The 285465-nt window shown below is 50.6% G+C and overlaps 6 protein-coding genes and 1 pseudogene across 8 annotated transcripts in view; 4 read left to right on the top strand and 3 right to left on the bottom strand.

Annotated features, from left to right (window-relative positions):
• Positions 1-1464: 1464 nt before the first annotated feature.
• Positions 1465-1579, bottom strand: LOC130872281 (U6 spliceosomal RNA; annotated as a pseudogene).
• A 169-nt stretch (positions 1580-1748) lies between these two features.
• On the top strand, positions 1749-37116 carry Fbxo21 (F-box protein 21). Of its 2 annotated transcripts, none has more exons than XM_057764786.1 (12): positions 1749-2013; positions 2749-2884; positions 4866-4960; positions 10833-10954; positions 13454-13600; positions 13819-13955; positions 15430-15566; positions 19194-19373; positions 20166-20298; positions 25028-25239; positions 26451-26608; positions 33703-37116. In XM_057764786.1, exons 1-12 carry the CDS (start codon positions 1775-1777, stop codon positions 33888-33890), a joined length of 1884 nt encoding a protein of 627 aa, XP_057620769.1. In that variant the 5' UTR covers positions 1749-1774; the 3' UTR covers positions 33891-37116. The 2 variants fall into 2 exon arrangements, with proteins under 2 accessions (XP_057620769.1, XP_057620770.1); XM_057764787.1 differs by having other exon boundaries at positions 25049-25239.
• A 15300-nt stretch (positions 37117-52416) lies between these two features.
• Tesc (tescalcin) lies at positions 52417-83279 on the top strand. Its single transcript, XM_057764513.1, has 8 exons — positions 52417-52580; positions 68103-68172; positions 74604-74684; positions 76359-76498; positions 77871-77932; positions 78030-78137; positions 80911-80958; positions 83044-83279. Exons 1-8 carry the CDS (start codon positions 52523-52525, stop codon positions 83119-83121), a joined length of 645 nt encoding a protein of 214 aa, XP_057620496.1. The 5' UTR covers positions 52417-52522; the 3' UTR covers positions 83122-83279.
• A 5032-nt stretch (positions 83280-88311) lies between these two features.
• Fbxw8 (F-box and WD repeat domain containing 8) lies at positions 88312-187632 on the bottom strand. Its single transcript, XM_057765648.1, has 11 exons — positions 187253-187632; positions 175024-175128; positions 161302-161466; positions 158326-158414; positions 147544-147701; positions 122640-122836; positions 119648-119854; positions 101099-101226; positions 91825-91998; positions 90255-90365; positions 88312-89879 (listed from the first exon to the last, which is right to left on the bottom strand). The coding sequence occupies exons 1-11, from the start codon at positions 187565-187567 to the stop codon at positions 89735-89737; spliced, it is 1794 nt and encodes a 597-aa protein (XP_057621631.1). The 5' UTR covers positions 187568-187632; the 3' UTR covers positions 88312-89734.
• A 15444-nt stretch (positions 187633-203076) lies between these two features.
• Positions 203077-221103, top strand: Hrk (harakiri, BCL2 interacting protein). The gene is made up of 2 exons (XM_057763449.1): positions 203077-203453; positions 216237-221103. Exon 1 carries the CDS (start codon positions 203108-203110, stop codon positions 203384-203386), a length of 279 nt encoding a protein of 92 aa, XP_057619432.1. The 5' UTR covers positions 203077-203107; the 3' UTR covers positions 203387-203453; positions 216237-221103.
• A 1415-nt stretch (positions 221104-222518) lies between these two features.
• Positions 222519-276829, bottom strand: Rnft2 (ring finger protein, transmembrane 2). Of its 2 annotated transcripts, XM_057765947.1 has the most exons (11): positions 276733-276798; positions 274600-274746; positions 274076-274134; positions 269302-269771; positions 265950-266026; positions 264569-264669; positions 258963-259116; positions 233146-233295; positions 231899-231964; positions 231692-231793; positions 222519-225421 (listed from the first exon to the last, which is right to left on the bottom strand). In XM_057765947.1, the coding sequence occupies exons 2-11, from the start codon at positions 274621-274623 to the stop codon at positions 225287-225289; spliced, it is 1338 nt and encodes a 445-aa protein (XP_057621930.1). In that variant the 5' UTR covers positions 274624-274746; positions 276733-276798; the 3' UTR covers positions 222519-225286. The 2 variants fall into 2 exon arrangements, with proteins under 2 accessions (XP_057621930.1, XP_057621931.1); XM_057765948.1 differs by lacking the exon at positions 274600-274746 and having other exon boundaries at positions 276733-276829.
• A 189-nt stretch (positions 276830-277018) lies between these two features.
• Positions 277019-285465, top strand: part of Spring1 (SREBF pathway regulator in golgi 1) — a 20950-nt gene continuing 12503 nt past the window's right edge. The window contains exon 1 of the mRNA XM_057765496.1: positions 277019-277219. Within this exon, the coding sequence (XP_057621479.1) occupies positions 277109-277219 (111 nt within the window). The 5' untranslated portion in view covers positions 277019-277108. The remainder of the gene's footprint in view (positions 277220-285465) is intronic.

Genomic DNA, 285465 nt, shown 5'->3' on the forward strand with positions numbered 1-285465 from the left:
GATCTGAATTGAGGGGAGTTCTTTACTGAGGCCTTTGTAAACCCTAGTCAGAGGACACATTCTTGATATTCAAGGACTCTGATTTTATGATATCTATGGTCCCGTAGACAGGATCTAACAATGAACTGAACTCAGTTTTTTTTTTTCACTTGATTTTCACAAAGGAGAGATGGAGATTGCCCAGCAGGTAAAGGTGCTTGATGCTAAGCCAGATGACCTGAGTTCCATCCCTAGGACCCAATGGTGGAAGGAGAGAGCCAACTCCTCCTGCAAGCTGTCCTCTGCCCTCCATATACACGTACCACCCACACATGAGCACACAAAATAAAGTGTCAATAAAAGGTGTTGCTGAAGATGAGACCCAAGGTTCTCCTCTGGCCGTCACACACATACACACACACATTAAAAAAATAATAAAGCAAAGGCAAGCACTGAAAATACCCACTTACACCCAGGGACAAAACTTGCTTTGGGGGTTCAAATCCAGATTTTTGTTCCCTAGGACGCAACCAGGGACTCACGTTTATAAGCCTTGCTTTTCTTAACTGCAGAATGGGTATGTGTATGGTAATTATTGTTTTGCCAGTGAGGGCACAAATGGCCCCATAGATGAAGGATTGTTGAGTGGAAGACAATTGAAAATGGACACCATAATCTCTAATGTCACACAGTCGCACACAGGAATGCTTCCCACCATGCTTTGATCAGCCTAAAATCTAAAAGGACTTAGATTCAGGGTTAATACTATTCTCCACATAAGCAGAGGGCTAGAAATAGGACTTTCCAAAAGGCAAATGGTATGCTTGACCCAGCACCCACCTGAGAGTGAGTTAGTCCTGGGAAAGGCCAAATTATTTTCAGAAAGTGCTTAGCACAGAGAATAGATAACCATTTTTGACAACTTAATTTGGGGACTAGGGGTGTAGCTCAGTAGAGTGCATGCCTAACCTGCACAAAACACCGAGTTCCACCCAAGAGGTGGAGGCAGGGGAACCAGAAGTTCAAGGTCATGCTCCAACTCGTCGTCTTTCAAAAGCATCCTGAACTACATGAGACTCTGTCTCACATTGTAACTCAGCTCTTGATCCTCCTGCCTCAGTCTCCTCAGCTGGGATTACAGAGTAAATCATCATGGCTGGCTTTAATTTTTAGTTATTGTGTGTGTTTGTACATTCATGTCATGAAATGAAGGTGGAGGTCAGAGGACAACTTGCTTGAGTCAGTTCCTCCTCCTACTATGCGGGTTCTGGGATTGGAACTCTGACCGGCACGCTTTCCTGCTGAATCGTCTCACCGGCTCCCCACTCCCAACTTCATTTATTTATTTGCGAGACAGGGTTTCTCTGTGCATCCCTGGCTGTCCTGGAACTCAGGAACTCACTCTGTAAACCAGGGAGACCTCGAACTCAAAGATCCACCTGCCTCTGCCTCCCTGGGAGTGCTGGGATTAAAGGAGTGCGTTGCAACCACCTGCCCCACACTGCTTCACGAATTTGTGAGTCATCCTTGCGCAGGGGTTCTGCTAATCCTCTCTGTGTCGTCGATCCCGTTTTCGTAAATGTGCAGCCGAAACGAGCACCCAGCCTAATTTTTTTTTTTATGCTAATGCTGTTGGGATAATCAGCCTTGGTCTTTCCTTCCCAGGGCTCCAGGGGACCTGGTATGGGCGGGGCGCCACGGAGCCACGCCCCGGGTGGGCGTGACGGAGTTTCGTGAGCTCCGCATCGCGCCCGTGCGCGCGCCCGCGGAGCGGCCCCTCAGGTACGCGGACAAGATGGCGGCGGTAGCGGGGGATAGCGCTATGGAGGTGGTGCCGGCGCTGGCCGAGGAGGCCGCAGCCGAGGCGGCGGGCCCCAGCTGCCTGGTGCAGCTGCCGGGCGAGGTGCTGGAGTACATCCTCTGCAGCGGCTCCCTCACGGCGCTCGACATCGGCCGCGTGTCCAGCACCTGCCGTCGCCTGCGCGAGGTGTGCCAGAGCAGCGGCCAGGTGTGGAAGGAGCAGTTCCGGGTGAGGTGAGCCGTCCGCTCCGTTCCCGCAGCGCCCCGGGCCCGGGCCTGGCGTGGGCTCCACCCGCCACCCTCCCGCCCTCGCGCCGCCCCCTCTCAGGCCCCGCTTCCCGCGGCCGCAGACAAAGGCCTGGGCCGGGGCCTCCGGAGCCCCGATGGGGTCGCCTCCGCCGCCCGCGACCCGGCCTCCCGCTCGGCCCCGCGGCTGCGGCCTCCCGCGCCTCCCGGCTCCGCGGCGCGCATCTTTTGTGGCCCTCTCGGTACAGGATGTTTACGTGCCGGCGGTATTGCGTGCATTCCCGGCTGGCTGGGATGCCGGGATCGGACCTGCCATCCCATCTCGTGACCTTGGGGGAGGAAGGGTGCCGTCCACCTCCCTTCTCGACAGCCTGGGTCTTCCATTCCGTGATTAGACACCTTCCCCCTGTTTTGCTGCGTGGGGGAATCTAATGAGATGCGGCCCCGGATTGCGGGGCCTGGTGCTGAGGAGGCGCGCCATCAGTGCAAACCGTTAGCATCGTCGCCGTGATTGTGTCCACCACGGAATGGGAGGGTGGGGGTGAAAACGCTGTCTTCCCGTCACCAAGCCAAGGTCACTGCATCGAGTAGTGAGGCAGTGCGTGGATGCCGGATGGAGATTGCAACTAGAGCCGCTGCCCGCCCCCCCTTTCCCGCAGGCTCCTCCGCTGTCGGGTTCTGCAGTCTCCGCTGCGCTGAGAAAGGTGTTTTCTCCCCTTATAGGTGGCCCTCTCTGATGAAGCACTACAGTCCCACCGACTACGTCAATTGGTTAGAGGAATATAAAGTTCGGCAGAAAGCTGGCTTAGAAGCCCGGAAGATTGTAGCCTCCTTCTCCAAACGGTTCTTTTCAGAGCATGTAAGCACCTGTTATGTGGCTCAGGCTGTGTGTGTGTGCGTGCGTGTGTGTACGTGTGTACACACATGTGTACACGCGCGTTAGCTGCTCGACTCTTACTGCCAGTTCCCTCTTCGATGCTCACACAATCCCTTGCTTACATGGCTGTAAGAGTCATTGTGTCCTCTTCTCTCCCGTTCAACAACACGGAGCCATTTGTCCCTGCCAGCCCTACTTTTCTAAAGCGAGAGACAGTGGGCTGTGAGGACGGGAAGGGATACACAGGGCGGTGTCCACTGGGTCCAGATAAGCCTTATTTTTCCTCAAGATTGTTACACGGGCTTTGTGCAACCCCCGCGTGATTTGAGAGCCATCAATGATTGGATACTCCAAAGCTCTTACACTTGTTTTCCCAGGAAGGCTGCCGAAATAAATGCTGCCCAAACTAAGTAGTGAACTGCGTTGTTTGTTAAGGTGTTGGGGTTAAAAACTGCCTGTCGCTCACCGTCTAGCATCGGTTGCTCCCAGCAATGAGAATTTTTGTTATCACTGCTGCTCTTTGTTCTGAGGGGAGTTTCACCATGTACCCCAGGCTGGACTTAAACTCTTGTCCAGCCTCCTGAGGGCTGGGATTATGAGGAATCATCGCCAGACCTGGCTCAAGCTGCTTTTCTTCATTGGCTTAAATCTTTTCCGTTTTGGAGTCGGTTGTTTGCCCCTCGTCCAGAATGTCCCATGGAAATCCGTGTCTGTTCCTGATGCTGCTTTCCCTAGGGCTAGGAAACGGTCCCCTCATATTTCCCGTTTCTCCACAGACTGGGCATCCAGTGGAGCTGACACTCTTAGTTCTACTCTTCTGGTGTGATGGAGGTTGTTTTCTGAAGATTGCTTCTCATTTTCCACTCTGCTGTTAACGGAATTTATGAACAGTGTTTTCAAGGTGTTTCAAGTTTCGAAAGGGCAGATTTGACTTTCAACGCATTCTAACTCAGTCCCCTACGGGACTGCATATAGACATTCTCCAATTTGTTTATGTAAAATACTTATTAGTAGCAGCATGAACCAAGGTTTTGTTCAACCTGGAACAGTGCCCTAGCCAGTCTATAATCACACGTGTTCAGTCCTGGCTTAAACATGTACATGTACACAGGTGTTCTGGTGCAGGACATGTATGATGCGCTTCATCACAGGCTACTGGTTCACGGCCTCTACTTGTAAGCCAACTGGGTTTGTGTGTGCCTTCCAACAGTCTGCCTTTGTCTAATCACGGTGGGTTGGTGAGCTTTTCCCTCTTCCTTCCCTGTACCACTGTTTACTTAATTAGAAGCTTGTGGAGGACTTTGAACACAGCAGGGACATACTTAGGGTGGACTCACAGGTGGGTGATTGATTGGTATTCTTATTTTCTCCATGTGCACACAGTCACCATGAAACACTGTGGCTGCTCTTATGAGGAAAACTGGGGGACATCCCAGGACTTTAACCCCAGAGTCTTAATGTGCCACCACCTCGATAGCCATTGCACCATTACCTCAGCATGTGTGCGCCTCCACCACAGCACACATGTACCACTGCCTCAGCACACATGTCTCATTGCCTCGGGGTACAGAGCAGAGTGCACAGCCAGGGAGCCCCAGGAGCACCTCTGTTTCAGACTAAAACGTCTTGCCTCTCCTAGTTGTGTGTAGCAAAGACCTTGGAAGATTGGAGACTTGCACCCTCAGCCTGTATGAGCTCTTCACCGCACATGAGAATCTGGCACCAGCAGGCTCAGAATCCCCGACTGTGAGAGTGGGGTGTGTGTGACTCAAGTGCCAGGGCCTGAATGTGCTGTGATTTCTCTGTTGCTTTCTGCCCTGATGGCCCTAAGAGATAGTGTGCAAGAGCTGCTGTCACTGTCCCCGTGTGCAGCTGCTCTCAGTTGTGGCTCAGCTGTGTGTCTGCCAGTGTTAGCTGTACTAACTCTCATGACTGAGGCCTCCTCTGTGTGTGTTTCCCATAGGTTCCTTGTAACGGCTTCAGTGACATTGAAAACCTCGAGGGGCCAGAGATCTTTTTTGAGGATGAGCTGGTGTGCATCCTAAACATGGAAGGAAGGTAAGCCATGGCTCTCTCGGGGTCATCATCATGATAACTGCAGAGGGGGAGAGCCCTGGTGTTTCCAGATACTTCACATCTTGGCACAGGTATCATTTTGAAAAGTTCTGGATGTGTGAGATGAGCACACCAGGACAGTTGGCACACTGTCATTCCCTGCAGCCATAGGGATTCAGCCAACTTTGTATCAAAACTATCCAGAAAGCTATGCATGGGGGCTCATGTCTATACTTACAGTACTCAGGATGCTGAGGCAGGGAGAAGCAGCAGGTTCAAGAGCTACATAGTGAGTTGCAGAACACCCTGGACTACGGAGTGAGACCCTGCCTCAAAATAATAAAATCTTAAAAAAAAAAAATACGTCAAGAGGCAGGGAAATGATCAGTCAGTACAGCTTGCTCTGCAGGCGTGACGAGCCAAGTTTGATCCCCAGTGGCATGCACTTGCTCTTCTCGTGCTGGGCTTGATGGCCACCAACTTAGCCAAGTGGCGAGCACCAGGCTCCAGAGAGAGATTATCTGAGAAAGTGTGTATGACTCAAGGAATGACACCTGAGATCCACCTCTAGCCTTCACAGACGCTCACACCTGTGTGCTCACACATATGTGCACATGCTTGCACACACACAGATCGTGGTTTACTGAGCATCTGCAGACCTTTTTTCTTGTTGTCTAAACAGTGACTACTTACATTACATTTAGTGATTTAGGGGTGATTTAAGGTGCAGGGGAGCGTGAGCTTGGGTTCTCCCTGGCTTCAGTTCTCATCATCCACGTTGGGTGACTTGCAGCCTCCTATAAACCAGTCCCACAGGATCTGATTCCTCTTTTGACCTACTTGGGCGCCTGCATTCACACGCACATAGCCACACAGGCACGAGCTCACACACAAACACATCATTTACAATAAAAATAAACCTTACTCTTACTGTTTAGAATGGCATATCTTATATTTTCTGTTGGAAAGCTTAATTTCCAATTCAGCAGTGACTTGCCATGCAGCCTAACCTCCTGTGGGAGAGATACGCTGTTCTAAAAGTTGGAGAAAAAGATGCATTGAGAGAGGTCACTGCAAAAAGTCCTGACCAGGAGACAGTGTTTCATGGGGCTTTGTGGGGAGAGGTTCTAGGTCTGGGTACTTCCCCACCCGAGTCTGTGTGTAGGTTTATGTAAGCACTGGAGTGTGCACTGATAGTATTGTGTGGCCTCATGATAGTCTTTAGGCATGGCATGTATGGAGAAGGGTTCAGGGTGTACTTTATTGGCTTTAGTTTGTGTGGTGTAAACTTTATTTCTTATTTACACTCTTTTCCTGTTCTTTCCACTGCTGATTTTATGTTGGCCTTTCCTGCCTCCACTTTTTGCTTTTCTTTTATAGTGTTGGATGCCAAACCCAGGGTCTTACCCTGAGCCAACTGGGTGCTCCACTCCTGAGCTCTTAGCCCCACCTGTTTGGTTTTTAATAGCTAGCTACTTTGTCTTTTATCCTAATCCTAACTACATGAGAAAGGGGAGGGCATCATTGCTTGTGGGAGACAGATCCTGCTCTGCTTTGTCTTAGAATTACCACAGGGATCTGTCCCAGTCAACTGCCCCAGGAGGAGCTCCCTTAGCTAACAGCTACCCTGTCTTCCAGATTGGCTGGTGGACAGCCACTTGCTGTCTGCTTTAAAGGCTTCCGTTCTTAGTATGTGGGTTCTCGGGAATAGGTTTCCTAGGTAGTTGCAGTGTGTTGAAAACGTGCGAAAATTAATATACTATCCAGTGCTGCTCCAGGTAAATACAAAAAAAGCAACGAAGATTTGGGGATGGGAAGGTCTTTATTTTGCTTAGTTGCTTTTCCACCTGGATAATGTTGTCATAAAATAAGTGCAGAGAAGTAAATCTACAAGAAGAGCCAGAAAAAAAAGTGTTTAAATGAGTGTAATGGGAAGCTTGCAGTATGAGCTGGTGGGTCAGAGTGTGAGGGAACTTGTGATCTCAACAGCGCTCTGTGGGAACAGACATGGACAGGATGCCAGAGGAGTTCCCCAGTAAGAGGTTGTAGAGTAGGGAGATACGTGGAACTGGATGCCCAGCTGGAAACCAGCAAACTAGCCTTCTACTCAAAACTTACACTCAAGAGTATCAAACAGCCCACACCATAAGTCTGTGACTGGTAGGCCAGACTGGGAACCGGAGGTCCTTTGCAGAACTTGCCACGCCCAAGGGAAGTGGGCAAGGCAGCAGTTTTAAGGAAACACCTTGGAATTCATTCTTCAGAGGAATGTTAAAATCACTGGGAAAGACTGCCTTTTTGTGCTAGTCAGGTCATCAGGAAAGCTGAGCTCGTGTAGCCAGTGGAAGTATGTATTGTGGTTGTTTTCAAAGTAAGTGTTGCCCTTGGTGGGACAAGTGTAATGGCAGGGAGTGTTCTGTCAGTGTACACGGTGACCCTTTCTGCTTCCATTACTGCTGTGGAAAGCAGTGGGAGCAGGCAGTTTCTGTAGACAGTCAGGTGCCCTCTCTGGGTGTGTGATGACTACCTGTGCTGTTCTGTGTGGTCTGAGAAATCACAGCCTACAGGAACACTGTACTACAGCATGTTAAAGAGCTTGTGCTGTGCCTGAGAAAGGAACCTGGGTAGCCAGTGCCCAGCCAGACACTTGTAATAGAGGTACTGGATTTTAGACTCAGAAAGGGCCTTTGGGTATCCAGGCAAAAGAGATGAAGTCACTTCTGTGCAAAAGAAAGACTGATTTCAACAGCAGCACTTTATGCCAGAGGAAAAAGGTATTCCAAGGCATAAAGGAAATGCCAGCCAAGGATTTTTATATCCAGCTGAACTGACTTCCAAGTATAAAGGCTAAAGACAAACTTGTCAACTTGGAAGAACTCAGATTTTGGGCTCGTTCTGACATGTCAGCTAGAAATGGAGTTTGAAACCCAAAACCAGAGATAGTCTGACTCAGGTCTACTGGTGAGCACTGAATGGACATTAACCTGATGTCCTGCCTCCAAATGAGAGCTGTCTAGGACACAGTACTATGTATGTGGTTAGGGCAGCTGGAAGAACATTGGGCAGTGGTCTGGCAAGATGTTCAACAGGTAAAGGTTCTTGCTGCTAAGCCTGAAGACCTGAGTTCAATCCCTTGGATCCACATAGTAGACTCTGCAGACTGTCTTCTGACTTCCACATATGCCCCATGGTCTGTGTGTACACATGCCTGGATAGACACACTCACTTTCCTACACAAGATCATGGACAGATTACCCAGCCTCTTTATTTTCCAAGAAATGACAGGACAACTGGTCATTACACTCAGGCCAGACTTGTGTGTGTACATGGAGATGCGTGTAAAGCCAGCGAATGACTGTCACGCCATCTCTGGTGTCATAGAGGGGCAGGAGGTCATAGCTGTATATGTCTGAATTTGAGTCAGAAGTGTCAGTGTGAACTCATGACCAGCCCAGTAGCTACCGCTTCCCCCATGCAGTCAGGATCACGGAGAAATGGCTGCTTCTCAGGCCTGTTTCAGAAATGTACAAGATGAGTCCAGAACCAGACATTATGAGTACTGCCAGTCCCTCCCTTCAGTGTGGGGCAGCAGTGTGGGAGAGGCAGAGCATGTTGGTCTGCTCCAGAAAGGTTAGCTCTGTGAGTCCCCAGTACTATTTCAAGACATTCCTTGGTCTTTGAAGGAAAATCAAAAATGAGTGAAAGGGATAAGCAGAGCATTTGTCCTGGTTTGCTACATTTTATCCTGTTGGGAAACTAGAGAATAAATGAGGGTTTTGCAACAGTCTTTCCAATAAATGAAGAGGGACTGGTTCAGTTAGAGATATCTGAAGGAGCAACAGTCCTGGACACTGAGCACAGTGGCTGCTGATACTGCGCAAGGGACAACCAAGCATTGTCATCAGCTCCATCCCACTCTGTAGTCTAGGCTGGCCCTGCTTGCAGCCTCTGCTTCCTGAGAGGATCATAGGCATGAGCCTTTTTCTTGTGGTGCTGGGGGGTAGAAGAAGGCTGGCGAAGCAGGCATCTGCTTCTGGGCTGCATCTGCAGGTGGCTTTTGGTGGAAGACTACCCCACCTTCTGGAGTGGCAACTGGCCACACAACTGGTATTTGAATTTCACAGAGCCTCTCCAGCTACTTAGTTGTGAATTGATTTTGTGTTCTTGTGTATATGTGGGTACAATCATGCCACAGTGCATGAGTGGTCAGAGGACAGCTTGTAGGAACTGGCTCTTCCTTTCTCCCAGTGTGGATCTTGGGGATCATGCTCAGACTTGGCGCCTTTCTTGCCAGCCTTTCCATCTACATAGTAATAAGAAATTCAGAGCAAGGTAAAGCTTAGATGGACATATTCTGAACTTTGGGAAGCTACTATTAGACAGTGGGGAGACCCTGTAGATGACTGGGACTAAAAGATCCCTGAGCAGTTCAGGGATGTGTGTGGGCAGTCACTCTAGAGAGGCTCAGGAGATGGCCACAGAGGCATGAAGTGTGATTGTGCGGCACCTCAGAGCTGTGCTTCTTGGCTTGCGCGAGGAATGCAGCATTTGCCCCACACCTTTGTTGGGGGTGACTTTCCGCAGCAGAGGTTAACGAGCAGCTGGAACCGACAGCTTTACTGACCGTCACTGACCTCTGTGGGTGGAGGAGGCCTCACTGTTCACACCATAATCTCGTGTTTGGGAGACCTGATGAAGTGCTTCACACAGAGTCTTCTACACACCCTCGGTGCACAGGCGCTACTGTGGGCACTCAGGGTATAGCTGTGAGCAACCCCACGTCCCTGCCTTCACAAGCTCGCAGGGTAACAATAAAAATACAAGCTGTTGATCTTCTAGGAAGTGGCACGTGCTGGGGAAATGCTGAGTGAACTAGAGTGTAAGGGTTTTGGGGCACCTTTTGAGGTAGGATAACTATGGAGAGGCCTGACTTGGGCCATCTGAACAGAAAGACAAGAGGAAGTAAGAGAACAGACTGCAGGCATCCAGGGAAGGAACATTCCACTGAGGAAGGTGCCAAGGTGACACAGACAGGCCCTAGGTTAAAGGCACAGTTGGGGCAGTTGGAACTGAGATTTCAGAGGCTATGGGGATGGGATGAAGGGACATGTTATGTCTTTACTAGAAGTTGGGCTTTTAGTGTGAGGAAGTAGAAACTGAAGAAGGGGAGCAAAGGCCATGGCATTGTAGGTGAGCATCCCTGGAACAATGCACTGCGTGTCAAGAGGTGATAAGGGAGAGGACGGAAGCAGGAGCTAGGAGAAAGAGGGTACTGAGACACCCACAAAAACTGGGCCAGCTTTACCAAGTTAGTGGCAGATGCTCATGTTAGGGTGTTGGAAGAGGGCACTCAAGGCATTCAAGATGGTCCAGACGTTTGACCCTCATGGGCTAACAGCTTACTGTGACTTTGGGAATAATGACTCACTAGGAGGAAGTCTTGGGATGCCTCCCAGTTATCTAGGCAAGTATGAATAACAACTGCATGTGCAGATTTGAGTTCTTTGGAAAACTTCTTCAGAAAGTAACTTCTGGAAAGGTGGCCGTATCAGATGCACCTGAAGCCATGAGGGTAGAAGGACTCCCTGAGTACACTGAGCACAAAAGGAGAAAGGAGCAGCCTGTGTCCTGAGTGTCAGAGCAGGCCCTGGGGACAGGACAGCACAGTATACCTCACCTCCCAGGATGCCATTGACAGCCTTCCTCCAGAGACAGGGTATAAATGTCTCTGTGCCATTGAACCATCAAGTCAGGGTGCAGAGCCCTCTGCCAGCAGATGTGTGTCAGCTGTGTTTGTCTTGTTAAAGTGGGGTATATGATATGAAGGGGGGCTGGGCAACTGAAGTTCTTAGTGGCTTGTTTGATTGCTTTCCAGGAAAGCTTTGACCTGGAAATACTACGCAAAGAAAATTCTTTACTACCTGCGGCAGCAGAAAATTCTGAACAACCTCAAGGCTTTCCTGCAGCAGCCCGATGATTATGAGTCATATCTGGAAGGTAGGTGTTTCCGTGCCTGTGAGCAGGGGTCTTTGGCAGCTGAGCAACCTTTTAAGAGCTTGTGACAACTGTCCCTCCAGGTAGGGGAGAAAGAAAGCCATGCCAGTGGGCTTCAGGAAGTTGGATTACAGAGCACACAGCACTCAAACTTCCAGCAGATTCCAGTGGCATCTTCTGTGTCAGCTCAAGTGATCTAGTGTCTTGAGTCATCACCAGCTTAGTGACGGTTGAGGACTGGATGCTCAGTCAGGAAAGCACTTGCCACACAGGTGTGGTGAGTTGGTTTCTGCCCCAGAACCTGTGTAGAAAGCTAACTTGGTGCGTGCTTATAACCCCAGCCCTGGGGAGGTAGAGACAGGACTCTTGCAGTTCTCTAGTCAGTGAGCTTGGCAAAAACAAGATGGACAGCTCCCAAGGACAATGCTGAGGTTGACCTCTGCCCTCAACACAAGAACATGGCCTGCAGAGTGAGTGACCTTTGGCTAGTGGAACCAGTTCTTCCCACTCAAAACTGTTACTTCAGATGTCCTCTTGCTCCTATTTACCTGTGTCCTGAAGCAGCTGGGGATTAGTGAGGACAGGCAGCGTCTGGGAGTAATGTGGCCTATGGCCTGAGGCATGACCTGACTGGGGATTAGTGGGCTCTTAGGGGAATAGTAAGAAAATATTTGTTGGCTTTTTAAACACTGTCTTAATTCTTAGGAAGAAGCCTCCTGTGCTGTGGTTGTGAAGTGTGTGCTTATGTATCCTTCCTGCTCCTGGAGATCACCAGATGGGTTGACTTCCCCCCTCACTGGTGTTCTAGGTCACAACTTGTCCAATATGGTTCTCCAAGCACTCAGCAGCCTCTCCGAGGAGTCCTGCCTTTCCCTGGGCATCACTGCCAACTGTCCTCCAGACAGCCGGTGTGCCTGACCCACTTGTCCCCATCGCTGTAGGACCTGCCTCATGTTTTCTGAATGACTGCTTGCTTCCCAGGGCCCTCTGTGGTCTGGTCCTCTCCTAATGTCACACCTTTGCAAATTGCTCTGCGGTGCTCTGCTTCTGAATCCAGGCCTTTGTCTGAAGATGCTCAGCTTTTCTTCCTCACAGTGGCAGCACTGTTCCTGTGGTCCCCTGCCCTTCAGCTCAGGGCTCACTTCTGTGAGGTTCAGCTGATCCCTGCAGAGCTCACTGGCTTCAGCAGCTGCGGCTGCCGTGACTGTCACAGGGACTGCTGCACCCCTTCTGTGTCCAGTGTAGTCATTGTATTTCTTTGCTTTTTGTTTTGTTTGAGATGCAGAGCACAGCCTAGCTGTCAGCCTGTCTTCAGAATGCTAGGTATGCCCAGCCCTTTATGTGGTTTGTTATGTTCCAGGCCTTGAGTAAAGATCCCCACAGCCAACAGTGCCTAGTGGAGATACATGCTAATGGTTGAAGGTCTGGTGTTGACTGAAAGGAGATAGAAAATCTTGTAGTTAAATGGAAAGAAAGTCATAGCCGTCCTCTTGTCTGCTTTATATTTCGGAGAGCTGGGAGTTCAGTTCTTTTGAGGTGTTTGTTGTTGTTCTCTTTTGTTTGAGGCAGAATTCTGGCTGGCTGTGTTGACCAGACTGACCACAAACACACAGAGATCCTTCTGCCTCAGCCTCCTGAGTTCTGGAATTAAAGCTGTGCCATCATGCCAGCTTTCATTTAACAGTTATGACTAGTAAAGCAGTTTTCTTTGTTTTTGTAGGTTATATATGAAAAATAAATACTTGTTTTACATTTTTCAAATACAAAGTTTCGGTTTTCACAGTCCACCCAGGTCACTAGAAAGGCAGTAGAAACCTCTGAGTTGCTAGAGGGGAGTGCTTGTTCCAGAACCTCAACCCTGGCTAGACTCCAGCAGCCACTGAAGAAGCATGAGTGGTGACTTACAGACAATCCCTATAGCCTAGGCTGGGTCTCCCGATGCCCTGAACTGCCTTCAGCTTCTTAGAGTGTTGGTAGAACAGCTAGGTCCTGAGGTAGCCTGTTGTATCTTGAATTTAAAAGATCACTGGAAAGACTTTCAAGTAAAAATGTTCTGTAACCAATGATGACTTAGGCATGGTATGAGGTTGGCTGAGCCTGAGGTCAGCAATGAAATGGGCCTGCTCTATGTAGGCCATCAAATCTCCTTCTTTAATGAGCTTAGTTGTTAGGAGAAATTGCCTTAGGAAGTCTTTAGTGGTTGGGTTTTGAGTGTGGGAGACGAGTGGCCTGAGGGCTTTCTTGCAGGCATTTGGCACTCTTCACAATAGGACTTGGGAATCATGACCTCCAAAAAAAATGGTTTTTGTTTTCTTAGTAGTGTATGGAGTGCTTTGTGGTGAAGGCATCTGATCTTCCCTTCTGTGTTAGGGTTTTGCCTGGCATCTAGGGTGGGAGCTGGTGTGGTATGAGAAGTCACAGCCCCAGGTGCTGGTTCAGTAACACGCTAGCTACTACCAGTCAGGTAGAAAGCAGCACTGACTCTGCCCTTCTCACCCACAGGTGCCGTTTACATCGACCAGTACTGCAACCCTCTCTCCGACATCAGCCTCAGAGACATCCAGGCCCAGATCCACAGCATCGTGGAACTTGTATGCAAAACCCTCCGTGGTATCAACAGCCGCCACCCCAGCCTGACCTTCAGGGCAGGTGTGGAAATGCTGTAGCTGACCCTGGGGGTGGCTGTCTGAACGGTGTAAAGCACTGTTGCCACCCTGTCTCCATTCCCAGCCTGGCAGCACTTGACTGTCTTGCATGCCCTTGCCAGTCGCTGTGTGTTCGGGGTGTGCCTTGCTTGTGTTTGGGGTGTGAGTGTTTGGGGTGTGCTTGTTCATGCTTGTGACCCAGAGGAGATCTCTGTGCTGCAGGCGAGTCCTCCATGATAATGGAGATAGAACTCCAGAGCCAAGTTCTGGACGCCATCAACTATGTCCTGTATGACCAGCTGAAGTTCAAAGGGAACCGCATGGACTACTACAACGCCTTGAACCTGTACATGCACCAGGTATGTGTGACTAAGCTCCCTCCCACAGCTGTGGGCTCTGCAGCATCCTCTGTGTGCTCCCTGTAAAAGCACCATTAGATGCCTAAGCCTGCAAATGTGCACACACGTGGGGTTCGGACACTGTTAGGGAAAGGGTGGGTGTGTAGGTTCTGTGCCCCTACTTTCTGCATTTGCAGATTTTGGTGCTCCAGGGTGCTCCATCCCTGGCTCCCTTTTAGGTAGACAGGAGTGACTCTGTGTGTGCAGGTACATGTCCTTCGGACTCTGATGGGCTGTCCACTTCCTACTGACAAATGCTGTTGTCTTTCCCTTGTCTCAGTGAAGCCTGTTTTCCTCTGTCGTAGGATAGCATGGTGGGTTAGATCTGCGACAGGATGTTTTTTAATTTAAATTATATATATATTTTTTAAAAGGTATCAAATCCTATTATAGATGGTTGTGAGTCACCATGTGGTTACTGGGAATTGAACACCCTGGACCTCTGGAAGAGCAGCCAGTGCTCTTAACTGCTGAGCCGTCTCTCCAGCCCCCAGGATGGCTTTTTTTAAGCCCTGTGAATGGAAATAGACATTTCTGTGTTTCAGTTTGCTCAGTCTATGATTGTGAGTGTTGAACCGCACAGCCTGCCTCTGTTGGCCTGGAAGCCTATGGCCCAGCTACATCAGCCACACACCTTTGATGTCCATTTCCTTATCTGTCCTGTTATCTGTAACATGGTTTCTGTTGTCATATCACAGACATTTTTACACACTTGCTTTCTGGTAGGAGGAAGCCAACACGCTGCCTGTAAAAGACCTGGCAGTGAGTTAGTCCAGGTTCACAGGCTGTGTGGTCTGTGTGCTCAGTTCTGTCTTACTGGGTGAAAGGGCGCAGGCAATTGGAGTCTTGGGTGGCTGTGCTCCCTGTGTGCCAGCATAGCTATGTGGACATTGAACGTGCTGGTTACAGTCCTTTGCCAGTTTTGAGATAAACTCTCACTCGGTAGCCCAGGCTGGTCTTGAACTATCTGTTCTCCTGCTTAGTCTCCTGGGTGCTGGGATTATAAGCATGGCCCATAGGACCTGGCTTCTGTTATTTTCATGTCACAAATGGTTTTGTTTTTAGAATATTTTAAAAATTTGAAAATTCACGTATGTGCAACAGCTAAGTGGTGGGACACTTGCCCAGAGTGCACAAGGCTCCAGCTTCCATACCTAGCCCTGAAAAAACAAATAAAAGCTAAAAGCAAGGAATTGGGTGTGGGGATGGTACACACCAGCAAGGCCAGCACTTGGAAGACTGAGGGGGCAGGGTGGCTTTGTAAGGAGACCCTGTCTAGGGGCTAGAAGAAGAGGCAAACTTCTGCTGACTGAGAAACACCCAGTGTGCTGGATTCGGTCCCTGATGTAAATGTAGCTCTGGAGCTAACGTGGGGTGCCAGGCACATCGAGCCAGCCCCTGGCCCTCCTAAGCCTCCGCAACCTTCATCCCTCAGGTATTGACCCGCAGAACAGGAATCCCCATCAGCATGTCTCTGCTATACCTGACCATCGCCCGGCAGCTGGGTGTCCCGCTGGAGCCTGTCAACTTCCCAAGCCACTTCCTCCTGAGGTGGTGCCAAGGCGCAGAAGGGTGAGCCATCTTTGCCATGTTTAACGGGTGCTGAGGAACCGGGTTCTGGTGTTAAATTAGGTATTACCAAGCAGGCATCTGCTTCTGAGGGACCATGTTGAGGTTCTGGTAGTGATGCAGTGATGCGAGGCCTTAAGTGGGGGTGACAGCCCTGCTCTGGATGCTTCTCTGTTTCTTACACAGGCAGGCATAGGAGTCTATAATAGCTCAAAATCCTAACTTACAAAAAAGGTCTTGTCGCTGTCATAGTGTGAAGGTAAATCCCGTCAAAGGTTCTTCCCTTTTCCCCTCAGCCACAGAAACAGCCTCCTCCTCCCACACTTGTGCCCCATCTTAGAGAGAGGAGCACCCGGGTGGGCAGCTTACAGCCTGGCTGAACTTTGTCGTGTTCTGGGAGTGGCCTGTGTCAGCTCAAGTCCTCTGCCTCTCCTAAGGAGAGTCTTGCCCAGGGAGAACAGCTCTCCTCCACATCAGGGGGAAACACACCCCGGTGCCCTGTCCTGGACACTGGGGTGAGCAGTCCCTGAGCTTTGAAGCCAGATAGGGCTTCTTCGGAGCCAAACAGGGCCAGTGTTCTCTGTAAACACTGGCTTGAAGACTTCAAGGACAGCTTCCACTGCATGTGTGCTACACACACACACACACACACTCACCCTCTTAGTCTCCTGCTCTGTAGAAGAGAAGTGCAGCTGGACTCCACATGCACCCCAGTTTCAGAAGGCATTTCATGATGTGTGAAGCCCCCCCAATCCATTACTTTGGGTTTCTTTAAATTACTATAGACTCTCGTTATTTTCCAAATGTGTGGTCCTCACAGTATACCAGTAGGTTAGTGTTTGCAATCTATTAAATGCAATAGGATGTCTACTTCCTATTGTATTTAATAAGAAAACTCATTTGCAGCCCTGGTAAGCTTACCTATCTCCTTGTGCATCTGTAAGATACCCATGTGACATCCACTAAGGGTCCTGCATGATCTGAGCATTTCTGGCTCATTTCATTTCTAGTGTAAGGCCCCTTATGCACGTTAGTGACTTATTAAGGGCAGTCTTCAGTATGGCAATAATATTTTTCCCTATAACACAAATGAGTATGAGTTTTATTTTTTACTGTGTCGATTCTTTGAGACAATGACTCACTGTACTACCCAGGCTGTCCTGGAACTTGGAATCCTGCTTCAGGCTCTCACCTTGAGTGCTAGTGTTACAGAGCTGAGCCACCACCACTCCAGACTTAAAAAGTGCAATAATTTGTTAGTACCTGAAGTCCTGTCTGCTTGCGAGGCTGAGGTGGGAGAATCACTTCACTCAAGGATAGGGAGCTGTAAAAGCCTAAGCCACCAGTGCCGATGCTGGCATATGCACAGCTCTTGTTCACAGCTGGGCTCCATCCTCCCTGCCCATGCTGTACTCTGAGCCCTCCTACCTGGCAGCACAAGACCCATTGTTCAGATCTTAAAGTGCTTTGGCTGTTCTTAGCTTTCAGTTTTCCATACAGATTGAGGATCAGTAGCTTAGGAGGCCTGTGTGGAGTGGAAGGCTGAGGCAGGAGTTTGTGGCCAGCCTGAGCTACAATCTAGCCCCTGTATCAAACAAGAAAACAAACACAAAAATTCTGCTTGAATATTGATTGAAGCTCAAAACTGCCTCTGGCTGGTTCTAGCTGGTTCTAGCTCTAAGGTGAAGATCCTGTAGCCTCCTGCTGTCTGTGATTCTGGTTCTGGGAGTCCATCACCAGGAAGTTGTTTACCGTTTCCACACGGCTGTGTTAGGGTTATCCTGAGCTACCAAGTGTTTTGTTTCTAGCTTTGGCTGGTACTTGTATACAGGCCTGGCCTTCAGGGCTTGGCTGCGTGAGTCTTCCATACAGATGGTTTGTAGGTCTGGCTTTTAGTGACACAGCACAGTATCGGAACAGTGCTGTTCTGTTTTCTCTAGCTTAGTATGTTGGCTTTGTATGCTGTTGACCACAGAGCAGAAACAGATAGCAGTACCCTTGCCTCAGGATGAGTTTTGAGGATTTTTGTTGTCTTTTGTTTTTTAACTCTGTGTGTGTTGGGGGGAGGGGTGACAACTTGTGGGAGTCAGTTTTTTCCTTCTGCTGTTTGGGTCCCAGGGTTAAACTCAAGGCCTTGGACTTTGCAGCAAGCACCTTTACCACTGAGACATAATGCTTCTCCCTTCCACATTAGCTTGCTGTTTGGTGTGACATCTTTCATTGGTGTCATCAAAACTGCCTTCTGAATTTCTAATTTTGTAAAGTTTTGTTTGTGGTGTTTGCTGTTTTGTATATTGAGACATGGCCTCACTCTATAGCACTGGCTGGCCTGGAATTTGCAATATATATCAAACAGGCCCCCAAATCACAGAGATCCTCCTGCCTCAGCCTCTGCCCTGGGATTGAAGTCATGCACTACTGTGCTTGGATAATTTTACTGAGTTGTACACATATATAGACATTAGATTTTTTTCAAGGATGTATTTTTATTATCTGTACATGTTTTTCCACTTTTGGTTTTTATGTATAGGAGTAGCTGTTTGGATTTTGTTGGGGGGCTTGATTTGTGCGTGTGCTGCAGATTGAACTATGCCTTATCACTGAGGTTTACCTGTCCCCAAAATGATCTTCTGTATCCAGCTCTATATTCCTGGGGCACAATTAGTCCAAATATATATATATATATATATATATTAAAGACCTAGCACTTAGCCCCATGCACATTTTGTCTGTGTGTTTTACATTGTGATGACCTCGGCTTGTCACTCTTGTATGCTTATCATAGGAAGTTCTGGCCATGCAGCAAATGCTGACAAGTTCTGTGCTCTTTTAGAACATTTATATAAGTCTCAAGTCTTTGCCAAAAGTGGGCTATGAACACGACTCAGGAAAGAAATCCAACTGAGATAGTTAGCGGCCAAATAGAAAATGTTATGTGATTGTGGTGGGCATGGGATCAAGATTGCTCAGAAGAAGCTGCTGTCCCCAGCACTCCTTGAGCCTTCCAGAACACACTTGGCAGTGCTATGAGAATGTGAGCAGATCCAGCCTGAGGTTGTGTGGGCAGAGGAGGACCACATCCTGGGCTGGGACTCCTTAAGTTTTCTTAGGTCCATGTAGGCTCCAGATCCCCAGACAGGCTGCTGTTTGCCACTCGGTTGTTAGCATACATCTTGGTCATCATGTCCCATGTCTCTCTGTCATTGTTCTTTGAACTCCTGACTCAGGGCTGTAGGGCTCTGGCCAGCTATCAGTCAGTAAGCATGTTTCCCTCTGCCACTTGTTTGTTTGTGTGTTTATTATCACTGTGTGTGCATGCACAGCATACGTGTAGAATCAAGGACAGCTTGTTAGAGTCAGTTTTCTCCTTCTACCGTATGGGTCCTAGGGATCAAACTCAGATGGTCAGGCTTGACAGCAAGCACTTTTATCCACAGAGCCATCTTCCTTGCCCTTCTGCTTCTAAAGAACAGGGCAGTATGGTCACCACAGCCAAGACTCTGTTGAGAATCGGGTTTAAAACTCTCCAAGGCCTTGATGTTGGTGAAAGCAGTAAAATGGTGCTGTGACCTCCGCTTTGGACTCCTCCTTCAGGGCTATAATTGTGACTTCTTGGCTCTCCTTGGGCAGGGCAACCCTGGACATCTTTGACTACATCTACATAGATGCTTTTGGGAAGGGCAAGCAGCTCACAGTGAAGGAGTGTGAGTACTTGATTGGCCAGCACGTGACGGCGGCATTATATGGCGTGGTGAACGTGAAGAAAGTGCTGCAGCGGATGGTGGGCAACCTGTTGAGCCTGGGCAAGAGGTGAGGGCCTGGCTTCCACTGCTCCTGCGCAGTGTGGGCCTTCTTTCTAGGGTTTGTGCAAAAACGAGAAGCTTGTTTAATGAGCTGCCCTATGGTAACTGCTTCTGGGACATCAGCCATGCATTTGTTGGTGCCGAGAAGCCACCCTCTGATGTTTGCAGTGGACTTAGCTCTGCTCAGACACTGAAGGCAATTTTTGGAAGTCAGTGTCTTAGAGTGGCAGAGGTGGTGTCCTCCTTCCAGTTGCTGTGATCTCTGACCTTACACCCTCCTGTAAGAGAACAGAGTCCGAGGTTAACTTTGCTCCATAGTTCAAGGAAACCTGTTCTGGGAAAGTGTATGATGCAACCAGTTTCCTGATGCCTAATAGGATTTACCAAGCAGAACCCATTTTTAATAGGCTGTTTTAGAACAATTGTCAGTTGGTGCATGAGTGAGCAAACGCAGAGGGGTCTGTAACCTCCTGTCCTCATATGAATGGAGCTTGTCCACTGCCCAGCCCCCAGCACCAGACCAGACACTTGTTACCAGTGCTGACCCCGGATTGACAAGTATAACCAGGGTCACGTCTATTGGTGTCTGCTCTGCGGTTCTGGATCCGTGTGTGTTGCTGAGGTGACTGCATAACGAGAGCAGGTTTGATGTGGTACAGGATGTATGTTCAGTGTGGATTCTGTAAGAGCTTCGCAATGCTGAGCGGCGGAGTCAGAAAGCCTTGGGAGTCTGTATCAGTTGCTTTTAGACTTCATTGGGAAGCCCACACTGAGGCAAAGGTAATTTCTTCTCCCCCAGGGAAGGCATTGACCAGTCCTACCAGCTCCTCAGAGACTCTTTGGACCTGTACCTGGCAATGTACCCGGACCAGGTGCAGCTCCTGCTCCTCCAGGCCAGACTCTACTTCCACCTGGGCATCTGGCCAGAGAAGGTAATTATCTTACTTTGATGCTCAGCCCTTGCCTTAGAGAGGAAAGCTACAGCTGGACCAAGGTCATCCTCCTGTTCTAGGGAGTAAGTTCAGATTTGTTCCGTCTCCAGTCCTGACCCACTAATGAAATGTTTTTCTGTCTTCTGAGAAGCATTAGCTCTGTCACCAGAAATGACCCCTGAGCACTGGACACAAAGTCCTGTCCTGCCTCTTGCCCCCCACCATGGTGCTTTCCTAGAGTCACCTGACTCTACAGGGAGAGGTGGAACTAGGTGCTGGCTTTGCTGTAGCTGTTGGGCACGGGATGATCCGGAGGCCGGCTGAGGCTTCTTATTGTCTGGTTCTGGGTGCTCATGCTATAATCTCCACATCTGGCAGTGAGTGCCATAAGGAAGCTGTCTGTGGAGCCCAGAGCTGGCTTTGGGTTCCCTGCGTGTAGTCTTGTGTACGTCTGAGTGTGCCAGAGTCTAGCCCATTCCCATCCCATCCTTGGTCTGGAAAGAGGCCATCAAGCCATTTGTTTGTTTAGAATGCCTGCAGAGGGCATTTGTTCTGAGCCTCCACTGGGATGTTTCCCAGAGTTTAGAGATGGGAAGGGTTTTTCTGCAGAAGGTAAATCTCTGGGGGCTGGAGAGGTGGTGCGGCTGTTAAGAGTACTTAATGCTCTTGTAGAAGGCCTGAGGTTCAGTTCCCGCGTGCACATGACTGCCCTCGACTACCTGTAACTGCAGCTCCAGGGGATCCAGTGCTCTCCTCTGGCCTCACGCCCTCCCACCTCACACCCCCACACAAACACATCCACATAATTAAAATCTTTTAACATTTATTTATTTATTTATTTATTTATTTTTTGGTTTTTCGAGACAGGGTTTCTCTGTGGTTTTGGAGCCTGTCCTGGAACTAGCTCTTGTAGACCAGGCTGGTCTCGAACTCACAGAGATCCGCCTGCCTCTGCCTCCCGAGTGCTGGGATTAAAGGCGTGCGCCACCACCGCCCGGCTACTATTTTTAAAATGAAAGTAAGTGCTCTCATGAAGTGACTATACTGGGTCATCAGTTCATGACTGTAAAGATATATACTGGGTCACAGACATGGGCACTCCAGATTCCTTAAGAAAAGATGTCTCCCATGGCCAAGCAGACAAGTGCTCTGGAGGAGTACATCCTGGGGACTGTCGCCCACACAGCAGCCCAGGGTTTAGTCCTTTGAGTTTGTTCAGCCAGTTCTGTTTGTTGAGGGATTTCAGGAGCAGTCAGGAAGGAGAGAGCAAAGGTCCTTCACTGAGCTGTCCCAGTTGAGTAGCAGGTCCAGTCATGGGAATAGCCTGTCCCTGGGTCTTTGTGACTGAAATGCTCAGTGCTGTCTTCATAGTCTACAACTGACTCGCATAGTTCCCCTGGGGACCCTCCCACTGGGGAGCAGCATCACTCAAACCAGGTCCCTTTTTCTTCTGGCACATACTGCCTGGTGGAACATCTGGACCCAGTCCTTTTGTTCTGAGCTAGGACCCCACCTCAGGTCATGGCGACCGACTTAGGAAGTTAACACCCAAGACCATCAGAGAAGTCCTTAGGTGCTCGTGTCATTAGACGCTTCTGGAGGAGAAGGAGCTCAAAGGGTGGGTCAGCCTGCAAGAGGCATGGGGGAGGGTGTATCAGCCCGTGGGACGTGGGCTGTTTGTTACAGGTGACCTGTCCCTGAGCAGGACACCTACAGGTTGCCTCACTTTTCTCTTTCTAGTTTGTGAAGTCGGGAAGAGCTGCAAAGCTCATCCTCTTGGTCCCTGAGGCTGTGGTGGGAGGGTAGAGCCAGGTGGTCATGTTTGTGAAAGTCACTGCTTCTGCTGAAAGCCGCCCTCTGCCCTCTCAGCTGTCTTGTGTTTCCAAGTCTGCAGTGCACTGAGTCCACCGCAGGGGTCACCCTGAGGGTCACCGTGGCTAAGGAGTAGCCCATGCACTTAGTGCTGCCAGAGCCCCAGTGCACTGTGACTCACGTGCTTTCTCTGCAGCACAGGAAGCGCCCCTCCTCCCTTCCCTGGAATGAGCCCCGTGTGCTCGCCTGCGGCCACCCTCCCATCTACTCCCTGCCTGTTTACCACACACTTGTCCATTGCCCACCACCTACCTTTGCTCCTGTATCTCACTCCCTGCCCTCCCCCAGGCTCTATTCTGGCCAGCCGCTCTTCTGTTGCTGTTGCAAGGCCAGGAAGTGGCCATGCCCTTTCTCCTGCTTCTTTGATGCTCCGCCTGCTACATGGCCACTGGTTCCCAGGCTCCTCTGGTCTTTTCCTGGGTCTCCTTGTGAGGCTTTACACATAGATGCTCCCTAGGAGTCCTCTACCCCGTGGACTGTCCCAGGGGCTTCCTTCAATGCCTCTTTTATACCCGGACAGGGGAGGGAAGACACGGCCACTGGTCTCCCTGCTTGCCTTCTTGTCGTGTGCATGGTAGTCAGGGTCTTGACCGGACAGACTGCTCTCTGAGTGGCTTCCTGCTGCCCTAGGGACGCTTTTCTTACCCTGCAGTGTGACTCACAATTCTCTGTGGTTCTGTCCCACCTGCCTGACTCTCCATGTCCCACATCTGTGTGGTGTGTGTGCATGTGTGCCCGTGCCCATCCCCATGCCCCCCTTAGGAGGAGTAATGCACTCCTGCTGTGTTCACCTTGCACATGCTGCATTCCCCTCTGCTGACCCCGCAACTCCATTGCCGCCCCAAGCTCTTTACACTGGACCAAGTTCTCCCAGGACAGGGTGTACACAGTGTGCTCCCCACTAGCCATTCTCTGTGCTCCCAGCCTGGTCTTGGCATGTAAAGGCTGCCCTGAGAAGTTCCTGTTCAGGAGTGATTGTAGTTCCCCTGGATGTCAATGAAAGAGACTCCCAGAGCTTACAGACTTTCCAACATGAGGCTAGCGTTCCACTCCAGAAGTGGGTGTTTAAAGAATAGACTGTTTGGGCTGGGAGAAAGTGCCATGGCAGGCTGTGTAGAACTGGCCTAGGAGCACCCAGGGCAAGAAGCATTCTGTGGCCTTTGTCGGGGTCTCGTTCCCCGCCCACCTGCAGCCAGCAGACAGTCTACCAGCAAACAACTAAGGGGAACCAAGAGCTCAGGGTGAGACTTTGTGGACAGGCGGGACTCATGCACACAGGGCAGTGGACTGGTGGGCTTGGAGCTGCCTGTCAGTGGCTATGTGGACTTGGGGCTGTCTTCTGTGGGAGCTGAGCCACAGCCTCTATGTTGCTGTGTGGCCAGAGGAGGAGTGGTAGAAGGGAGTGCCCCTGAGCAAGAGTGCTCCTCCCAGCTCTCTCCCTGAGCATCTGGGTTTTTGTTTTGTTTTTTTATTTGGGTGGATTGTGGCTTGTTAATGTTTTTGAAACAGGGTTATAGTATGTAACCTGCTCTGACCTTGATCCTACTTCCCAGTGCTAGGATTATAGATGTAAGCCACTGTGTTCAGCCAAGGCCTGTAGCTTTGGCTGGGAACATGATGTCCACTGTCAGCATTGTCCTTTGTAAACACACCAGGTCCAAGTCACATGTACCCTCACTCTCACCCTCACACATCCATGCAAGGAGCCAAAACTCTCTGTCTTATATAGTCTGAGTGTGGGCCACCTTTGTGCCCTGAAGAGTCCATGTCTGACTGTGTGCATAGTGGCAGAGGTGCAGGTGGCTCTGTCGGGACATACAAGGACAGCTGTTGTTTTTGGCAGAATCCACAGAAGCTCAGTTAGATGGATGCTCTCAACTGCAAAAGACAAATGCCCTGAGCACCTCACTTTAAGAGCCCCCCCTCCTGGAGGTGGGATATAAACGGAGGCTGTCTTCTGATAGATTTTTTTGAAGCAAGCTTTGGGGTATTTGGGGTACTGACACTCCACCTGCTGTTTTTCATGTTAAGTTGCATCACAGTAATTAAAATGATTCTATTGTCATTCCCTGGCACAATGGAAGTTGAGACCATGGGCCGAGGATCATACCCAGGGCCATGTCTTTGTAACCATCTGACCTCAGACCAGCATTTAAACTCACCGAGCCAAATTCCTTTCTTGCAAATCAGTAGTGGCTGTGCAGTACCACACCTGATAGGCATCCAGTTCTTCACCAAGAATTACCAGGAGCCACTATATTGCTTTGGAAGGTGAGGGTGGACTTCAGAATAATTGCAAGGTACCCGGTTGTCAGTGTGACAGGAAGCAGCTGGTTGACTGGTGTGGGCCTAGAGTTGAGGTCACCTGTCCTGTTAAGCGGGTCCAACTCAGGACTCATAAAACAAAAAGGACTGATGTGTGCTGTGCTCAAGCATCACTGGGTGTGGGTCCAAGCGTGTTGGTGCGCATCCCCACACCGTGCTTGAGCCTAACTTACGGGAAGCACTGTGAGCAGCAGACAGACCACAGGGCCAGCTCTGCTCCCGCTGCCAGCCTCAGTTCTGCAAAGGTGACTGCTTAAATGCTGCCATCCGGAGGCTTGTAAGCTTGCCTCATCCCGTGAGTGACATATAATTAGGAGCCACTTGCCAAGCATCTTTTTGCCTTGGTTAAGGGGTCTAGGGGTTTTTCCTCTGAAAGCAAGAATGACAGGATAGAATGGTTTCCGTACTTTGGACCATTACGACTCCTGGTCCACGAGTGGCATGCTGTCGCTCGTCTTTGTCAGGCTACATGGGTAGGTGTCGATCCTACGCTTCGGAAAAGAAAAGGCCTGGCGAAAATATTATCTCCTAGTCTTTCTGTCTTGTCTTGAAGGTGCTTGATATCCTCCAGCACATCCAGACCCTCGACCCCGGGCAGCACGGGGCGGTGGGCTACCTAGTGCAGCACACACTAGAGCACATTGAGCGCAAGAAGGAGGAGGTAGGCGTGGAGGTGAAGCTGCGCTCTGAGGAGAAGCACAGAGATGTCTGCTACTCCATCGGGCTCGTTATGAAGCATAAGAGGTGAGTACCTGCCCCTGGCCTCTGTGACAGCCACACCGCAGAGGAAAGAGGATCCCAGAGGCACACCCTGGTACCTCCGATCATTTCACCGAGCACCTACCACAGGCGAGACAGCATGGCCCTGTCTGCACCCTGCTTCTAACTAAAGTGTAATGTCTTTCATTTACTCTGACTGCTCCTAGAGTTTGTTTGTATGGGGCACTGGGAGTTGAGCCTAAGGACTGAACAAGCTAGAAACTCACTGAGCTGTGGTCTCAGTTCCTCCTCCTTTTGCTGTCCCTTCTCCGTTCCCTGCCATCTCTGATCTGGGTTAGCAGGGCTTTCCTGAGCTCTAGTCCTGCCCGTGTCTGTTGACCAGGCAGAATCTCACTCCAGGGTGCTGGAGCTGTGGAGCTGTGATCACTACCCCGCAGCATGCCCTGGGTGTGCTCATAAACCCAGCAGCGGGTGGCACTAGGTAGTGTTTTTTCCATCTTCAGGACTCCCTCACTGGCAAAGGTGGTTCTGTCTGGCCACATGGTCTTCTTTGCTGACATCTGGATTCTCCCCACCCCTCCATTATCTTTGTGAGGATAACCAGCAAATGCCTTCCCTGTTAGGAGCTGTGATTTCCATTCATTTAGTGAATGCTTTCTTGTTAGCTCTCTTAGGGAAATTTCCAAACATGTAAGAGTGGAGAGAAGGGCACATGAGGCAGCTTAGCTCCTGGTGTCCTGGCTTCAGCAGTGAACAAACAACCACCTCCTCTTCCTCAGTTCTGGACTAATGAAGCTGACATTGTGCACATTGACCCTAGCCATTCAGTTGGCCTCTCTAAAGGAGGGAGAGGGAAGGAGGACTCCCGTCTTACTCTTACCCTCATCTTAGCCAAGATAGCCTCTTGCTCTGCTTCAGAGTTTCTCTATAGCCAGGCATGGCAGTGCACACCTTTAGAGACAGGCAGATCTCTGTGAGCTCGAGGCCAGCCAGGGCTGCATAGTGAGAGCCTGTCTAGACACAAACAAATAAAAAAGGTTATTTTCCAGATAAAGTGCTTTGTTGGTGGTAAGAGGAGGATTTGTGAAGAGGGTCAGGGTGTTCTGAAAAGTGACTCCCCTTGGGGTAAAAGCAGGTAATGAAGGGCATGAAAGATCCCCAGCCAGGCTCTTCTGCCTCCTCCACAGCCCTGAAGTTCCCCAGAAGCTCACTTACCCTCTTCTGATGCTCCATAGATACGGCTACAACTGTGTGATCTATGGCTGGGACCCCACCTGCATGATGGGGCACGAGTGGATTCGCAACATGAACGTGCACAGCCTGCCTCATGGCCACCATCAGCCCTTCTACAATGTTCTGGTGGAGGATGGCTCCTGCAGATATGCAGCCCAAGGTGAGGTGTTTGCTGTCCCTCCACCTGTGCCTGGCTGGCCATGCTGTGGGCAGAGCTCACCAGTGTGTTCAGCAGCTGTCCACAGCTAGTCACACACAGGCACACCAACATGAGGTCCTGGCTCTCTTCTCTAGAGCTCCTCACCAGCCAGACTCGGGACTTCCCTGTCTCCCAGGCCTGCATTCTAGCAGCGCTGGCCTCAGTCGCCCTCAAGTGGCCACAGGTGGAAACTTCAGTCCCCTGTACAATCCCTGTGTGTTTGGTGACCTTTGGTAGGCATTTGTGGCCATGGCCAACGTGACGGGCCAGCCCCTGAGCTGGGGATAGATGGAGCAGAAGAGTCAGATCAAAGACTGCAAGTGAGCCTTTGTCTGTGTCCCTTTTGACTTTCATACACCTGACCAGCAAGGAGTACACAGGATAAGAGGGAGTGTGTATACAGATGTGATAAACAGTGTGCTCTCATGGGTGCTGAGTCTGTTTGGGACCCAGGTTCAGCATTTCATACATGCAGGCCACCTCTCCTTTACCCATGAGTACCTGGAACCAGGAGCTTGGTGATAAGCTATGGCCTGAACCATTAGGCTTGCTCTGCCCACACAGTGCTAAAGTACTGAGGGATGGAGTGTCAGGGTTTCAGAAGGCAGGAAGAGTCTCCACATGAGTAATCGGGACCCGCCTGAGGCCAGAAGGACCTGTCTGCGGGCACCTCACCTCCATGGGTTCCTGGGCAAGGTGAAGGGACTGAACAGAGGCTCCCCCAGGGCAGTGTTCAGCTTTTGAAGCTGAGTCAGGTGAAATTTGAAACTTTCCTTTTCTGAAAGTCACCGTGATTTAAAACTAGCCTGGGGTTTTGCTCCATGACAGGTGAGGAGGCTTTTGTCATCAGTCATGATTCCTGGCGTGGTGGTACCCGGTGCAGCAGTTGTCTAGCCGGTACAGAATAGGGGTGAACATCTTTAAACTGGTGACTGAGGTTTCTAAAAACAGTTCCTGTAATTTGTTTTCTTTTTTTTTTTTTTTTTTCTTTTTTTTTTTTTTTTTTTTTTTTTGGTTTTTCAAGACAGGGTTTCTCTGTGGTTTTGGAGCCTGTCCTGGAACTAGCTCTTGTAGACCAGGCTGGTCTCGAACTCACAGAGATCCGCCTGCCTCTGCCACCCGAGTGCTGGGATTAAAGGTGTGCGCCACCACCGCCCGGCTTGTAATTTGTTTTCTTGATGTAGTTTGTAAACTGGGCACTCAGCTTTAATTGTTCTGAAGCCTCAGAGCACCTCACTGCATTTGCAGAACACACGGGACAGTAGTTTGCAGTCAGTGTTGGGAAACCAAAAGAAAATAATGAATGAAGTCTGTGGCCATTGACCCAGTGATGTTGAGTGGCTGTGATTGTGTTAGCTCTGGCTGGGTTCCAGGCCCTTCTGTTGGCCACAGGGCCATGGCGTCTCCTGAGGGAGGTGACTATGGGGTGCAGAGGTGACAGAGAACTCCTTCACAGCCGTTCACATGCACTCCTCACCTTCCTGGGCCAGCTCCTGTCTCTAGTGAGCTGAGCTGCTGCTCCACCCTGCTTGCTTCTGCAGATGCACCCCACATGGCACCCCGTTCACAGGCAGTGGGAGCCTCATCTATATCTGTTTCATCAGCGACTAGAGATGCAGGCCTTTTCGTCAGTGTTTGAAGGGACATTTCATGCTCCTGCCTCACGGTGCACTTGGAACGCGGCAGCACACCAAACCACGTGGCTGCTAGCTCATGTTTCATCAGCATTCTCATTGCCCATTGTCACCACAGGATGGCCCTTTTCAGCTTAACCGGCTCCAGCAGAGAGCTCTGCTGGAGTGTACACCCTTTGCAAAGCCTTTTGCCCGAGAACGATTTCTCACTGTCCATCTCCAGGCCCTGGTTGCCTTAGGGTCGTCTGAGCTTGTAGCTCAGCTCACTTGTCTCTTTACCTGTTCTCTCTGTGGACGGACAGTGACGTCTGAGGCCTGACCTCCTGGGTGTCACTGCCCCACCAGAATGCTGTGCTTCCCATGTCACTGCACTCAGAGGAACGGGGGCCCTGGTCCTACCCTCCGTGATGCTGAGCTCAGCCAGAGGTAACTCAGCTTCTGCCATCAGCAGGAAGTCCATGGGATTGTACTGTGTTCTGTGACACTGATTGCCCTAACACCTGGTCCACGACTGACACAGGAGCGTTGTAGCTTGGGGAGTGTCTGCTGCTCTTGCTCCCTGTCCAGTGACTTGAAATGCTTTTCTCTGCTACCCCCCCTCTCTTTATACTCCAGCCTCCACCTTCCTCCCTCCTATTCCCTGCCAGAGTCCTGATTCTTATTCCAGTGTGTAATAGTCACTGGAGATAGCTTGATGCTCACAGCCCATAATTAGCCATAAGATGGACACCTTGAGCTAGATTTTTATTTTTTTTTTTTTTTAGAAAAAATATATTGTTATTGTATGTTTGTGCCATGAGCAGGGAGATCCATGTTCCAAGACACATGTTGGAGGTCAGAGACTATGTTATGGAGTTGGTTCTCTCTCATCCTTATGTGGGTTCTGGGGACTGAACTTGGCTCCTCACGTTTGCACAGCATATGCTTTTACCCACTCAGCTATCATCTCAAAAGTCTGAGAAGCTACATTTTTTTAAAAAAAGACTAGTTTACTTTTCATTATGTGTTTACATGTCTGTGTGGGTGTATGCAGTGTGAGTGCCGTGCCTGCAGAGGACAGAGACCTTGGATCCTCTGGAGCCACCACATGGGGTCCTCTGGAACAGGCGCTCGTACCCGCCGGGCTGTCTCAGTGGCCAACAAGCTACACTTCTGAACTCAAGTTTCCTTCCTTCGGACATTTCTGGGTTTTTACTTGTATTATTTGTTTCACTTCTTTTGAGCTGACTGTAAGTGATTCTAGTTCCCTGAGTAGAGGCCATTAGTGATGCCTCACTAGTCTGCAGCCTCCAAGGCAGTGACTGGCCTGTCAAAATTCCTGAGTCTTGTGTGTGGCTCCCTGCTCCCACTAGGGGGAGCACTCCGTACAACCTGACTCCTGACCCCTTAGTTCAGGGCTGCTGCTGGGGTGCAGTGAGAGGTGGCTGTTGGTGGTCACAGGAGCCCTAGCTGGGTGCAGTTCTCCTTCCATAACTTAGCACACTCTTACACTGCTTCTACTCCCCAGCCCTACAGTCTGCTCCTGCTGCCACGTGAGGTACTGGGGCGAGGTATAGAGTGACGCTTGGTCATTTCAGGAGGCCATTTGGCCTTCTCTTGTTTAGATTCTATTTGGTAAAATGGCCATCAGCGGTGGTGTGCATGGAGAGAGAAGAGGACAGCTTGTGGGAGTCGGTTCTCTCCACCTCATGGGTCCCAGGCACCATATTGAGGTCTTTGGGTTGGTTGGTAATAAGTGTCTTTACTCACTGAGCTGGATTGTCCCCTAAGTGGTAAATCCCTCAGGCATACAGTCTTCTGCCTGGTGGTTCCACCCCATGGCCCCTTGACTAGAGACACATCTACATTTAGTACTAGGAGATTTGTGGTCCCTGTTGAGACAGTGGAGCAGTGTATGTCTCTAGAGTGCTGACTAGCAGATAAGTGCTTGGTGTGCATCTAATGTAGACAGCAGCAGAAATGAATGCCATACTCCAGGGTGTGCAGGACACCCTCTGCTGTTGTCCCCCCAAGAGGGGCACTGGACCAGGCGCCCATAGAGGACTCAAAGTGGTGTTTCCAAGTGTATGTCCACAGGTTTTCGACTAAATAAGCAACTGTATTTCTCTGAAAACCGTGAGTGTTTGTGATTCTTAGAGTGCGCTATATTAGGGGTGTATCATGGGACATGTTCGCTCCAGATGCACAGGCACCAGCTTCTTCACTCTCTTCTCTCCTGCAAGAAGTAGTTTAGTCCCGCTGTCTGGGGTGCACAGATGTGGGCCCTGCACTTGGAAGGCAGGAGGGACATTAGTTTGAAGCCAGCCTAGGCAGCTTAGTCTCAAAGTAAACATAAAACCTGGCTGGGGGTACAGCTTGAGTGTAGCATGCTCGCCTGGCATGCACAAGACCCTGAGTTCAGTCCCAGATCCACAGAACAGACTGGTTTAAGGTCTCTTCTTTTGCTTCACAGCAGGCCCAAGGGCCAGTAGGCCAGGGCACAAGTCCAGCTGGAAGTGGGCCCTGGACAGCCTGGAGCTTGTGCTGTTAGCGCCCAGGTTCTGACCATGCTGATGCCTGGGCTTCCAGAGCAGCCTCTTGTTAGAAGCCATATTCAGAAGCCTGCAGCAGCTACCTGGCTGTGTCATCCCACAGAGCTGCGGCCCACAGAGGCCAAGACTCCCTGCTCAGGCCTCTGTTGAACACCTAGAGGACAGCAGCTGTGGGCAGGGCTGCACAATGCAGGGGTTCCTGTGGAGCAGGACGGCTCACCTGAGCCATGGGCAGTGAACAAGATAATTGCCTGTGGTACTCAGCAGTGCCCTGAACTCCCCCACTGCAAGCCAGAGCGGCCCCAACTCTGACCACCAGAAATGCCTTCCGCCTTGGCCACACAGCCTTCTGGGGGTTAGAGCGTCCCACGGAACCCCACTACACTAGACAAACTAGCCTCAAAGTAGGGGTCAGATGCACACTAGAGTTGAACTGGCTTTACTTCCCCCATCCTGCTTGCACTGCAGCATACTCCTTGGGAACATGGGTCTTCCTTTCCTGGAGAGCCAAGACTTTCTGTTCTTCCTGCTGTTTCCTATGGGACATGAGGCCTTGGCAACTGGCCTGACCCGGTCTGGTCTGGGCCCCAGGAGAACATGGCTATGGCTGCAAGAGCAGGTTCTGGTGCTGGGCAGCACAGGCACTACTGAGCAGTGCCGTGAAGCAGTTGATGGGGTGTTCCCTTTCTGTTTGTCAGTCTGTCCCAGCTACAGCCTTTGAAACGTATGAGTGTGGAGAGACTGAAACTGCTGTACGGGCCCAGTGCCAGTGTGCGGGATGGAGGGCCAGGCTTGCTGGTGTGTATGGGCCGAGTGCGAGTGTGGGGTGGGGGGCCAGGCTTGCTGGTGTGTATGGGCTGAGTGCAAGTGTGCTGGGTGGGGGGCCAGGCTTGCTGGTGTGTATGGGCCGAGTGCCAGTGTGCGGGGTGGGGGGCCAGGCTTGTGGGTGTGTATGGGCTGAGTGCAAGTGTGCTGGGTGGGGGGCCAGGCTTGCTGGTGTGTATGGGCCGAGTGCGAGTGTGGGGTGGGGGGCCAGGCTTGTGGGTGTGTATGGGCTGAGTGCGAGTGGGCGGGGTGGGGGGCCAGGCTTGCTGGTGTGTATGGGCTGAGTGCGAGTGGGCGGGGTGGGGGGCCAGGCTTGCTGGTGTGTATGGGCTGAGTGCGAGTGGGCGGGGTGGGGGGCCAGGCTTGCTGGTGTGTAGGCAGCCGAGTCCTCCAGGCACATACGTGTTCCCTTCAGCTCTACACTTCCTGCGTCTACCTTGCCCAGAACCCTCAGGCGGGTCCCTCCCTGTGCAAGAGTCTCTCTGTGGGGTGGGACCAGGACAGGGCCATGCTGTGAGGCTGCTGTGGGACTGGCCAAAGCTAGCTCCAAATTCAAAGGTGACCTGCAGTTTAGAATGACCGGGTCTCTCAGTATTTTCTCAGGGAATGCTTTCCTTACCCAGCACCCTCCGTCCTGGTCTACACTCATCCCTGGGTCCACACTAGATGCCTCAGTGCATTGGTGACTTCACAGCAACTTTACTTCTTGTGGAGACCCCAAAGCAGTGCGTCCACAGTTTTCCCAGACCCTTAAAGGGAAACACACAGTGGTTGGCCACCCTGCCCACCTCTCACAGAGAGGAGTGCAGGTACAGTCTGTTCTAGGAGGGCCTCTGGGTGCTGCTTTCTGGAGCAGAGCCATGTCTGCCCTGGCCTGGAAACGAATCATGGGGATTCTGCATGGCCACCTCCTCTCTCAGGGAACTTTCACAGCAGTAAGACTTTCTTCCTTTCTTCCTTCCTTCCTTCCTTCCTTCCTTCCTTCCTTCCTTCCTTGATTTATTTATTTATTTGTTTGTTTGTTTATTTATTTATTTATTTATTTATTTTGTGTACAGTGTTCTTTCAGGCCAGAAGAGGGCACCAGATTTCATTACACATGTTAGTGAGCCACCATGTGGTTGCTGGGAATTGAACTCAGGACCTCTGGAAGAACTGTCAGTGCTCTTAACCTCTGAGCCAACTCTCCAGCCCAGCAGTAAGGCTTTCTGGGCCACTGACTTTTGTTCCTGAGACATGAGGAAAGATCTTTGGCTTTTCAGTGAGACGCCTGAAGGATCTGTTCCTCCACTGTAGACATCTGTATTCTGTCCCTTTCTCCTGTGGCAAAGTCAAGATCAGGGAGAAGGCAGCCAGGCTCTCCTAGGGGCCAAGCAGGGTGTGGGTGCCTCTGCAGCAGCCCAGGAAGTGTGAGCCCCAAATGCAGGAACTCTGGGAGAGAAGGGTGGCTCCATGTCAGGGACTCTTCTCTGTGGCAGGTATGGCAGGCTTGAGACTTATAACCAGATGGTAGGGTGGTTTCTGAGCAGCCAAGTTCAGGTGAGGCTCATCTGTCCGGTGCTCCAGCTTCTTTTTTTTTTTTTTTTTTTTTTGGTTTTTCGAGACAGGGTTTCTCTGTGGTTTTGGTTCCTGTCCTGGAACTAGCTTTTGTAGACCAGGCTGGTCTCGAACTCACAGAGATCCGCCTGCCTCTGCCTCCCGAGTGCTGGGATTAAAGGCGTGCGCCACCACCGCCCGGCATCCAGCTTCTTGCTAAGCCAGATGAAGGCACAGTTAGTACCCCAGAGGCACCGCTGGGATTTTTGGAGCCAAATATCCCACTCAGAGAATAGAAAGATGTCTTCTGAGTAGAGCCATGGGGAAGGGGACCTATGTCACCATTCCTCCCTCCCCACAGCAGCCACCTCTGCCTTTTCCTCTTGAGTCACTGTAAGACCAAAATGTTGCTGGTGGTAACCTTTGCTCTGTTTCAAAAGTGCCCTGGAAGGGGTGGCGGGAGGGTTTCTGCAGAGAGCACTGCGGAGAGGGAAATGCTAACAGTGGTGTCCGGCCTCTTTACCAACAGAGAACCTGGAATACAACGTGGAGCCTCAGGAAATCTCACACCCAGACGTGGGACGCTACTTCTCAGAGTTCACAGGCACGCACTACATCCCAAATGCAGAGCTGGAGATCCGGTACCCCGAGGACCTGGAGTTTGTGTACGAGACGGTGCAGAACATTTACAGTGCAAAGGAGGACACGGCTGAGTAGACTCAGGACATTGCACCTCTGCTGCTGCTGCTGCCGCCTTCTAGGGGAAGGATTCCTGAAGGACTAGTGCGGTCCCCTTGGAGTCAGCACAGGACAGCCACTTCACCAGCAGCCTTGGCTGCCTCCCCAGTTTAGATGGCGTGTGCTCCTCCGGCCACAGAGACAGCGCTGCTCTCCGCTACACTAGTGAATCAGTTGAAAGGCACCGTGTCCAGTGGCATGGCTTGTCTGCTTGTCCCGTGGTGACAGTGTGTGACATTCTGTCCTCATGAGGTCTCACCGTCCACACTCTGTTCTTTCATCCCCCCCCACCCTTGTCTCCATTCACACTGTGGCAGCATTTCTCCAGCTGGACAGATGGGGTCCACATTTCCTGCACTCTCTGGAGCTTGGGCACCCCGAGTCGGTGCCACCTGCCCCTTTGCCTTGGGGTGGTTGTATTCAGATGAAGGCATGGAGATGGGACTCAGAACGAGTAGAATTAATTTTTTGCTAATACATGAAACACATATTTTAAGTGTTCCTTTTTTCCCCCTTTTAATTTAAATTGGGAGAATGAATGGCATCATCTCCTTTCTACCCCACTGGAGTCTGTGCACATTTCTGCCCGTCGTGAGCTTCCGTCTTCTTCCATTGGTTCTCTGAGCAAATGCACAGCAATGCCTTTCCCAGTTCTCCACCGTCATCAGCTGCTGCTTTACTACGACTACTTGTGTAATCGTGAGCGGATCTTAAGTCGGTCGGTCATAGGTCCGTTTCCCTAGTGAGGCCTGCAGGCCAGATGAAAATTGCTCTGAAAACTTGTAGCTCCTGGTCCCCAAAGACCAAGAGAATGGGTATGTGTTGCGATCAGGAAAATGAACTAGAGAAGCCTAACTTGAGGAAATAGGTTTCACACCCCTGTCACCCCTTAGACTCTTCTGTCACATTAGACTCTCCATTTGGAGAGTGTAGGGCTTATGGGGAGAGGCATGCATGCTTTGGGCTTCAAGCTGCGTCTGAAGGCTCCAGGACACTGTCTCCAGGATAAGGCCTAGCCTCGGGCACCCTGGCTTCTGCCTGGTGCTCTCGGTGAGTGTGAAAGGACTGACCCTTTTGCAGGTCCTAGTGGGGGCCACTGGGTTCTCAACCAAACTGGCCCGTCCATTGGGCTGAAGGCACTTGTGCCCTGCGTTTAGAATGCCGTTGCTCTAGTGAGCAGGGCTGTAGGGGCTGCCTGCCTGCCTGCTTCTGCATGTGTATTCTACGGCACTCTAGATGACTGTCCCCTCCTTGGTTGCCCTTCGCCAGTCCCAGAATGACAGGGGAGACCATAGGCAGTCTCTAGAAGGACAGGAAACCTGAGACTCTTAACAGCTGGTGAGGCTCTTGTCTAGCGTCTGTTTCTCACCAGTCAGAACTCAGGCGGTTTGAACTCACATTTGAAGTTGGACCAACCACTCAGCATCTGCCTGAGGTTGGAGGATTTTACAACCACTCATTTCAAGGTGAAAATCCATCCACACAGATCCACACTCTTGTGTCTTGTTATAAGCAGCCACGGAGCATGCTGGGAGCTCCCATTGTTGGGCTTGTGCTTTGATTTCCGTTTTCCTAGAGAAACATCAAAGCTGACCTGATGTAAATATGTACCTAGACTGTTTTTAAACGTGTTTCTTCACGAAGGCTTCGTTTGGCTGAGGGAGCCTGTATCACCCGTGTAAGTTGGTAGTTGGGCACTTTATATTTTTCTAAAAATGTGTTTTGGATCCTGTACTCTAATAAATCATAAGTTTCTTTTTAAAAATTTTTCCAAAAGTTTTCTCCATTTTCAAAAGCCCTGTTATAAAAAGTAGAACTTTCACAATGTTAAAATACTAAATATTTGGTGATAGCAACTTCTCTTCAAATGAATGCCAAGGGTTTTTTGTTTTGGTTTGGTTTTGGTTTCTTTTGTACAATTAATAAACGAAGTTACCGAGAGAAACCACACCAGTGGCCTGCCCACCTTCATTCAGCAGCAGCGAGAGAAGAGAAAGCAGGGTCTTCCTCCTGAACAAAGTGGGGGAAAACAGCAGATCCTAGTTTTCCTTTTAACATCTGATAAGTGTCTTACTGAGTGCGGACTTCGGGGCCTTGGGAATAGAGTATCTGGTTGTCAGAGGAAGGACGCCTTCTGCCTGTGAGCTGAGAACTGCAAATGCAAGGACAGAAAACCAGGACCGTGGTGTCTGTTGTCACTGTCGGCATGGTAGCTGCACTGCACAGCACTCGGGTGTCCTGCTGTGTACACTGGGTGGGACGCCCCTGTACGCTGTAGCCCCAGAGACCAGATGGGGACATTTCCCTCATAGTACCTAGAACTTGCCTTGCACACTCACCCAAGGTCCGGTGTCTACAGACATACTCAGAAATAGGCACAGAGAGACTTAGATGTCCAAGGCTAGACCATCTCCGTCACCCCGGCTTGCCATGACCTTGTTTATAAGCTTGGACTCAGTTATGTCTGTCACAGCAGCTGCTTATGCTCTTGTTCGGAAGTGTTTGTGTCTTCCTTGCCCTAGGAAATGGAACCAGGCCAGCAGCAGGTCCCTCTCCTCTAAAGTCAACTGTTTGCTCTGGTTCCAGCTGGAAATGGAGGGGATTGGATAACCAGAGGCTTCATTTCAGAACATCTGTGGCTGTCGTCACCCAGATGTGATCCATGCTGTCTTTGTTTATCTGACTTTGTTTGGATGGAAGAAAGGAATATGTATGGAGGCAAAATCCAGAATCCACTGGGCTCTTGATGGGAGGATTCCCATTGTTCTCACGGGTGCACTGGCTAAACAGTTCCGTGACCTCATGGCTGGAAAGCCTAATCACCAAAACGCCTTGGCTGCACTGGGCGGCATCCCTTGCTTGTCTTTTGATTTGAAAGGAATGAGGGTCGCTGTCCCTCAAGGCTGCTTAGAGGCAGGCCGCTGCTGAATTAGGCCCTTGCTGGGATAGGATCCTGCTGTGTAAACCTAGGCCAGGCTGTTTGTGCAGGTGAGTGGATGGGAGAACCACCCCTGAGCCCAGCCCTTCACAGTCATGCTACGGACACAACTACCTCACTGCACTGCTTCCCAACCTGTTGTAAGCATCCCGAAGCCTGGGAGTTGAAGAACATTCCCTTCTGTGGATAAATACTCTGTGCAATTACACCATCAACGTGCGGCAGCCAAGTAGTGATGATTGTATCGGGTTAACACTGCTTCTGAATAAACAAACCACAAAACACGGAGACTCAAGCACTTCCGTGCTCTGGGACGGCTGGGGAGGGGGAGGCTGGCATCCGGAGGCCCATGACTGCCAAGGATCCCCTGGGGTTCCCCCCATCCAGTCTGAGGAGAATAAGGGTGGAGGGACACGTCTAGACGTTCCCATGAATGGATCAGGTCAGTCTCATACTGCACGTGAGGTCACTGCATGGTAGCTGCCGCAGGTCACCCCTGCTCGTCCCATCCCACAGCAGGGCAGCCAGCAGCGTTGACAGTTCCCCAGTCTTGTGGGCTGCCCCTTACACAGCCAGTCCCCAGTGGAGATGCTGTGGGGAGCTGAGAAGGGTCTCCTGGGGTGGCCTCTACTGGGCATTCATCACTAACTGGGATCTTTGTCCAGGCGGGGCGGATGCCTGAGGACCGAGGAGCTCACACACTGAGAGCTGGTTGTAGTAGGATTTGTGATGTCAGTTCTGGGGCAGCAGAGGTTGCAGGATCCTGGGGGAGGGGGGGAAGCACATGGCCAGTCAGCCTACCTGACCTGGTGAGGTCCAGGCCAATGACAAACCCTGTTTCAAAGGAGGTGTACGGCCTGAGGTGGTCCACTGGCTTCCACACACAGGTGCACAGGTCGGTACAGGCAAATAACATTTGTTTTTAAAAATGTATGTGCACTGGTGTTTGGCCTGCGCATATGTCTGTGTGGGGGTGTCAGATCCAGGTGTGAGCAGCCATGTAGATGCTGGGAACTGAACCCGGATCTTCGGGAAGAACAACCAGTGCTCTTAACCACTGAGCCTCTCTCCAGCCCCTACATTTGTCAAAAAAAAAAAAAAGGCCTTAGTCAGGGCCACTATAACATAACTCCAGAGGAGCCTGGGAGGCATGTCCCTGGAGGGATGTAAGACCAGACCAGTGGGCACTGTGGTCCTCATGTGTCCACACCCAGAGTCCTTCCTGATCCCTGTGGGGACACACAGTTCTCCACCCACCATGAGGACCAGCAACCTACAAAGTAGTGATCAGGGCTCCAGCTCTCAAATCCCAGCTGGGTGAAACGGCCAGGTTTGCTGCAGCCCCAGAAGCCACCAGTCTTCAGGAGCAATGGAGGTTTTGAGTAACCCAATGCTCTAGGTCCCCGTTCCTGTTGCCATGCCCATCTAGAGGCCCTTTCTCAAGCCTTCCTGCCGGGTTACATCAGAAGGGAGCCGCATGTCAACCTGCATCCAGCCTGGAGGCCAGGCCCGATCTCCATCCTGTAGTTTTTAACATGATGTCACTCTTCCGAGTGACACTCAGATCTCTAATTGGTTACTAAATAACGTACACAAATGGCACTGGGAGTTCTCATCTGGAACGTTCTAGCCTCTCCAGTGGCCTTGCGCTGCATGCTCAGCTGATACCCACCAAGTCCATCTGATCATTTGAAATACATTTCCCAAACCGTTGTAGCTCGAAGATCTCCTTGTCTCTCCTTGTAGCTGAACACTGCCTGTATGCCACGCTTCCTTTATCTGTTTCTCTGTCGATGAACACCAAGCTGGTTCCCTGTCTTAGCTGTCTGGAATGCAGCAAGGCACAAAACACAGGGCACCACAGACTAGTCCATGACACAGCACCACCACTCTTTGCGGCCACTTCAAGATGGCGCCCGTTTCTCCCTCCTCAGCCCTGATGGCTGTTCTCTGTTCCCGTGAAACCATCTCCTGTAGATGTTGGCTATGAGACCACCTGGGCGCAGAATCCTGTCGTGACTGCAGCTGGGAAGGAGTGCGTGTGTGGCAGGCGACACTGTTCTTCTACCTGGCCGTTGATGGACACTTGTTCCCACCTCAGCCGTTGGGACCAGCATGCCATGAGGCCCCTTGAAACCTCCACGTCCTGGCACAGCACAGAGATGGTTCTTGCTGACCTCAAGAACATTTTACCTGCTGAGGGTTGAGGCTGTCCCATTGAGAATGTGACCTCTGCCTACCAGTGCCGAGAGGAACAGCTGATGTCTGTCTTGCTCAGCCAGTATTGAAACTTTAAGGACCACAGATTACTCAACCTTAAAGAAATTTGTCGCCAAGCATGGTGACCTGAGGTCCAGTTCCTGAACACATGCCGGATGGGAGAACTGACCCCAACAGGCTGTCCTCAGACCTGCTCGCACATGTGTGCGCGCGTGTACACACACATGCACACACACACACACGCATACATTTGCATACAAATATATAAATAAATAGATAAATATGGGGCTGGAGAGATGGCCCATAGGTTAAGAGCACTGCCTGCTGTTCCAGAGGTCCTGAGTTCAATTCCCAGCACCCACATGGTGGCTCACAACCATCTGTAGTAAGATCTGGTGCCCTCTTCTGGCTTGCAGGCACACATGCAGACAGAACACTGTATACATAATGAATAAATAAATTTTTGAAAAAAGAAGTATAAACCTTTAAAAAAAATAGATAAATATGCTTTAAGATATTTCTCAAAAAATGAAAATGTGGCAGTGGGGGAGCCCAGCCACAGACCACACACTCGGCATGCAGAAAGCCTCGGGTTCTGCTTCCAAACTCGACAAACCGTGCACTGAAGCAGTATAATCGAGCCCCGAGCTCCCAGTCACCCTTTCCCTCTTCCCACATCCATGTACATGTCTGTGTTCCCTCTTGACCTCTCAGTGCCAGGCACCATCCCTGATGAAACCGGCTGGTGCTTCTGCCTCACACCTGTGTGGCACCTGCAGGATCCGGCCCCTCCCGCAGCATCCATCCTCTTGCAGAAACGGACATGCTGGAGAAGTGGCCTTACACTGCGCATGGACAAGGTTCCGGCAGCACTGTGCTGCTACCAAGGGGCTTAATCTTCCCCCCTCTGCAGCACACGCTGGTCCCCAGCCACAGTGAGTGACCTAGATGTTGTCTGGAAAATGCAGCCCAACATTGTGGGTCATGTTAGGTTCCAGAATGTTCTTTTGTTCCAGGTATGAAATTCGAAAGAAACAGTTTATTTTATTCTTAACGGGGGGAGCTGCAACCCTGTCTTCCCTTGACCAGCAGGAGCCTTGGTGATCACTGAGTCACAGGATGATGGGGCAGACTAAGACTCACAAAGGCCAGATAACAGTATGTGGTTTCCTCTGGGCCTCTGGGGTTTGGTTTTGTTTTAATTAGTTCCTTTTCCCTCCCTCCCTCCCTCCCTCCCTCCCTCCCTCCCTCCCTCCCTCCCTCCATCTCTCCCTCTCTCTCTCTCTCCCTTCCCCCCTTTCCTTCTTTCCTCTGGGGGTTTTGTTTTAATTAGTCCTTTTCCTTCCTTCCTCCCTCCCTCCCTCCCTCCCTCCCTCCCTCCCTCCCTCCCTCCCTCTCTCCCTCCCTCCCTCCCTTCCTTCTTCCCTTCCTCCCTCCCTCCCTCCCTCCCTCCCTCCCTCCCTCCCTCTCTCCCTCCCTCCCTTCCTTCTTTCCTCTGGGGGTTTTTGTTTTGATTAGTCCTTTTCCTTTCTTTCCTTCTTTCCTTCCTTCCTTTCTTCTTTCCTTCCTTTCTCCCTCCCTCCCTCCCTCTCTCCCTCCCTTCCTTCTTTCCTCTGGGGGTTTTTGTTTTGTCTTAATTAGTTCCTTTTTCTTTCTCTTTTTTTTCATCGTCAAGTGGTTTTGTGTCCTTATTTGATCTCATGTTTAGCCCCAGGCTGACCTGGAATTCCTGGTACCATCCCTCAGTCTGCCAGGGGCTGGAGCCTGCGCACTCCTCTGCGATATCCGTCTGTGAGGGGCAAGACAGTTCCCAGCAACTTTGCCAACAATGAACATAACAATCTTCATCTCGTGAGAGTTTTGCGTGATGCAGAGATGCTGACACACGAAACACGGGTGAACACTTCTAGAATGTTCTGTAACGTCACTTTATCGTCCCGTGACAAGACACTGGCAGAAAACACATGTCTCCTGTGTTGTGGCAAATGAATATACTCGGAATTCTTCCAGTTCCTACCAAAGGAGACGAAGGCTCAGAGAGGCTGAATGACTTGTCTGAGATGCCACAGCGCCAAGAGACAGGGCTCAGGGCTCAGGGCTCAACCCAGCTCTGCTTGGTGCCCAAACCAGCTGCTGTTCACAGTTCTTCTGGTCTCATCTACTTAAACACCTCATCTTCCTGGGAACAGCTAAAATCAAGCCATCCCACCCCGACCCCCGAAGGTGCCTGCGGTTCTCTGTGGCCTGGTGACAACCATAGCAGGGACAATATGACAGTTTGGTTGTTAGCGAAACACACAGAAAGATAGACAGGCCAAGGCACAGTTATGTGTGCAATATCATTTGCCTCCACAGGGATCAGAAGCTGCTCATCCGAGATGCTCAGAGGCTGGCCTGCTGGCTCCTTGGATTCTCAAGCTGGCAGCTTGGTTGCTTTCCTCTGAGAGCTGTCACCATTCACTAAGACGCTCCAGGTAAGAGCCTCCTCTTGGAGCTGGGGTGAGCATGGTGGTTCCGAGCAGGAGGCCTGGTTCCCTAGTTCCCAGGTGAGCGCGGTGGGTCTGTGTGTTGGAGAAGACCATCCCAGGGTGAGCCTCACAGGCCAGGGCGGTACTGCATGCAGGGGAATAGAGACAGACACATGGTTCCAGGATGAGGGCACATGGGCACCACCATGCAGTTCACCAGCACCATCTGGGCATGAGTCACCCCAGCGTGGCCCCCTGGCAAACCAAGGCCAGCAGCATTACCCGCCCCGCCCCCCATAGAGCTCGTTAAGCCCTGGAGCCCGGTGACCTAACAGGAGGAGGTCATTGAGCTGGGAACACAGCCAGGAGCGAGCCAGTGCATAAGATGAACCAGGCACCCCGCCAGCTGGTCGCATGGCCAGGGCTCTGCTGCTCCCTCCAGGGAACCCAGTTCCTCTGTGGGGATGAGGGTGTGGGGGCAAGGTAAGTTTCCACATCCTCTTCCAGGGCTTCTGGAGACAGCAAGCCTGGCGGGTGAGGTCACTGCTTCTCCTGTGGCTGCACAGCACAGAGGGAGGCCAGAGAGACAGGTGCCTGTGCACCTTCTCATGGACAGGATCCCTCTGCTCTGGAACCTCAAGGCTTCCAGAAGCACACATTTGCCTGGGAATGACGTTGCTGCCATTTTTAGGAGAAACATTGTCAAATCTCCAAGGCCTGGGCGCATTGCATGTCCCTGAGGCCAGTGGTGCCTCTGAGGTTTGAATCAGGGACCCACCAGGGTCTAAGAAAGCTTAGGAGCCAGCTGTGAGCTCAGCAATCCTGTCTGAGGGCTGTGAGTACTTCCTCACCGGGAGGGAGTGATGAGGAGAAACAGATGGTGGTTCTCGTCCCACCTGAGACCAGGCCACGGAACTTCTTAGTTGTTGCCAGGAGCAAGGCCGCCACAGACCCGGAGGACGCTGATCCCAGAGAAAGGCAGAGGACTTCGGGGTGGACACTGGACTGGGCGGGTGCTGTAGGCTGGTGGCTGCCAAGAGTAGGTGGAGCCTAGTGGTTCAGCTTGTCACCCAGCACTCGGGAGGCTGAGGCAGGAAGATTATTGCAAGTTCCACTGGGTGGTGGCAGCTCACGTCTTTAATCCCAGCACTCAGGAGGTAGAGAGGCCATCTCTGTGAGTTCAAAGCCATTCTGGTCTACAAAGTGAGTTCCATGACAGCCAGCGCTATTATACAGAGAAACCCTGTATGGAAAGCAAAATAATAATAATTATTATAGTTATTATAGTTATTATTATTATTATTATAAGATTGCAAATTCAGCCTGACCACATAGAATATTAATCTGGGCCGGGCACAGCCTGATGATAAAGTCACGCACAGACCAAGTTCAGCCACCAGCCCAAGAAATATATTAGTTATATTAGATAAAGATATTCTACACCAGGCATGAGAGACAGTGCCTGTGATCTCTATGTCCTGGAGGGAGGGGAGCTGAGGCAGGAGGATTTCCACAATTTCAAGGCCAGACTGTGCTAATGCACACACAGACACACACACACACAGCTGTCCCCCGGAGGTTGCCTGTTCCTTCCTTGCGGAAGGCTGAGTAGAAACTGGTCATCTCGGCAGGTGGCAGGACAGGACAAAAGCCATGGCTATGCTGGCTGAGGCTGGAGGTTCTAAGTTGTCCCTCTCCATGTCCTCCTGTTTGCTGGCCACCTTGTTCAGCCTAGACCCTAGGCTGTCCCCTGCCTGCAAACAGGATGCACTGAGTTCCTCATGCCTGTGAGTCAGGAACCTTGGCATCCAGAGGAACCACTGCAGCTGGGGATGTGTTCAAAACCCACCAGGGGACCGACAAGATGGCTTCAGCAGGTAAAGGTGCTTGCTGCAAAGCCTACAACCTGAGTTCAATCCCCGGGACCCACAGACAGAGAAAGCCAAATCCTGCAAATGGTCCTCTGACCTCCACGTCTACACCGTAGCATGTGTGCATGTACAACTCTCTCACACACACGCATGTACACACGCTGCTCCAGCTGAATTTGACTTTTGACCTGCAATTTTCTAGCTAGTTGTGGATTCAAAATTGTTTTAAACATTTTGTGTGTGTGTATGTGTGTGTGGCTGTGGCCTTGGCCACACAAGTGCCATGGTGTATGTGGAGGTCAGAGGACAATTAACGAGACTCAGTGTGACCTTCCGTGTGACTCATGGGCCCAAGCTCGAGTTGTCAGGCTTGGTGACTGAGGTATCAAGCCGGACATATTGGACACCTGGAGACTTAAGCTACTAAGCCATCCTCCTGTCCCCCGCCATGCCTTATTTAACGGGGTGAAGGCACAGCTGAGCCGAAGTTTTAACCACTCCTGGGAGCAGCAGTTAATGGGCAATGGTATCTGAACATGCTTGGGGTCCAGCTCTTTTGGTGGGGGCTCTCATCCCCTAGTGATGGGGACCACCCACAAGTCCCCAGAAGGAGGCCTTACCCCGTAACTGCTTCAAGGTTTGTGTGACTATGGAGAAGCCTGTGAGTTTGGCTGGCTCAAAGCAGTGGCCCCTGGCTATGCCTTTTGGTGGGTGTGTGGGAAATACCGTCAGTGAAACGGGGGGCTCTCCATTCACCATGTACTGTGTGGAGCAACCCCACAGCCATCTCACCGTGACCTCTGTGACTGTCCCCACTCAAGACAACTAATGCCTTCTGTGCATGCACCCTTCTGCGCCATGGAGCCCAGGGGGCCGAGTTCTCACCTGCCACCACCCTCCTCTGTGCCCGGAAATCCCAGGTCTACCCCAAACCCTATGACACCTGGTTGTTGCATTCATGCCCCTGGGTCATGAAGTGTTTGTGCGCTTACCTTCATCCCTCTCTGGTGGCTGTTCCTGGGACACTGGCTGAAGGACAGCAGCTAAACTGTCCTCCTGGCGGTTACCCTCCTCTGTCCTGTCCTCACTGACACACACCCGGGATGCACAGCTGCCCCCCCCCCGCACCCCCAACCCCCAGCCAGTGACGACTGGAGTCACACCTCTCCACCAAGCCTTGCCTGAAGCGGCTGCAGTATGATCCTCAGATGGGCCCTGAGGCTCCAAGGTGAGGCCATTTGTCATGGGGCTGGAACCACTTGGCCCACTGGGGTCCCCTCCCTCAACCCCAGGCTCTAAAGGCAGGCACTGAGATCCTGGTGTACATTAAAACGCAGGAGCCTCCATATGTCCAGAAACAAGCCTAAGTGGTCTGGCCCAGGGATGCCTCTGGAGGTCACAGCCCTACTGTGCGCACCAGACCAGGGTCTGAGCCTAGATCCAGCCCCACACTTGTTGGGGACCACTTTGACCCTCGGCGGTGTCTTTCTCTGTGCGAACAGCGGAGTTGGGCTGTCTAACCATGAGGGTCTTTCATGCTTGTCTGGAAGCTGGGGGGGGGGCTGGGTACCCCACCCCCACACACACACACACTCCAGACCCCTTCATCAGCTCTATGATCCTCACCTACCTCTGCACACAGCTGGGGGCTCCCAGCTTGGCTCATGTTGGGGCCACCCTGAGCAGAAATGACCCACACCCCACATCTCCCACTGACTGATGGAGGAGGAGTGGAATTTTCTTTCTTGTGCTATTGCAGCCCTGGAGGGTTTGGGCACCAGCGAGAGTGGACAGCTGGAAGGCAGTTTGCCTCTCCTTCCCTGCCTCGTCAGCACCAAGCAGTGGCCCGGGGTTCTGCTGAGTCAGTGTGGCTAGGCTGGGTCTTGGCTCTGCGGCACCTGCCTGGGCTGGTCCCCTGATGGAGGCTCTCCTTGCTTCATTTCAAATTTCACCCTGTGTAATGCTGTACCCCACCCTGTGTTTATCACCCTGCCTTTCTGTGCATCCCATGGGTGCAGGTGTCCACCGGGGAGGAGGGAGAGAGGAGGGGACCCCACAGGGCTAGGAAGGAGGAGGCTGGCTCAGCCCACACAGCGGTGGTTTCGTTTTCACCCTGCAGGACAGCTCTGGACCCTAGATACAGTCTCAGCCTCCCGCTGACTGCCAGCATGTCACTATGGAGATGGGAGCCTGGTTGAAGGTCAGACAGTCAGGGGCAGTCACCCCAGCCACGGTCTCCACTCTTGGGCTCCTCCTCCCTGCACCCATGTGTGGTATGTTACAGAGAAACCGTGAGGAGGGCTGCCCCTGAGTTCCAGGGCCAGCATCCCTGTAGTGCACATCTCACAGTATACTGCAGAGTCCCCAAGGGGAAGTGTGTTGGAGCCCATTCCTGCTCCAGAAGTCCAGGATTTGTCCCTGGCTACATCAGAACCAGTGGGGACCTGGCCAGGGGTGTGGCTCCACTGGGGGAGAGCAAGCCATGCACGCTGGGAGCAGGGGTTCATCTCCAGCTGTAAACACCGGGCTATGCGACACTGACCTGTAATCCTAGCTCGCCAGAGGCAGGAGAATCAGAGGTTTGAGGTCATTTTCTTTTCTTTTCTTTTTTTAAAGATTTATTTATTATGTGTACAGTGTTCTGTCTGCATGTACACCTGCAGGCCAGAAGAGGGCACCAGATCTCATTACAGATGGTTGTGAGCCACCATGTGGTTGCTGGGAATGAACTCAGGACCTCTGGAAAGGCAGCCTTAACCTCTGAGCCATCTTCCCACGAGGTCATTTTCAAACACGCAGTTAAGAGTTCAAGGCCAACCTGGGCTGCTTGAGACTTCCTCCAGGGTTGCCATGCTCCGTGGAAGGGAGGAGTAACCATTTGCATCCTGGGTAATATGTCCTGTGAACTTCTAGGTTGTCACAAAATGGCCAAATGGCTCCGTGGGTCTGAAGAAGTGTTTTCCATTTTCTTATCTGCTAGTTGGGTCACCCTGGTGGCTGAAGGTACCTGTCAGCAGTCATGGGCTAGTGATGGGACCCAGCAGGACTTGAGCCTCAGTTTCCACATCTTTGGCATGGGATGAAGGTGGAGTGCCTTCCCACTTGACCATGCTGGCTGAGATAATTTAAGGAAAGTCACTGACTCGTGGAGACCCTCCTTGTCCAGTAGCCCCTCCCTTACCCTCTGCTGGGACCACATATGTGACCCTGGCCTTGGAAGTAATAGAAAAGGAAGAATGTCCCCCTGCTATGAAATATTTAACTATGTGTTGCATTTGTCTGTGCTGCATTTAATTATGTAAAGATGTGTTACTATGGTTTATCCTGTGGAATGTTACTTTAACTGTGTAAAGGTTGTTACTTTTGTTTATGCTGTATTTGTTTAACTATGTAAAGATGTGCTGCTGTTTCACCTTGCCAGCCTAAGGCACCTGATTGGTCTAATAAAGAGCTGAACAGCTAATAGCAAGGCAGGAGAGAGATAAACAGAGATGGCAGGCAGGCAGGCAGGCAGGCGTGAGAATAAATAGGAGGAGAAATCTAGGCTCAAATGAGAAAATAAGAAGGCAAAGAGAGGGAGAAAAAAAGGGAGGGACACACCCAGGGCCAGATGTCAAGTAACCATCAGCCAGCCAGACGTGAGAAACGTGGAAGAAAGGCAAGGAGCCCAAGGCAGAATGTAGATAAAGAGAAACAGGCTGTGTTAAAAGAGTAGTTAGAAAGCCTAAGCTAGGTGGAGCGTTCATAACTAATAAGTCTCCGCATCATGATTTGGGAGCTGGTTGGTGGCCTAAAAGTCTGGTTTACATCCCCAGCCAGCATATTTTCATGTCTCCAAATATGATCATGACCGTGGCTCAATCCGATCTTTGCACACCAATGTTCGCAACAGAGTGAGTCACAGCAGTCAAAAGATGGAGCCCACTGAGTGCCCGTCATCCAGAGGAAAGGAGCAATAGAGCATGCAACAGCGTGGATGAACCCCCAAACACACGTTACGTGGGATCATCTAGGCGTGGAAGGCTACCTCACACACAACTCCATTTACACGGAAAATCCAGAGTTCGTAAGTATTAGGGGACAAAGGGGAGGGAGGATTCTAGGGTCATGACTGAAAATGTGAGGTGTCTTTAGGAATGAGACATTTAAAAGTGGCGGCAGCCGGGCGGTGGTGGCACACGCCTTTAATCCCAGCACTTGGGAGGCAGAGGCAGGCGGATCTTTGTGAGTTCGAGACCAGCCTGGTCTACAAGAGCTAGTTCCAGGACAGGCTCCAAAACCACAGAGAAACCCTGTCTCAAAAAAAAAAAACCAAAAAAAAAATAATAATAAAAATAAAAAAAATAAAAGTGGCGGCAGTAATGGTCACACAAGCCCCGGGGAGAAACTAGAACCACCCAGGTTGCCCATTGTCATCAGGGAAATCAATGAAAGCACACACATCCTCTGCCAGTCTGCCTCAGAACCATCCGGAGTTCGGACTTGAAATGTCCACGTCTCGACTTCAGAACTGCGATGTCTGGACATGGGAATCAGAGTTTTGAGAAGAACCTGAAGCAATCGCACGCGCGCGCGCGCACACACACACACACAAAAGCAGAATCAACACCTGGATCAACAACCCTGTCCCCACCATACCCACGACCCTGGGGGTCTTACAGGCTCAACTCTGTCCCTGTCCCTTGTTCTTTTTGTTTTACTTTGTGCTGCTGCTGTTCCAAGTCACAGCCAACTTTGTGGCTTAAAAGAATACAGTTTATTTTCTGTTTCTGGGAGCTGGGGTCTCAGTGGGCCAACCAAGGCGCAGTTTTTTCTCTAGCAGCCTGGGGGCAGGGGTCTGTCTTCCTGCATTTTTCAGACTCTAGAGGCTGTATTCCTTGGCCCATAGTCCCTTCTTCCATCGTCATAGGCAGCCATGGCTGGCTGGGCCAGTGTCCCATCTCTTGTTACTCCCTTTTCCCTGTACAGCCTCCCCACCCCCACCCCGTGCTTACAGGGGACCCATCTGGACAGCACAGAACAGCCTCAAGGCTTCTCTCTGCAGCCCCGACTCCCCACATCCACGACCCATCAGTCCCAGGTGCGAGGGAACGAAATGGCTCCTTGGGGCTTTCTTAGTGATGGAGGAGGTTCCTCAGAGCCCCTCACAGGAGAGCCACGTGCACCAACCTGTGTGCCTTGGCTCTTGAGGACTCCCGTCCTTGACCCTAGAGCTCAGTAGATGGTCAGTGAATTTGAAATGGATCCTGGGCCCTGGCCACATCTCTCTGCCTCTCAACTCCAATGCGGATTTGAAGCCCATCCAGGAACAAGCCTCCATTTGCCGGGCTGGCTCCTAGGATTGGTCACTATTTATAATTGTGTGATAATGGAGAAGTACGCTCAAGCCGCCCTCCCCAAGGAGACCCGCTCTCCTATTTCTAGGCCCCCTGGCCCATGGAGTTGTGTCCTTTTGAGGTCTGTCTGTCCAGGAATTAAGGAAGAGATCCTGGGGGCTCAGTGATCCTGCAGCCTGGAGGGGTTCAGGGTTGGGAATGAGAGGTCTGAGGTTGCCACCCAGAGGGACCATAACCCAGGTCGACAGGGTGACTTGGGGGGGTTCAATGTCCCTGGGGATGGTAGCAGGGACTCCTGAGGTCCCCCTGTTGAACTCTAGTCCCAAATCAGAGCGTGGTTTAATACAAAAGGGTCTGGTGAGGGTGGGAACTGAGTCTGTTTTTGACTGAACTAAAGAACTTGGCTGCACTCATGAGGCACGGGAGTGCACCAGGAGGGGCTCCCTCCCTTGTTTGAGAAAGGATCTCACACAGCCCAGGTTGGCCTTGAATTCTGTGTTGCCTAGGATGGCCTCAGGTGCTTGATTTTCCTTGCCTCCGCTTCCCAAATGCTGGGATTACAGCAGTACTCCACCACGCCTGGTTGATGCTGGGCTGGGGGTGGAATCATGTGGTGCTGACAGCCTCGGACCCCCTCCTTCTCAGGGACAAGGTCTCACTTGTATCCCAGGGCTGCCTGTGCGTCCCCAGCAATCCTCCTGCCTCAGTCTCCTGGGTCTGGCATCACAGGCCTGAACCAGAACACCCGTGTCCTTGGAAGCATTTGGCAGGAGCCTCAGTGGTTTCCTGACTGTCAAACTGACGGCGCCTGTAGTCCCTTCTGATTTCTTGGAGTCAGTGGTCTGTAGGCTAAGAGTGCCCTGTGCACCTGCGGAGCGTGCAAACCTTGCGAGTCACCTCACCCTCACAGGATCATAGAGATGGCTGCTCAGAGTTCAAATCTATGTTCTGATTCTAACTCAACTCATTAGGGTCTCCCACCAATTAAACAGGGGTGTACCTGGTGTCTCTCAGGCCCCTGCAGCGTGTGGTACCCACTGGAGAGCTGTGATGGTTCCCCACATCGCTTGTTTTCACACTGGGGGTCCTTAGGACCGCCTGTGCTCCTGGCTTTCCATAGCCAATGCACAGAAGCCTTCACAGTCCATGGAGGAATATGCCAGGTATGAGCTGGCCTATGCAGTTACATAGAAGGGATCCAGCAAGTTCCTTGCTGAGTTACTGCTGCCCTGAAATCACTCCTGTGGGATGTCTACATTGTGTAGTCACTGACAGACTTCCTAGAGGGACACTACCAGCAAAGTCTGGGTGTTTACTGGGGACATTGTCATTTCCGGCACTTGGAGCAGATGAATCGTTATTTGACCCTGGAAGCCACTCCAGGAAGACAGCACTGTTGCTCCTGACACCTTACAGATGGGGAAACTGAGGCTTCAGGAGGTGAAGTCACCTGCCAGGACAAGCATGATCCCACAGCAGGGCCAAAGGCTTGATATCTCTGGGCTCAGCTGCTGCAGGTTTCCTAGGGACCAGACTTGCAAATCACGCAGGCAGGCACAGAGACAAACAGGTTTGTCTGCCTCTGGCTTTTAGCTCCTCGGGGGACCTGTGCCCCCAAGGAGAGGCAGTTACCTGGTGACAGAGACAGCCCTGGGGAGAGAAGTCACCCTGTGTTGCAGCTGGAGGGAGCCCTCTTGGCTCCTTGCAGGGCAGCCACACCCAATGTCACGCTCCAGACTCAGTCCAGTCCCAATGACGCCAACAGGAGCATTGGTAAAATTGAATGAAAGCACTGGCGTCCTGGAGCAGCGGCAGGAGGCTTCGTGTGGACCAAGCCCTGCTGGGTGCTCACATCGCTGCCTGCCGAGGGCGGGGGTGGGCGCTGCTGCAGCACCCACGCAGTTTCCTGGAACCATCTGTCTCTGTGGGGCTACAGGTGGGGCCAATTATGGACTCGGAAGCTCAGTTTGGACATTCCGATCTCTGCAGTCCTTCGAGAGCTCACGCCCACCCTCTCTCCCTTCCAGTCCGTCTGGAGTGAAGGTGACATCTTGTCCCTGTTTGCAGCGTAAAACCCAATCAGGCTGGGCGGTGGTGGTGCACACCTTTAATCCCTGCACTCGGGAGGGAGATCTCTGTTTGTTGGAGGCCAGCCTGGTCTACAGAGTGAGTTCGGGGACAGGCTCCAAAGCTACAGAGAAACCCTGTCTCGAAAAACAAAAACAAATAAAAACCTAGTCAGGACCCTGCAGTGGACCGTCAGCAAACGTGCACTAAATGAGTTAACAAACACCCAAGTTAAACTCTGTCACTCTCTTTCCCGACTCCTGAGGACTCCTCGCATTTGGGGGGGGCTCTCCTTGGCGACCACACCCCAGCGTCATTCGGGCTGGTGTCTTGCTTGAGAGCAGCTGGGCAAAATAGGGGGACCCCTGAGAAGGCCTCTCTGAGGATGTCTAGGAGGAAGAGGGGGTCTGGGTAGAAGGATCGTGCCGGCAGGAAAGGCTTTGTCAGTTTGGGGTGCTGGGGGTACTGGGCAGGGGGACCGCGACCCTGAGAATGCAGCCTCTGACAGGAAGCCCCAGCTGGAATCCAGACACAAAACTAAGTTGCAGAAAGGTATAGGTCATGGCGTGTTTTAGGAGCCCCAACACCCCGGGATCCAGGGAGCCCTTTCCTGACCTCCACCCCCCACAAAGGTCTGTCCGGATTTTTCGAATTCTTGAGTCCACAGTCCCCCAGAGGCAGTCCAGCCCAGTCAGCAGCGATACCCCACAGCCAAGCTTCCCTGGCCGGGAGAGGTCTCCGTGAGCCCCGGGCAGCTGCAGGGAGGAGCCTCTGAGGCGAGGCGGACCCTCAGGGAGGATCTTCAAGAGCTGACCCGGCTCCCCGGGGGAGGGGGCGCAGAGGGGACCTTAATCGGTTTTCAGCAACTAGGGGGGTTCTTCTAGCTCTGCCAGGCTCCGCGTTGCTGCAAGAACTGCCAGGGCTCTGGGTCCTGGTTGGCCACAGTTGGCTCCTGAGAGCCCCAGCACCAAAGAGCTGGGCCCACCCGCGTCCGTAACCCCAGCACTTCCAGCCAGGACAGACTTTGGCAGCTGGACCTGTCTGGGTGTCACCATCCGCAGGGCAGCCTTAATGTTGAATTCCTCCGGGTCCCTCCCTCATCTTCTGGATAGGATCCCACGAACCCCCACCCCCCACTCCTTAGGTGGTGAACATCTCACCGCCCCCTATTTGGAGATGGAGCAATGGTGGTTGGAGCAGCAGCAGGACTGGCCAGTGAGGACCGCCTACCTCACTACTTAGTGGATCTACGGGACCCACGGGTCCCACCTACTCCACTCTGCAGTTAAACTGAGGCCACCTGCGGGCGCGCCCTTCTCCCGGCGCCCGTCTGAGTGCAGGGAGCGGAGGAGGGGCGGCTTTAGCCTAGGTTCGCACGCACGCTCTCCTCTGTCCTGCAGGACCCGGGGGGTGGGCGGTGGGGTGCGGGTCGCGTTGCCCCCAACTCCACCCCGCAGGGCTGCGGCAGGGGCATGACCGAGTTGCGTTCTCCACTCCCCCACCCGGGCTCCCGCGGGCGCGAGTGAAGCCGGCTAGCGCTAGGACCGCGCCGCTCCGCCCGCCCGCCCGCCGCTATAAGAGGCTGCTCCGTTTCCCCACGCGGAACCGGCTCAGCGCCTCGGTCCCCGCGTCCCCACCCGGCTCCAGTTCGGCGCAGCCCAGGCAGTCCCCGGCCTTCCTTCGAGGGGCGCCCCGGGCCCCGCTGCGCACCATGGGCGCTGCCCACTCGGCGTCCGAGGAGGTGCGGGAGCTCGAGGGCAAGACCGGCTGTGAGTACCATACCGAGGCCGGGCACCCGCGCGGGGACCGTCGCCTGCATGTCCCCGCTTCGCGCCGCCGCGCTGTGTGACCTTGGGCTAGTGGCTGGCCCTCTCTGTGCCTCGCTCTCCGGTTGCTTCAAATGAGTTCCCGCCCGCCCCTGTGCGGGAGATGCCGCCGAGAGGGGCTGGAGGGGACCCCGAACGGGGGCGGGGTGGGTGGTGGCCCGGGCGCGATGAGACCCAAGCCTCCCCCGGCCGAGGCGGAGAGGAGGGTGGAGTCGGGCAGGTGGCCACCGCTGCGAGGGCCGACGCCCGGGCAGCCCCGGAGAGCGCTGAGCGCGCGCCGCACCTGCAAGTCTGCGGCTGGCGATGCGCAGGGCGGAAAGTTTGCAAGTGGCGGGACCGGAGAAGCCGCGCCGCCCGCGTTGACCTTAGTTCGGGGGTCACCCTCCCGCGTCCCCGCGCGTCCCCGCCCCCGGCTGCAGCCTTGGGCACCGAGCCCCGCGTCCTCCGAGCTGGCGTGCTCTCCCCGGACCGCAGAGGCCGGGAGGGGCGAGCGCCGGTCCGACCCGCGCTTGACCCTGGGCGTGGGTGGGCAGGCGCACGGGCAGAACCTGCTTTGCTAACCGGACGAAGCCGGAGTTAGCCCTTCCGAGGCGGTGTGACCTTGGGCCAGTCAGTTTACGCCTCTGAGTCTCAGTTTGTCGCCTCTGTGGAATGGGAGGGTGGTGGCCCGTGAGAGCGCCAAACACCGGCAGCTGCGGCGGGAGGCAGCTGCTGAGTTGAGAGCAGCCAGTCAGCAGCCACCCGAGAGGGGACCCCGCTGCCACCCGCCTCCCTAGAGCCGGTGAAGTCATAGAAAGTCCCATACTGCCGAGTGTCTACACCCGCGCACACAGTCAGCCCAAGTGTGGAGTGGATCCGGTTAAAGAGTCGTTTATGTAACTCGCTAAGGGCGGCATCCGAGCGGTTCGGTCCCTGCAGGAGCGGACTGTGGGAGCGCTGTCGGGAGTGTGTGCACACCGTGTGCAAGGCAAGCGCGAGTGTGTGCAGACTGGCGTGTGTGCACGCAGTGTGCAAATGGGAGTGTGTGCTCGCTGTGTGCGAGCGGGGAAGTGTGCATGCTGTGTGTAAGCTGGAAGTGTGTACACACTGTGTGCAGGCTGTGTGCAAGGTAAGCTGGAGTATGTGCACGCTGAGTGCTAATGGGACTGTGTGCCTGCTGTGTGCAAGCGGGACTGTGTGCACGCTGTGCGCAAGTGGGCGTGTGTGCATGCTTCGTGCAAGCGGGAGTGTGTGCAGCGTGTGCACCGCTGTGATCCTGGACCCTCAGTGCCTCAGTCTCTCCAGTTCAGGAACCCCGGATTCGCGTCCCTCCCCCCAGTCTCACTTTTGTATTTCCTTAATTCACTTTACTGAACGCAAGCCAAAAGTTTTATAAACGCCACAACCCCCACCCCCCGCCGCCCTGCAGGCCCACGCGGGAGGCCCCGCCCACTCCTGACTCAGTTTGACCCATGGCCAGTTGCTGCCCCAGCTGGTGCAGGTTGAACGCCCCCCCCCCCCAGCCTTCTGGGGGAATTCCAACGGGCTGTGGGTTTGACAGTGATGGCCGCAGAGCATGCCGGGAGCCTTGTCAGTTTCCTGGGTTCAGCCTCCCACGGTGGCAGATGCTGGGGTGGCTTCTCCTCTAGCTGCCTGGGCTCAGAACTCGAGTCCAGAGGAGGCTGAGGAGGGGACCCGAGGTTACCCCCCGGGGACAGTGCTTTCTGGGTTCCCGCAGGCCTTGAAGGCACTGGTGCCGTCTGGGCACTTTCACCCACTTGGCAAATCTTTATGAACCCGGGTTTTTGAGGATTTTGGAGGATGCGGCGGTGACCCAGAGAGGCCAGTATTCTCAAACGGGATGCACAGCACACAGATCTACCCCGTGGGTGTTATGTGCAGGGAACAAGCAATAGGAGGAGAGGGGTGGGGAAAGGGTGCACAGGTAACTACGGAGCCAGCCATGTGACGGCGGCAGGAGCGTTGGAGCGGCAGGTGCCAAGGCCCTGTGGCAGGAGGCAGCTGGTCATGTCGGTGAGAGTGGCTGAGGACACAGCAGTCCCCGAGGCTCAGGCTGCATTGCAACCTTACGCTTCCTGTACTGTCAAATGGACACAGCAATCGTATCTTCCTTAGAGGTGCAGCCCTCAGCCACCTCGACCTGAGTGTTGGCCCCTCTATCCCTGCTGTGTGCCCTTCAGTGGGTCGCTGCCTCTCTGGGCCTCACCTCCGAGGGTTGTATGGACCTGAGGAGGTGACATTAGCCGTTAGCGGGAAGGCACTGGATGGGCAGTGCCTGTGAGAACTTTTGGAAAGTGTCCCAGGACTGGGGTGGCCAGGGGGACATATTGCACTGGGGCTTGCCCACTCCAGCACTTAGCACTTTAAGACACCCAGTAGGTCTGCACCCCCATTTTCAGGAAGGGTGATGGTGATAAGGCCGTTTCCTCCCACAAGGGAAACCGAGTCTCCAAGACAGACAGCATCTTGCCGGCAGCCCTACAGCCAGGAGTGGAGGTGGGGATGGAGGTTCTGGGTTCAGCGGCCTCTCTGACCTCCAGAGTAGGAAGGGCTGCCCAGGGCGGACAGCTTTTCCTTCCTCCACCCTCTCTGCTGCCGGCCGGCTGCGTGCCTCTGTGCCATTGTCTGTCTAGAGACCCATCTCTTCCTCTGCGGTTCAGATTTCAGATCTGACCTCCCTGCCCTGTCTCAGGGGAAAGTTCCTGGCACTGTTTAGGGCTCTGAGAGCTGTTGCTTCCGTCCAGAAGACTGTCCTGCCTGGCCGCTCCCATGCAGCCTCAGTGGGCACACTCAGACCTGGTCCTCCCTTTGTTCCTGGGCTCCTCCCGCCACCTCCTCAGTTCCGTCACCTGCCTCCCCCTAAAACGTGGGCATCGGTGTCCCTCCACTCCCCACAGAGTGGCAATGAGACCACACAAGGCTCACATGGGGGCAGGGGTGTCACTGAGTCCTTCATAACCCCAAAAAAGCATCACTGAGTCGAGGGTCACCTCCCACTACAGGCGTTGTCCATGCCAGCCCTGAGGCACCCCATGGAAAATGGGCCTGTTGGCAGCTTGCCTGTCTGCATAGGGCACAGCAAGGCCCCCTTCCTCCACAGAGAGCTCACTCGGTGACTCATGGCTCAAGCCTCCCTTCTAGCCGAGCCAGCACCCACCTAGACTGTCAGTGAACAGCCAGGGACCTCAGCTCGTCTTTCCACCCAGGAGGGACATCAGGCCAGGGCCATGACCGTCGGGGACCCTGAGCTAGCCTGGGGTACTCCCCCTGCCCAGTCCTGATGGAAGCCAGGCTAGAGGATGCTGGTAAAAGCCTGCAGAGCCAGCCGGGCGGTAGTGGCGCACGCCTTTAATCCCAGCACTTGGGAGGCAGAGGCAGGTGAATCTCTGTGAGTTCGAGACCAGCCTAGCCTGGTCTACAAGAGCTAGTTCCAGGACAGGCTCCAAAGCCACAGAGAAACCCTGTCTCGAAAAACCAAAAAAAAAAAAAAAAAAAAAAGCCTGCAGAGCCAAGAAGCTGCCAGAAGCAGCAGAACCTTGGGCCAGAGCTCAGGCCTCATGGCGACATTGGCAGGATTGTGACGTCTGCCCGGCACTAAGAGAAACACAGCTGTCAATAAGGGCGTCCTGCCGTTCTGGAGCCTGCTGGGGAGACTGCTGGCCCTTTCCATGGATGAGACCACGGAGGCTCTGCAGATGGATGAGGGGAGAGCCCCTTTCCTGCAGAGGAGAGCCGAGGCCAGCTGGGGCCTGGTTCCTTTGAGTTCCATTGAGTTCACCCCACCCTGGGGGGTGAGATCTCTTATAGTCCTCTTTGTAGAGCTATGGTTGGAACCCAGGGCCCGCCTCGCACAGGCTAGGCAAGTACTCTGCCAGTTAGCTGCACCCCATCCCCCTTTTAAGAATGTTTGATACAGTCTTCCCGTGTAGCCCAGACTGGCCTTGAACTCAGGATCCTCCTGCCTCAGCCTCCCAGGTTGCCAGCTCAGGCCTGTGTCATTGTCTGAGAGTGACCTCTGCCCATTGCAGGTCCTGGATAAGGGTGGGGGATGGGTGGGTTCTCTGCTCTTCCGGAAGTTCAAGGGCTTGAGGTACAGGGGAAGCTGGCGGGGGGTGGGGCTGACACCTCTGGAGTCAGTCACCAACAGACGCCTGAGAGCAGCCAGCCAGAGCCACTTCCGCATTAGTGGCCAAGGCTGTTGACCCTGGGAGCCCCTTTTCATGGAGCCCCATCTCTCTAGGTTCTCAATACCTTCTCATCCCAGCAGAAGGCTAAAGGAGAAGGGTATTGAGTTTGCGGAGATCTTGTCTCTAGAAAACGGGGAGGGAGGGAAATAAATGTTTTTGTTTTTGTTTTTTTTTCCTAGAGAGGGTTTCTCTGCATAGTCTTGGCTGTCCTGGAACTCACTCTGTAGACCAGGCTGACCTCGAACTCACAGATATCCTCCTGCCTCTGTTTCCTGAGCGCTGGCACGTGCCACAACTACCTAGTGCCCAGCAGCTACTCCCCAGCCCTGGAAGTCAGCTAGTCAGCTATCTATCCTTGTAAAAAGCTCACTGAGGGAGGGTTCCTCACGGCCACTTACAGACAACAGAGGTTTAGCTCAGGAAGTGACTGCCATGGTCCTCTAGTGAGGTTTCAAATGCAGAGAGAGAGAGATCGAGCTTGAGATTGGGCACGCCAAAGAGCAGAGCCCGCAGTCCCGTGGGTCCCTGGCCTGCCCAGGAGAGGTGAGCATGGTACAGCCACATGCTGGTAAACTGGGTTGCATGGTTGCATTGGGCCTTGGGGCTGACGGGATAGGTTCTGGATGATATGGAATGTTTTAGAACTCGCATGTTTGGTGACAAGCAGTTAGGTTGGAGTGGGAGCTACTCCTTCTGTCTCCTGGGGGTTTCCAGGGTGGCTCACATCCGTTCTGAAGAGAGAGTTCTGTTGTCTATGGGAGAGCAGGTGGCAATGGTTGGACCTGACGGCTTGGGGACCTGCAGTAATGAGCTCCCTGCTGCATCTTCTTACACCCGCCCTGTGGGCCAAGTGTTTTGTTTTGAGCTAATACCCCGCTCCCCAGATGTATCAGGGAAGTTAATCAGAGCTTAGGCACACGGACCGGGTGACAGACCAGCTGGACAAGTGCCATATATATGGGGTGGGTGCTCCAATGTCCCCAAAGCACTTAGGTCCCTGATACCTTAAACTAAAAGACTGGGGTCTTTGCACCTCTGAAGGACCCATTGCTCTAGGAAGAAGGTGGGGCTACGGCCCCAAGGGAGGAGCTGTCCCACCAGCCAGCCTGTCACTCGCTCCACTTTAATTATTCATAAAGCCAGAAGGTCACCTGGGCATTTCCGTTGGTGACTGTGGTTTTCTTATGCACTAGGACAAAAAGGTCCTTTGTTGTCCTTGAGAAGTGACCTTTTCCGTTGGGCAGGCTGTCAGGAGTGGCCTTCCACTCACCTTGGGGGGCAACAGGAAGTAGCTGAGGTCACCGTCAGGCCCTGAGGTTCTCTAGAAGGGAGGGCGGGCAGCAGGGGCATTGCGGATGAGGCTGAGCCCCTTCAAGAGGACCCTCGCTGTGCCTCAAGCCCTAAGTGTCACAGCTGGAAGAGTGGCCTAGGCAAGCCTGGGCTGAGCATCCATCTCAAAAGCAGAATGCTCCCAAGTACAAACTTCTGAGCACCAGTGTGGTGCAACACCCCAAGTGGAAAATTCCTCCGTGACCTCACATAACAGTGTACTCAAGACACGTGCAGGGGAACTTCAGAGGGAACTCAGTGGTAGGACACTTGCCTAACGTGGGGGGCTTTGGGTTCAGACCCCAGCACCACGGAAATGAATCAAAAGAGATGTCTTAATAATCTTATATCAGGTCTCAGTCCATAGTGTGCTTGCTTAGTGCACACAGAGCCGTGGGTTCAGTAACCCAGCACCAAATATGACCAGCGTGGTGGTGCCAGGACTTGGGCGGTGGAAGCAGGAAGAGCAGAAGTTCAAGGTCACCTTCAGCTTCACACAGAGTCTGAGGCTAGCCCAGGATACGAGCCCCGGCCTGGAAACAAGTCAAAATAATATATAACATCAGTTTTTAAATTTTGGTTTTGGTTTTTCGCTGTAGCTTTGGAGCTTGTCCTGGAACTTGTCCTGTAGACCAGTCTGGCCTCAAACTCACAGAGATCCACCTGCCTCTACCTCCTGAGTGCTGGGATTAAAGGCGTGCGCCACCACCGCCCAGCATACTCACCTTTTTGTTTTGTCCTGGTCCCATGCCCGAGATACTTCATCCGTAACAGAGTAAAACCTGAAATGGGCACAGTCCAAGGCTGTGAATCCTCCTAGTTACAGGGTGATGAACTTTTGAAGTTGGCCACATTCCAGTGTAAACAGTTTTTAAAGTTATATCTGTGTGTGTGTGCACACGGGCACACGTGTGATCACTCCACAGCACAGGCTTGGCGGCAAGAACCTTTCTTCTCTATGCCATCTGACCAGCCCTGTGGGCAATTTTTACATCCACGTCCATAATTTCCTCATCTCCCGGCCTTGACACACCTAAAATGAACCGTTACCTCTGCCTTTGTGCTTAATTTTGTCTGGCTGTGTATTTTTGTTCTTGAAGTCTGCCTACAAGCTGGTCGATCACCCTTTGGGGCAAACATTTATTTTCACAAACACTGCCCATTATGAATCTTTTTTCCTGTCTAATACATTTTCCCATGGATTTCTCAGCAATGGTCTGCAAGTTATAAACTGGACTCTCTTATCCTGGTGTTTATGAATGAACATTGAGCTGGGTATAAAATTTTAACTTATTGGATGATTTTCCCAACCCCACCACAAAGTTCTATTTTGGGTTGCTATTGATAAATTAGGTTTTATCTCATGGCTTTTTGTTGTTGTTATTGAAACCTATTTTTCCTCTGTTTTAAAGTTTGTAATGCTGTTTTTTCTGTTGTTGTTACTTGCATTTTTTAAAATTCTGACAACTGTCTGGGTACCACACACTTAAAAAATAATTTATTTAACTTTATTTTATGTGCATTGGTGTTAAGTTGTCAGATTTCCTGGAACTAGAGTTCCAGACAGTTGCAAGTCACCATGTAGTTGCTGGGAATTGAACCCAGGACCTCTGGAAGAGCAGCCAGTGCTCTTAACCGCTGAGACATCTCTCTAGCCCCTGTGTTGGTGTTTTAGATAGGATCATAGCTGGGAATGGTTTATGCTGTTTCATTCTAAAGGAGACTCATGTTTTCTCTCATGAAAATGTCTCCTGGTGACTTCTCAGTGGTCCCGATATCCAGTTGGACCTTCTTGCTGTCCCCTGACCTCTTGATCCTTCCCTTGTGTGTCTGCATCGCTCTGAGCCACGCCCAGCATTGTCTTCTTAGGTCTGCCCTTCTATCCACTAAGTCTCTCTCCAGCAGGGTCGCAGCCTTACTCTCTGTCCTGGCTGGTTTTATGGCAACTTGACACAAGCTAGAGTCATCTGAGGAGGAAGCCTCAATTGAGAAAATGTCTTTATAAGATCCAGTTGTGGGGCATTTTCTTAATTACTGATAGATGGGGAGGGCCCAGACCATTGTGGGTGGGGCCATCCCTGGGCTGGTGGTCCTGGGTTTTATAAGAAAGCAGGTTGAGCAAGTCATGATAAACACGCCAGGAAGCAGCACCCTCCATGGCCTCTGTATCAGCTCCTGCCTCCAGGTTCCTGCCCTGTTTGAGTTCCTGTCCTGACCTTCTTTGATGAACAGCAATATGGAAGTGTAAGCCAGATAAACCTTTTCCCCCTCAAGTTGCTTTGGTCTTGGTGTTTCATCGTAGCAATAAGAACCCTGATTTAGATACTCATTAAGATTTTAAATTTTGTTTTGCTTTGTATTTTGAGACAGGGTTTCTCTGTGTAGTACTGACTGTCTAGGAACTTGCTCTGTAGACCAGGATGTCATTGAGCTCACAGAGATTCACTGCCTCGGGTGCTGGGATTGAAGGTGTACACCACCACGGCCTGGTAAACTTTTAAATTCTAATTACTTTATAAATTGCTTATGGGTTCATGCTGTAGGGTTTGAGCATCCTCTTTGGTTCCTTTGCTTTGTATGGTTGACTTCATTCTGGGTCCATCTTCTGCTGGGGCCGTCTTCGTCCCTCCCAGTGGCAGGGCTCCTGTCTGTGCACCCCAAGTCACAGAAGTGATTTCTAAGGCACCATTGCATCTGTTGTGCTAAGTACTCCGGGGTTCTCAACAGTCTGCAGACACTTTGTATATGAACTTCTTGGTGTCTGACACGCCTTCCTCTTCTCCCTCTTCCCAGCAGAGGCCATGCCTGGGCTGGAGAAACATTACTGTCTGACCCACCTGACACAGATGGCTACTGTTTGCATTTCAATGTTTTGTGTGGTCCTGGTTTAAGCTTACACAGACTAAGGCCAGGAGGGTCTCTTGATGGGTTTCAAGCCCCCACGTTTGGTCCTCAGGACTTGTAGCCATTCTAACACGATCCGGCAGCTTCTGTTCATCACCCTGTGGGGGTCTCAGTCTCTTCTTGTTTCAGACATCTGGGTGTGATCTTGCCCTACAGCCCAGGCTGCCCTTGAACTGGAGATCCTCCTGCCTCAGCCTCCTTGGTGCTGCTGGATTTGCAGATGTGTGCTGCCAGGCCCTGCTCAGGAAAAGCCCTTTCTTCTATGCTTAGCGCAATATTAAGGTGGTTCCTAGATTTCCCCAGTGGCCACGTGTTTGGAGTGGCAGAAACTGCCTGTGCTAGCCCTCAGAAGCAGGACCAGTTTCTTTGACATCTTTCCATGCACATGAGGTAAGCTACCACCACTCCATTCAGCCTCGGGATAAATCTGGAGCTGAGATGGTTCTGAAGGTGGGGCTGAGCTGTCTCTTGGATGCTGTGCACGCATGGCACCTGGAGGTTGCCCCACCCTTCTATATCATCCCACTCTAATGGAGAAATGTAAAATGCTGCTTGCTCTAGCACACGGAGCGCAGAACGTGGCGAGAGGAACAAATCCTACCTCTGCTGTTCTGAGCTGTGTGACCCCCAGCGAGCCACACTGCCTCTCTGATCCTGCCTCCTAAACAGGGAAGGGGGTGTGCTGCCATTGGCACTGTTAGGAAAGCCGAGCTGCCGCCTGCCCAGCCCTGGCTCAGCTCCTGCCTGTGAGTCAGGCTGTCACCCTCTCTATTCCTGCTATAAGGCGAACAGTAAAGAGCCAAGCAGGGCTGGGGAAAGGCGGGCACACCTCAACTGTAGTGCTCAGAGCCACGCTATCCCACTCAAACAGTTTTCTGCATTGCCTCATTTGCTCAGAGAGCAGGGTGTGTGTCAGAGCAAAAGCAACCCACCCAGCACGTCCCTTCCACCAAGGGTGTGTTCTGCGCAGAAGAAGCCCACAGAGACCCCAGGGGGACCCTTGGTACCAGAGGTGACCACAGATGGTGTTTCCCTGCTGATGTGGGCTGGGCTGGCTCTGCCCCGGGGAATCTGTGGCTTTTGTACTGGGCTGACTTCTATGTAAAGCGGGTCCGAGGGTCTGCATTCCCTCTTCCTTGGTCCGAGGGTCTGCGTTCCCTCTTCCTTGGTCCGAGGGTCTGCCTTCCCCCTCCTTGTTGATCCGAGGGTTTGCGTTCCCCTCTCCCTGTTGGTCCAAGGGTCTGCATTCCCCCCTCCTTGTTGGTCCGAGGGTTTGCGTTCCCTCCTCCTTGGTCCGAGGGTCTGCGTTCCCCCCTGCTTGTTGGTCTGAGGGTCTGTGTTCCTGTCTCCCTGTTGGATTGGAAAAACCACTTCAAACAGGCGCATGCTTGGGAGGCTTCAGAGTCCATGGCAATATGGTGGGTGCACGCCAGGGCTGCGGCTGCTGAGGCGCTGGCAGGTGGAGGGAGGGTGTTCGTGAGAGGGCAGCTGGTAGGATCCCCTGCGAGGAGGCTCGAGGCTCCGGAAGCCAGGCCTCCCTCCCCAGTCCTGCATTAGTCACTGCTGTGTCTGGAGCCCCAGGTGGCCTCCTTGTGGAGCCCAGAGGCAGCAGAAAAGCCCTGCAGACTGGAGTGGCTCACGGCACAGCCAGCCTGTCACAGCCAAGCTGATGACTCTTGTTCCCCTGCTGAGATTCGGAGCTAAGTAGACAGTGATTTTTCAATTGGGACCAAAGTTCGTGTGACGTAAAATTTACCATTTTAGGACTGGGAGATGACTCGGTCGGTGAAGTGCCCTGTGAGCATGAGAATCCGAGTTTGATCCTCCCACCCATGTAAAATGTAGTAACGTACATCTAATCTCAAAGCTGGGGAGGCAGAGAGGGGAGGGACCCTGGGGCTGGGTGCTACTGGCCAGTCAGTCCACTGAATCTGTGAACTCGGGTGCAGTGAGTGACGCTGGCTCAGTAAACAAGGTAGAGAGTGACAGGAAGACAGGAGATGTTGACCTCACCCCCTTCATGCGCACTCACGTAAACACACACACATACACACTCACACATACACACACATGCATGCACGCACATGTACACACATATGCAACGCACATGCACACACACTCATACACACATGCACACACACCCATACGCACATGCACACACACATGCACATGCACACATGCATACACACACTCATGCACACACATACACAACTGTATGCATATGCACACACACGTACACTCACACACACATGCACGCACATGCACACACACACATGCACACTCACTAATGGCATTAGCTGCTGTGAAGTGAGCTTCTTGGTTGGGTTCCATGCAGTCAGTGTTCCAAATATTTCCAGAACATTTCATCACCTCCAATTAAGCCCTGAGCTCCCTCCCCCCCCCGTTGTCCATCTTCACCTATCCTCCTGGCCCCTGCCGCGCAAGAGTCCATGTTCCACTTCCAAGGAATCACCTGGTCAGGTGCTTGACCCACAGACGTGTGGGCTGGGTGGCTTTGGTGCCCGGTGCACTGTTGTCTCGGACCCACTCTGCACCGGTGAGGGCCACAACAGCCTCTCTTTTGCGATTGTGCCTGTGGATTTCCCCTCTTTCCCACAGCCATCTGCAGGAGACTTGGCTCTTTTCACCTTGGAGAGCTGTGAACAGCACTTCTGACATGTCTCCATGGGTGGCATGTCTCCATGGGAGCCGTCTCCTAGGAGGTGGGAGGTATTGTTCTCTCAGAGGAGGAGGCAGAATGGTGCTTAAGGAGCTGCTCAGAGCAGCTCCGAATTACTGGCCTGTGCCTGGGCTGATCTTCCGGGTAGCTGGGGAGTGTCCCCAGGGTCCTGGCCCATCTCTTGGGATGGCGAGCCACAGAGTTCTGTGTACCTCAGAAGTCCTCCCCAGATCCTACTTGGTGTCTTATTCTGGCGGGTGGCTGCTGAGGACAGGAGGCAGGGAGGCTGAGGGAGCCCCTGAGAAGAGAGGGTGCAGGTCACACTTGCCTCTCCTGTGTCCCAGCCCCTCTCTTCTTACCAGGTCTGCTGCAGCTGCTGGCTCTCAGATGTCCCCAGCCCCCTCTCTGTATCTGCTTTCCGTCTTATCTTGCCAGGGGTGACAGATCTTGGCCCCTGGCTTGGAGTCCCATGTTCCCTGAAGGTGAAGACTCTAAAACTTGTCCCTACTGGATGAAGCCAGCCCAGGCCACCCTGCCACTCCCAGTACTCCACCTCCCCCACAATTCCTGGGTCCCAGACTCATCAAAGTTATTGCCATGTCCTCGGCCACCATGTCCTCCCATGCCTCCTGTCTCAGACTTCAGGGACCCCCATCAGACATCCCCTCCTATCCCCTCCCCAGAGCTGGAAACATCTTTCCCATCACTCCTTCCCAGTGAAATGTGAAATTCACATAGCCTTCTACGGCCTTATTACTTTATGTCGGTTACTGGTTGATATGGTAGTATTTTAGATATTATAGACTAAAGAATATATTACTAAAGCTAATTTCTTTTTTTTCCTTTTTTTAACATGTAGATATTTATTTATTATGTGTACAATATTCTGTCTGCGTGTATGCCTGCAGGCCAGAAGAAGACACCAGACCCCATGTGGTTGCTGGGAATTGAACTCAGGACCTTTGGAAGAGCAGGCAATGCTCTTAACCTCTGAGCCATCTCTCCAGCCCCATACTAAAGCTAATTTCACCTGGATGTGGGTCAACGGTTATTAGAAACTCCAGGGAGCACAATTTACAGTTTATGTTTATCAGAAGTATAGCCTTTGACCCTAGTTCTCTGGAGACAGAGGCAGGTGGATATCTGTGAGTTCGAGGCCAGCCTGGTCTACAGAGCAAGTTCTGTAGGAAGACCCCATTTCAAACACACACACAGTGTGGACGGAGGAACTGGGGCTACGGCTCTGATAGAGATTTCTCTAGCATGCCCGAGGCCCTGAGTTCAGTTCTCCAGCCCAGGCTATAGAAGTGAGCTGGAGGCTAGCCGGGGCCTCATGAGAGGGAAGGAGACAGGGAAGGGGAAGTGTGTCCTTTATAAGATCACATGTGCCTGGACCACGGCACCGAGCCAGGGATGACTTACTAATATTTTTGAGAGCGTCTGCTGTCCCATATGGACGGTGCTGTGTGCTGGGAGATGGTATTATGGCTGATGTCTCCAAACTGTATGGATTGAAAATGGAAGACCCGGGCAAGCCGAAGGCACCTCAGGTTCCACTTGCTGCGCTTGCTCTGTCTCATGCGCTCACATGCTTTCAGCATGAACTTCACAGCAAGTACTGTCTTGGCTGATTGGGTCATCCCCTTGATGCCATGCAGGGAACATTAAATATTGACTCTCACCACACTTCAAAATGGTTTGCCAAGGGCTTGGCGATGTGGCTCAGGTCCTAGAGGGCTTGCTTGGCATGCGTGAAGCCCTGGTTCACATAGCACATAAACCCCAGCAACACACAAGCCAGGTGTGGCGGTGCATGCTTGTAGTCCCAGCACTTGGGCGGTGGAGGCAGGAGGATTATTCTCAATTACATAGAACATCCAGGGCCAGCCTGCGATACATAAGACTCTGTCTCAAGTATGTCTTTAAGGGTGTGTATTATTCCAACTCAGGGATGTCCCAGGACGATCATGGTTTCCTGGGTCTTGGCATTTTCTTCGCAGTGCGGTTATTATTAGCTTTTATTATGAGGCAGATGACTTCCTGTGGGCAGCTCTGTTCACTTCTCACTCCCTGGGTTTGTTCTAGGGATCAGATTGCTGTTTGAAAGGGTGTGTACACCGTTATTGGGTACAGATGACACACAAGACAAATAAGCCCGAGCTTTCTAGAAACTGTGGTATAGCCTAATTCTACACTTTGCACTAGCCACAGTAAAGAAATGGCCCAGGATGCAGCAGGACTTTCTGTTGTAGCTTCTTGGGAGGCTGAGGCAGGAGGATTGCTTGGGTATACTTCAGGCTCAGCCTGGGGACCCAGCTCAGCCACAGAGCATCCAATAAAAGATGAAGCAACTACAGATTTGATACAGAGAGATGTTTTGAAAACAGTCCCAGGTCAGAAGCGCTCCTGACTCTTCTCAAGTATTTCTGTGAGGGCTTCTGGGCCGTGAGGACAGCTAAACCACCACAGAGTACAAATGTGCGCACATACTCTCTGCGCCTGCTTGATCCTTATTTTTGTCCTGTTCCTCCCCAGGGGCGTTACTGGAGTTGGTGACGTGTGTGTGTGTGTGTGTGTGTGTAATTACAGGGATTCGAAGGCATCCCTGGGCTGGGAGTGTCGCTCAGTGGGTAGAATGTTCACCTAAGACTCCCAGAGCTCTGGGTTCTGCCCCCAGCTCCTAATAACTTGTGTGGTGGCACACACTTGTAATCCCTGTGCTCAGGAAGTGGAGGCAGGGGGACCAGGAATTCAAGGTCATCTTTTGCTACATAGTATATTTAAGGCTAGCCTGGGCTACAGGAGACCCTATCTCCAAATAAGTAAGTAAATAAATAAAAAGTGCTTCCCCCATAAGCATGGAGCTCCACACCTTCTAAAGTATCACCTGTGCCCACATCAAGGAATAGAATATTCTCTGCCCCAAGGGCCCTCCTCACACTTCATTCATGTTATTCTGCCCCCTGGGGCAGCTACTTCTCTGATGGCTAACACAGCTAGCACTGTATGTGGTCAAGTGTTTCCTGAGTATGAATGAGCCTTGCCCAGGTGAAATCGTGACACACATGTCTTTTCATGCCTGGCTCCCTTGGTTCTGTGTTACATATGGTGCCTGGTTCCGTTCTTGTATGTGGTCCCATCAGTGGGCTGCATCGTCCTTTTGTACATTGGCTGTCCTGCCATGGGTGGTTTCCGGTTTACAATGATCCCACAGCCCAGCCACAAGAACACAAGCGTGCTGTGTGTATCTTCCTTTCTGCTGCCTACCCTGCTCAGTTTGCTTGCTCTCCACACGGCTGTGTTTTTCTCTAGAAAGGTAGCGGTTGTCCTGGATATCAGTCTTTGCAATCGTCCATGACTACATGTGCAGCGTGGGGTTGCAGCCCTGCCTGCCTGTGCTGCGTGGGATGGATGAGCGAATGCTGGAGTAGTGCCTGGCCCAGGTTGGCAGCCTTCCCTAAGTCTTCCCTGGTGAGCGGCAGCTGCTGCGGATGCTTCAGACTCTGAGTGGTGGATTCTTGAATAAACCAAGGCTTGAGCCTGGGGTGGTGTGAGGGGTGGAGGCTTCTTAGGGCTCAGGTACTCACAGCTTTAGAATGAGAGGTGAGGCAGGGGAGGGGAGGGGGAGATGAGGCGATGCAGGTGGGTACGGCAGGTCTCCAACCTGGCCACTGCACTGGCAAATTTGGCCTGAACTGGACATGGTCCCCAGGAGTATTGAAGGCCCTGAGCATCAAGGGTCTGGGGTGTGTGGACGGCCCATGTGGACAGTGTGCTTTGGATTGTATTCTAGATCTCTCGATTGCTAGTGCTGTGGTCTGCAGCCTTCTGAGTGATGACCAGAGATGACCGTATGGACTCCCTCTGGTCAGTCACCACTCTCTCTGGACCAGGGGCATTGTGTGTCTTGGAGACTCTGTCTTTCATCCAGGCCCACCTTCTCCCTTCTCTTTCCGCTCTCCCCACCTTGCCTTCTCCAAGCCTAGTCAAGCCGCACAGGCAGATATGGGACAGGATGGCAGGGGTGGGGTGGGGAGGGCAAACAAGCAGGTGCAAGTTCTTTCGTGAGACAACACCTGGGGGAGTGGCTGGTCTGGCCCACATCAGGGGCTGTCACTCATAAACAGCCACGCTCTTGCTAAGGGAGTAGACAATGGCCCCAGAGCTGCACAGCAGGCAGAGCGGGAGACTCTTCTGTCTCTCAGCCGTGGTTCAGTGTGGTCAAGGGGGCGTCCTAAGAGGGACAGCAGTGGCGAGCGAGGAGGGGACCAAAGAATGCCGCAGCCTCCGATCACCTCAAGTTCAGTGTCAAGGATCCGTTGCTATCTCTCATTTTCTTTTCTTTCTCCCCTTCCCCCTTCTCAGTCTCCTCGGACCAAATTGAACAACTGCACCGGAGATTCAAGCAGCTGAGTGGGGACCAGCCCACCATCCGGTAAGATGCCCAGCCAGGCTGGGCTGGCAGTTATTTCCTGCCATTATCTCTTTCCCCAGGTCCGTGTGGCTCTGGGCAGGCTGACCCCAAGGCCTGTCCCAGTTTCTGAAGCAATCCTCACATATGAATTTTCCTGGGTTTTTCTAAGACAGTCAGCTATGAAGAGAGGAAGGGGCCCTTTCTGTTTCTGACAAAAACCTGTGGGGGAAGCCAGGGAGGGGAAGGAGACAGCATCAGCCACCAGGCACTGCCCAACGGCTTTATGCAGTGTGTGACCTGGACTTGTCCTGAAGCCCCACCCCCACCGCGTGCACACACATTGAGCGCCTGCTGGATCCTTCCTGGTGCTGGAGCTGATGGAGCTGTGTGCCTGGGCGCTGGCACTGCCTTGATGAGCCTGTCTCTGGACTTCTCTTCCTCTCTGTCATTCCAGTCTTGGACAAGGTGGTGGTGTCCACTTTCTGTTAGGGAAGGTGATGTTTTCCACGGTGACTTCATTCCTTTGTACTGGGGAGGAACACTGCCCTACACATTGCTAGGCAGGGGCATCACCATGGCATACAGCCCCAGCCCTCTTTGCTTTTCCCTTTTCTCCAAAGTTGTGTCTAAATTGACCAGGATGGCCTTAGACTCCCTCTGTAACCCAGGATGGCCTTGGACTCCCTCTGTAGCCCAGGCTGGCCTTGGACTCCCTCTGTAGCCCAGGCTGGCCTTGGACTCTCTCTATAGCCCAGGCTGGCCTGGGCTTGCTATCATTCCTGCCTGTGAAGAAGCTGAAATGACAGGTGGGAGCCACAAACTCTGCAAAGTGAAGAGTCTTCTGTCACAAACTTTTTAGTAGAGAGTAGGGTTCTAAAATATGCATGGGATCTCAAGGTAACGTTGTTGAAACACTGATGCAAGCCTCACACAGGCCCCAGGAAAGCTTCCTTCATAGATGGCTTCATTTCGCCCTTGGAGGGAGCCATGCGCACACCTACGTTTTCTTGCCTGCTACACAAAGGCACATTACTAACCTAGCATGGTGCCCAGAAGGTTTGCATGGTCTCAGGGGTTCTGCGGCCTCTGGTCTCAATTTAATTTGCACCACACTGTATCAAGACAGGTTGATCTGAGCAGAGAAGCCCAGAGAAAGAACCTGTGTACCCCGTGAGGTTTCCTAGCTCCTCACTGGCTCAGTTGCCTGAGCCTGAGCCAATTGCCACGGCTAGGAGCCAGAAACAAGCTTTGCCTTGCCTAGAATAGAGGACTCGGCTCTGGGGTCAGACACAGCCTTACCTGGGGAGAGGCTTTGGATCAAATCCCACCTCTTCAGACTCAGGGTCAGGCGGGAAACTTGGGAGATAAACCCAAGCTTTGGCTGTGTGCCTTTGGACCAGCTCACTCGCCCGCCGGCCCTCGCTCTCTCTTTCCCTCCCTCTCTCTTTCCCTCCCTCTCTCCCTCCTTTCCTCCCTCTCTCCCTCCCTCTCTCCCTCCCTCTCTCCCTCTTTCTCTTTTTCCCTCTCTCAGAGCCAGCCTTCTGCATAAAGCAGTCTGCATTTTTAGCTTGGGTCTGAGCATTAGGCTTGCAGATGCACACATCTGGTTCCCAGACATCTGGCAAATGGGCCAAGTTGTTGCACCCCACCTGAGATGTGGGGCAGAGCCTGGCTGATCTGCTTGGAGGGTGTAGGAGTCCTGAGTCCTGTGGGGGAGGGGGCACCACGGAAATTCCGTCTGCATGGAGGTGAGTTTGGGATCCGGGGGTGGGGGTCAAGTTGTAAGGTGTTGAGGGACACCCATGCTGTAAGGTGTTGAGGGACACCCATGCCATAGGCATGCAGGACCCTGGCTCTTAGCAGAGTTAATAGTCACCTTCCAATCCCATGTAGGTGCTCACACAGTCGGCATCCAGGGACTCTCCAGGAAGCTATGACATCTAAGCCAACCTAGTGTGTATCATGAGCTGTGTGACCATTCGGGTTCCTTGGGGCTGTAGTGGGGAGAGCAGCCTCCAGCTGGGTTGTCAGGCAAGGCCCTCAGCCCCAGCTTCCCTGAAGAGGTCATGCCTTGAGATGCTTCTTGCACGGTGTGTGCCTGACCAGGGCCTTAGCCCAAATGCCACAGCAAACTGCAGCCGCCCACCCACTAGGTATCCCACGGCACACCCTTCACCCCTCCAGCTGTCCCTTAGTCACAGTGAATGGGGCCTGTCTTTTGCTGACCCCTCCCACTCCACCCAAAGCTGCCCTGTGGCATGTGTCTGTCTCTCTGTCTTGTTTCTGGTCCATCAGAAAGTGCACAGTTCTACCCAGAGTCCGGGATTGCTGTCCTGCCCTCTTGTGTCTCTGCCCATCCCAGTCAGTGTCAACCCCAGCATCCTCTCCCATCCTCGGCTTCTGCGTCCAGCATTGCCTGGGAAGACACAGTCCTTTCCCTGAAGAGTCCCCAGGAGGCCTCAGTTTCCCCAGTGTGGGCAAACTGTACATTCTGTGTGTTTACTCTGAGCTCTGAGGCCTAGCAGAGTGACCTTGGCAGCTGAGCTGGGCCTCCGAGGCCACCGGAAACTAGCCCACAGCATTGGGCTTGCAGAAAAGGCCAGCCCCGCCCTCGGTGGTTTTCTTAGCTTCGTGTGTCCTTTGTGGGCTGGATGCTTTTCCTACCCTCTTTGTGATTCTGGGGGTGGGGGTGGGGACTCAGACTGGAGCTGGGCAAGAGTGGGTGCCCACAGAACTCTAATTCTCTGCAAAGCCTAAAAGTACAGCCGGGAGGAAGTGGGAGGGGAGCCCCCAGGGGCCAGAGCACTTCTGCTGGCTAGCTGTGCGACTGCCGCTTGCAGCACGGCCTCTGTGGGCCCCATCCTCTTGTCAGCGAAAGTGGACCCATCACTTTCACTGCTTGTAAGTACGAGGGTGACTTGGGGAGGGCACTTCACAACTTGGGGAGATGATGTAAGATACCCTGGGGCTTTAAGCTGCCAGAGGACCCATGGAAGGTGGGTGTCTCTTCGGGTTTTCTGTGGCCCTTCTCCTTGCTGGTCACCAGGGTGGCCGTGCTGGACTGATGACGGCAAGTGGGTCAGTTCAGTCCCCACGGCAGTGACCTGAGAGCATCCAGGGCCCCAGGGTAGGGCAGAGCCCTTGCAGTTAACTCAGTGAGGGCCTGCTGGGCATGAGACAGAGACCCTGAGGCCACTCAGCTTGGCCTGGCCCAGCTCAAGCCCCAAGACTTGCCTTTTCTTTGTCAGAGTGGGGGGTAGCAGAAGTCAGGGGTCTCTGGGTACCAGACGGCAGACCTGCTTCTTTTGAGTGACTGCTTCCGGACCAAGGCCAAGAGGTCACAGCTGGACGGTAGCTGCTGTCCCTGTTCTCCTTTTCTCTCCTCCCTCCCCCTTCCTTTTTGGGGGCCTCCAACAAGTGCCCTGTACTGAGCTACACCCCAGCCTTTTTTCTCCCTTGAGACTGGGGGTGGTGGTTGCCAAGCTGTGGAGGGCTGGCCTCAATCTCAGTCCTCTTGCCTCAGCTTCCTGAGTACCTGGGATGACAGGTGCTGCCACTCCTGGCTAGGAAGCTGGTTCTTCTCTCTGCCTTCTTTGTTTCTGAAACGGGTTAAGTACCTGCCCTCCATGATATTGTTGTGGGGGTGGGACCTTCATCCTTGGGAGAACTGCCCTGGTGGCTGTCACTAAAATGATCTCTGCCCAGTACAGCAGTGCCCTGGTCCACATTGCTCCACCGTGTTCATGTGTGATACCCCCATCCCAGTGTCCTCAGCATTCCTACAATCCCCAGCTTACAGCTGCAACATCGGAGGCTGGGGTGGGGGTAGCACCCCCTTTCCCAAGATCACAGGCTGCAGAGGGTGGAGCCTGGGTCAGCAGCCATATCTCTGTACTTTAGCCCATCACACTGGTGCAGAGAGAAGCGTTAAGTTTGCACCCATCTCACAGATGAGCAGACTGATCCTCACAGAAGCAGTGCCTGAGGTGAGGCGTGGGTGGGATAGGAGTGTGGGTCTGGCAGGCACCTGTAGAGATGGAGAACAAGGAGCACAGGCAGGACAGTACCAGGAGTGTGAGCGTGGCTTTGCCCTGCCTGGGTTCCAGTGTGACTCCCCACAGCTGGGTGAGCCTGGGCAGGGGACTGGCTCTCTCAATGTCTCACCTGTTACTTCAGGGAATCACAGGAGTCCCGGTTGGGTGTCCCCCAAGTGAGGTACACACCACAGGATTCATAGCTCACACAGCCACTGTGACTGTCATCTGAGCAGTGGCCTGCAAGGTGGGGAGGACTCTGATGATCTGATCGTCTCCATGGTGCCTCCGTCCAGGGTTCTGGTTTCTCTTGCTTCCCTCTGTGGTTGCATGGGGGCGGGGACAGAGCCCTTGTGTGTCTGGCCCTGAGGCTCACTGTGTCCTCTCTGGGTTGCCCGCTGCAAGGGCAGCTAGCCGTTATCTTGTGTGGAAATTCCCTCTGTGGAAATGGACAGTGCTGCGGTTGTGTTGTTTTAACGAAAACGGGAAAGTTTGCAGTGGTTTGGGGGGAGAACCTGTTCCCATGTACAATCCAGCCATTTAAGCTGTGCTGGCACTTTAAACAGCCCAGAAACACACCCACCCCCATCACCCTGGAGACCAGACTCTGTGCTGGCTTCCCTTCTGAGCATGGTGTTCTTGAGGCTCAGTGGCAGTGTGTGTCCTTGCATCCTTCCCTTGTTTGGTTAGGTTCTCAGCAAGCAGGCTGTGCAGCCTTGAACTTGTGTTCCGCTGTCTCAGCCTCCTCGGCTAGGATCCCAGGCAGGCACCACCACGCCACTGCTTCTCAAGTGCCTGGGACTGCAGGTTGAACCCCGCACCCTTTCCTTTTGAAAAGTGTTGTTGTCTGTCTACACAACTTTGAGGAGTCAGTTCTGTCCTTCCACATTTCTGTGGGTTCTGGGAATCGAACTCAGATCTCCGGGCTTGCACACACGCGCCTTTTCCTGCTCGGCCATCTCCCCAGCCCCTCCATCCCTTTGAACTCATCCTGCCCCAAATCTTTTTTTTTTTTGATCGTATAGTGGCACCCACCACTCCAGGACAGCTCTCCTGAGCGTGTCCTTCCAAACTGGGCTCTGGTAAATGTAAAAGGTGACTGCGCCTGGCAACCAGCTCCTGTTTGGCTAGATGCCACCAGTTCAGCCACGAGGGATGGGCAGGAAGCCACCCAGGGGTGGTGAGAACAGGAGTGATCCGGTCACCTGCTTCTGCTTGTGTCTGGAGCCTGAGGTCCCTGTCCTGTGAGGGGAAGCCAGGATGGGACAAGGGACTGTTTGTAGAACCTCCCAACGCAAACAGCCTCAGCTGCCAACCCCAGTCTATTCCAATATCACAACCCCTACTAATGTCCTCAGGTGTGTGTGTGCGTGTGTGTGCGCACGTGTGTGTGTGCATGTGTGTGTGTGTGATTTAATCAGCTGACCCTTCCCCATCCTGAGCATTCTTTCTTGTCCCCTTGAGTACTGGGCTGTGCCCTAGGTCCCTCGAAAGGTCACTGCCATGGAACAGGTGCAGGCAATCTCAGCGGAGGTTGCCCCTCCCTCCCCCCACCCCACCCCCTGTGAGGCAGGACAGGCACTTGGGCCCTGCGCCTGCACCCCGCCCAGGCCTGTAGCTGCTGGTGGGTGGGTTTCATGTCTTTATTGAAGTGAAGCCCACACCTTGCAGCTCAGTCGTTAATATGCAGGGCAGTGTTGGTGTCTCTCTTGAGTTGAGTATCCTGAATATGTTACCCAAGAGAAATTGGTCCCCTTAGGGGTCATCTGGCTCTCTCAATCCTGGGTCACTCCTCTTCTGCTTTTTGCCACACGGATTCAGCCTGTTCTAGACACAGCATTTTATTGGAATCATGACCTTTCTCTGCCAGTGTCTTTCCAGCAACGTCAGTGTTAGGGTTCATCCTCCTGTGGTGGGGGTCAGTGCTCCAGTTCTTTTCTTGGCTGCACAATAGTCCCTGTGTGGACAGCCTGCAGTCCAGGTGGCACCTTATCTGGGAGCAGGCATTCGATTGGGCCTCTCTGATTCTCATGTGTTCCTGTGGAGACTGCCTGTGTGTGCTTGTTTCTCCTCGGCACATGCTAGGAGGTGCCAGGACATGAAATCCTCAGACAGTCCCTTACCTTGAGGCCCTCTGGGCCAGTGTCTTACTGCTGGGGCCCAGATAAGCCACCTGGAGGCTCCCCGCCTGGACCCTGCAGATCCTGTCTCTGCAGCCTGAGTGTGTGGGTCCTACCTACCTTTCAGGTTCTTCCAAGTGACAGGCTCCCTCAGTCCCCCACCTTACCCAGTCTGTAGGGGGAAGGCCTGAGGAGAGGGTGGGGCTGTTGGGGATGAAGTGACACCACCCTGCCTGTGTCCCATGCCACTGATGACTCTGCTCTTGTGACTTTCTCTCCCGGGCGTCCTGGGATACAGCAAGGAGAACTTCAACAATGTTCCTGACCTGGAGCTCAACCCAATCCGATCCAAAATCGTCCGTGCCTTCTTCGACAACAGGTGCGATCCTTCCCCAGGCAGGCCGAGGTGGGCCACCTCTGTCCCACCCACCACCTCCCAAATAATGACACAAAGACCTCTTATTAATTATGAAAGCTCGGCCTATAGCTTAGGCTTGTCCCACCAGCTCTTGTAACTTAAACAAACCCATCCATTTTAATCTACGTTTTGCTGTGTGGCTCATTACCTCATCTCTCGGTACTGCCCACGCTGCTTCCTAGATGTCCCCTCCTCTCTCTTTCCGGAAATCCTGTCTATTCCTCCTGCCTAGCTATTGGCTGTTCAGCTTTTCATTACACCAATCACAGCAGTGCACCTACACAGAGTGTACAAATATCCCACAACCCTGGGTGACATTGGACAGCCCTCCTGACTCCCTTCACTTCTGGGTTAGTCATTGCCAGCAATGGTTGTGTAACAAAGAGTCCAAAGAGAGCATGTACTTTGGGTTTTGTTTCTTTATGTTTGTATGTGTGCACGTGTTCATATATGCAGGTGTACATATATGTGCATGCATATATTTGTGTATGCAGATGCACATGCATGTATATGTGCATGTTTGTGTACAGAGCTGTACATGTATATATATATGCAAACATGTTCGTGTATGCAGATATACATGTATGTACGTGTACATGTTTGTGTATGCAGGTGTACATGTATGTGTATGTGCACATGTTTGTGTATGTACATGTATGTATATGTATACATGTTTGGGCATGCAGGTGTACATGTATGTATATGTGCACGTTTGTGTATGCAGGTGTACACATATGTGTGTGTACATGTTTGTGTATGCAGGTGTACACGTATGTGTATGTGTACATGTTTGTGTATGCGGGTGTACATGTATGTTTATGTGCATTTTGTATATACAGGTGTACATGTATGTGTATGTGTGTGTATGTGCGTGTGGAGGCCAGAAGACTTTAGCTGGAATTCTCAGACACTGTCCTTGCTTTGAGAAGGGCTACTCACTGGGATCCTCCTGCCTCCACCTCCCCAGAAGTGGGGCTACAGGCATGGCACACAATACACTCAAACCTAGCAGTGCTTGCCTGACAGGCACTTCACATACTGAACAGGCTTTATCCATTTTACCTATGACTCTGGGATGGAAGGAACCCAGGCTCTCCCCCTGGGATCTGCCTCCAATCCCAAGCCCAGCATTGACTCCTCATGGCTTCTGGGGGCCAGGAGGCCCGAGTCAGATCCTCCTCCCACACGTGGCCAAGGCAAAGGGCAAGAGGTGTACCTCACAGGCTCACGGCTGGACACGGCTCTGTCCCAGCTGGTGGATGATGAGGGCTCTGACCTCTCAACTGAGGGGTCTGTCACTTGATGGTGTTACTGGGAAGTAACTGAGCTAGGCTGGCAAGGGGGGCTGTGGCAGGCAGCTCAGGAGAAGATGCTTGGGAAGATGTATGCGGAGGGCCATGTTGTCATGAGCTTATGAGTGTGTGTGTGTGCACGTGTGTGCACGTGTGTGTACATACCACAGAACTCTAATGTAGAGGTCAGAGAAAAAGCTGACAGACGTCAGTTCTTTCACCACGTGGGTCCTGTGGCTTGGCTTCGGGTCAGCAGATTTGACCGTAGGCACCTGTACCCACCACGTCATCTCAAGAGAGATTTCCTATGTCCTGAGGCCCTCCCTCCCCTCTGCCCTCTTAGGAACCTGCGCAAGGGATCCAGTGGCCTGGCCGACGAGATCAACTTCGAGGACTTCCTGACCATCATGTCGTACTTCCGGCCCATCGACACCACCCTGGGCGAGGAGCAAGTGGAGCTGTCCCGGAAGGAGAAGCTGAAATGTGTGTGTTGGGTCCCCAAGGGCGCGAGGCTAGACCATGGGTGGGAAGGAGGGGGACAGCAGGGGACGTAGCCTGGGCCCTTACAGCCTCAGTCTCTAAACAGCAGCGTTGGTGTGGCCTCTCTGAAGTTGCATCTTGGTGGCCTCATAAAAGTTCAGCAGCTTCCGGCTTTGGGGGGCAGGGAAGGTGGGGGCTGCGGGGTGATGTACTTTAAAGAGACACGAGGTTTTCTTTGAGGCCTGGGTTTAGCTGTGTGACCTTGAACCCAGGCACGGGGTGCTGACTGAAATGAGTGGCTGTGGGGCCGAGGACTGTGCTGCTGCAGACAGAACCTCACATCTGGGGCTGGGGAGCCCGAGTCTGGGGTCCCACACTGCTCCCCCATGGTGTGCTGTGAGCACAGTCTGACAGCCTTCTCCTGAGGCTCCTCCGGAGGTCGCCAGCTCTGGGGAGCATCTAGTGGCCATCCTGGCTGGACTGGGGAAGGACCTCAGGAGTCACTGTCTCCTTCCACCGCTGCCATCTTCCCCACGGCTCCTGAGGGCCCTCCCCACCTCCTCAGGCTCCAAGCACTCAGCTATGTTTAGCCCTACGTGAGGGTGGGAACTACCACGCTGGGTTCTCCTGGGTTCCTGTATCACTGCTCAGGAGATGCCCAGAGTCCACCCAGACTGCTCTGAGGGCTAGGGTGAGAGTCATGAAAGCAGAGGAATACACATCTGAACTGGTTCAGGACCCCTCTCTTAACATGTACGGGACTTGACAGCCCATCTGTGAAATGGAACATGACAGCCCTGTTCTCACAGGGTCAGGGTAGGACACCGTGACCAGGAAATACTCGGATGGTTCTAGGCATTTGGTTCCTGGTGGATGCCAGAGCAGAGTGTGGCGGGGTGCTGGGGTGGGGGGACCACCCACTCGGCACCTCCTCTCCGAGGGGCTGCTGCCAAGGCTGAGAGAGGCAGCCAGGCCCTCCCTGCTAATCTTCTGCCTCCCTCAGGATCCACCTAGGACCAGCCAGTAATCAGGATGTGGGCAGTGTGGCTCGGGACCTGGCATTTTAAGATAACACCCAGTTGGCTTTGTGCTCTTGAGGTGTCCAGTCTTGTCACATGTCTGAAGTGTAGTGGTGGTGGCAGGCGAAGCCTCCAACTCCCATTTCATAGGTGCGAAACTGAGGCTTAAGAGAAGTCACTGCCTCAAGGCATCCCCTAGGAAGAGAGCAGTTGGGCCCCTTGGGTGCCCTTCTGTCCTAAGGTTTTGTCATTCAGACCTTGCCACAGTGCCTCAGAGCAGGACCCCGGGGAGAAGGGGACACAGGCTCCACGCCTGCCTTTGCCTAACTGGCTGCTACCTCCTCTGCTGCCCACAGTTCTGTTCCATATGTACGACTCAGACAGCGACGGCCGCATCACCTTGGAAGAGTATAGAAATGTAAAGTATGCTCCCTTGGCCCTGCCCGGGGCTCCTGGCGCCTCCCCCTCCTGGACCATCGGAATCCCAAGGTCACCAAGTGTCTGCCCACTGGCAGGTGGTGGAGGAACTTCTTTCTGGAAACCCTCACATTGAGAAGGAGTCAGCTCGATCCATTGCAGATGGAGCCATGATGGAGGCGGCCAGTGTGTGTGTGGGGCAGATGGTGAGCGCCCCTAGGGGTACAGGAAGGGAAGGACGGGGAGCAGGAGTCCACCAGCAGATTCCCCCCTCATGCCCAGTCCCACATTGCCTTTCCTGTGGTTGTCGAGGGTCTCAGTGGCAGGAGCCAGGTGTGCCCTGCTCGCTGCGCTAACCTGGGACTGGCACGGAACAGAGCTCGGAACCCACTGCAGGCTCTCTGTCCCCAGGAGACTGCTGTCCTGGAGAGCTGTGTGACTCGGGGCGAAGCAGAACTCACAGTCTGGGTGGTGCCACCGTGGCCTCCTGTACCCCTCTGGGTAGCATGGAGCACGGTGTCCCGGGAGCATTGCCTCCTCAGTTAGAAAAGTGGGGTGTTCTTAGGCCTCAACACCGGTTTCAGCACCTGTCATCTGTGAAGACCACTGGTGTTGGGGGGCAGCTGAGGGACTGAGCGGGGGCTCGGCCTGATGTGCACACTGGTTCATGGTTTCTGCTTCATTCTATCACTGGGGAAACCGATGCTCAGCCCAAAAGATTCTGTGGCAAGTGTGACCTTTTCTTGCAGGGTGGGGTGCAGCCCAGCAGCCCCAGGACCGACTAGGGTGGGTAGATGTCACCTCCAGGGCCCGGGCTTCCAGCAAGCTCTGGCCTCTGTGTTGACAACAGCCTCAGAGTGGAGGCGGCTCCGTGCTGGCTCCTACCCTCTATGCCTGTCACTGAGGATCCTCACTCCCCAGAAGCAGCGCTGCCTTCCTGGCTTGTACTTATCCGTGCTTCTCTCGGGAGAGGCAATTGGCCCCAGTAAAACCTCTGTGCTCTGTGTATACCGCCTCAGGGAAGGGCCCCAACCTGATGGGGAGCAGAGCTCCCTCTTGTAACTGGGGCAGAGCCAAACACCCATTTGGTTTGATTACACTCTCCTGTAAATGACTCCCCGTCCCACGCCACTTTCAGCCGGGGACTTCTCTTAATTTGCTGTAGTGAAACTGTTGGCAGCTGGTGCCTGCCTCACAGGTGGGATCCCCAGGAGGGCGGGGACAGAGCCACCAGGAAGCCTGGCACGTGTGCCTATGACGGAGCACACACTGTGTGCACCAGCCAGATCAGCACAGACCCAGCTGGGCTGAGCTGTGGGTCAGGGCGGCCGCTGGCTTCCAATGATGGTTAATGCTTCTGACCACACTGCTCACCGGAGACCAGAGAGCCACCCACCATCCCTGCTTTGATGTCCTTCCAAAGCCACTGACTGACTCAGGGCGGTGACTTTTTAAGTACCATCTCCAGACCATGTCTGTGCAGGGATCTTGGTGGGGAGGGAGAGGGAGGGGCTGCTAAGTTCGACTCCATCCTTGCTTCGCCAACTCCCAGCCTCCCTTGCCAGCCCCCCTGCCGGACTCCCCACAGCGGGGCGAGTCTATAATTAGCTCCCCTCACCCAGCCTGGGAGCTTGGTGTCCTGGAGAAAGGGGTGGCCACTTCTCTGTCCCTGAGCGGGAGGAACAGAGAGGAATAGCCCCTAGGGACAGGGCAAGCCCAGGCCAGTGGAAAACTGGGGGGGGGGGGACGGGGGGATGGGTATGAAATGTTATATGAAACAAACCATAAAAGAGCATTGACCCTTGCTTCCAAGGGAGACCAGGAGAGGGTGAATGGTCACTCTCTCCATGCCCACTCAGGACCCTGCCCTGTAAGGAACAGCTTTTTCCCCTACAGTGCCAGCAGACACACCATGTGTGGGTCTTTGCTGTTGTGTTGGGTCACTTGTATTTTGGGGGCTCTGGGATTTGAACCAGCGCCCCCCACCTCCACTAAGTTCAGGCCGTACCACCATCTGCCTAGCCCAACTCCACGTGCAGTTTCACCAGGTGGCCTTGGTTGGACACGGCATTCTTCCCCTTGGCAGACATCTGTCCAAAGAGCAGAGGGGGCTTGGGAGCTGCAGGCACTCGCTCCTTGTAGGGTTACTATTTCTTCTTGACTGAGTGTACATCTCAGTCTTTCTCTGCCTAGAAGAGCTAACCACTGGTAGCCACGAAGGGCCGAGCCCTGCTGAAGGACTCTGGGGCAATGTGGGGAAGCCTGAAGACCCAGTAGGAACCTGTGGAGTTCTGCAGTGGTATCCACTGTCACAAGGGGATGCTGGGTGTTTTGGAGACTTGTTCAGTAGTTCAGGGGGCAAGGGTCAATACTCTTTTAGGGTTTCTTTGTTTCAGAAAACAAGTCATTAAAAAAAAGTTTTCCACTGGCCTGGGCAGAGCCCTGGTACCATCCCTTCTGCCCCTACAGAGGAGGGACACAGAGGGAGACTTGTTTTGTCAAGCATGCCAGGCCCCTGGCTGAAGCCACATTCTGTCCCCTGCATCCTGGTTATCACAGTGACTCGTTGGCATGAGAGTGGCCACAGAGGGCCTTCTATTCCCTTCTCCTTCCCCCAGTAGGCTGTGAGTTAGATTAGCCCAGAATAGTTCTGTTATCAGTACAGGGAGCTGAGACAGGACCCAGGCTGGCAGGGGGTGACTTGGTGGCTGGACATTTAGGGACGGGGAGGTGGACTGTATTGGGAAAGAGGGCTCACGCCTAGGAGTCCACTGTTTCCCACCTGGCACTCCTGGGAGACCCTAGTGGGATAAAGTCTCTACCTCTTTTGGGGTTCCAGAAGACTGGCCTTGGCTGGGGACACATGACCCCCCTTTCTAACTCTACCTCTGTGCTCTGGGTGCTTGGAGGAGGTGACCTGTCTCAGCAGAACCTGGGCGAACCCCTGGCCACTCACCCCCTGTACAATTTTGTCCTCAGGAACCGGACCAGGTGTACGAGGGGATCACCTTCGAGGACTTTCTGAAGGTGGGTGCCAGGGGAAAAAGACAGGTGGGCCCGGGGATGGGGGTTCCAGGACATCATGAGGACCTTGTGAAGCGGTAGCTGTCGGCAGATCCCAGGTGCCCAACAGGGCAGTTCTTGAGGAAGGCCTTGGAAACCACTTTAACTGATTCGCTTGGCTTTGTGGAGAGGGGGGTGTTGCTGTGTGGCCCATGATCTCGGGTAGATCAGAGAAGTGAACTGCTCTCCCTTGGGACACTGGCGCCCCTTCCCAGGACAGCAGGGATTCTGGAAGATTCTGGAAACTTCCTGCACCTGGATGAGCACAGCATTCTGTAAGCAGACTGGTGCAGACAACATGTTGCTGAGTCCTGCCTCCCTAGTGCCTCCTGATGGGAGTTTTAAGGGGCCACCCACTCGCCTATCCTCCCTCTTGGGGTGGCATCTGCACCCATCTTGTGAACAGCCTTCCCTGTCAGAAACACACTCTGGGGCTGGGAGTTAAGACTGGCTGCTGTGATGACCAAGTTATCTGGAAGCAGGAAGAAGAAAATGCTAAAGTCATCTCTCCAAGGCATTCAGGACATGGAGGTGGGCCAGGAGGTCGGGACACAGGAGGACCTGTGAACCCAGCCAGCTCCACCAAGGCCCTGTGCACAGAGGGAACCAGGAGCCTCTGGGGTTCTGTTCGCAGAGTCAGGGTCGAGCACTGTCCTCTGCCTGCCCCTCTGAGGGAGGCCTGCTGCAGGCCCTCTGCCTGCCCCTCTGCCCCACAAGCAAGCAGCATAAGTCCCGTCTCTCAGGGAAGGAGACAGAGGTCAGCATCTACCTACACTCAAGACTGGACAGGGTGTGTGGTGGGGGAGGCCAGGAGCTGCTAGAGGTGGATTTGTTCAGGCCTGCACCTGGATCTCTTCATCCGGGTACATGATGCAGAATTCCAGGGACAGAAGGAATATCGAGGAAGAGGGTGCAGTTGCTTGGAGCATGGCTAGCCAGCACACCAATGTAATCTTAGCTCCTGGGAGGCAGAGGCAGGTGCCTCTGGAGTTCAAAGTCAGCCCGGGCTGGAGTAAGAGTCTTGGTGTGACAAGCCAACCCGTGCTTTCTCCGGCTCTTCAGAAACTAGCTCCCTTTCTCTGTCCCTTCTGTGCCCCTAGTGACTGTGTCCTCTCCCGGAACTTAGCTGAGTTCCTCATGGAGTCTGGGATCTTTCTCAGAGCACACCCCAAACTCCCAACAGCTGGGGCTGCTCAGTGTGAAGTGGAACACTATTTCCATGTCCCGCAGGACCAGTGCAGGGGACCGGGGACACTGGGAGCCTAGCTCCAAGGCTTACCTCACTCTGGGAAGTCCACAGGGGCATCTATGGATGCTGAGTGACAGCTGAGCATCACAGCGAGACATGTCACCTGCCTGTAGGGTTCCCCCGTCCATGTTCTCATCCTGACTCCCCACTTGTGCTCCCCAATGCCAAGGAACCGGGAGAGGGTGACCTTGGAAGGGACAAGGCTTTGCCCTGTAGGCCAGTGGCCTTGGGACCTGAATGCCCAGGCCCTAACTGGCCAGGGTTGCCAGTCTACAGCAGTGTGACTCTGCAGAGTGCTCGACCTGAGCACAGGTGTGAAGCAGGCAGTGTGAAGAGGGCACACCCCTTCTCCCACGGAGGTTGTGATGAAACTGGTGGCTTACTTAGTGAAGGCTGTCCAGTGGAGCGTGCCGTGGAACCACCCCTAATACTGTGGGTGAGGCTGGCCCAGTCTGAGTCTGGGAAGTGGGGGGCATGGTGGGCAATCCTGGAATGGCACTGAGGAAAAGGAGGTCCGTGACTGGCATGAACTAAGCCCCTTGGGTGTGTGGTTGGATTCAGGACTTTATTCTAGCTCGCCATGGTGACCATCGCAGCAAGAAGCTGAAGGTCAGAGCCAGAGTAACCGGAAGAGAGACGGGAGTTGTTCCTTGCTTAGCTCATAGCCTCAGAACCCATCCTGCTTCTCATCAGCAAAGTGACTCAGTCGGTGGCAGAGGAAGGAGGGTGGGAGAGCCGAGGACCAGACAGGTGTCAGGCAGTGGTGGGGATGCCTCCTGATGCCACTCCCTCCGTTCCAGATCTGGCAGGGGATCGACATCGAGACCAAGATGCACATCCGCTTCCTCAACATGGAGACCATCGCCCTCTGCCACTGACCATGCAAAGGAGGGGTGGTGGGAAGCTGGGCGTGGCCGCAGCCCTTTGCCTAAGCTGCTGTAACAGTCAGCGCCCCTTCACTTATCCTTCCCGTGGGGTGTGGTGTCTGGGACTGCTGTTTTTATCTCCAATGATGTCAATAAAGGTTTCTTAATGAGCCTGGCATCCCCGTTCGCCCCTCACGTGCCTTAAAGGAATCTGATCCCTCGTGACAAGAGACTGATTCTAAGGAGCAGAGACTGGTGAGGAAGGACCAACGGATGTTCTGTCTGTTGGTCCTTGTGTACCATCTGTTTCTCCTTGAAGGATAGGGTATCCACCTGCAGTCTCCCCCCAGGGGAAGCCTGGAAAAGCCTGTCTGTGTGGGCAGGCTTCCAGAAGACCTGGAATGCAGGTAGTGGGGCTTTCTCAGCACCATCATGGCGGCTGCTGTCAGCTCCTGATGGAGAACAGCTGCGGCCAGGACTGCCACAGTTCCTCCTGACACCGTGGACCCAGCTGTGAGCCCAGGACACCCCGGTTCCCAGCACAGATCGAAGTAGAGACCTGAGGTGCCTACCACAGGTGAGGAGCTCACACAGTTCCACTTGTCACCTTTCATTTCAGGACGGACGGGTGAGGGCAGGGCCGGAAGAGCTGAAGTGTATCCAGCGGTGAGACCACCTGTGACCGGGCTGTCCTCACACGGCTGGCTGGTGTTTGCTCTCCAGGTCTATCTGTTTCAGGATGGTTTGTTCCCTCTGTTGACACTGGGAGGTGCCTTTCTAAACTCTGGGAGACTGGCACCAGCTGCTGTTGGCATGCTTAGTGAGGTTTCTTGTCCACAGTCCAACAGTGAGCATGCTTGGTCTCATTTGTGTAGTCCAGGCCCTAAGGGGCCACAGAGGGCATCTGTGGTAAATCTCCACTCTGTCCTCCACCCTGTTTCCTTTCGCTTCCTTGTCATGTGTAGGTGGACGTGGCTGTGCGTGTGTGTGTGTGAATGCATGCTGGCCAGAAGAGGGGCTCAGATCCTTTGGAGCTGGAGTTAGAAGTTCTGGGAGGGCACCTGGCTTATTATGTGGGTGCCAAGATCCAAACTGTAGAGAGCTGCGTAGAGTCACACCTGATGGCAATGTGTAGAGAGCTGTGTGGAGCCGCACCTGATGGTGCTGGCTCCCGCCCTCCGCGATCCCGAAAGCGAGTGCTCTCTGTGATAATCAACTCCTAATATCAACTAGGCCTGACTTATGCTATTATCACGCAATGATTGTCAGCTGCTTGCATATGCGTGGACCTATGAGCAGTGCCCACTTGGCAATCCAGGATTGGTAGCCCATGCCTGCTTAAGGGTTGGGAGAGGTTTGCCCTGGGAGAGAGGGAGGGAGAGAGGAAGAGAGTGTGAGTGAGTGAATGAGAGAGAGAAAGGGAGAGAGAGATATAATTGTAAAAAGGTCCTGAATAAACTGCTTAGTAGGAAGAGCTCCGGTGTCGTCATCCTTGCTGGACAAGGAGTACACGACACCAAACTGTGGTTCTCATGATGGCACAAGTGTTCTTAACCGAGCCGTCTCACGAGACCCTGTTGTGATGTGTGAGCCTGGGCATATGTGTGGAGGTCAGAGGACTTTTGGGAGTCAGTTCTTCCACCATGTTGAGGTGAGGTCTCTTCCAATCTATCTGCTGCAGGCCAGCTGAGACACAGGTTTCCAGGCAGCTTTTCTGTCTCTGCCTCCCACTTCACATGAGGTCTGGGATTACAGATGTCGGCCATCACATTCAACTTAAAAACAAAAACAAAAACCAGTATGCCTACGTGAATTTTTACACACGAGTGTGGGTGCTCCAAACCAAGAGTGCGTGAGACACCTGGAGCTGGAGTTACAGGCAGCTGTGAGCTGCCTGATGTGGGTGTGGGAACTGAACTTTTTTTTAAAACATGGGTTCCAGGGATCGAACTCAAGCCATTAGGTTCTTGCAGCAAATGCTTTCACCTCCTGCTGGCCTGCTACATGCATTTTAGTTCCGTTGGTTTAGTAAAATAATGGTGTCTGTCGTTACTAGAATAGCGACTCATGCCTGAAGGAACCCCAGCAGCCTCCTCTCTGCCTGTGGGTGCTTGTCATGCTGACGGCAGGCTGTGTCTCCATGGTGATGTGCCAGCTCCAGTAGCTTCTATGGGTTCATGCTGCTGTCCCCAAGTAAGCTGTCTGAGGAGGTTCTAAGTGGTGGGCTAGTCTTCTCATCAGCAGGTGTTCTCCTGTTTCACAGATGCGAAGGGGTCCCCAAGCCACTGCTGAGGATGAGGTTCAAATTAGCATTTCATGTTTAAAAGCAGAAATGTGCTGTTATCAGTTACAGGGGTGAGCAGACTGCTCAGAGGAATGTGTTAGGATCGCTGTTGTGTGGGGACGGGACTGGTTGGTTACTATGTTACTGGTTGGTTACTCAGAGGCGAGGGGTGAGGAGCTGGGGGATCTGCAGGTGCTCTGAACTGCTTGGCAGGCAGGACTGGGCCTGTGACTGGCGCTGGGTCACAGGGCCACCTGTCACCACTCTTCTCTGGACTGGTGAGGACAGAGGTCTGAAGGCGCTGCCAGGGCTGCTCTTCTGAATGCAGGCCTCGCCTGGCCATAGCCTGATAAAGCAGCAGGCAGGAACAGATAGAGGGGCTCCTGCCTCCCTGCTCAGAGCCAGGCAGACCGTCAGCTTCAGTGAGAACCCTACAAAGGTGCCCTCCCCACTCTATCCCCCAACTCGGGGGCTTCCTGGCTTCTGTAGGGCCTGCAGGCTCAGTGGGCAGCCATCACCTTGGCATCTCAAGGGCCCGGGTTTCCTGAGATTCTCCCAATTTGTCTCAGTTGTGTCGTTCTCAACAAAGGCAATTCATGAATGTAGAATGTTTTCATAAATAATAGATTGCCGTCCCTCAGCCCACACAGGGAGTTCTAGTCAGGAAGATGCTGCTGTGAGGGACGCGTATCAAACGTGCTTGTGCATGCTGCCCGCTGACGGCCTGCTAATGTCTTTGAAGTCCTGGGCACGGTTAATGAGACCGACTCACTGGGAGCACGGTCCTCCGGGCACACAGGCATGCTCATCTGCTCACAATTGCCAGGACCAGGCTCAGCTGGGCCCTGTTCCCTCTGCAGAACTCACCTGGGGCACTACTGCTGTTCCCAGCATGCTCTGCGCCAGGCTTGCTCTGCGATAGGTGGGCAGGAGGAGGACCATAAACTGGCATAAACCTGCTCCCACGGAAGCAAGCACAGACTAATCCCTTAGTGCCCCGTGGGGGTTCTGCCCTTGGAGCAACAAGAGCTGAAGGCCACTGCCCTGGCACAGTCCTGCCATGTGGGCTGTGTGGCCTGCAGGTAAGGGAGGAAGCGGGTGCATTGTTACCTGCAGGACTGCGGGGATACCCGGCCCCGGTGCAGCCAGGCAGCCCACCCCTGTGGGAACATGCGTCAGATGAGGTGCCCAACAAGCAGCATGAAGCAGGTACGTACTGAGATCTTTTTGGGAACAGGTGAATGTGTGCAATCTGTCAAGCACACTAGTGATCATCAGAAACTGTGGCAACCAACCAGGTGGAAGTGGAAGTCACATGTCTGAGGGTGCCCGTGATCAGGGGCTGTGTGTGGAGCTGGATCCTCAGGTGGAAGAGGAAGTCACGTATCTGAGGGTGCCCGTGAGCAGGGGCTGTGAGGCCCATGGGCTGTGTGTGGAGCTGGGTCCTCAGGTGGGCAGAGGTCTGGTGGGCTCTTTATATTCTACAGCAGTCAGGTGAGATCTAGCCCTGTGTTATTGCCGTTATCAACTCCTGTCTCAGCCTCCTGGGGGTGGGACAAGTGGGAGTCACCATGCGCCACTTATAAAAGGTTTTGTTGTTTTTTTTGTTTGGTGGTTTGTGAAACAAATGCTTATTCTGGTCTGTTTCCCAGTGTGCTCTGTGATGCAAATGTCATAGAAACAGCTTTATGGACAGCTGCAGCCTTGTGACATGTAAATCATGGGAAAGGGACAGAGACCAGCGCAGCCTGCAGCTCTGACCCCTTAGGGAAGCAGGTTCTTCAGCACTTGAACAAAACCACCGGGCTCTAGTTCACGTGCCTGTGTGCTGTGCGGATGGAGAGGGCAGACCCTTGGTCTGACTCTGGGTTCCGTCCCCACCTGCCTGCAGTTGACCAGGCTCAGTTCTGCTGAGCTGGAAGCGGCCCAAGTGGGCGGAAGGAGAGGCAGAAATGCAAACACCTGCCACAAAGGCTGTCCTTGCACGCCATGACCTTGAGGAGCTCGTGTTGGAACCAGGCCACTCTCCATAGCACCTTTGTCTCTGCCACAGCTGGATAAATGCCAGCAGGGCTTGGTGTAGGGACAGTCACAGGAGGGCAACCCAGTGACGACAAGCCAGCAAGGGGCAGGCTTGTCTTCCCAGGAAAATGGTAGTACTCTAAGGGCCCCTGCAGTGGGTAGCGAGGCTGAGGGGTGGGTGTCCTGGAAGAGCAGCTGTGACAGCAAGGCTCAGCTGGGCATGGGCTGGAGTTCCTTTCCCTAGTGCAAAGCAGGAGGCAGCATCAGAGGCTGAGCCCAGGCTGGTACCCGGGGGGAGTCTGCTACCGCACACACAGGCAGCGAGGGCCAAGTCGCCGCAGGCCTGCCACAGTAGCCAGGTAACCATCTGGCCTGGATGTGTGGCTACAACGCCACGGTCCGTGCCATCTGCTGCTTCAAGCAAGAGCTCACGAGGAGCAGTGTCCCTGTTTGAGCCACTATCTTGGGGCAGTTATCAACTGAAAGCCCCTTCACTAGGGACGTGGTTCTCAACTCCAAGCAAACGGCCTGTGGTACGGCCACGTGCCACTTAACTAGTGGACTGGGGCATGCTATGCCCTCATGGAAGGGCTGTGAGCTTACAGTGGGAACTCAGCGCTTTGCCCCAGGGAAACCCCACTGCTGGGGAGGGCTGGTAATTCTGTCGCTCAGCTGAAAGCCACACAGTCCCCGAGACATTTCATGGGAACTGCTGTCTGGGTTTCTGTAGAAGCAGGGCTGCTCATGGCCTCCATGGACAGCCAGCCCAGCCAAAGACCTCTGTGCTGTCGTGGTGCCCCACCTCCCAGCTGTGGGTGATAAATGGAAGACTTCACGACCGCCAGGGGTCAGCACCGAGCCCCCTCCAGGAGCAGCAAACAAGGCCACGACTGAGTCCAGAACTTTTAATAACAGGAGACATGGCATAAGGCAAATGGCGAGCTACAGGGATGTGTCCTGGTGTCTTCTGGCTTCTGAGCAGTGGGGAGATCTCTGATAAGTCTGCTGGGGGGGGGGGTCTCCCAGGAGGCTAGCTGACAGTAGGGACCACCCAGAGCTGCTGTGAGAAGCCATGTCCCCAAGCGCCCTGCAATGAAGCCACCCCAGCTGCTGGCAGTGCGTGTGCCGTCTTCAAGCGCTTCCTGGTCCTTCCTGGACGTGCGGTGCTGACTGACAAGTTTCCCCAGTATTCCGGCTGTAGAGAAGGCCTAGCAAGACCGGGCCAGCAGGGGGCGCCAGCCCAGCAAGAGAGAGCTGCTGCCTGCAGGCCCTCTGATGTGTGGTTCACATCAGATGATGTGGGAGGGGGGCTGCAAGGAGGCCACGCTCAGCTTCAGCTAGACAGTGGATGTCTGAGGCCTGACTGTCTTGAGCTGGGAAATCTTCATGCCACAAAAGCACATACTGGTTTGAGGTGTGTCTCAGTGGGAGCACTTGCCTTGCAGGCATCTGAAGCCCCAGGTTTCATCCCCAGCACTGGGAAACAAGACCAAGCCCCTCTAGGCCCGGGAACCATGAGTACCTCAGGGCTGGTCTCAGTATTATTCTGGCTAGAGGTGGGTCAGTCCCCTCTCTCTGAAAATGTACACCCTTTTTTAAACTGCCTTGGTCTCCAGAGCACAAAGCTTCCCTGCCCCAATGGCTTTTGCCATCCGCAGACCCAGTGTGGCGTGTCCTGGCCACCTGCCTACCATGCTGCTTTTTGTTAGTACCCGCTGGGGCGGGACTCTGCCTGGTCTCTGCACACAAGTGCTTTCCCTGACTGGCTCTCCTGGCCACTGTGGATCTGCCTGAACATTCTGCAGGCAGAGTGCTGAGGGAAGAGGTACCGCCAGCCAGGCTCAGGAACTGAGAGCCCCAACCCCATCCCCAGGGAGTGAGGGAGTGGCCCTTTCCTCCCCGGGAAGGATGGATGTCTCCTTCGCAGCATGTACTGAGGAGAGCAGCAGGTGAAATGAGCAGTCCTTACAGGTAAGGTCTGTAATGACGAGTTGTGAGAGCCACAGAGGAGGGCTGGATTAGGTGGGGTTGAGAGACCACTCTGAGCGCTCGCCTACACTGAGGCTCTGGGTCCCACCCTCAGCACGGCACACAGACCAGCGAGGTGAGGCCCTAGAGTGTGGAGAAGCTCCCATCACAGGCTGAGGTGTGTCCCCAGGGGAAGGAGAGCAGCAGACGCGGTGTGGGTGGTTCAGAAGCAGCACGGCTGTGTGGCCATGGCCGCCTGGGAGAGCACCACCCCCAACTCCCACTATGTGCGGAGCTTCTTCAGTTCTAGCTTCTGTAAACTGCCCTCCCACTTCTCTGGGAGGTGCTGGCCTAAACACTGTCATAGGGGAAAGACAGCGCTAGGTCATAGCTGTACCCAGCCATGGTGTCACAAGGAGATCGGCAGACAGGAAGAGGGCTCTGAAAGGCCAGCTGGTCCACTGCAAACTCATAGGCATGGATCAGGCCACGATGCCTAGGGGAAGCAGAGATGAACACCAGTCAGCAAGGCTGCTGTGGCACAGGCATGCAGTCGAGGCTAGCCCTCCGTTGTGACAGTATGTGCGCGGAGCCCACACTATCAGATACACAGACGCCATGACTAAGGTGAGCAGGGAGCCCCAAAAGACAATGTTTAAGAAGAGGCATCGCCTCTCTGTCAAGCTGATTGCGATCCTGCTCTGCCCCAGATATAGGAGCAGCTGCAGAATGCTTCAGACAGACAGTAGTCACTGTGTACCCTGCCCTGAGAGGAGTATGTGACTGGGAATGGGGCGGGGGTGGGGCGGTGGGGGGTACCGATGCAACCACACTGAGCCATTCCTCAGGATGTGCCCAAACCCGCACCGACCTCCTGTGACAGGCGAAGTTGTCCATGTCCGAGTTGCGCACCACCTTCTCATAGGGCACGTTGGCAGTGATCAGGCTGTGGCTATTGAAGGAGACGTGGCGCACAGGGTGCCTGGAGCCACAGGGAAGAACACTGTAAGGCTGGAGCAGCCTGCCCGGCTGTGCACCCTGGAACTCTCTAGGCAAACTTTCCATTATGACGAAGCAGACACGAGCCAAGCCTTTGCCTCCATTTTGCATGCACCTGCACCCTTTCCACATTTCAACCAACTGCTTCAACAAGTTGGTGTGTTTGGGATAGAAGGATGTTCACTTTGAGCTAAACCTGCTACATGGCAGATGTTGATGTAGCCAACAGAAGTGATGGCTACAACTGATAGTCAGGCTGTGATCCAGGAGACAACAGCGTGCAGTCTCCTGGAAATGGGTGCTTGTCCTCAGAGGTTCCTCTGCAGAAAGGAGTCCCATGCCACCCCAACTGGGGCTGACTGAGGCCACCGGGGAGCAGGCCTTCTGGCTGGAGGATAACAGAGTGATAAAGAAGGGCTCGGCGAGGGAAGGCTGAGGGTGGGTGGTCAGACAAGCAGCCAGACTAGAGCTGGGTGCTGACCAGGACTCCTGCAAGAGAAATCCTCACTTCCCTGGGCTTCCCTCGAGTGCTGGAAAGACATGCTGGGTGTGGGCATCCTGAAAGGGCCACTGCAGAAGCCCAGAAAGGACAGTGCTGTCCTGGAGGTGCAGAGAACCAGCTCTCTACTGGTTTTCCTGAAATTGGGGCAATGCAGGATTCTAGTGTGGGAGTTTGTGCTGCCCTTTGGCGCCACCTGGTGGCACTATGGTGCATCACCATGGACGTTAGGGAAGGGTGGGTTAAGAGCAGTGTGTTACCACTGGGAGCTGATAGAAGCTGTTGGCCAGAGAATTCACCAACCTATAAATCAAAAAAAATGAAGGCAAAGGTAGAGCTGCCTTGACTTTGCGTCTTGTGGGAGAGATGCACGTATGCTCTCCGCTGTGCACTTCCACAGCGCCACACTCTCTTTACAGAGGCGCTGACGCTCAGCTAGGCAGGACTCTGGGGCACGTGAGCGGTGGGAGATCCAGGTTGCTTCTAAATTCAGAGCTGAGGCAGGCCCACAGGAGCAATTTTACCAGGAGGCACCAGTCAGAGTCTCCTCTGCTCAAGGCTACATGAGCTGTCTTAGCTGGCACTACTTAAATTGCACACTATGTGCCCATCTTCATAGTGAGAGAAGGGGCAAGCCACACACCTGGACACAGTCTGGCACACGGGGACACATGACAACCCATCCACCATCACCTGGAAATTCTCCTCTCATAACTAAATGAAGGAATCTACAGTAACCATAGGTGTGTAAAGGTTCACTCTAAGAAACTAGGACGCTCAGCAAGGCCGCGTGTTACTCAGGGTGAAGTAACGGAAAAGAGAGAGGAGCTGAAGTCTCAGGACTGGGCTTTCTAGGTCTCCTCTCCTGCAAAGGTGCTTTCAGGAAGGCGGCAGTGTGGGCACAGGTGGCCTGGGGACGCCCACACACCGCAGGCCAGCTTACCTGGAGTGAACCTCCCACAGCTTCTGGTTCATGCGGTAATCCCACACGGACACCAGTCCCTCCTCGCCCCCGCTGACAATCTTCCAGTCATCCATCTGGACTGCGGACACCCCCAGCTGATGGGCGGACAGTGACAGGGCGATTTTATCGCTGCGGAGGTCATGGAGCCTGACTCTGGAAGATGCAAGAAGAGCACCAGCAGGAGAGGGTTAGTGAGGAAGCCTGCAGCCCTGCCTGCTTCACCTGTGTGGTCCCTCAGCAGTCCATGGGGCTCCCCTGCGGGGCTGACCAGCTACAACAGGACAGGTGCTGTCTTATGATCAGACAAACCCGACGCAGACTCTGGCAAGGCAGAGGTAAAGCGTACACGGTCCCAAACTTCATCTACGAGATGCACATACTCGCCGCTTCCAGTGTCCTGCGGGTCATTTTAACTCACTCACTCCCCAGGCCTGCAGGCATCATGGAAAACTTGTCTTTTGCTCAAAGTGAACATCTGCCTGTCATCGCGTGGTCCCCGGGTCCAACCTGATGCACGTGCCGAGGATGAAGGTGGCTACTGCAGTTCTGTGCCAGAAAAGTTGACTTTGGGACAAATTTTACCAAAGCCATGGGGACCTAACTTCCTTTTTACAGACAGCATGTTTTATGGATTTCAAAATCTGCTTCCCTGGTCTCTATAATCTCCCCAGCTTTTCTGTTTGAGTTCGTTTTTTTTTTTTAAAAAAATCTACAAAATTGAAAATTTATATGAATAAGTGACTTTGTAGAAAGAATAAGTGACTTTCTAGAAAGAACAGATTAAGTGATCAAGAGCAACGGGCAAGGACTGGCCAGGTGTGTAAGGGGCAGCTGCCCACAAGGGCTCTGAAATCCAGAAGCCAGGGGAGGAGGCCGTCAGCACAACTAACATCAGGCAGACAACAGGACCACAGGAAGCCCCTGGAGACTAGCTGAGCTACCATGTACTGCACACAGAAGAAACCCGCAGTCAGCTCCACGAGGGCTGAAGCAACCACATGGTGGCTCACAGCCATCTAGAATGAGATCTGGTGCCCTCTTCTGGCATATTGTATACATAACAAATAAATAAATAAATCTAAAAACAACTTTAAAAAAATAAAAATGAGAAAACACGATGAACAGAGTAAGGACACTCAGGCTCCTGTGGGCTCGCCCCGTGTGCTCATCAACACAGCCCAGGGACAGGCTTTGGTTTCAGACAGCTTGGGCAGCCTCCCTACACCACATAATGTGGTAAAAACAACAAAACTAACACCTTTACTGCTCTGCTGGGCTCGGGAGCTGCCTCTCCACTACTTGAGAACGGCAGAGCTTTAGAGCAGAGCAGCTGGGGGGGAGGGGGAGGCTGCTGCCCTCAGTCCACACTGCAGCCGTGAGGAGCCACGCAACACCTTGACTTTTGCTTCAAAACAAGCATGCATCTTCCAGAATGAAGACACAGACCCTGGACACGAACTTCACGAGAAGGCAAGAAGGAGCACAGTGTGACCAGCAGCGAGCGACACGGAGCATAGGTGCATCACACCTAAAGAAGGTCCTGGAGAAAAATGGGCTGATAATGCCCAGGGGTTAGTGCTAGTCAACACTATCACAATAAAAACTACATTCTGGAAACTGTCATCTTAACAATGGGAGCATATAAAGAAGTTTTAAGCAGCCTGGGGGAGAAGGAATTGCCTGTTAAGAAATGATCATTAGACTTCCAGGGAGATTAGAGGCAGCATTAGAGATGCCATGAATTTGAACGCCTGGATGGGGATGCTCTAAGTAACTGCATCACATCGGGCAGCCACAGGACACACCCACAGTGGAGCACTGGCAGACATTCAGAGCTCTACCTGTCAGCAGGTGACATGTCTACACCACCTGCAGAGGGGCCAGGGGGACAAGGACTGCTCAGTTGAGGCATAGGTCACGGCCAGTCCTCCTGTAGTGTGAGCAGGTGTGTGTGGCGACAGGCAGCTGTCACGGGGCTGCGTGTGCTGAGGCCCCTATCACGCTTGCTTTTAGGTGCGGAGCATGCTTCCTATCAACGCGGTTCAGAAGTTAAATGCTAACAGCAGCTCCTTGGGAAGAGAGGTGGGGTTTCTGCTTTATTCCAGATGTGACTACACTGTTTAAAAGTCAGGCCTCAGAGGGTGTTGGCTCCACCCTGGAGCGCACAAATGCGCACACCTTGTTTCAGACAGTTTATCTTTTTCATAGCTAGTGATAAGTAGGTATATATAACATGGAACCACAGAAGTTGGGCATCATGGTACAATCCAGAGTCCTAGTACCAGGGAGGTAAAGGCACAAGGACCAAGAGTTCTAGGTCGTTCTTGACTACATGGCTGTAACAAAGCAAGTTCAAGAAAACCTGTTGTAAAAAACATACTACCACCGTTGACAACGAAACAACCAACAATCACAGTCTTGGGATGCAGAATCAAGGCCACACGGCAAGATGGCAGTGCAGGCTATGGCTACAAGTGCCACTCCCTGTCTCCAGCGAGGGGCTCTAAGTGCACACAGCTGCTTGTCCTCAGGCCTCCGGAGGCCAAGAGATCCAAGGCTGTGGGGCACCCAGGAGGGAGCCTGGGGCTGGAGCCCAGCATGGGCTTTTGAAAAGATGGGGGTGGAGTGTAAGCTGGCTATCAAGAGCCCCTCAGTGAGTGTTTACCGTGTGGCCGTAACACACGGATGCGGGTAAACACATTTGGTCCCTTAGTTCAGAGTTTGCCGTCTGACTCTCTACTGTGTGTAGAGAGCGGCATGATGGTGTCAGATGAAGACAGTCGCAGAAACATCAGCAGCTCAGGTTCACTAGGGAAACAGAAACCCACCCTGTGGAAGACCAGTCTTCTGACATCTTAGAGAGACATCTGGCTTCTTGTCTCAGATAGAACTGAGTCCTGTCCACCCAAGCCATCAAATTCACATTAGGAAGCAGGTATCAGCCCAGAGCATCTGACAAAGTGTAGTACCAGCCCCAAAGGCAGCATGCCCTGGCAGAGCCAGCAGCCTCAGCACTCAAACTGCAGATTCCATGCTGGGAAACAGGTAGCCCAGCAAATGGGTGGAGATGTGCCAGGCTGACTGATTCCAGGGACAAGAAGGGGCCAATGGTAGATCCTGCGAATCCTCATCTAGTGAGTATCACCAACCTTGCTTGCTGAAAGAAAAATAATTGGTCTGAAAGCTCTAATTGTCTTATATTTAATATTCATGGATGGGCTTGGAGGCCAGCCCCACACCCCCTCTGCAGCATTCACTAATGAAAACCGCACCATAGGAGGCAGCTTTAGCCCGCCAATTAAAACAAAAGACACCAGAACCTTCCAAAGACTCCAGCAGAGGAGCATCCATCAGATGGGCAGGAAAACGCGCTGGAACGGAGAGGGAGGCACGCTCTGGTTGGTCCTGTGTGAAGAGCTTTGAATAACTCATTATAACACTTGCAGATGGAGTGAGCGTAATGTTCGCGCCCTGCACGTGCCCTGGCAGCAGGCACCACACACAAGCACACCACAACTTTCTATGTGCTGGGCAGGAAGGAAGCGAGAAGACTCTAATTGGGGGGTCACACCTTGGGGCGTGTTTCCTACTGGTTTGGACTCCACAGTCCCGGATGATAACAAGGAGACTGTGCTGGCAAAGCTGGCAGTGCCCAGACTCTGGGTTGGCTGTTCTTCAGGAAGAACGCAACCTTGGCTACAGTCAGATCCAGAAAATAAAGGAAAATGCATGGAAAACATTAACACACAAGCATTTTAAAATTATGACTAAATGAATTTGGGAAAACTGGTATTTTTAAAAGGTTAGTGCACACTTCCGCCTGACCTTGCTGTCCCTGAGCTGTGGAGGAAGGCTGCTCATAGGTGTATATGCAGAATCCATGCCTCACTCACAGCACCGAAGCTTTCTGAGTGTGCATCATAATAGCAACGGGAAACACATTTTTAGATGCATGGCATATCCAGCTTTGTCCAGCTGGGCTAAGCTTAGCATGTTCTGTGCCAAACCAGCATTGTGGTGTGAGGTTTCCTCATGAAATACAAGCAGCTGTCCCTTTGGGGTGATCCCCGAAGCTCTTAGCACCTGATTCCTCAAGGAATCTTCAAAAGGCCAGCCTGGGACAGCACTGATGGCCAAAGCAAAAGCTGAAGTACGGACACTTCTAGCTAACATTTCCACTTTAACTCTGCAGTGAGAATTCGCAGGCTGGCCCAGCAGAACACTCAGGGCAAGCCTGGTGACCCGAGTGTCATCCTTAGAACCTTGGTAAGAGTGGTTGGAGAGAACCCATGCCACAGCTGTCTGTGTGTCTGTGTGCACAAGAGTGCAGGTGCCTACAGAGCCCAGAAGAAGGCATCCGGTCCCCTCAGCAGGATCTCCAGGCAGTTGTGAGCCACCTGCTGTGGGTGCTGGGAGTCAAGCTCAGTTTCTCCGCATGGGCAGTGCATGCTCTTAAGTCGAATCATCTTTCTGCCCACTCACCACACAGCCCGAGCTGTGCTGAGATCTGTGGCTAACCGCCCAGGCAGCACACCACCACACACAACTCCAACACAGAGGTCCTCCCTTCATGTATGGAGACTGTTTGCAAGCCTGGCATTTGGAAGGATGTTCACTCTACCTAGTACACCCTAACCAAAAGATGTAGGGAAGTCCAGCCGGAGGCCAGTTGAACATAAACAGGGCGGAATCGGAACTGGAAACACACTCAATTTTTATGGTCAATTAATTTTTAAGAATGGAAAGAACAATCTTAACAGAGCTGAGACAACTGAGCATAAAGCCACACCCCTACCTCACACCACACCCCAAATTACCTCACAGGTCATGCATTTCAAATATAAGACATTAAATTATAAAACACAAGAAAACAGACTAATAACCTTAGAGTAGGAATTTTTTTTACAAATAAGTAATAACACAAGCAATAAAAGAAAAACTAGATAGATCACACTCCATCAACATTTAAAGCCCATATTTTAAAGACCATTTTCAACAAGTAAACAGCTTACACAAGAAGAAGAATTACTTGCAAATGACACATCTGACAAGGGACTTACAGATGGAAAACTTGAAAAACCCATCACAACACAACAATAAAAGTCTCAATTAAAAACAGGATTTGAGTGTGAGTGTGGTAGCTCATGCCTGTAATCCCAGAACTCAGCAGCAGATACAGGACTGCCCTTAGTTCTACAAAGCAAGTGCTAGGCCACTTTGCTACACGGTGAAACCATATCTCCACTTGTACTCTGACTCAAAAACAGGATTTCGATAGTCATCTCTCCACGGAAGACACGCAGATGAACATAAGACAGGAAAACAGGTCCTTAGGCGCCAGCATGATGCAGATCAAAGGACGAGGAGACACCTCACAGACGAGGCTGACTGCCACACGGGCTGAGGATAATACATGGGCTGAGGAGACAGAGACTGGAAGATTCCCCAAGGCCAGGACAGGCAGGATGAACAGCCAAACAAGAAGGGTGTGGCAATTACCACTGAAGCCAGCAACTCAATCCCTAGGTGTCTATGCCCAAGAAAATTGAAGATATACAAAAAACTACACAAGAATTATAATGGTCAAAACTATTAAGAGATTTAATTAATTAGGCCACCCAGATGTCCACTAGCTTAACAAGATGGACAGAATGATGTCTGCCAGTGATGGATATTAGTTGGCCATTAAAAAGAAGTGACTAATGTCTGGATACAAGCTACCCCTGGGCTTACCTTGAAAACACTGGACCAGGTAGGAATACGTCATAAAAGGCCATTTCAACCATTTTTATGTGCGTCCACAGGTAAATGCACACCAAAGGAAAGTCACGTAATGGTTGCTCAGAGTGGAGGGCATGGGGGAGACAGCAGTGACAGCTCCCAGTGCAGAACTTCTCTCTGGGGTACTGCCCTGGAATTGACTGCATTTAAGCTGGTGGGTCGCACGGCACATGAGTTCTGCCTCAAGGAAGTGGTTCTGAAAATGGACTTGTGCTGGGGAGGCAGCTTTGTGGGTAAAATGCTTGGCAGACAAAAATAAAGACTTGAGTTTGGCCCCTCAAGACCCAGCTAAAGATGGACACAGCAGCACGCCTGTAATCCGGCTCTCCTATGGTGAGATGAGAGGTAGGGACAGGAGAATCACCAGAAGCTGGTGATTGAACACATAGCCAACATGGAGGAGGTGAAGCTGAAGACTCTGAGCTTCATTCACACTTGTGCTGTACCAACACCCACCCCCCCACATGGATGTAAAGGCACAGACATGCACAGACACACACACGCATGTACACGCACAGACACATGCGCACACACACGCATGGATGTACAGGCACACAGATGTACACACACATGGATGTACACGCACAGACACGCACAGACGCACACACACACACAATAAGTAAGCTGTATATCTGGGGAGAGTGGCTGAGAGCTCGTGGTCAAGGAATGTGTCTTAGCACCCTGACAGTTGCAGTCTTGTCCCAGCACTGACTCTGATCCTGACCCTCCCTCCCTCCCTCCCTCCCTCCCTCCCTCCCTCCCTCCCTCCCTCCCTCCCTCCCTCCCCTCCAGACCCTGGGTTTCACCGTCCAAGGCACACAGGGAAGTAATCTCACTGCTCCAAGTTTTCCTCCACTCACTGACAGGAACGCGGAGGTTCTGGGTTCAGTTTGCTGCTCTCGGCAGTCTGCTGACAGACTGCAGCAGAGCACCCGGGGAAGTGGCTCTGCCAGGAGGCTTCCTTTCACACTGTTTCAGTGCTTTCTGTGGTCCTGCCCTGAAGAGGGGTTCCCAATACAACTGTAGGGTGGGGCAGGAATGAGTTTAAAAGGAAAGCGCAAGCCGGGCGATGGTGGCACACGCCTTTAATCTCAGCACTTGGGAGGCAGAGGCAGGCGGATCTCTGGGAGTTCGAGGCCAGCCTGGTCTACAAGAGCTAGTTCCAGGACAGGAACCAAAAAGCTACGGAGAAACCCTGTCTCGAAAAATCCAAAATAAATAAATAAAATAAAAGGAAAGTGCAGACTAGGACTTAGCTTTGAGGACAGTGTGTCCATGGAGCTACTCCTAGCCACTGGGCACAGCTGCCCTGGCCTGCACATGGAAGAAAACTTATCCATAAGGGCTTTCAAACATTTTAATTATTTCACAGAATTAAAATTATTATTTACATAGCTGGACTCTTAGATGAGGCAGGGAATCTTGACTTTTCCTCAGAGGCTAACTGTAAGCCCTCACTGCAGACACAAGTCCAGGTCCGTAAACTGGGTTTATTCTAAGGGGAGTGGGGGGTGGAGCTCTAATGCTGAGGGAACCCTGTTCCTGCCTGTCATCTCAAGATTGATGTTGTATGAGGAACCCTGGGACCTCCTTGCTTTATTTTAAAAAACTTAATTCTGCTACATCCTAATAAAATGGGTTTCTAAAAATCAAATTTGGGCTCCACGCTGACCAGAGGACACATGGCTCCTCATCTAGTTACCATGGGTGATGAGGTGGGTACACTCCAGAGGGAAACGCCAGCATTACTGAGAATGCCTACGTGTTTGGAGGACAGTTTGCGGCGAGAGACAGCTAACAGTGGCTGTGACATTCTGGAGTTATCTGGGCTAAGGTCTTCACACATGAGGGGCTCCTCTGCTCTGGAGCAGAGCCCTGGGTTCCTGCCAGCAACAAGAAACTCATATTGTACACACATATCAGTCCACTGCCCAGGCCTGATACCTGGAAGTTCCCAAGAGCCCCTAACATTTGCTCCACTGGAAAACAGAGGAGACTGCTCAGTTCACAGGATGTGGTTTGTTCCCCTGTCCACACACAGGGGTTACTTGCAAAGTTAGGCAGCGGTTGTGTTGGTGTGTGTGTGTGTGTGCAAGGGCATGCATGTGTGTAGTGTATGCATGTATGCAACTGTGAGCAAAGGCATGTGGAAGTCAGAGTTAATGCCAGCTGTCCTCAATTGCCCTCTACTTTATCTTCTGAGAAAGGCTGAACCCAGAGCTCTCTCATTTGCTGGCCACTGAATTCTGAGGATAGTCGTGCCTGTTTCCCTTCCCCGCAGGGTTACAGATGAATGTGACAATCGCTTTTGTGGTTGTTATTGTTTTTAGAAAGGGTCTCAGCATGTAGTTTTTGCTGGCCTAGACCTCACTACATAGACTAGGTTTGAACTCACAGAGATTCCCTTGCCTCTGCTTCCCAAGTGCTCACATGGGTTCTGGGATCCAAATTTAGGTCATGTTTGCCCCGCAGTCATTTACTGACTGAGCTATCTCTCTAGCCACTGAAGCCTTAGCACAGCAAACTCAGACATCCATCTGCAAGCCCCACATTCTGAGTCACCGGAGGAGTCCCTGTGAGAGAGGGACAGAGCCTTCTCCCCACAAAGCACGTTCAGGCTCTTTGCTCTAGGTGGGGTGGGCTGGGGTGGGGCTCGGGATACAAACACTATGTGATCCAACAGTGGCTTCTGCAAGCTGCTACTCCACTGGGACAGAGCTCTGGGACCTGGCACAAAGAAACCCCAGAGCAGAGCAGCCCCGCACCTGCAGCCCGGGGCTGGGCCCAGGGGAGCGGTGCCAGCAGCCCTGGTGACTGGCCAGTCTACCTCTCTCTGGGGCACTGAATCAGACGCAGTAGGTAACTAGCCAAAAAGCAGAGAGAAAGCAAAGGAGAAGACAAGACAAGGGGGAGAAAACTAAACTTTGGACTGGAAGGGTCTTTTTAAACACTAATCCTGCGGTGCTAAAGGCTGGCACTGGCCCCTGGACCAGGAAAACCGACTTCCTCAGCCAATGTGTTAAAGAGAAGGCCGCTAATCAGCTAAATAGAAACTGGAATCTGTTCCCATCAAGTCTCTTTCCCGTCACCAGAGGGACACGCAGTGCTTTGAAATACACTCTTGGCATCACTTGGCAGGCAGCCCTATTGTGCTGAGCACGGCCAGTCTCTTAGGTTATTGTTTTTAATATCAGAAAGCGAGCTTTTCTGTGCCAAACAAATTCTGTAACAGGGGACAAAAGATATTCCAAGTGGTCTCGCTGGACCATCCACCAACTGCCTGAAAAGAGGACCAACCATCCTGTGTGCTTCAGAAGCGAAGCAGAGGCATAGAAGGTCCAACTATTACCTAATGCAAGACTTCGCTCCAAGTCCAGAGGATGGAGTGGGGGTTGGGGACTGCAGGCAAGGCTCAAGCATGAGGCACTCACGCTCAGGGCCACAGATGACCGTCATTTCAGCCTGGACCTACCTCCTGTCCATGTTGCCGCTGACCATGAGGTGGGGAGGGCTGTCCCGGAGGTTGACACAGGTGAAGTCACCGAGCGCATTGCCGAGCTTTGAGAGACAGCGTTCTGCTTCCAGGCTATACACCAGGATCTGAGAGGGGGAGAGCATAGATGTCAGTCTCACACAGCAGAGGGACGTCACACACTTCTTACTGTGCCACCTTTGAGGAATGAGCATTTCACCGTCCCCAGAAGACACTGGGTTACTCAATGGCTTGGACACTTCCCAGGGGCATAGCTACTCAATTGACAAAAGACTAAGAAAGGAAAACCAAAGAGGTCTTTGGCCAAAGCAAAAGCAGGAGAAAGAGACACACGAATGGCGGGTCAGCAGCCTGCTTTCCCCACACTGCTGCACTGAAGCCCAGCCCAGGTGATTGTTTTCTGTTTGTTTGAAAGGAAAGAAGGCTACAGGTCACTGGCTTCAAATTCGGGGTCAACTGAAGAGCGTACAGAGGCCCTAGGAAGCTGCACCAGACAGTGCATGGAGCTACGGCCCAACAGCACCTTCTTCCGCCTTCTTCCCCACTCTCCCCTTGGTTTGGTCATGAAAGCCGGTGAGAAGATGCTTGTGGGCTCCACACAGTGCAGTCCTCCTGGAAGGTGTCTGCACTGCTTCCTCAGCAAAGGGGAATAAAGGACGGATTGCACAGAAGTCCCGAGAGTTAGTTTTTTAATGAAAGAAATTATTAGCTCATGGGAGGCATTCAATGAACAGTACAGGACCCAGGCCTCCTCACTGCACCTCTGCTGACTTCTGCTGAGCATGTGAGCACACTGAGCTGGGTTTGCAGAGCAACTCAGCAGCACTCCTATAGAGACCATGCTCTCTCTCCTGGTTAACCCAGACACTTCTGAGTGGAGAGTCTTATGTCGGTCCTGAGAAATTCCTAACAAGTAAAATCATCTCCTCTGTGGGAACAGTACACATTTCTATACCTGAATCTTTGAGACTCTGTGGTTGTCTAACACCACAGTCACAGCTACTGCTAACACTGGAAGGAAAGACAGCAGAAGTCACAGATTCTCAGTACCTAATGCACAAGCCAAGATGCAGCTAAGATGAAAAGTTCCTGACAGAAAGTTGGGTTTGTTTACTTATTTATTTTAAAAACAGGGTCTTGCTATATAGTTCTGGCTGTCCTGGAACTCAGCCTGTAGATGAAGCTGCCCTTGAACTCAGAGTTCCTCCCGTACCTCTGCCTCCTGAGTGCTGGATTTAAAGATATGCACCATCCCTAGCTCCTGACAGAAAGCTGTTTCTAATAGACACGTGATCAAATCCATCTTCAGCAAATGAGCTGGACATTATCACAGGTGGCTCCTCAAGGATGAAAAGTGAAAATCAGCAACCTGATGGTGTGTCTTGAAAGCGCCCCCAGCACTGAGCAGTGTCTGTGGAAAGACACTCCAGTGCCCTGCCCTGCGCGCAGAGAGGGTCCACAGTGCCCCCCAACAAGCACAACTACTGGGCGACAGTTTTAAAAGAGCAGCTCATCTTTTTGGAGCAACCATTTTGGATTTAATTATCATCACAGATTTCAATATTCTGGATTGATCTGTTTGTTTTTAAAGTACACCAGTGCACACAGCAGGAAGGCAGATGGACCTACAGGAGCAGGCAGAGGTAAAGTACAAGGACTGAGGCTCACACAAGCCAGCAGCAGCCTCCACTTTTTCCCAGTTCTGTTTTGACAAGTGGATCAATCATCTCTGAGTGGTACAGGGAGATAATCCCCGCCAAAAAGACTGCAAATTCATCATAAAGACATCTAAGTCAGCAGTCAAGGATTTCTAAAATGTTCAATAATTCAACGGATCAGAACTATCCAAAGAGAACCTTTACCATTGCGTTTAGTTAAAGACCACAGAGATTGGAAAACACATTACCATCTCGAAGGCAGGTCTTCCACGCTACAAGTCCCTTAACGACCTTTACCATGGCTCCCTCCCTCCCACTCTCTCTCTTTTAATAAGGTTGAGCAAATGGGACTTCATTTTATCTGATTGCCACAGACGAGTGATATCAATTATTCATGCTCACACTCCCTCTTGTTAAGACCATGCATTAGACGAATTTTTCTCTTTATTGCCCTACTTGGGTGAGTCTTAACCCACGACCACTTGAGTTGTTCTCAGAGGTGTTCAGAGATGCTGGAGAGAAGGGGAAACTCCCCCCCAGATGCAATCTGGGAGCAGATGCTTGGCACTAATGTGGCCAGTGAGTCGATAGAGCGGCCAAGCAGCAAATGCAGGTTCAGCAGTGTTAGCAGCAATCATGATGCAAGCATGTGCTGTCATTCTCTGTGTTCCTAGGAGTTCTTCTAAAGCAAAGCCCAGACTGCTGTGCACTGAAGGCATCTGCACTATGAGATCAAGTTCTCGTGTCACTGTTTTCTAGTGGACCTGCATGACCCTCATGTGAACAGAAGCATCTTCTTCGTAAGGGACTGGGCAGGGAGTTTTCCGTTTCCGCTTACTTCCCCCTCTGAGAGCTGAAGTCATTTCTGATAAAACATAGCTTTCGAATCCTGACTTTCAACTATTCTGACTGGTCTCAACTATACTTTTAAAGATATATTACAACTGAAAAACTGTAACGTATCTCATAGTAAGTTATAAGAATAAATTACATAATAGAAGAGTGTGACCCATCTCCAGGAACCAGCCACCCGGAACAGTCTAGTAAGAAGAAGTAGATTTTGAGTGTGAGGGTCTATCTCTCTTGCTCTGAACATACAAGGCATTTCTGTGAGCTTGGTATTTCACAGCTGCTTCTCCACAAGTAGCTCTGGTTCTTTTGAATGGAGAACTTTTGTGCATATATATTTCCATATGGTAAGTTGTTTCTATTCAGTTTTTGATAAAACATTCAACAGCCAGTGACAAACACTTATGAATCCTTTTCTGTGCAGCAGGACTAGAGTGAACGGGTGTGGCAGCCAACATACTGACAGCTGAAAGAGCTGTGTCTGTACCAGCTGCTGCTAGCCCAGCCGCCCCACACTCCCACACATGGGACCTGCCTCTTCTGGGACCACAGAGCCATCGTGTTGCTATGCCCTAGCAGCTGGGGTCTCAAGCAGGAGGAGGGCTGTTGTACTGGTCACACAGTCAGGATGGAAATGGTCACAGGTCCAACGTCTGGAAAGCATCAGCAACTACTCTGGGCAGGGAGGTCTGTATCTTCTCCATGTGACTGGTTTGTGCTGGAGTCTAGAGGCTGCGGGATTCCAGCCAAATCCTGATAGAAGGGCCAGAAGATGGTTACTACCCTCTCAGTGGGGTTGGTTCAAAGCCTGCCACCCACTCCTCCACCCTTTGAAACCAGGACTCAGCACAGCAAGTTCTTCCTAAACACAGGACTGACATCACCCATCTGTGAACATGAGCCACCAACAGACAGAGATGTCTTCAAAGAGCTTTGGAGCCTTGCCGAGAGAGAAACTGTGTCATGTTCTGATGAACAAGGAACACAACTGATTTAATTTTACCAAAACTGCAGAAAGTGGCTGGCTCACCTCCTCAGGACCTTAGCCACCTTGGCAACACGGTCAGCAGTGGACAGAGCCTCGTCCCACAACAACTACACTAAGAACCTTTGGAATCCAAGAGCGTTTGCCTGCTCCCCTTTAAGCAAGGGGTGTGCTGAATGGACTCAGAGGGAAGAGCTGACCCAAGAGTTGCAGACTGTAGACACAGCTGCCCGCTCCCTCCCGGCCACCCTCCGGGCCTCTTCCTTCACTACCACATACACTTTGCTCTTTGAGAAAAGCCATGGTCAGAAGCCAGTTCTGAACAGAGAGCGTGGGCTCGCGCTCTCCATCTGCACCCACTTTAAGTGTACTCTGCCCTCTCCACTACCACCCTTGGCATGAAGGCTTCTCCCCTCTCAGCAGAGCAGGGGGTGTTTTGGGTCAATGCACTGCATCTGGTGTTCCCAAGTGCCACCCTGAACCGTGTCATCAGCCTGCAGCTCGCAAACAAGGAGGGGAAACAGCCCAAGACTGCAGTTTTGAAGGCCGGGTGTGGCTTTGTTACCCAGCCCTTACACAGTGGAGAGTGCTTCCTCAACCAGGGCTGTAAGGTCCCTGGAGCAGAAATGCTGCTGCCCACTGTCTTTCAGTGTGACTAGCAGAGACCAGATGCCATGGTAGTTATGTGGGCCTGCATCTTGCTAGGTGTGTGCATTTGTGTTTGGTGATAACCAGCAAGGATTGGTAACCAAGCAAACCTAGAATCCACTCCAGTTTGTGCTTAACTCTTTCCTCCATTAGGTGACCTTGGGGATCCACAGGGAGATGTCTCATCCTGCCCCAATCCTGTGGGCTCCCTTGTTGTCTGACAAGTTGGCAGACCAGGAAGCTTGGCAGTAGTGGATTTTAACAGTACTGTATTTTATTTTTTTTTAAAGTTTTTTATTTTTTTTTTAAAGATTTTTATTTATTATGTACACAGTGTTCAGCCTCCATGTATGCCTGCAGGCCAGAAGAGGACACCAGATCTCATTACAGATGGTTGTTAGCCACCATGTGGCTGCTGGGAATTGAACTCAGGACCTCTGGAAGAGCAGTCAGTGCTCTTAATCTCTGAGCCATCTCTCCAGCCCTTAACTGTATTTTAATAAGACTGCCTGAAGCTGGGCAGTGGTGGCGCACGCCCTTAATCCCAGCACTCGGGAGGCAGAGGCAGGCGGATCTCTGTGAGTTCGAGGCCAGCCTGGTCTACAAGAGCTAGTTCCAGGACAGGAACCAAAAGCTACAGAGAAACCCTGTCTCGAAAAATCCAAAAAAAAAAAAGACTGCCTGAGAGTAAAACAGTCCCACTGGTCAGCTTTACAGACCAGATTAGGATAACACACACCTTAATTCCAGTAGCCACACTAGTTGCCATAGAAACTGGTTGGGGCATGCCTTTAATCCCAGCCCCAGAGAGGAATATAAAACGGGGGAAGACAGCTCTCAGATGCAGTCTCCTGAGATTCCAGGAGGCAGGATCGCCATTTCAGACTGAGGTCGAGGTAAAAACCAGTGCTGGCTGCTTTGGTTTTCAGATCTTCAGGTTGAACCCCAATTTCTGACCCTGAGTTTTTATTAATACGTGTTTCACTTAGCAAACAGCTTCTCAAAGTGCAAATCAAGTCTGTTACCAAACAGCCTTTTGCACATTCCATTCACTCAAGGGAAGCAGTACAATTCACAGAAGTCCAAGGTGATGGGAGCACTGAGACGAGAAAAGAATGAGGGAGCCTGGCCAGGGGCTACTCTGGGGACACCTGACAATGCCAGGTGGGGACCCAGCATCTGGCAGCAGAGAATAGCACAGCTGAGATCTCTGTATAAAGCTAAGCCTGTGGGGTGACGGTGAGCCCATGTCTGGAGCAGCTCAGCTCAGCTCAGCACAGGAGAGCACAATGCTCCCCCAAACCCAGAGCTACCAGACCTTTGTGGGACCTACGAATCAACACCAGTCATGCACTGGCTCACAATAAAGGACGAGTCCTACAGCCGAGACAGAGAAGCAAGGATGGGATAACAAGGTATTGGCCGTTTCAGGTAAAGGCCACAGAGTCAGTGTGTGGAGGGTCACCTACCATGTGAGAAACACAGCAAACTGAGTGTGTTTGAGAAACTGAACCCAGATTCTAGAAGTCATGGTAGACAGACAAGCTAAGCAAAGCCTGAGGGTGAACCAGGTAGCAGGAAGCTGGTTTTGAACAGTTCCTCAGTACACACGCAGAGAGGTAGATGGGAGGGAGTGGGGAGCAGGAAGCTGGTCCAGCACACATCTCACCTGAGCTCCAGTGAGCAAATGAAGAAGCTTCAACAGGTACAGACTGAGTGTTTTCTACGGCTGAGAGAAACACCAGAAATCTCCAACAGGAGAAATGAAAATAAATCTATATGGAGATGCTGGAGGGAAACCACAGGTGAGGACCTCGTGCTGTGGTTCTGGGTTTCCAGGTTGGCTCAGAACTGGATGAGCCAACCTTCCAACAGCAAAGGGGGAGAAGTCCTCTGAGGGGTGAGCAGTTCCAGCCACCTTCTCACCAGCGTCAATGGATGTCAAAACCAGCAGTGTCTTCAAGGGACTGAGCAATCGCCTATCAACCTCGGACAATGGCAGTCTGGCCACACGGGCCTTTAAGAGGGATGGGAAAATGAGGACATTTTAAGTAGAAACACAGCTCTGGGCTTCACTAGCAAAGCAAATGAAGAAATCACTCCAGAAAAAGGCGAGGTTGGGAGGGATAGTGACTCAAGTAACACTGTAGAGACATAGCAAACACAGGCTGCACAGCACAGCATCAGCACTGTGGGCAGTAACAGGGCGGACTTGAGCCCCCACTCCAGTGCAAGGCCGGAAGCGAGGGAAATGTCCCCTAGCGACCAGATGCCAGCCACACAGGCTGAGTTCTCGGTGACATGCACAACCTGTAAGTGCTGTCTGCCCATGGCGAGAACAGCACTGTCTTACAAAAGACCCACAGTCTGCTGCCCTCCCAGCGGGTCAGCTGCCCTGAGCAGCTCTGCAGCTCCCTAGGTGCATCTCTGCAAGAACAGGGCCATCAATGCTCATTTTTATAAATACAGAAGATAGGAAGGGAAAGGACACATTATATATCCTGGTAATGACAAGCAAGCTGTGCACACTGCTTCACACACACAGCAAGGTGCGCACACTGCTTCACACACACAGCAAGGTGCGCACACTGCTTCACACACACAGCAAGGTGCACACCGATTCACACACAGAGCAAGGTGTGCACACTGCTTCACATACACAGCAAGGTGCACACACTGCTTCACACACACAGCAAGGTGTGCACACTGCTTCACACACACAGCTAAGTGAACAACCTGGGGAATTCACAGGTGAGCTAAGATTTTTAAAAGAATGAGAAAGATGGACAATTGGGGAGGGCAAGGAAGCTGGGGGAAAAAAGTAAATCACACACAAAACAGCCAATAAAAAAATAAAAAAGCAGTTAATATACATGAATAATGGATGTCCTATTTAAAAGCAGTTTACTCTGATATGATGTAATTTTTGACAACAAGCCAGAGAGACGATTTTAAGTCCTTGCCAGAGATAAGTCATCGCGCGAGGCCTGGCGCGGCCGTGCCTGTGACCATGTGGAGAATGACTTTCACCACTGCCTCAGAGGTGACTTCACTGTTGGCAAACAGAACCCTGCCTCTCAGGTGCCCTGAGCAGCACCCCAGCAAGACACAGCACTTGAAGAGATGGCTCCCCTACATAAGCACAGTTCCCTGAAAACAGCCCCCATACAGTTTCCATGACACACTCTGGCACTGTCTTGCGCTCACTCACACAAAGGGAAGAAGCTTGGCTGCTTTCGTATTTTAAGTTTTAATTGGAGTGACAAGCCCAAAGGCCAAGATATTTCAGGGATGGGACGGTGTTGCCGAGCATCGCCAGGCACCGGGTAGGCAAGGCCTGCACACACTCCCCACTACGTGCCAATGCACCTGCAACCCTGGCTGTTCCAGGACTGGGCTCTTCCTGGGAAGGCGATGCCAATCACATAGGCTTGCCAGGCTTGGGCTTTGTGATGTGGGCAGATGTCTACAAAGGACCAGACCGAGGCCAAACCAACACCTACTGTGACCTAAGCCTGAAAGGAGCCAGAGTGAGTGTACCCCTGTGGAGTCCAGGACGTGGTCTCCACGTCTCTCTCCTGACACATGCCCAGGGTGGTACAGGACAACAGGTCTCCTCAGAGCAGCAGCAGACACCGCTCCCGCCTGCTTCAGATATTTCCTTACAGAACCATCATCACAGGGAAGCAGGGAAGATGTGACCACCAAGAGCACCATGAGGGGGACACAAAGTGAGCAGAGAATGCCTGCTGTCCTGTGCAGATTAGAGTCACAACGCAAACATCCGGGTGGCCTCATCCCAGATGGCAGCATGCTCTCTAAATACTCATAGGCATCAGTCACACGTGCAGCATGAGCTTTAGAGGGAGGAGCCGAGCTGCACACCGGGACACGGACTCTTAAAGTAAAAAGTCTGCATGAGCTCTAGTGGGAAGGTGACAGGCAGAAGGACTGGTGATCAAAGCTCTCTATGGCCTACAGACTGAAGACACTGTCTAGGAAACTCATTTGTCTCAAAATCCTTTCTTCTCACCAGCCTGACTTCTGCTTCAGCCCCAAATTAGACAGACAGAGGCTCAGAGAGCAGACCAGCAGAAAGCCCCTAAACTAGACCACAATGCTGGCCCCAGGGGCCTGCAGAACTGTGTGGCAACTGCCTCTCCCACAAGCCCTTCTGAATATACTCCAGAATCTCGACCACCCAGAAGAGAGACACACCAACACCTGTACTTAGCCATCAGGAAACTGAATTGAAAACCATTTGAAATAGCTTGCCCCACATTGTGCAGGGAGCAGCTGGGAAGCAGACCAGGCAGAAAGACCCGGTCTTTTCCACCCCAGCTACCACACAGGAGTGCCTCTTCCTGGTCCCTGCTCAGAACGGTTGTGTGTGCAGCACTCTGGGGTCACAGCTCCATCTGACTTCACAAGGGCTTAAGTGGGGCCACCATTCTCCCCACTGTTCCTACAAGGAGATGGAGGGACAGAGGGTACATCCCTTGCCCAGCTTGGAAGTTCTGGAAGTAGGCTTTGAGCCTGGGGGCTGGCCTTCAAAGCTCCTGCTCTTTCAACCTCTACCCAAGGCCACCGAGAGTGCAGGCCCAGCAGAGTGTCAACAGAGGCACAACCTGGCCAGGCCACACTGATCGCCAGCCCTGTTTCTGTGACACAGCAGGACCTCTGCATTACACTGCACTGCTTCTCTTCTGCCCTCAGCTGTGAGCCCCTGGTCTCCTGTCCACCAGTCTAGGGTGGGCTGCAGTGCAGCAGCAGGGTTAAATGTGAGCTTCAGGCGCATGTGTGCTGACGTCAGGAGAGGAACTGCAGGGCTGAAGCTAAGGCCTCTTCTGAAAAGACACGGGGAGAGGGAAGTGGTGGCATCTGCCAGTCCTGGGCAGGAAGGAACCTCACATTTAAGAGGGTGACATCTCTGGGCTGTGTAGAGAGACTATCTTGTAGGTATGGGTGGAGAGTTGGAAGCTAAGGCCCGACTTTAAAACGCAGGCTACTGGCAGGAAGCAGGACCTAACCTAGTGTTTGGCATAAAACTGAAAATACACTTGGTGTATGTGTGTGTACCAGGGAGTGTGTGGGGGTGCAGGTGTGTGTGCCAGGGAGCATGGGGGGTGCAGGTGTGTGTGCCAGGGAGTATGGGGGTGCAGGGGTGTATGTGTGCCAGGGAGTATGGGGGTGCAGAAGTGGGGGGTGCAAGGATTGAGCTCTGGAGGCGTTTCAGTGTGCATTTCAAAATCTCTTGTCAACAGGGATATGCAATCCCATGGAAACAGGAGTTCCTATGCAGCCCACCGTAGGAACAGGAGGAGCTCAGGCTGGTGCCTAACCTTGACACTGATGAGGACCTGAAGAACCTGGATATGGAACTGAGTTTAGGTACACTAGGTTGACCCCCATCCGCGGACTGTCCTCGACCCGGGGAAGTGGTGGCTCGATGTCAGGTCATGGCAGAGCTGTCTCTGTGCAGATGGCCTCATCTTAATACTCTGCAAACCTCATCACTCTGCCCGAGTCCTTTAATTTGGCAAGTGACTGCTCAAGTGTGAGCTGAGATAGAATTTTCCTCTGCCTAGCTGCAAGGGAATCCATCCTGCAATTAACCGCAGGGCATGTTATGAGAACCAGCTTGGCGTCCATTAGCAGTGCTTGTGCAACTCAGTAACTGATATTAGTGCAAACCCTACTCTGAGCCAGGGCCTTAAAAGACAAAGTGTGGGCTATGTTAATATAGTCTTCTGGTGCTGTCTCTACTTTAACTGCTGTGTGTTCTCTGAACACAGTAAACATTTGAAGAGTTGGAGACTGAACCCACACAGGCCATGTGCTATGTGTCCTTGCTCTCCCACCCTCTCCCTAAAAAGCTTATCAATCTCCACCGTCTTGACTATGTAGGAGCATAGTCACTGTTTTCTCTGCTGGAAAGAGGCAAACATTTCCACCAGGCCCCCTCAGATCATGACTGGCTGAAAAACATGCTGATTTTTAACACTAATAAACCTAGCTGCTGTCTGGGCAATATTTATCCCGAGACTCATCTGACACAAAGAAATCAAAGCCATCCCCATCTGTGCTGGGGAAATAATCACAACAGTCAGCTCCAAGTTCAGTATCCCATGTGTGTGAGATGGTGAACCAGGACAGGAACTCTACATACAATCAGACAAGCCACTGGAAAAATTAAACCCTAAATAAAAATCTAATCTTAATTCAAAAGCCTAATAAGAAGGGGCGATAGATATCATATACTTCAATATAAAGCTTTATAAATTTTCTCAATGCCTTCAGAATACTGTTGAACTTCTTTAAAAATCAGGAACTATTACAAATGTCAGTGGCATCCTAAACTATACAAGACTGTGTGGAGACAGAAGCCCTGCCAGCAAGGCTGTATGGTGACTCAGCTCCGTAGTAGCTCATTACTTTAGCTCCACAAAGATCTTCCTACTCACAGGCTTTTTAAAAAACCAGTCTCAGGAAAAGAAATGGATCACTGGGGCTCCAACCTTCCTGGGCCACCCCAGGCTCCCGTCCTCAGATCTGTTGTCTTGACCTACACAACCCCAACAACACCCCAATGCTAGTGGACACAGGAGCACCAGTCATGTGCTAAACACCACCCCAATTTCTCAGTCGGGGAAATTGATGTGGGATCCAAATTCCCAAATATTGTTTATAAATGTTTAAATGTATACATTGAAAGGGGGATATGATATAAAGATGAATACTTTGCATTGGAATGGATCTTGGTTTATTGATACAAATTTAAGGTCAATTTTGTTGTACTTCTGCTCTTGACTGTTTGTGTAGCTCATTAAAAATCTAAAGAATGATTAAGAAATACAGGTTAATAGATAGTCATCTATAATAGTCAAGCTTGTAGGTTAGGTTTTATAGATGTTCAGAGATATAGTTCAGATAGATAGGTATTCTTCAAACCTTTAAAGATTTACAGAATATGACATTTAAAATGTTTTAAGAACTTAGACTCTCCTCAACAATGAGACACGTCTGTTCCTGGAAGCACCAATTTACTTCAAGAGGATGATGGGCTGAAGAGGTTCCTTATGGAGTTGGTTAGACATTTGGGCAAAAAACTACTCTTGTCTGGACTGCTCGATGATAGGCTGCATAAACTGGACATGCAGGACCCACAGAGAGAGGACTGCTGAACTTGCCTAAATGTGAGACAGTCCTTCAGGGTTCCTGCTTTATGAAAAAGTCTGCCAGACATTCTGCAGGACACAGAAGAAAGTGACTGACAAACTACCAATATAGGCGGAACTGTATTTAAAATTTCCTGCTTCATGGAAAAGTCTGCTGGATACTATGGGCCTGTAGGCTAAAGATGGATGTTCCAATGTTACAGAAGAACTTTGGGTGACTGTCCAGGCAGCAAGATGTCTCTGTCAATTCTAGAGTTTTAAAAGTTGCTTACAATGCACTTCTTGCTAACTTAGGTAATATTATATGCTTCTAGGGTCTTTAATGGAGTTAAAGAATAGTTATAGTTTTCTTTAGTTATGATAAAAGATAAAATAAATATAAATATTATAGCTGCAATTCTTGCTTGATAAATATTTTGTTATATTTAATTTTACTATGTTAAATCTAAGACTTTCCTTTTTATTTAGACAGAAAAGGGGAAGCGATATGGGATGTCCTTCGATATCTGTGTTGCTTTTATTGGGTTAATGAATAAAGCTGCTTTGGCCTATGGCAGAATAGAGTAGGGTGGGAATTCCTAGCAGACAGAGGAGAAAGGAAAGCAGAGTCAGGGAGACCATGTAGCCACTGAAGGAGATAGACACCTGGGAACTTTACCGGTAAACCACAAGCCTCAAGGTAATATATAAAATAGGAATGGGTTAAGATGTAATAGTTAGTTAATAAGAAGCCAAACTAACAGGCTGAGCAGTGTTGTAATTAATACAGTTTCTGTGTGATTATTTTGGGTCTAGGAGGCCAGAAACAAACAAGAAGTCTCTGCCTATAAATAATCAAGGCAAATATCTTGCCTAAAGTTTATCTGACTCCAAAAGCCCTGCTCGAGCCCCTAGTGAAAGCCATCGTTCCCTGTATAAACCTTCCACAATGTTATTTCACCCTTCTAGAAACCAGGATCTTAAACAATTCTTAATTTCTTCCACAGAACCCTTCATGCTGCACAGCATTATGGATGCTCAGTTCTAAGTCCTCAGAGGCCTCTGAGTTGAGTGGGGCTGACAGTCTAGAGCAACCCTGGGGTTCTGTGGCAATACTTCAAGGTTCTTAGTAAAAGCTGTGGAGTTTCATTATCAATAATATCAACAATATCAGTTATTGGCATTATTTGAATACTAAACCTGCACAAACAATCCTGAGTGTTCATTTCTCATCCATTTATCTTTGAGACTGTCAGCACTCTGGAATCTCCCAAGTTCACTGTGTCCATCTCTACCAGAGAAAACACCTCTACATTGCTGGTCACTGTAAAAGAGCACAGGTCAAGAATCGAAAGAGAAAAACATGCTCCATTTATCTCTTTCCAGGACCCATCAGACCCTACACAGGCCCATGCAACCAGCCCAGTGATGGGACAGAATGCAAGAATGCTGAACCTGCTTCCTTCCAGAAAACGAGAGAGAGAGAGAGAGAGAGAGAGAGAGAGAGAGAGAGAGAGAGAGAGAGAGAGAGAGAGAGAGAGAGTTAGTTAGTTTTGGGTAGAATGTGAAAACATTTTATAAACTTTCAATGTTTACTTATTTGCTCTGCATGTGAAGTATCAAGTCTTGATTCTCAAAAACAGAAACCTCAACTAAAGAAAAGCTATCTCTCTGATCCTGGCAAGACGTGGCAGAGAGTGGCCCATCTGCAGCCACACTTTGACCCCTGAGGATCCAGACAGACAGCTCACCCTGTGGCCAGTGCAGACAACTAGTCCCAAGTCTCTTCCTGGCTGCACATGGAGTCATTAGCTCAGAGACTCGAGCAATTATTTTCTAGCATGATATAAGCTACTGCAGCCCAAGGCAGCCTTCTTGCCCAGCACATTCCAGCCTGCGATGACTTCACCCCTTGCCCTGATTAGAATGCACGGCGTGTGATGCTTAATACAATCTGCCATCAAAGCCAAGTGCTTCAGAACTAAATTGGGAAATATGTCCAGATACATAGAAGGATGCTAAGAGCACTAAGTGGGGCTCCAGCTCCCTTTATGAGGCATGAGACTCACTGACAGCATGATTCCACCACGGCAGCTCTGCCTCTGGCTTTCCACCCTGAGAGCACAATTTAATTCAGGCAGCAAAGAGATTAATAAAGGTAGCATGCTATTATAAATGACCACAGAAAGGAAAGCACTGCTGATGAATTCAGAACTATGACACACACACACACACACACACACACACACACACACACACACACAGAGAGAACAAAATCGAGAAGGCTGCCTGAGTATCAAGGGCCATGTTTAGAGCTGCGCTGACTGCACTGCAGTATAAAGTGAGATGGTCAAGACACTTTTCTTCTGTTACTTCTTTTTTTTTTTTAAATTTATTTTATGTACATTGGTGAGAAGGTGTCAGATCCCCTACAACTGGAGTCACAAACAGCTGTGAGCTGCCATGTGGGTGCTGGGAACTGAACCCAGGTCCTCTAGAGGAACAGCCAGTGCTCTTAACCACTGAGCTATCTCTCCAGCCCCTCCTTTTGTTACTTCTACTGTCACCTGCCATTTAGTAGTGGCTCCCTCTAGAAAATGTACCACAGAAGTCTGAGAACCCAAGAAAGGACATCAAGAATTCAGAATCCATTTCTACTGACAGTTGAAAGACCTCTGAGCAGCCCTCTTATTGTGGGGATGCCATTCCTGTGCTGTCATTCCTGCCCGCAGCAAAGAGCATGGTCCACAGACATAACACACAGGCCTTGGCACCACTCACCTAACTCAAACGTCATGTGGCCATCCCTCACTAACAAAGGAGAAAACTATTCAACAGATCATGGACTCCCAAAGAGTACCCAACAAGCAGAGGGGAGGCATGCAGCAGTGCATGTCAGCACTCTTTCCGCTATGACCTGGCCCAGGAGGGTCACGTGACGCTAGTGAAGCCATGTGGCCCGGCCGCTCATCTTCCAGGTACACTGATGTGAAGTATGAATGGAACAGCAAAGTCAGCCACAGCTTCACACTCCCTCCCCTCCCAACACAGAGGATCCTGGGGAGCCATGTCGGTCCCCTCAACCGCACCCTAGCACAGAGCCAGTGCTGTCAATGTCATGAAGAAGCACACCACTCTGCCCCAGCAGGTCCTCAATGAGTAACCCACCTCCTGGTGCTGATGGTGAGGTCACCCATCAGCTGCAATGCTACAAAGTTCCAAAAACCAACAGAACAATACCAGGGAACTCTATGATGTATCTTACAAAACTACCTCAACAGACTTCCCTGCAGGCAAAAACAAGGTACAAAACTGTAGCACAGAGTTCTACTGCTTATGCTCCTCCGTGGAGCCCTGACTGGCTGGGGTGGCCCTGAACTCAGAGGTCCACCTGTCTGCCTCCGGAGTGCCGGGACTGAAGGTATGCACTACCACGTCCAGCACCATCCACACTTTATAGAGGAAGGATGGCACTTTGCTGGGAAGCTGCTCATGGTCCATCTCAGGATGCCTAAGAAATGGGCATCACCAACTTGGCTCTAAAACCAAAAGACGGGCAGGGGATGGAGAGGATCTTGGAGGAATCTCTCAGCTGGTGCTCCTCTCATTTGAACTTCTGAATCAGGAGGATGCTTTACCTTATCAGAATAAAAGCAATGAATCAGGAGGATGCTTTATTTTATCAGAATAAAAGTGCTTTAAAAAAAAAAACATTAGGGGCTGGAGCAGGGGCTCAGAAGTTCAAAGCACTGGCTGCTCTTGCCAAGGACCTGGATTTAGTTCCCAGCACCCATATGGTGGCTCTCAACCATTTGTAACTCCAGTTCCAGAGGTCCAGCGCCCTCTTCTGGCCTCTGTAGGCACTGCATACTCATAGTGCACAATATATATTCAGGCAAAACACCTGTACATAAAACTGTTAAAAACCCAACTTCTAAAGGAAAGCTAAAATATAAATTAGACATTTTTTTTTCTGACTTTATACGACCAAAGAAATACTGGTAAATCCTTGTGGCCACCAGCCTTGACCTCCAAATCAAGCCTGGGAATAACTGTCCCATGGGAGTCCAGATGTGTCGAGCACTAACTCTCTAAGGCCTTCCAGCATGCACCACAGAGGACAGCCTGCTCTCAAGCTCAGGCAGACCATCTTTGTAAATGGCTTATTAAGAGTTTAGTCACTTGATGGCCGAGTGTGGAGAAATGCCAGAGACACACTGATGTGGTGAGTATCTGTGACAACCACATGACAGGCTGGCTGGTTTGCTGTGTGGATGGAGTGTGGACGCTGAAACACCATTACTCAATGCTCATGCAGCTGTGGTGCCTGTAAAACACCAGTGTGGTCAGCATGTGACAAAACGCATTGTCCAGTGACCAGAAACAGCACCCCTGGACACGCCGACAGAGAGTTACAGAGTTCTACTCCTGACTAAAATCCATCTCAGCATTTGGACTTCAGTGTGTCCTCATCAAGGCTCAAACAGTCAAGTATAGTTAAGCCCCAGGTACAAATGTTCTCATAAAAGCCTTCATCTGAGTCCCAGTTATAGAGGCCAGAGGCACAGACGGCCCCCACAATGTGTGCACAGCTCCAGGCAGACCTGCTGCTAGGCAGCTCACAGCAATCTAATAAATGGCACAGTGGCTTGCATTGCCAAGTTGAATGCACATGGCCAAATCACAGTGTTCACAAACAGCACTGAACCTCCACGACACAGTTTAACCATCACATACCAGTAACCGTGATTAACACCCAGTGCTCCGAGAAAGCAGAAGACACAGCAAAGATAAGGAGATGCTCTGTGAAACTAAAGAACAGGGCCGACAGGGCGCTTGGTCCTCGTCTCCCTCCCCAAGTGGGTGGCACTGATGTTGGGGGAACATCACCATACTAAGGTACGCACATCTGCATGCCTGACTGCTCCTGTCAGCATGTAAACTGATGGGCTCAGCAACACTCGTGTGATCAACACACCTCCATGCCTCACTTTAAAAGAGCAACAAAAACTAATGAGCAATGCGCAGGGTGGGACATGTTTAAGCATGAATTTTAAAAAAGCGAATTTCTTACTGAGCTGACTGTTACAATCAGTGCTTTCCACTGGGTCGGGAAGTCTGTGAGTGGAGGGGTCAGTGCAGCCGTGACAGCTAAGGAGCAGAACCTCAGGAGTAACACGGCAGAGAAGAGAAGCAGAGTCGAGGGCGCAGCTCAGTGGCAGAGCCCATGCTTATTAGCAAGTAGAGCCCTAGGTACCGAAAGAGAGAGAACGATTAAAAATACCGAGACTTCAAACAGATGAGGATTAATGTTGCCAGCACTTGACTTCACTGAGAGCACTAAAAACAAATGAGGTAATAAAACTGAGGGCAAAGCAGACAAAATGAGCCATCAAGTCTTTCCTCTAGAAACCAGAGTCTTTTCAGAGTGGAGGAAGGAAACCTCGGACAGCTCGGACAGAGAAACAGGTCCCTCCTTGCCCCTGCCTGGGAAGTCACTCCGGCTGCTGTCTTCCCCTCAGGTTTTCCAGCTGTGACCCAGAAGGAGTGTCTGTTCTGGCACGTGGACTGACCCAACACAAAGTGCTGCCTTGCAGAAAGGCTTTTGCAGCTAATGACCAGTCTTCTTGTTTGTGTAAGTAGAAGCCGGGATGCTTCCACTTTTAAGCACTGCCCCAGTGGCACCTAACAAATCAGTATCTGACTGCACAGCTCACATATACTGGGAAATGAAATGTAGAAACACCATGGGAGCCTGGGTCCAAGTGTGAGCAGCAGAGAAGAGAGAATCACACCAGGGCTAGCAGAGCCGCACTGACGTGAACCAAGTACTCTTCTCCATGGAGCCGAGCAAAGCTCACTCTGACATCCAAGGGCACAAGGCACGCATGTGGTGCACAGAACACAGACAGACAAACAACTCTCACATATAAAATATATTAACCTAAAAAATGTCTAAGAGAGAGGCACAAGGAGGTCTAGGCAACTTGGCTTGAGGGGACAGGGCTACACACCTTATGTGCTGAGTTTGCCTCTCCAATCCACACCACAGATGTATAGGAAAGGGAACTCCTTCATTAGAAGGAGCCCTAGGCTCAGATGTTCCTTCCCAGGAAGACCCCGACTGCCAGTGGGGTCAAGAGCAGGCAAGCCAGAAGGATCCTAAACAAACGAAAGCTCACCCACCTCCCCTGAATCTTCCCATCAGCCAGCTTTAAGACGGAGGGCTTGGCCTGCAGTTGGGAGGAAAACCCTGCAGTGCTAAAACACAGTCATCACTCGAGAGTTATCGAAGACTGTCTTCCTGTCTGCTCACATCAGCGGGCACTTTCATACAGCTAATGACAACAGAAACTGTAATGGAAATTTTTCATTTCATTTCCTGACTTCATCACATTATTGTGTGCATGGGACACATAAGCCATGGCACATGAGTAGAGGTCGGGGGATAATTCTGTAGAGTTTGCTCTTCTCATTACAGGGACAGAACTGGGGTCATCAGGCTTGTGTAGTAAATGTCTTTACTTGCTAAGCTGTCTCACTGGCTGCTTTAGAGTCTGGCTACCTACACTGTGATGCATATCCTAAAGACAGACTGCACAAGGATCTCTGCAAGTCGCAGTGTGTGGTGTAGCACTCCCCGAGGCAACCCCAACAGTGAGGGTGGCCTGCATACATCAGTGAGAGCATTGGCTACACAGCCTATATGAGCTCTAAGCACATGCTGGAATTCTAGGGCAGAGAGCTGGGCCATGAGATATGAAACACTGTCTGAGGCACATTGCTGAGTAAATGCTAGGCACAGGACAGGGTGCATACCATGACCCCATGTCTGCAAAGACCTGCCCCTTGTCGACAGATGTGTCTAGGTATGAAGACACTGGGAAATCACTAATAATCTACTGTGTGCAGTGGAGGAGAAAATCTTCACCTCATGTTCCGTTCACTTGCTTGATTCTTTTCTGCCATGCTAGTCCACTGTCCTAACAGCTGGAAACAAGAGCATCAAGAGTGCAGCAGCCAAGCATGGTGGTGCTCACTGCTATTCTGAGCCCTCGGGAAGAGATGGGGCACAAGGCTACCGTGTGAGTTCAAGGCCAGTCTGAGATAGGGAGACCCTACTTCAAGTAACCAAGCTAAACCAGAACAGGAAGAGCTTAATGTTTCAGCTGCATTTAACAAATTAACCCCATGCTTTTTCTTGCTAGTGTACAAGCCACTGTTTCCGTACCTTGTTTCCTTCATACACCCATCCCAGACTCTTCACCCCAAAGGCAACCTGGCTGGCTGAGACATCCAGACACGTGGCAGGCTGGCCGTAGACATAATGGAGGGTTCTGGCTGAGTCCTCAGCCTTCAGCAGGTACACCAGGTCCCCAGCTGTGGCTATTGCCACAGGGTACCTCCCAGTATCTGGAACTATTTCCAGGTAGTCAACCTGCAAAGAAAGGAGTTGTTTAGTTACCCACAGTCATCTTGATTTGGTCATGAAAGGAATTTCCCCTGTACATCTAGAGGGCAGAGGCCCAGCTCACAGAAACAGTTGGGCATAGGTACCATTTATTTACAGGGATGAACATGGCTCCTGCCCACATGAAAAGATACCTGTAAGAGCAGAAACACAACACACTCTGAGAAGGAAAGGCACAAAGCAAAGACCACGGAGACACCATTTTCCACCTGCCGCCCCATGAGGACCAGAAAGCCAGAGGTCACAGAGTTAGAGGTGAACAGGGAACGTAACCCAGTCCGACTCCTACTCAGGAAAGACTGGCAACACCTCCCACAGTGCCAAGCTCACTCTGACTCTCAGGAGGTCCGTCTAGCAGTGCTGACAGATACCCGCACAGCAAAGGGCTGTGCATGGTGTTCACTGCAGGGCCGCTCCTGTCATTGTGCAGACATGATACAGCCACGCAGCAAATGCCCAACAACCACAGGAGAACCTGAAGGCTTCTTTATCATCCAGTGGGATCACAATAGAGATGGAGCAAGGGAACTACCCCCAAATTTGGGCAGATTGGTGGAATCATAAGGCTCAGGCAGGGGTGTGTCTTCAAGGGTTGAAACAGGCTGTGAGATGGAAAGGCAATTTCTGGCTGTTAGTTTTACTGGGTCTTTTAAATCCTGAACACAGTAGTGTTTAGATTAATCCTTATTTTGTTGTTTTACCAGAAATTGAAAAAGTGAGACTCCCCGAGTTCCAAATGAAGAAGAGCATCTGAAAACTATGTGTAAGTACCACAAATGCGTCACCAGAAGACCCAAGCTGCTCTTAGCATTCTCCTGTCTGCCTGTCAGGCACTGATCGCCCTGTGCCATGGGACCACCTGAGGACAGAGACCAGGACGGACAAAACATGCTTCTGTCAGCATTTTCTCTGATGCACAGGGAAGATCACCAGTTAGGGTGACCCGCTTCCCCACAGCAGTCTATTTCGGGCACACCTGCTCAGTAATCACAGAGTGCGGATGCTGAGGGTAAGTCACTGTGGAATCATGAAACCCCATGGTGTAGAGGACAGCACTGCCCAGACGGTATGCCAGAGGCACTAAAGCCCGCGCTCTGCAGGCTGCCCTGGGGAGCTGAGCACAAGCAAACATCCAGTGCCTCTGCTAATCCTGGGCCCAAACTGTGTCGAGGCAGCCCAAGATGTTGGGCTGCAGGTCCATCACAAAGGCCAGCTGCTCCAGGCTAGACTGCAGACCTGGGAATGGTGCCACTGTTATTCAGGAAGCACAGCTAGGGAACAAAGATGATCCGGCTCCATGGGCAGGGGTGCCTGATCCAGGGATGCCCAGTGCATACTGTGACAATTTGGCATCCAGACGGGCAAACAATGCCGAGAGCTGACACATCCTCAGCAGGGCTGCCCACTTTCTCTCTCTAAAGAAAACCCATTTCTTAGTTTCTTAAAACAGATGCCTTTCTGGTAGCCATTTAACTTCATCTTCCGGTTGGATTTCCAGCAGGCCAAGGGGCTCAGATTGGCAGTGGCCACCATTCGCTGGGAGGTGTAAATGACCCCAAAAGCTTCCAGTCAGCCCCAGGATGGCACCAGACTGCCAAGGCAGGATTTACTCTTCATGAGGGGTGCTCAGCTTGCATAGCCGTGGCTAGTCCACAATGTTGGTTAGCCCTGCACTCCATGTCTCTCTGGGGGCCCTAGGATAGGCTGACAGTGCAGGTCATGTTCGAGGAACGCTACATGAGAGCCACAGAGCTGATCTGCAGCAATGAGCAGCTCAGGGTGGTGAAGCCCTGACGCCAGGTGCTTGCTATTCAAATCTAAGATTCCCACAGGGAAAGGGAGGGGAAGTTGGTTCCAAGTCGCCATCAATCCTTGATCAAGGCTGGCTCTTCTGTTTCTCTGGCTAATGCCAAAATGAAGTGTGCTCAAATTAAATTCAAATTCGGCACAGACGAGTACTGCCTTATCACCAAACCATCTCTGCATGGTGGACAAGATCTGTGTACAACTGAAGTTGTTAGAGCCCTGAGCTGGCTCAGTTCTATGTGCACCCCAGAGCCTGGTTCGCAATCCACACTGCCTTCCATGGACTTCACTCAGGGACAAGAGTGTGGGACGAACGCGCCCTTCCACACAGACTGCCACACACCACTGCCGTTCACTTAGGCGTTGGGACAGAAACAAAGCTCATGTCCCAGGTACGTCTGCTGTGCTAGCCGGAAGGAGGCAGGAACCATGGTAGAACAAACCCTGAACCAGCTCCATGTCTGCATGTGTTGCTGTGTAGTTTTGTTTTAGAAGTGGGGCTAGGGGTGGGGAGATGACTCAGCAGGAAAGAGCTTATATTGCTTCTTGAAAAGGGCTTGAATTAGATTCCCAGCTCACAACCACTTACACGTCCAGCTCCATTATCCAGCACCTCTGACCTCCTCATAAGCACATACCTGCACACACAGAGGAGGAGGAGCTAGACCCGTGGGCTTCATGTACATTAAGTAAATGTTCTACCATTAAGCTATAGCCTCAGTCCCACATTTGGAGTTGAGTCCCAACTTCGCAGCTCATACGCAAAGGCGGGTCTATCCACCACAATGAGCCATTTCTGACTTCCTGGGATTGAAGAACATTCTATCACCCACTTCAGTGCGCTGTTGAGAGTTTGACAAACAGAAGCCCCAGGCATCATTGCTATCTGTTTTATTAGACCCAGGGATTATCAGAATGCCAGTTAACAAACATCCTAAGAGCTCACCAGTTTCTGAACTTCAAATTCCGCAGCTACGTGCCAGTACCCCTCCTCGTTAGGGTACAGCATCACAACGTCAAAAGCAGAAGCAGTGGCAACCGTGGCCTGTTCCCGGCTGAGCGCGAGGGCCTGTATTCTTGCATCATGCTCAAAACGATGGATAGGGAACTTCCCGGTCCTCAGGTCCCAAATGTTAAGAATCCCTAGGAGGAGGAACGCAGAAAGCAACTGTAAACCCAGTACACACAGGCACAGAATAAGCATGTTTCAGATGTACTCCATGAAGGTGACACGTATGCATATTTGTTTGAATCTATCCTACTCCTTCTTAGCTGTAGAACTTGGGTGTGTCACTCCTCCTCACCAGTGTCTTAACAGTGAAGACAGCAGTACCCACCACACAGGACTACTGGGTAGATCAAGGGAGACCCTCCATGAAAAATGTAAATGGCTTCCTCTATGGCTTGTCCATGGAGCCAGTCCTAGCTCCCAGCCTTCCTAGACACCACTCACTCTTGCTGAGAAGTCTATTGTCTTCTTTCTTCCTGGCACCACACTTCATCTGCACACTGGGTACCTTGAATTCAGGCTCTTGCTCTAAGGTACCATCCTGCTCATAGACGTAGAGCTAGGTATTGCAAGGCTTTCAAATGGCCTGCAGCTGGTAGTCACAAACAGCAACAGGGCTCTCCTCCAGGGAAAGGCTTCAACATGAACGGTACGCACTTTTCTAAGAACTATGATCAAACAGAGGACAGGCAGGTCACAAAAGGCTCCATGACATGGTCCCTGGCATGTACTTTGGTAAACTCTTCTACCTCAGAGGGAGATGGGCTGCTCTTAGGGCCCTACTCATTAAATAGGAGTTAGTGTCCGACATCTACCCATCCCCCATCCCGTCCCATCCTTCCCTTCCCGCAGCAGCCTCATCTTAATATGAATTCTTCCAAACACTGCTCTGAGTTCGTTCTGAGGCATCACTCCGTGAGAACTGCCACGCATAACCTCTGGACACTCCACATCACATGACTCCTCTCGCTGTGGGAAGAGAATGTCCCCCATTCCACAGAGGCAGAACAGTGGAAGCTTTAAGTGTTAGACCACTGCTTCATGACCACCTGTTCTGTGGGAGTGCTGAGTTGGGGTGAGATACTGGGGCTTGATGAGGACCGGCACACCACCAAACTCGCTCCAGGTTCTGCCTGGCGTGGGAGCTGTTTAACAGTGCACTCTGCGCATGCTTGGAATGTGTCTACAGACATGGAGAGTGCACACTTGGAGTGTATCTACAGACATGGAGAGTGCACACTTGGAGTGTATCTACAGACGTAGAGAGTGCACACTTGAAGTGTGTCTACAGACGTGGAGAGTGCACCTTGGAGTGTGTCTACAGACGTGGAGAGTGCACCTTGGAGTGTGTCTACAGACGTGGAGAGTGCACCTTGGAGTGTGTCTACAGACGTGGAGAGTGCACCTTGGAGTGTGTCTACAGACGTGGAGAGTGCACCTTGGAGTGTGTCTACAGACGTGGAGAGTGCACCTTGGAGTGTGTCTACAGATGTGGAGAGTGCACCTTGTAGTGTGTCTACAGACGTGGTTTTCATTGTTAGGCAAGGGCTGATTTGGCCAGTGTCCTCGTCTCAACAGAACTGGATGCAGTGAACATGTAAACACACCTCAGCACAAACTCGAGCTCCAAGGTGCCTCAGACGCTCAGGCCTCCTCTCTCATTGATGGCCACTCTGTCTGGGCGCCTGCCATACTGTACCATTAATAACCCCTCTTCTTCAGTTACATTCTTATGTGTACAACTAGGCTGTTACCCTCAATGGCACTGGTGTCACTGCAGTCTCCTAACACCAATTCTGGTGTGCAAACATTTAGTGCTCTTCAGTTTTCTTGAATTAACTGCCCCTTTCTCACATACAAAGTCCCTCCCTCCCTGTCCCTGGGTTGCCTTTACCACTCTCCCAGAGCTCTAGCTTCGTTTTGATTCTTATAAAAATAAGGAACTATCTTGCCATCTGTTTATTTTGCTTTGTGTCTTTATTTTATAGGATTCTTGGACCTGCACAGTGACATACACCTGCAGCCTCAGCAACAGAAGGAGGAGGCAGCAGACCGACAGTGTGAGGTTAGTCTGAGCAACACGGCAAACCCAGGATAAGTAATCACTTGCCTTCACATACATACATACACACACAAAGTGGATTTCTTTTCTTTTTTTTTTTTTTGGATTTTTCGAGACAGGGTTTCTCCATAGCTTTTGGTTCCTGTCCTGGAACTAGCTCTTCTAGACCAGGCTGGCCTCAAACTCACAGAGATCCACCTGCCTCTGCCTCCCAAGTGCTGGGATTAAAGGCGTGCGCCACCACCGCCCGGCTCAAAGTGGATTTCTTGAAGATAGTCTATATACTGTTTGGTCTTGTTTTTTAAATACAAGTTAAGACTACTTACATTTTAGATCTATTTTATTTTTAAGTATGTAAGTGTATGTGTGTTTCTGTTGCATGTGCATCACATGAGTGCAGGTGCCCACGAGGCCAGAGGCCTCCAATACCCTGAAGCTGGAGTTGTATATGGCTGTGAGCTCCCCAGTGGGTATCTGGGGACACTCTGCCAGAGCAGCACTGAACCCTCTCTCTAGTCCCACTACTTACACTGTTTTATCTTCCCATGGACCTAGGTTTGGTATGTGCTTACTCCATCATGATTCCTCTGCTGGCCTCTAGGCCAAAATTCTCCCTGGAATTATTGAACACCTGCTTTAGGACCTTAAGATACATGCTTAGCACACCAGAGCCTAGCTTTGAGTGACACTTCTCACCCACACCAAGAACAGGGATTCATAGCCTCCAGTCCCCCCCCCCCAATACCATGGCCATCACCAGCATCCCCTTCAACACGAGAAACCCAGAAGCTTTGCTAGAACACAGGGTAGCAGCGGGGCAGCTTTGTGACCGACCACCCACTCAGTGTGCACAAGTTCCTCCTACACCCGCATCACTAAAGGGGAGAGCTTAGGTGAGGGACAGACAGAGAACAGACTAAATGCAGTTCCATCCCAGTACTTCCCAACCGGAGGACTACAGAGACATGAAAAGCGAATCCCTTCTGCTACGAGAATGCTCCATGTTACATCATGAGGTCAGAAGAAAGAAGGAGGAGCCAATAAAGCCACACACTGAGCTTGCTGTGCCCTGTGCTGCATCAAGGGTTGTGTTAGGACGATGTGGAACAGAGATCCCTTACTGCATGTAGCGGAGTTCTGGGGGCCTCTATAGAGCACCTTACTTGTAGACCTCCCAAGAGTTAACTGTCTACTTGATACAGCCTAGAGTCACCTGAGGAGTTAGGTCTCAACTCAGGAACTGTGCAGAGGGCATGATGGGGTGGAGGTGGGGCTGTCTGATGGTTAACTGACAAAGGAAGGCCCAGTCCACGGTGTGCAGCATCATTCCCTGGCAGGTGCTTCTGGGATATGTATGAGTGAGCAAGCAACTGCCTCCAAGGTTTCTGCTTCAGTAACGGACTGGGACTGAGAAATGTGACCCAAAGAAACCTTTTCCTCCTCCCTCGGTTGCTTCTGGTCAGTGTTTTATCGCAGCAACAGAAAGGAAGCTATAAACGTTGTTAAGATCACACACACACACACACACACACACACACACACACACACACACACCTGCCCTTACCACTTGGCAAAGAGCAGCTGACCTTTCTGGGCACTGAGCTGAGTTGGTCCATGATCACCACATGGCAGTTAAGAAAGATGCCAGCAATGAGGGTCAGAACCAGAGCAGTTCAGTCCTCTAACGAGTACACTATCTAATAGTCGGGCATGGATTCGTCTGAATGACCACATTACAGCCGCAGCAGCAGGGTGGAAGAGACCTGAAGAGGCAGGCTGTGTGCTGGGTTTCTGCACTCCCTCTGTGCTGGGTTCGGAAGGAGTATGCTGTTTCAGTAGCAGACCCCAGTGGCACGCACAGGATGAAACTGACCAGACAGGCAAGGGCCATTTAAGCAGGACAGGACACATTTACAAGGGATCAGAACCAGCAACCTAGAGAACACTGAGGATCAAGGCCACTTGTGCATACCACAGATCTCACCTCTAACCTCTACAACTCTTTCCTCCTCTCTGTCTCCACAATCCAGCTTCCTCAAAGGAGCCAGCTCCATCCCACAAGGGCTTCTACTCCAAGCACAAAACAAAATGTGAACCCTGGTCCCCATCCCTGGTGTGATCAGTGGATGCCAAAAGATGAGTTAGTCCTCTAAGCCTGCCCTCGGCCTGCTGCTTGGAATAGATCTTAGAGTGCGGAGGCACTGAGGTGTCATCCACCTCCCCTGGCATCTCAGGACAAGGTAGAACAAGAAAATCGCTCAGGAAGGCAAACAGAGGTCCCTAGCAGCTACCTGGCGACTTAGGAATGTGTGGCCACTTCCTGCAGCAGCCCCAGCTCTGAGAGTTGGAGGCCAGGCCCCACAAGAGCATAACAAAGGGAGCAGGCATCCATCCTGGGCACCTTCACACCCGCAGAGCTCAGCCAGTGCTGGGACTACAGCAGAAATTCGCAAAGGGTGCAGACAAAGGAAGCCCATATGAGAAGACAGGGAGTGAAGGCCAAAGCCCCCAAGTAGGCCAGGGCAGGACCTGGCAGCTCCACGGGCTCCCTGCTCGGTCCCTTCCACCTTGATGAGCAGCCAGGCTAGAGGCACTCAGCACTTGCCCTAGACCAGGAAGTCATTAGCAGTGACATGAGTGACGAGGGCCAGGCTTTGGAGGAGACATAAAGGCTGCGAAGCAGCTGTGGATGGGCACCCATGCCAGTCTGTAGCACGTCCCTCCACCTCCCAAAGGAGACCAGCCAGAGTGTGGTAATGAAACTGCACATAGTAGAAATGGGATCTAAATGAGTCTAAGCTGATTTATGCTGGCTTTTGTAAAGATTACGCGTATCTGGAAAGTGCTACCACTGTGCGATCGCGATGACAGTCCTGAAGAACCCTCCCTAATGGTGCTTGAGCACAATATTTATATTCCTCGGCATGGGAACAAGGACCATAATGGATACCATTTTTGTTTTATTAGGGATGCATATTTAAATTAATCTGCTATTTGCCTAAACAATTAGTTGCTTCTGTTTGTGTGCACAAAGCCAAAACTGCAATTAGGCTTCCATCAAAAAAATAAGTCCCAACTAAAACTGTCCCGGTGGGGCCATAAGAGCTCAGGGCAGAACTTCCCCAATTACTTCTCAGCACAATGGTAATTACATTAATTGCTTGAAAGGTAAATAACCACTGAACTGGTTTTGGAAACAAACACTGGTGTTGCCCCCCCTCCCCCCGCCGATCTGCTCCACGTACCTACGGTCTAAAAGAGGTTACAGTTTAGACAGCCACACACTAGACCCTTCAACTACCACGTCTGCTTGTGATCTCTGTGGAGTCTTCCCTTTGAGGACACGTCCACTGTGAGCTCAAGCCTCTTGCACTCACACAATTAACACCTGAAGCTCAGGCTCAGTTAGACAGACAGGATCAATTAGCTGTGTTCAGAGACACGGAATGAGCCGGCTATTTATACAGACAGCTGGCATGCTCCGTTCCCACAACGGAAATAAATGCTTTTCTACAATCAGTTAAGAAGGACACAGAAGGAATTCTATAACAAGGGAAAAAAGATTTTTAACAGAAATTTAAAATGTACCCAGAGCACTCACTAAACATGAACACGATCTCTTCATCAGCTGCAGACATCGAATGTGAAAGGACAAGAGCTGGCTCTGGGTCTCTCCTTCTTTGCTTGTCTGGCTGCCCAGTGAGCCCCAGGGATCCACCTATGTTGGCTTCCCCTGCACTGGGGTCCAGGCATGTAGAAGTGCCACCACAGATGACTTTTGTGTGAGCACTACACAGCGAGTCCTTTACCCCCTGAATCATCTCCCCAGAAAAGGGTATAGATCGGTGCAAGTAAGGGTAGAGAGGGCTGAGACAGGGATGTCTTGAAGGAGAAAAGGGCAGCACGAAGATGACACTTTCCCCAAGGTCACATGCCGCTGCCTCCAAAGGAAACAATAAATAGAAAATATTCTAGAAAGTGCATTTTAGATTGGACTCTGAACGGGCTTGAAGACCAAGGTTAGGGAAAGAGGAGCAGAGGCCGAAGTTGGGATGAGCAGGGCAGCAGAGGCTCAAGGAGGGAGGTAGGGAGGAGGGTGGGTTTCTAGAAGCTCTCAGGTGCACAGTCATCAGGAGAGAACATCTAACAAGAGAGAGTAGGCTGAGGGGGAGTGAACAGCACACTGCTAACTGCCCAGCGTCTCTGTGCAGTCTGGAGTGCAGAGACCAAGGAAGAGGAGACGGGCAGAGAAGCCAGCCAATGCAGAGGAGGCTTTACCAGGATGACCTAAGAAGGCAGGGGATATCATCAAGGCATCACTTTGGCAAAGCCTGATGCTACTGGCCACTGCCTTCCTATCATGTCCCTGAGGAGAACAGGGACACAGCATCTAGGAGAGCTTCAGATGCTGGTGGGGAGGCTAACTGGGGTCCTGGGACAGTCATAGCTTAATAGTGACGCCTAAGACAAACCAGAAGTGCTTTGCTGTCATGTGCACTTCCACACGGCTTCAATCTTTCCCCATGCAATGTACGTAAAAGTATACACAACCCATTACATATCTGATAACGATCTGACTAGTGTGAACTTTTTAAAGTACGATTTGCATAATTTTATAGAGGATATTTAATTCTGGTGGGCAAAATTAAATTAGAAACTCAAATTTTAAAAGGTCTGTTAATCAGTTCAGATGAATTAAACTCTGAGTCCAAAACTCTGGTTGCCACATCCTCCCAGATGAGCTGAAGTAGCCATCGCAGCACTGCCAGGAGCTTCTAGTAAACGCCGGCACTGTGCTGCTCGCCCTTCTTTAAACCCTGTGTATCTCTAACCGGTTAGCTCAGCAGTCAGCTCGGCACAGCCTAGGGTCACCAGAGAAGGAGTCTCCGGACTGCCAAGTGGGCTCAGTGGTTCAGAGTATTTGTTGCTCTTATAGAGGACCCAGGTTCAATTCCCAGAACCCACATGGCAACTCACAACTGTCTGCAACTCCAATCTGAGCGTCTCCAACTCCCTCTTCTGATCTTCTTGGGCACCAGGGACACATGTAGTACACATGCATACATGCAGGCAAAACACTCATACACATAAGGTAATTCTAATAAAAAATCTTTTTTAAAAGAAGGGAGTCTTAATTAAAGGAGAGTCAGACGAGACTGGCCTTTGGGCATGTTATGTCTGTGGGGAACTGTCTTGATTTTTAATGTATAAAGGAGGGCCCGGCCCACTGTGGGTGGCACCATCCCTGGGCTGATAGTTAGTACTGGGCTGTCTAAGAAAGTCAGCTGGGTAATGGGCCTGTGTGTGAGCCAGCAAGCAGCATCCTCCATGGTTCTTGCTGCACTTCTCTGGCTATGAATTCCCTGGCTGGAGGTAATGCTGTGTGGGACATCAAGCACCTTCCCCGATTCTTGCTTGAGTTCCTGCCCTGACTTCCCTACCAACAGACTACGACCGGAAGTGTAAGCCCAGTAAACTCCCTTCTTCCCCTAAGTTACTTTGGTTATGACATAGCTGTACAGAACTCAGAACCACTTAATTTAGGAGTGATGCTGACAGCTACTGAAGCAGAAGACAGTGGCAGGGTTTATGACACTAGTCATTTCAAGTTTTGTGTTACATTTTTCTTAAGAGGACTGTAAAACTGTATGTGTGTGGGTGTTTTGTGTGTAAGTCTGTGTACCACTTGCATGCTTAGTGCCTGCAGTGTCTGATCCCCTGGTACTGGAGCTACACATGGGCGTGAGCCGCCATATGGGTCCTCTGGAAGAGCAACCAGCGCTCTTAACCAACCCCTCATACAAGGGTTTAAAACACAATTTTAGGACTATTTCTAATAGAGTAAAACAATGAGGTCAGGCATGATGGTGCGTGCATAAACCAGCACTAAGCAGGCTGAGGTAGGAGCTAAACAGTGAGTATGGAGTTAGTCTGTGTAGTGAGATTTCATCTGTATTCTAATAAATAAAGCTTGCCTGAAGTTTAAAGAGTAAAACAGCCACACTGGTCAGTCTTACAGACCAGGCAGTGGAGGCACACACCTTTAATTTCAGGAGCCACACTATAGTTAGCCATAGAAGCCGGGCGGTAGTGGTTCACGTCTTTAATCCCAGCCCTAGAGAGGAATATAAGACGGGAGGAGACAGCTCTCACACACAGTCTCGTTCTGAGATTCCTAGAGGCAGGATCGCCATTTCAGACTGAGATAGAGGTAAGAGCCAGTGGCTGGCTGTTTTTCTTTTCTGACCTTCAGGTTGAACCCCAATTTCTATCTCTGGGTTTTTATTAATCATGCTACAAGCACAAGCATATTAACCTCTGGTTTTGTTAACTGTTTTAAGTCGCGGTCTTGCACTACTGTCCAGAATGATCTGTAACTCATAGGCTCAAATAATCCCATGCCTCAGCCTCCCCGGAGGCTGGGACAACAGCTCACACCACTGTATGTGGCTTACCAATCTTTTCATAGTCTCTGGACAGCAAAGCTCCTTCTCAGATTCACAGACAACCCCAAGGTGGCCCCTGCAGCCTTAAGGTCCCATTCCAAGTCCCCAGAGGGCCAAGGAACTCCCACAGTCCAACAGACTCAGGAAGGGACACATAAAGACAAGATACGGCAAAGCACAGATGTTTTTTAGTTATCCAATATCAAACGGAGTGAGAAAACTGAATCCATAGGTCACCTGACACTTAACCATAGCCCCTCACAGTAAATGAATGATATCCCCAGTAAGCAGAGAGCTTGCTGGTCTTAGGTGCACCCTTTGGATTATAATCCATCACAAGATTATTTCGTTATTCAAGATGTCCCTACTTCAGTCTCTGGGGATTCTAATTTAGCTTGACTGATATCTCCAATCCTGTTTACCCAAAGGTGTTTCAGACTCACTTTGTACATGGGTGTCCTAGCCTGTCACTTCCAGCATTAATATTTAAACCAGAATCTGTGTGGGGGCTGGACTCAGCATTGTACTACGAGAGCACAATGTATATTTTAACCAACCCCTGACCCTGTGTTTGTTATGTGTTAGTGCAGTGCCTGAGGAGGCCAGAAGGGGGCTCTGGAGTCCTTGAACTAGAGTTAAGATGCTGGGAACCAAACCAGGATCTTCTGCTAGAACAGTAAGTGCTCTGAACATGAACCATCTCCCCAGCTCAGGTTCTACACCAATACACTCCTGTGACCTTAGGAATCAAAACTAGGACATGGACATAAGTCACACTCAGAGCTACTGCCTTTGCACTGACCAAAATAACCATCAGTACAAGAACGAGACTATGTTGCAACTGTAATTAAAATGGTACTGTTTTTTAAAAACCAACTCTACTGAGGTAATACACTACATATACAAAGTTATCAACTTTCAATGTACAGTTTGGCCAGAATGGAAAACACTGGTCCTGTAGCCTCCACTATACCATAGAGAACTACTCCAGATGCAGAAGTCCCCTTCACCCTTCTATGGCCAAGTCTCTCCCCACAGTTCCAGCTTCTGGTGACTACTCACCTTGTTTATTGTTAGGTATCTATCTGCCCTAGGACTCCCTAGCAGTGGAATTTTTATGCAGGATGCACTTTTGACCATCTGGCTGATTTCACGCACTGTAACACTGCAGAGGTTCAGCTCACTGTTGCCGCATGGCTGACAGTCCACCCAACTTGACTGATGTGCAGCATACCACTGCATGGATACACAAGGCACACTTGCCAGCTCATAGTCCTGGGGCTGCATCCAGTGTAGAGCTACCATGGGAAATGTTCTATAGGCAACCAAGCACAAGTGTGTGCATGTGCTGTCACCCTCCAGGCTGCTTGCCCAGTGGAACACTGCATCCTAAGGCAGCCCACACTCCACTTGTCACGAGCTTTCTTCACTAAGGCTGTTCCCACCGGGCAGGCTCACCAGCACTTAGTAGGTAGGTCTCTTAAGTTAAGCCACTGGAGGTAGGGAATGGTGCTTTGTGACGTCTCGACCATGTGACTCGGTAGTTAGCATGGATCATCTTCTCAGCAGCGGCCATCAGGCATTTCACTGAAGCAACAGTTACTGCATAGCTGTGTTTAACTGTTTGCTGTCTGTATTTCTCTAAAGTTCTTTCTACATCTAGCTGCAAGCCACACAGCATATGGGGGTGCTCAATCTTGGCTGTCAACCTGGTGGGCTCTGGAATCACCTTAGACAGCCCTGTCTGCTGAGTCTGAGAGCCCTTTCAGGGAGGAGTACTGTCGGGAGTGGACACTGCCCAGAGAGGCCCCTTCTGTTAGGTGGTCCAGACTGAGCAACAAGTGATTTCCCTGTGTGGACTTCGTGTGATCCCTGGTGTACAGGCTCACTCTGGTGCCCAACAACACGGTCTTGAACTCTGTGGTTTTTACGGTAAATCTTGTATCCTTTAGGTTATAGCTCCTTTTTCCACATTATTTTTGTCTGTCTGTCTGTCTGTCTGTCTGTCTGTCTGTCTCTATACACACACACACACACATATATATCTCTTTTAAACTCTTCTAGGGCTCACATCTTAGCATCAGTATATTCATCTTCACACACTCACGGCTAACCTGGACTCTGCCTGAGATCCCCATCAGCTGGGTAAGCAGACTGTAGACATGGCAAGTCTTGTGTGTGGCTTTCTTTAGTCCCCTCACATATTCCAGAAAGTTCCCAGCATAGAAATCTTACCGTATTTTGTTGAACTAATCCTCAACTCCCTCAACACACTTTTTTCCTTGAAAAATATTTTTTTCTCATATTTTCTCCTCCCCAATTCTTCCAAAAGGTCTCCATAAACTCCCAAAGCTACTTCATCTAACAAAAAGCAGAAAGCAGTTTAGAGAAAACAATGCCTAAATTCCCAAATATTATTTATAAATGTTTGATTTCATTTAAAAGGGCATATGATATAGAAAGTACTTTGCATGTGTATGGATCTTGGTTTATTGCTACAAATTTAAGGTCAGTTTTGTTATATGTATTTCTGCTCTGCTCTTGTTTAAGGTATTGTGTTTGTGCAGCTCATCTAAAAATTAATGTATAGTTAAAATACAGATTAATAGAGAGTCATGTATAATAGTCAAAATGATAGTCATGGTAGGCTTTCTGGATGTAAAAAAATACATTTCAGATGGATAGGTATTCTTCAAATCTTTCAGAGATTCACAGAATATGGCATTTAAAATGTTTTAAGAACTTAGATTTTTCTTGACAATGAGTCATGTCTGCTTCTGACAGCACCAATTACTTCAGGGAGGTTGACAGGCATTTTAAAAAAAAACTCATTATGAAATTTGTCTTCACTAGCCATTTGGGCAAGAAACTGCTCTTGCCTGAACTGCTTGATGGTATGCTGTATAAACTGGACATACAGGACCCACAGAAAAATGACTGCTCAAGTTGCCAAAGGAAGATGAGATAGTCCTTCGGAGTTCCTGCTTCATAAAAGAGTCTGACAGACCTAAACAGAGAACTCTCAACAGAAGAATCTAAAATGGCTGAAAGACACTTAAGGAAATGCTCAACATCCTTAGTCATCAGAGAAATGCAAGTCAAAACAACTCTGAGATTCCATCTTATATCTGTAAGAATGGCCAAGATCAAAAACACTGATGACAACTTATGCTGGAGAGGATGTGGGAAAAGGGAACACTCCTGCATTGCTGGTGGAAGTGCAAGCAGGTACAACCCTTGGATGTCAGTGTGGTGATTTCTCAGAAAATTAGTGAACAATCTTTCTCAAGACCCAGTAATACCACTTTTGGGTATATATCCAAAGGATGCTCAATTGTGCCACAAGGACATGTGCTCAACTATGTTCATAGCAGCATTGTTTGTCATAGCCAGAACCTGGAAACAACCTAAATGCCCCTCGACTGAAGAATGGATAAGGAAAATGTGGTACATTTACACAGTGGAGTACTACACAGCAGAAAAAAATATTGGCATCTTGAATTTTGCAGGAAAATGGATGGATCTAGAAAACATCATTTTGAGTGAGGTAACCGAGACACAGAAAGACAATTATCACATGTACTCACTCATAGGTGGTTTTTAAACATAAAGCAAAGAAAACAAGCCTACAAACCACAATCCCAGAGAACTTAGACAACAATGAGGACACTAAGAGAGATTTACATACATCTAATCTACATGGGAAGTAGAAAGTAGAAAAAGACAAGATCTCCTGAGTAAATTGGGAGCATGGGGACCTTGAGGGAGGGTTGAAGGAGGGAGGGGAGAGGCAGGGAGGGAAGCAAAGAAAAATGTAGAGCTCAAGAAAAATCAATTTAAAAAAAAAGAGTCTGCCAGACATTCTACAGGACACACACAAAAAAGTGACTGACAAACTGCCAATATAGGCAAAACTGTCTTTATAATTTTCTGCTTCATGAAAAAGTCTGCTGGATAATATGGGCCTGTAGACTAAAGATGGATGCCCCAATGTTACAAAAAAACTTTGGGTGACTGTCCAGGCAGCAAGATGTCTCTGTAAATTCTAGAATTTTGGAAGTTGCTTACAATGCACTTCCTGTTTACTTAGGTAATATTATATCCTTCTGGGGACTTTAATGGAGTTGATGAAAGATAGTTATAATTATAAAAGATAGACTCGATATAAAACTTTAGACTCACAAAGATAGGATAGATGACAGAATATTTTCCTTAATTTACCAAATGGAAATGGACTAAATATTGTAACTATAATTCTTGCTTGATAACTGTTTTGTTGTATGTAATCTTGCTATGTTAAAATTAAAACTTTCCTTTTTATTTAGACAGAAAAGGGGAGGTGATGTGGGATTCCCCTCTGTATGCTGTAAATATGTTTTATTATCGTTGGTTTAAAAAGAAGCTGCTTTGGGCCTATGGCAGCGCAGAATAGAGCAAGGCAAGAATTCCAAGCAAAGATAGAGGAGAAAAGAAGGCAGAGTCAGGGAGACACCATGTAGCTGGCTGCCAAAGGAGACAGACACAATGGATCCATACTATTACGCCACAGCCTCATGCCGATACATAGATTAATAGAAATGGGTTAATTCAAGATGTAAGAGCTAGCTAGGAATACATTAGAGTCATTGGCCAAACAGTATTGTAATTAATATAGTTTCTATGTGATTATTTTGGGTCTGGGCGGCTGGGAAACAAACAAGCAGCTTCTGTTTACAGATCTCTCCTACCTTCTTACCCAGTCTTCTTTTTTTCCCCTCACTCCCTCACATTTTAATGCAAAACAAGTTTGTAATTGTTTGCTGCTAACTTGAATATAACTGATTTTTTTTGTGTATTCATGATATGGATTGTATACATAAATTATTGTCAGAGGCCATGTGAGAGGAACTGCAAACAGCTTTGGAATTCATGGAAAACAGCCCAGCATAGTCATGTTGGGTGAGCCTGGGAGAGACAGAGCTGAGGACTAGAGTCTTGAGGACCGCATGCTGCTAATGAACATGGCTCTGCTTACTGCCCTCATGGTCTCCACACCCCTTATAATCTATCAGTTGGATGAAAACTCTAAGGGGGCTTCTAGCCCCTCACTGGACATTGTCACGGGTGCAATAATAGTGATTGGTGTTTGCCAAGCACTGCTCCTGGAGCAGATTAATGATTCAACCACCAGCCTTGGAAAGAATTTAGAGTTGGGGATTGTTAGTAAAGTTGTTTAAGATGCTTTTGTTTTGTTTGGCTTTGATATAGAAAATCTTGAGGAACAATTTAAAGTTTAGAAAAGCACTCTTTTAATAGCTGAGCAAAGGTCTCATTGAGGTCAGGGAACAAGAACAATGGCAGCCTGGTTATTACTAGCTGATGTACCGTTCTTGTTAAAGATGGGTTGGTGATCGAAGGTGATGGTTAATCTCTTGTACCCATTTTCGTCCCCAGCTTCCTGGCATAATTTAATAAAAAACTTTGATGAGGACTTAAAGTAGAAATGACTGGTTTTCTTTTCTTTTTTTTTTTTTTCTCTGTAGCTTTGGTGCCTGTCCCGGAACTAGCTCTTGTAGACCAGGCTGGCCTCGAACTCCCAGAGATCAGCCTGCCTCTGCCTCCCGAGTGCTGGGATTAAAGGCGTGCGCCACCACCGCCCAGCTGAAATGACTGTTTTTTTATAAATAAAAATTTAGATTTGCGATTCTTTTAAGATCTTTTGTAATATTACCTTTTGAGATAAATGATTCTTTCTTTGTAACCACAAACAGTTTCCTGCCAATACAAAAGAGACTGGCTGAAATATACGTGGCTTGCTTAAAACTCTATTAATCAACTATAAAAAAATCAATAAATTATAAATCAATTGTAAAAGAATCATTGCTTTGGGGTGAACATGTTATGGTGGGAAAATTAATAAAAAGAAAAATGTTTAACTACATGTGGGCTTCTAAGGAAAACATGAAATTTGTGATCATGTGATTTCTTCCTGTGTAAAGATTTTGGTTTTGGGAAATATGCAACTTGTGGTTGTGAAGTAATCTTTTCTTATGTAAAAATTTTTTGTCTTAGGAGTTAGAAAAGGGATAAGAGAAAACAAGAGAGGCAGAAGGAAACCGTCAGGGAAGAAGAAGAAGAGCAGGGCAAAAGAACAGAGCAGAGGAAAAATAGAGCAGGAACAGTAGAGAGAGAAAAATAAAATGAAGAATTAGGCTTCATCCCTCAAATAAAGTTCCCGTGTGTGTCTGTGCATCTGCCCAGCAGTTTGCAGACTCCAGGCCGCCTCTTCAGTGTCTGACCCACTGGGCCCTTCAGGAAGTTCACTTTCTACTGGTCTTTTCCTTCTGTGTCTAGTTCTCACATTCTGCAGCAGCTAGGAGCCCTGTGCAGCACTGAGCCAGTGGGACCTGGTTTCTAAGACCATCCCTGGTATGATTAGTGATGGATTGGGCTCAGGGTTTCCACAGATGCTCTTAAACAAACAGAAAACTGTCGTTTCTGCTAAGGTTTTTGGTAACAACCAAAACAACAACAACAACAAAAATAGCTTCTACATATGTTCTATCCTGCCCACTGCCACCAAGCACTGCTATTACTGTGTATGAGGAAACCTACTCACTGTTAGAGAGATTGTTAAGTGAATAAAAGTATCTTTGTGTCTGGACTGAGCAGGTTTCTGTCCACCATGCATCCTGGGCTCTTGCAGCTGCCTCGTAAACTCATAGCGTCCCACATGTTCACTTCCCTTGCCTTGTCCTGTGCTGTCCCTTGCCTGTACACTAAGGTAACTCTGGGTCTCACCTTTATTCTTCTCTAAGGGATGGCAATGTTGGAAACTCACAGCTTAACATATTTTATCTAGTTTTTGAGTTCCTGGTAACAGAAGAGCTGGAGAGATGGCTCAGTATGTGAAGTACTTGTCACAAAAGCAGGCAGACATTAGCTCAGATACTGTGCACATGCATACACACACATGTACACGTATACATATACATGTGTGTACAAGTATGTGCACACACAAATTAAAAGAAAAACCTGGATGGATAAATCCAATTCCAAATGCACACTCTTGAGCAGAGACAAGTTTCATTCTTATTATTATGAAATAATTTCAAAGTCACAGAGGGTCTCAAGAAGCCCCATAACCCGTCCTCAAGTCTCTACCTAACTACATCCTTTATGAGACCCAAGCCAGGATGCCTCAGTACTTGGCTGTCCTCTCCCAAGGCCCAGAGGTAGCATGCAGCTCAGTGAAGTTCAGCATGACAAGACCCCGGATCTGACCCCTGGAATGTTGATTGTCCTACAGCCTTGAGAGACTGCCCTAGCTCTCCATGACTCCAACAGCCCTGAGAAAGGGCAGCCACTTCATGGGATGACCCTCCACCTGGGTTTGCCCTTTATTGCCTCACGACTGTGTGCAGCTGGCAGGTCAGAGCTGCACTCTGCTGATTCTGTCATGCCATCACGCACAAATATGTCAGCAAGGCCCCTCACAGACAGACGGCCAAGCTGTCCCACTGCATACCACTCTTCTCTCCTTTAATGAATGTTTTCGGAAGATACTCTTTGGGACTATAGAACATTCTGATCTTGTCTCATTCTTACCTATTAGATTTAGCATAAACTATTTTTTCTCCTCATCTAGTTATTAGTCACCAATTAGTGACTTTCCACTCCCACCATCTTTCTATATTTATGAGCTGACGTTCCTGCTTAGCAGACTTCCTCACTTTCCCTTTTTATCCCTCTGCCCTTGTCACAGCATGCTTGTGCGTGCCTATTCACTGGGTTGTAATCTGCACTGTCCTTGCTCACGATGATACTCGAGCTGGCCAGATCTGACTAATGGGACACTATCAGGCTAGCTCTATGTTCTTTGTACGTGACGCCTTCTCATACTTCTCAAGGTTGTCCTTCCTGACCATGTTCCACAGACAGCCATTCCTCCCTACAGCATCCTCAAGAGCAGGGCTCAAGACATGGTCACTGCTCAGCCTTCTCCACCCATGACCACACAACACTGTTCCAGTTCCACCTTTGTCTCTGTGACCAAAAGCAACTCCAGAAGGGTTGGCTACAGTTTTCAGCTTACAGTCCATCGTTAAGGCGTGTGCTTGCAAGAACTGCTTCTGCTCAGCTAGCTTTTGTCATACCACCCAGGAGCACCTGCTCTGGGCCAAGACTCCAGGTTTACATTCCAGAGCTCCTGGATCCCCGAGAATCGTCCACAGCCCTGGGCATGGACCAGAGTGCATGACAAGGTCAACACAAGAGCCTGCAGAACCAATGAGAGCTCCTCAGATGGAGACTCTAAAGCTCTAGTCAACCTCAGGGTCAGAAGGTAGAGATTTTTTTTCCCTCGAGACTCCAGTGAACATAAATGCACATTTTAAAGCTTTTAGTCAGAGTCCTGCCATGACTGATGCCTTGGCTCCATGAGGCCTGAGCTGGTGTGAAGGGCTGCCTACACATAGGAAGTCTGCTTTCTGGGACACAGGAGATATCCATGGTTAAAGATGCTAACTCCTCTGGAGACTGGTAGGGTCCTGCCTCAAATCTCCGAAAAAGCCCCAACGAACAATGCTCAACAAACTGTTGCCTGTCTTTCTGGTTTTGAATCCTCAAAACTATCAACTCCTGGGGAATTTAGGGAGACTACCAATCATCTGGCTGCAATAATCCTGAAACAGATGCAGGAGAGTCAACGTCACATGCCACCCGTCAGTCATTCTCAGGCAGATGAAGATATACAATACAAAGACAATGGAAGAGCTTTACACCACAGATGTCCCAGTTCCTCTCCTGCGTTAGCGCAGTGGAGACGGCCTTCAAAGCATCATCCCAATAACGTGTCTCGCCTACGTTAGGGAAAGCGACTGTCATGCAGAAGGAGCAACTGTCCTATGGGTCCTCCTCCTGTAGGCTTTAACTCAGAGACATATTAGGTGACTACCTTACAGGAAGGACTATGCAGATCAAGTTTCTGGAAGTCCTAGCTCATGGTCTCTCCCGAGAAACCTTTGCTCAGATGGGAATGACAGCATCAGACCCCTTGTCTTTAGTTTCTTCCCAAGACTCCTAGCAGTGCTTGCAGCCCCTGAAGCAAATGCCCCTCGCCCTACTCAGGCAGCACGCAGTACGCAGGATGGAAGGGAGGGTGTTTATGTCTCATTCTCAGCACCTCATCTGTAATGAACTCACACAGGCCCACCAATCTGAGCACTGACGTTCTTACACAGATGGCTGCTCACCATTTGTAACCTGGGTTCCTGAGACTCAGAGCAGCCCTTAGCATCAGACCTTACTGATGCGCATGTCTGCTGCTCTTGGGACTCACAGTGAAGATGAAGACAAAGAGAACGCTCTCTCCACCACTCAGGGATGATACAGACTGAACAGGAACACTGATGTGTGCGAGCCTTCAGGCATCACTGCCATGTCACGTGCACAAAGTCAATCTAAGTGGACACTGAAAGGGAAGAGAAGGGCACTGGGAGGAGGAGGGGGCACTGGGAGGAGGAGGGGGCACTGGGAGGAGGAGGGCACTAGAAGGAGGGGAGCACTCGGGGGAGGAGGAGGGCACTGGGAGAAGGAGGAGAAGGAGGAGGAGGGCACTAGAAGGAGAAGGGCAATGGGAGGAGAAGGGGGCACTGGGAGAAGAAGGAGAAGGAGGAGGAGGGCACTGGGAGGAGGAGGGGGCAATGGGAGGAGGAGGAGAGCACTGAGAGAAGGAGGAGGGGGGCACTGGGAGGAGGAGGAGGGCACTGGGAGGAGGAGGGGCACTGGGAGGAAGAGGACACTAGAAGGAGGAGGAGGGGGCACTAGATGGAGAAGGAGGGCACTAGGAGGAGGAAGGGGCACTGGGAGAAGGAGGGGGCACTGGGAGGAGGAGGAGGAGGGCACTGGGAGGAGGAGGAGGGCACTGAAGGAGGAGGGGCACTGTGAGGAGGAGGCCGGCACTAGAAGGAGGAGGAGGGGGCAGTAGAAGGAGGGGGGCACAGGAAGGAGGAGGAGGGCACTGAAGGGAGAAGGAGGCACTGGAAGGAGGACAGAGAGCTATGGTAGGACCTACAGAGACAACAGACATGGATTATGGAGCCAGTTGACAAGGGAATTTACCAAGGATGGTTTTATGAGTCAATCTGTCTTCAGCTTTAATGGTTCTAAGCTCATGCTGCCTCTTACATAGGGCACCCCCATCCCACCCAACCCAGTAACATCCAATTAGCAACCTTGGAAAGAGATCACACAAGGACTCAGCAGGGCAGACAGGCCACAATGCAGACCTGTGAAGCTGTACACTCACTGTCAGGCAGGAGCTTACTTCAAAGACAGTGCACATGACCCTTGAGTCCTCGGCTGGTGACATAAAGCAGGACCACACACACAGGTAGCTGGTTGAAAACAGAGCATCCCCCTTAGTGCAGCAGACCAGAGACACTATGAACAGCCTTGCTGTGGTCTATCAATAGCAGGACGGTTACCGGAAACTGCTCCAGGTACTACTCAGCTCCCTCCACAATGAGAAAGCCAACATCCTTGAGGGGCAAGTACCAGCAGAAAAGGAAAGCCCCAGGGTGTTGATTTACAGGATTTTTGTTGTTGCTGCTGCTGTTGTTTTAATCAAGAAACATTTTTATGTCTACCTTGAGTGATGCATTCAACAACAACACTCCTGACAGGGCAGATGGCTCTCTCCTACCCTGAAGGGTCAAGGAGCCTTATTGGTGAGAGGTTGAATTCAGCAGTTCTCAGAATTCAGGAGGCAAAAAGGAAGTTAAATGGGTTTTCTTGAATGTTTCCTGAACTGTTCACTTCTGTGGGGAGACTGCCTCATCCCATGATCTGCTCTACGAACACTTAAAAAGCTTTAAACACTAGAAAGGACACAGTAGGAGACCTGTGTGCTGCCATACGGGGGGTAAGCAGGAGATGCCAGAAGACTGCGCACCACCATCCTAGGCAGATGCCCCTTACAGTTCAAGGTCGGTTAGGGAGAAGCACAAAAGGTGTGGCAGAACTAGTGTCGCTGCATCTGGGGACAGTGGAGTCCTGGTGGGCAACACTGTCACCTGTTCACTGAAGTCGATGTCTGGACTGACTTTAGACAATGAATTGTGATTTACTAACAGCTCTCCAACACCAAGTCACTTTAACCATGGCTCACCACTACACTAGGAAATAAAGGACAGATTCATCAACACAGTCCTCCCTAGTGAGTTCCCTGCAGCCTCTGCTGAGGGAACAGCCTGCCCCAGGCACACATGACAAGCATGGTGCCCAGCTCTTCTCCCTGAGGGGCAAAAAAGCCTTCAAAGCAACAGTTTGATTCAGCAGCTCAACACATTAGTTTCCACAGCTTGTCTAATGAACAAAATGGAATGCCCTGGGATGTGCTGAGTATCTGTCAATTAAAGTTCGATGTCTCCAAGGCCAGTCTGGTCTACCCAGGGAGCTTCAGGACAGCCAGGACTACACAGAGAAATTCTGACTCAAAAATCAAAAGAGTTCAATCTCTTAAATACTTCTAAACCATCTCAGTTCTGAACTCTGCACTTAAAAACAGACAACACTTAGAGTGTGTGTGCACATGTGGATTTGGTGCTCTTTCAAGCACATGGTTCTGGGAAGAACTCAGGGCATCATGTGTGACAGCAAATACCTTCACCTACTGAGCCCACCCACTAGTCACCATGCACTTGTTTGCTGACTCTCCTGAGTACCATAAACCGCGAGCATCCCCACTGCTATGGAAACGCTGTCAGTGTCTGGAAGTTTTCATTCTGTTCTTTGTTTCTGAGCCTCAGGGCAGTTGGGACAGCAGGCAAGAGCTCGTTATTCAGACTTTAAGAGAAAAGTTCTCCACAATCCACAGGCAGAGTGGGCAGGCAGCTCAGAGCTCACACAAACCTCACAATCATGGTGCTCCATTTCTAAAGCACCAGCCCTGGCCAGAGGGAAGGAGTCAACCACGTAGTGTACTCGGGCATCACCGCCGACAGTCAGCATACACGGGCACAATTCTCAGACAACTCTAGTTTTTAAATGTAAACCTACAGAACGGACCTTAAGAGCACCCAGTCTCCAGAGCTGCTAAAGAAAACTGGTCTTTTACACCACCGTTTACAGTTATGGAGGGGCTTGCAGACACCCCCACCCAGCACTGATCCATTGGTAAGTGAGAAATGTTTCACCAGGATCCAGCAGGACAATGAGGCCTGCGCACGTGTGACAACTGCATCAGGTGCGGCAGGAATAAATGAGCCCACTCACCCTGTCTGGTGGTGCCAGAGAAAGCTGCCCTGCCCCATCGAGGTCTTGAGTACTGACACCCCAGGTCTTACCTCTTTTTTCCCCTTCAGGGAGACAAACAGGAACTTTTTCTCGCAGAACAAGTGTCTAATCTCACTTCTCACCAAGAGTAGGTTTTGAGGGCAACTCGAGTGGGGCATGGGTCCCAGCGCACTGCCATCCCCTAATGTCATGGCTTGAGGCCAAAGGCAGGCAGGCACGGAGCAGATGGCGTCCTGGCAAGGTCCCTGCTGTCCCTGCATTAGCAGCGTCTGCTCATTACTCAGAACCTTCACTTGCTTTATCTAATGCTCCAGGAAAAGCATTTTGATTTGATTCATTTCAGGATGGTAACGCACAGCACAATTAGTGGTAAAATCAAACTGGAGGGGGCTGACAATTGAAAACAAGGCACAAGAAATATGAGGCCAGTGGGGTGGAATTCAGCTCACAACTGTGGATCGCCCGCCAAATCCCAGCTCCCCAGTGCATGCGCAGGTCTCTCAGGGCGCAGCTCAGGAAGGGTGCTGAAGGGCTGTCTCCCAAGTTCCCTGCAGGGAGGCTCCTGCTAAGGAGAGCATGGCAGCTTCAACAAGGGGTCTGGGTCTCAATGGCCTTTGGAACCTCACTTAGGCACAGTGAGAGGGCTGGAGTTCATTAACTCCCTGAACTACACACAGCAGACCCCACAAGGCCCTTTTCTAGTGTTTTTGACCAAGAAGCATCAACCACTGCTCTTGAAAGGGGACAAGGAGTGTGTGTGCTTGATATTTACATCTGTGAGCACTAAATCAGCTCTTCGGGAATATGTCAATCTGTCACCCAAGTGAGGCTGAGGCCAAGGCCACCTGTGATGGAGAAAAGGGCCAGAAGCTGCCATCCACCACGGAAATCCCGGCAATCTGACATGACCGATAAAGCCTGCCTAGCATGAGAGGTGAGTTCCTGTGGGAGGAATGCTCTTCCTCTCTTCACACTGAAGTGGACAAAGCCAAAGCTCTGAGGCAAATCCTGAACCCTGAAAGGACTGCAGTTGACCTCACAGCGAAGTGACTGCCTGCCAGCATGACCTGAGATCCTAAAGCACAAGATGTAACCAGACAGGTCAACAGTGTCCCTGAACAGACCAAGCACAAATTGCTCCTACTCAAAAGCCCGGACCTGAGGGATGTGGCAGCCTGTCTCACGGTGCCAATGACTACCAATACTCAGGTCCCTACTTCCTACTGATCTAGAATGGATTTATTTGGTTAGGATTTAAATATGATATAACTACAAAAGAAACAGAAGGACTACAAGCAGCAGGCATGCATAAGAAAAAGTTCAACTCTTCCCACCAGGAGAACCACAACCACAGTCATGTTCCATTCCCTACCACATCCATCAATACCCCAAACTGAGAAGAGCAAAGACAGCATGGCATCTGTGCTCACCTCCTACCTGGAAATCCTTCTTACACGTAAAGGACATCTGTACAAAGCTTTACACTACAATGCTGCTTGTGAAAGCAAATGCACACACACCTGCTTTGCAATGAGCCACAGGCCTATACAAAAAGGAGAGCTACCTAGGTGTGAAAAATGAGGCTTTCAGATATGGTACTACATCAAAAAGCCAAGGAGGGGAGCTGGGGAGATTGCTCAGTGGTTAGAGGACTAGCTGCTTTTCCACAGACCCTGCACGCACATGGTGGCTCACAACTGTACGTAACTCCGGTGCTAGGGGATTCAGCTTCCACAGGCACTACGTGCACGTGGTGCACAGGATATACATGTAGGCAAAACCCCCATACACATGAAAGTTACACAACAGCAAAGGACTAGCGACTGACAGAACACTTGTAGGGACAATTCAGTCGTTATTCGTGCAGACCCCAACAAGCACTGAAGCCTTCAGTCTAGCAATGGCCAGTGCTGCAGCCTGGATCTACGTATGCACAAATTCAAGGTCACTGCATTCAACAAGAACAAGGAGTTCAGATGTCCAGCGATAAGGGCTCCACACGTGTGGCATGGTACAGCATGGCACCATGGCACAGCACTGAGAAGAGGAAGGAGTAACACAGGTCGCCAATTGCAGCATTGGTTTAAAAACAAGACCCACTGAAGTGCATAAAGCTGGCTTAGGAAGATGAGAAGACCTAGAAGACTAGGAGTGGCTCCTTTTACCTTTTCAATAGCTTTGTTGTTTGCCCTTTAACTATGAATTTGTAGCCCCAGATGGCCTGCAGCTAAGTAGACCAGGCTGGCCTCAAACTTGGAACTCACCTGCCTCTGCCTCCCAAATACTGGTGGTAAAGATGTCCACTAATCCTGGATGAATTAAGGTTTTTAAGCAAAATATTTGACATATGTTTTGAAATTCCATGTTCAAGTATTTACCATGAAAAAAGTTGTCTACCATGCCTAGGGTGTTCCCCTATTTATATGCAATGGCAGTGACTGGGCCAAAGACACTCTTGTCAGCAGCAAGTATAGCTCAGCGGAGGAGGTTCCCCATATCTGCATGCGTGTTCACGTGTGTACAGTCACTGTGTGTCTGTATGTCTGCCTGCACACCTAATTTGCACCACACTTTATTTTCCCTTCAAGCTCTATTTGTAAGCTCATCAGCTATGATGAGCTCAGGACTCAACAAGAGTCTCTGTGTTTGTTGTCAGTAACACCACTCCAGCCAATACAGGAGCTGGGAGAGGACAGCAGCTGGATTTCAACTTCACCCTCTAGTCTTCAGTTTCCCCAATGGTAGAAGAGTCTGCCATTCAAGAATGCAGGACAGGAAGTGCTGTTAGAGCATTCCAAAGCTGTGAGTCCAGCTGCAGGCTAAGCAGCAAGCATGCTCAGTCTGCAGCTACACTGCCCACCTGGGATCAGCTCAGGCCGAGGCTACACTGCTCACCTAGGATCAGCAACCATGAATGGAAAAGCTTAACAAGGCCACAAAAGCAGCATGCTGGTGCTACTGTTGCTGCTGCTACCATTCTGAGGAAGCTAGAGTTGAAACTAGGGCCTCATGCATGGCAGGCAAGCACAATGCTGAGCCGTACCCGTCTTAACTTAGCAAATGTCCATTTGTAGTGTCTAATAACATTAACCAGTAGAATAAAGTACAAAGTTTTGCTCAATTTTTTTAAATCCTTATATTTGCTCTTTTTAGCTCTGAATTTTTATCACTGAATATTAGACATTTATAAAACTCCCTAATGGCTACCATAGCTCCACCCCTCTGTGCCAAATGACACCAAGCTGCCTGAAGATCTGCATGGCCCTGGTATGAACACTGAGTCCCAGAAATGTGCTATGGTACAACTTCCAGGCCAGGGTGTGTGTGTGGGAGGGGCTCTTGGAGCTGCAGACTTTGACACAATGGACATCAGGACTGTAAGCAGCAGGCAGGCAGGCTGCCACGGCCAGCGCCGTGATCACTTCCATCAGCTAACAATGTCACATGTCCCATCATTTCCATAACAGTTCTATAAACCCACAGTTGCTCACACACACTCAGGATTCTCTCCAGGCTGGAGACAACACTCAAGGACCACGCTTGGAGGGTGAGTGCCAGGTAAAGGCAGGCACTGATCGCCAGTTTTCTGCCCATCCATGTCAGATCACCCCTCTATCCTTATCTCTAGTCTTTTCAGCCTGAGAAGAGGAGGATACAAGAAAAGGAGGCCAAGTATATTTAATATTTTAAACTAAACACACCATTTGCTTAAGATGGTCTGGCCAGCCTCATCATGCCTGGCACTGACATCCAGCTCCAGGGTTCCAGGATGAATTAAACACCAGTGTTAATGGGTACCATGTTCCAATGTCTACTAATGGACCAGGGTTATTGGCTAGCTTCTTCCATATAGAGGCAGAAGGCAGTGCATGAACGTGCATGTGCTTGTGTTCCCAAGAAGAGGCGAGTGTGTGTGAATGTGTATATGCCTATGCACAGGAGGCAGGAGCACGTGAACATGTGTGCATGGAGGACATGGGAGCAGCTGCAGCTGCTGCAGTTGATGAGGCTTTCTCCTGCACAGGGAGGCGGAGGGCTGGGGTACTGGGGTACTCACCATCCTCGTAAGCTGCAACTGCCAGCGAGCTGTTGATCCTCACAAAGGAGACATATGGCTGCATTCCAGGCTCCTCCTCTTCCGACTCAGATTCTAGGAAGGGGGCCACATAGTCCCAGGTGCGGGTGTCCCACACCCTCACGTCCCCTGACGTGTATCTGGAAGAGAAGAACATTCTTGGTTCCAAGGGAAATCTGGAGAGTACAGACAGCAGCACATGGGCGGGCTGGGAGGCTCCATTCCTGTAGCTGTCTGGATGGATGACTAGTGGGGAAGGAGTCAACTGACCACAAAAGGCTGTGAACTACCTTCAATCCCAGCACTCAAGAGGCAGAGGCAGGCAGAGCTCTGTGAGTTCAAAGTCAGCCTGTTCTACAGAGTGAGTTCCAGGATGACCAGATCTACACCACGAGACCCTGTCTCAAGAAGGAAGGGAGGTGGGGAGAAGGAATGAGCACTGCGATGGTGTACCCCCTCCCACCCTCATCAACAGGCTGTTGCCTCCGCTCCTTCCACACTAGGAATCAAGGGAGAAACATGGACACATGCTGGTATCCCCATGAACTGTGCCTGCAGAGACACAGGAGCAGCTGGGACTGAAAACTATCAGCCCTGCAGCTAAGCTCTCTCACCTCCTCCAGGAGCAGAGCTAACTGGTAAGGGCCCCTGAGGACTCCTGCTCAGGCACTGCTGCCTTCCTGTGAAAGGCGCCTGTCCTGCCCACTAAGAAAGGGCACTAACTCTAGCCTGTGGCTTTGGTCACTTCCTGGATGACCTACTCGGTCATGAAGTCCCAGGATGATGGTGCAGCCAAATGATGCTACACTGCCTGTTATTGAGGTGTCCGCATTCCTCCTGCTGAATCCCTCCATTGAGGAGGGCGGGGACTGAGGAGAGGCACCTGTGGGGGCCTCATGAGGAGCACAGGGACGCTAAGGAACAGTCTTCCTGAGGCCCCAACCACACAACATTGTAGAGTCAAAAAACTTAATTCATCTCCAAAACCTAGGACACGTGTGTGTCTGGGGTGGCTACAGAAGGCCAGTCTCAGGTCAGAGCCCATGGTTGTGTATTTACTGTGTGCATGTATGCTGGAGGAGGGGCACATGTTTGCCACAGCACATGTGAAAGTCAGAGGGAATCTTTGCCGAGTAGACTCTCTTTCTACCATCATGTGGTTCCAAAACTGGACGTGCGAGGCCAGGCCTTTTAGGACAGTGCTTCACCCACGTGGCCATCTCAGCCTCCAGGGTGAGGTTTCTTAATGCGTTCACTGTGTGCCCTGACTCAGGAGGACTCCTCGAGCACACACTGCAGTGCTCCCCAGCTATTAGTCTACATGTGCACATGAGCTCACTCTGTAGGACCAGGTGCAGGCAGAGGTCTGCACGAGGTGCACACAGCAGGAGGCTCCCAACACTGACTGCTGCTGCTCCAATAATCACTACCCTCCTACTGTCTGTAATAGTGGCAGTGCATGACCAAAGCTGTACACTCATGTGCCCTGAACAACACAGCCACAGACTCCAGGCTCTTCAGGAAGTGGTCTGGATGACCACTGTTGGTGAGGAGCCTATACACAACTGCACCCGGCCCAGCACCCTCAGTCTGACTTGGGTTGATCACTGGAATACAGCCAGTTTCAGCTACAGTCAGGAAGGCAAGCATGGGAGTCTAGACTGTGAGTCCACTCTTGAGATTCAACTCAACAATAGGAAGAACTCAGAAAAGCAAGATGAAGAGAAAGGCTCATGAGAAGAAAATAAGCATGGGATATTCCTGCTCCCGGCAGCCCTGGCTGGACTTCCAGCATGTCCATGATCTTCACACTGTGTTCCTCCAGGAGTTCGTGCAGGTCCCTCTGCCCTCACTCAGCATTCCTGTCCACTGCTGAAAATGCTTGTCTGTAGCAAACTTCATGCTGATGCGCCCTTGGGGTACAGCGGGAGGAGCAGGGGATAGAGAGCAGGCTCTGAGGGATCAGGGCTCCAGCTCACCGCCCTCTCCAGATAATTCTGAGACAAACAGCAAGGAACACCACAAGGAAAACATGCTTTACTCTGAGCCACACAGCAGTGAGCGAGCAGTGTGAGACATTACTGCTGTGTCCTCACTGGGGATAAGCAGAGGGCACAGCGAAGTCACTGCGCTCACTCCACCCGGCACACGGCTTCCCTCTCAGAGCTATCTTCACTCCCTCCAACACTTACACCCCAGGGCCTCCCACTCATTCCAGGGGCCATCCTAGACTCCTTGCCAGCCCCGCCTGCAGCCAGCCTGCCTTGCTGTCTCAGCAGCTGTGTGCTATCACCAGTTGGCCTTGCCTCCTCACCTGGCCTGCATCTCTATCTCACACAAGCTAATGGTACCGAGAACTGATGTCTGGAAAGGGCAGGTCACCAGCAGTGTGCTCACAGGTGGCAGCAGCTGTCCTTGCTCCCAGCCAGCAGCCTCCAGTACTAATGGGAGGCTAGAACACCCAGAACACAGGCGACTCTCCTCAGACTTCTGCTCTCCTTCCAAGCACACTAAACTGTAGCTCTAGGAGACAGCAGGCAAGCCCAGTTATTTGCATAAACAGGGAATTTTCCAAACAGCCACTTGAATTAACTCTGTTCTTCGCAGCCAAAGAAGCGTGCAAATCACAAGCATTTGCCCCTTTCACCGAGGAAGCAGATTTCCCATTTGAGCAGGCGCTGTAGGACCCATGCACAGGCTCTGACAGCTAAGGGAGAAAACAACACAGCAGAGGAGGTGGTGCTGCTGGAGCAGGCTGCAGGCAGGCATTTTCACCAATGGATAACACTAGCTAGGGCAGAGGGACCTGCACGAACTCCTAAGTGTGGTCTAAAGCGTGCTTAACTCACAATGGCCAGGGCAAGGGAAGACACAGGTATGGAGGTGGAAAAGGCTCCAGATGCTCCACTGTGGCCTAATGACAATTACACTCAACCAATTAAGACACCACTATGACAGTCGCACTGTCAGGAAGCCTCTGAACCTTGGTGTTGATGGCTGTAATTAGCATGCACGGTACAACTAAAACATGAGCTGATGTACGGCACAGAAAAGTGGAGGCAACCTCGTCACAGCAAGAGGGGATTCACCTCAGATGCACATGGGCCAGGGACATGAAGAACCACCTGCTTTCCCAGTCATGCTATGCCTGGCGAGGTGGTGCTTACCTCTAAATGGGGGTGGTCAGAGACGGTAGCTGACTCCAATGCCAGGCTCCTCAGTACACCAGGGCAATCGCCAATTTAAAATGATTACCATCAAAGAGCTTTTGCTAATGGATGCTTCTGCCAGCAGAAGATTTATTCAGAGCAAAAGGCCACAAGAAAGGGGGCTAGAGGAACTGGTCCTACCTTGCACGACCATTCATATCCCTCCCGTGTGACACTCTGCAGGGGAGGCTACATGTGCTCCCGGTGCCAGATCTTAGTCACTAGACACAAATGTGTCCTCGGCTCTTCCAAGCAACCTGGACAAGTGGAGGAGGATTTGACAGAAGAGTGCTGAGGCAGAGTCAAGTGATCGTGTCCTCAGCCTGCTACTTAGCCCATCAGGTACTTCACACCCCAAAACAACAGCTTTCAACAGACACCGCTCACAAGAACCAACCCCAGTTAAGTGAAGCACAGAGAATTTGTGGTTTGCATACTGTGCTCAGCTGGGCAGGACACAGCCCTCCCCTCTCCCTGCTCCACCAAACTCTTTCCATCAGTCTCACCACCTTATTTCATAGAAAGTCAGACACCAGCAACAGTGGGAACCGGAGCATGGGGCTGGGCTGACCCACGAACACCTTCCATACCCTTGGCAAGCACATAACAAAGCTCATCGAAATTTCTGCCTTCACAGGACCCTGTTTTTGCCACTCTCAAATGAAGTCCCAACTCTATTCTGATCAGGCCTCAGCAGCATATGGTTTCAAACACTTGAAGCCCCGTGCCAAGGACTCCAGGTAGGAAGACACACAAATGCTGTAGCGGATTACTAGTGACCAGTGTAGCCCAGGAGTAGAGAGGGACACCCTCTCCCCACAGTCGAGCATTCCTAAGTGCTCACAATCCTCTGGACCAGCTGGAGTGGGCTTCCTAGGAGGAACCTGGCCTGGTGTTGGGCCTGTCTGGAGTACTCTCCTTGGTGTCAGGTCCCTTTCTTCCCACTCCACTCCCCAGCATCTCCCATGCTGTCCCATAGCCACCAGCAGCTGTAGCCTTTGTTAGCCTGAGAACTGCTTCTGTGCACAGAGTGCTGTGAGCAGCCTACCCACGCTGACCACGACCAGAATGCGGGATCTTCTGGCTTCAACCTGGGCAGTGGAAGTGGCTGAAGGCCAATGAGGTGCAGCACCCACATACAGAGGCTATTTACACCCTTGGCACACACACAAAGGCTCTGAGAACTCTTCACTTGCTCCGTGCCTTCTGTAGTGATCAATAAAATCCAGAGTATTTACCGTTTTCTACAGAACATGACTGCTGTACTGCACAATTAACAAAATGAACTCGGCCCCACAGTGCAGCCACTCTGTGGAAATGCACTAGAGCAAACATCGAGGGGGGCGTAAGACGTAGCAATTGAAAACTAATGAACATCTTAATGGCCCTTGTGTGGTCCACACACTGCACACTTAGAACTGCTTTCCATACATCTTGGTTAATGACAATCAATAGAGTCAGAGTCGATGATGATTATGCAGAGTTATTGGAGCTGTGGCCCTTCCCATAATTCCCTGGAGAAGCAGAGATGGATAAATGCAGCCATGAGTTCATCAGTATTTATTAAGGACGTTCTGGAGCGCCTTCATTAAAGATGTAATGAATGCAAAGCTCCCCTAGTCGGGTATCAGCAGCTTACCTCAGACTTATTTACTAGAAGAGCACGCAGGCATCACAGCAGAAAATAAATAAATTTCAAAGTATTTTAAAAAAGCGGTCCCTGGTGGGTCATGACGGAGCCCCTTATGGGAAGCAGCCCAGAGCCATAAGCAGCCGCACAAAATCCATACAAGGCTGAAAAAAAAACTGGCAGGAAAAGGAGGCTGAAAAGGAGAAAGCTGGAAAGCACGTCCTGGTTAAGTGTGAGGACAGTGACAGAATGTACGAGAACGTCACCCCAGGGCGGCACTCACAAACCCTGCTGTCCCAGGCAGCCCCTGAGGAGCATGCAGAGCTATCTGCTCTTTCTACCTTCTCGGCAGCAGAGCTGGCACACCTGGGAACTTCAGAGCACAGCCTCTCAGGGCTGCCACACATTCAGCGTGGAGGAAGATTTGGCTGAGAAAGTGGAGGGAAGATGCTGGTCAGTCCCGGACAACTGTGTTTAAACAGCATTCCTATATGATTCTCACTGTGAATGACCAAGGACTGAGGCAGATGACACCAAGTGGTGATTCAAACCTTATGAGCTTATGAGCCTAAAGAAGCTCCAAGTCCAAAGAACAAACACTGAGATCCCAGAGCCTGTGGACAGATGACAAAATAAACTAGCAGCAGGCCTGCAGTGGAGACACAGCCAGGGCTCACCTGGCTGCGAGACAGCTGCAGTGTTTCTCAGCATCTGCTCCAGTGCGCTTGCCTCTGAGGATGGAGAGAGAACAGGCCAGCCAAGCACTTTCAGGTAAAGGAAGAGTTAACTTGTGCAGCACTAACTGATACAGTTTTCCCTCCAACCCCAACTACAGAGGGGAAACAGGGATGCACAGCTGTGGCTTTCCCCAGGAAAGGCAGGAACCATGCAGGGTGACCATGGAAACCAGGGGAAACACCTGGGTAGACTGAAGCATCCCTTAACATGTAAATGGGTGAATACTTTAAACATCTGGGAGATGCAGTCTTCTAGTCTGAGTAGAAAGTGAGCTAACTAATGGAAATGGGACGCCACAGACATGTGATCCCAAGCGAGTGGGAGGTACTACACACCACCATACACTCCTGGGCATGGATAAAAGCTTTTGGTGAGCTAAAAGCTTAATGACGGCAGAGCTGGCATGGGACCTCAAAGGAGCCCAGGCTTAGCTCCCCGGACCCCCAGGCTCTGCCTGTGCTGCTCTTCTCTAGGTGGCTCTCCGGCAGTACGCACAGCAAACACAACTTGGCCCCACACCTTGGGCTGGTGCAGTGAGCTTTCTGAGTCCATGATGCCATCTGTTTGCAAGTCTTAACTTCCGCAGGACCACTGGGGAGAAGAGTAGCCAAGCCCCAGAGAACAGGGAGACTATCACAGCTCTCTGCCTCTATGAACTCTCCTCCACAAATCCATGCAGCATTTCTTTGTGATAGGAACTAAACCTAACACCTCGGGTTTTCCAGACAAACACACTTCTCCTGAGCTACACGTTCAATTCCAACATACAACTTAAAGAACATCCTAAAATTTTAAAAGTAGTCACCTACAAAATTAAAAGTTAAAAAACAGGCCACCCAGACATCTTCTGACGCATTGCCAACCAGCTCTGCAGATGAAATGTGACACAGAAGGCAGGCTGGGGCCGCCTGGCCAGCACAGCAAGGGCCAGGGCACAGACATACAGGTGGACACTGAGTCTGGCAGGACAGGAAGGGATGTACTTAGAGTGAACTTGAACATGATTTTTTTCCTAAGAAGTGGGAAATTTTAGCTGGAACAGAGATGTCTGAAGCACTAGTCCTAGCAGAAGCAGCCTCAGCTAGCCCTCACATGTTCTGGGATGCTGGTCTCCCGGCTGAGTAACCTATGGAGACTCAGTAAGACAAGAGGAAAGGCCCGAGGGAGACTTCATTTGGGACTCCAGGACTTGCTCTCCATGTCACCTGGGTGGTGCTGTGGGGCCAAAGATGCTTACCACACGACCCTGCCTTCTCAAGAAGTGTGCAGTCAACAGTATCGGCTGGTAGATTATGAGCCAGAAAGCGACCAGAGGCCTGAGAACAGAGGTATTTCTGGCAGCATCCAGAAGTAAGGAGATGTGCACAGGAGCAAACATGAGGTGTGGTTTGCGAACTTCAAATCACAAAGTCACACTGGGAAAACTGAGGGCTATGGAAGAGCTTTCAAAGTCTCTGAATCTGGAAGACAGAAAATTCCTTTCAGTCCACAGACTCACAGAAGGGATTCCACCTAGAAAACTATCAACACAGCGATAGCACAGAACCTGAACTGGACACATGTTTACAAAGGACACCAAGCTTCTGCAGCAGCCTCTGCTTTATAATCTTAAAGACGATCTGCGGCACCAAAACAGAAACAAAACCACCTGCAGACCATCCACATGAAATGCTCTTAACGCTACCACATCGTGTGCCACACAACGGCCCATTCAGCAGCAGGCCACACACAACTGTATCCCTCAGAGAGTATGTAGCCTAGTGATATCACAGCCTTCTAATTTGTGTCTATATGTCCTATGTCATCCTCCAACACACTTTTCAGAACAATTAGGAAACCGAAAGCGACTTAATTTACTGTCTGCCACTGGGTGAATGAAGGGGAAAACTAGAAACTAGCTGGGGAATTTTGCATTAAGTCTAAGAAAGTAATGAAAAGTAACATAGAAAAACTCGGCAAGAAAAAAGTAATAATATGCAATATAAGCTTTGACTATATTATGTGAAAATAAGTGAAAACAACACACGTGGTCCAGCAAGTTACAGGTGCAGACTGTGGGGTCAGGAGACTCCAGCCACTCTCTAACACTTCTGCAAAAGTAACGTGACTGCGTTAGCATCTTAAAAGAACAAAAATGATGCTGTGACAGGCTTCAGAGGAGATGGGAGGGTGGCGTGTGTGCACAGTGCAAGTGTCCATCTAGGGCTCTGAGTCTCTGCCACTTACACCCGAGAGTTCTGGAACAAGATCAGCGCTGACGTCGCTTTCAAGCTTAAAACTCCATGGTTTTAAGTTGTGACAACTAAAAATCAAACAAACAAACAAAAAATCCCAAATATTTCTCTGCCTTCCCAGGGAAAATGGAGTATAATGAGAGGGGAGAGAGGCTATGTATGAAATGTTGCTGCTTATTCCATACAAAATCATATACAGCACTACACACCACCCCAGGGTAACAGAGGACCACACAGCACCCCAGGGTAACAGTCTTTTTTTTTTTTTTTTTTGGTTTTTTTCGAGACAGGGTTTCTCTGTAGCTTTGGTGCCCGTCCAGGAACTAGCTCTTGTAGACCAGGCTGGCCTTGAACTCCCAGAGATCCGCCTGCCTCTGCCTCCCAGTGCTGGGATTAAAGGCGTGCACCACCACCGCCCGGCCAGGGTAACAGTCTTAATCAAGAGTATTCAGGAATTCCTGGAAGGAGGCAGGGCTCAAATGGCCCATCAAAAATGGGGACTTGGATTCTTGAGTGTGGTAGCACATACCTTTAGTCCCAGCACTCAGGAGGCAGAGGCTGGTGGATCTTTGAGTTCAAGGCCAGCTTGGTCTACCAAAGGAGTTCCAGGACAGCCAGGGCTACACAGAAAAACCCTCTTTTGAAAAACAAAAGCACGGCTCTAAAGCTACAGAGAAACCCTGTCTCGAAAAAACAAAAACAAAACAAAACAAACCAACAACAACAACAACAAAAAAACAAAAACAAAATAAAGCATGGGAAATGGTTTTTTGCAGGAAGCTCTGGAATTAGCAGCAGCAGTTGTAGAATCTTGAAATGACTGAAGTTCACTGTTTGAGAGTGAAAATGTGAACACCATGGTATATTCACTATAGCTCAGTTTTTACACAGATGTGGCAGGTGACTCAACAGACAGTGTGGCAAACACACAGTGCACTTGAGTTAGGAATCACCACAGACCACATGGGAGTCTGAATGTCAGGAAGGGACGATCAAGAACGTCTAAGACAGGAAAGGGCCAAGGGCAGTGGACAGAGAATGCCAAGGTGGGGAGGAGCAAGCCTGCATTTCAACCGCAGGAGTAGATCTCAGAGGCTAAAACATGGAGCACAACCTTTGGTCAGGTTCTACTTCTGCCAAACAAAGAGAAACAAGAAGAGTATGGAAATCAGCATGAGCAAAAGCAGGAGAGGCAGTGCTGTCTCTTTAAGAGGCTCGTTGGAGATGCTGAACTGCAGAAAGCCTAGAGAATACAACATTGATTGGGAATGAGGTAACCACAAACACCACTGTCTCAAATGAAAAGGATTCAGGAGCTGACCCAGAAAACAAGCATCGTAACCACCAGATAAAATTTTAATGATAAACACAAGATGCTCTGCACACAGTAAGATCGCAGGGTCTCGGACGGAGCTATCAACTGCAGCTTCTCTCAGAGAGGAGCCAAGGAGGCTCTGTGACCCGCAGCTCAAGTTTCACACAATCGATCCCCAGAACACTGGTATGGCTGGGTCTTTGGTGGCCTATCTAGTGCTGATCAGATCCCCAGGGAGAGGAAGGAGGGGGAGAGGGCAGCAGCTACCTTCAGAGACTCTGTCTTTTTGGGGGCTATACATTCAGAAGCTCCTAACTGGCCTTGAGGAAGGAGAGTTACCTATATCTCCAGTCTGCCAGGACTCTTAATCCAGCTGCAGCATCACAACCTCCTTACGTGTTTAGGCAGAACCCAGAGCAATGTAACCCTGGCTGGTTACCACTGGTCCTCAGGCATGGGGCAAAGCTCTCTCCTGTCAGGAGCTCAGAGAACCACACCTCACAATGAAGCTATAGGTCTGACTGCTCCTGACAGACAGACAGACAGGAAGCAGGTTACCCACTCAGATGTAAGAGCCGAGGGGTCTCTTAAGAAAGTGAGGCCAGTGAATTGAAGCTAAGGAGAGTGGCCTTCCTGGCCAGATCATCTTTAAAACAGAAGGGCCAGTGAGATGGCTCAGTGGTTAAGGGCGTCTGCCACCAAACCTGACAAACTGAGTCCGACCCCTGGGACCCACACAGTAGCAGGAGAAACCAATCCTGTAAGTTTTCCTCTGACCTGCACACAAGTACTGTGTGCACTCCCCAACACACATATAACACAAGTAAGTAAATGAATAAAGTGTAATGAAAGAGAAACAATTTTTAATGTCAGGGCCTGCCATAAAATATTTCAATAATCTATTTGGAATTTCAATTCAAATGGTGCTTTAATTTTTTTAAAACATTTTATTTATTTGGGTGTCATGGCACATGCAGAGGTCAGAGAACATCTTGCAGAAACTGGTTCTCTCCTTCCACCACCATAAATGAGGTGTGGGTTCCAGGGTCAGACTCAGGTATCATCAGGTTTGGTGGCAGCACTTTGACTGCCTGAGCCATTTGCTGTCCTTCACAAGGTGCTCACTGAAGAATGCTACTTAAGGAGAGAAAACGATGAAGGAAGAGCTGACTGTTGACTGTAGAAGTCCAAGGCTGGCTTAGTTCTGGTTTCCTCTAGGCAGGAGTCCTGCAGCAATTCCCACAAAGCCAACTGACCCAGAAGAATGGGCTGCATTCCTGCTTTCTGGCACACAGCCTGAGATGACAAAAGTATATATAGTTTACATTTTGAGACACTAGCTCAAGAGACATCGTAACCCTATAATACAGTTGATCTGATTGTACAATAAAAAATGCATGTCCAGATCTCTGTGGTAACAGCCATGAAGAACTCCTCACAGTGGGTTCTGGAACAGCAGCCAAAGAAACTCACAGAAGCTGATGTTAAATGTCTCAGCCAGGACACAACAAGCCCTGCAGAAGCTGCACTGATGGGAAGGAGGAGCAGTGGCCACAGTACCCAAGTGGGGGACTTGGGCAGAGGGTACAAAGTGAAGACACAGACTGAGCTGACGCAAAGGAACATGGCTTTGCTTACCCTGCGATGACGACACCATCATGAGAGCGCACATCACACAAAACGGCATCAGGAACGTGCTCCAGCTCACTCACGGCACCTTTGCGATTCTGTGAGGAAAAGGGGGTGTAGTTTATACCAGTCTTGGGGTAGCCCCTTGTAAACAATTCTGTGAGGAAAAGGGGGTGTGGTTTATACTAGTCTTGGGGTAGCCTTTGCGATTCTGTGAGGAAAAGGGGGTGTGGTTTATACTAGTCTTGGGGTGGCCCCTTGAAATGTGCTCTGTCTCACTTACATGTCACAACCGTCTTCAGTGGCACTGACCTCACACACGACACTGGGCATTCAGGAGGATAAAATGGCAACATGGTGAGCCTATACCAGAGGCACTGCATGGAGCAGTGAATGAGGTGCTGTCCCCAGAATGTCACCAGTAGGAAGAAGTATGTGTACACAGGTAAGTGTCCCTGCACAGGGCAGGGCCTGAAGCAGGTATATCAAGTACATTAAGCAGTTCAGCTTGCAGGAGAAAGCATTTAGTGAACATGTAAAAGAACTTCAGAATAAATGAAACGCTCACAGGGGACACAGACCAGAGAGGGCAGAAAAGATGCTAATCTAACTAAGAGTCTGACTTCTCTGGGAAATGGTCTTCGAAGAAAGGCCTAAGCCTGAACTTGGGGTGCTCCCTGGGAACATAGGTGGGGAGTGAGAGGGTAGAAGGAGGCAGGTCCCGGCTCTGGGCCCTCGTGTGACTTTTGGGTTATTTCCCATAATCGCTGAAACCATCTTTACATTGGTATACTGGCAGGTGCTGCTTGAGTTCACAAATGGAGAAGCTGCCTCCCATTCTAGATCCAAGCATGATCCTGGCTCCCCTACTGGGGAGAGAGAAGAACAGCAAGCAGCTAGGACATTAAAAATCTCATCCTTCCTGGCATTTGCGAGACAAAGGCCAGAAGGAAAGCTTTATGGAAACCCATTTCCAGCCAGCTCTGAGCTGCAGGTCCAGGTAGACATGCATTCACAGCTCATGCCTTAGGAGGAAGTCCTCAGAACTCTAGGGTCCTTTCTGGGGTTTTCAGACACGAACTTAGGAGTTACCATGCCAACTGTCTGCCCTCTGAAATAAATCTCAGTTAGGTCAGAATCACTGTACCTGTGACTCAGCCAGAGCCCTGAACACAGGCAGGCTCCATGGGGGCCACGTCAGACCATCCCTAGGATCACAGGCCTGGGAGCAGTGTTTACTCTGATCCACCCAGATGAGAATGGGGGCATGCAGAGGTTACACACCTGCACAATGCCCTTTGCATGTGTCAGTGAAGGTTCTTCCTAGAACTGCACTAAGATGTCTACCTTGACATGTAGTGAACGATCCATCACTTAAATTTCACCCAAGAGGTCCTCACCACTCAGAGTTCTGGGAGGTGACCTAGGATGCCAGGAGCGCCCCACGTGCTGCTGCCCATCTAACCAGATCACTTGATAGACAACTACATACAAAGCACACCTGATGGTTTTACACTTGCGGGAGAAAAACAGGGAACAGACATTGGGTAGCATCACATCTTCCTTGTGAACTGTGACCAATGCCAAAGGCTCCTTACTTCTACTACCTCTAGCCCAAATGAGGACACCCTGCCCTCCTCCCCTTTCCCCCACCCCACCCCAAAGCAGCAGCATAAGCAGAGCTGTTGTCTTCCCTTGGCTCTGAAATCTCTGAATTCAATGCCAGGGACAAGCTCACTCTCCTGGTTCCTGCCTCTCTGGACAGAAAGGTAGGAAAGCCCAGCTCCAAGCCTTCCTTCCTCTGCCGTCAGGTGGACTGCGGCCTCTGTGTCCAGGCCCTGCTTCATCTGAGCAGCTTTCATACACAGATCATTCTGCCCATCCATCAGAAGACCTAATTAGGAACCTACTTCCTGCTACCTTCTGTGGATGCAGGTGCCATGAGGCCAGTGTCTTCATGCGCTAAGAAGACTGGCCTGGCCAACTCTCCAGTGATGACTAGTTCTTAACTAGGAACAACTGGCCACCCAGGGAATACCTGGTAACACTTGGAGAGGAGACATCTTGTGTGCCACAACAAGAGCAGAGTGCTATTGGCATCTAGTGGGGACCCTGGTGTATCGCTTGGCATCCTGAAAAGAGCTGGCCCAACATCACCAGTGCTGAAGCTGGCCATCTCAGAGGGGTAAGCACTGCTCACTGATGTCATGGAACCAGTGCACTGGTTATTAATCTGGTTACAAGGTGACTACAGACAGACCAGACATCACAAAGGCAACATATCATCACCAGTCATGACAAGGCTTTCTTGCCTCAAAGTCTATCTAGATTAACCTTTAAGTGAGAGAAGGGCCCAGTTCTACCCCATCTCCAATGGGTGACTCCCCAGCTGCCTAAGTGGGAAGCAGCTTGGCCATGCACCACCTCGCTGTGCTTCACCAAACCCTGGAAACATGCTTCCTGACAGCTTGCTCTCCCAGAAATGCTTCTCTGCAAATGCTTAACTTGATCTAGTATTTCTGTAGAGCCTTGAAGTGATAAATGTCAGGGCAACAAGCCAAGGGTTACGTGAGGCAAGAGCAGACAGCACTCAGCACCACACTACCTCTCCAGCAGTAGCTCCACAGGGGCCTCCAAGGGCCTCTTGCCTGTGCATGGTGCTGCTGCCTTGTCAGCCCTCTGGGAGGCAAGTAAAGAGAAAGAAACAGGGGGTTGACAGAGGAAGACTTCAGTGACCCTAACCAGCCAGGAAAGGCGGTGTCAGACAGTCCACTTCAGCCCCCTTCCTGCACAGCAGGAAGAAGCTCTAAACCCAAGGCTAAGAGAGGGGCAACTGTAAGGAAGATGCTGAAATCAATGATTGGAGGGGCTTGGGGCTGCTCAGCACACCCTGCTCCCTCCACTCTGGGAATGAGCCTCAGGAAGCAACTGCAGGCCTGCTGTCCACTGTCCCTGCCTCAGGGGATGCCGCTGGCCACTGCCTACCTTCCAGTTGGTTCTTAACATATGCTCCTTGGCAAGGCACTCTTGCAAGATGAGCTTCCAGCAGGAGTAGTCAGAGATGCTGCTCCGGGGAAGATGCCCCTCTTGCTGGCACAGCCGGTACCACAGCACCTCGTCTTCAGAAATCACCTTCCATGTCTTGCTCACCTAGAACAGCACAAGTGACGCAAATGTCAAGATCTGCAATTAGAGAGGCCTTGCCATCCAAAATCAATCAACACCTATATTACAGCTCTGGGCTTATGGCAGCATAGAATGTCTCATTAACAAAACACACTGAGGTGGAAAAAATACAAGCAAATGTTTCCAGTTATATCTTTCAAGATTTCAAAACTGTTATACCACCATGTAACGTCACATTTTAAATGGTGTGATAAATTATCATCTAACAAATGAAAGAGACAAACAATGCAACAATACACAAAATGCTAAAAGAACAAACTGAACATGGTAAGGACCATACAAGCACATGGAGCTTCTCAGGTGAGTTTGTGGACAGATCTGCATGACCATCTTACAAAGTGGAGTCTGGTGGCCTGTGATGTGGAAGGTTTTAATCTAACTAAATTTCTGAGGTATAAAATTCAAATTTATGCTGCATGGAGAACTCTTATACATACAGATTAAAACACAGTAATAGCATTAATACAGCCCTCGGCTGTTGGGCAGGACCCACAATATATGGTGGAGAAATGACTTACGTCTGGCACAAATCTCCAATCCCCACAGTACCAGGAGGAACCGACCGCTTTAACTCTCAGATGTTTGTTCTTTTCCAGCCCTCAGTAGGGGTGCGCCAGGCTTAGCCCATCACAGGACCATGCACCAAGCATGGACTCTCATGGGCAAATGAGAAACTGACCCCACAGAGCAACATCATTCGTCTACAGCATGCACTGGAGATGGAGGATGGAGGCCATGTTTGCCATCACCTTGCGACTGAAGTTCACTCCTGGTAAATAGAGAGGGCCAGCAGCTTACAAGAACCTACACTTGCTACCACTCCTTGGGACTACCAGACCTTGGAGGATGAGGGAAGAGAATATGACTGAGGGGACCAGCTGGAATGGGGGTGTGAAGATGTCTCAAAGTCTAACTGTCCCTCCGTGGTGGCAATTAGAGCACTACCAAAAATGAAGGCCGGGCTGGGCCATCGCTCAGTGGTCAAGTGCTTACCTAGCACATGGAGGCTCTAGGTCTGGCTAGTACTGTAAGCAGGGAAGGGAAAGGTGCTGAGGAGACAGGTTGGTGGGTCTGGTATTTGCTGCAGTGTAAGGACCTGAGTTTGGATCCTCAGGGCCAGGTAAAGCTGGAGGCAGTGCCCGTCTCCTGTGGGAAGGTAGGGGGACGCCTGGAATCCAAGTGCCAGCACGTACACATACACAGTGGTAAGTAAGAAACCCAGGGAGATGGCTCAGTAGTCACAGTGCTTTCTGTACAAGCCTAACAACTTGAGTTCGATTCCCCAGAACCCACATAAAGGTGAGAGAGAACTGGTTCTGAACTCCATACGCACAGGCTGAGATATGAACATACCATACATACATGCACACCAAAAATGCACGCCTTATATACATGAGTGCACCATGCCATACACACAAGAGCACCACACCATACACACATGCATCATACACACACGTGCACCATACAAACGTACCATATACGCATGCATCATACACACATGTGCACCATACAAACAAGCACTATACAAACACAAGCACCATACAAATATGCACACCATAAAAACATGTGCACCACACACACCATACAAATACATCATATACACAATAATTAAGTTTAATAAAAAGAGAACAACTCTATCTCAAGGTGGAAGTTGAAGACTGACACCTCCATGTGTAAACTGTGGTTTACATGTACCCATACTTAAGCATGTGTCAGCAGAGTTTTTATTTTATTGACTGTTTCAGAAAGTGATGAAAAGCTTGAACCTTCTAAGGACCAGTACTCAATAAACAAACAAACAAGTAAATAAATGTTAAAAAGGATAACGGCAGGGTGTGGTGATGCATGCCTTTAATTCTAGCACTTAGGAAAGGTAGGCAATTATACGTGAGTTCAAAATCAGCCTGGTCTAAAGTGAGTTCCAGGCCAGCCAGAAGTACATAGTGAGACTCTATCTTTAAAAACAAACAAGGAAAAAAAGAAAGGTTGGACTCGGTAAAGACTGTGAGGCACTAGCCCATCAACTTGTGTTACCTCTTCTTCCTTCAGCTACTTGAGAACCACCAGCCTCATATTTATAACAACTACACAGTCAGCAGTCGTGGGGGTAGAGGCACAGGATGTAACAGGCAGGCTTTGAGCTTACCAAACCTAATTCCTAAAGAGCTGGCAGCGCTGACCTGTCTGGTGGATTGCTGGAAAGCACTCCGGATGATTTGCCTGATCTGTTTTACCTGCAGGGCAGCTATTCCAAACAGTGAGGGTTAAATGAGCCTAACACTGCTGGCCCAGCATGGTGGTTCACACCTGTACTCCCAGCACTCAAGAAGCTAAGGCAAAGTAAGGCAGAGGGGCTGGTGAGATCAAGGCTAGCCTGGGCTACAGTGAGTTGTTGTCCAGCCAGAAGTACATCACAAGCCACTATCTTGAGGGAAGAGCAGTTGTTTTAACATTGCAGTACTGGAGAAGGCTCTGAGAGTGGGACTGACAAGATGCTGATCAAACAGTTCAGGAGGAAAAATAGGAATGAGTGCCCCCAAGATCTTTGAAAACCCCAGCATTTCTGGGAGTCTAGCATGCCGCAAACGGGTTTTTCTGGGCACTTGAGGCAGGGGCAATAAGAAAGCCCTGACTTCTAGATTCCAGCTGGCCGTGAACTTCTGCACAAGCATGAAGCTACCAAGGCTAAGGCAGAGCTATAACCAACATACAATGGGCCCTCAGCAGAAGCTGGAGGGTCACTGCCACTATTCAGTCACTAGCTAAGGAGACTTCAGGGGCCACAGTAACACCTAAACTATAGTTAGCTCACCCCTTCCACAGAGGCAGGAGCGGCTAGTTCAAATGTGAGCGTTTAGGCAGAAGCTCAGCCACAGAGCCACAGCAGTCACCCGAAATGCCCATTGTAAACAAAACAGAATCAAGCAAGACACATATAAGCAAATATGAAAGGAGACCCTAGCACAGGGCAAAACAGCAGCTGTAAGACTCGATGAGGGCCGGGTTCAGGAAGAAGATTCCTAGTCAGGGTGCACAGGATCCTTGACACAAAGCAACTGAAGAGGAGCTGTGAGGGGAGCTAACTGCAGCAAGCATTCACTAGAGGGCTCACTGGCCAATCTGAGCCGCAGAAAATCAGTCCCTCAGGTGAGATCATCCACTCTACAGAACAAAGCCTCTGAAACCTCTGTGTGCCAACAACCAAGTGCACAAAGTGCAGAGGCTGGAGGAGATCTGAGGAGCTGTGAGGTGAAGGGGCTAAATTTCAATTCCCTGTTACCTGGGCAACTGTTGAGAGAATAACCAAAGCCAGATCTGGTGGAGCACCTCTGTAATCCCAGCACTGGGGGCAGAGGCGTGGATCTCTGTGAGTTCCAGACAGCCCGGTCTACAGTGAGACCCTGCTTCAAACCCCCAAAAATAGTGATAGTGATTATAATAATAACAAAGAAAATAACTCAAACCGTTAGTAAAAATGGCACATTAGAGAATGTTTTTAACCCAAGGCATCACTAAAGGAATAGATGAACAAAAGTTAAGAGGGCTGGAGAGATGACTCAGCCAAATAACGGCACTCACCAGCTGCTCTTGCAGAGAACCTGGGTTCAATTTCCAGTACCCACAAGCGGCTCACAGCCACCTCTAACTCTAGCTCTGAGAGATCTGACGCTGTCTCCTGACTTCCATGGGCACCAGGCACACAGGTGGCACACACATACATGCAGGCAAAACTCATACATGAAATAAAATCTAAAAAAGACTCCAGCCAGATATAATGCCCCAGGCCTTTAATCCCCACACTCAGATGGCAGAAGCAGAACTCTGAGTTCCAGAACAGCCAGGGCTACACAGAGAAACCCTGTCTCAAAAAAAAAAAAAAAAAAAAAAAAAAAAAAAAAAAAAAAAAAGACTCAGAAATAGAAGAAACTTCATAAAGTCAAAGGTGGCTGGACTCCATGAGCTCAGCCTCTCAGCCCCAGAACAGCCGTCACCACACGGCTCAAGCTGAGAACTAAGAGGGAGTGTGCAGATCAACTGGATACACGTTACTAAAAGAAGGCACCCTAGCATCCTTCGCTGCTGGGGTTCAGGCAATCTGGAGCACCCTCTTCCATAGTGAGCTACCTTTCCCAATGTCTGGGCTGCCACAAGGTGGCCTGCTACAGTGTGCTTCCTTCCACCCTGCTAAACCACCTTGGCTGTCCCTTTCGAGGACAGCAGCTTCCACTGTGTACCCAACATTGCCCTTGTCATTCTCTCACTGTCCTTTCTCTTCCTCCTCATTCGGCCAGGGGCACATGACTGGTTTCCATAGCCACCTTTCAGAATGCTACCCAATTATCTGTGAATGTAAACTCCCCCATTTGACTGAGGTACTCAAAGTGGAACAGTCCCCCAACCATGGGCTATCGAGTGCCATGACCAGGACCATTTGAGATGGAGCTCTGCTTTTGTTCACAGGACTGGTAACTGGCAGAAGGCACGTGTGCAACAGGCTAGTCCCCACCCCAGCCCTTAAGCATCACTTTGTTCATTCGCTTACAGACAGGTCATCATGGCTTCCAGGGATGGTATGATTAAGCCTCCGGAGTGGTTCAGCTTACTAGATGTTAAAGGCACATCAAATTCGTTGTTACGGACAGCCTCATACTTATGCCACCTACTTAGAATATTTTAAGATGCTTCCTGCCAAGTGGTAATGGTGCAGCCTTTAATCCCAGCACCTGGGAGACAGAGGCAGGCAGATCTCTGAGTTCAAGGGCAGCCTGGTCTAAGAGTGAATTGCAGGACAGTCATGGCTACACAGAGAAACCCAGTCTCGAAGGAAAAAAAATGAAGTTTCCAATGACTACAAATCTCTCACTGTTCGTTCTCTTTTTCCCATCAGGGACTTCAAGTTGTATATTCTTTCAGGTCTTTCAAAAACGTGAACTAGAGTTCAATTTTTTTTTAAGATTTATTTATTTATTATGTACACAGTGTTCAGCCTCCACACCTGCAGGCCAGAAGAGGGCACCAGATCTCATTACAGATGGTTGTGAGCCACCATGTAGTTGCTGGGAATTGAACTCAAGACCTCTGGAAGAACAGTCAGTGCTCTTAACCTCTGAGCCATCTCTCTAGCCCTCAATTTTTTTTTAAAGTTCCAAAGGGTAGGGCTAAAGAGATGGCTCAGCTGTTAAGACCACTGGCTATCCTTCCAGAGGACCAAGTTCAGCACCCACAAGGTGGCTCACAACTGCCTCTATTTTAATCCAGGGGAAATGATTGACACACCTTCTGATCTCCACAGGCACTGCACAAACATCGTGCACACACATACAGGCAGCAAATACACATAAGCATAATATATATGTTTTATGCATGCATATATAGTTCCAAATGGGGCTGGGGAGATAGCTCTATCAGCAGAGTACTTGCCATGCAAGCACTTACGCTTACCCCCAGGACCCACATAAATACTGGCTATGGTGGCATGCATTTGCAAACCCTCCCACACTGGGTTTGGGAGGGACAGAGGCAGGGGAATCCCTGGTAGTTGCTGACCAGCAAGTCCACCCAGACCAATGTGAGCTCTTGACCAGTCAAGGGGAAAAGGATAAATAAAGTAGACAGGATCTGAGGAATGAAGCCAAGGTCGGCCTCTGGTCTTCACATGTATGCATGTACATATGTGTACCCCATCCCTCATGAACACAAAATTCAATCTCACTTTCACAATATTGTCTTTCCATATGTAAATCCTTAAGTTTCTAACCACACTGCCCACATTAAATGTCACCCCACTGCCTACTGATCCACACTCCTCAGATAACATGAACTCTGGCTCTGTCTTCCGCTGCAATAGCTATTTTTCACACCTGTCAGTCATTGAGAAAATGTGATCTGTGGGTCTTTGTGTCTTATTTCTAAGAGGGAGGAATGAAAGGGAGGGGGAGCTAAGCAAGACAGGCTGAAGATAAACCACGGAAGCTAGCCCACACTGGCACGGCCACACCATCAGTCACAGATCCACTTAACCACACTGTCAGGCCACACATCTACCTCAACCACGGGCTGTTGAGCACACGTGGTCAGGCCGTAAAAACCAGGAAATGACTCAGTCAAGTGGAGGCCCCAGTTTTTACTAGACAGAACATTGGTTTTGTTTTTGGCTAGTTTGGTCCACAGCTGAGCCTACCCATGACACCCAGTAGTGTCTGTTCATCTGTCTATGCCAGGACGGAGCTGAGCACAAAGCACAAGCGAAAGGGAAGCAGAGTCAGCCATGGCAGGGCAGCCACACTCAACTCCAGAGGGGAAGGTGCTTTTCTTCTAGACACTACAACTTGGACCTTACAAGGAATGACGAACACTTGGGCTCTCCAAGGATACAGTGTTAGCTTGACATAGGGTATAAACTTTGATCCTTAGAATTTATAATTAGACAAACTTTTATAAAATTCCTGAGCTACAACTACTGAACAAGTCTTAGGATGGCTGCAGACCCTACAGACACAGGCGGCAGTGTGAAGCATATGTAATGGACGCTGGCTTCTTGCAGTGCTGGCAGGTTTCTGAAGAGGGATCCCAAAGTGAAATGAGTTAAGAGAACTCAGGTTTGAACAACAGAATCCTTTGCTGGGACTCCTCGGAGCCTCTCGTCTGGCACTGTTCATCTCTAAGAGGAAGGGCATCTGAGGCTCTGTTTCCCACACCCATCTGCTTCTACGTCTTCATGGCAGGCACGGTTCAGGGTTCAGTTCCAGCTCTGCAGGTCAACCTGAGGCAACTATCGTCCCCACCTCCCACCTCCAGCTGCCCAAACTGGGCCTTGGGCAAGTATGTGCTGGCTGCTTCTGCCTGTCTGGGAAGCGGGCCTTTGAGAATCAGCAGGGCACACAGAGCACATCTTTGGAGGATCTGTAAGAGGTATGCTCAGAACGATTTCCACAGTCCCAATCACACCTACAACCAGGTATTACACAGTGACATGCCAACAGAGTCATCAGCAAACTACACAAAGGGCTGCTTCCTTTCAAAGGAGAAAATGACAGCTAAACTTTCACAAGTGAATCTGAAAGGGTCCCACTCAAGGAAAGCCTTTCTAACAGTTTTGCTTTCTTAATTTATATTGTAATCCAGAAAGTTTACAAGCCTTACATTTCCAAAGGTCTAATTGTCTTTAACAACCCAGAACTGGAATGGCCCAGCTCAGAACCCCACTGAGTGAGCCTCAGCTGCAAGAACTTTCGCTAATAAAAGTAGCTGCAGCATTCTGCTTTATGGCTCCACTGTGAATTGTCACATTGAGAAAAAAAAGCCCTTGGCAAAAAAAAAAAAAAAAAAAAAAAAAAAAAACTGGCTTTATTAGGTCTGCCTGGACTAGGCTCTCTCCACAGGTCCAGACCCCAGGTTGGCCTGAGGAAAGCACTCCACAGAGCAGGACAGCATCTATGCGCTCCTTACCTCAGCTGTCTTCTTCCTCTGTGCTCCTGAGCCCAGGAGCTTCCCACACACACCAAGTCACCCTGCAAGGAGACCAACACCTGTGGTCATTTTGAGTCCTGTCCCCATGACAAACAGCAGCACTTATGTCTTCAGTCTCTCCTGCTGCCCTGAAAGCTTTCAGGTTTTGGTGCCAGGCTTACGTGCTAGGGCGTGCAGTCCCAGCTGGCCGGCAGAAGCTGCTGGGGAAGAACCTTAGTAGCTGGGGAAGAACCTTAGTAGATGGGATACAGCTAAACGTGGAGGGGGTCTTGGGGTTAACAGCCCAGCCCTCTCCCTGCCCTCTCTGCTCCTGCTGCCATGGGGCTACCTTGTGCTCTGAGTCAAAGTCAGCTCTCTCTCCAGAAGCTGTCTGTCAGGTGACAGTGACAAGGAGAGCACTGTCTCCTCCCTGCCTGGCCTCACGCCCCATCCCGACACTCTCAGGACACTCACTTCCAAGTGTCCCTTCTCTTTCGGTGTCCTGGCTTAACTACCACTGATGTGCCGGCAGCACCCCAGGCTCAGCTGGGGACTCAACCCCAGCCTCACTCCCTGCCCTCATCCAGCCCACAGGCAATCGTGACTCCAGCCATCTGTACTGTATAACCCTCAATAGTCACCATGTCCTCTCCTCTAGATGACTTCACAGCCTTAGCTGGTCTTCCTAGAGCAGGCAAAGCGATGCGTTCAACACCTAGAGACAATCTTGATTGCTGCTGGCAACACTGCAAGACCTTCCTACCTCACCAGAATGCCCTTCAGTTTCTGTCTCTCCTGTGCTCACTCCTGCTCAATGTCCTGCACCAGTTTCCACGTGTTCTGAGGACCACGGATGCAGGGCTCCACACACTCTCCTTCACAGACCCTACAGGTGAGTGTGGGAGCCAGTGCTTGTCAAGACAGCATCCTTTCAGGAGGTTTAGTAACATTCCCAGTTTCCGGAAGTCATCCTTGGCATGTGGTCCCTTCCTCCGCCCTCAAAGCCAGAATGTCAACAGTATCTGTCTCCATCTGAGCTCTGGCCCTTTACCTGCATTAGCCTGTCCGGTACCCCACAACCACTTTCTCTCACCAGGACTCTAGTTGAGCCGCATCTGCAAATGTCTCTTACTATGAACACAGGGACAGGGGCCCAGGGATACATCTGGAGCAGGAACACATTAGATTGATCACTGTGTATACCACAATCCAGTCATTTTGACCTTGCCAGTCCTCATCCACACGAGATGCTTCACAGGACAGCCTCAGTTCCGCCTACCTCAGGACTCCTGCATGCCTGCCTCCCTCTCTCCTTCCCTCCCTCCCTCCCCCTCCCGTCTTCACTGCACAGGACCCGCTCTCTCTATAAAGGGTCCTCACTAGCCTTGCTCACTGCAGCACCTGCTGTCAGGAATGGCACCTGGCCCTCAGCAAACCCTTGGAAGTGAGAAATGGGTAAATCCAATGTCTTAAAAACTCAAAAGAAGGTGGCTGGAGAGATGGCTCAGAGGAATAGAGCACTGGCTGCTCTTCCAGAGGTCCTGAGTTCAATTCCCAGCAACCACATGGTGGCTCACAACCATCTGTAATAAGATCTGGTGTCCTCTTCTGTACTGCAGGATACATGAAGGAAAAAACCTATATACATAATAAATAAAAAAAAATCTTAAAAAAAAAACTCAAAAGAAAAGAGCTCTTTTAGTTTTTATGAACTCTGCAACCCCTTACATGCACTGGGCCCCGAAGGCTCTAACTCTCTTATTCTCGCACCTTCTATGTTCTCTTTGTACTTTTTCAATCGTGGAAGATGTCCTACATGATAGTAGACCAAGAGAATCCTTCCGGTACCCGCCACTCAGTCCACTGTTTTCTGCATCCCATCCTTCCTAGTGGCTCTGCCTTTCTCTTAACCCATGTGAAGCACACAGCCACTTAAGTGGCTCCTGAGGGTGCTTTTGCTTTGTGCTTGTGTACAAAGACCCTCTGACATGACTCTGACAGCCACCAGGATGGTCAAACTGAAGAGCTGCAGGGAACTAAAATCTGTGGAGTCATGGCGTGAGGGTCTGCTCACACCTATTTGGTGACAGATCCATGACTTACAGAGACTTCAGGATCAGAGCTGTAAAGTAAAATGCAAATGTTAGCGTCCCAAGGTGAAAACGTGGTCAGCTCATGGCATTACCCCTCCCTTGAAAGCTGACTCTGGCACACTGGGACTCTGCCCCAAAATCATTAGCTTGTTTTGGTCCTGCCTGCTTTCTGCTCACTATACCACAACCTTCAGTGGCTCACCTCTGCCTCTTCCTTTTCTTTATTGGCTTTAAGACTGAGTCTTACTATGTAGCCCAGGCTGGTCTTGAGTATACACAGTCTTCCTGCCTCAGTCTCCTAAGTGCTGGGATTACAGATATGCCCCACTATGCCTTGGACCTCTATGTGCAACTTCCTGCCCTTTACCTGAAAATTCTGACATTACTGTCTATGCATCTCAACTACTAAAACTAGACATTAAGAAATAAATAGTCACAAGGGTGCTGGAGAGATGGCATAGTGATTAAGAGCATTGCTGCTCTTCCAGAGGACCTGGGTTTGATTCCCATCACCCATATGACAGCTTACAACTGTCTGTAACTCCTGTTCCAGGGGATCAAACAAACTCATACAGACATACCTGCAGGCAAAACACCAATGTACATAAAATAAAAATAAATTATTTTATTTTTGGAAAAAGAAGTACCCACACTATAACATGTATTTCTTTGACCAAAGGCTGCCAGAGGCTGCTGGGGCTAGGGGTGGAGAGGAGGCATGGGTAAAATAGGTGTGGCCGTCAAGGGTACAAGAGATCCCTGTGGTGAGCATTCTGTGTGCTGACAGTAGCAAAGAACACACAGATGTACACCTACAGTAAGACAGAACAGAATTAAAAATACAGATGGGAGCATGGAAAAGCAGTGAAACCCAAGCAGGCATCATGGAGTGGACCGACATCAATGTGCCTGATGCTGTTCCCACTGAGCACAAGAGGGACCATCGCAAGAAGAAACAGGCAGATTGACACACAGCACCTGCCTGCATGCATGTCTGCAGCTTCCTGCGGATTCCATAGTTACCTTCAAATGTTTAAAAAGAATGTTGGAAGGGGCTGGAAACGTGGCTCAGCAGTTGGGAGCACTTGTGGCTCTTGCAGAGGACCTGGTCTCAATTCCCAGTGCCCACAGGATGGCTCACAGCCATCTGTGACTCCAGTTCCCGGGGACCAGATGCCTTCTGACTTTCCAAGCAGTGCATGTGAGGGCACACAGCCAGGATACTCAATACAAACAATACATCAATCTAAGAACTAAAAAGAATGCTGGAATTGGACATGGTGGCCCATGCCTGTAATCCCAGAACCAAGGAGGCTAAAACAAGTCTGGAGGCCTGAGACAGACTAGATTACACAGCAAGAGCCTACAAAACAACAGAAAGTTGAAAAATACCAGAAACTAGCCCTCTTCAGAATTATTCATGTTGCTATACAACAGCACTTAACTTTCTTCTCACAGAAACCAAACAATTTTGTAATTCTGAAATTGGCAATCTTCTCAATATGCACGGTAAAATATTACTCTTTAAAAACACTAGGAGTCCTGTGGACATGGAAAGGATGCTCACAAAATGTTAGTGCTGTCAGATTGATAACGTGCTTCCTAAGATCCCTGCCGTATTCATGACACTCTGAAGGAAGCCCTCTCAGCAGAGACACTCAATCCACACACAGTGCCCACAGACTGGCTGCTGGCAAGGGTGGAGGGCACATCAGTACAGAGGGTACCAGCTGAAGGGAAGCACTTTGGGGCAGTGGCAAATGACATCTCCGAGGTATCCCTAGTCAGGCCTCCTTGCTGCCAGTCAGACAGCAGCTTGGCATAAAGACCTAAGCAACAGGTTTCTCCAAGAGCACAAAACTAGCTCAGGATGCCAATTCCACACAACTGGCCCCACTTCACTAAAGTCCCGACATGCCTAGATTATAAGAGAGAAAGAGAACAGGAGAGAGACAGAGCAGAGGGAGTCCATAAAGCAGGTCAACTGTCAATCTCTCCTGAATGGAACCCCACTGTACCAAAGGGGACTGCTCCCACCTAACCCTATCATGCCCTGATTAACTCTTTAACTCTTTAGACAGAAGGTAGTCACTTGAGAGCTCTCCACAAAACATGAGAGCAGAAATCCATGTGAAGGCAGTGTTCCCACAACAGCAGCCCACTCGCAGAATGCCGATGAGCGCATGGCGCTGGCTGTGTAGGGCAGAGCTGGCTGAGAAGGTCCAGGACTCCACACCCTGGCATCAGGCTGATAACTATGCCCTCAGCCTCCATTCCTGGGAGCAGAGCCAAGGCATGAACTAGAAAACAATAAACCAAATTTCCTGGGGTAGGGGTAGGGATGACAATGTAGGTACTCTTCATGCAACTGACAGAACTGGGTACTGTTTACACTTTGGCACGTGTTTCAGAGTGCGTGTCAATGTTCCATTAATCTCATCATTTCCTGCAGACACACTGCATCAAGAACATGTGCTGGCATCTCTACTTAAGGAACACTGCTGCGATCACATACCAAAGGCGCTCAGCATCTCCAAGGAACTGACGAAGCACATACTTCATAAAAAGGCCCAACACCAGGGACTGTCCCAGCTGATCTGTGCAATTACTGTGCACAGGACGTTAGATGCTGAACTGTATCCATAATGACATGACTTCTGACTTTCACAGTGGTCATGCTGCCACATTTACAGATTTCCATTGAAGTGGTTATGTTTGTAGTGATGGGTTTAAACCCAGGACCTTATGTACTAATCAAGTACTCTACCGCTAAGTTACATCATTAGCGAAACTCAAGTTTGTTTGCTTGTTTCTTTCTCTCTGGCGGTGGCTCTAGAGGTCAAACTCACAGCTATGAACACTCATTCAATTTTATTAGACACACAAATTTTGACAACTGGAAAAAAAACCTAAAAGGAAAAAAGGTAATTTAATCACATGCTTTTGGCCAAAAACATGAAAAGAATATTAAGGACATAAGCCTTGGCCTCCCAAGAGCATACGTGGTCAGGAATATAGACCATGGCCAACCTCAGACCTCCAGTGTCTTGTTGCAGAGTGCTTTTCGCTGAGCTGACAGCCATCACCAACATCAGGACAGCTGTGACCACGTGCAGGAGCCTCAGCCCGCTGACCTCCCTCAGAGACAGTGAGGGGGGGATGGTTACTGGACCCTCACTGGAGACACCTGCTCCCCCTGCACCTCCCGGCCATGCATATGCAATTCTGCCTTAACTGGGAGTCTCCGGGGAGCTGGAATATTAACTGAAGAGGTGACTTCATCTATGCAGCCGGGATGCAACATCCATGTTGGGGTAAGGCTTTCTGGGTGTGGCTGCTTTTCCTCCACCTATGCTCTTCAGGGAAGCAGTTCCCTGGGTAACACTGTGATGGAACTGTTTGTCATCATATAAGTGTTTGCCCCATATAAGTGGGGAGATATTTGTTTATGTCTCCCCAGGGAAAGAGTTCTCCCAACATCCCTGCATGCAACCAAGGCCTGGCCACCGTTCTGCTCCAGAGTCGGCAAGACACGGGCAATGCTCCCGTGTAATCACCCAGTGTCTCTCCTCTCACTCGCCTCAGGGACGTGGCTCTGCTATTTAAAGGGTAATTTAGACTATTTGTCTAAAACATGACTTCACCAATCTGTCCCTGGGCTGACCCTTAGCTGCCACCCTAATGACTAGTCTGATTTAAGGGCTACGTCTTTCTACTAACACATGTGATGCATTAACACAGGCTAGCTCGCTGCAGGCAGAGCCCAGGACTTCAGCCATAATTCAGAGGCAGCACAGAAGACAGTCACCAGGAGATATACATCAAAGGGACTGTGGAACAAGACCCTGTTGGTTCAAGGTAGGCTTCCTTCAAGAAGGCCGTTACGCATTCATCAGTTCTGTCAACTGTGATTCTACAGAATCAACTGCACACTCGGTCAGAGCTGGGGACCCTTGGACATGTGTCAGCAAACGCTTACCTGAGCACACCGACCCAGTTCTCTTCTATTCAGATACTGAAATATATTGATTGCCAATTCATAAGGCAGTTGGACGTCAAAGAAGGGCACATCATCCATCTCATTCTGTGGAAACAGAAGGAAGAGGTTGAGGGTGAGGCTGAGTGCAGCTTGCATTTCCAGACCTGTCCATCACTGGACACTCTTGTAAGTGACTAGAGCAGGGCCATTTCAGGGAGAGAAGCAGTGGGGTCACTATGAAAGCCACATGACTATTTCCCATGATGCTCAGAAAGAGAAGCACAGGTGCTACAGGAGTGGGTACCCAGGTGTCAGAAACCTCCTGTCAGAATTCTAAGGTAAGGTGAGGCGGCAGGTGTCCCAGAAAGCCCACCTGGGCCAGGGGGCCGCCACTCCCCAAGGCCAAGCAAGCCTCCCCAACACGTGGCAACAGTGGCCCCAGCTGGAGAAGTGCTGACCAGGTCACTAGCATGTTTTCATGGGCAAAGAGCAGGGTGGAGGCTGCTCTGCTGGAGCCAGGCCTACCCCTCCTCGGGGTCTCCTAATGCTCTGGGGGCTCATGCTGGTGAACCTGAGTGAGCCAGTACAAACAAACTGCTTCTCCAAGTATTGTTCATTAATGTGCATCAACAAAAGCCAGCCTGCCCTGCGGTAAGCAGTCGGAGATGAGGTAAGGGGCTCAGGCAGAAAGCAAAGGTCATGTGGATCCCAGTGCACAAAGGAATCCGAAAATGGGGGAAAATGGGGAAAGACCAAGTGTGACCTGAACAGGTCCTCCTGCCAGTCATGGCTATGGCCAAGCTACAGCGTGTGCCCTCTGTCCCAACAGACTAAGCATGGGAAATTCATGTTTAGAAGCTCTGGCTGCCACCACTGACTTACTGCTGAAAGCAAGTTGCTAATCAGCACTCACTACGAGTTTCCACAGCACGAGGTGGCCGCCTCAGAAGACAGCCTCCCTGCACTGAGGAGCGCGAGCACCAATCAGACTCCTCCAAGCCTGAAGTTCAAGAATGTTCAAGAATCATGTTACTATTCATCCAGGAGTCTCAGGACTGAAGGAGAATCTGGAGCCTAGGAGGAAACATGGTGTTTGATGGCAAAAACAGAGCAAGACTAAGCACACAGGCCAAAAATGCTCTCTGGGGAAAGGGCACTGACCGGTCTCTGCAGGCAGAGAGGGACAGAATGTTCAGTCAGTGGAAGGATGCTGGCCATGCAGAAAAACAGGAAAACATCTGCAAGGGTAATTGGGAGGCACTGGGCTCTGCCCAAGAAAACAAAGCAAAGTCACTGGGCCTCAAATCAGGCAAGGTCCTTGCCTACGACGACACCTTCACTCACCACGGAAGAGCACTACTCCCGGCCAGATGCAGCCAGAGACACCCCAACCTCCTGCAGGAATCACTGTTGGTCAGGACCTGGCAGACACACACAAACTGAGAAGCGATCATTCACAATGCTACTCCCAATGCCCTTCTTGCCTTTTCTTCTACATTATTTTGTCTGCAGAAGCAGAGAGGACCAACTCTGTCCACAAAGTAAAGAAACAAGAGAAAAATGTCCCCTTATGCTCATACAACCAGAGCTATGGCTGAGTGAGGCTGGGCAAGACAGGGTGAGCCAGGGCTAGGAGCTCGTTTGAGCTGTGGACTCCTTTACGGTAGGCCACACTGTAAACTGGTCTTGAGATGAACATGATATGCCGCCTTGGCTTTTATTCTGGGCAGAATTCACAGCCTTCCATCAAATGCCTATTTTGTTGGCCTGTTTCCCAGGCTCACCATGGAAGACAGTCCCTCCATGAAAACATGACCCCACCTCCCACTGCCCTCCCTGATCTGAGCCTCAATTGGGATGAGCAGAATCTGGAAGCACCATGATCCCAAATGATCAGCCAAAAGATACCTAAGATTTCTTCTAACAAACTCAGGGTGCCTGCCCAAGGAACACATGAAGAAATTTCCCACAGAAGCCAATGCAAGCCCTAGGGCTAAGCATGCAGAGGCTAGGTGCCACTTTCCTCAATGCCATGCCAGCTCCTTTTCATCTTCTCATGTTACTGACTTCCGAGTCACTCTTAGCTGGCCTGTTGGTGACTTGCTGCCCTTTAACTTGAAGCCAATACATTACCAGCAGTACGAGGATGACATGCAGAGTGAGGCTACATCCAATCAGCGGGGGATGGCACACAGACCGGCATCACCAACTCTAGAGGGCACCTAACAACTCAGGAAGGCTTTGCTGTGGTGCCTGGGTAGCAAAGATGAAACCCAGCAGGCTGCTATGACCGCCAGTGCTGAGGGCCACTGCACTGTGAGTCACACTGTGCGAGGCTGTCTCTAGGATCTGGAGCCACTGTTTCAAGGATAAACTGTAAGAACATAACACTGCAGAGCCAACCTTTCCTTTTAAATCACCATTCTTAGGAGTACCTCTAGACTCCAAAATGTCAATCAACAGTGCCCATTCAAACCAGTCTAAGTCCCCTCCCCCACTTCTATGTGGCTGAGCTTCCTGCTCCCACCACTGGTTAGGGAATGGCAGGAAAAAGGAAGCCAGTCATCCAAAGAGCACCAGCAGTTATGGCACATGCGCGGCCACGGTCAGGAGACCACACCCTAAATGTTCATGCTGTGGCCTTTAGTGATGGGGCAGTGGGTCACTCAGATTCCCCCAGATGAGAGATGGGGGCCTGCCTGCTACTGGTTCACAGCTGAGTCCCCTACCACATGCTGCCTATGGCCAGAGGGCCTGCCCCACCAAAGTGCCATCCCCTCCAGAACACAAAGGCCTCTGGCCTCAATTCAGACCTCTGAATGGCCAGCCTACTAAGCCCACATGTGAATCTACACCTCAGAGTTGACTCCATTAAGTACAGCCTTCCCCTCCAAACAACCAATGAGGCCATAAAACCCTGTGCTGAGTACAAGCATCCCCAAGAGTTCTAAGCGTACAGTTGTACAGGCCAGTATAGAAACCTCCTTCTGACATCCACTGAGGTGATACAGGAGCACGCAGGTGAAGAGGGGGTGTTCTACCATTCAACCAGAGGCAACAGGGTAAGTGACTGGCCTATAAACGTCAGCTTGCTGTGTTAGTAGCGCATCACTTGAGAAACACCTCATCAGAGACTACATCATCAGTTTGGTCAACCCTGTGCGGACCTAAGGCAGACCTGAAGCCACACCCTGATCCAAGCTGTAGTCCAGCAAGCACTCCAAGCTCACAGTTGCTACAGAGGTCTCCTGTGATGGCATGCAGCCATTCCTCCCACTGCAGCTGCTGCAGAGGTCTCCTGTGACGGCATGCAGCCATTCCTCCCACTGCAGCTGCTGCAGAGGTATCCTGTGATGACATGCAGCCATTCCTCCCACAGTGCACAGTGAACGTATGGACACTACTTGTGCTCATGTGCAGAGAAAGCCCTGGATACTACGAAGATGCTATTGAGCTGCCACCTAGAAACCTGGCGCACACAGCCAGCCTAACAATTATAAGCCACAGCAGGATGACCCATGACAAAGCAGACGACATGGCCATTCTGAGAAGCAGCAGCACAGAAATGCTGAAGTGACACTGTAAGAACATCAGTTGAGCGACAGTGACATCGCAGTTCGCCAAGCTCAGACTCTAGATTCCTCCTCCAGTCAAGGGAGGAGTCGCACAAAGGGGTTGTGTTACGCTCAGGTCAGTGAATGCTGATTTTCCCAAAGTCTACTGGACTCACTCCAAAAACACCGAAAGAAACTGTGAAGAGATCTGTCCCCAGGGAGGCTGACTGTCCCCCATGTGCTACTATAAGCCTGACTCCATAAACGGATGGTCTTTGTGCCGTCATGTTAGAAACTGGATCTGCCTTCCCTTGTTTAGGAGAAGGAGTAATTACTAGGAGCCAAATCAGCGCAGAGGAAAGAAACCAACTCTGGATGCACTTCCCAACAGTTATCTCTGCAGCGACCGCCACTCAAACGCTCTCTAGGTTGGTGTTTAAACAGATCTTCGCTGCTCCTACTGACCCTGGGATGGAGAGAGGCCTGTGTCTGCTGGGCTTCTGAACCCACATACCACACAGTCCCACCACAGGAATGGATGGCATCCAGTTTCACTTCTGGCTTGAGAAAATAAGGTGGTAGATGGGGAAAGTCTCAAAACACTCTCAAAATAGACACCAATTCTGTCTTGAAATACCTTCCAGGCACAAATAACAGGAGTGTCAGTGCACACCACAGATTTCTTCTTGGGTTCCTAGACTATCTGTACAGGGGCCACACCATCCAGCTTTAAAAAATAATTTATGTGCAAAATGCTGTCTGAATCCAGGGCCATGCCCAGGGCTGGGGGAAGAGAGGTGCTTTTAGCAAATGCATGAGTAATGGCCTCTACACTGAAGGAGTTGAATCTTTTATGGAGGTAAGTCATCACCTATAAAACAGAATAAATACAGGAGACAGTCCCCCAAGGTATACAAGGGCTCATTAGTAAGTCAGCTATTTAGAACTTAGGAATCCTTTCTCAAAAAATAAAAATAATAATAATAAAATGCTATAAAGAGAGGTTAAGTTCCTAAGCAGTCCACAAAAAGCCAATTTATCTCTTCAACTGAACCTAACCACGAGTCGAGTCAAGCAGTGTTCAGTAAAGATGTGGGCTGTCTGCACAGACAACAGCCACCTACGGAAGCTAACCTGCCTGCCTCACATGTGCCCTCACCTGGTGAAGACACTTGAGATTTATTTATTCAGAACTGGTTCCAAAACTGTGAGATGCATTCTCATTCATCACCTGCTGGCGATTTCCCCGGGGGCTCCAGCAAAGAAGGGAGGTAGAAGAGGCAGCTATGAACTTGGGGCTCCCAGGAGGCTGGGTAGGTGTGGCAGTGAAGGAAGTCTGTGCAACACACTGGCCAGCCTCTGCTCACAAAGCTGTGGTTCCAAGCTGGGGTGGGAGACTGGGGAGCAAGGCAGGACAGAGGGCAGAAGAGGGCCTATTGGGAAGGGAGCTCAGCTTGGGAAGGGCTGGACCAAGCATGTGAATTTGACTGGTTAAAAGGCCTGGCAGATGGCCCGGCGGTGGTGGCGCACGCCTTTAATCCCAGCACTTGGGAGGCAGAGGCAGGCGGATCTCTGTGAGTTCGAGACCAGCCTGGTCTACAAGAGCTAGTTCCAGGACAGGGTCCAAAACCACAGAGAAACGCTGTCTCGAAAAACAAACAAACAAACAAACAAAAGGCCCGGCGGCAGACACGCCGAAGCAAAATTGGACCTACTACAGAATCCGTGGAGCTCGATGTGCAAACAAGCATGTTAGGGTTCCTAAGGTCAAAGGATTTTAAGACTTGCCAGGGCTGCAGGGAGAGACCTGGTCTATTGCAGAATATCTGTCTAACTAAGCAAGATGTGTTGCATCTGTTTAACTATGTAAAGATGTGCTGCTGTTTTACCTTGTCTGACTATGGAACCTGACTGGTCTAATAAAAAGTTGAATGGCCAACAGTAAGGGAGGAGGTACAGGTGGGAGACTTCTAGGAGAGGAGAGCAGGCAGGAGAAGGAATTTTGGCTGGGGGGCGGGGGGAGGGGATGCCAGGAGCCAGACAGCCAGGCAGGAGGAAGCAGGAAAGTAGGACTCACAGAATGAAAGGTAAAAAGCCTCAAAGTAAATGCAGATGAAGGAAAGAGGTTTAGATAAAAGAGCTGGGGGGGACAAGCCTAATAAGACCCAGCACTCATAATTAATAATAAGTATTCGTGTCTTTATTTGGGAACTGGTTGGCAGCCCAAAGAAAATTCCAACTATACCGGCTTCAAAAAGAAAAGGAGGGAGGAAGGGAGGGAGACAGAGAGATAGAGAGAGACAGAAAGACAGACAGAAAGGAAAGAAGGGAGGGAGGGAGGGAGGGAGGGAGGGAGGGAGGGAGGGAGGGAGGGAGGGAGGGAGGGAGGAAGAACGAACGAATGAATGAATTGCAGGGGCTGGGGTTAAGAGCAGTTACCGCTCTTGCAGGGAACCTGAGTTCAATTGTTGGTATCCATGTCAGATAGCTCACAACTTCCTACAACTCCAGCTCCAGGAAATCCAATGCCTCTGCTGGCACCATGCACAAACTGGCATACAGAGAGATATACACACAGCATTTTAAAACAAAAAAATGAAAGAAAAAAAAGAATTGCAAGCATTAAAGTGCAGGGTATGACCCATGTGACCACTTGGCTCTCAGAGGAAGTCACTGGCACCACTCTCTGTCTAGCCCCTCCCCATTCCTCTGCAGCTGCTCAACCTTCCAGAAAGCCTAGGCAATGCTGGGTAAGACAGAACCCCTCTCCTCAGACACTCTCCACTCTGCCTAGGTTTTCTTCTCTACAGAGCACTTGCTTACCTGGCAAGTGTCTGTCCCCAAACAGGGCTGGCTTTGTCTTGTTCACTGCTATTGTCCTCAGCACTTAGAATAGTGTGTGGGGCTGACACGTCACTTAACGAACAGTGTGGACTGAGGAATCGATACATGGATGGATATACAGACAGATGGATGGATGTATGGGTGGATGGATGGATGGGTGGGTGGGTGGATGGGTGGATGGATGAGTGGATGGGTGGATGGGTGGATAGATGGATAAAGCCCATATAGCTTCAAGGGAAAGAACCTCCCAGCAAAGACATCCAAATTTGTTTTAGTAAATACACACATAGATCATGGGAGAAGGCACCCACACAGAGGTCTGCTAGTTCATGAAAAACATTTTTTAAATCAATGGCACTGATAAGAACATTTTAGTTAGAAGAAAAAAAAAATGGGCTGGAGAGATCGGAGAGCGCTAGCATAGCAGATGGAGTTAAAGAGCCTTAACAGGAAGGTAGAGGACAGCAGAGGCAGGGGAATCACTCCAGTTCCATTGACAGTGAATTCAGCACACCAAGAGGGAAGTAACTAGGCAGCAGCAGGGTCTGAATCTGAGCTCAGGGCAGATTCAGAGCTCTACCAGGCCTGGCCTGCCTGAACTAACATCATTCCACCAATCATGAAGCGGGAGAGGCATAGGCAGAGTCCACTCTGGGCACGACTGACTTCCCTGCCTTAGCTCAACAGTGAGTGCAGACCTGTCAGATGAACTGGACAAAAATCTGGACAAATCTCAATCAGTAATTGGCTCAAGATGATACAGTCCAGACCAATAAGAACACAGCTTCAGCTGAGTCCAACTAAGCACATGCTGTGCTCTCCCAGCTACCCTGGCAGGACATGCAGCTGCAGCTGCTGTAGCCATCCTCTCAAGAAGGGGCAGCCCACTGTGGAGAAAGCCAGCAGACAAGCGGGGCAGATGGGAGAGGTCCCAGCCGAGTTACCCCAGTGCCCAGAATGAGCAGCACCTCCTGGAATTGTTACTGGGATCGAAAGATCCAGTGGGTGTTTCTAGGCCAGTGTCAGTTGGACATCTGTGTCTGTCAGTGGGATGTGATACACCACCTCAATAAAATGCGGCCAAGCAACTGGCTGTCACAAGCCTGAAACTTACATAAGCATAACTGAAACACCACACTGTCCCCAAGGAGAGGGACATAAAAGACAGTATCTACAGCTCTGGAATCCTGACCGGGGTATGCCATCCCTTGGACTGGTCTACCCAAAACTGCCAGCTGCCGGAGCAGGTATTCACAAGCCACTCCCAAAGCAAGATGGTTAAGTGCTGTGACTAAAAGCCTCGCATAAGAAGACAAAGCTTCATAAAAGGCACATCACAGTCTCATTGCAGCTGTGCTTGTCCATCAAAGATTCTGGCCTCTGTCCAACCAGAGACACTCTGACGCAGCTGTGCCAGCGGACGGCAACACTTCTCTCTGTTACCCTCACACTAGCGAGAGTGCAGTGGAGTTGGCTCAAAAACAGGACAGTGGCCTGGGAATGTAGCTCGGACAGTGCTCGGAACAGTGCTTGCCTAAAGAGCCCTGAGTTGACCCCACGGTACCAAAACACTGTAATTCCAGCATCAGGGCAAGTAGAAGCTGGAGAATCAGAAGTACAAGATCACCCTCAGCTGCAGTACACGCAAGGACAGTCTACCAGACAAAACCCTGGAGGTGCCAGTCTGACAGAGTTGTAAAGGTGTGGGGTGGGGCAGGAGGCAGAACCAGCCCCAGTGTGCACTGGCTCAGCTGCATCAGTCTGTGGGTTCGGGGAGTCCCGGAGAGCTCCACCTTCCTTTCCAGGATTAGTGGGAAGTGTGCACGCGATAAGGCAGTTCCTGTGAGACAGAGCTTGTCTTGCGGTGCTGGCACTAACAACATTGCTGCTTTTGCTATATCCGTTACTGACACGTAGAAATGGCAAGTTTGTGGAGTAGATTGCTGTAACTATGACCTGCATATCTACAACCCTGTAATTCTATTCCTGAGCAAATAACCAAGAAAAACATGTATGCATCCCAAAAGACAAACAAATGTTCCCAGCAGCACTACCCTCCCAAACCCCAAAGCACCTAAACCAACGACCCACAGTTATCAGTGTTGATGACAGCAACATCAGGTCCATGCTTAAGGACCCACTTATTCAGAATGTTCTGCACAAGAACCCAAACCAGAGTGAAACTGTCAGATGCCACTGCAGAGATGTCGGAGTGGAGTGAGTGGCAAGGCCATCGTGGAAGAGAACACACGAGAAACGTGGTGCCAACCGGCTAGGAAGCCAGCCAGTCCTGCATCAGGTGTTTCATGTGTCTGCACATTCTAGAGAGAGCATTGAGCTCTGCAATTAACACTGTACATTTCAAAGTGTGACTAATAACAAAATGTCAAAAGACAATTTTCCCAACAGACAATTATACTGACAAGAGCACAACCCTAACATGTAGCTGATAAAAACAAACAAACAAACCAGTCAAACTGCCAAAGCACTTCCTCCTACATCTTTGGTCCCAGAACTGTCAGGCTTTGAGTGACACCCTGTGTGGAGGTCTGGATGAGAATGTCCCCCACAGGCTCATATGCTTGAATCCTCAGTCCCCAGGCAGCAGAACTGTTTGGGAAGGATTAGTTTGTAGGAGGAGGTAAGAGGCTTTGCAGAACAGGGTAGGCTTTGAGGTTTCAAAAGCCCACAGTTTCTCTCATTCTCCCTCTGCCTACTGCCTGCAAACCAGGATGTAAAGCTCACAGCCAATGCTCCAGCACCATGCCCGACTACTTCCTGTCATGACGATCATGAACTAACCTTCTAAAACCGTAAGCAAGCCCCAATTAAATGCTTTTTTTCTAAGAGTTGCCTTGGTCACGGTATCTTTTCACAGCAATGTATGACAATAACTAAGAACCTTAAATATAGAAAACTGGACAGTTGGGAAAAAAATCCTATACTACCCACCATTTAATTCTGGTTGCCACCATTAAACAAGTCATCACAAAACCATCTGGTAAGACGTGGAGCAAAGCCCCTAATGAGCTACAGTCGAGGCCCCAACCCCTGCTCAGTTGCCCATGTAACTCCCGTGCACTGTGGGGCTCACACTCACTGCCACAGGCATCTGAGGCTTTTAAATGAATACTACTGTCATTTCTTAGACTGAAGGTACAGGATGAGCTCACTGTCCCTTAAAAGTCAAGTAGCCCTGAAAACAGCTATGGAACAGGCTGTTAGGAACATCAAAGCTACTGTCTCTAAACCACTAAACAGCAAGCACCAAGCTCAGGCTTCAACTACAGCACTCAAGAGGTGGAGAGAGGAAGATCAAAAGCTCAAGGCCAGGGATGGGGCAATGGCTCAGTCAGTAAAGAAAGCATTTGCCCTGCAAGCGTGAGGACATATGCCTGTGACCCCAGAGAAGTGAGAAGAGAAAGAAACAGACAACTGCAGGATCCCTTTTTCCTCTCTCTCTCACACACACAAAATACACACACACAGACAGAGAGAGAGAGAGAGAGAGAGAGAGAGAGAGAGAGAGAGAGAGAGAGAGAGTTTGATGCCAGTCTGAGTATCATGGGGCTGGAGAGATGGTTCAGACATCAAGAGCACTGACTGCTCTTCCAGAAGACCTGAGTTCAATTCCCAGCAACCACATGGTGGCTCACAACCATCTGTAATGAAATCTGGTGCCCTCTTCTGGTGGGCAGGCATGTATATATAATAAATAAATTTTTTTTTTTTTAAAAAAAAAGCAAAGTCTGCTCTTCTAGAGGACCCAAGTTCAATGCCTAGCACCCATGTCAGGTGGCTCAACCTCTCGTAACTCCAGTCACCTAAGCACATGACTTACTGCCTCTTTACTCCACAGGTGTCACCAACTGGAGTGTTGGTTGCTGCTCAAAGGAGCCCCTAACAGTACCTAATGAGGAGCTTCTGAAAAGGCAGGAGTCCAGGGACAGGACACAGGTCAGGCTTTTGCCAACTCCATAGGAAATGTAAGGCTCGCTATGCCTGGACTTTCCCCCTAGGTAGACCCCTTCCGTTTTAGGACACTTTATTTCTGTTTTGGGGATGCTGTTGGCGTGTGAGGCCTGGAAAGTCTTGTGTATGGGATTTAGGGTCGATCTTAGTCGGGGTTTATTTGGCTTACACTTTCATATTGTAGTTCATCACTGCAGGAAGTCGGGATAGGTCAGGAGCTGATTCAGACGCCATGGAGGGGTGCTGATTACTGGCTTGTTCAGACTGCTTTCTTAAAGAAGCCAAGACCAGCAGCCCAAGAGTGTTCCCACCCACTGTAAGCTGGGCCCTCCCCCATCAATTACTCATTAAGAAAATGCCCTACATACAGGTTTGCCTACAGCTTAATCCTATGAAGCTATTTCCTCAACTGAGGCTCATTCCTCTCCATAACTCTAGTTTGTGTCAAGTTGACATAAAACTATGCAGCTACAGCTGAGACTATGTTAACCTCCACAGAGTCTCGCTCTTTTTTTTTTTGGTTTTTCGAGACAGGGTTTCTCTGTGGCTTTGGAGCCTGTCCTGGAACTAGCTCTGTAGACCAGGCTGGTCTCAAACATTAGACGTGGCCCTCCTTCCCTGGGCTGCTGATTTAGTAGGTCTGAGAAGACCCAGGAACCCACAAATCACTAAAGCCTCAAAGGAGGCCAGGACAAGTCAAAACACAGGGATCCACGCAATCCCCAGAATGTATCAGCTGGGGTAATCCCGGGGAGACTGCAGAAAATGTTGCCTTTGAGAGCCTTCATTAGGCATCTACCTGATATCGTGGCCACTTTAGTTAGAATCAAGGCGGAGCACAAGACAGGACGCTTGAATTAAAGGGGAACAGGTTGAAACTCAAAATAAAAGCTACTCGTGTCATTTAAACAAAACCGTCCATTGCATAACATTATCCATTTTATAAAAATAATGTGTATATGTGTCTGCATGAGGGGCTGTACTCGTGTGCAAGTGGCCCCGGAAGCCAGAGCCATCAGATCTCCAGAAACTGGAGACACAGGAGGTTGTGAGTTACCTGACATGGGTACTAACTAGGAAGCCAACTCCGGAAGGACAAGCAGTCTGCCTGCTCTTAACTACCGAGCCATCTCTCCAGTTCTAGCCTATCATTGCTCTAAACAACTTCCACTTAGAGGAAAGTATTCCCTACTGGAACGCTGTGGAAATTTTCTTTTAACCTGGTTTGAATGAGGCCATTAAAGCCTTCCATTCTGGCCTAACTCTTAACCTGGGAGCCATGGATCCTTGTCAGGGGGTCTTGATTTGATTCTCCCAACTTGGTAAAAGATGCTGGCATAAAAGCCTCCTGATTCTCCGAGGCTGCCCTCCAAAGGGTAAGAACCTCCTAAGGATATTAACCAAAGGATTCTTCTTCGTCGTGGTACTTTCGTTTCTTCTAAATGAAGTTTTGTTGGATTTGTTTGTTGTTTTGTTTTAGTTACACGGGAAGTAAGGAAAATCAAATAATATAGGAAAAGGAGACTATTAAGTCTGTCCTGTGCTTTTTCCGAATCTTCTTCTAAAGTTAATCTTACAACTTTAAGGATGTTTCCAGGGCAGGATTTCTCAAGCTCACATGTAGTCACTTTGTGGGACGAATCTCTTTTAGGGAACTCTGTTCTGAGCATTGCTTGTTCGAAACAATCCTCTACCTTCGTGCAAGCCCAAATGCACGCACACACCTACTGTCAACACCTAAAAATGTTTGCAGGCAAAACTCCCAGGGGCGCCTTGGGTGTACAGGGTCCCTGCTGTGACCGCGTCGGCACCTCCGTGGGGTGGGCCACAGGGAAAATCATCTTGCCCTGGCCACTCACCAAATCGCGGATGAGCTGGTCCACCAGCGGTTCAGGCTCCTCGGCATCGCGGTCCGGGGGCGAGCGAGAGCGGCTGCTCGCGTCCCTCCTGTCAGCACGGCCGGGTCTGGGCGCCGGGGGTCGGCCCGCACCCTCCAGTAGACCCTGCGCCAGCGCCAGGTACCCCGAGGCCTGCTCACCGCGCGCCCCCGCCTCGGGCCTCCGCGGCCGCCGCTCCCCGGCCTCGAGCCGCCGCCGCCGCCGCCTCAGCGCCTGCGACTGGGCCAACTCCTCCTGCCAGCGCCGGCGGAATTCCTCCAGGCCGTGGTCGTCCATGCTTGACGCTCCTGGGCCTACGCGTCACCCACGGGCCACCAGCTGTTGGAGGACCGTCCATCCGCAGGAAGTGTCCGCTGGTGGCCGGAAACTTCCGGGAATGCGGCTCTTAGGTTCCGGGCGGCCACGCCCCTCGGCTCTGGCATCCCTGGGTTTTTGCCACCTTGGCACCAAAGAAGCACTTTTCCTTCGTCCAGCAAACCTGCTTTAAATGACTGCTATATACATATTGCAAAGATAGCATTTATTTTTTTAGGAATTTGTGTGTGTGTGTGTGTGTGTGTGTGTGTGTGTGTGTGGTATATGGATATAGAGAAAGACTCGGAGGCGTCAATTCTTTCTTTCCACCGTGTGGGCCTCAGGGATCGAACTCAAGTCGTCAGTCTTGGTAGTAAGCATCCCTTTCTGCCAAGCCAGCTCACCTTGAAGTAAGCATTCAGATTTACACACAACACACCCAAATTCAAGTAAAACGGAGGTAAATATATATTTTAATGTGAATGTCTGAATATATGGGAAAGGTTACGTGGAAAAATAAGAATTAGCAAAGTGATTGACACGGGAAAGAGCCAATTAGTGATTAAGGATAGGCATGAAGTCCGGAGCTCTCTTAAAGAGATGTCATTTAAGCTAATACTGGCTAATAAAGAGAAAAATCAGCCACAGAAAATCATCAGAGATTTCCAGAACCACACATCTAAAGGCAGTAAGGTGGGGAAGTATCTGTGAAGGAAATTTCTGGAAAGAAACCCCACTTCCCACTGAATCTTCCACTAAAGGTTGATTAGCTGGTCAGAACTTCAGTGAGTGTAGGGAGGTTGGAATGTTGCGAGTCTAGAGCCTAATCATTGTTTGTCTTGGGCTATCATCAGCCCCCTTCTTAGCCATTCCTCTCTCACCTTTGGGTCTAGACTGTCAAGTGAAACCTTTCGATATATTAGCTCCTATCTTCTCCCAACCCCAAAGATCAGAGTGTCACCAGATAGCATCCCCCCTTGCTGCAACCACCTACCTGATATTTCCAACAATGTATGTTAAAAGTGTCTTGATTTTTTTTTTTTTACATATTTTCTTTGTTCTTTTCAAGAAACCTCTACCACATTGGATCATAGAGTTTGGGTGACCTAAAGGGTCAGTTTATGTTTTGACAACATGGTGTTAATGTGGACCAAGATAGCAAGGGCTGGGCATGGGGGGGCGCACACTGAGTTGGCACAAAATGGCTGACATTGGATGTCCTTGGAACTCAAAAGTAAACAATGATGTCATCTTTTGTACAACTGCGTCTGGCAAAATGCCACTTTTGTATGGGCTCTGTGTTAACACAGCCTGAGTTAATACAGCTTGAACCGTCACAAGTTAGCCTGTGAGTCGGTCTGGAGGCCTGTGTGCCAGTTTGGGTGTAGCCTGGGGACATCAGTGTGTGCCTGGGTGCCTGCGGACACCTAACTGACTGCTAGCTTGCCTGCCACCTGTGCGTGGAATATTTTGATCATACTCTGCCACTCCCAAGACTGTCGATGAAGTTTACCTTGAATCAGAGGGTGAGCTAGCTTTGAGCTGCCTAGAACTAGCCATAGAGGTTATGGGGGACTCAGGACATATAGAGAGGCACAAGAGGTAGTAGGGAGGAGCTTAGGAAGATTCAAGGGCCCTTTTGGATCAAGGAAAGGGAGAGAGAGGAGGTCACTGGTCAGTTCACCACCGCTTCTCTGATCAATCGGTTTTTACCCTGATATCTGACTCCCGAGTTTTATTTAATAATCGCTTCGCACCTGTGTACTGGCGAATGAAGTCTCTCATCTGCCCTCCACTCTTCACAGTCTCTCCCCCCCGCCCCCCCCCCCACAGCCTCCCGTCACCCTCAGCCTTCCCTGGCATCAGAAGGCGGTTCTCACACCACAATCACTCCTGTTTGGCTCCGGAATGTCACCCTTTGAGGTAAAGATTGTTTTTACGTTTATATGGCATTGGATGGCATCCCCACCTCCATAATGGTGAGAGACTATGACCCTCAGTCCACAGTAAGACACTGGAAACTTGGCCCTGCAGATTACTGCTTTGCATGGCTGGGCGTCTGATTGAATGCAAAGGCTTGAAGCCTGAATGCAAGCAAGCCCCTTCCGCTCCTCCCTCTCCTCATCCTACATCATCTGGGTCTTATCTTTCCGTCTATTACTTCCATCATCTTTCTTCAAACAAAGGCCATGTGTGGGTCATGTCTACATTTTACAACCTACTTATTTTAAAGCTCATCAGACGCGTGGCCTTGCAGGCAAGCTTGGCTGAGAGCAATGTTCCGTTATAAACTTCTAGTGTGTGGCGGGGTTAGCGAGACTAGCAGGCATTGTCGGGGCTCTGGCCTCTAGAGTCTAATGTGTTTGCTGTCTGGTAGCGAGACTGATGCTGCCTCGAGGCACCTTTGAAAACAAAACCAGTAGAAGTTATTTGTTACAGTAATGCTCAGCCCCTTCCCTGAGCGTCTCGATGACATCCTCTCACCATGAGCTGCGGAGAACCCACTAGAAATGTTCTGTATCTCAACTCACAACTTGCCTATTCTTATCTGCGTTCTGAGTCCATCATGTCCCGCCTCTGCTCATCCCCCAGCATCACGTATCACAATACACAACACAGTTGTTGGTGACTTTATTTTAGCACAATTAGCCCTTGAAGATGATCGGCTCTCAGACCAGAAGCTGGTAATGAGATGCATGGTAACTCTTTATGGATGAGAAAACCCAAGAATAAAGACTTGAAAAATATGTCCCAAAACACATGACTGGTAATTTGCAAACCCAGGGTTTTACTAAGGTGTTTGTTTGTTTGTGCACTCTAGAGGATGGTGACTCAGTTAACCATTAAGTCACCCAGCCCACATCTAAGCCAAGTAGGACACTGGATGGCTTTCTCTACCGTGTTTATTTGTTTTTGCCTGTAGTAGAAATAGCAACAGGGTCATGGAGCTGTAGAGGTGACTCAGAGAGTAAAACATTTATGATTCCTTCAGAGAACTCAGATTCCCAGGACCTATGTCAGGCAGCTCACAGCCTCCTGTAACTCCAGCTCCAGGGGATCTAATGCCCTCTGGCCTTCAGGGGCACCTAATGCACTCAGTGGACATAGATGTGCATACATGTATAGAGACACATTTTAAACACATAAGTAAATCCTTTAAAAAAAAAAGAATAGTAAGTTCCAACAAGCTGATTGAAGATAGACTGACGGAAAAGGACATTCCACCACACTCTTTCCCAGACATCCACTTCTTTCAGCATTTTTACTTCCGAGGATTTATTCTAAGAAAATCACGTAAACAAATAAAAAGAACATGGAGAGGTGTCAATAATAAAGAACACTAGCAACAATCCTCACAGAAGCACCACTGGGGGACAGTAAATTGGAATCAAGTGATGTAAATGTCACAACCGGGACATCTGTTAAATAAATCATGCCTGGGTCAAATAGAAGAAAGATCTAGAATGCCAGCTCCATGCGAACCAGAGGCAGGATCTTATTGCTTCATTTTTGGCACTGGAAACGGCACCTGGGACATGGCGGCTCTGTGGAGTGGGAGAATAACGTGAGCCAAGCAATAGGAAATGCCTGCATGTTACCTTAAGAGAAGAAAATGTAATCCTGACTCTGGAGAGATGGCTCGGGGTTTAAAAGCACTGGCTGCTCTCCCAAAGGACCCGAGTTCAATTCCTGGCACCCACAGCCCAGGGGATCCAATACCCTCCTCTGGCATGGCAGAGATGGGGCCTGTGAGTCTGTGGGCATCCCTTGGTTTCTTATTTAGTCACCAGGCTTAAATCATGGGGTCCCCACCCTAATGGCCTTCATTGTAGCCTCCTCCCTGAAGCCCATCTGAAAACAGCATAGTAAGTTAACTTTCCACACACATAACACCTTACATGGGAATTAAATGTCAACAGAGGAAACCTTAGGTGTGTGTGTGTGTGTGTGTGTGTGTGTGTGTGACACTCAAAACATGTCCAAACCATAGAAATACACTGTCATCTCCACTGTGAAAAAAAAAATTAAGTCATCTTTGTCTAGAAAACCTGTATTGAATCTTTTTTTAAAAAGATTTTATTTATTTACTATACAGTGTTCTGCCTGCATGTATGCCTGCACACCAGAGGAGGGCACCAGATCTCATTAAGGATGGTTGCCAGCTACCATGTGGCTGCTAGGAACTGAACTCAAGACCTCTGGCAGAGCAGTCAGTGCTCTTAACCTCTGAGCCATCTCTCTAGCCCCTATCTTGAGTCTTTTTAAAATTTATTTTAAAATGTTTTCATACAATATGTTTTGGTCATACTCATTTCTCTTCCCCAACTTCTCTCAGGTCCTCTGTCCCTACCAATCCCACTTCATATTCTCTCTCAAAAAAGCTAACACAAAATCAAAAAAAAAAAAAAAAAAAAAGCACAATACACACACAAACAGAAACAAAACGGAAGGGGCCCCATTTGTGCTGGTCTACTACTACTGAGTGGGTGGCCTGTCCTGGGGTGTGGTCGGTACCCAGGGTCACTCCACTGGAGAACATTGATTTTCCTGCTCTCAGCAGCTATCAGTTGCAAATGGTTTCTTGATTAGGGGTGGGGCTTTGAGCCCACTTCCCCTTCACAGTGCTGGGACATTATATTGTTGTTTGGTGTGTGTGTGTGTGTGTGTGTGTGTGTTAGAATGAAGAATATACACCTATATCATAACAGAAGAACTCTCCAGCAAAGATAAAAATGAAGACTTTGTGATAGTTGTCATTTTTGAGACAAAGGCTCACTCTGTAGCCCAGGTGGTATGGAACCACGTAGCCCAAGTTAGCCTTGAACTCATGGAAATCCTCCTGCCTCAGACTCCCAAAAGCTGGGATTACAGTTCCAAGCCTGAGTTTTTTATCATCTGTACATTGTGGTATCTATCCTGATGTTTCCAGAAGGCAGATCCTGGGGGGTGGGGGGCATGACGGGCGGGCTTTGAGAAGCTAGTCCATTTGACAACGTGGCTACCAGAAGTGGGGATGACTGGCCCAAGGAGAGTTCTTGAGTGGGTCCTACCATGAGCGAATTGAGCTCCATCCCACCAGTGCCTTCAAGGATGCCTGAAGAACACAGCTCAGTGAGATAAGAGCTGGAAGCAGCTACCCGGGGATTCTCCTCCCTCATCAGAGAAGGTCGGCCTTCCATGTCAGGCCTGGATGGCAGTAAATGGGTCGCCTTGGACACTCATACCAAGGCAGGAAAGATGCCCTGGGGCAAACAGTAAGCGATACTATGTGCAGCTGACCATAAAGGTTTCTGGGTTGCCCGTGCCCAAAGCCGGCTGCTCCAGTGGTATGTACAGTGGGTAACGTTTTTCTGTGATGGACTTATTCTTTGAAGTACAAGAAGGGACTCAGTCCTGGCAACAGATTTCTCCTGGGAGTCAGGACCTTTGTGGGTCCATTCTTGTTTCTTCTTGGCGCACAGACACGCCCCACCTTTTCCTGGTGAACTTGAAAACCCACTTGTCCTCAGAGACCCTGAACAGCCCCAAGGTGTGTCACTTGTAAAAGGCAAAGCCACACCCTTTCCAAAGATATCCCAAGTGTCCAACTCAGCAACTGCCACAGGGGCTATACCTTGGCTTGCTCGTGTCCCTGGCCACTTAGTGGCTCTTGTTGGGTTCCGTAGCCATCTCAAGGCATGGAACTGTGGCTGCTGGCACATGGTCAGTGATGTACTAACAATAGAACAAAGCCAGCTGTGAGGGCTCACTTATCATCCCAGCGTTCAAAAGTCTGAGGCAGGAGAATAGCAAGTTTGAACCCAGCCTGGTATATACACAGAGTGAGGAGAAGAGTGGAAGGAGAAGAACAGGAGAAAGGAGGGGGAGGAAGGGGTGGAGAAGAGAGGGGAGGGGAGGAGAAGGAGGGATAGAGGACGGGAGGGCTCTGATCCATAAGTCTTGGCAGATGGAGACATCGTCGACCAAGGGCTCCATGCATATAGAGCTATGTGGGCCACCTTTGGACATACTGCACATGCACCTTCGAAGCCCAGCTTCAGTTACAAGCACCAGACCCCGAGTCTCGCTGACTTGCAGAAGAGCTGCAGTTGAAGGATGTCAAGCACAGAGAAATCTAAAGTCAAGCATAGAGAGATCCTCCAAATGTCAAGACTCAGGTCTGGCCCATGGCTGTCATCACAGAAGCCCAGAAGCCATCTCTGCAGAGTTCACTGGCCACCAGCAGTCCATCTCCTGGGACAGAGTTCAGTCGTGACCCAGCCCACCCAGGCAGTCACTGGGTGCTAGCCCTCTGTGCAGCCTCCTCAGACTGGAGACTCTCCTGCAACCCCAGCAGTCTCCAGATGGTCCTGGTGTTCAGTCCAGGCTGGAGCCTGAGCCACATGGCCAGCTCTTGGGTGGATTGAGACTGGGGGAAGGGGATAGCAATTAGCGGGATTTCCAGAAGTGCTTAAAATAGGGGAGACAGAGTGTCCCCCACAGGCAGGGTGATGGTAGGTCTTGCTGTCATCTAGGCTGGTGAAGCTCACCTCTGTGTCTGTGGGGCTGTTTCCCGAGAAGACTGACATGTGAAACAGTGTCTGGGGTAGAGGGGATCTGCCGTAAGTGGGGGACATCCTTCCAATGAACAGGACAATTAAAGGAGGGGGCATGTAGGCCCTCTGCTGTTTTCTGAGCCAGTGTGGCTGTCGCCATTGCCTGCTCGGATCAGACCCCAGCTTTTCCAGCCGTCCACATCGGACTCAATACCAGCGACCCTTCAGCCATCAGCACTGGCTTGGAACTGCTGAGGCATTCAGCCTCTCAGACAGAACTGTTTTTTAAACATTGTTACATTTCCCAGCGCTATCTCACAAACCAATTCAATTGTTCTTCTTTAAAACATACACAGTCTATGTGTCTGGTTCCTCTAGAGAACTGTAACACAGAGGGCGCTCTTGGAATGCAGTCTTTGCACCTCCCATGTCAGCTAGCTCTTCCGTGCCCACTGTTGATTTGTGTGTTTCCCTGGGAACCACAGCTCAGTTTCTGCTGCTGCCCCAGTATGATGACTTACAGATGGCCGTTATCCTTCCCACAACTTCCTTTGTCTCTCCATCCTCAGGCCAGTCAGACAATGGACTGAGGAAGGGCAGATAGCACTCAAAACCTAGTATCAGGCCTCCTGCCCATGCTCCCATAAAGCACTGGGCTTACAGGTGTATACAGCCACACCTAGACATTCGTAACGTTGTTATTTTAAATTTTATTTTTACTTACATATACGTATGTGTGTCTGTGTGTATGTATGCACATTGCATGCAGGTGCCCAAGGGGTCTAGAAGAGGGTGTTGGATCTCTTGGAGCGTTGGTTACTGAATGCAGCTGTGGACTTCTCGACAGGGCCACTGGGACTTGAAGTCTGATCCCCTGCAAGCACTCATAAAAGCTGAGCCATCTCTCCAGTCTCAACGCTCAGCTTTTGTTCATTTGTTTGTTTTTGTTTTTTTAAAAGACAGGGTTTCTGTGTGTAACTGTCCTGGCTGTCCTGGAACTTGCTCTGTAGACCTGACTGGCCTCAAACTCACGGAAATCCACGTACCTCTGCCTCCCAAGTGCTGGGGTTAAAGGTGTGAGCCATCACCACCTGGCAAAACCCAGCTTTTTAAGTGGGTGCAAGATACTGAAACTTGGTTTCTCATGCTTATACAGCAAATGTTCTTACTACTGAGCAGTCTTCCAGCAAGGAGATACTCTTATTACTGAGTCAACAGCATCACTGAGACGTTGATTCAGGCTCCTCTAAAATAAGAACCCCAACATGATTTCTTTTCTTTCTTCCTCTCTCTCTCTCTCCTCTCTCTCTCCTCCCTCCCTCCCTCTCTCTCTCTCTCCTTCCTTCCTTCCTTCTTCCTTCCTTTCTTCCTTTCCTTCTCTCTCTCTCTCTCTCTCTCTCTCTCTTTTTTTTATTCCAAGTCATCCCAACTTTTTGCCGTCCCACATACCCTCCTTACCAACAGAATATTCTGGAACCTCATCCAGCATTTTTCCTGACTCCACAAGCAATGTCACTAGCCAGATGCTTCAAACAGGAACCAGGTCCTTCCCCTCCATCACCCGTCACACCTGAGAGTCCTGACAGCCATCTTTGATGTGTACCTTGAATCTGCCCACATCTCTCCCACTCTCCACTGCCATCTTAGTCCACATGGGATCATCGGGATTAAAGCAGACTTACCAAGGATGCCAAGGTGGCAGCATCTGTATGACCTAGCCCCTTGATGAAATCTGTGCACACACTCAGCCCTTCCTTTGAAACCAGGAGTTAACACTTTTTTTTTTTTTTCTGGAAAGAGCCAGATAACAAACAGCTGTGTGCGTTGGACATTATGACAAAACAATTCATCTCTGCTGCAGCTACAAGGACACTGAGATACGACAAAGAAATAAATGCGAGTGACCTCGGGGCACTAAAGCTGCTGGAAGAGCGGGTGAAGGCCAGGTGGGTATGCAGACTGCAAGTCACCAAGTCCTCTTCTGGAGCTGTCAAGTGGACAATAAAACCCTGCCTGATTGGAGCTGGACAGTGCACCTGCTTCTTGACCCACACACATGCGAAGCTAACCTGTCGGGCTGGAGACTCTTGAATACAGTGTACTGACATTTGCGGCCAGAAAGCTTGTACTGTGTGCACAGTGGGGTGTTCAGCAGTGCTCTGACTGCTGTCTCTAGATGTCAAAAAGCCTTTCAGGTCTGAGGATGGAACGCTGTCCAGGAAACACCTGCCTGCACTGGGCTAGAGTGATATCTAGAAATGGGATGTTGGCCTAGGAACACCTGATTTTTGACAAAGAAACAAAAAATATCAAATGGAAAAAAGAAAGCATATTTAACAAATGGTGCTGGCATAACTGGATGTCAACATGTAGAAGAATGAAAATATATCTATATCTATCACCATGCACAAAACTCAAGTTCAAATGGATCAAAGATCTCAACCACACTGAACCTTATAGAAGAGAAAGTGGGAAGCACACTTGAACGCATTGGCACAGGAGACCACTTCCTAAATATAACCCCAGTAGCTCAGACACTGAGAGAAACAATTAATAAATGGGACCTCCTAAAACTGAAAAGCTTCTGTAAAGCAAATGACACGGTCAGCAAGACAAAACAGCAGCCTATAGAATGGGAAAAGATCTTCACCAACCCCACTAAAATATACAAAGAACTCAAGAAATTGGTCATCAAAAGAACAAATAACCCAATTAAAAAATGGAGTACAGACCTAAACAGAGAACTCTCTACAGAAGAATCTAAAATGACTGAAAGAGGCCTGGAGATGGTGGCGCACGCCTTTAATCCCAGCACTTGGGAGGCAGAGGCAGGCCGATCTCTGTGAGTTCGAGACCAGCCTGGTCTACAAGAGCTAGTTCCAGGACAGGCTCCAAAGCTGCAGAGAAACCCTGTCTCAAAAAACAAAAAAAAAAATAAAAATAAAAATAAAACCAAAAACAAAAAAAAAAATGGCTGAAAGACACTTAAGGAAATGCTCAGTATTCTTAGTCATCAGAGAAATGCAAATCAAAACAACTCTGAGATTCTATGTTACACCTGTTAGAATGGCCAAGATCAAATAACACTGATGACAACTTATACTGGAGAAGTTGTGGGGAAAAGAGAACACTCCTGCATTGCTGGTGGGAGTGCAAGCTGATAAAACCCCTTTGAATATCAGTATGGCGATTTCTCAGAAAATTAGGAAACAACTTTCCTCAAGACCCAGCAATACCACTTTTGGGTATATATCCAAAGGATGCTCAATTGTGCCACAAGGACATGTGCTCAACTATGTTCATAGCAGCATTGCTTGTCATAGCCAGAACCTGGAAACAACCTAAATGCCCCTTGACCAAAGAATGGATAAGGAAAATGTGGTACATTTACACAGTGGAGTACTACACAGCAGAAAAAAATGATGACATCTTGAAATTTGCAGGCAAATGAATGGAGCTAGAAAACATCATATTAAGTGAGGTAACCTAGACCCAGAAAGACAAATATTATATGTAGTCACTCATAAGTAAGGTTTTTAAACATAAAGCAAAGAAACCAGCCTACAAATCACAATCCCAGAAAACCTAGACAACAATGAGGACCCTAAGAGAGACATACATGGATCTAATCTACATGAGAAGTAGAAAAAGACAAGATCTCCTGAGCAAATTGGAAGCATGGGGCCCGTGGGAGAGGGTTGAAGGGGAGGGGAGAGGGAGAGGAGCAGAGAAAAATGTAGAGCTCAATAAAATAAAATAAAAAGAAATGGGGTGTTGGGATTAGAAAAGACCATATTCCGTCCCTGGGCTCTCCGGATCACTGCAGGGCAGTCACCTTCACCCCACCTTCAATCTTGTCAGCTTCAATCTATCCCACCTCAGGGAGGTGATTATTGCCTGAACGGGGGACAATAAGGTGTAATTTTCCCAACAGAGGCAGGAGTTGAATCAGCCCCCTGTCTCCTGACTCCTAATCAAGGAATTAGGCTTTATGCAAACCAGGTTCACCCCTCTTCATCTGTGTGGTGACACTATAATTATGGGATGGTTAATTTTTCCTCCCTGCTGTGGTCATTCAGCAGCTCTTTACTTTCAACAAGGCCCTTAGGGAAGGCACCAGAGGGGTCATTAGCAAGCTGGGGAGACAGTTACCCTGACTTCTCAGGATACCCACGAAGGATAAGACCCATTCTGCTCTGGCTCCGTCAAATGGAGGGGCCAGGTTCCGGGCTCTCTGCGAACTGTCTCTCCTTGTTTTCTCAGTGGGATTGGGTCAGAGTCCCTATTTTGTTTCCTGAGTGGATATTTACTAACTCCAAGACATCTACAAAGATCACAAGTAACTTTAGTGTCAATCACGTCATGAACTACCCGTGTAAATTCTTTGCACAGCCGTCCTAACAGCAGGGTTTTCGTTCCCCATCTACAGATGGGAAATCCAAGGCCCAGAGAGAGAGGATAGACTGCCAAGACAGCGGGCTGTAATTTAGTATGGCCACCATGACCCAGGTCCCTCTGGCTCCTAAATTTAAACCTATCACCCTGCCATCCCCGGCTTCAAGCAGAGAAAGTATGGTGCCGTGAACTGCCTCCTGCCATGAGATGTGGACTTGGCATTGACAGATGTCTTCCGGAAACACAGCTGTCCGGGGGAGGCAACAGCTGTCCCTTCATTTGCCACTGTACACATTTTAATACGCATTAAAACACCCAAGGAAAAGGTCCCTGGCTCTCAAACACCAGAGCGAGTAAATCATTTTTTAATCAAAGAAAAGAGCCTACAATCTTTTCCGGTAAAAACAGTGTTGGTTTCTGTAGGAGGTAAGAGAATGGTCTAAGCCAGACACATACATGCATGTACATGCATACATGCACACACACACACACATATACATATATACATATATTCGTATGTCATTGTTTATAACATTTTCACGTGCATCATTGTATGTCTTGTGTGTGTGTGTGTGTCTGTGTGTGTGTGTGTGAAGTAGATGCCACATTTGTGCAGGTGTCCAAAGAAGCTGGAAGGTATTGGATTCCCTGGACCTGGAGTTACAGGTCCAGATATGGGTGTTGGGAACCAAACCTGGATCTTCTTGAAGAGCAGCAAATGTGCCTGACCACTGAGCTCTCTCTCCAGCGCCACCCCCAATGGACATTAAAAGAGGAAAAGACCAACTAAAATGTTTTCATTCATTCAAATTAGTCAGTCAGAGATTCAGCCAGTCAGCCATTCATTCATTCATTCATTCAGTCAGTCATTCAGTCAGTCATTATCAGTTATCCAGTCAGATGGTCATTCATTCCAGCAGCCATTCATTCATTCATTCATTCACTCAATCAGTCACTATCAGTTAGCCAGTCATTCATTCATTCATTCAGCTAGCCAGTCTTCGTCTCAACAAGCACTTGCCAGCCACACACCCAACATGACAGGGTCTCACTAAGTTGCTCAGATTAGGTTTGAACTCACTCTGTAGCCCAAAAAGGTCCTAGCGATGCTTCTGCCTCTGCCTTCTGAGTAGCAGGGATTACAGGCTTCTGCTGTCAGGCCAGGCACTGTAAACATAATTAACAAAAACCCAGAGACTGATATTGGGATTCAACCTGAAGGTCAGAAAAGCCAAACAGCCCAGCCATTGGTTCTCACCTCTACCTCAGTCCAAAATGGCGATCCTGCCTCCAGGAATCTCAGAACGAGACTGTGTGTGAGAGCTGCCTCCTCCTGTCTTATATTCTTCTCTAGGGCTGGGATTAAAGGCGTGCACCACTACTGCCCGGTTTCTATGGCAAACTAGTGTGGCTACAGGGATTAAAGGTGTGTGTCACCACTGCCTGGTCTGTAAGGCTGATCAGCGCGGTTGTTTTGCTCTCTGACCTTCAGGCAAGCTTTATTTATTAAAATACAAATAAAATATCACTACACGGGTCCTTTATTAAATGAAGCAAGTAAGCTTAGACACCATGCTAGTGGGGTTGGGAGTGGTTTACAAGATTCCTAAGCCTATGAGGTTGATAGTGATATCATCTCCACCCCATAGCTAAAGAAATGGATACTTCAACAGGGTCCATCTTGGGTTCAGTGATTAAGGGTGCTTGCCACCAAGGCTGATAACCAGAGTTCAATCCCTGAGACCCACAAGGTAGAAGGAAAGAACTGACTCTTGCAAATTGTTTCTCTGACCTCTACATGTACTCCATGTCACATGTGTGCGCACACACACACGCACATACACATGTGTACACGCACATGGGAAAAACACAAAGTGGGAGGGGAATAAATTTTTGAAAGGCCACCAGGTGCAAAGGGGGACAGGGTAACTGGTGTAAGCAAAATTCAGAGACCCTAATTCAGTGATGGGGAGACAGAGGCCTCCCTTGACCTCATCTCCCCATAACCCCTTTCTCCTCTTCTCTCCTCTCGGCCCCACAGCCAAAGCTGCCACTCTCTTTTGCTTTAAAAAAAACATCCAAGCTGCTGGGAGCCTACCCAGTGCCACCTTGTGAGTCCCAGCGCTTCGAGGGGGCAGGCTTCCAAACAGGGCAATAATCGCTCCCATTAAAATTAATGTCCATGAAGTGAGCCGTTAAAAGCGTGGAGATTTAAAAGGGAGGGGGGATTGTTCATTTAAATCCAAAGGGCTTTTTAAATCGACACTGTATCTTCAATCTTGGACACTACACTTGGGCAGTGGTTCAGCTGCCTCTGTGAGGATGGCTGGGATTAGGGAGTGGGAGTCCCAGGAGATGGGGAAGTGGTTCTGGCCAGAAGCAGAGAGGACCAAGGTTTATTTGGGCCCACTGCATGCCAGGCACTTGGCACACAGTTCTTTCATTTAGTCTGGGCCCTGGTCCTGGGAGGGAGGCATTATCAGTCTCACCATGGCTAGGGCTTGGTGCCTGCTACTGGGTGCCCTAGTTCAGGGCCAGCCTTTGCTTTGTAGTAACCCCTATCTTGGGCAAGAGGCCTCATGGACCAGGGCCTTGGCTTCCTCATCTTAGAAACAGGGCAGCGACAGATTCTTTCTAGGAGCATAAGCCAGGACTCTGGTGTGCCTGCTGCCACGGAAGGAACTGGGCAGCGTGGGCGGTTGTTAGGGAAGATGAACTGAGACTGTGTGAAGGTGAGTCAGGGTCACCAAGAGCACACAGCGTGGCTGCCACGCTCTGAGCGTCAGTTCATCAAACTGCTAAGAAAGACGCTATGGGGGCTGGCAAGATGGCTCAGAGGTTAAGAGCACTGACCCCTCTTCCAGAGGTCCTGAGTTCAATTCCCAGCAACCAGCAACCACATGGTGGCTCACTGCCATCTGTAATGAGATCTGGTGCCCCCTTCTGGTATGCAGGCGCACATGGAAGGAATGTTGTATACATAATAAATAAATAAATCTTTAAAAATAAAAGAAAGAAGCTATGAACGCAGATGAAAGTAAGCCACGCTGAGCATGTCACGACACACTGGTCACCCCAGCACTCAGGAGGATGAAGCAGGAGAGTGTCCAGTTAAATGCCAGTCTGGACCACATAGCAGGACTACGTGAAACAAAACAACTAACCATAACAACAACAACAAAATCACAAAAAGGTGAGTTCATAGTTTTATGTCTTTTGGATTGGGTTTTTTTCAACACTTATATTTACTTATTTATCTTTTTATTTTATGTGCATGCATACACACAGCACAGTATGCATCTGGCGATTAGAGGACATGCTGTGGATATCAGTTTTCTCTTTGGATCACATGAATTCACAGGACTGAATGGCCACGTGGTCATCCCTGACTCTGAGTTTTTTTTTAATATAAGGTTCTTCCTCTGTAGCCCTGGCTGGCCTGGAACCACTATGTGAACCTGGTTGACTTTGAACTTGTGACACCCCTGCCTTTGTATTGCTGAGACTGGAGGATGACAGTCAGGAGCTACTGCACCAAGTTCACGATCATGAGAAATCCTTTCCAAGGGACCAAAGGCCTCGCCAGGCCTTGACAATACTCTGCAGGTCTGAAGGGGTGATGGGAAGTTTCTCGAAGGTTCTAAAATCACTGGCTTGGAGGCACCTCCCTGTTCCTCCAGGTCAAAATCCTAGTGGATTTGATGTGGGAGGGGGTGGGTCTCCCTGACACCCTAAGGAGTCCCAAGAACTCCCTACCTAGTCCGCACCCTCCCCAGTGGACCTTCCAGGTTGGTGTAGAACTAGATTGGTCTTCGGGTTAGGTCACCTCACTAGGGGACAAGCTATTGCCTTACAAGGTCCACTACCAACCATAACCTCATTAGGAAAGATAATGTTCACAAAGCAAGCAGGCAATAAGAACTTCTCTCTATAACGGTCCCGGGGCGGGAAGGGGAGAGGGCTCTAGGGTGCAAGGACGACCCATTGGAGTGGGAGTCCAACCCTTTCAGTGCCGGCCCCCCCTCCCCCCCCACACCTCCATTCCAGGTTTCAGGCTCTCACCCCGTGGTGTGCTTAGGTCAGGTCACAAGAAGTGGGTGTGAACGCATATCAGGAGTATGTGCACCGATCCAAAAGCTGACAGTTGCCCCGAAACTGGGCATGTCGGCTGGAATCCCCGTCTCCCAAGCCACACAAGAGTCCGGGAATCTTTTCGAATAATAGCCGAACTCGCCCGGAGAGCCATTCCCAGTGTACACCGAGCTGGCTTCGGAGGCTGCGTCCGAGCTAGAGCCGCCCGCAACCCAAGAAGCGAGACAGTGGACGCCTCGGGCCAACATCCCCGAAGCCCCGCGTCCCCGCCTGTCCCCGCCCTGCCGGCGTCGCGAGGGTTAAAAGTTACCTCTCGGCTTCTTCTCCTGCACACACACCCTCCCCCCCCCCCCCCCCCCGGCCGGATGATGTAACCCCCTCCCCGCGCCCTCCCCGCCCCCTCCACCATGTGACACTTTAATTAATAATAGCGCCGTCAGCCCAACAAACGCGCCGCGCAGGGCGAAACTTGGGGTCCGGGGAGGCTCCTCCGCACGCCATGTGCCCGTGTCCCCGGCATCGCGGCCGCGGGCCTCCGGCCGTGTGCGGTTGCGGCGATGCTCGCCCGGGGCTGCGCTGGGCGGCGGCGCAGGTGACCGCGCTGAGGCTGCAGGCGCTGGGCGACGAGCTGCACCGACGCGCCATGCGGCGCCGCGCACGGCCCCGGGACCCGCTTCCTGCGCTGCTGCCCGCGCTCCGCGCCCGCTGGCCCTGGCTGTGCGCGGCCGCGCAGGTGGCGGCGCTGGCGGCCTGGCTGCTCGGCAGGCGGAGCGCGTAGGCGGCGCGCGCGGGGCCTTCTTGGTAGGGGGGACCGGAGCCGAGACCCAGCCCGGACCGAGCAACAGGTACGCGGACCAGCGGGCGAGCTGGGGAGCTGGCGGGAGAGAGCAAGAGAGCGCGACGGCGGGAGGCAGGGCGCCACGGCGGGGAGCAGCTCGCTCCTCCTCACTTGCCCAGTCCCTCTCAGCCCAGACTCTGCTACGCACCGCTTCCCACCCGTTCCTTCCTCTCTCTCTCTCTCTCTCTCTCTCTCTCTCTCTCTCTCTCTCTCTCTCTCTCTCTCTCTCTCTCTCTCTCTCTCTCTCTCTCTCTCTCTCTCTCTGACACACACACACCACACACATCTGGCTTCACTCTCCTTTCCCACTTCTCTTTCCCTTGTCTATCTTTCCCTTCTTTTTCTACCTTATCCTGTCTTTTTTTTTCAATCTGTTTTCTTTCTCCTCTCTCCCCCTCCTCTGTTGTATCCTCTCCCCTCCCCTCTCCTCTCCCTCTCCCGTCTTCAGACACTCCTCCTCCCCCTCTCTCCCTCCTCTGTTTCATCTCCACTCCCCTCTCACTCCTTCCTCTCCACTCTCTTCTCTCCCTTTCATCTCCCCTCCTCTCTCCTCCCTCCCTATTTTCTCTCCTCCTCTCCTCTCCGGCCATAGTGGCTTTAGAAGCCAGGACGGTCGTCACCAGCCCCAGTAAACACGCGCAGTTACCACACTGGTCGTAGCTAAAACCCTCTCCCTAATTATGCACCTAGAGTCCCCAGTCCCATGCAAGCCACCAGCCATTCCAGGCTTGACCAGGTCTCCATACCTCCGCTCTTAACTCCCTTCTCCCCAAGTGTCCTGTCTGCAGTTTGTGAATCCCCATTCTCTGTGACGACCCCCGCCCCCCTCCCATGGAAGTTTCTCACTGGCTGGGTCGTGGTCCTCGATCCCCAAGGCTGGCGCACTTCAGCGTCCCATTTCCCCGGTAACTTTGTTGCTCCTTTTACCGCAAGATGTCGCGGTTTACAGCTTGGCCTCCCGTCACCTCCAGTGGGGAAGTGTGAGGTGTAGGAGCCTGCTGTGTGCGGTCACAGGGTGCTGAGCGGAGCGTCTCACGTTTGGTGACTGTAGGTGGGTCCTTGGTAAGGGGACCTGCGTGCCAGGCGTTGTGTTAGGCTAGTTTGGGGGAAGAAGTGTCAGGGTTACCTTCCTACGTTCTTGAGTAGAGAAACTTCAGAGAATGGAAGGTGGGGACGACTAGGTTGACCTCTGAGAGGTGGGTCGGGAGGCGATGATCACAGATGAGGTAACCAGAGACCCGGAGACGTCGCGCTGATCCCAGCCTAGCCCCGCGGGCGCGCAGACACCTTGGAAAGCTGGCGCGGCGCCGCAGGGAGAGGCGGCAGCCGGAGCGTGGGGGGTGGCAGCGCCCGGAGAGCTGCGGGGGTGAGCGGGGTGTGAGCCGGGAGCGCGGGCGACAGATGTCGCGTGGGCTCGCGCAGCCCGGGCGCTGGCGAAGAGAAGTGTTGCTTCGGGGTGCCCTGAACCCGATTCTCCGTTTCTGGAGGTCCCATGCGCGTCTCCCCTCTGTCCCTCTTTTCAAAAGTACTGCTGCTGCAGAATCCCGGGGGTGGGATCAATATTTTTGAGAAGAGATGGCAGAGCAAGGGTCAGTAGGAAGGGAAGGAAGGCTAGTAGTGAGGGACCTGGGACATGGACTCTGGCGTTGTGGGGTACAGGCGGGAAGGCAGAAGTGCTCTGTTACCACCCAGGAGGTCAAAGACCAGGGCTGGAGCGTGTGCCCGTACAGGTGTGCATGCATGTCAGGGGCTGGGGTGCTCAGGGACGCCGACAAAGAGGCGGCGGTCTAGGCGGATCCGTTACTCCAGTCTGCGCCCTGACGAGGGTGCGAAGTTGGGACACTGGAGCCCGAATGGCAGGCAGGTGGTGGTGGTGATGATTTTCTTGTTTCGGTGTGGATGCCCGCTGCAGGAGCGGCAGCCCAAGTCACCTCAGAACTGACTTTCTTTCTACCCTAGTCTTGTTTCTGTCCCGGAGGAAGCACCATGCTGTGCCCTGACTTAGGGACCCCAAAACACATTCCAGTTCCTGGGTTCTCCTGCCTGCTGCACCCCCCACAACAGCCACACCCATCAGGGTTCTCACCTCTCTGGTGCTCCTGACCCTGGAGGTACCAGTGTTTTCCCTTGCACTGTCTGAAGCCCATGCTGGGGTTCCCCCTTGGTCTCACCACCTCCTCCCATGACAAGAGGACCAAGCCCATCATTTTCCAGTCTGCCCAAGTTGACTAGAGCAAGGAAAATCAGTCAAGAGAGTAATTGGTTGAATTCTGTACTGGCTGAGGGGCGTTCTCCCCTTTACTCAGCTCGGATGATGGGAACGCTCATGCCTACTTTGTGTATCTGGGCACGGGTATTGGGCTGGGAGACACCACTCCTAATCTTTCAGGAGCTTAGCTTTAAGCAGGATCAGTGGTATCAACAAACTTGTTCTGAGCCCCAGTTGTGAGCCAGTAACATTTGTTTCCTCAAAGTTACCAATAAAGGAAGGAAGGAAGGAAGGAAGGAAGGAAGGAAGGAAGGAAGGAAGGAAGGAAGGCTCAGTTTTTCTGTATGTGAAATGGGGACACTAATAGCTTACAACACAGGTTGGATGAACAGCGTTCCCTGCTTCTGGGCGGCTCTCAGGGTCGGGGCTACCGTGTAGCTCAGTGATGGATCATGGGGCATGTGTTTAACATGGATTCAACCCTGTGAGCAAAGTAACAATGACAACAACAAAGTGGCCTCTGACATGTGCTACCATGACTCTTACTGAGCACTTAATGGCTGGCTCTCTTTCCAACATGGGCCACGTCCTCTCATGTTCATTGCTGGCGAACTGCACCATCCTTTTGGGAAATTTTTATTTTTATTCTATTTATTCATTGTTTGTGGGCATACAAGTACCAGGCCACAAGGTCAGAGGTCAGAGGACGACTTGCGGGTGTCAGTTTTCTTCTGTGTATGTCTGAGATATCAAACTCAAGTCGGCAGGCTGGGCTGGTGATGTCTTCACCCACGGAGCCCTCTGCCACACCTCTAGCCGGTCTTACTTGGGACGTCAGCTCAGGACAGAGTATGATGATAGAACAGACAAGGCAGTGAGGCCGGGAGCCGGCTCAGTGGTGAAGCATTTTCCGTGCAAGCTTGAGGACCTGCGTTTGGATCCCCTGTGTGTGTGTGTGTGTGTGTGTGTGTATAAACCCTGTGGGGAGGCATGAAGATGTAATCCCAGCTCTGGGGGGGAGGGTGGAGTGAGGTAGAGGCAGGTGATCCTGGCCAGCCAGCCTAGCTAAAAGGGGGGGGGAGGTGCGATTGAATCCAAAAAAGATAGAGAGTAGTAAAGACACCTGACCTCCACCGACCTCCACCGACCTCCACCTCTGGCCTCTGCTTCTGCACACATGGGTAAGTTTATCTAAGTTTGCACACATAGCGGGTAGGTTTAGGAACCAGAAGGACTGGGAATGTGGCTCAGTGCTCAAGGGTTTGCTCAGCACACAGGAGGTCCCGGGTTCCACCCCTAGCATGGGAGTGGGGTACCTGGCCTTTGTGGGCAGTGTGACCTCAGGTAAGAACTGCGGCCACCAGTAAAGGCCAGCCATCAAGCTGGCCAGTGCTGGGCCTGGCTCTCAGTTCACTTAGCTTGAAAGTGTTGGGGGTCATTCTTTTCACTTCCAGATGGGATAGATGCTCTGAGGTGGAGAGCATTTACCTGAGTCTTTGTAAAGCATGAGGTGACGCTGGAGTTTCCAGTTTGAAGTGATGGCCACCTCTTCCCCGGCCTGGGGGCTGCAGTGAAGGAGAGGACCTGGTAAAGTAGAGGTGGTAGGGGTGGGAGGGTGCACCTAGGGGGCTGGCCAGGCCCCGAGGAAGAGAGTGAGGTAACCCAGTCAAGGCCCAAAGACACCAGAGAGAAACAAAAGAGATTGTGTGGTGAGTGGGGAGGGAGGGCGCTGGGAGCTGCGTGCCTCTAGAGGGGGAAGGGAGGGGAAAGAGAAAATGGGGCCCTGGAATCTGTCTTTAAGAGGGGAACCAGGGGAGGGCAGCAGACTCCCGCTTTGGGACTAGAAGAGGAGGGAAAAAAAAAGGAGCGTGTGGGCAAAGCGGTCAGCTACAAGGAAGATAATGGGGATGCTTTAAGGAACTAAGGCTGGACTGGTTGACCAGCTGGACAGGGCAGTTTGGGAATTAAGTGGTTAAATCTGGAGGTGCCTCCCAGCTTTCACCGGAGCCCCAGGCTCTTACTTGGCAGGGGAGGGAGACAGTTGCTGCAGGCGACAGCTGTTAAGGATGAACTCTGGGGAAGGGGCCAGATGTGCAGGACAGCAGCAGCCTTCTGGCCACACGGTCCCTGTCTGAAACCTTCGCTTGCCTAGTGCGAGGGCCACGTGTGTACAAGTGCCAGAATTAGCCACGGGAGTAGAAGCGCTTCACTGGGTAATTAAAGATGCCCCAGAAGCAGCCAGGTGGGTCCAGCCTTCCCACCACTAGGTTTTCAAAAAGCCAGGCTCCTTGGGAGGCAGAAAGGGAGTTGGCTTTGTTTCCCTCCACTAATGTTTGTGTGACCCAGCACCGTTCAGCCCCCAGAGACTTACCTGTCCCTGCTGTACAGCTATGCGCTGGGGAAACGCATCCATACCGAACGAGGCAAGCTATTTGTTTTTTTCCCCACAGCCACTTTCTCTGATTGTCTACCACTATTCACGTTTGTATCAGTAGAATTCTGTGGTGGTGAGCATGGAATCCAGAGCCTCAGCTGTGCCAGGCACCTGCTCTATCCATTCCTGAATAAGTGACCACTTCATGCCTGCTGTAGAACCAGAAATCCCCGACGTCATGGAAACCGTATTCTATATATTTAAAAAAAAGGTTTGCATGTGTGCATGCAGTGTTTGTGTGTTTATATGTATGTGCACATGTGTGTGTGTGTCCCCACAGCCTAGGTGTAGAGGTCAGAGACCAACCTGCTGGAATCAGTTCTCTCCTGGGGATCAAACTTGGGGCCTCCAGCCTGGTGGCAAGCACCTTTACCCGCTAAGCCATTTCGCTGGCCCACCCTTGTGATACTTCAGGGTTGACTCTAGATCTGCAGCCTATGGCTTTCCTCACCTGTGTTCCCTACCCACCGCTGTTGGCTGTCCAGGTGTTTGTGGCGTGGTGAGGAACACCCAGTGACCCTGCTCTGTACAGACCGGACTTTAAAATGTTCACTTTTTTTTTTTTTTTTGGTTTTTTCGAGACAGGGTTTCTCTGTAGCTTTGAAGCCTGTCCTGGAACTCCCTTTGTAGACCAGGCTGGCTTCGAACTCACAGAGATCCGCCCGCCTCTGCCTCCCGAGTGCTGGGATTAAAGACGTGCGCCACCACCGCCCGGCAATGGTCACGTTTTTAAGAGCGCTTGTCATCATTCGTGTATTAACCTTTTTGTTTTGTTTTGTTTTCCAAGACAGGGTTTTTCTGTGTAGTCCTGGCTGTCCTGGAACTCACTCTGTAGACCAGACTGGCCTTGAACTCACAGAGATCCACCTGCCTCTGCCTCCCTGAGTGCTGGGATTAAAGGCGTGCGCCACCACCACCTGGCAGCATTTGTGTATGACAGAGACTGTCTAGAAAAAGAAAGCTCATGGTAAAGACTCAAAGGAACCTTCTAGATTCTAGGTCTAGAAGACATGAGTATGTGCCTAGCATCTAGATACACGCTGTCATTCACCCGGTCTCTTACTATTCTCCTTCCTCTGTGAGAAGATGGAGCCTGGATACATCACTGCCTGTCAGCCTGACTCTGGAGCTCGCTGCTCCCATCCCTAGCTCAATCTTTCTTTCATTTGTCTGTCTTTTTGAGTCAGAGTCTCATTGTGTAACCCTGGCTAGCATGCAACTCTCTATAGACCACACTGGCTTTAAACTCCTAGAGATCTGCCTGTCTCTGCTGCCCAGGGCTTGCCTTCCTCTGGAATGTTCTTCATGATCTATACCTCTTGTCAATGAGGAGTGCAGATAACTCCCAAGTCTTGGCCACCTCCCTAAAGTCATGGAGTGTTTCCCGGGGTACCTGACCCCCAGGCCAGGACTCATGTCTATCATTGCAGTCTTGGCTGTGGTGCTTGGAACTTCATGAACCATGCAGGGTGCTGCTGTACTAGCAATGGGGAAATGGCTTTTAGTGGAGTGACTTCTGATCTTTAGTGGGGACAATGTGAGCACAATGAAATGGATTTCAGAAGAACTGCTGTTCTGAAAGCCAGCCCAGACTTAAAATACAGCCTATAGGGGGTGGGGATACAGCTCAGTGAATGGAGTGTTTACTACCCAAACCAGAGGACCTGCGTTTGGATCCCATATAAAAACCAGGCTTTGCACAAATGCCAGAAATCTCAGAGCTGGGGAGGCAGAGACAGGTAGATCTCTGGAGCTCACTGACCACCCAGCCAAACTGGCAACTCAGTCAGGTTCTGTGAGACCCTGTCTCAAAAAACTAAGGTGGAGAGGAAGTGAAGACACCTGACATTGACCCCTCTGACCTCATAAATATACAGTACCCACACAAAGACACACACACACACACCAAAGAAAACAGAAAAACAAAAGAAACGCTGCCTTTTGGCAGACTGTGAACTTATCAGTTCTGACTTCACCATTAAGAATATTGACCCATATTTCGTGCCTGAGGGAGAGCAGTGGGGGACATGAATCCTGGAGTCAGAGTGACTTCACATAAAGCCTCTACCTGCCGTTTACCAGCTGTGTGGCCCTGAGCACGTCCGTTTGCCTCCCAGGGTGCTCCTCTGTGAACTGGAATCACAATAATACCTGCACCCATGGGTCCTGTCTAGTGAGGGCCTGGCTCCATGTCACCCAAGCTGTGAGAACCCGCTCTGTGTGTCTGGTGTCAGGAGACAGGCTGATCTAAGCTGCTGTGCATGGTCTGGCATGGATGTGCCTTGGAGTTAGACAGTTTGGGGTTCCATGGTGCTTTCCTTTGGGGTCAGAGGTCAGCCTGTGTGCCACATTCATGGTGTGGGGAAGAACACTAAGGACTTCTTTGTTTTGTTTTTCAAGACAGTGTTTCTCTGTGCAACAGTCTTGCCTATCCTGGAACTCTCTTTGTAGACCAGGTTGACCTTGAACTCACTGAGATCTGCCTGCCTCTGCTTTCTGAGTGCTGGGATTAAAGGCGTGAGCCACCACCGACCTGAGGACTTTTTTTTTTTTTAATTTATTTATTATGTATACAACAATATCCTTTCTGCATGACTGCCAGAAGAGGGCGCCAGACCTCATTACAGATGGTTGTGAGCCACCATGTGGTTGCTGGGAACTGAACTCAGGAACTCTGGAAGAGCAGGCAATGCTCTTAACCTCTGAGCCATCTCTCCAGCCCCCTGAGGACTTTTTTTGATGCTCAGTTTAAAGCAGCTGCTAGTGCTTCCCTCTCCCCCATCTGTGACTCAGGAGCCTGATGAAGTCATCAGGTCTAAGCTGAGATAGTGACTGCGTGGTCAGTGCGCTGGTCATGCTCTCAGGATGGCTTATGCTGGCTCCGAACTCCTCATAATGGAGCAGGCAAGTGTGAGCATTCATCCCTTATGATATGCCGCACCAACAATAGAAGAGAAAATGGATGTGGGGAACCAGCAAGTCCCTGGAAATGACACAGTAAGCCCAATGATTGTGATCCTCAGTGAGAGGAGCCATTGTCTTGATCAATTCTCAAAAGATCTGTGACACCTCTCCCCCAATACCAGCTTTCTAGAAACATCCAGACCGGAACAGGATATTAGATACCATCCAATCCAACTCCTGTATCTTGCAGATGGGGAAAGTGAGGCTCAGAGGAAACCCATGGTGGTAAAACGTGGTTAGCTTAAAAGCCAGGTAGCTGTTCCTCAGAGCATGGGTTGAGTGTGGGCAACCTCCACGGGGAACACAGCCTCAGTTTGCGACCTCCACAGGGAACACAGCCTCAATTTTGATTTAGGATTTCCCTGAAGCACTTACAAAGCAGGCATTCTCCTGAGGTTTTTCTTGAAAATATGGAAAGTTTTAGCAACATTCTCTATGCCCACATGACAGTAAGAATCCTATATGTGGGTTACAAACCCATCCATACCACAGCCCATCCTGGCTTACCAAAGGAGGCTCAATGAGTTTCAGTGCATACCTGTGGGATCCTCCCTGGCAGCCCTCCCTCCACCTGGAAGTTCCTCCTCCCTCCATCTGGAAGCCCTCCCTCCAGCCCACACACACCTGTGTAGATCCCACTTTAAGCGCCTGAGCTCATCCATTGAGATCTTCCCCCTGTGGGACTGGAAGATGGGCATCAGCCTTTTCCATGGCTGCACTCCGTTCTTTTGTTTGCACGAACCACTGCTTGCTTATCTAGTCACCTTCTCAGTGAACATCCACCCTGTCCACTTAGTAACCCTAGAAACCAGCTTGCGGTGAACATTTTTGTTTGGACACCTTCCAAGCAAAATGCATAGTTCTCAGAGGTGACACCGTCACGCCAAAGCAAGTCCTTATTATAACGCCTAGCACACACAGACACAGTCATCCTGACATTGGACAGTCCCTGTCTGCCCCTGTTGGGTTTGGTGGCACACAGCTGTGGTCTATGCTCAGGAGTGTGAGGCAGGAGGATGGCTTTAGACAGGAATCCGAGGCTAGCCTGAACAGCAGAGCAAGACCCTGTCTCAAAAAGAGAAAAGAATGCCCGGCTTACTTGGGTTTGCTCCTATGTTGAGAGAGCCCTTCTGAAAGTCAGTTGTTGGGCTGTGGCTATGGGTGCTTTAGTCTCCTCATACACTAAAGAAGTCAGTGACCTCATAAGCTGTATCAATACCTAATGACTGCCAGCAGGGGCCAGGCCAAGGGGACAACACCCTTCCCAGCGGTTTATCAGTCCCATTGGCTTCCCTCAGCCTCCAGCAGGAACAACTCAGATGGAGACTGAAGTGAGAACCCTCTAGAGCAATCTTCCAGCTTCAAGGATGCTGCCCCAAAGAGCTCCTCAGTCCCTGCCCCAGGAGTGCTGTCTCACTCCATCCACGTCAAGCTTCTGGGAGCTGGCATGCTCCACGTTTGCCAGAGCGCAGCAGATGCAGAATTCAACACCAGGCTGGGCTCTAGAGACAGAATGATAGAAAGAAAGAAAATGTTGGGCGGTGGGGGCACACACCTTTAATTCCAGCACTCGGGAAGCAGAGGCAGGCGGATCTCTGTGAGTTCAAAGCCAGCCCTGGTCTACAAAGCGAGTTCCAGGACAGCCAGGGCTGTTACACAGAGAAACCCTGTCTTGAAAAAACAAAAACAAACGAACAGCAAAGAAAAAGAAGGAAAGAACAAAAAGACAGAGTTGGTAAATGCACATTAAAGATCCCAGGCAGAACTAACTTTAATGCCTGTCTGGGCAGAGGAGATTCGAAACTTACAGCATCTGTCCTTCTGCCAAATTATACACACATGTATTAGACCATGTTTGTCACCTAGTTGGACAATTTGAACTCTAAAACGTGTGTGTGTGTAAGTTCATCTGTGTGCACATGGCTCAAGGTTAATGTTGGGTGTCTTCCTCCATCTCTCTCCACCTCATGTACGGAAGCATATACTTGAACCCAGAACTCACCAGCTCCTGATGCTTGGCCAGCTTGTTCTGGGGATCCCATCTCTGCGTAAGCATAAGAAATACAATTAGAGTTCCATACTCCCTTGGCTTTTTTTTATTTTAAACAAAATTAAATATTTTTTGAACATGTTTACTATTTTTATGTGTATGGGTATTTTGCCTGCCAGTACCCAAGGGTTCATGATTGTTGTGAGCTGCCAAGTGGGAGCTGGGAATTGAACATGGGTTTTCTAAAAGAGCAACAATTGCTCTGAACCACTGAGACATCTCTCCATTTCCCACACTCCCCAACATCACTTCAATACCAAGCATTTCAGATAAAGAATACTGAAGTGTGTGTGTGTGTGTGTGTGCATGTGTGTGTCTACAAACATACTAAAGGAGAAAGGGACCTTAATGTTTAACCTACCACTCTTTTCAGTTCAGACCCACAACACTGTCTCGGCATGTTTACTTTTTGTGGTGTTGGGGATGGAAGCCAGGGCATAACTATTCCAGTGAGCCCAAGCTGAGCTCTAGTGCCATTGAGTTTTTGTCTGTCTTCTGTCTTGTCTATGTTTTTATGTATTTATGTATGTATTTATTTATTTATTATGTATACAATATTCTGTCTGTGTGTATGCCTGCAGGCCAGAAGAGGGCACCAGACCTCATTACAGATGGTTGTGAGCCACCATGTGGTTGCTGGGAATTGAACTCAGGACCTTTGGAAGAGCAGGCAATGCTCTTACCCTCTGAGCCATCTCTCCAGCCCCTATGTTTCTTTTTTGAGACAAGATTCAGCTGGCGTGGAAGTCACAGAGACCCACCGGCCTCTGCCTCCTGAGCGTTGGGGCCAAAGGTGTGTGCCATCAGGCTCCACCTCACTTTCTATCTTTCTAACCCACACATAGTTTACTTTGCCAATCCAGCCTCCTATTGGGGAACACCTGAGTCCTTTCAAGTGGCTGCTGAGGTCACAGAGCAAGCTGGAAGTGGGTCTTTGGGCACATTTGTGGGATTTGTTCTGCAAGTGAGATATGTAACCCTCAAAAAAAAAAAAAAAAAACAAAACAAAACAAAAAAAACAAGAGCAACAACAATGCACACCCAGGCCAGCCCCGACTATTGGACTTGGTCACATGGAGGCTGCAGTGTGAGGGACACATTAGCGGTTCACATGCTTGTTTGTGGGGCTCATATCTGTGGGTATCACTCAGCAAACAGTGCTTCAGCGGGCCCTAGTGCTGGTCCCTTTGGCAGCTGCAGGAATGTGGCTTGGATGCATCCCCCAAGGCTGAGCGTTTAAAGGCTTGTTTTCACTCTGTTGTGCTACCTCAAGGTGGTAGAGCCTTTAAGCTTTGGTGCAAAGTCTTTCAGTCACAGGAAGTGTACCCTGGAGGATATTGGGACCCCGGGTTCTTCCTCTTTTGCTTCCCGGTCAGTATGAGGAGAGCAGCTTTATAGTATCCCACGTCCCAGCCTCAAAGGAATAAAGTCAACCTTCTCTCTTGATCATCACCTCTGGTATTTTGTTACATTACAGCAACGGAAAGCTGACTGACAAACCCAGGAAACCCTTAGATTCTTTCCATGCTCAGTGATTTACAGGTAGGACAGGCAAGTTGCTGGCTACCTAGAAAGAAAACTAACTGCCTTCTTTTGGGATCAAAAGGGGTGACAGTTTTGAAAGTAATGTCTCCTCTCTTTGGGAGCCATGGTTGTCCTCCCTTCGCCAGCTGCGTTCAGCTAACATCCGAGGCGACCCCAGTTCCTGGTGCTTTCCCATGCGGAGTCCTCTGGTTGCTCCAGTTCACTTTAATGATCTGTTCTATAGATAAAAAGACCATGCTTGTGTCTCAAGGCTCTCTCCAATCTGGGGAGACTACAGCCCAAGGGGGAAGCCCACTGTTACTGTTTCTCTAAATAGCCACGTTATCAAACTGCCCTCTAAACACTAGAGTTTGTATCAACGGATTGGTGCTGCCTCCGGCCCTCATCAGAGAATCTTCTCACTGTAGCAGGTGGGGTTGACCGGGAGCTAGTTTTTGATGTTTGGGGCATGTGCTCGCTCACTTGTCGGCTAGCTCTGTTTCTTCCCACATACCCAGACTTGAGAGCCTCATTGTACCCTGGCTAGGTCCTTGGAATCCCACCCTCAGTAGGGCTCGCTCTCTCTCAGGTGGGCGGCTATGTGCTGCCTCTGCTTGGGCTGCCATAGCCCATGTTTCCCCGGACTGCGCCTGCTCTTTGAGAGAGAGATATTACGAACTTCTTCCCCTCTGCCCCTGATGGCTCCAGAATGTCCCATGAACAAGGGGCACAGCAGTGGCTCATAGCACACAGCAGTGGGGTGTGCATGCGTATGAAAGAATGAGTTAGAAAAGTAAATTGTCCCCAACTCTGTCTGGAATATGGGGGATGGAGGTGTGAGAAGAGTCCATGAATAACCTGTTCGCAAACAGGGAAGGGTAATGACCCTCTAGATTTTCATTGGTCCATCTACCTACCGACCACCTACCTACCGACCTCCCTCCCTCGCATCCATCATTTACTGGTGACTTATCTATCAATCATCTACCTGTTATTTATCTGTTACTATTTATAAACTTATTTAATTTTGGTACAGAGAATGGTATTTACCTTCAGGGCCAAAATTCAACCCACCAGACAAGGTCCTATGTGGTCACATGGACTAGCCTGAACTTCCTAGTTTCTAGGACTGGCCAAGGATGACCTTCTTTCCTGATTCACCTGGCACCACCTTCCAAGAGCTTGAATTGCAGGCATGCAAGACCACGTGTGGTTTACTGCAATGCCGGGGACGGATGGAACCAGAAGTTTCTTGCATGCTAGGCTACAAGAGTTTCTCAAACCACGCCTGGCTCAAATTCTGTTTTTAATCACAGATGATGCCCGTGTAAATGTACAGGTCTGAAAGCATGTGTGTGTGTGTGTGTGTGTGTGTGTATGTGTGTGTGTACGGGTAATGGTATGTGCACTCCAGGAAGGAAGGCTTCCTACTACCACAAGGACAGAGCCTCTGGGACTGTGAGAAGAGCCCTGGTCTGGCTTTGGAGAGCCCTCTCCCCTCAAGTCAGAACTTTGTGTTGCAAGGCCCCCCCCTGCCCCTCCCTTTCTGCACAGACATCACCTGAGGAGCTGACTGCATTAACAGAAAAACAAATCTTTATTTCCACAGGTTGGCGAAACCCTGTATCCTTGGAGGAAGCTGGTTCCCATTTTCCTGAGGGGGGAACCCGGACCTTGGAAGGAAGTTGAGTGGAAAGACCCACCCAGAGCTGATGGTGGAAACACGGACTGAGGAAGCCCCCGGGAAGTCCAGCTGCAGAGATAGCCACCCCAATACTATTTACATATAGCTATACATACATACATATATATATATACACACAAAAAAAAAAAAGAGAGAGAGAGAGAGAAAATACAAAATTCTGTATCTGTGCATGCCTGCGGGGCATGTGGTCCCTCCCCTTTCCGCACCTTGCAATGTGAACTTTGAGACTTTGTAATGTCTGGGGCAGCAGGGGAGACAGATGCTTGCTGCTCTGTGTGTGCTGGAAACTTACATGGACTGGTGGGATCAGCCTCAGCATGGACCAACTGCCCAGCACAGATGTTGGCATGGAGTAGTGGGAACTCTGCCAAAACCAAGATGGACAAAAACAAAGGGGATGTGGGGCCCGTTTTGTTGGGTGCAGCCTGGGGTCCCTCTCCATTTCTTGACATGTCCTAGTCTCTCTGTGTCCCTATCTAGACAGCTCTCATGGTCGCAGCCAGAGAAATGGGGTGTCATTTTCTTTTCCTACCTATCTGGTGTGTGTGGTGCTGAACTTCAAATTCTCTTGGTGCTAAGTGTGTCCTTGGCGAGGTCAGCGTCTTAACTGACAGACCCAGAAGACCAAGGGATGACAGGTTTCTATTTTGCTCTTTGAATATCCTCTTTTTTTTTTTTTTAAGGGCCAAGTATGAGTGCCACTAAGGAGTCTTTCTATGGGGGAGCGGGGAATGCTCACAGGGGCTTAGGAGCAAACCCCGGGGTGCCTGGGAAGGAGGAGGGGCGAGCCTGGTTGAAGAAGCTGCTTAGGAGCTGGCAATTCCCTCCTCCCCCTGCAGCAATACCCTGGGAGACTGCTGTGGCCTCCCCCACTTCCTGAGGGGATTCAGGGCTTAGGTTTTATAAAGAGCCAAGAAATGGCTGCGTTCTGACGGAGGAGCGTGATTTACAAGCAGGGGATGCTGGGGAGGGGGCGGACCTTTTAAATAGAATGTCCGATTTCCCTGCTCCCCAAACACACATAGGATAAGCTACTGTTTTCAGAAGTTTCTCGAAGGGCTAATATAAATAAATAGATATATAAATACATATATTATATATATAAAATGAAGCTGTGTGCTTGACTAATATTTGACTGCAAGGGCTCACTGCTTCAGGAGTGATTATTAATTTTTGCTTTCATTTTTTTAAAAAATGATTCCAACAGAAACAGGTATTATTCCTCTGCATGGATACTTTATTGCCTCTATTGTGATCTTCGTGGCTGAGTTGGTGAGGGAGCCTGCCTTGGGCTCAGTGAGACAGTTACTCTTATTTTTAATTTTTGAGACAAGGTCTGGTGCTGGAGACCAGGCTGACCTCCGATCTTGAGCCTCCTGCCTTGGCATCTGGCATTTCGGACACTGCCTGCCAGGGGGACAGTCATTTTCCCCTGGCTGAATTTGCAGGTCGCTTGCCTGGTGCCTGGGGACCAGGGGGTCTGCTAGGAAGCACCAGTTATTAGGGTGCACAGGGCTACAAGGGAAATGGTCCCGGTCAATTATGCTGAGTGTGATCAGCTCCTAAAGTACACACCCTCTCTGTCCGGTGACAACGGGCTCCTTTCATTCATTTTTCCTTCTCCATATTGAATCCATGCCTTACAGTTCTCTAAATAACCCATTAAAGAAAAATGCAACTGAGAACTCAATGCTGAAGCCTCCCCTCCATCCCTTAAATACCAGAATTGAAATCAGCAAAGGAAAAAAAAAATAAGAAAGAGTTTATTTGGCAGGGAGGCAGTAGGCAGCATGCCGAGCCCTCCTCACCAAGCCGGAATTACACAGGATCTGGAAAACACTCTCTGTATTTAGTCCCTTTCTGAGCGAGGAACAGAGTCCTTGCAAAGCATCCAGGGAAGGTGCTTGCTATGGTGGGAATCAGGGGTGTCGGGCTCTTTAAAGGGATATTGTCAAGATCGCAGTGGGGACTTGCTAACCCCAGAGAGACCCAGCATAAGGGTCAGAGGTCAGAGAATACCTCCCTTTTTATGTTTTGCTTTTGAGCCTGACATTGCCTGTTAGCATAGGCTATCTCTCTGGAGGATTTGAACTCCAAACACAGAGGTTGGCATCTCCGATGATTTTTATTTCAATGAAGCTGTGCTGCTGAGAGAACCTGGGCACCCATGACCTTGTGATGGAACTTTTCAGCCAAGCCCTCTGTAAATATTCTCCCGTAGTAATGGAAACCATGTATTTATCGAAAGGGGGGTAGGGTGGGGGATGGGGAGCTTGGCTCACGCGCTGTTCATTCAAGTGCGCTTCGTCTTTGCCCCGAATTTGATGGGGTTGTTTTTAAATGCTGTTTTTTATATGAGATTTGACTTCTTGATGGACATTTGTATTAGGATACTGAAGCATGCTAGCCATGTCTGTTGTCTCCACTGTCTCTGATGTGACGTTACTTGGACTGCATGAGATAGTGGGATGGGCTTTCTGTTGATGGTGTTATTGCAAGAGGAAAAAACAAAACAACAACAAAAAACCCAGCTTCCACAGAGTGTGAAGTGCTGGCACCATCCTCCCTTTTATCTCCCGCTTCCCCTGGCTGCCAAGGAGCATTGATTTTGATTTGCCTCTCCGCAGTCTGTGATGAGGGAAAGAGAGGGAGAGAGGCTTTGAAATAAATTTTAAAAAAGACCTCATATTGGGTCAGCAGACAGCAGCGTCTGTGTGTGTGTGTGTGTGTGTGTGTGTGTGTGTGTCCGTGCAAAGCCTAGGAGGTCTCTGAGATCATTGCTAGGGAGCTAGCTGTGTGACGAGATGAGGCACTATCTGTCACCCGGGTCCAAAAGCTGCTGCCTGCTCTCTGAGGGTGAGGGTCCTGGAGTCTGGGGGACTGAAGCCTTCCAGAGTAGGTCCACTCCCTTCTGGAAGCTTCTCTCCTTTACCTCATCCTCAACAAGCAAGATCTCTGTTCAAGTTTGAGGTTCCATCTCTCTTTGTTTTGGAAAGGGAGAGACTGAGCCAGAGTTGTTTTGGAGAACCCCTGGACACTTCCTGTCCCCACTCCCCAAGCTTCCCAGCCATATTTCCTCTTCACCTCTATGGATAGCCTTGTTCTGTTTCCTCTCTACTGTGATGAGGAGTGGGGACCTAAACAAATCGTCACAGGATAAGGAGGCTGCGAATGCCCCGTGACATTTCATACAGCTGAGCTCATGTCTCATGTGCGCCTGACTACTGTCATGCTTCTGGAATTGACCAAGCGTCATTCTTCCTCACTGAGGACTGCGGGAGGAAGCAGACGCTGGCACACCCTACACAAATATCTCCAGGAGACACTTTGGAGGTCACTACTGTGTACTATTTATGTTTGTTACAGTTTTTTTGAGACATGGAGCCCAGACTGGTCTTGAGCTCACTATACAGGAGAGGATAACCCTAAACTTGGTATCCTCCTGCCTCCACTTCCTGATTCCAGGTGTAGGCCACTACACCTGGCTTATGCTGGACTGTTTGAATGTCCACAGTGAACTGTTAGAAACTGCAATGACCGGAACACAGACTCTCTGCTTTGTTCATACTATTTTCTTTTCTGAGCCTGAAGTCAAATTGGGGGAGCCCAGGGTGTCAGAAGTTGGTTGAGGATTTGGGGAGTAGGAGAGGAGCAGACTATTCCTACGCGAGCTGATCCAAAGGCCCACAAAGGGGGTACGTTGACATCACAGTGTCTTTTGAAACCGTTAGCCAAAAGTTTATCTTTTTTAAGGTTTTGATCAATTTGCTCGATACCTATTTACTGAGCATCTAGAGTGTGCCAGCTGGAGACCTCCACCTCGGAACGAACTTAGTTATGGTACAGCAACGGTCCTTTTGGAGACCAGATGCTGTGAAATGTCCCTTTGCAGTCTGGCTCACAATTTGTAACAGATCTGCCAGGTCACCATGGTGACCTCACGCCTTGCTGGCAGATTGCTATATAGTATTTTTTTTTGCATGCCATGCTCTGGGCTGAATACAATTAAAAAGCTTGTTGTATTGTCTCCTCAGTGGGAAGATTGGTCCCTTTGTACATAATCAAAGACCCCTTCACAGAACGAGTACTGCCCATCGTGGAGTACTGCACGAGGTGCTTTCTGAGGCTTCGCCCCAGAGATCCTCACCCTAGTGGTAGTGCCACTGAGCCCATTTTACAGATGAAGAAGCTGAAGGCGGCCAACAGCCAGTGGCTGATCTAAGGTTTGCATTTGAATCCGTGTGACGCAGGGAGGCACTGGCATTAGATTAAGGGGCTCTGGTGTTGTTCATTTGAAAGCAAGCATTGTGTGTCCTCGCTCATGGGCAGACATTGCTAGTCCAGAGGCAAGGGCGCACCTGTGGGCCAGCAGGGAGTGTCTACGTTTGCTCAATGGAAAGAATACCTTATCTGAGGGCACTTGAGAGCAGGCTGAAGTTTCAGGGGTTGTTCCCAGCTTCAATAAACTCCAGGGTGAAGGGTGTCTAATGTGCAAATGGCTTGTCCCACTCATCTCCTTGGCTATGGGAAGTTTTTCTTACCTCTCTTATCTATCTTCTCCCCCGAACTCCAGACTCCCTCAAAGTGTTTGCACTGTAAGAGTCAAGGAGCCCATGTACATGGCAGAGACGGTTGTGAAGGGCATTTGGAACCTGGGGGACATTCTGTCTGGGTCCTGACATTGTTGCCTTGTGCTCTTTTCTAAGTGGAATTTCCTACCTGGACGCTTTGTACATATTTGTTACACTTTTAATAAAAAATTGATTGTGCACCTCCAGTGAAGACCTGTGCGTGTTCATTTCCCTTGGGAAGGTCGGTCCTCAGGGACCACGGGATGAGCATAGCTGCACGGTGACAGGTGACTCCTCTCTGCACAGGCAGTGCCAGCACATGGAGGTCAGAGGTCAACCTCAGGAACTGTCACTTTTTTTTTTTTTTTACAGGATTTCACAGGGCTTCACAGCCCTGGCTAGCCTGGAACTCAATAAGTTGACCAGGTACTCAGAGGTCCACTTGCCTCTGCTCCTAAGTGCTGGAATTACAAAAAAGTATGTGCCACTATGCCCAGCTCCACCTTGTCTTTTGAAACTGGGTTTCTTCATTGACCTGCAGCTCATTGAGGCAGCTAGACTAGGTGGCTAGCAAGCCCCTTAGGGGCATGATTGTCACCTGAGACTACTAATTTGTACTTTGTTAGATCCCTGGCAAGTTCTGGATTTATTTTTTTTAGATTATTATGGTTTTTGAGATGGAGGTCACGATACAGTCGGGGACTTGCCTCGAACTCTCAATCCCACCCTCAGTCTCATTAGAGTTGTGAACCATGACATCCAGACGAATCAGCCACTCTCCCCTCTACCTACCCGTGCTGGAGATGGGACCTGGAGCCCTGTGCATTCGCAGCCAGCATTCTCCCACTGAATCATGTCTGCCCTCACTGGCAGAATGTAAGCAGATTCTCTGCTGCTGAGCAGAGTCCTGGCCAAGCAAGTGTTTCCTGATCACCACCAATTCCACACCCCCAGTCAGCAGTGGGGTGTGCTGCGCGGGCACCCAAACAGCAGTGAGATGTGGGGCCTCCAGGGCACACAGACTAAAGTGCTCTAATGATATCTCTCAATTCAGAGTCAAGGACACCCTGGTGTGTTTTTTGTAGGCACTAGAGTCAGAGTGCGGTAGTCTCAGATGCAGCCTATGCCAGCAGCCTCCTTTGGGATGTCCCTGAAGACTGTCTCCCCAGAAGTCACTGTCCAACATGGCTCCCTCTCTCCTCTTTTGTGTGTCTATGCTAGTGCGTATGTGCATACATGTCTGTCTATGTGAGGCCAGAGGTTAACAATCAGTGTCTTCATCTGTCCCTCTCCTCTTCATTTTTGGAGGCAGCATCTTGGACTGAATTCGGAGCTAGGCTGGCCGGCCCCAGGAATCCCTGTCTTCTCTGCCCCCACAGATTTGCTGCCACATCCAGCTTTTTACATGGGTTCTAGGGATCCAAACTCAGCTCCTCGTGCTTGTGTGGCAAGCATTCCACCTACAGAGGCACCTGTGCAGCCAATCCACTTTCCATTTCTTTCTCAGCTTCTCTAGGGGAGAAGCATCCGCTGTGTCTCCACAGGCACTGCACCTCAAAATAGGTCTATCTGGCTTCAGGAGGCAGACTGACCGACAAATATAAGTTGCGTCCACAGAGAAGGTTTATTGGCAGAAGGTTCTCAAAGACACCGAAGACAGCCACATGTGCCAAAGGAAAGCACCACAGGCCTCAGGCGGGCTCCCGTTTCGTCCTTAGCATCAGAACGGATAGTCCCAATGCTCCATACCTGTATGTCATTCCCTTTGGAAAACGCTGGCCTTGTCAAGCTCAGTCCAAAGCAGGCCTTTCTTCTTCCCACACACTTCTTGAAGATTTATTTTGTTTTAAATTATGTGTGTTCATGTGCCCCCCCCCCCATATACCCTTCATGTATGTGTAGGTACCTGCAGAGGTCAGAAGAGAGCCCCCAATTCCCTGGAGCTGGAGTCAACAGTAGTGAGCCCCTTGATGTGAGTGCTGGGAATTGCAGTCTTAACTGCTCTGGCTTCTCTCCAGTCTCTCTATAATGTTATTCTCAGGTTCTTACACACAAACAAGACTGAGGAATCAGTGCAATTTGAGTCTCTGTCTCACAGATACTGGGCGTCAGACACAGACCCTGATGGATGCTCCACTGATCCCCTCTCCAGGGGACACTTCTCCATAGCCCGGTGTTTGGGAAACTCTGCCCTAGCTAGGACAGAAGCAGTCATCTAACCTGGGAGAAAGCCCCTGATGAGATGTCCCCCTCACAGTGTGGAAAATGAACAAGTAAGATCCTAGGCTGTCTATCATCTCACTGTCGCTAGGGAACGCCCCCACCTGTGCATTCTTTATATGGCAGGGGGACAGTTTACATTTCCACAATGTTAGAGAAGTAGTGGGGGTGGTAAAATCCCTGGAGCATCCGCCGGTAACCCACACTGTTTTCCTCTTCTCTCCCTTTCAAAGTGGAGTCTCAGGTAGCCCAGGCTGTCCTGGAACTTGCTTTGTAGCCAAGGAATGCCCTTGAACTTCTGATCCTCCTGCCTCTACCTCCCAGTCTGGCATTACATGCATGCACAGCCGTGTCTAGTTTATGTGGCACTGGGCACGGAACTTGGGGCTTCCTGCATGCTAAGCAAGTGCACTACTCATTGGGCTACACCTGCAGGCCTGTTAGTTTTCTCGGTCCCAGTAAGTAACACAACATGCTAGGTTTTGTAACCCCACTGCTGGCTACAGGGTATAGGGATGTCACATCCATCATGCAGAGCTTGGGGTCAGGTTTCCAAGCCCCACTCCCAATAGCTGCCTCTGCTCCACCCCATGCTCCACTTCTGTGAGTCTCCCCCAGCTCCAATCCCTCCAAAATGCTGACAGATGTTTCCAGACAAAGTGATCTCTGATGAAAACCAGCTGCAGGCAGCCCCACCGCTCTCCCTAGGTGCCCTTTTGGCCAGAGAGAACAGAGGAGCCCATCCTCCCTTTCCTCTTAGAACATCCAGACAGCAGGATTGTTTAGCATCATGGCCATTGCCATAGTAACCGAGCTTGAACGATGCTATGGTCTCCTGGAAAGGGTGTCTTGCTGGTACCAGGGAAGAGCCGAGGAGAAAGGAAGAAATCCAGGTGAGGGGTTATCCAGGGGCATGAGTCCTGGACCTCCTGGGGGAGGGAGATGGCAGTGAGGCCCCCATTTCCCCCAGGGCATGAATGCTAATCTGCCCACTAGCCATGCAGAGTTTTCTCAAACTTGGCTGGGGCCAGCCTGTTGTGGGGACATCAACAATGAGAAAACAGAGTTGGGAGAGGGTGAAGGCAGGCAGGCAGGCTTCCGGAGGCTTCTGCGTGGTCACCTGTGCTATCTCAACCCAGGTTTCCAAGCAGAGTTTCCCAACGGAAGCAGCAGCTGTGTCCTGGGGACTGGCATGTGAAGTGCACCTGCGAGCCTGCTCCCAGTGCTCCCTGTGGCCCCTCTCCGGCATTTGGTTAAAGATATAAAGCAGTCTTTTTAGAGGCTCTGGAAGGGCTGTTGTTTCTCTGAGCTAATTACCTCACTAGAGTGAGGGAGGGGAAAATGGATTGTTCCTGAACCGTGCGCCATCTAGGACAGGGATTGAACTGTTAGCTTCGAAGGCTCCCAGGAGAGGCAGCCATGTCCACCAGAGCTCTGCACAGGCCTGAGCTGTCAGCAAGGGAGTTACAGAAGAGGATGAGGAGAGAAAAAATGACAGAGGCCCAGTAGCATGCACCCAGGAAAAAAAGGAATCAGGACGGTCAAGTCTTTCCATGGCTCCCACTGCTTGACCTCAGGAGGCAGCATCCCCAGCCTGTGTGCTCAGTGCAGGCCGCCTCTGCCGTGTCAGACACTTGGGCCACCGATCCTCGGCTACTGAGGGACGTGAGCCCGGCCTCTGCACTCCTGACAAGCTAGCTCTGCTGGCGTCTGCACGGGAGACTCATCAGCCTGTGTTAGCTGGGGACCACATCCAGCTTCTCACCTCAGTCTCCTCGTGTGGTGGGTGAAGCCTGGTGTTCGCATGCTAAACATTCTCCCCAGACCTGGGTCACATCCTGAGAGGCTGTACTCTTTCAGCTCATACCGGTCTGTAGCATGGAGTGCCAGCAGCAGGAATCAGGTTAAATAAGAGGAGATTGAGGGGACGGACCACCTACCTGCAGGAAGCTAAGCCTGAGTGAGGAGGGCTCCCCTTTCTGGTGGGGCAGAATGCACACACTGTACCAGGGTGATGAGGAATGTGTTCGTGGGGAGACCCTGGGCCATCAGGTAGAGGTGGTAGAAGGCAGGAGAAAGCGCTGGAGGTTGTTTCCCAGGAATCATCAGGGCTGGGCTCGGCAGTGCTGGGCCCTCTGGCATCTCCAGACACTTGTGTTCCGCTCAGTACACCTGCAAGTGTGCAGATGTGGCCCCATCCTTCCAGCAGCGCAGGGTATCCACGGCAACTGAGCGGCAGAGTGGGCAGGTGCGCTCGCGGTCCAGCCACAGGCAGAGGCACTCCTCGCAGAACACGTGCTGTGGGCACAGCGGTAGGAATGAGTGTGATCTGTGAGCTTGGGGACCGGGTCATCCATGCCCTCCAGGAGCTTGCGTTCCAGGAGGGGAGACAATAGGTCCCGACACATCTAAAACAGCAGTATCAGTGGCTGGTGTTCTGGCTGGAAGGCAGAGGTGGGGGCCTGGGGAAACATCCCTGGGAAAGTAGCACCTTCCGTGGGAGGGTGGAGTTGGCTGGGGATAAGAAGCACACGTGCAAAGTCCTGAGGCCAGGATGTGTGGCTGGGTCAGAGGGGCAAGGGGATGCTGAGGCAGACAGGCACATAGAGCAAACGAACATGAGGTCAGAGGGCTGATGGGGCACAGATTTTGTGGACCCTGTGAACCATGTGAGAACTTGGACAATTTTCTTTTTGGTCTCTTTCTCTAGTCTAGACTGACCAGAACTCACTGGAAAAGCCAAAGCTGGCCTTGAACTGTTGACCGTCCTGCCTGTAGCTCCTCAGTGCTGGGGTGACAGGCGTGTCCCCATGCCGGGTTTATTCCGTACTGGAGACTGACACCAGTGCTTCGTACCCGCCGGGCGAGAACTCTGCCAACTGAGCTCATTCCCAGCAGACAGCTGATAATTTTATAAACGTAAAAGACCCATTTGCTTGTTAGGTTGAGAACATGCTGGTCCAAGCAAGTCCCCGCACAGGTCACACGAGCTGGGTAAGTGACAACCTCCTCGCAACTCACTTTCTTCATCTGCAAAATGAGGGTAGTAACCCTGTCTGAGCACGCTCAGCAGGCATGTGAAAATGGCTCAGACAGACAAACACAGGGGTTTTCCATTGGCTTCTGGATGGCATGTCGGATGTCTGCATCCATGAGGGCACAGCCTTGATTAGCTCTGTTGCTGTGTCTGAGAAATGTGGGTCAGGACAGGGACTCATGGGGCTCTAGGGCGAGGAAGACCCTGAGTCTGCCTCCTCAGGGGAGAACCAACGGAGTCCAGGGCCAAGTGCAGGAATTCAAGGAACCAGGTCTGCCTAGAGTCCTAGACGAAGAGTTCACAAACCTTAGCCTGCCTCTGTCTACCTCTGCAGAGGGAGGAGGCATATGGAGGACAAGATGCATCTGAACCCCTCCCTCCCCAGCCACCCTTACCCTTACCCACCACCGTGGACCACCTGAGGGTGGCGGGTGAGATCATCACACTCTTCAGGGGAGTCCTGTTCTTCACCAGTGTGAGTGGCTGGCCCAGGGCCATCTGCCTGCCCAGTCCTCCTTTCCCTCCTCCTCTCCTTCCTTCTCCTCTTCCACTCCCTCTCTCTCTCTCTCTCCTCTCTCTGAAATGGTTTCTCTGTGTAGCTCTGGCTGTCCTGAAATTCACTCTGTAGACATAGACCAGGCTGTTCTTGAACTCACAGAGATCTGCTTGCCTCTGCCTCCTGTGCTGCAATTAAAGGCGTGTGCCACTAGTACCTAGCTAGATACAGACTCTAAAGCATCAAGTACGAGTGATTTTTAAGCCCCAGTGGGCATCACAGTTCTCCTGACTTCTTGGCTGTTCATACATTCAGCCAGGCTCACAGTGGTCAAGAATGTTCACACTCAGCCAGGTTCACAATTTTCAAGAATGTTCACACTCATCCAGGCTCACAGGGGTCAAGAATGTTCACACTGGGCTAGAGAGATGGCTCAGTGGTTAAGAGCATTGCCTGCTCTTCCAAAGGTCCTGAGTTCAATTCCCAGCAACCACATGGTGGCTCACAACCATCTGTAATGGGGTCTGGTGCCCTCTTCTGGCCTGCAGACATACACACAGACAGAATATTGTATACATAATAAAAAAAAAAAAGAATGTTTACACTCAACCAGGCTTACAATTGTCAAGAATGTTTACACTCATCCAGGCTCACAGGGGTCAAGAATGTTCACACTCAGCCAGGCTCACGGGGGTCAAGAATGTTCACACTCAGCCAGGCTCACAGGGGTCAAGAATGTTCACACTCAGCCAGGCTCACGGGGGTCAAGAATGTTCACACTCAGTCAAGCTCACAAGGGTCAAGAATATTCACACGCATCCAGGCTCACAAGGGTCAAGAATGTTCACACTCAGCCAGGCTCACAGGGGTCAAGAATGTTCACACTCGGCCAGGCTCACAGGGGTCAAGAATCAGGAGAGTGCTTTGTTCTCTGACAGCTCTCTGCTCTTTGGCAAAGGAGTCCTTTAGAAGTACAGGTTTGTGCTAAGCACCTCTGTTTCCCGAGTTTCTGTGTCTTGGTGGGCAGCACACCATGAGCACATGAAAGGCTACATGGACCAGCATGGGAACAGAGCTGTAGCCTCTGTAGACACTCACTGCCCGATGACCTTATATCCACAATCTGTTTCCGGGGCACTACCTCAAGGGGGGCACTGAGGGCAGAGGAAATGATGTGCTGAGGTTCACCCTATAATTCTTTGAAAGGGAGACAGGTAGGTTCTCCATCCATCCATCCATCTACCCACCTACCAAACCATTCATATCCATTCACTCATCTTCATCCATATCCATCCACCCACCCATCCATCCCATCTATCCACCCACTCACTGCGCCAGTACTATGTCTCTGCAAATACAAGACAGTAATAACTTTCACTCTCAAGGTCCTTGCAGTCTGGCCAAGGGAAAACAGACCTTACATAATCATTAACTCCATAAATGATCATGCTGACAACTGGGAAGGGATCTGTGGTGAATGTCCACAGTGTCTAAGACCATGGTGTGTAAGAGCATAGTGTGTAACAACACACTATGTAAGACCACAGTGTGTAAGACCACAGTGTGTAAGACCACAGTAGCCAGGAACATGGCTAGTCTGGGGACAAACGAATGGGGAACATTCCTTAAGTGACGTCTGAGCTCGCTCATTCATTCATTTATTCATTCGTTCATTCAATACAGAAAGGCACTTTCACCTGCATGGGTCTCCTCTGCCCTTGCGGGCCCAGCACACAGCAGACGAGAAAGGTGGAGATGTGAACTCAGTCAGCCACTATATGTGGCTGCCACTCCTAGATCTAAGACAATGGTGTCTTGTTCCCCCCCTCCCAAGAAGTCCTCATCCACCTTTGGGAAGATGTGGTACCAGGAGAATGGAAGAGACAGACAGATTGAGGCACGGAGAGGCTGCCAGGAGAATGACTTCCCCTCGCCATCATGTTCAGATAATCCTCGTCACGGAGAAGGAAATACAGATGGCTCCAAAGCACGAGCAGAGATGCCCAGCCACACTCATAATTAGGGAAATGCAAATGAAAGAGAGCTGAGACAGCACTGTCACCTGTCAGTCTGGCAAAGCAAGGGGTCTGGTGACGCTGTGTGCAAGCGAGGGCAGGGGCAAGAAGCTGGCCACACTCCATATGAAGAACAGGCACACAGTCGCTCCAAAGAGGGCAATTTAGCAAGATCCACCAAAATGGAGGACCCTCTGACCCCGGTAATTATACCACTAGGAATTCACGCTACCATCTGAGACAGAATGCCTGCTGGGGACAGACACCTTGTGCTGAATCCCCGATCACAGGATATGTGGGGCTTCAGAGGCTCTCTCTACCTGAGTGAACTCCTTTAATCAACCATGGCTCAAGTGGGCATGATCAATCTATTTCAGTCACCTTTGCAGCAACATACGATGCTACGAGATGGGGCCTCAGTGGGGAAATAGCTAAACAAAGGATTGTCTGTCCCCAGAATGTCAGATCTGCGGCTGGAACACAGAATAAGGATTGACCTCTAAGCGCTGACCACAGGTTACAAAGGTGCAGAGCAACACACAGCTCAGGGAAACTATGCCACAAGTTCAGTTTGTCTGCTTGTTTGTTTTTGGTTTTTCGAGACAGGGTTTCTCAGTAGCCATGGAGCCTGTCCTGGAACTCTCTCTGTAGACCAGGCTGGCCTCTGCTTCCCAAGTGCTGGGATTAAAGGCGTGAGCAACCACTGCCCAGCCGGTTCAGTTTGTTTTAAAAGATGTTTACGGGTGTGCATGTTAACACGTGCATATGCTATGTTGGACAAGGCTGTGAATTCTATAAAATATCCGTGGCAAGAAATAAAGGAACTGTCCACTGAGTTGCTTGTGAGGACAGGCACAGGACGAGAGCTGAGGATGAGGGCACGTGGCCTCTCACTACACTTTGCGTTTGTTTGTTTGCTGTGTGTGTGTCTGGGAGTCAGAGGAGCATGCACGGGTTCTGAGGCCGGAACTCAGGCCTGGCAGGCTGTGCAGCAGGCGCCCTCACCGGCTGAGATACCTTGCCACCTTGCTGCCTCCATCTTGGTGTATCTTGCAAAACATTTTTTTTCTTAAAAAACAAAGCATAACCCTTTGTTCTGGAAAAAGTTTAAAGTCATGGAAAAGTTCAATGATGGTCCCCACCCAGGCTCAGTTTCCCCTTGCATTATTCATGACCGGGAAGGGGATTTGTCAAAGCACAAAGAACTGGGCTGACACGTGACTACTGAGGGATTCGAGGCTCAATTTAAATTTGATCAAACAGGCAGTTTTATCCTCCTCTGTCCCAGGATACAAACGCAGTCACAAATTGTATTTTGTTGTCATGTCTCCTTTCTGGAGTTTGACTCAGGTAAACTAAATGTCTTTTTTTTTGGGGGGGGGGTGGCTTGCCTTGGAGCTCAGGCTGGCCTTGAACTTCTGGACAGAGATTCTTTTGTCTCTGCCTCTCAAGTGCTGGGATTAAAGATGTAAACCACTACACCTGGGTACACTATCAATTTAAAAACAAATAACATTAGGGGGATGAGGTTGTAGGTCAGTTAATAGTTAGCTGCAGCTCACATGAGCTCTGGGCATGGCAGTGAGTACCTACAATCCCAGCATCTGAGAGGCAGAGGCAGGAGATCAGATTCCGTCATCCTTGGCTCCATAGTGAGTTTGAGACTATGAGATTAGTTTGAGCTACATGAGACCCAGTCTCACCAAAAATAAAACAACAACAACAACAAAACAGAACAGAACATTAAAATTTCACTCAGAAACAAACTCCTATGAAGTCTCTCAGGCAGCAATAACAAATTCCTTCTTGCTAATGCTAAAAGAGGACCCTAGCTTCTATCCCATCTTCTGAGGGTGTTAGGGGGACCATCTGCCTTTCTTCTCATTCCTTCTGGAAGCAGGCTTATGCAGAAAGCCTCCTCAGACTGGAGCATGTCACTCTCTGCCCCGTCCCCGGGGACTCTGCATGAACCTCTCTTACACAGGTCTTATCACTGCCTGCCTTGGTTCATAGTTATTTATGACTATGTGTCTGCATCCCTGAGGAGGCCGAGAGCTTCCAGAGGAGGGACAGGCTCTGTGCATCTCCTGCCTCACCTCTCAACTCTGATCATTGCTCAGACCCAGCTCACAATCACCGAATTGACACCTGGCTCCTAATGTCAGGAAGAGGGGAAGGGGCACATTAGGGAGTCAAAGCACTTACCACCACGGCTTAGGGACCCCCATAGCAATGGAAACAAAGGATACTGATAACTGCACAAAAAATAACCAAGACAATGCTGGTGAATGCTGTGGTTCAGCCATCCAGGTTTAGCGCTGCACAGATGACCTTATTTAAATGCAGCCAGAGCTGACGCAAAAGGCGGTATTCGAATTATTTTTTTTTATTTTTTTTTTTTTGAGACAGGGTTTCTCTGTGTAACAGTCCTAGCTGGCCTGGAATTAGCTGGCCTCAAACTCAGAGATCTGCTTACCTCTGCCTCCCAAGTGCTAGGATTAAAGGTGTGCACTACCACTGTCTGACGGTATTAGACTTATTGTAACTGTGGTTGGACACATATGCAGTAGGCAGTATCATGATCATTTTATACTTGTCATGGGGAGATGAATTTGTCCCCCCCCCCCCCACACACACACTGCACCAGGAATTAAAAACACATATGTGAGCCCAATGCTGGGAGGCAGAGGCAGGAGGATCCTGTGTTCAAAGATTCCTGAGCTAGCCCCCGAGTTAGATTCACAGCATGGACACTTTTAAAGAACTGTGGCTGGAATTTGCACTTGTGATGGTCTAATTTCACACACCAAGATGGACATTTACCAATGACACCAAGGCTCAGAGAGAAACGCAGCCTGCCGTTGGCTACCCAGCCAGTAGGGGCAGAGGTGGGATTCAAACCCTGGTCTAGCCACCTCTGGTCTTGACAGGTTGCCCCCACAGACCACACTAGAGCTCTGAGATGGGCTCCCAGGATGGGCATTTTGTGGAGCGGAGTCCCAGTGGACACTGCCACTCACCTGGCACAGGAGAATCATAGGGTCTCGGAACTCAGCCTGGCAGATGGCGCAGATAGCGCCCGCTTCTGTGCACTGCTGCCCCGTGGCTCGGACCCCATAATTCTGTGTGAGGAAGAGGGGGAGGGGAGACAGACAGCATGAGCCCTCAGAGGCAGAGCCTGTGGTTATGAGGAACGGCTACCCTGCCGCGGGCTGAGGCTCACTCACCTGTTTGGAGCAGAGGAGCTTCAGCGCTTTCCTGACTCCACCCACGCGACCACAGATGTCGAAAGACTGAAAGCAAAGCAGAGGGAAGGCTGAGCACCTTCGCTCAGAAGCCCCCACCTTTGCCTCTGATCATTTTCAGGAAACTTCTTCCCCTTTCTATCAGTGTTGCCTGACTTCTGTCCTGATGCAGATCAACAGTCCCCTCTGCTACCCTGATCAGATACATAAACAGCGTCTAAACTGTCTTTCCCCTTGCCAAGCCCAGGGCAGGCACTACTAATCAATTCCAGCACTTTTCCAGCACTAGAGCCGGCCACTGGTAGCTGATCACAGTGAGCAAGATCAAGCCCCAAGGCTGATTCTGCACAAACTGCCTGACAGGCCCTGCTGGAAGGAAGCAGAGTGAATGCATTCACTGTCCCTAGAGCCTTTAAAGACAAAAAGAGAGAAGGAAGAGAGAAAGGAGGGACCAGTTGGACAGTTTAGTGAGTAGAGTACTTGTCATCAGCCTTACTTCCTGAGGATCCCTAGAACCCACCCAGGGTGGGGGGAGGAGAAACCCGACTCTGGCAAGTACACTCTATATGTACACTGTAGCATGTGTATGCCTCATCTGTAAAGCTAAATAAGTTCATTAAAAACAGTATTGGTATATGCCATGATGCTTTGATGTGGGTGAATCTCAAAACCATATGGTAAATCAAACAAGCCACATCCCAAAGGTTGCTGCATACACCACCCCCGCCCCCACTGATATGTAACACCCAACACCAGCACATATGTAGGCACAGGACATGGGTTAGTGGCTGCCTGATTCTGGGAGGTGGGAGGAACGGAGAATGGCTGCTGCCCAGGAAGGCTTGGTTGGTACAGCAAATGCCACTGACTGCACCTAACATGAGGTTAACAGCCACCAGGCCTGGTGATACAGGCTTGTAATCCTTCCCGGCTTCTCCAGAGGCTGAGGCAGGAGGATTGGGAGTTCAAGGATGGCTTGGAAGCTTGGTGAGAGCCTGTGTCGGAGTTTCAAAGGGACACGGCAGAATGGCAGAATGCCTGCCTGCCATGAGCAAAGTCAGGGGTTCAGGTCCCAGCATGAGAGAAAGAAGGAAGAGATAGAGTGACTGATGGCTAATTCTATGCTATATGAAATGTATTTTGATTTGAAAGCCAAAAGATGTTAGTGGTTGGCCCTAGCTCCTCAGCAGTCCCTCAAGTCAGTCCCAGCATGCCCTGGGCCAGCTCACCTTGCACAGACTGTAGAGAATGATCAGGACCCCTCCCAGGAAGTAGCTGTTGGAGGAGTCATCCCCCATGATGTATTTGTACCACAGCTGGATGGGAACAAGTGACCTGAACAGCTGGCTCAGCTCCTCGATGACCAGATAAAACTTACCCTGCAGCCACACAAAAAGCATCAATTAGTGTTAGCAGCCAAGACCCAGAGGACAGAGCTGGGGCCCAGGCACGGCCGTAATGACAGGCCAGGTCACAGGCAGGCCATTAATCAGCTTTGGAAAGCACTCAAGCTCGGGCTAATGGGGACCGATGGATGTGGCCAGGGAGACATGGCTCCTGCCCGAAGTCCTTGTCCACCGTCCACTGCCCACTGTTCACCAGATCAAAGTGCCAGGATCAGGTGTCAGGGATGGAGAAACAGAACACTCTGGACATGGGGCGGGTGTGATCACTGTCTGACTGGGTACAGTATAAAGGGTGGCGGACAGTCGCTGCCTCCTCCACGCTACCACAGAGAGCTGACTCTGGTACCACAGGGTAGGAGCAACAAAAGCCAGGCTGGGAGCCAAGGGCAGGCACCCACTTCTGCACTTCTACCTCCTGTGGCCCCCAAAGCAGCCAGATGTTACCTTGTGAAGGATCTCGACACGGAGCCTCATTCTTTCTGGGTTGACTCTCATCCTGACAAGCCCCAGAATGAGATTCCCATTTCTCACCCTGCGGAGTTAGTCTAAAGACAACGAGTAGGAAGAGGACCCAGTTCAGTATCGGGCCACAGGGTTAGAGTCCTTCTTCCCTTTGGCCTTGAACAAGTCTCACGAGGGCCTGAGCTAGCAGAGGGGCAGAAGTGAATCCCCTCCTCACGGAATCCAAAGAACGCGAACACTCGCTTGATGGGGGACCCTTGACACCCCTCCAAGGAGGTTCCCTGGGAGAAATGGACATGGGCCCATTTGAAGGAAATGTTCTTGGCTGCTGTAGTCACAAGACCCACTAGCTGAAAACTGCTCAAATGTATCACCCATAGCTGAACACATAACACAAATTCAGACAATATTTATAAAATAGGGGACTACTTGGCTATTGAAACTAACAATAACAGATGACTGGTATGTCTACCAACAAGGCTGGACTTCACAGGCACCATGGTATTTCAAAGATGGTTATGAAAGACTCCATACTGGGCTGGACAAATGCTCTAGTGGAGAAAGTGTTTGCCAAACAAACGTGAGGACCGGAGTTCAGAGCCTTACCACCTGCATTAAAGCCAGGCAGGTGAGGCAGCCCACTATAATCCCAGAGTTTGGGGATCAGGGACAAAGGATCCCAGGGAAAGCTGGTTAACTAGAGTAGCTGGATCAGTGGGTTCTAGGTTTCGTGAGGAATTCTGCCTCTGTACATAGAGTAGAGAGTTAGAGGAAAACACTCGACATCAATTTGGAGCCACCACACTCGACATCAATTTGGAGCCACCACATACACACATGGATGTCACATACACACACACACACACATACACACACACCACACCACACACACACACACACAAAGACTCTACATGATAATTCTTGTTTATAGAAAGTCTCAGAATAGGTAACATTAAGCTATGGTGATAAAACCAGAACCCTGATTGTCCAGGGTGAGGATGGGACTCTAAAGGAACACCAGGGAATTATGGGAAATAGCAGCAGGTTCTTCATTGATAGTGATGGTACTTATGTGAGCGTGATCATGTGACCCGGCTCACAGAACTTTATAATAAGGAAATCACACTTGAATAAGACCGAGTCACACACACATGCATGAGCCAATAGCCTTTCCTCAGTCTCCACAGACTGAAAAACTTGAGTGAGCTCAGTAGCTGTAACCCTTCTAACAAAACCACCAGGGCTCCGCACAAAGATGTTCTATGGAGTGTCGCCAGGACGACCTCTGTAACGGCAGAAGGTCACAAAGGAAATACACACGCAGTGGGGTCTGACTGCCGGTGGACAGCCACACAACTATGACAGATCATCCCGTGAAACAGCAACTGTGTGGTTAACCAAGCAACCAAGGTCAGCACCCCCAGGAATAACTCACCCTAACACCATGAACCTTAGGATACGACATACTGGGAAGGAAAGTGTCCCTTCTGTGGTCCCCAACGAAACCATCAGAAAACAATAGTTGAATTTAAATAATTGAACCTACAGAACCGCCCAGAGCTTTTCAAAAACAAAGATCAAGGACAGCGCTGCAGGAGAAGGCTAGGAGAGATTTGGTAAACTAGTGCCGTGTGTAAGGCTGAATTCTTTAGAAAATGATCATATGTTATTTAGTTAGTGTACGAGTGCGTGTGTGAGCCACAGCCGTGTGGAGGTCGGAAGACAACTTGCAGGAGTTGGTACTCTCCTCCCAACCATGTGGGCTCCAGGGGTCAAACCCAGCTTGTCAATCTTGGCAGCAAGCACTTTTACCAGCTAAGTTATCTCCCCACCCAAAGGGAGACTTTGTATCCAGTTCTTTGCATGGGTCATGGCAGTCGGGCACAAGGCATCCAGGAGGCGACCCCTTGAAGCAGATGTACATAAGGACCAAGAATGGTCATCCAGTCATCTGCTCCCCTTTATCCTCATGACTGTTTGGCTGAGTCCCTGTGTGTGTGCAGGGGGGTCACTGTTTTCTGAAGAGGCCTTCCTTTCCCTTCAATACTCCTTCCATATGGCCCAGAAATATCACCTGGAGGCAAATCTAGTTCCTAGCTCTCTACATAAAGTAGAAAGTTACTGAGGAAGACACTTGACACACCTGTGGAATGTGGAGGACCACTGCCATGTGGCAATGCTACAGAGCCATGGATGACAAGGAAGGCTCTGTCTGTATCCCACAGCAGGTCCCACGCTCTGCAGAATCCCAGTACTGTCCTGGTGTCCCAGATTCAGCTGTCCCAGGCTCCCCTCACACCTCCCAGCTGTTGTCGGTAACTTGTCTCACTGCTTAGACCAAAACATCCTGGCAGAAGCAGCTAGAAATAAGAATTATCTTGGTGTCAGAAGGCTCAGCGCATGGGCACTTGGCTTGTGTTTCTAGGTCTACTGAGAGGACCAATACCATGGTGGTCAGAGTGTGATGGAGTCGCTTCTTCATGGTGGACGGTAAACAGGAAAAAGGTGCCAGAGCGAGATGTATCCTCCAGGATGTGACCCAGTGACCTATTTCCCCCAGATGGACCACACCCATACCTTTTACCACTTCCCAATAATGCCACAAAATTATGTGTCCATGAAGAAATCTATCCATCCACCTATCCACCCACCCATCCATCCATCCGTCCGTCCGTCCGCCCATCAGTCCGTCAGTCCATCTAACCATCCACCCACCCACCTACCCATCCATCCTTCCACCCACCCACCCATTCATTCATCCATCCACCCATCAACCTATCCATACACCCACCCATCCCTCCATCATGTAGGCCCCTCAGACATGTCTCTATAGACATCCTTACAGACACACCAGGAGGTGTGCCTCAGTCAGCCTCAGATTACTCTGTGTGTGTGTGTGCATCCACGGGTACACGTGCACATGTGTATGCAGGTGCACACAGGTTTTTGTGCATGTGTGGAGGCCAGAGACTGAAGCTGCGTGGGTGTCTTCCTCAATCATGTCCACCTTATTTTCCGAGGCAAGTTCTCTCACCGAATCTAGGCTTCGCCTGCTATGCTGGCTCACCACCTTCTTGTCGCCATCAGCCTACGCTGGAATTATGGGTGCACTGGCTGCTCTGATCAATTTATTTATCTGAATGTGGAGCCAGAGAAGGAATGCAAATCGTCATGCATTCATGGCAGGCCGTTTAGCAACGGAGCTGCTTCCAAAGCCCCTGCTCACAGTTCTTAATCCAGTCTGGGTGACAATCTGCTCACATGCTAGAGCATGTCCCATGTCTACCTCTAGTCTCCCAACTTCTAACAGTAACCTGCTTTTCCACTTCTTCCTGAATTCAGCTTTCCTCAGAGAACTCCCCTCTCTTCCCTCCCATGTATCCCACCATCCCACGATCCTCCTTTCCCTTTTTAGGAAAATGTGTATGTGTGGTATATGTATAGCTGCATGTGTGTTCGTGTGGATCCATATAGAAGACAGGTTGACATTGTGTGTCTTCTACAGTCTTTCCTCTCTTCATTCCTGAGGCAGGGTCTCTTGCTGAACCCAGAGCTTGTCCAGCCAATCAGTGTGCCCTTGACATCACCTGTCCCGCTCCCCCAAGTGCTGAGGTTGGTTAATGGGCTCAAAGCCCGCCTGGCTTCTATGTGGCTAGCTGGGGATCTGACTCAGGCGCTCATGCTTGTGTCCCAAGTGTTTATCCACGAGCCCTCTCTCCAGACCCCTTTATCACTTATTTTTCCTTCCCATGTGTCAATCCACCCACATTTCTTTCCTTTATATCATTTCCCCCTCCCCTCTCTCTTTATAGCATTTCTCCCAACCTCAGCCCCCTGCTCTCCCACTGGACTCTGACCCCCTCAGAGAAGATCCGTGGGTATCCATCCTGCATCTTCAACTCAGGGCATATCCTTGCACATGGTGGGACAGGGGTCTCTAAGGCTGAAAGTTCCACCCTCACTACTCCTGGCGCCTTCTTCGAGTTTGCTGACAACGAAGTGGAGTGGGAACATGAAAAAGAATCCACTTCATCAGCAAGCTCTTGTGTCACAGAAGATGAAACCAAGGGAGAGAGCGCCTGGCGGCACCATCTTAAAAGTAGCAATTAGCCGCCAGGCTGGGTGGCCGCCGGGAGCTGTGCACATCCAGGGAGAGCATCCTCCCTAATTAAGCAGTTTCCTAATTCCAGGTTTCTCGAGCTTGTTACTTCTGACGGCCACCGAACAGAAGGCGGGTTTCTATGGCATGTCCAACAATGAGAGGGGCGATGGATGCGGGCACCTCTTCTTCCTGTCACCACGAAAGAGGCACGTGGAGACTGCCGGAAGACTTGTGGGGCAAGGGGTGGGATGGTGAGAGGGGTGGTTCTGGGCTTGGATTGTGACAGGGGCGGTACCAGGCGAGCTACAGTCTGCCTTCCTGCTGTCAGGATGATCCGGACAGCCAAAGCAGGGAAACAACAGAGGCTTGGAGACAACCTGGGGCTGAGGAGCAGGCTGGGACCCTGAGATGACCTGGGGCTGAGGAGGAGGAGGCTGGGACCCTGAGATGACCTGGGGCTGGGAGGAGGCTGGGACACTGAGACAACCTGGGGCTGAGGAGGAGGCTGGGATACTGAGGAAGGAGACGAACAGATCAGTTCATCTGAGAAGCGGGGAGGACAGAGGGGAGGCACCATCCAAGACATCAGAATGGACATAGAACAGAGAGGAAGGGTTGGTTATTCACGTGTCTCTGGGAGTAATGAATATTCATGAAGAGTATTCATCTATGAGGTAGGGCAGGACACTCAGAGCTGAAGGTAGAAGACTTGCCATGGTTAGGTCTGCCATCCACTAAACTGGGTGACTTTGGACAATAGCACAACTTCTCTGAGCTTCAGTTCCTTCCTCTAAATACAAAGATATACATATTTACACACATACACACACACTCCACACCTACCTACCTACACTTCCAATGTTTACTAGCACACCCCCGACACTCACACAGATATTTACAACATACATACATACATGCACACAATCACACACACATACTCTCAACTGCATGCAGTGGCGTTCTGGTAAACCAGGTCCCTGGGGGGTAAACAGTCCCTGATTTGTGTGTTTGCCAATTTCTGTGGTATAAATATTCCCAAAAGGTCCACTGCAAATATCCTGAAAGTTCAACCTTCTGCTCTCAGGAGTCCAGGTGATCTGCACCCACCACACCACAAATACCATGCAGATTCAAGGGAATAAAAGGTCTAAATACAGGTTCACAGCAAGAGTGCAGGCCAGGGCGGCAGCCAATGCTCAGCCTCATGCTAACCCTGGCCTGGTAGTGTGACATACGGTGCCACATTGGGTAGAGGTACAGCTTAAAGGAGGTTCAAAGGAAATAAGGGGTGAGGGGCTCAGTGGTACAGTCTGGGCTTCACATATGAAACTCTGGGTCCCAGGGATCCCCACCATCACAGAGTGGAAAGAGGAAATCGGGGGTGGGGAGAGAGGGGGAAAGAAAAGAAAGCAAGCAGGTTAGAATTGAGGCAGAGAGACGTCTGGACTGTCCAAGCCCAGGCCTGTAGAGATGAGACAGTTTTCCCTTCCCTGCTCTTGTGAGACTGGCTGTGGGAGGGAGCAAGAGAACAGGCTGTGTGGAGGGTGAGGACCTGGACCCTGGGCCGGTCACTTCTGTTTCTTCAGCTGAGATAGCAGATTTAAGAGACAAAGCCCGTATGGTCTGCCCAGCCCCAGAGGACATCATATGGCAGAGAGATGAGCTGTCCACAGCATACCCCAAATGAAGCTGGGATCACAGAACAGAGGTTAAAGGATTGCAGTTTCAAGCCAAGAACAAAAAGGGAGAAGGGGCAGGAAGAGGAAGACCAGGAGGAGGCGGCAGCAGCATTCAGGTAAGGGTGTCTGGCTGCCTCTGGAGTGCACTACATCTCCTCAAACTCATGCACCAAAGCCCTAATCCCCACCTGTCAGTATCCAGGGCAAGATTCCAGAATTCTCCAAACAAAACCTGGTCAAATCTGCGACCCTCAAGTCTCTCACATAAAGCAGTAGAACATCTGCATAGACGCCACACCCTGTAGCCTGCAGTGGCTTCTACTGGGGATACAATGTAAATACTATGTAAATAGACTCTGTTGCTTAGGAAACTGTAACAAAAAGTCCACCCACTTCAGGATAGCAGCAACTCCCCCTACCCCAAGTTATGTGGCGCCACAGAGGGTTTAAATGGCCAATGTGGGACCTAAGGACATAGACAGCTGGGCTGAGACACAAGACCCCTGGGAGGTGATGTGGATGGGAGGGTGGCACCGTGGGCTGGAGAGGTGGCCCAGCAGTTAAGAGAGAGGACTGGGGTTTGGTTCCTAGCACCCACATGAGGAGGCTCACAACCACCTGCACTCTGGCTCCAGAATATCTGACATGCTTTTCTGGGTACCCATATACACTCAAGCAAACACATATATAAAAATAATAAACTTTTTTTTTTTAAAGTTGCTAGGTTCAGCTCTGTAATTTCAACCTCATCCTCTTGAGGTTTGTGGGGCTGAGACAGGGGGATTGCCATGAGTTCGAGGCCATCCTGTCCTACACAGAGAGGATGTTCAAAAGCCAGATGAGGGGTCTCACTGGGAGCAGAATCATTGAGGAATTTGATCATGGGTTCTGCAGCCTTTAGCACTGTGAGAAATCAGCCTCCATTGAAGCCATCCAGTTTCAGGTTGGTTGCCATAGCAACCTAAACAGATGATTTCCGGCCAAGAAATGGACCTGTGACTCAAGCTTAGGTCTCTGTGTGTTCCTATTGGCTGGACTCAAATCCTAACTCTGCCCTTTCCTGGCTGGCATCTTTGGTGAAGTATGTCCCCTCTCTGTGACCAAACCCCTCCCATGCACTTGTTACCAACGGCTCTCATGACCAACATTCACCTCACTTAGAGATCCTGCTGCACAGAGCTCCCCAATGGCTCTATGCTGTAAATTCCTCACATGGCACCCAAAACAAGCGTTCAAAACACAAGGCCAATCCTGGGTCCAAAACTGCGCCAGACGATGCTCAGATCAGGGTCTCCTGCCGCACTCCGAGAGGTGTCGGAAGCCATTTATAGTGTCTCCCATTTGCTGAAAAATGCACCATCCGCCCACATCCTGTGAGTCAGTAGAAGCCCAGGGCCTTTGCACTGGCTCCCCCTACCTGCCCAGAGCACCTGTTCCCTGCCAGGCTGGCTCCCTCGCTTTCTGCAGCTTGGCTGAGAGCCTGGGTGATGCAGTGGTTAAAACAGCTAGCTGGATTCCTATGGCCACAGGCTTCAGAACCCTGATGCTGAAGATGCTACCAACAGGGATCTCTGCCCGTAAGGCGTTTCACAGAAAATGACTCTGAGAGCTTGTTTGGAGGGTCTAGCAGGAGAGACAGCTACTCGCAGACCTTTGACCAAAGACCAGTCCTCGTCAGTTCAGAGAAGAGTGTCCTCGTCTGCTGATCGAGGGCACAGCTTTATGAGGGACGCACAAGGAGTGGTGAGGGAGAGATGGAACACCCAGCCAGTCAGCTCGTTCCTATCATCCCTGGTGATCAATGGAGTGACAGAAGTCACAGCCAGACTGTCCTTGCATTCAAAAATGACTTTGAAATGAAACCTTTGAAGGTTTAGTGGCTACTGATGAGCTGGACACAAAATTATCATGAAAAGGACACAGTGAAGAAAGGAGCAGGACTGAGGTGTAGGTGCGAGTCACCTGGGAGGACTCCTGGTACCTGAGCAGGTTCAAGGCAAAGGTGTGGACTTACGGCCCTACACCCTGGGTTAGAGTTCTAACGCTCTCCTGTTGAGGCAAATATCAACAATCGAAGCTGCTGACGTTGGTAACACAGGGCCAATGAGAGCCCCCCTCTTAGGACTGATGGAGGCAGTGAGCTAGGGCCTGAGAGGTGAAGGGGCCATCCAGATACATGGAAGGACTCAACAAGGGTCAGCTGTGGCTATATGGGCAGTCTGCCAAGTACAAAATGCCCTGTGGCAAATGCACCATGCCTTCTCGACTGGAGGACAAGGGTGGGAAAGAAGCGGCGTTCTCGCATCGACACCAGCAGCATGAGCTCAACGTGAAATGTGTACAACTCTGAGTCTAAGAGCTGAGGGAGCATCCTCCACTGTTCTGGTACCCTGAGTGAATTGTTCTCTCTCTCTGCACCCCACTGTCCTGCTCTGTATGCTGGGGGTATTAACCTAGGTCTGATCTTCTGAGTCTTTAGTCACTGTTAATTCAAGTACTGCTGTCTCCTGGGATTACAAAGGTCAGAAAGCTGGCAAAGTAACTTGAGAAATAAAGCCCTGGGGACAAGCTGGCTGGAGCTTCAGGTACAGGTGGATCCAGGAGCTTAAACGTGGACTCAAGACTCTGCCACTGTGGTTCCTCATTCACGTCCGCATTTACCAGCGGTGGCTGCCTGTGCTCCTGTTTGGTGTCTTGGCCCTGGCAAGGCTATGTGTTGGTTACCACTGTACACACTGCACCAGGGGCAGGCACCACTGATGTTCTCATTGTACAGAACAGGTAACGGAGGCAGGGTGAGCACTAGGGGGTCCTGATCAAATGCTCTCCAAGTCACACACCTAGAAAATGCTGACCCTAGCACATCTATCAAGAGAAGCCAGTAGACAACAGTCTTGACAGCTTTAGTCCCCAGAGAAAGGACAGATTTTGTGTTTTTTCCCGAGCCCAGGCGCCAAAGTAAGTAGCAAGTGTTAGGGTCTTGTTAGTGTCAAGCCTCCCTCTGGGAGTGTAGGGCTGAGTCTACACTCAGCCACCTGCTTCTCTGAATGGCCACTGTGGGAAGGACCCCATGCCAGATAAATCTTTCAAAGCTGCAGAGAGTCAAGTGGGTTCCCCTGGTGTGCCTAGGGTCCAGCAAAGGTGGGTAGATGGCTCCACTGCCTGAGCCCACAGCCTGGCTGCACCCCAAAGCCTCCTTTAGTAAGCAGACAATGTTGCAGCCTTGAGGACAGAGGGGTTTCTCGGCTCCAGTCCGTTTGCTTTTTCTTCCAAGCTGATATGTAAAGGCTTCTGAGCTGAAAACAAAGGCTTGCTTTTCTTAGGTTGCTGGGATGCTGGGGCCTTAGCTGCCAGCGACCTCAGGAAAACAGTCCCTGGCAGTCATCAGATGGGCAGAGCCAGGAGCAGAGGCATCCACCCCGACTTCTCCAAGAGAGGGGGGTACCTAGCAAACCTCTGAGCCCTGGGAGAAGGCACTGGGAAGGCTGCTGGAGAGGAAGGCGGAGGAAAGAAGGAACTGCAACAGGGAGGAAAGACTGGGCCCAAGACATGAAACAACCCAGTTGGAGACCTAACGGGAAAGGTCACTGGGAGTGAGTGGCTGAGCAGTTTGGCCTCAAGTTTAAAGTCCTCAAACTCATGCTCACCGGCCTCAGTTTCCCAAGTGCTGGCCTCCACCAGCTGCCGCCTGGAAAATTAAACTTAGCCCATGCCAACAGGAACTGTACAGCCACAGCCCCTCTGAGCGGGAAGGTGGTTATGATCAATTCCAAACCTGAGATAAGACGACTTAAACACTGGGCTAAGTCATTGGGCAGAGAAAAACGGGACAGAAAAGGAGGAGGGCTACCCGTGGGGCCAGGAGAGGCTGTGGGAAACAGCACCCTCATGCTCTCCCCAGGGCTGACCAGAGGCCTAGGTGTTACTCTTATTAGCACCATTAGCAAGGGAGGAAAAGGGATCAGTTAGGACAGCAAGAGGAGCCAGGGCTTAAATTCTGTGGGCTGCTTCGGAAAACCGTGAGGAACACAGGGAAAAAAAGAGCCTTGGAAATATGAGATGTGGGGAGAGGGAAGAGGAATGAGAGAGGAAAAAGAGGAGGAGGAACGGGGAGAAGATAAAAGTGAGACAGGCAGAAGCAGGATTTATGAAGGAGGAGGAAAAAAGGAAGGCGGGAAGGAGAGAACACAGGGCCTACGGAAGCTGGGGTGGGGCCAGCGTTGCCTGGCAATGGGCGCTTGCAATGACGTCAGCGGCGGCCCAGTCTCTCCCGAGTGGATGAGATCATCATGGCCTCCCAAGCACTCCGCCACAGGCTCCTCGCCAGCGTCTGGAGAGCCCGAGGTCTGCGGGGCGGCGCCGACCGATAACGTCACTCAGCGCCGAGACTGACAGGTCTCAGTGTTGTTTCAGACTTGCTGTGTCGTTGGGTCCGCAGCAGGCCCCGCACTTAACGCCCCCGGGTTGTCCCAGTTCGCAGGCTGGGGCCAACCCCACTGCATAGAAACCTGATCATTGTAGTTACTGCTCAAAGCCCTTCCCACTGACCCAAGCCAGGCCTCCAGGGCATGGTTTTTGTGTATGCATGTGTGTATGTGTCTGCATTATGTATGTGTACCACATGCACACGGAGGTCTGAAGAGGGTGCACACGGAGGTGTGAAGAGGGGATCAAGTCCCTTGAAACTGGAGTTGCAGATGGTTGTCAGCCTCCTTACGGGTGCTGGGAGCCAAATCCAGGACCTCTGCAAGAGCAGCCTGTGCTCTTAACCTCTGAGCCACTTCTCCAGTCCCCAGTGTTTTAGTAGAGCTGTTATCTCAAGTCTCACATTTAATGCCCCGCCTCCTCGACTAAGTCCCTTTTATTCCGTTCCTGTACCCACACTAGTGTCCATCATATTGCGCATATTTTGGAGGTGAATACAAAAAAAAATTTTTGTTGGCTTGGGCAGTGTTGATATCCAAACTCAAGTCTGGCTGGGGGTAAAACTGGGAATATTCCATGCTTGCTCAACCCATGATCAATAAGTTGGCAAGAATGGAGAGAGAAACTGTATACAAGGCAGGCATGGAATGATTTCCTATGGGCAAGTGAGGGGAGTTCGATGGCTCCAGGAGGGAGCATGGGAGTTTCCAAAGCATTATGCACCCTCTTTAAAATCTCCACACGTTTTTCCCCCCTTCCTTTCTTCCCTCCCCTTTCTTTGGAGATAGAGTTTTTACTGTGTAGCCCTAGCTGACCTGGTCCTCACTCTGTAGACCAGGTTGGACCTCACTATCTAGACATTGACCTTGAATTCCAAGATTCACCTGCCCCTGCTTCCCAAGTGCTGAAGGCAGGAGACACCAAGCCTGGCTTAGAGCCCAGCTCTTTCCTACACCTTAGAGTCTTTGTGAACAGGCAAGAAAGTGGAGGCTCACACCAGTGGGCTCCTGGGCCGGCCTCGGCGCTGACTCCCTTTCTTGTACCAGGGAAGGAGGGTACATGGGGAAATGGGATCGAGGCCATGCCCTGGACACAAGCTACTTTCATTCAGCTGGAGGCATTTGGATCCTCTCAGTAGGCCACATCTGGGAGTCGCCACCCTGTACCCACAGTGTGGGGGGCATGGTAGCACACAGTTGATTCTGGGAGCCCAGTCCTAAGTTCAGATTCATGACCGTCCTTCCCTGGTCACTGGATACTGTGATACCTGTGTGTGGAGTGAGAGCTCGGCAGACGTCATTGCTGGCAACGAGACTTCCTACTGTAATCCTGAAAATCACCCCCGTGCTGTGGCTGCTGGCTCCTCTCTGTGGTAGGCCCTTCTGGCCTCACATCCCACTTTGGCTCCATCCATTTCATTCCTCATATGGGGACACACACCTGTAATCTCAGCATTTGGTAGGCTGGGACAGGAGGCCTGCCAGGAGTCCAAGGCCAGCCTCGGCCGCAGGGTAATACGAGGGAGGCCTTGTGGGGGGCAGTTTGAGAACACAGGCTTTCCTACCTGCCCCCTGCTGCTCAGGGTCCTTCTCCATCACAGGACCAGCTGACTACAGGGTGGAATCCAATCATAGCAGAAAGAGCGTGCCTGGGGGCGAGTCACGTGACCCACAGCTAGCCTGGTTTTCTTTCCAGGCTCTGAGTCTATGTCAGTGGACAAGAAAGCAGGTATAACACCACCTTTGCAGCGTGGGGAGGTCTGTGGGGTGAGCTCTTGGGGTGTATATCAGCTTGGTTTGGCCTCACCAAGACCATGACTAACTAGGCCAAAGCCCTCTGCCCAGGGGCTTCTTCAGAGGTGCAGTCTCTTATAAGAACAGCCACCAGTCAAGGCCACCTCAGCAAAAGAAGGTCGTGGAGAATCAGGACCACAGAAGGCCCCACCCAGGCCACAGAAGGGTGGGTCCCAGATAGCTGGCCGAACGTAGAAGGTCTTTCCTTGCCCCTGTTGTTTGTTTCTTGAGGAGCACGGGAGCCAAGCTGCTGTGGGCTGCCTACTGATGCATCCGCAGGTTCCGGAATTAAGGCATGCACTTGGACTGTGCCCAGCTCCAGGTGTCCCGTCCTCTCCTTGGGACGGGCACCATGTGGGTCCTGCTTGCCAGTACTAAGGAGGAGCACTAAGAGCAGCCACAGTAACCCCGTCCGGGACTCTCTAGTCAGTTCTCCATTGGGGCCACCCTTGGATGGGTGACGCAGTTGGGGCATAGGCAGGCCTCCCCTCTCGACAGTCACCATCCAAGCTGGAAGCCTATTTCCAAAGAAGATGGGGTGGGGTGTGGTAATTGGGGGTTGGGGGCCGAAGGAGCCAGGATTTCAACAGCAGCTGTGAGCCTGATTCTCCCCTAGGATTCCGGCCGCCCCTCCTCCGTGCTGAGTGTTTGCCATTAAAAACAAACAGTATCATTTGGTTCAATATAAAATGAATTAAATGAAATTAAACTGCGGGGGCCATGTGGTCTGTCTTGACTGCTGTTGTCTGAGGCTGTTTTTCATTTTTCCCAGCGGGGAACGACAGCTTGCGGGGTGTGGAGCAGGGCATGAGGGACAGATAAATAAATAAATAAGTAACCCCTCCCTTCCCCCACACACTAGTGCAAGCTAAGGTGTGAGAAGTCCCAGGTGTCCACTGCGCCCAGTCCTTGCTGTCTTCCTTGGTGGCTGACTGTAGTCTTTGGGAGTCTCCCAGAGGACAGAGTAAAGAGGCAGGGAGGGGGACAAAACAAAACAAAAACAAACAAAAATGATAGACAGGCCCTTGAGACAAGGGTGCTGGGCAGCCGAGGGCTGGGCTGTGAGTCTGAGAGGACAGGATGAGGGTATGGGCCTGGGTTGACAGGGGGATTGCTATGACTATGTCCCCACTTTGCAGAGTGGCGGCAGCTGCCACTGCCCTGTGATAGTTGGCATGTGTGTGGGCTGGAATGTGTGCATGTGCACAGGTACATGTATATATGTAATGTTTGTAAGTGTATGTGTTTGATAGCATGTTCAAGCCCCGAGTTCTGAAACTAAAGAAACAGGATTCAAGTGTCTGACCTACTGCTTGCTAATCCTCAGTAAGCCAGTTACCTTCTCTGTGTCAGGATCCCTGTCTGCCAAGTGGAGCGTCTGAGAATACCTGCTCACAAGGTGTTCCAGGAATGTCTGGTGCTGTGAATGAGAATGGCCTCCATGGGCACACATGCTTGAATGCTTGGTCCCCAGTTAGTGGGACTGCTTGGGAAGAACTAGGAGGCGTGGCCTTGTTAGACCAGAGTGTGAAGAATCCAGACGTCTGCTGGAGGCCCTGACATCTTGGTGGTGGCATGCTCTCTGTGGGAGTGTGGGATTTATAAAAAATCATATGATTCCATAAAGCAGTGCTTCCCAGTCACAGAAGGACAAAAATGAGATGCTTTTCATCAAATTCAATGCTGATAATTGGAATGGGCACTTCCTGTGTTTTTTGCCCTTTTTCCTATGGTTAGTTTTTTTGTTTTTTGTTTTTTTTTTGATTTTTCGAGACAGGGTTTCTCTGTGGTTTTGGAGCCTGTCCTGGAACTAGCTCTTGTAGACCAGGCTGGTCTTGAACTCACAGAGATCCGCCTGCCTCTGCCTCCCAAGTGCTGGAATTAAAGGCGTGCGCCACCACCGCCTGGCTCTATGGTTAGTTTTTTGAGGCAGGATCTCATTATGTAACCTAAACTTGTCTTAAACTCATGGCAATCCCCTGCCTCAGTTCCCCCAGGTAAAATGAATATGTACATCACCACCTTCTGATACTTTTTTCTGAAAGGTTCTCTGTTGTTTGTTGGGTTGGGGCGAAGGCTCAGTTGGTAAAGCTTTTCCTTCGTGTCCATGGAAAATGTCAGGCGTAGAGGCAAAGTACTCATAGTCCCAGTGAGTAGGAGGTGGGAGGCAGACACAGGCAGACCCCGAGACTCAAAGGCCAGCCTACCTAGCCAAGGTGCTGAGTTCCTGGCTGAGGAGAGAGAGATCTTGTTTCAAAAAAAGCTGGATGGTAGTTGAGAAATGACAGTGTTTGTCCTCTGATTTCACATTTGTGCCATGCGTGTGTGCATGCACAAGCGGGCACAAACCCCCACCCACACATGAATAAAAATAATAACTAAAAAGTACTTTGCATGTTTGTTTAAGCCCAGGCTGGCCTTGAACTGGAGACTTTCCTGCTGGGATGAGGAGTGCCCATTTGTGCTTCTGGATGCTTCCCTGCCTAGCATCACCTCAGCCCGAGGCCGTCACCTTGCATCCTCTTTGCTAATAAGGCCACAGTGTCCACTCTGCTGTTGAGTACTCTCCTAGGCGTCACTGTGAGAAGCAGATGTGATTGACACCTCAGCCAGGAAGTGGCAGATTGTCGACTATCACGTGCGTGTGTCCTGTCTAACCCATGGAAAGGCCATAGGAGCAAGAGATGGCATTTCCTGGTGGCAGGAGGGACTTTTTCCCATGGCTACAGTGCCACCCCTGCCCAGGCTTCCAGGCTATTCTGTAGATTTCAGATATGCTCACCCTGCCACCACTGAGCCTCTTCCTTGCAATAAAACTCTCAAAGCACAAGTGTGCTACTGGCTCCATTTCTCTGTTCTTTCTTTTGTTTGTTTTTTGAGACAGGGTTTCTCTGTAGCTTTTGGATCCTGTCCTGGAATTAGCTCTTACAGACGAGGCTGACCTTGAACTCACAGAGATCCCCCTGCCTCTGCCTACCGAGTACTGGAATTAAAGGCATGCGTTGCCACCACCACCACCCGGTGGCTCCATTTCTCTGGAAAGAGATCTATCTGTCTGATAGAGAATCCTTGACTGATTCCCATCAAAGTCATGGAGACAAAACTTCCCACTGCACTCAGGCAAAAATGAAACAGCAAGAAGGGAGCTACTGGGCCAATGGAGGCTGGGAGAGATGTGCAGATGGGAGTCATGCTCTGGATTCACATTTAAACCTCAGCCTTTTCAAAAGACAGTGACTTAGCCTTCATTGGGATTGGCTCCTGGCCCACCCTGAAGATGAGGCACGTCACAGTCCTGCTAAAGCAGCAAGAAAGACATGGGAAAGTGCAGCTTGTATGCAGCCTTGGAGGCGATGCAAACCACTATAATCAACTGCGGGGGAGGGGGGACCCACTGGGATTCCATTAAGTGGAAGATACTCAATCCAATATTTCCATCTTGGCTGGCCATGTTAGAGAAACCTCGTGCATGTCTGCAGGGATGTTGGACATTATATTTGTCTTGTTGGTAAGAGATGAAGAAACAGTTTTACCATCACAACTCAGCTGTGTCGACTAACCCTGGGAATATTACACTGAAAAAGAATGAACTGTGCAGGCCAATGGTGTGTGCTCAGATCAGCCAGAGCGCTTGCTATGGTCCTGACAGCAGGGCACATCCCGAGGGAGGATTCTGACTCAGGGTTGGAGGGAGAGCCCAAGGGTGTGTATTTCCTGCTGGTTGCCAGCAGAGCTAAGGCCAAGCACACATATGTGTGGGAGTGTGTATGTCTGTGGTGTGGGTATGTTTGTAAACAGATACCAGAGGTCCACGTTAGGTGTCTTCTCCAGTTGCTCTCCATCTTATGTTTGGAGGCAGTCTCTCACTGAACACTCACCAATTGCCTAGACTGGACCGAATGAGCTCTAGGGGTCTGCCTGCACTGTGTACCCTTCTCCAGGGCTGGGGTTACAGGTGTGCACTGCCATGTCCAGCTTTTAGCTGGGTGCAGGGACCAGAACTCAGAGTCTCCTACTTGCAGAGCAACAACCTTCCTGACTGAGTCACCTCCCTAGACCCTGATGGCTGTCTTTGAAGCTGCTATATCAGTGGCTATTTCCTGGGCAGTGACTGAAAGTGACCAGCAGGGGCTCTAGTTTACAGATATGACAAGGAAGGCGGGAGAGGCCATGCAGGTGGTGAATGGCAGGAGGACTCTGACAGAAAACGCACATCCTCTGGGTCCCACCTTTCGGTCTCCAGATCGTTTCCTCTGTGTGTTTAGTTTGAGCCATCTCCAAGGTCAGTGAGATGGGAGACAAGAAAAGCATGGCAACCTGGAAGAACACACACACACCATTGCTTCTGTGTGCCCACAGTGGCTATAAAAAGACTCAAGGAGGGCTGGAGAGATGGCTCAGCGGTTAAGAGCACTGACTGCTCTTCCAGAGGAGCTGGGTTCAATTCCTAGCACCCACATGGCAGCTCGCAACTGTCTGAAGATCCAGTTCCAGGGGATCTGACACTTTCATACCAATGCACATAAAATAAAGTTAAATAAACCATAAAATACATTTTTTTTTTTTGGTTTTTTGAGACAGGGTTTCTCTGTGGCTTTGGAGCATGTCCTGGAACTAGCTCTTGTAGACCAGGCTGGTCTCGAACTCACAGAGATCCGCCTGCCTCTGCCTCCCAAGTGCTGGGATTAAAGGCGTGCGCCACCATTGCCCGGCTAAAACACATTTTTTAAAAAAAGATTCAAGGATGAGATTTTTACTTCCAGGAGGAAGAATTGGGTGTCCAGAACAGGAAGGGATACACACAAGTGAGCATGTATGTGTATGTATGTGAGCATGTATGTGTGTATATGTCTGTGTAGGTTTGTGTATATATGTGTACATAAATATAGACACTGTTTTGACCTTTAAACTCCATGATTCTATTAATAGTAACAAAATAATTCTATGGTAGTAAAAGGTAGACATCCAGATAGACACAAAAGATCTTGTAGGAGGAGCAAAGGGCTCTAGGAAGGCGAGTCTACAGGGTACGATTCTGTCTGTCACAAGGTCTCACAGAGTGGCTGGTTTCAAGACCAGAAACTACTTTCTTTTTAGAGACAGGATCTCACTATGTAGCCCTGGCTGGTGAAGAGCTCACTATATAGACCAGGCTAGCCTCAAACTCAGAGCTCTTCTCTGACTCCTGAGTGCCCAGATCAAAGGCCTGCAACATCATGCCCAGCTCAACAGCAGAATTCAGTTCCTCACAGTGCTGGGATCTGAGGGCCAAGTGTCTGGAGGGCTGGATCCTTTGGAGGTCTGCCTCCCACCTCTGCACCCATTGACATCCTATTTCCTCTTGACATAAGATACTAATAATGTTCATACTGGGTCAGGACCCTCCCTGTGACCTCCTGCTATATCTGAACCTTGCAACTGTGTATTTAAACACTCAGTCCCTACCTGAAGGTGCTGTTTTGGACAAGGAATGCGGGATGAGACTTGATGTGGGACGTGACCCCACTCTGTCTTTGCTCCCTTACTGCCTACATTATGTAACCTCAAGCTCCCTCTGCCACATTCTGAAGTGTTGAGTTCCATTCCCTGGGCCACATGGAGAAAGTTGTCCTTTCACCCCCCATGTGTGTTTCGGCATATGCACATACACACATTAAACAAAGAAATATAATTTAAAAAGTTAAAAGTGCAAATACACCCATATGCCGGGAGACACATTTCAGGCTGTTCATGGTAGGGGCTGACCCAGGGGCAGCCTTGCTAAGTGGGGCTGGAGAGCTGCTGGCACTGGCTTTCTCCTCCCTGGCTTTTAGGGAGACAGCGGGCAGCCTATCAGTGGGTCCCCTGGAGCAGTCAGATTGGCAGAGCCCTTGCTCACCCTGCTGCAGCGTGCCCTGTTCTGCTGTCTTGTGCTGGCATCATAGATGCCTGGCTCTGTCTTCAGTGTCCAGTGGGATAAATGGTCCCACCAAGAGGAGGAAGCTGAGCACTAGGTGAGTAGCTAAGGTTGCCAGCAATGAACAAGGAAGCCAGGACTGAAGTTCAGCTCTGATGAGTCAAGACCTGGGTGGTATCTGACAAGTAGCCTGCAGAGCTCTGAAGACAGCTTTCTGTTTTGATGTGTTCTCCATCAGAGAAACTAGCAGAATGACCCCTGCCAGCTACATGTATGCAGGGATCACCTCCACAGGTGCTGTGACCAGTACCTGCGAGGAATTATCTTAAGGGAAGAAAGGTTTATTTCAGTTCACAGACGAAGATGCAGTCTACTGTGACAGGGAAGTCATGGCTACAGGGGCTTGAAGTGCTAGCCACATTGTATCCATGGTTAGGAGCCAGAGGTGAATGCTGGAACTCAGTGTGCTCTCTCTTTTTCTCTCCCGTTCCCACTTTGTCCAGTACCCCAGCCGACAGATGGAGCTGCTCACATTCAGAATAGGTCTTCGCACCGTAATTAACCCAGTCTAGAAACTCCCACACAGGCATGCCCACATGATGTAGACTATTAGTTTAACCATGTAAAGATGTGTTGGGTTTGCTTATGTTGCAGAATATTAGCTCAACCATGTAAAGATGTGTTGCACCTGCTTACCTTGCCTGCCTAAGGCACATGACTGCTCTAATAAGAGGATGAACAGCCAATAGCTAGGCAGGCGATATGGGCAGGGCTCCTGGGCAGAGACAGTAAGTAGGAGAAAGAGGAATCTAGGCACAACAGAGACAGAGGGAGACGTGGGGCGGGGGGGGGAGGGTGGCAGTCAGCCAGACAGAAACGGAGGAATTGGGAAAGCAGGACATACAGAATGAAAGAAAGGTAAAACGAAGAAGAATAGAAACAGGTTAAGTTATAGGAGCTAGTGGGACAAGCCTAAACTAAAGACCAAGCTTTCAGAATTACTAAGTCTCCATGTCATTAATTTGGGAGCTGGATAAAAGGCCAGAAAAAGAGCTTGGATACATCCACAAATGTGTCTCTTAGGGGATTTTAGATCCGGTCAAGATGAAAATCAATATTAACCATCATAAGCCCACCCCTGTCAACTAGACACCCCCGAACATGTCACTTGTTCCCATAGGCTCATGACTATCTCATAATGACAAACTCATTTACCGTATTAGTGGGAAGTTGAAGTAAACCCCATTCTAAGAATGCGCTAGAACGGTACTGTCCAGCAGGAATTTTGGCAATGGTGGTAGCGACAGAACTCAGAGTACCACAAACATTGGACCAGCTCTCTGCCACTGAGCTCCGGCCTCAGCCCTGGAGACATTGTATCTATGTTGGCTGCACAGGGACAAGCTGCATGTGGCTGCTGAGCTAATGTGTTTGGGGCAGAGAGGAACATCTAGGATTCAGCTATTTCACAAGCAGAGAGCATACGTGACCTGTATCCGCCACATGGGGCCAGCACAGCTCTAAATCCTGGGTCAAGAGGCATCCGTTTATTCCTAAGAACAGCAGCGGGGTGGGGAGATGGTGTCGTGTGAATTCAGGTTATTTCAGCCTCTTAATTAGGGACAGGGTGGGCATGGGTGTGAGGAGTGATGTCCTTGGTCACAGAACTCAGAAGGCTGAGGTGGGAGGACTGAGAGGCCCAGACTAGCCTGACTACATAGCGCTACCCTGTCTCAGGACCAGAAACAAGGGCTGGTCAGATGGCTCAGTGGGTAAAAGGGCTCACGTCTAAGCCTGACGTCCTGAGTTCAATCAGGGACCCACACGATGGAAGGAGAGCAGTGTCCTCTGTGGGCGCATGCGCCCTCCCATAAACACATGCAATACAAAACCAGAACAAAACAAAGTACAAACAAATGAGAAACCACAGAATGGCATGCCGGGTGTGTTGGCAGAGGAGCGAGTGAGTGGACAATGGCTAGGAAGGCGTCTGCTCAGCTTTCAGCTTCTGGTTGCAGCATGGCCCTACAAGCAGATGCCTTCGAACCCTCAGTGAACTGGAACCAGACAGGACTATGGGGAGGGAGAGGCTGGTCCAGACTCAACGCTGACAAGAGTCTTCTTCCCAACTCACAGCAACTACATTGTGCTCGGGACAGAAGCTTCTAAGACACAAGGTTTCTGGGCATGGAAGTTCATACTTCAGTGGAGGTGATGCAGGGCAGGGCAGGGCAGGGCAGGGCAGGGCAGGGCAGGCGGACAATCGATGTAGAAAGAGCAGTCTGATACATAGGAGGAGAAAGTTCATGATGCTAACAGGGCGGGTCACCAAGGGAAGGATACAGCTGCGGGACCAGCAGGGAGATGCCACCACAGACAGAGGGGACAGGAAGTATGAAGGGCCGGTCTAGGTGGAGGGAGGGAAGAAGGATGGTGAGGAGAAAGGTGGAGGAGAAGCCAGATCCGGCAGGCCCAAGATACATGAGCTGTATATATTTCACGTGGTTAACTAATTGATTAATTTGATGTGGGCAAGCGCTCTACCAGCTTACACCCCAGCCCATTATACGGGCTTCTGATGACACATGACGGTTCAGCTCAGGGCCAGCACTCAAGAGGCTGAGGCAGGAGGATCAGGAATTCAAAGCCAGCCCAGGATACACACTGAAACTCTTTCTAAGAAACAAATAAATAAAAGCAAATGACAGCTCAGGACACCAGGCCTGAGGGTGAGGACCAGTGGCCGCCATCTTTGCCTCATTTGAGCCACTATTTTTAACCCAAGGAGCCTGACTCATGAAGGGGCTCCTCTGTGAGGGCTCCTGACAGATCCTCTCATCCTAGGAGGCATGAGGGAATTTGGGAATTGGTCACAGCAGAGGGATGATTAAGAAAAGGAAGAAAATGAAGACACTCCCCAAGTCCCCAGGCAAGGTGTCTCACTCAGCCTCATGTCAGGCCATCAAACGGGGCCAAATACCAGAGGCCTCCAATATCATAATTGCAATATTCTACCAGCCCGCTCTCTCAGTGGATGGCATGGAGGCCAGCACAGGAGCATCTGTGCGGAGGGCCATTAGGGGTCCCTGACAGATGTGTCTCCCCCCACCCACCCCACCCCAGCTGCAGAGGAACACCCGTGGCTTTCTTCCTCCCAGACAAGGATTGATGAGGATTCTCCAGAGCTCTCAGACAGGCAAGGAGAGGCTGTGGACCTTTTCCCAGCCTGCAATTTATCTTGGGAGGCCATTCACATCACTTGTTACAGGCCGGATTATGCTCTGACCCGGCACATTAATCTCTCCGAATAAAATAATAATCATCAAGGAAGAAGCTGGACAGCTGCCAGGGAGGCATTAATAACTGTCACCACACCTCAGAGATATGGGAAAGGGTGTCAGGGCCCACATCCACGCCCTGGTCCAAACAGTGCCATCTGAAGGGGAGGGAAGACCCTCTAGCCTGGATTGGGGGTGGACAAGGATTTTGTATCCATGAACCTGACTCTTAACTAGTTCAGAAGAGCTCACTAAACAAACCTAGGACACTAAATTCACTCAGGAAAACCATATTTGCATTCCTACACGCGAGAGACTCCAAGTAGCATCACTCACACTGGTCAGAAGTTGGGATGCAGCTCGAGTCCTTCAAAGAGCAAATGGCTAAATGAACGTGTGGAATGGGAAACAGTCACGGAAAGAAATGAAGGCTGAGCCATGCTACTGTGTGATGGTGGTGTGTTTTCTTGTGTGTGTGTGAACATGCATGCATGCATACATGTGTGTCTCTGTGCGTGTGTGCATGTGTGTGAAGGGTGTGTGTAATGCACTAATATGTGGGGTACTCTGCCAGAGAGGGCAGGAGGGATCTTAGGAGTTATCCTCTATCGCTCTCTTCCTTTACTGCCTGAGAGAGTCTCTCACTGAACTGGAAACTCGCTGTTTTGGGATAGGTCTGTCTATGCCCTGCAATGTTGGGGTTACAGTTCTGCCTGGTGCTCCTGTGGTGCTGGGATTTGAACCCAGGACCTATTACCCACTGAGCCATCTCTTAGTTGTTTTGCTTTGTTTCTTTTGAGTAAGGTTTTACTGTTCCCGGTTGGCCCTGAGCTTTCGATCCTCCTGCCTCTGCCTCTTGAAGGCTAGGATTCCAAGTGTGTGGGCTGTGTCAGCCTATGCTATGATGCAGATGAACTCAAGACGTGAATGTTGGTTAACAGCTAGGACAAGATTCTGCATGAAGGAAGTACACAGAGTGGGCAAATCCACGGACAGTCCCAGGACTGGCGGGGGGGAGCCTGGGGTGGCTGCTTCATGAATACAGGCTTCCCTCCGGGGTGATGGCAACATTCTGGAACTACACAGGGGTGCTGGTTGCACTGTCACCGTACGAAATGTCACAGAATTAGTGACACCCTTTGAAATGATTAGTGGTTAATTTTATGGGAATTTTACCTCAAATAAAATATTTTAAAGGTCTAAGACAACTAACTGTCCTTGCCTTAAGAGACCTCTGCACAAGGACAGCTGAGAGGGGCCCTGCTCGTGGAGGGCTGAGCCATACCCCCTCTTCTGTGACTGACCTGTGGTCACGACAAGGTCTACAGTCTTTGCTACATTACTTAGTTCAGTCTGTGTGATGAGAGGTCAGAGCTCCTCCTCCCTGGGGACTGATGAGACGGAAGACAACAACATGCTGGGAGACTCTAATTGCCACCAAGAAGGGCTTTGTCCATTGTTTACCTGAGATGTCCCCTGTGCCTTTGACATAGCCCATCCCAGCAGCCTCTCTGTAGAGTTCTTGAACAAACAGCCTGCCGGAGACACTGTCCAAGAGGACAAGGCATGTGACAGTGGACACTACTGTGTGTCACCACAAATGACTGACCATGAGCTGCGGGGAGGCCCTCCTGCCTCTGGTGTCACATTTTGCCACTGCCTACTGTCGGAAGCAGGTGGGCACAGTGTCTATGTCCACCCATAGTAGAAAGTCACAGAGTTCAGACTTGGGGATAACTTGGAGGGGGTGACTTCTAGTCACCCAGAAGTCACAGGAACAGTCCTGACTTCTCTTCAGTTTCTGACTGTAGTCCTGGGCAAGTCACCAACCTCCCCTGTACCACCGTCACCAACTCCTCCGTATCACCGTCACCAACTCCCCCCCCCCGTACCACCATCACCAAACCCTCCTGTACCACCGTCAGCAAACCCCATGTACCACCGTCACCAAACCCCCCTGTACCACCATCACCAACCCCCCCGTACCACCGTCACCAAACCCCCCTGTACCACCGTCACCAAACCCCCCTGTACCACCGTCACCAAACCCCCCTGTACCACCGTCACCAAATCCTTTGTACCACAGTCACCAAACCCTCCTGCACCACCGTCACCAAAGATGTGAGAAGGGGTGAGAGTCATGACGAGATCAAGTTCACAAGCAGCAAATGCCAACTGCCCTACAGGTGATTGACAATAGTCACCAGGATGGGCAGGGAAAATGACCTCTACTTGACAGTCTGTCCTCAGGGTCATTCAGCATCAGTTGAGAGCTCCAGTAGGGAGTCTGCCTCTCCCGCCTTCCAGGCTGACCCTGTAAACTGTAGAGCCAGGAGGCTCCAGCAGTGATGGGTGCTCCACTGAGGTGGGGGACAGCCGTGTCTGCTAGCTTCTGCCTCAGTTCCTCCCTAGCCTGCACTGTTGTGCTCCAAGCCTGGCTGTGGGACAAGAAAAGAGTCCCGAAGGCGGAATGCCCTGTGCCTGCAGGCGGCTGGCCGAGGCCTGTATTCCTGTAGGAAGTGGCCTATGTTGTCCAAGCAGCTGATGGCTGCAAGCTATTCCTGGCTGAGGATATGGCCTCCGTGAGGAGACAGGAAAGTGGAAGCTTCCAAAGCCCTGGCTTTTCTAGTCTCGGAGTACAAAGCCACCATGCAGTAAACACGAAGCCTGAGAAACAGGCACTTGCCAGGACTCTGAACATAAGGAAAAGCCTCTGGATTAGGTGTCATGAAGATTAAGTCATATACCTGGTGCAGGTGGAGCACCCCAATGCCCCCAAATCTGCAACTGTTTGAGCTCAGACATGAAGATATTTACAAGTAGGAAATTCCTGCACCACCCTGACCTCCCATGACACACCACAAGGGAAAGCAGGTGTGCCAACAAGATTGTCTGGCGTGGGTGAGACAGGTGAATTCCATGTTTATGCCCAGATCACATTCCCAGCATACCTCCTTATGAATATGCATATAGTCTAAAAACTGAAAAACAAAAAAACAAAACCGTGATCCAAGCATTTCTGATGGAGGACAATTCAGTTTCCCAGGCACCGGGCCCAGGCAAAGCACAATCTCTTTTCCAAAAGCAACCGCTCCTACGAGGTCAGCACCATTTCCAGCAGTAGACAAGTGAGAAGCTCAGAGAGGTTTCGTTATCCGACCAACCCTACACAAACAGAGAAACCTAGCCAGGTCCAGACATAAATGTGCCTGAGGCTGGAGTCCTTGTGTCTAACCACTGGCCATGCTAGTTTTGGGGGTCAAGTTCACGGTGTCTATAGGAATATTGCATGAATTTGACAGACAGAGGGCCATAGTTACTACAACTGGGCCAGTGTGGCAAGGCAGCGGCTCAGGGCTCCTTAGTGCCGAGTGGTTCCTCTCCCTACTTCCCTCTCTCTCTGTTATGCTTCCTGACCCTGCTTTAGGGGACAAGGATGTGGCCTCACCCAAGAAAACCTTAAAGTCTTGCGCTCACCCAAGTCAGTGCGTGGTGGGGAAAGGAAAGAAGCTGCTCAAAGTGTAACCCCTAGTAAGTTGGGTCAGTTGTCACTCAAGACTGAGGGCCAATTCAACCCGCTCTCCTCGGAGGTAGTGAGAGTGATGGTCCTCTGAGCTGAGGCCATTCCTCAAGACCCCTGCATCCAGAAGCATCCCTACCCCCCAGTACAGGCGTTACTAGTTGATCACAGAGCCATTCCCCTCTGAGAAGCAGTCACATTTACCGAACGAGTTTGTGGACTGTACAGAGTCAAATACTGTATTACCCTTTTCTGAGAGATGCAGGACCCAGGAATGTGGACAGGCTTTGTGCTCCTCCCTTGGGTAAAATCAGAAGAAAACTGTCAAGGAAAGCTTTGAAGAGAAGGTACTGAGGGGTGCGGATGCCGGGGCATCATGGTGGGTGGAGGGCAGGCATTGCCTTTGCTTTGCTTTAGCTCTCTCCTCCTCTGGGAGGTGCCTGCGCAGTGACTCGGGCCTCGGGGTGGCAGCAGCCAGAGCTTACCTTGGACTTAACAGCCAGGATGATCTTCGGCAGGGCCACGACAAGGCACTTGAGGGCGATGGTGATATACTTCAGCACGAAGTCGGCGATTCCCACGATCCAGAGCAGGTCAAAGAAGTCGAGGGTCTCCAGGTTGGGCTTCAGAAATATGAGGCTGGGGGTGCATTCAGAGAATAAGTCACTCGTTTAGACCCTGATCCTATCAGCTTTCCCTCAGGAGGGGACCTTGGGAATATCACCAAGGAAAGCACACCAGCCTTGGCATCCCACCTCTGCGGCTGCTTCTCCACCACTGACCTGCTGTGTGACCTGAGCCTGAATTCCCTGGAGGATTAAATGACATTATTGACTTGGACCATCATACAGGTCTCCTCCATTTGCATTTTGTTATATGTATTCTTGTGTGTTTAGGTGCATGCCTGTGCAGATCAGCGCCTGTATGTATGTGGATGTCAGAGGTCAACTTCAGGTGTTCCTCAGAAGCCATCCACTGTTTCTTTTTTCCTTTTTGTTGACACAGGATCACTCGCTGACCTGGAACTCAGCAATCAGGCTAGGCTGGCTAGCTGGTGAGCCCCAGGGCAGTCAGTGCCCCTTCCTCCACCTCCTCAGGGCTCTGGAAATCAAACACGGGTCCTTGTGTTTGCCTACTGATGGCTACTCCCCCATCCTGTCACCCTCCCCTGTAGTTTTTTTTTTTTAAAGAAATTTTATCTATTTATTATGTATACAACATTCTGCCTCCATGTATGCCTACAGGCCAGAAGAGGGGGCCAGATCTCATTACAGATGGTTGTGAGCCACCATGTGGTTGCTGGGAATTGAACTCAGGTCCTCTGGAACAACAGTCAATGCTCTTAACCACTGAGCCATCTCTCCAGTCCTCCCCTTTAGTTTTATGTATCCAAGATAGTCTTCGTAGAAAGGATGGGCAAGAGGAGGCATGGCGGGGAAAGCCTTGTGCTCTGTGCTAAGGTCCTTACTTCATGGGTCTCATTAACCTCCCACCATAAGGGGCTCTGCAGGGAGCATGGCTTAGCTCCACTCACACTGGACTGAAGCTCAACCACAGGATAACTCTACAAGGGCATTCAGGACCAGACCTGCATTCATATCTAGGCTGGTCAAATTAACTCAGTGTCATCAGCAAATCAGGGCTCGCTCCCTCTTCCCTAGCTTAGATGCCAGACCTGGATGATCACAGATGTACTACAGAAGACCCTGCCATACAGTGGTGATGGGGGGGGGGCAACAGAACCCTGAGGCCTGTACTGTCATCTATCCCATTTTTCAGATAAGGAAACAGAGGCACATGGTCAAGTTGTCAGAATACAGTCAAAATGATGACCACGAGGAACTGTGAGAAAGGCTCCAGGAAAAAAGGCTTTTACCTCAGGTGCATTTTGTCTCCTGGGTTATTCTTAGATGTGATTTTACGCCTCTTGCGACAAAGGTTTACATTTAATTTATAAGACAAGTTTATTCCTGTTGGATGTCAGAGCATAGCTATAGAATCCCATCTGGCGAAAGGATAAGCGGAGTGCTGTCCTCAGTGTACCCTGAGTCCGGATACGGCCCTCTGCCTTGCTTCCCTGCTTTCCCAGATACAATCTATACTATGTGCTGCAGGTGAACACGAATGGAGTAGTCCCCCACTAGCTCAGAATTGGGTATAACGGAGGGTTCTTTATTTAGGGGGCAGACTCACAGATCACAGTCCTCTGTGCGAGTGGGGAACAGGAACCGAATCCAGCAGCCAAGAGAGAGTGAGCGAGCGAGCTCAAATGTTTTTTGGGTACCCAAGGCCATGTCCAACCTGGTCCAGCACCTCAAAGGCCATTGGCTGAATCTATGTGCCAGCAGATTGTATTTAAATTGGTGTGTCCTGAGAAAGTTCTGGGAAAGGGCTGCTCTGTTACTATTTAGTAAGTGTTTACTGGTGTTTGCTTACATGCTTTTCTGAACTCAAACAACCTTCCTTGGATCATCGTCTTCTTTGTTACATTAGTGTGTGTAAGGTACAATGAAACTGGAGTAAGGCTGTCTGCAGCATTAGACTGTATTAGACTGTAGTCTGCCTCATTATTTCAGGTCCTAAGATCCCAGGTTCAGCAGATAAAAGATCTGCATAGGTCGCCTGAAAAGTAGACAGCAAGGGACAGAGGTGGATGCAGCCGGGCAACCTGGCTGTGAGGAATGCTGTCCATCAATTCACGCTGCACACTACAGCTACTCACTGTGCAAACTTGTGGCCCCTGTGCATGTCCAGACACGATGTAGGTCCAGTGCACCTGTCTGTGCCAGGCAGGTCACAATTTCATTTGCCTGTATGTGGTCCTGTAAGCAAACCCATGTTGAGCATGCTGCAAATCCAGCGCGCTGTCTAGGACCCTGCATTTGGAATCTCATGCTCAGCTGCTATACTTATCTCACTGCAGGCACACAACTTCCAAACAGGTCCCGGTCCATGGCCCACACTTCGGCTCTGCTCTCCAGCGTCCCGTTCATAATTTCAACAGTAGTAAAGACATCTTGGCTCCTCTGCCATTCCAACCCTGATCTATTTACTTTGTTCATTTCACCTTCCCAAAGGTCCTAGGAAGGATGAGCAGGTACAAAGCTTATCCTGGTCCAAGCTAAGGGCACCTCGGCATAGAGAGGTGGAGTCACCTGCTCATGCTGCTTCAGCTAAAATACAGCTCTAGGATCAGAGTCAGGCTGGTGGGCACTGGCTTCTCTCCTCTCTTCTTGCTGGATTTGAGGTTCTGGGCAAGAGGCCAGCAAGGCTCCTACCTGCCTCCTCCATTACTGGGAAACTCACAGTACACACAGAGAGATGTTTTCTAAATGCCCGGCAAATCTAACAGGGCAGAGAGGGGCATGGAGTAAGACCCGTACTCTAGTATCCTGAGAGTCCATGCTGGTGGCGCCTCCTGCTGACTTCAGCACCTTCCATCACAGCCCTGCCTCTGTGGGACTTCTCGGTCCAGCTGTGGCGGCCATCCCTAGCCTCCACGGACAAGTCTGAGGCACTGGCCTCACTCCCAGGATCTGCTCTCATCCTTTTCTGGGGACCTCAACCTCACTGGCTGATCTCCATCCACCTCAGGTAGACCTTGCTGCTGAGACACAGTCTTCCTACGTGGCTCAGGCTGGCCTTGAATTCTCCATCCTACCGTTCAGCTCCAGCCACCCTAGTGAGGGGATGACGGGTATGTGCAACCCTCTGTCTGGATGACTTTTCTTCTTTGCTTGGTAGTGGTGGTGGCGGCAGTGGTGGCGGCAGTGACGGCAGGTGGGACAGCAATACATGTGTGTCCCCACGGCCAAGCCCCATGTTCACTCATCTCTGAAGTTGTCTTTGCTCAGTAATGCGCTTACTGTTACTTTATTACAAGTCTGTCTTTTAGGTGCCATCAAGAACAGCAGTGAATGCATATAAAATATTAGGGGGAGGAAGGTGGATATTAGTATTTTTTTTTACTATTTTTTAAAAAAATATTTGTTTGTTTATGTGTATGGAAGTGTGCCCCTGCATGAGTTTATGTGCAATCCCTGCATGCAGGTGCTCACAGAGGCCACAGAGCATAGGGTCTGTAGGAACCAGTGTTGCAATCTGCCTGCTGTGCATGCTAGGGACTGAGCCTGGGTCCTCTACAGGAGCAGGAAGCTCTAACCACTGAGCCAGATCACAAGCCCCTATTTTTATTTTTTGAATGTCCTGCTATGTAGGCCAGGCTGGGAGTTAAAGGTCATTGCCAACGACATCTTGAGCTTGACTACATGAGATCCGTCCATCACACAAAACAAAGTGCCCAGCTTCAAGTACTTCATTACAGTTCCAGGAAACAGCAGGCTTTGTGAGGCCTCTTTCCACTGTAACAGCACGAGTAACAACAGTGGCTGTGGAAACCACTCGTATACAGCTGGATCTGTGCCCTCATCTGCCACCCTCTCTGCTAGTCCCCTGTGTTGACAGTTTGACTCGGGCTCCGTCTGATGGAGGCACTGAGTCTGCATCCAAGAACACGATGATGCCTACAAAATAGCATGAGTGGGAAACTGGTCCCAGCTGCCGGGAAACTCCACCTCCTCTGCCCTTCAGCAGGACCTCAGCATTCAGGACCAGGGAGCACAGGACCAGCGCAGTGAGTGACAGTGTGGGTGCTTAGACTATCAAGACTACTCTGAAGCACTGCCCCCAGCTTCTCTCTTCCCCCACCTGCCAGGCACATTTTCACAGCAAGGGGGACCATGATAATTCAAGATCCCACCTTGAGTTCACACCCTGTCCAGAGCCCACCCCCACCCCCAGGAACCCTTCTGTCACCCCGTAGTGAGAACATTCTGGTGAGCTTCTCCTAAGATTTCCCCTTTCCTACAATGAAGCCATGTTCACTCCGCCCACAGCACCACGCTTTCTCCTTAACGGTTGCTGTTAAAACACCCACCCCTCAGGAAGGGATGCTGGGACATGTGTGATTTTTCCAACCTGTGGTAAAACCCAAGCAATGGGCAGTCTGCTTCCTTGGTCATTTATGTGTGTGGCTTCACGGCCACGTTCACACTGTGTGTGGCTTCACGTCCACATTCACACTGTGTGTGGCTTCACGTGCACGTTCACACTGTGTGTGGCTTCACGTGCACGTTCACACTGTGTGTGGCTTCACGTCCACGTTCACACTGTGTGTGGCTTCACGTGCACGTTCACACTGTGTGTGGCTTCACGTGCACGTTCACACTGTGTGTGGCTTCACGTGCACGTTCACACTGTGTGTGGCTTCACGTGCACGTTCACACTGTGTGTGGCTTCACGTCCACGTTCATACTGTGTGTGGCTTCACGTCCACGTTCACACTGTGTGTGGCTTCGCGTCCACATTCACACTGTGAACTGTTCTTACCAGCATCAATGTCTCCTCTCACAAAACACCAGAACCAATTAAACAATAAGCCATGGCTTCCTCTCCCCCAGGCCTGCCGACTACCTCCCCTCCTTTCTCCTCCCCTTCCCTTCCTACCTCCCTCTCTCCTTCTTTGAGACAAGGTTTCCAACTTGAAATCCTCCTGCCTCTGCTTCCTTGTGCATCAAAGCAATATTCTGGATACACAGTCATCACTAGGTGACTGTGAAGGATTTGTTCCAGGGAGCCCCAAAGATGCCTAAATCTAAGGATACTTGCCTATAATTTTCAAATTATCTCACACACCTTCACCAGCCGGATTTCAGAGGACTTTTAATACCCAATGCTATGTAAATGCCAGTAAACATTTGTCCAGTTGTGTGATTCAGGGTTTAGCAGCCTGGACAGAGCCTGCAGGCATTCAGTCCAGACTTAACTGTTTCCTGAGTATTCTGTATATGTAGCTACTGCTCCACAGGGGCAGAACCCACAACTGTGGAAAGTTGATAGTTCAATAAGATTATTACCTAAATTAATTCCACATGGTCTTACTCTTTGCCTTCAGGTGACTGTTGGAAAATGTAAAGTTGCATATCCACTGGTGTCCTAGGTGAATCTGAGTTTAATAAAGGCCTGAGGCTGGTGTTTTTGCTCACTTACAGCGTTCAACTGTGCACCCCAAGCCCGGCGATGGCCCGCTCACCTGCTGTAGAGCTGTTGGGAGCTGAAGGTGTAGAGGACATACAGTGTGTTCCCTGCCAGGAAGACCAGAATCCACAAGATGACCAGGACCGACCTCTTCTCCTACATACAAAGTAAAGGAACTGTGAGGATGTGGGGAAGCCAATGGTGCATGCAGCAGAACTTTCTAGAATGTTCTGGGATGAGTGGAAACTTAGCTGTCTCAAAGCTTTGAAGGAAGCAGGGCTGATGGTGAGGGGAAGGTTGCTGGGAAGCAGAGTCCTAGACCCTCCAAAGTCAGTCTCTTCCTGGCCCAGGGTGGCTGCTTTGCTGGAACAGATGATGTCATAGCTTTCCCACTGATCCTTCCTTGTGGTTTCGGTAAATGCCCCCCACACACTGCCTGAGACCTGACCCAGAATCCTGTGCTCTGCTGCGAAGCACATTTCCAGAGAACGAGCAGACAGACCCATCTCGAGGTTCCCATTATTCCAAGAGTCAAGGTTAATGACTGAGGAAGCACCTCCAGGGGCCAGGAGTGGGGTCAGTAAAGTGCTGGCTGCACCAGCTCGAGTTTGATTCCCCAGCACCTTCAGAAGAAGCCAGGCGTGGTGCTGCCTGGAGCTGCACTGGGGAGGCAGACACAACAGTGCCCCTGGAGCTAACTGGCACCAGCCTCATCCAATCAGTGAGAGACCCTGTCTCCAGAGATAAGGTGGACAGCAATGGGGAAGCCAGTACACAGATGCTGTCTCTGGTCTTCACACACGTGCATGTATGCATGTGTACACACATACCCAGAAACCACCACCAACTAACTGACAACTCTTGTCGGTGACATTTGGCCACTTGGAATCCCCTGCTCCCCCAGCTTAGATTAGAAAGGTCCCACAAAGGCAGGAGGGGAAGGAGGAGAGGCCAGATTCTAAGCTTAAGGCCGGTCATGGTGGCCCTGCTCACAGAAAAGAAAACACGCATGTACAGTGTGTAATCCTGGCACTCATGCTGGGGAAGGAGGATTGTAAGTTCAAAGCCAGCCTGAACTACACAGAGGGTTAAGGGTCATTCTAGGCCACATGGTGAGACTATGTCTCCTCCAGCGCCCCCACACTTCAAAACAAAATATGCATGTATAGAAATAATGTCATCTGTGTATTTATTCATGGAGCTTAAGCATCATGGATCTAGGCATTCTCTTGGTCCTTTACAGCTAAGCTCAGGCGCCACGGTGATGACACTGCATTGACACAGGGCCAGTCCCCATGTCCCTCTCCATGGGAGGTGCTCCTCATCTTCACCTTGTTTGCTCCTCTGACCTGGGCCTAGGCAGGCCTGTGTCTCATCTCCAGTCTGCAGAGCTGTTAGCTGGGAAATCAACCACTCTGGCAGTCACAGGGACTCACCTTCAATGACACCTGCTCCCGGAGGGTGGAGTTTGCATACGCAAAGGTGCTGGCCATCCCGATGCACACGGCAATACCTGTAGGAAGCACAAGGTGACATGAGGGACATGCTGGCTTCCAGCCACTCAGACCTCTGCAGCCTAGCCCGAGACCCTGAGCAATGCTGGGAAAAAAAAATCATCCAACATGTCCCTGGAGTTGACAAGTTAAGAATTGAGGGGAGAAAGACCAACTTCCAGGGATTAGGCTGCGAGGCACACTGGCAAGAATGCTGAGCCGTTCATGTGGGGAGTGGGTTTAGAGGAATGGGGGGCACTGTGTGGTGTGACCAGACCAGAGTTCAAAGTCGAGCTCTGTCACTTCTGCTGTGGGAGTGCAAGCAAGCTACTGGCCCTCTCTGAGCCCAAGTTCCCTCGTCTATGTGACTGGCAGACAGATGGATAGACAGACAGTTCACAGCAGCCACCTCACAGAGGGGCAGGCACACAGGTAACCTCCAGCAGTGACTGTGGGAAACACTGTCTACTGTAGAACAAACCTGGAGTGATTAGTGACACAGACACAGGAGGCCCTCGGGAAGCAAAGCAAAGCTAAGGGAGAAGATGAAACTCTCAGCCGCAGGCGGCAGGCAGAGGAAGAATGGGATTGAACTGGCTTCCTCACCACTGTCTGCAGTCTGCAGCCCGGGCGGGCTAGTTCCTGTGGAATGACTTGAATGACTTTTAAATCCTGCTAAGACGTGACTGGCCTAGGACTGATTTTTAGTGTTAGGTGTTCTCGAGGACTCTCAGATCGACCGAATAGAAGTGTTTCTCTTCATTAGAAACAGGTAAGAACGGTTAACTCTAGTCCTTTTTCTCTCTTCTTTCTTCTTTTTTATACATTCTTTTTTTTAATTTTATACACAATAAACAGGGCTGGAGATGGCTCAGCTGGTAAAGGTGCTTGGTACCAAGCCTGACAATCTGAGTTAAATTCCCAGAACCCACAGTGCAGAAGGACAGAGCTGACTCCTAAAAAATGTCCTCTGACTCAACAGGTGTCATTGTACATATTTTTGTGCACATGTATGCACACATCAAACAAACAAATGTAAATTTAAAACAACCACATAGTTCACTGGAGCTGGGCATTGTGGTGCATGTCTGTTATACCTATGACCTTAGCACTGAGGACACTGAGGCAGGGGACACCAAGTGTGATGTCTGTTGAGCTACAGAGCTGATAATGAAAAAAACAACAACACTCGAGAATCACACAGCCGCAAGGTCGGGCTTGTGGTACATTCTAGAATTCTAGCACTGGGGAGGCAGAGGCAGGAGGAGCCCTGCAAATTCAAGTTGAGCTGGGGCAACAAACATACACAGTTATAACAACAGCCAAGGCTACAAAGAGACCTTGTCACAAAAAACAAATAAAACAAAGCAAAAACAAAAAAACCCTTAGACACAAGCTTGGCAGGATTCAGGGTGAGACCTGAGGACATGCTGGCTTCCATGCTTAGTAACAGTAGGGCAGGGCAGTGACATTGGGGCTCCAGAAAGGAGGGGGTGATAGAGCTGGCTAGAGCTCCAGACAGTGGAAAGTAAGAAACAAAAGTGGTCTCATCTTGAGATTTTCTTTTGTTGTTTAATTGTGAGCTCACCTGACTGTGAGTTCATGTGAGCACACACGTGTGAGCACCTGACTGTGAGCTCAGGTGAGCACGCACGTGTGAGCACCTGACTGTGAGCTCAGGTGAGCACGCACGTGTGAGCACCTGACTGTGAGCTCAGGTGAGCACGCACGTGTGAGCACCTGACTGTGAGCTCACGTGAGCACGCACGTGTGAGCACCTGACTGTGAGCTCACGGACCATGCATGTGTGGTCAGGACAACCTTCAGGAGTTCCTCCACCATGGGCTCTGGGGACTGAACTCAGCAAACCGGGGTTACAAGGCAAGCACCTTTACCCACTGAGTCACCTTGCTGGCTCTTGAAATTGTCATGTATGGGAAGAAGCTACTGAGTCACAGCCATAATACTGCAGGGCGGAGCGGCACCGTCAACACTGCAGAGACCACCATGAAATGGTGAGTATGTGCCAGGTACTTGGCTAAGTACTACACAAGTCACTGTCATACTGAGTACCTGCGATGCACCAGGCTCTGTCAGGGGTGTGTGTATGTGTGTGCCTGTGTGTGATGGTCAGAGGAGAACCTGTAGGAGTGGGTTCTCTACATGGGTCCAGAGGACTAAACTCAGGTCATTAGGCTTGGTGCCAGGTGCCTTTACCTGCTGAGCCGTGCCGGTGGCTCTGGTTATTTGAATGTTTGGCGGTAATGAACAGAAATAACCACATACTTGCAGCGCTTCCTCCACGTGTGTTACCTATGTGACCTCAAACACAGCCTCATCATGATTCCAAGAAGTAAATCACCCTTCAGCATTTGTGGGGAGTGTTCTGAGATCCCTGTAGACACCCAAATCTGCAGCTGTGTCAGTTGAAGGTGAAATGGCACAGTATTTGCATAAAACCTACACACAACCTCCTTTGTTAAATAATCTCTGAGCACACGGCGACAGAAACACCTTACACTGTAACATGGATGGACTATGGTCTGGGCATGTTCAGTACAGACACTCCCTTCTTCCTGAGTGTTGTGTCTTCATGCATATGTGGATGTGTGGACATGCACCTGGAAGTTACACGCTGACATCAGGTGTCTCCACCTTAGTTTCTGGAGACAGGGTCTCTCACTGAACCTGGCCAGTGAGCTGCAGGGATTCCCTGTCTCTGCACCCCTCCCCCATGCTGGGGTGGTAGGTGTGCACCACCTGGCTGTTTATATGAGAACTGTGATTGAACACAGGCCCCCTGCTTATGGGGCAGGCACTTCACTCCTGGAGCCACCCAGCCCTTCCTTGAATGTCCCATGTGCAGTTGGTTAAATCTACAAATGCAGAAGTGGGGTTTGAGAAGAACAGCTGTCTGTACTCAACTCCTATTTGAAAGACACGTGGAACCAAGGCAGAGAGCTAAATAATACCCAGCGTCATGCAGCTTGGACAGGCTGGGGCTGTGGTCCTGACCCCTGAAGTCTGAGTTCTTAGTTATGCCACACAGCTCTTTCCAGTCTACTGAGAGTCCAACCAAAGAGGGTTCTATCTCAACCCCACTGGGCAGAGGAGAAAACTGAGGCTCAGAGAGGCCAGGTCACCAGCTCAAGATTGGGCTGGAATTTGAACCCAGGTCTGACTCAGAACTTCATGCATGCATTCAAGCATGGTGCATCATGGTTCCCCTACTGTCTGATCCTGGCTCTGGGCATGCCCAGCCCTTCCCTGGAGCTGCAGGCCCACGGGAACTCACCCAGCTTGTGTTGGAAGCACAGTTTGGCCAGCAGAATGAGGATAAAAGGCAGTCCCTTCTGCAGCCAGCAGATCACAGCCTTCAGCTCGGACAGTGCGGGTGCTGGAGTCCCTGATTGCTCGTCGACCCCTTCTTCCGAGTGCCCACGGTGGTCGCCACCCACATGCTGCAGCAGGGAGCCCCCACGGTGGGCAGTGTGGTGGAAGTGGTGGTGGGGCTGGCGGTGGTGGTAGCTGCTTCCTTCAGTGCTGCGGCCACCGGCCTCATCCCTGGTGGCTGGCATTGGGATGAACACGTCCCCGCCCCCTGCTGTGGAGCCCAGCACCAGACCTGCTGGGAAGGGGTTGGCAGGCAGGCCACCTGCCAGGCCTGAGAAGAGTGCAGGAGGGGACGCTGTCTCTGCCTTCAGGCTCTCAAATACGCCACCCTCATCCACGCTGGCCTCGGGGCTGAGGGCCTGGCTGCGGCTTCTGCAGGATGGGATAGCAGAAAAAGCCCACATCAGACCTGGCCCACAAACTCACAATACAGGTGCAGACTTAACTCCACTATGGTGTCTAGAGGGAAAGGGAGCCTGCACAATGGGAACTGGATGAGGTCATCAAATATAACCCCCAGTGTTAAATCCTGAGATCTTTATGTTCAGAGTGCGTAAACCAGAAAGAACCGGATGGCCAGCTGCATCACTACCATCCAGAACTGTCAGTGAAATACACTCCTTCCTTTATAACCTCTTCTAGCCTGGAGTGGTCTGTTTTTGCAACAGCAATGAGGCTGAAAACTACCACCCTCATGGGATGGTGGGCACGAAGTGCCAACAATGTGACTGACCCAACTGTGTCTCCCCTCAAAATGCTGGGTGTAGCCTGAGCCCTTGAACCCCAGAATGTGATCTTATTTAGGGGCAGGACCCCAATCCAATATGGCAGATGTCCCTGTGAGGAGGGGTCAGGAAGAGACTTCAGAAAGCAAGTCTCTGGGTGAGTTACCAGAGGCACTAGCTCCACCCGGCTTTTGGGAGGCTAAGACAGTAGACCCCTTAACTTAGGGAGACCCTACCTTGAGGAAATGGGAAGAAGGCTGGGGACTGTTGCTCAGTGGTAAGGCTTGGGGTCCACTGTGTTTCTGAGCCATGAACTCCTACCCCAGCCCATATTAGGTATACACAATATCCCCATTTCACAGATAAATCAACGGAGGCACACACAGACACAGGTACTGGTCAGAGGTGAATGGCTGGTGAGGGATAAGAACTAAGAACTTGGTACCAGGTGAACCAACTCTAGAACCTACACTTATGTGTTTATTTTTGAGACAGGCTCTCATCCATCTTAAGCTGGCCTCAAACTTGCTATAAAGCTGAGGGTGGCTTTGAACTCCCAGTTCTCCTGCCTCCACCTCCCAGATCCTGGGGTTACCGATGTGCAGCACCACATCAGGTTTTATGTAGTGCTGGGGATTGATGGGGCTTCCTGAGTGAGGCGAGCACTATGCCCACTGACCCACAACCCAAGCACCCCACTCTCCACAAAAGCTGCCAGATCAGCACCCTACACTCTAATCTCACACTGGATGTCTCACCTCTCAAGGGCCTCCTGCTTGAGGCTGCCATGGTCACTACGCTGTCCCCTAGCCCTGCCTCACCCCATCTAGGTGACCTCACTCTACCTCCATCATTGTCAGCAGACACATCCCCTCTTTGATGGGAAGGCGGGGGCCACCTCTCACTAACTCTGGGACTGCCTGCAGAGGACTGATCTCAGTGGTCAGTATCATCCACCTTTTCCTAGAAACACCCTCCATCTTGGTTGTGTGGTGTCCTTACTGTGGGGAGCCCAGGACAACTGCAGGTGGCCTAGACCCATCAAAGACCAAATGTGTCAAGATCTTTGGAGTGGGCCCTGTACCTCGACTTCTCAAATCCGCTGGAGATTCCAGCATGCAGTGACAGGGACAAACTTGAATGCTTAGTCCCATTTGTACCTTTGCTGGAAAGCACACTGCATCTTATACAGAGTATGCTTCACCAATGTAGTTTGAAGGAATGAGTCAGAGAGTCAGAGCTAGTTCCAGAACAGTCAAGGTTACATAAAGAAATCCTGTGTCTCCAGAAGGAAAAAAAAAATGTTTAAAGCATTTGCTTGAGCCTGGTATTTACAAAACTCATTTGATCCCAGAATTGTTTTTATCCCTGAAAAACCTATTAATGTTATACAGGATACTGAGGCACACAGCAAGGGACAGTTTGGTCTGGAGAAGTCTCAGAGCTGTTTCCTTCACAAACTGGACTTCATGGTACATCATCCTAAACCTGGCACAGCTTGAAGATGGCTACCTCATCACTCTCCCCACCGGGCCCCCTCCCTGGTGGCTCCAAGGCCTGGGAACTGTGTGGTCCTCCTCCCTTGGGCTCTGGATAAAAATACTGATGACAGAAACAGCAACAACAACAGGCACCATGGCTATGTGTCTCGAAGGAACTGAGCTCTCTCTGCATTTCAAGAGCTTGGCTCAGAAAGCACACATTCTGTCAGGTGCCCAGGCCTGTGAGGGTGACCCTACTATCCCAAGGGATGCTGGAAAGCCTCCCCCAACCCCTGAGCTCACCTGAGCTCCTGAGGCCCCAGGGAACTTCAGCACAACTCTGGAACGCTCAACCCACCAAGGGCTTTTTTTTAGTTGGCCTCCCTCCCCTCAGCCCTTCTCCTGTATCCAGCTGGGACTGTAGCCAAAACGGGAAAGAATATTCCTTGAGGGGTTGGAGCTGCACTTCCAACTTAACCACTTAAGGGCAACGGCTCAGAGAGCCCAGGGGAATGGATCCGCCTGGGTCAAAGAAGGTAAAATATGACATCTAAAAGGGGCCAATAAGATGGGTTCAGAGGTGAAGGTGTCTACTGACAATGCTACCAACCTGAGTCTGATACCTGGGACTCAAATGGTGCAAAGAGAGAACGGACTCCCACAAGCTGACCTACCCGCCTGCCATGACACAGGCACCTGCCCAAATAAATGTGAAATGTAATTAAAAGTTAAAGTGCAAATTTTGATTGGAACAAATGGACCAAAGGTCATATCTTAGTCCTGCCATTTCCTGGCTGTGTGACTTTAGCTAATGGACTTGCCCTCTCTGAAATCCATCTCTCGTCTTCAGGCTGCTCTAATGGAGGCAAAGCATATGCCCTCAATGCATCGTGGACAGTAGTTTTTCTGCCACGATTTCTGTCCCCAAAGATGGCTGGGTTTACTTGAAAGAAAAGTTGTCCTCAGCTCAGAAGATCCGATCAGGCATGCTAACTAACTGTAAGAAAGATGCTCCTCGTGTCCAGGAAAAAGACACATTCCTTCATCCTCAGTAATGCTGGCATTTACCACCTTTCTACGGCTGGAGAAACACAGACCTGGAGGTGTTGCTTCCTGCCAACGCACTACAGCTGTTGTATCTGTCCACTATCTGTGCCGATGAAAATGCCCAAGACTGGATAAAGGTGTGGCTGTTCCTTCCTGAAATCAGGACCGCTGCACCCAATCCGCACAAGATTGGGCCTCACAGAAGGAAAAGCAGAAACCACTCCCCTGCTTCCAGTGCCCCCACAGCTATGCGTGGTTCCAGGGGAGCTGGTTGTATATATATGTGGGCGCTGGAAGGTCCCCTGAAGGGAAAACTCCAGCGTTGCAGCCCTGCTGGGATGGGCTTTTTGGTGATGCAACTTCCTTTGAATCACTCAAGGTCCCCAGAAAGTGACCTCAATAAACTCAATGGTTCACACACAGCCTTCTAGGAAAGAGGAGGCAGCTCTTAGCAGGCACAGGTCTGTCAGATCCCTCACCCTGGACTTCCCAGCTGAAAGATAGATGCCTGTGCGGCAAGAGGCAGGATGGACTCCGTGCAGTGTGCAGTAGCAGCTGGCGGAGGTCAGGCGTCTCTGAAGGAAAGCCCGGCAGGAGTCTCATGGATCCTTGTGGATCTCTCCTACAGGGTTTGGGAACTGTCCTAAGACAACAGCAGCTGCTCTGTCAGTCTCTGCTGCAAGGCTGCTGTGCTCTAAAGAGAAGGTCCCCTGAGGGTCACGGGGTGTGCTATTAGGGGGTGCTGTGGGCCTTTACGAGGTGGAACCTAGTGGTAGTCTTCAGGTCCTTGAGGGTGCACACCGCATGGGGAGGAGCACAGTCTGAGCAGAGCATAGCTCTCCACTGTATTTATTTCTGCAGGCAGCATCTCCCGCTGAACCTGGAGCAAGCCGACCCCCACCAGTCTAGTCAGATAAGGTGCCTGGAGATTTACTGTCTCTGCCTCCCGGGTACAGGGATTCCAGGTGACTGCTAAGCCGGCCTGTCTTTACATGGGTTCTAGGAACATAAACACTGGTCCACCGCTTGCTGGACAAGCACTTTCTCCTCCAAGGAGTCCACCTGCTCCTCTCTGCCATGTTTGAGAAGCAAATCACTCCCGCCCATACATGCAGCCAGCCACCACGGCCATCCATGACCTGAGGTGATGAGGTCATAGGTGGCCACTGAGGCAGCCTTGCCATTTGCTCTCATCCTCCAAGACTGTGAGCTACAAAAACCCTTTCTCTTTATGAAGTCACACGCCTCAAGTGTGCTCTTAGAGGAACACAAAGCTGTCAAATACGCCGCAAAGCAATTTTCCATTGGGTCTGTTTTATATCGCCAACAACTGATATTGAGAAGCGGGTATTTTTCAATTCATTTTACCATCCAGAGTGTAGGGTCCCCATATATTGGGGAATTGGGGGAAGAGGATTCTTACCTTTCAGGTGGAATATTGTCAGTGTTGCTACTGTGGCGCCTCTGCATTTTCCTTAGAACCTGAAAATCAACACGTGTGTGTGTGAGTCACATCCCGGGACAAAACCCTTGCCTGTTGCCATGGTAACTATAAACAAGCATCCCTCCTATGTTACATGGCTAGGGCTCTCTGACAACTTCCAAACCAGACTTCTGTCGTTTATGCCATGCAACCCGAGTATCCCACAGGAGAGAGGTGTTACCCCATCTCACAGGGAGGTCCTGAGAGCCACAGGTGGAGATGGCTCTATGTAAAAGAAGAAAATAGCTCATGTGACTGCGGACAGGTGCTAGATGGGCTGCAGTGAGAAGCAGACAGCGCTGCCCTTTAACTTGCTGTGTGACCTCAGGCAGATCAGAAACCTCTCTGTGGCCTTCCGCTCCCCATCTGTCCCATGGGAGGGAATGGCACGGTCAGACTGAAAGCCTCCTTCCCTCTCACACATTTGGCAAATGAGGGCGCGACTTCCCGTGGAGACACAGCACCTGGTGCACCGCAAGGAGCCACATGGACTTCAGGCCTCCATGTTGACGAAATGGGCCGTGGACGTTCAGGGCTCCTGCTGTAATGTGGCTACCGCATCCCAGAGACAGGAGGCCTTTTTTCCTTCCTCTTCCTCCAACACATCAGCCCTTGGGTGGCACAAAGCACTTGGGTGAACAGGTCATGGGACAACTTCTGCCATGCAATAAACGAAAGGATGCACCTGGTAACTATAACAGGTGATCCCATTTGCCCCGTAGTTCCGTAGCCTCTTAGCTACCCCCCTCTGAGGCACTTACGGCTGGTTATGGCTTCAATAGATTTGGCTTATTAGCAAACTATAACTCCTGGGGTTGAGGCCATAGTGCTGTTGATAAAGTGCTTGCACAGAGGCAGGAGGACCTCTGTACGTAGCCGGGCATGGTACTGTGCCATGTAATCCTAGCACTGGAGAGGCTGAAACCAGAGGATTCCTGGGACACCCTGGCCCAGTCTTTCTAGATGATGAGCCCTAGGTCCCAGTGAGAATTCCTATCTCAAAAATAAAATAGTTGATTCCCAAGGAATGATACCGAGGGTGACCTCTGACTGGCACACACGCGTATGCACATCCACACCCATGTGCAATCCTGCATGTGAGCATCCAAACACCCCCGCATATGTACGCATGCACGCGCACACACACTCACGTTCATGCGTGCGTGCCCTCCCCCCACACCGGCAGGAAGAAAAAGAGAGAAAATCATGAATCCTGATTGGGGAATACAGAAAACAATTTTCGAACTTCCACTGGCTTCCTAGTAAAACCAGATTTGCCAGAAGCCTCCAGGTTGTGCCCAAAACATCATCACTGCTTACAACCTCAGCTCCGTGAGTCGTACCTAGACACTCTCACGTTAGCCTTTCCCCAGCTCCAGGTCTTCACACTTGCTATTCCTCCCCCGGGATGCTTTTCCAGCTGAGGGTTACACAGCTGACTTCTCTGATACAAATGGCACCTCCTTCTGGAGGCCTTCTTTTCTCCCCCGGTTCCTGTGGGGTCTGGCTGCTGTCTTCACAGCCCTTACCATTTACATGGATGTTCATTTACATGAGCCATGAAGAGACCAGTGTCTGGTTTGCCCTCTACCTCAGCATTGCAGAGATGAAGGGTGATCAAGTACTTGTGCAAATACATTGGGTTTCCCAGACACAGTTTTCTTAGATCCCTGCACCTTGTCCCACCTCCCACACCAATAAAAGATCAAGAAACAAGGGGACAGGGCCTGGAGAGTGTGTAAACTGCTTCTGCAGAGTCCAGTTCCAGTACCCACATGGGCAGCTCACAACTACCTGTAACTATAGCTGCAGGTGATTCAGCCCCCTCTACTGGCCGTGGAAGGCACTTGCACTCACATGCACAAACCCACACTCACACATAATTAAAAAATAAAAACATCTTTAAAGAAATAAAGGATATGCTCCCACGAACAGGTTCAGCTTCCTGGAGTATTTCCCCCTTACAAACTGTCTGTTAGCCCAGGCCAACACAACTGGCCGTTGCAGGGCTTCTTACTTCTGCACAGCCTTCCAAGACCACCAACCTAGCATGCCACCAGCTAAGTCGCTTATCGCTTTTGCAAAGTTAATTTAGGTGGGGAAAGACTCTTTGGCACCATCTTCACATACAGTCAAGCGCTCTATCAACGAGCTACACCCTCGATCCCGCCATCTTTATAAAGAAAGGGAATGTCATCATGTAACAAGTCCCCAAGAACTTGCAATCTGGTTTAATACTCCCCCTGGCCCAACTACTCATCCTCGGGGAAAATAAAACACAGCATCGCCACGTTTCCATCTACAAGCTTGACGCAACGTCCTAAATTCAATGCCCACGACTCTGCTGCAGGCAGGCGGTACAACAACGAGTCCTGGTGCATATCTTGCAAGCAGGATGCAATAGAATGAATGAATGAACCGGCTCGGTTCTACACACTCTGGCCCTCCTTATGAGGCCACACACACCCTACAGGACGCTTGGGCTCAAGCGGCGTCCCCAGGCGGGTCCAGGGCCACACCGCGCGCACAGGGGAAGCCTCTCTGGCCAGGCTTGCAGGGCGGCAGGGGAGCGAAGGGCGAGCTTCGCCTTCGTTTACCTTCCAGACACTTCAGCAATCACGGCCTCCTCTAATCCAGCCGAGCCAATCACTGGCGTGGCCCGGGCGGCACGTGACTTCCGGCCGGATCATCTAGGTGCGCAATGTCGGCGCTAGGACCCAGGCACAGCAACGCCGGCCTCTGGTCTGCGACGGCCCGCCCCTGCCTCCGGATTCAGCCAATAGAAGGCCGTGTCTCTGCAGGGACCAATGGCAAGAAAGCACGGAGGGGGCCTGGCGGAGGCATCACTGGGCGGGGCGGAGAGTGCGGCAGATCACGTGCCCGGGGCGGCTGCTGCGGGGAGGCTGGGCAGGGTTAGGAGCGAATTTGGAGGGTCATGCCGCGGGGTCGTCTCTGCGCCTGCGCCGCTCCGGGATGCTGAACCTTGCAGAACTGCTGTGGCGCCGGGTCTTGCGCAAGCGCTGGGTGCTCGCCCTGGTTTTCGGGCTCTCACTCGTTTACTTCCTCAGCAGCACCTTCAAGCAGGTAAGCAAGCGCGCTCGGGACCTCTGTCCCTCTGATCCTTCTTCCTCCTCTAGCCTTCCTCCCCCAGATCTCTGTCCTCCCCCAGATCTCTGTCCTCCCCCACCTCACCTCCAGATCTCCTCCCTATTTCCTATGCTCCTCTAGTCCTCCTCCCCACTATCCCCCAGCTCTCCTTCCTCCTCCCTCACTTCCCTCGTCCTCCATCGGCCCTCCTCCCTCTGACCTTTCGTCCTCCCCATCCTTCCTCTGCCCTTCTTCAGCCCCCCTCCCACTCTTCCTCCGTCCCGTCCTTTCTCTGATTCTCTGCCTTCCTCCCGCCCATCCTCCGTCCTCCCCTGCCTTCCTCCAACCCTCTTCCCTCCCATCATCCATCCTTCTCCAGCCCTCCATCCTTGATCCTCTGTCTTCTCTGGTCCTCTGATGCCCCTCTGGTCCCACCTTGTAGTCCTTTTCCTTATAATGTGAAGCCATTCTGTACCCCCTCCAGGCCTCTGATTCTCTTCCTTTAAGTCTTGGATCATGCAGTACTTCTCCTTCTAATCATTTGGTCTTCCCTCCACCCCTCCTTCAATCCTCTACCCTCTGTCCTCAACTCCGTAGTCCTCCTCCCTCTGATTGTTCCCCTCGCTACTGTCCTCTGACCTTCCCTCTTAGCCTCTTGTCTATTGAAGGCTATATGGAGGGTCAGAAAGGGGGGACATCCCAGGTCTTTGTACCCTCTTTCTCCCTATGCCAGACCTGGCATACCAAGGCAGGCAGAGCAGGGACTCAGACCTGTGCCCAGCATTTCATCCTCAGGCACATTCCTGCTCTGCATCCAGACCTCTTGATGGACAGGTGGGCAGTAGGTAGAGGTGGCTAGGCCAGGAAGTGGCCAAGGGCTCTGTGCTATGTTTGCCTGGGTGACCCAACAGGCTTCTGGAGGTGCCCCTTTTTGTGCACACCTTGGTTGGGTGGATTTTTTTCCCCCTTAACCTTCTCTTTTCATTTTTGTGCAGAGTGAGTGTTCCTAGAGAGTTGCAGTCCAGTTTTAATAGGAAACAATACCCAAAGTTTCATTCTGGGTTACCTTCTGCCCTTCAGCTGTCCCCCCCCCCACCATTTATCCTTTGATCCAGTTTTACTTCTTTTCTCTTATCCATTCTGTTTTTATGTCTCACAGTCTTTGCAATGTGAGCTTTTGCTTTGCTACAGCCTGTCTTGTATCCCCCCCGTAGTCTCTTTGATACCTTGTTACAACAGGTGCAAAGTGTTCTCACTGCAATTTTGTTGCCATTTTCTGACGGCTAAGGGTACAGAACTTAACGGTTACTTAAACCTTCCTTGGAGGAAAGTCTCCTCAAATCTCTCCCGGCTTCTTTGGAAAGGCTGAGGGAGGCCACTCTCCTGAGAGGTCAAGTTCATGCATTAAATGTATAGATGAGTAGTGTGTAGATAAAAGTAAATGTCACCTGGGGGGAGGCAGGAGAGCTGGCGGGGGGAGTGTATCTCACTTCTCACCTGGTTGTAGGCACAGGCCAAGTATTGCAGAGCCATGTGTGGTCACGTGAGCAGCTGGCCTTCATGAGTTGTGTCTGTAGACTCATTTCCACACCCCATGCTCCTTCCTTTGTCTAGTTCGCGTGTGCTGCAAACTGACCTAAGTTTTCTCTCTACACCTGCCTGGGTGTGGACTAGCTTCGTTGTTCCTCTGAGTGCCATTAACATCTCAGTATGTTACTTTAAACTAACCCTGTCCAGAAAGTCCCAAATTCTTCTGTCTACTGCATCCTTTTCTTCTTTTCTGAATGGGGTGTGCGTGCGTGCGTGTGTGTGTCTTCTTACCTTGTCAAGATTTGACTTGAACTTATAATCCTCCTGTCTCGGTTTTCCAAATTCAGGTAATTGTTTCCTTTACGCCCCTGGAACAGAACCCTTGGCTCTCCGCTGCCAGTTTTGTGCCTTTCCAGTCCTCACCATCTCTCTAAGTGAGTTTACTGTTCACAGTCCTGTCATTCCTTTCTTTCTGTCACTCCTGTCCCCAAAACATTGGCTCTGGCTCTTCAATGTCCTGTGCCTGTTCATTAGCCAGAATTATGTCTGTCGCCCACTCGGGGCCAAGACACTCTGGTCTATTGCCTGGACTGGTGCGCAGCCCAGCAGGTCTTCTTTCTGTTTGACTCAGTCTGTGCAGTGACAAGGTTTCCACCATGGCCTTCCCAAACGGGGAATTCTTTGCTCAAGTGAAAAGAGCTCCTTTGAGTTCTCTGTGTGATTGAATGAATTTTGGTCACTCGGGACCCAACTGATCACAGTTAATGACTCAGGTCATGCTGGTGACCCAGTGTCACGCACTCCCCCGCCTGCCTATCCACCATTTGCAGGTGTGGCAATCACAAACCCGGTATTTCTTGTTTGTGTGCTTGCTCACCTGTGTCACCTCACCCTTCTTTTTCAACACAATTTTCTCAAGAACAGAGACCTGTCTGTCCTGTTCAGACACTCCAGCCTTCTTCTCTGTCCCTACCCCCAGGACTTCCTGGGGACCAGATATTGGTTCAAGTGAATCTTCTTGATGGGGGTGATGACTTCTCAGCCAGTTTATTCCTTTTTTTTTTCTTCTTAATCTTGGCTCAGATGCTGTCTACCTGGCAGCCTTCCCTACAGCCACATTTAAACTACTGTGTGTGGGGGTGTGTGTGTGAGATGAGGGTAGGCTGTGGTTTAAGTCTTTTAGGGGGGATTTAAGTCTTTTAGGAGTGATTTAAGTCTTTTAGGGGGGATTATGAAACCCCTACACCTGTTGTCTTTGTCTTTTTTTTTGTTTTGTTTTTGTTTTTGCTTTTCTATTTTCTCTGACACCAGGAGCATTGATAATCATTGCCAGCCTTTGCTGCCCTATTGTTATGACAGGGCCTTTGACTAGTAGATGACGAAAGTGCGTCTATGTGCAGAGCCTACGTGAGACTCAAGTCCCATCAGGGTGGAATGAACTTGTCTTCTTAGTGTGGGTTACAGCAACACCACATGAACTCTGGTGGCCTGAACAACACACATGCATCCTAGCAACGAGGAGGTCCCAGACTTGGATGCCTGCAGATTCTGCATGTGGTGACCCCTGCCCCCTGACCCAGCTACACACTGGTTCCTTCAGTCCCTTTCAGATGTACCAGTCTATCCATCCCTGGGGACTCCACCACATGACCTCACAGAATTCTAGTTCCCTTGCAGACACTCCACTTGTCAATCTGTGGATGCCACTATCCACTCATGCCATCTTGGGAGTGAAGGGTTTGGCATTGATTCCAATGTAGCAATGGGTATTCAGTTCACAACTGGGTAGCTACACACAACTCGGTTGGCCCTGGAATGCTATCACCTGTGAAATACAGCTCTTAAAAGTGGCTGGTAAGAAGTACTGTCAGGTTGTGAAGTGTAAGGCATACTTCTGCATACCTAGCCAGCCCTGTGTTGTTAGCCTCTGCTTTTGCCCTTGGGGTGCTGAGAGCCTGTGTTTCAATTCTGGTTCTTGGAGCCCTATCCTGTGCTGCTCTTGAAACACCCTCCTGTGCGGCTCTCGGAGCACTCTCCTGTGCGGGTCTCGGAGCACTCTCCTGTGTGGCTCTTGGAGCACTCTCCTGTGTGGCTCTTGGAGCACTCTCCTGTGTGGCTCTTGGAGCATTCTCCTGTGCAGCTCTTGGAGCACTCTCCTGCGTGACTCTTGGAGCACTCTCCTGTGCAGCTCTTGGAGCACTCTCCTGTGCAGCTCTTGGAGCACTCTCCTGTGTGGCTCTTGGAGCATTCTCCTGTGCAGCTCTTGGAGCATTCTCCTGCGTGACTCTTGGAACATTCTCTTTTGGAGCACTCTCCCATATGACTCTTAGAGCACTCTCTTGGAGCACTCTCCTGTGTGATTCTTGGAGCACTCTCTTGTGCGGCTCTTGGAGTACTTTCTCTTGGAGTACTCTCCCATATGACTCTTAGAGCACTCTCCCTTATGACTCTTGGAGCACTCTCTTGGAGCATTCTCCTGTGCAACTCTTAGAGCACTCTCTCTTGGAGCACTCTCCTGTGTGGCTCTTGGAGCACTTTCTTGTAGGTCGTCAGATTGCTTTGCCTAAGACTCATTTATAGCTGCCACCTCTTTCTTTCTCGGGTTTCAGGCCATTTTCTTCCCGTGTAGCTTGGCCTCATGTCTGTGAAGTGGGACCAAAGGCTGGGTGTTCCTCATCCGTGTCATCCTCAGATCCTGTGGCCATCTTACTCCTCCACCAAGTCTCCTTCACAGGACTGGAGTGTGATTAGGAACTGGATCTTTTCGAGAAGGGGTGGTGTCTGATTGTGTTACAGACCAGCCCAGATTTTCAAATTGAGGCTCTCCATTTGTGACAAGGTGACAGAAGTAAACCGGCTAACATTCTGTGCGTGGTGATTTAAAAAAAATGGGATCATGCTGCGGGGAGTGGTAGTGCTCATTTTTGATCCCAGCACTTGGGAGGGCGAGGCAGTCAGACCTCCATGAGTTCAAGCCCAGCCTGGTCTATAGAGTGAGTTCCAAAAAGGTGGGAATTTCAAAAATATAGATTCCTCTGGCTTCCCCTGAGAATTCAAGTCTCACGGTTACTGGTGGCCTCCAGCCGGGGTCTAATGATCTCCATTCTTTAATCTGTGCTGTCTGCACTCTCTTTCCATCGCCTGCTCTCTCATTCTGGTTCTTCCCTGACCTCTGTGGAGGTGGCTCCCTTCACCCCTCCTTCTCTTCATGGGTTCTGGTCTTGGTGTGTATGTAGTTCCCACCCTGTGGGCTCACTGTGAGGTACTGGGAGCACAAGCCAGACATTTGTATTGTGAACTTCTGGGGCTTTGTTTTCAGAGTAACCTAGCTGATCAGCTTCTAGAATATGGTGTGCACACCCCGGGAGAATCCCCTTCAAGAAGTCTGTGAGGTCTAAATTAGATTCAGAATCACTTAAACCATGTTGGCCATGTTCACCTGTGGTGACACTTACCTCAGCTGTCACCAATCATGGTGGAAAGCGCTCTAAGAGATGGTGGTACTCAGCACACCAGGACATGAACGGCATTTGCCCTATATCAGTGATTCTCAACAGGGGTCATCTTAGACCGTTGGAAAACACAGATATTTACATTACGATTAATAACAGTAGCAAAATTACAGTTATGAATTAGCAATGAAAATAATTTTATGGTTGGGGTCACCACAGCATGAGGAACTGTATTAAAGGGCTGCAGTGTTAGGAAGGGTGAGAACTGCTACCCTAGATAGAGTGTAATCTTTCCGGCTCCTTAGGCAGGTAGAGCAGCTGACTCACGGAGAAGGAAGTCGGGAAAATAACTAATTTTAAGCTCCTACCTGCTGTGCTGAGACAGGAGCTAGAGAGCCCATGCTGTCTTCTGCAGGCTGAAGTCTGGCTGAGTTACAAGCTAAACTAGCCACCCCCACTCCCAGCCACATTCTTGTCTGAAAGAATGAGTGGTCAATGGTTTGTTCACCTCACAGTTTTGCTCGAATGGAGAGAGCCTTCTCCCTCATAGAGGTGTTCTGACCTTTCCCACTGCCAGGGATAAACACGAACTTCCAAGCGAAAGCTCGGGATTTTTGGAGACTGTGTTCCCTCCCTGGAGCTTGCTGACTTTCCTCAGCTGTGATGTTCGTGACTGTGAGTTTGGGGTGTACTGTGACAGAGTGGGCACCATTTGGCAGCTCTGTGAAGATGTGTTCACAGAGCCGTGCCCATGGGCGAATCCTACAGGCTGCACTCAGAGTCCAGGTGTGCCCTCTGAGACACAGCTCGCCCTCTGAAGTGGCAGTTCACTTGGGTGTGCAGCCCCCGTGGTTTTCAGTAAGGGCACAGTGAGGTAGCCGTTACCACCGTCATAATTTAGGGTGCCATCATTGACTTTCCCCTTCCTGTCAGCCCTCAACAATCTCTAACCCACTTTCTGTTAAAAGAATTTTTTTTTTACCTTATTATTTATTTTGTGTGAGAGTGTTTGTATGATGTTGGGGGAGGGCAGGAGTGTGCGTAAGCCCCATTGCTCATGTGACCATCAGGACAGCTTTTGGGAGTCAGTTCTTCCTTCCCGTCACGTGGTTCCTCAGTTGTCAGGTTGGAGGCCAGCATCTTCACTTGCTGAGTCATTGCAGTAGCCCACAGGGTCTAGGAGCCAGACACTGGTCATCGGGCTCTCGTGGCAAGGGCTTTTACCCCTGAGCCATCTCTCCCATCCCCACCTGGGTATTTCACATAGATGAAATCGTATGCACGCGTGATCTTCTGTGAGTGTGGTGGTGTTTCCAGACTCAACTGTGTTATCTCATGACCCAGTGTTCCCCTGTAGGTAAGTGTCACATCAGTCCACGTCACTGATGGGCACTGGGGCTTCATCTTTGGGCAGAAAACACCCACTTGATGAGTTTTTGTGTGGACTTGTTCCCATCACTCACTAGCACAGGCTTTGCCTGGCTTTTTGAAGATCCTCATGGCTACTTTCCAGTGGTCGCCCTGTAATGCACGTGTAAGAAGGACATCTGTCAAGTTTGGGTATAGAACTTGGTGTCTCGTATGGTACAGGATCAACCATGGTGCTATACAGACTTGTCCATTCGTACAGAGACTTCACAGGAGGTAAACGCCCTTCCTGGCTTCGGTCCACATAGTGGCCAGCAGCAGCTGTCTGGCCTCTCATTGTGTGTGTGTTGGGGGGTCATCTCACTATGTAGTCCTGGCTGTCCTGGAATTCATTAGGTAGACCAGGATGACCTTAAACTCACAGAGATTCACCTATCTCTGCCTCCCAAGTGCTGGGATCAAAGGCATGTGTCACACCGTACCCAGCTTATAATATTTTTTAAAAACATCTTTAACCAAAAACCAAAATCAAAAAGAAAAACCAGTGGCTAATATGCCATGAGTTCATTAATAAATACTTGATTTAAAATAAATATTTTCAGAGTTACGTTTTAGTTTTCCACCAGTAGACACGAACTCACATTGTGGGTCCCCCATGGCTTGGGCTGTTCTCACACAGGCCCCCTGCCCGCTGCGTCTTTGTGGGTCAGTCCTGTCCTGAACGTGATTTCTGGCTTGGCTGCTGGCTGCTGCCCTGCAGCTGGGTATCCAGCTTGTCTGACCCAGCCTGGGCTCCACCTCTCTTCTATGAGGTGGAGGTGTGAGAGGAATGCCCCTGGGTGATGTTTATCACAGATGGAGAGGAGGCTTGTGGCGCCCAAGTCCCCTGGGCCCCTCGACTCTTCATCCCTAAGATACCTCAAGCTTGTGTAGCAGTCTTTGCCCAGACGGCTGCTGGCCCAGTCGTCCTGTAGCCTTGGATGCCTCTTTTCTTGGGTTTCTACCTAATTAATGCTTCAGGGGATAATTTAAATTGTTAGAGATGGGAGTGCAGGAGAGGGTGCTATCGGGGGAGAGGGTTGGGGATGATGAGTGGCGCCAGGTGACCTAGGCACAGCACTCCCCACAGGTGCGGTGGTGGAGCGGGCACTAGGGGCACTGAGGTCTACTCCCTAGGTGCCTGCCATCTGTGGGAGCGTGAGGGAGGGTAGGAGATGACTTCAGACACTGATCTAGAATGTGGGGTACATTAGCACAGGTGGGTCAGGGCATGGCAGGGTGGGGCACTTCTGGGGGCATCTGGCCTCAGGTGAGGGCTAAGGTTCTCTTTGTACTTAGGTGATGCAGTGCTTTGTAGGGCTGGGCTGTCTGCTGAATTCCTTGTAAATGCATTAACCCCTTTTGCTGGAAAGCAGTTACCTATGTGGATGGGTGCCCGCTTACGTTGTCTGCATTACTATGTAGATTGGCTCCACTTAACTTGTCTGCAGTACTATTTTATTGCTGTGATCATGCACCATGACCAAGGCAACTTCTAAAAGAGGTTGTTTGGGGCTTGCAGTTTCAGAGGGTTAGGGAGTCTGGCAGCAGGCAGGTGGGCAGGCAGGGGGGCAGGCAGGCGGGCAGGCGGGCGGGCAGGCATGGTGCCAGAGCAGCAGCTGAGAACTCACATCCTGATCTACCACCACAAGGCAGAGAGGTAACTTGTGCTTTTGAAACCTCAGAGCCCCCCACCCCTGTGACACACCTCCTCTAACAAGGCCACACCTCCTCATTCTTCCCAAACAGTTTCACCAACTGGGGACCAAGTGTTCAAATATATGAGCCTTTGGGGGCCATTCTCATTCAAACCACCCCGTGGGCGTTATAGGAAGTGTGGCTGAGTACAGAGAG

This window comes from Chionomys nivalis, chromosome 3, assembly GCF_950005125.1.
Source record: "Chionomys nivalis chromosome 3, mChiNiv1.1, whole genome shotgun sequence".
In the NCBI taxonomy this organism is placed as follows: Eukaryota; Metazoa; Chordata; class Mammalia; order Rodentia; family Cricetidae; genus Chionomys; species Chionomys nivalis.

Bases quoted from the DNA above. Each gene is read 5' to 3' on its own strand.
- Fbxw8 (XM_057765648.1), bottom strand. From the start codon at position 187,567: ATGGACGACCACGGCCTGGAGGAATTCCGCCGGCGCTGGCAGGAGGAG. The intron at 161,467-175,023 runs GTAAGCGTTTGC...GTGCTGTTCTAG, and splicing joins AACTGGGTCGGTGTGCTCAG to GTGAGCAAGACATGGAAGGT. The intron at 90,366-91,824 runs GTAAGCTGGCCT...CTGTGGCTCCAG, and splicing joins CTGTGGGAGGTTCACTCCAG to GCACCCTGTGCGCCACGTCT.
- Fbxo21 (XM_057764786.1), top strand. From the start codon at position 1,775: ATGGCGGCGGTAGCGGGGGATAGCGCTATGGAGGTGGTGCCGGCGCTG. The intron at 4,961-10,832 runs GTAAGCCATGGC...ATTGCTTTCCAG, and splicing joins ATCCTAAACATGGAAGGAAG to GAAAGCTTTGACCTGGAAAT. The intron at 13,601-13,818 runs GTGTGGAAATGC...TCTGTGCTGCAG, and splicing joins CAGCCTGACCTTCAGGGCAG to GCGAGTCCTCCATGATAATG.
- Tesc (XM_057764513.1), top strand. From the start codon at position 52,523: ATGGGCGCTGCCCACTCGGCGTCCGAGGAGGTGCGGGAGCTCGAGGGC. The intron at 52,581-68,102 runs GTGAGTACCATA...CCCCCTTCTCAG, and splicing joins GCTCGAGGGCAAGACCGGCT to TCTCCTCGGACCAAATTGAA. The intron at 68,173-74,603 runs GTAAGATGCCCA...CCTGGGATACAG, and splicing joins GGGGACCAGCCCACCATCCG to CAAGGAGAACTTCAACAATG.
- Hrk (XM_057763449.1), top strand. From the start codon at position 203,108: ATGTGCCCGTGTCCCCGGCATCGCGGCCGCGGGCCTCCGGCCGTGTGC.
- Rnft2 (XM_057765947.1), bottom strand. From the start codon at position 274,623: ATGTGGCTCCTTGCGGTGCACCAG. The intron at 269,772-274,075 runs GTAAGAATCCTC...CCCATCCTGCAG, and splicing joins GACAATATTCCACCTGAAAG to AAGCCGCAGCCAGGCCCTCA. The intron at 231,965-233,145 runs GTGAGCTGGCCC...CTTTGCTTTCAG, and splicing joins TTCTCTACAGTCTGTGCAAG to TCTTTCGACATCTGTGGTCG.